General features: G+C 43.9%; 2 protein-coding genes and 2 pseudogenes across 4 annotated transcripts; 1 reads left to right on the forward strand and 3 right to left on the reverse strand.

Annotated features, from left to right (window-relative positions):
- Positions 1 to 64,802: 64,802 nt before the first annotated feature.
- LOC139559773 (protein AAR2 homolog) lies at positions 64,803 to 71,853 on the reverse strand. Of its 3 annotated transcripts, XR_011671823.1 has the most exons (5): positions 71,736 to 71,853; positions 70,612 to 71,376; positions 70,017 to 70,246; positions 65,222 to 65,729; positions 64,803 to 65,160 (listed from the first exon to the last, which is right to left on the reverse strand). XR_011671823.1 is itself a non-coding variant. In XM_071376121.1 (4 exons), exons 2-4 carry the CDS (start codon positions 71,372 to 71,374, stop codon positions 65,562 to 65,564), a joined length of 1,161 nt encoding a protein of 386 aa, XP_071232222.1. In that variant the 5' UTR covers positions 71,375 to 71,376; positions 71,736 to 71,853; the 3' UTR covers positions 64,803 to 65,561. The 3 variants fall into 3 exon arrangements, 2 of the variants coding, with proteins under 2 accessions (XP_071232222.1, XP_071232223.1); XM_071376121.1 differs by having other exon boundaries at positions 64,803 to 65,729; XM_071376122.1 differs by lacking the exon at positions 71,736 to 71,853 and adding an exon at positions 71,637 to 71,735 and having other exon boundaries at positions 64,803 to 65,729.
- A 3,346-nt stretch (positions 71,854 to 75,199) lies between these two features.
- Positions 75,200 to 80,080, reverse strand: LOC139560035 (uncharacterized; annotated as a pseudogene).
- Positions 80,081 to 90,260: 10,180 nt separating this feature from the next.
- LOC139560036 (pre-mRNA-processing factor 6-like) lies at positions 90,261 to 137,548 on the reverse strand (annotated as a pseudogene).
- A 1,764-nt stretch (positions 137,549 to 139,312) lies between these two features.
- On the forward strand, positions 139,313 to 243,504 carry LOC139560081 (sterile alpha motif domain-containing protein 10-like). The gene is made up of 5 exons (XM_071376580.1): positions 139,313 to 139,442; positions 204,580 to 204,761; positions 214,020 to 214,188; positions 235,948 to 236,088; positions 243,107 to 243,504. Exons 1-5 carry the CDS (start codon positions 139,430 to 139,432, stop codon positions 243,127 to 243,129), a joined length of 528 nt encoding a protein of 175 aa, XP_071232681.1. The 5' UTR covers positions 139,313 to 139,429; the 3' UTR covers positions 243,130 to 243,504.
- The last annotated feature ends 809 nt before the right edge of the window (positions 243,505 to 244,313 follow it).

Consider the following 244,313-nt stretch of genomic DNA (forward strand, 5'->3'; position numbering starts at 1 on the left):
ATCTTGTGAATCCAGACAATATTTCAGATTTTCTAAGTGTTTTACAGCGAAAACACAATATATCGTTATATTAGCATACCACATGAGCTAACATCACACCAGCATTAAATCAAGGCAAAAGGGGCGATAACATTATCGCCACCAAAATATATAAATTTTTTCACTAACCTTCTCAGAATTCTTCAGATGACAGTCCTGTAACATCATATTACACAATGCATATAGAGTTTGTTCGAAAATGTGCATATTTAGCATCACAAATCGTGGTAATGCAATGTAATCTGTCAAAACATGGCATGCATTCTGGCCGGCGCCATCTTGGAAAGGCACCTAAGTTTACGATTATTTATCGATTAGATTGACTAAAAAAATACAGGTTGGACAGCTAATGAAAGATGCATTGGTTATTAATGCAACCGCTGATTTAGATTTTTAAAATTTACGTTACTAGACATACATTGTGAGTTACAGCCAGACTAGTGCCGCAAAAAATGGCTGACAACTGCGTTTACATTTTTCCACATAAATACGGAATAAAATCATAAATAACTCTTACTTTTGGACGAGCTTCCATCAGTATCTTGGGCAATGTGTCCTTTGTCCAAAATAATCGTTGCTTTGTTGTAAAACGACCTCCTCAACTTCGGAACTAGCAGCTAACGATAGCTACACGGCACACACATGCCCAAATCCTCAAACGCAATACTAAGGAAATTCAGAAAAATAGCAATATACTCGCATAAACTGATATAAATCGGTTTCAAATAACTTCGTTATGATGTTTCTAACACCTATATCGAATTAAATCACAGACGGATATATCTTTGATCAATAACGAGAGCTTTTGAGCATGCGATTCTGATGTCCTCCCTTGCGTCCTGGCGAGCGTCGAAAAGAAGGGTCATCTCACTCCATTCCCTTTTATAAACTCTGAGAAACACCTAGAGACACCATTCCACTTCTCATTGGTTACTGACATCCAGGGGAAGGCGGGTGCAGTTCATGTCAAGCCATAGGACACAAACAGAGTTTTAAACTGATCCGAGATCAGAGACTATTTTCAGACCTTCGCATGTCCTGTCATGAGTTTCGCTGTAGAAAGAGTTCTGGTTCACCCACAGACATAATTCAAACGGTTTTAGAAACTAGAGATTGTTTTCTATCCAATAGTAATAATAATATGCATATTGTACGAGCAAGAATTGAGTACGAGGCAGTTTAATTTGGAAATGTAAAAAAAAAAATAATGCTAACAGCTCCCCCTATTGACAAAAGGTTAACCTTTTGTCTGCCCCGCCTTCCCCTGGATCATAACGAACAAGCTTTGTTTCCAGAATATATCAAAATGATCAATTAATGTTACACGCGCAGAGCTTCAATAGTATTGTAGACAGTTAATAACTTCTTACGGCTGCAGGGGCAGTATCAAATCAAATCAAATTTTATTAGTCACATACACATGGTTAGCAGATGTTAATGCGAGTGTAGCGAAATGCTTGTGTATTGAGTAGCTTGGATGAAAGGTGCCCAGAGGTTCCCATAGTAAACTGCCTGCTCCTCAGTCCCAGTTGCTAATATATGCATATTATTATTCGTATTGGATAGAAACCACTCTGAAGTTTCTAAAACTGTTTGTGAGTATAACAGAACTCATATGGCAGGCAATTAACCTGAGAAAAAATCCAAACAGGAAGTGGGAATTCTGAGGTTGGTCGATTTTCAACAAAGACCCTATTAAATACAGAGTGAGAGATCGATGAGTTTGCACTTCCTACGGCTTCCACTAGATGTCAACAGTCTGTAGAACCTTGTCTGATGCCTCTACTGTGAAGTGGGGCCGAAGGAGACAGGAATTAGTCAGGTCTACCTAACCATGCTCTGACCATGCGCGTTCACATGAGAGAGAGCTCTGTTCCGTCGCACATCTGAAGTCAATGTAATTCTCCAGTTGGAACGTTATTCAAGATTTATGTTAAAAACATTCTAAAGATTGATTCAGTACATCGTTTGACATGTTTCTACTGACTGTTACGGAACTTTTGGACATTTCGTCAGCTTTTAGTGAACGCGCTTCCTGACGTTGGATTTGTTTACCAACACGCTAACAAAAATAGCTATTTGGACATAAATTATGGACATTACCGAACAAAACGAACATTTCTTGTGGAAGTGGGAGTCCTGGGAGTGCATTCCGACGAAGATCAGCAAAGGTAAGATTTATAATGTTTTTTATGAGTTTTGTTGACTGCACAATTTGGCGGGTAACTGTATGGCTTGCTTTTGTGGCTGAACGCTGTTCTCATATTATTGAATATTGTGCTTTTGCCGTAAAGCTTTTTTGAAATCTGACACAGAGGTTGCATTAGGAACAAGTGTATCTTTAATTCTATGTAAAACATGTATCTTTCATCAAAGTTTATGATGAGTATTTATGTTATTTGACGTGGCTCTCTGCAATTTCTCCGGATATTTTGGAGGCATTTCTGAACATGCCACCAATGTAAACTGAGGTTTTTGGATATAAATATGAACTTTATCGAACAAAACATATATGTATTGTGCTACATGAAGTCCTATGAGTGTCATCTGATGAAGATCATCAAGGGTTAGTGATTCATTTTATCTCTATTTCTGCTTTTTGTGACTCCTGTCTTTGGCTGGGAAAATGGCTTGGCGGTGATCTAACATAATCATATGTTGTGTTTTCGCTGTAAAGCATTTTTTAAATCGGACACGACGGGTAGATTAACAAGATGTTTATCTTTCATTTGCTGTATTGGACTTGTTAATGTGTGAAAGTTACATATTTCAAAAAAATATTTTTGAATTTCCTGCGCTGCCTTTTCAGCGGAATGTTGTCAGGGGTTCCGCTAGCGGAACGTGTGTCCTAGAAAGGTTAACTGACTTGCCTAGTTAAATAAAGGTTAATTTTAGACACTGCTGATCTCTTTGTTTTGAGTGTTTGCCGTGCAAGTGTTTTTAGTTAATCAGTGTATTTCACATATGTTACCGGTATGGTAGCGCAAGACCTTTCTTACCAGATAATGACAACAGGACAATAACAGTGGCTGTAGATGATGTAATGAAAAGTTGGAGGGTGGTAGGTAATGGAGAACATCAGCTGGATCCACGTCTAGATGTTGGGCAGAACCCCTAGGTCCTGGAGAACAGGTAATGGAGGACATCAGGTGGATCCATGTCTAGGTGTTGGGTAGAACCCCTAGGTCCTGGAGAACAGGTAATGGAGGACATCAGGTGGATCCATGTCTAGGTGTTGGGTAGAACCCCTAGGTCCTGGAGAACAGGTAGTGGAGGACATCAGGTGGGTCCATGTCTGGGTGTTGGGCAGAACCCCTAGGTTCTGCCTAACCCCTAACCCCTACTAACCCCTACTTTTCAACACTTTTTGAAGATCAAATCAAATCAAACTTTTGTCACACGCGCCGAATACAAGTTTAGACTTTACTGTGAAATGCTTACTTACAAGCCCTTAAAAAGCAGTGCAGTTCAAGAAGAGTTAAGAAAATATTTACCAAGTACACAAAAATAAAAAGTAATAATAAAAAGTAACACAATAACAATAACAATAACGAGAATATATACAGGGGGCAACGGTACAGAGTGAGTGTGCGGGTGTACAGGTTAGTTGAGGTAATTTGTACGTGTAGGTGAAGTGACTATGCATAGATAATAAACAGCGAGTAGCAGCAGTGTACAAAAGGGGAGGGTCAATGTAAATTGTCCGGTGGCCACTTGATTAATTGTTCAGCAGTCTTATGGCTTGGGGTTAGAAGCTGCCGAGGAGCCCCTTGGTCCCAGACTTGGCGCTCCGGCACCACCTGCCGTGCGGTAGCAGAGAAAACAGTCTATTACTTGGGTGACTGGAGTTTATGACAATTTTATGGGCTTTCCTCTGACACCACCTATTGTATAGGTCCTGGATGGCAGGGAGCTTGGCCCCAGTGATGTACTGGGCCGTTCGCACTACCCTATGTAGCGCCTTACGGTCAGATGCCGAGCAGTTGCCATACCAGGCGATGATGCAACCGGTTGGGATGCTCTTAATGATGCAGCTGTAGAACCTTTTGAGGATCTGGGGACCCATGCCAAATCTTTTCAGTCTCCTGGGGGGAAAAAGGTTTTGTCGTGCCCTCTTCACGACTGTTTTGGTATGCTTGGACCGTGATAGTTTGTTGGTGAGGTGGACACCAAGGAATTTGAAACTCTCGACCCGCTACACTACAGCCCCGTTGATGTTAATGGGGACCTGTTCGGCCAGCCTTTTCCTTTAGTCCACGATCAGATCCTTTGTCTTGCTCACATTGAGGGAGAGGTTGTTGTCCTGGCACCACAATGCCAGTTCTCTGACCTCCTCCCTATAGGCTGTCTCATCGTTGTCAGTGAACAGGCCTACCACTGTTGTGTCGTCAGCAAACTTAATGATGGTATTGGAGTTGTGTTTGGCCACGCAGTCGTGGGTGAACAGGGAATACAGGAGGGGACTAAGTACACACCCCTAAGGGGCCCAAAGTGTTAAGGATCAGCGTGGCAGATGTGTTGCCTACCCTTACCACCTGGGGGGCGGTCCGTAAGGAAGTCCAGGATCCAGTCACAGAAGGAGGTGTTTAGTCCTAGTGTCCTTAGCTTAGTGATGAGCTTCATGGGGACTATGGTGTTGAACGCTGAGCTTTAGTAAATGAACAGCATTCTGACATAGGTGTTCCTTTTGTCCAGGTGTGAAAGGGCAGTGTGGAGTGCGATTGAGATTGCATCATTTGTGGATCTATTGGGGCGGTATGCGAATTGGGGTGGATCTAGGGTGTCCGGGAGGATGCTGTTGATGTGAGTCATGACCAGCCTTTCAAAGCACTTCATGGCTACGTGAAGTGCCACTGGGCGTTAATCATTTAGGCAGGCTACCTTCGCTTCCTTGGGCACTGGGACTATGGTGGTCTGCTTGAAACACGTACTGTAGGTATTACAGATTCAGTCAGGGAGAGTTGAAAATGTCAATGAAGACAGTTGGTCTATGCATGCATTGAGTACACGTCCTGGTAATCCGTCTGGCCCAGCGGCTTGGTGTATGTTGACCTGTTTAAAGGTTTTGTTCACATCGGCTATCGAGAGCGTTATCACACAATCTTTCAGAACAGCTGGTGCTCTCGTGCATGCTTCAGTGTTGCTTGCCTCGCAGCTAGCATAAAAGACGTTAAGCTCGTCTGGTAGGCTCACATCACTGGGCAGCTCGCGTCTCGGTTTCCCTTTGTAGTCCATAATAGTTTTCAAGCCCTGCTACATCTGACAAGTGTCAAAGCCAGTGTGGTAGGATTCAATCTTAATCCATCTTCAGATCGGAAGGTATAGCCTACCTCAAGCTGGTCCCCGTCCGACTAAGAGCACAGAGAATCAGACTGATCCTAACTCACTGGTTCTGGTGGACGGGATACCTCCTGGGGGGGAAGGTGTTGAAGATGTTTACAATCGCCTTGGAGGTGGCCTCGCTAGTCTCGTCCTTGAATTGTATCATACAAAAAATATATAGTTGTTTGGGTCCAAGCACCATTTCCTCTTAAGGATCCGACCCATTTTTTAAAATTTCACATAAAATGACATACCCAAATCTAACTGCCTGTAGCTCAGGACCTGAAGCAAGGATATGCATATTATTGATACCATTTGAAAGGAAACACTTTGAAGTTTGTGTAAATGTGAAATTAATGTTGGAAAATATATCACATTAGATCTGGTAAAAGATAATACAAAGAAACAAACATGTTTGTTTTTTTGTACCATCTTTGAAATGCAAGAGATTATTATTATTATTATTATTATTATTATTATGTATTATTACAGCTAAAGCACAATTTAGATCTTGGCCTCTAGATGGCAGCAGTGTACATGCAAAGTTTTATACTGATCCGATGAACCATTGCATTTCTGTTCAAAATTCTATAATATTCTATAATACCGCTGTGGTCAAATAAAGAAACCATTACAAAACAACTTAACAAGGAACATTTTGAATTGGGACACTTACCGATCATGTGCCGTGGTGAAACAACTTTGATGGGCTTCAACTGCGGCGCCACAGTCTTCACCCTCTCAGACTTCTGGCAGTCTAGACAGGGTACTGACCAGACTAGACAGGGTACTGACCAGTCTAGACAGGGTACTGACCAGTCTAGACAGGGTACTGACCAGACTAGACAGGGTACTGACCTGACTAGACAGGGTACTGACCTTTAAGCAAAAAGTGACAAATTGAAACATTGTGTGCTTTCTGATATGACATTCATTGAAATCATAATAATTTGAAATATAACAGAAGGTGATTGATGAACACAAGGTTATTTCACTTGCCCAGCTGTCCAGCTCCTTGACAATTCCCCATCAGAAGAAGCAATGGTTGATTTTGGCAATCATGCTCTTCACCCCCCGAAATGGCCAGCATGCAAATCGGTCAGCACGGCCTCCTTCTCCTCCTTAGTAAAAATCACCCTCCTGTGTGGCTGGCCATCCTTCCCTGGTAGGTAGATATATATATATATATTTTTTTCACCTTTATTTAACCAGGTAGGCAAGTTGAGAACACGTTCTCATTTACAATTGCGACCTGGCCAAGATAAAGCAAAGCAGTTCGACACATACAACCACACAGAGTTACACATGGAGTAAAACAAACATACAGTCAATAATACAGTAGAAAAATAAGTCTATATACAATGTGAGCAAGTGAGGTGAGATAAGGGAGGTAAAGGCAAAAAAAGGCCATGGTGGCGAAGTAAATACAATATAGCAAGTAAAACATTGGAATGGTTGATTTGCAGTGGAAGAATGTGCAAAGTAGAGATATAAATAATGGGGTGCAAAGGAGCAAAATAAATAAATGAATACAGTAGGGAAAGAGGTAGCTGTTTGGGCTAAATTATAGATGGGCTATGTACAGGTGCAGTAATCTATGAGCTGCTCTGACAGCTGGTCCTTAAAGATAGTGAGGGAGATAACTGTTTCCAGTTTCAGAGATTTTTGTAGTTCGTTCCAGTCATTGGCAGCAGAGAACTGGAAGGAGAGGCGGCCAAAGGAAGAATTGGTTTTGGGGGTGACCAGAGAGATATACCTGCTGGAGAGCGAGCTGCGATAAGGGGGGACTTTACCTAGCAGGGTCTTGTAGATAACCTGGAGCCAGTGGGTTTGGCGACGAGTATGAAGTGAGGGCCAGCCAACGAAAGTGTACAGGTCGCAGTGGTGGGTAGTATATGGGGCTTTGGTGACAAAACGGATGGCACTGTGATAGACTGCATCCAATTAATTGAGTAGGGTATTGGAGGCTATTTTGTAAATGACATCACCGATGTCGAGGATTGGTAGGATGGTCAGTTTTACAAGGGTATGTTTGGCAGCATGAGTGAAGGATGCTTTGTTGCGGAATAGGAAGCCAATTCTAGATTTAACTTTGGATTGGAGATGTTTGATGTGAGTCTGGAAGGAGAGTTTACAGTCTAACCAGACACCTAGGTATTTGTAGTTGTCCACATATTCTAAGTCAGAGCCGTCCAGAGTAGTGATGTTGGACAGGTGGGCAGGTGCAGGCAGCGATCGGTTGAAGAGCATGCATTTAGTTTTACTTGTATTTAAGAGCAATTGGAGGCCACGGAAGGAGAGTTGAAGCTGGCATTGAAGCTTGCCTGGAGGGTTGTTAACACAGTGTCCAAAGAAGGGCCAGAAGTATACAGAATGGTGTCGTCTGCGTAGAGGTGGATCAGAGACTCACCAGCAGCAAGAGCGACATCATTGATGTATACAGAGAAGAGAGTTGGTCCAAGAATTGAACCCTGTGGCACCCCCATAGAGACTGCCAGAGGCCCAGACAACAGACCCTCTGATTTGACACACTGAACTCAATCAGAGAAGTAGTTGGTGAACCAGGCGAGGCAATCGTTTGAGAAATCCAAGGCTATCGAGTCTGACGATGAGGATGTGGTGATTGACAGAGTCGAAAGCCTTGGCCAGGTCAATGAATACGGCTGCACAGTATTGTTTCTTATCGATGGTGGTTAAGATATCGTTTAAGACCTTGAGTGTGGCTGAGGTGCACCCATGACCAGCTCTGAAACCAGATTGCATAGCGGAGAAGGTATGGTGGGATTCGAAATGGTCGGTATCTGTTTGTTGACTTGGCTTTCGAAGACCTTAGAAAGGCAGGGTAGGATAGATATAGGTCTGTAGCAGTTTGGGTCAAGAGTGTCCCCCCCTTTGAAGAGGGGGATGACCGCAGCTGCTTTCCAATCTTTGGGAATCTCAGACAACACGAAAGAGAGGTTGAACAGGCTAGTAATAGGGGTGGTATTATGATTGGTAATAATTGGTGGTAATATGATTGCCTAACAAGTTGGACGAGAAGAGTTGTTGAAATACTCAAGTCTAAGTACATTTGCACTGCTTTCTTTCTCTCTCTGTTTCTCTCTCTATGCCAGTCTTCCACTCTCTTCCCACCTCTCTCACTTTCACCCTTTCTTTCTCACTTTCAGCCTCCCCCCTCTCTGTGTCTGATTAGCAAAGACACCTAGTTAAGGGCATTTGGAATTACAATAATTGCTTACACCTATCCATTTGATTGATCAGGTTTAACTTATACCTAGACATGGAAACCATGTGTTTGATTCCATTCCATTTACTACATATTATGAGCCATCCTCCCCTTAGCAGCCTCCACTGAACTATGTGGATAGCCTGCAACTAGCCTAACGTTAGATGGGAAATGGTTGTTGAAAAATGGTTGTACATAGCTAAATCCGTGCAGTTATCTAGTAGAAGTTAACTGCTTAACGTTACCCTGAATTGTGAATTTCTCAGAATGTTGCGCCTCTTGTCGAGACCAGTACTTCGCCTGGTTGGAAAGATAAAATAAAATCTCTTTGAGGGATGCCATTGAAGTGCAAGCTAACGATAGATACAAACAGCAAACTGCAATAACAGTTACAGTAGCTTGCTTGCTAGCTAGCTAGCTAGCTAGTTAACATCGATCTAAAAACAGCTTAAATTATTTATTCCTATTTGTACTTATAAAAAGACAAATACATGGTAAAGAAAGTGTTCTCTTTCCAGTCTTTTCGGTCATCTGAAGCAGCAGGTAGTCAGAAGGTTGTCCCTGTCAAAAACACCATCCTTGGAGAGCAAATCTGAGGTAATAATTGACTGAGCGAGCGTTTATGCTGTGAACTAGAACTAGAACTGCCCGCATTCTCCATCCTTCTCGACCACTGCGAGGTAAAATCGAGCCAAACAACCAGCATAGCTACGTAATCCGGTCAGAATTTTGCAAGTTCTAGCAACAGCCCTAGCGACAGAAGCTAGAACTCATCAAATCCCATTGTGACGTAGAGGGGGACACTATTTGGCAGAGGGACGCTATTTGGCACGACAGACCCCAAAGCACCCATTGACAAATGAAAGTTAAAAAAACGGTTAATGGATAAGGAAAGAAAATTAGAAAAAAAAGCGTTTTGAGACAGATTATTCTGAACAGATTCATAAACAAAGGAGCATAAGGTTTCCATCAGACATCTGAATGAACTCTGGGTAGCTGCTAGGGTTGGCCTCTGACTAGATGTTCCATCTGAACACAGAACACAGAAGGGTTTCCCAGAACAGTGTCATAGGGGCAGAGAGATAGAGAGGCTGAGATAGAGAGAGTGAGTGAGTAAGTGAGAGCGAGAGAGTGAGTGAGAGAAGAAGTAGACAATAATTGACTAAGAGAAAATAGGGAAAAAAACATTAAAGTGACAGTGGAGTGTGGCTGCTTTTGTTTGTTTGGTATTCTGGCTAGGTTTACTGTTTGTGTATGGGCTCTACATTTAGAACATGTCAAGGCCAGAGAATGGGCTGGTCAACTGCGTAATGGGCAGACGTAGGGCAATTGTATATGTAAGATAAGATACCACCAATGTGCACAGTAGTTACCAAAAAAAGGTGGATCTTTACTCAGAGGACCCATTGATAGACAAACAGAGACTAGGGTCACTCTAACTATAATCTAGTCTACCCATCCATGGCAATACTACACTCTTAGAAAAAAGGGTTCCAAAAGAGTTATGTGGCCCAATTGGAGAACCCTTTTTGGTTCCAGGTAAAACCCTCTTTGACAAGGGTTCTACATGAAACCCAAAAGGGTTCTACCTGCAATCAAAAGGGTTCTGCCTGGAATCAAAAGGGGTTATTCAAAGGGTTAAACTATGGGGACAGCCGAAAAAACCTATTTGGTTCTAGATTGCACCTTTGTATTGGCATTCTCTTTACCCATCCATGGCCATGTATATCCCATAGATTCTCTTCTCTCTATCCATGTGTGGATAGAGTACTAGGAACAACAAACACAAACTCTGTTTTGATCCATTGCTAATGTTCTGCATCTTTTAAATGCATTGTGGACTCTGGCCGCCCTATTGGTCCCCACTCTAAAATTAGGCTTTGGGACAATGAGTCACGGTTTGCTGATCTGATTGGCAAACAGAGTTGACTTTCATAGCAGTTCTGTTCAATGCAGAGTCAAGGATTTCCCTATCAGACTTTAGATCCTGTTTTGACTGAAATGTAGACAATTTCACAGCTCTGAGAAATGATCTTGCTCCTTGCATGACGTGTATGAGAGAGCATCAACAGAAATAATATACAGTATTAAACTCTATTCATACGGACATTTAAGTTGAGAGAAATGTACACTCAACTTCAGATTTTATTCATATAGAAGATAGAAGATTTGGATTTGGTCCGTTGTGCATTGTCTTTGAAACACCTGGTCCAGACGCAAAGCTCCACTCTAATCACAGCACTGACATTGAGAAAGAAACATCGGTTTCAATATTCAAATTCGATCTCCAACTATCCCATGGTAATGAACGTGTCGGGAGTCAGGACAAGACAGACAGGCAGGCAGCGTTTCTCAGCCAGTCAAAATCATGAATTGAAAAAAGGTCTAAACTAAAGGAAGCGCAGCTAGATTGTGGTCTATCCAACTTCAGTTTGAAGTGATTGGCTGTGTAGTTGGCAAGCTCCTCTGAGCATCAACGTCCTGACGAGTGAGCACATTTTCTATGTCAGGCAAAATCGCGCCTCATTAGCTAATTGTTATGGATGTATTCAAATAAATGTCACTAGAAAAAAGCTTATGCAAATGCAGCTACTTTGCTGTTATTCTGGATGCACTTTTTGACATGACTGTAAGTTAGCCATAAATTGTATTTTGTATCTTTGTATTTTATTAGGGATCCACATTAGCTGCTGGCAAGCTAGCGAGCAAGAGATAAGAACGTTGCCAGCCAGTATGGCAATGGAACATTTAGAACGAACGACTGGGTCGCGTCCATAGATACAGAACAAAAAGACTGAACGACCGGGTCGCATCTCTGGCAACCGAACCGATAGAATGAACAACCAGCGTACCAACCCTAGATTTGTGTCGGGACCATATCTTGTGGAATAATTAAATGGTACGAATAATGAAAATATGTCAATCATTATTTGAATATATTGGTAACCCGTTGTATAAAAGTGATAATGCCCTCGAAGCCAGTGTTTGGAGAATATATTGGCATGGTTTGGCATTATCACTTAAATAGTGTGACGTTATGACAAAATGTTCCAAAAACATTCCCAGAACATACTTGAGAAATTATTCTGCCAATGTTCATGAAGATGGAATCCATAACACCCAAGACAACATGATGGGAACATTCCCGCAAGACTCTCATTTAGTTATAGTTTGATGTTATGACATGATTGCTCCAATAACGTTACCTGAAACTACTTCAGCAATAAAATGTTGGCGTAATAGAAGTTGTTCTGAGAAAACATTCCTGAAAATTCAGCTAATGTTGATTGTGAAATTATTACTAACAACAAACTGGAAACATGCCTGCAAGACTCATATCTTCGTAGGGCTAGGGTCGTTTTTTCTCAATTTCCGCCTGACTGACGTGCCCAAAGTAAACTGCCTGTCGCTCATATCCTGAAGCCAGGATATGCATATAATTGGTACCATTGGAAAGGCAACACTGAGGTTTGTAGAAATGTTAAAATAATGTAGAAGACTATAACACAATAGATATGGTAGGAGAAAATCCAAAGCAAAACCAACCGGAATGTTTTGTTTGTTTGAGAGCCCATGCTCTTACAATGGAAAGTATAGGGGCACACTGAATTCTAGCTCCCAGGATGCAATTCTTATGGCTTCCACTGGGTGTCAGCAGTCTATGTTCAAGGTTTCAGGCTTGTAACTTCCAAAATGAATGAGAAAAAAACAGTTTTAGTACAGGGACACAGTCTTGGAAATTTGTTTATGCATGCTCAATGAAGACGGAACGCACCTGCTAAAATCAGTTTCTTTCCGTAAGAAATATTATAGTTTGATTACATTTTAGAGTATTTGCGGAGTCATTAGAAATGTATTTTGACTTGTTGAAACAAAGTTTAGAGGTAGATTTTCAGATTCCTATCTCTGCATGTTGAACGAGTGGATTACTCAAATCGATGGCGCCAACTCAACAGACTTTTTGGGATATAATGAAGGATTTTATCTAACAAAACTACACTACATGTTATAGCTGGGACCCTTTGGATGACAAATCAGAGGAAGATTTTCAAAAAGTAAGTGAATATTTAATCGCTATTTGTTAATTTATGAAACCTGTGCCGGTGGAAAAATATTTTGATGTTGGGCACTGTTCTCAAACAATCGCATGGCATGCTTTCGCTGTATATGCTACTGTAAATTGGACAGTGCAGTTAGATTAACAATAATTTAAGCTTTCAACTGATATAAGACACTTGTATGTACCTAAATGTTTAATTTCCATCATTTTTATGATTATTTATTTGAATTGCACGCCCTCCAGCTTCACGGGAAGTTGTCCTGCTAGTGGGACGCCTAGCCTTAACCTCTTAACCTCTTAGCCTCGCCTAGCCTTAGGAAGGTTTACCAAATGTATTTCTTTGCTGCCCTATCTCAACTCACACTATTGAATTTTTGGAGGTGACTTGAATTGTGTAATCCACCCAGTCTTGGACCGCTCAAACCCTAGATCATTATCTCCCTCAAATGTCATTCTACCCCTGAACAAGGCAATTAACTCGCTGTTCCTAGGCTGTCATTGTAAATAAGAATTTGTTCTGTACTGACTTGCCAAGTTAAAAGAATGGAAGTAGTTGTGAAAACATTGCTGTAGTTGAAGTAGATTTTTATATATTTAACCTTTATTTAACTAGGCAATGCAGTTAAGAACAAATTCATATTAACAATGACAGCCTACCCCAGCCAAACGCTAACCCAGGTGACGCTGGGCCAATTGTGCGCCACCCAATGGGACTCCCAATCACAGCCAGTTGTGATACAGCCTGGAATCAAACCAGGGTCTGTAGTGACTCCTCTAGCACTCTAGCGCTGAGATGCAGTGCCTTAGATCGCTGCACCACTCGGGAGCCCATATTTTGTTATCTCTTGTGATGTCCCCACACTGTTCTTACAACATAATGAAATGTTTTGGGAAAAAACATGTTTTGTAAGCATGCTTGCAACATCAGATTTAAAAAAATCTCACCCTACCCCCATACCAACATTGTATAACCATCAAAAGAACTGGACAGATTTTGTGTTATTACATCTTTTGGGGGGAATGTTCTTACAACTTTCCCACAACATAATTAAATGTTCTGTTATGACAAAAGGTGACGGTTTATGTACATACAGTTGAAGTCGGAAGTTTACATACATCTTAACCAAAAACATTTAAACAAAGTTTTTCACAATTCCTGATATTTAATCTTAGTAAAAAATCCATGCCTTAGGTCAGTTAGGATCACCACTTTATTTTAAGAATGTGAAATGTCAGAATAATAGTTGCGAAAATTATTTATTTCAGCTTTTATTTCTTTCATCACATTCCCAGTGGGTCAGACGTTTGCATACACCATATTAGTATTTGGTAGCATTGCATTTAAATTGTTTAACTTGGGTCAAATGTTTCGGGTAGCCTTCCACAAGCTTCCCACAATAAGTTAGGTGAATTTTGGCCCATTCCTCCTGACAGAGCTGGTGTAACTGAGTCAGGTTTTTAGGCCTCCTTGCTCGCACATGCTTTTTCAGTTTTGCCCACAAATGTTCTATAGGATTGAGGTCAGGGCTTTGTGATGGCCACTCCAATACCTTGACTTTGTTGTCCTTAAGCCATTTTGCCACAACTTTGGAAGTATGCTTGGGGTCATTGTCCATTTGGAAGACCCATTTGTGACCAATGTCTTGAGATGTTGCTTCCATATATCCACCTATTTTCTTTTCTCATGATGCCATCTATTTTGTGAAGTGCACCAGTCCCTTCTGCAGCAAAGCACCCCCACAACATGATGCTGCCACCCTGTGCTTCACAGTTGGGATGGTGTTCTTCGGATTGCAAGCCTCCCCCTTTTATTCCCAAACATAATGATGGTCATTATGACCAAACAGTTCTAATTTTGTTACATCAAAAAAAGTTCGATTTTTGTCCCTATGTGCAGTTGCAAACCTTAGTCTGGCTTTTTTATGGGGGTTTTGGAGCAGTGGCTTCTTCCTTCCTGAGCGGCCTTTCAGGTTATGTCGATATATGACTCGTTTTACTGTGGATATAGATACTTTTGTACCTGTTACCTCCAGCATCTTCACAGGGTCCTTTGCTGTTGTTCTGGGATTGATTAGCACTTTTCGCACCAAAGAATGTTCATCTCTAGGAGACAGAACTTGTCTCTTTCCTGAGCGGTATGCCGGCTGCGTGGTCCCATGGTGTTTATACTTGCATACTATTGTTTGCACAGATGAACGTCGCACCTTCAGGCGTTTGGAAATTGCTCCCAAGGATGAACCAGACTTTTTTTCTGAGGTCTTGGCTGATTTCTTATGATTTTCCCATGATGTCAAGCTAAGAGGCACTGAGTTTGAAGGTAGGCTTTGAAATACTGTACATCCACAGGTCCACCTCCAATCGACTCAAATTATGTCAATAAGGCTTTTAGAAGCTTCTAAAGCCATTACATCATTTTCTGGAATTATCCAAGCTGTTTAAAGGCACAGTCAATTTAGTGTATGTAAACTTCTGACTCACTGGAATTATGATACAGTGAATTATAAGTGAAATAATCTGTCTGTAAACAACTGTTGGAAAAATTACTTGTGTCATGCACAAAGTAGATGTCCTAACTGACTTGCCAAAACTATAGTTTGTTAAAAAACTCTTAGCGCTAGGGGTCAGATTTTTTTTATTTATTTAAATAACGTGCCCAACGTAAACTGACATTTTCTCTGGCCCAGATCGTAGAATATGCATATCATTTACAGATTAGGATAGAAAACACTCCAACGTTTCCAAAACTGTCAAAATATTGTCTTTGAGTATAACAATACTTATTCTGCAAGCGAAAACCTTAGAAAATGTAACCCGGAAGTGATATATTTAAAAGAAAAACTGTGTTTCCTGGCCCGTCTAACCTCCATTTAAAGGGGTATCAACCAGATTCCTTTTCCAATGGCTTCCTCAGGCTGTGACCAGGCTTTAGACATAGTTTCAAGCTTTTATTTATTTTTTATTTTTTCTAAACTAGTCAAGTGTCCTCCGAATAGTTCCTGCGCGCGCGAGAGATGCTCACCATTTTCCGTTTGTCTCTTATTGAATAGGTAATGGTCCGGTTGAAATATTATCGATTATGTTTGTTAAAAACAACCCGAGGATTGATTATAAAAAACATTGACATCAACTACGACCATTACGGATACTTTTTGGAATTTGTCGAACGGAACATGTCTTTGATTTTCTGAGCATAATGCACAACCCAAATGGCGTTTTTTTGTGATAAATGTAATATTTATCGAACAAAAACAACATTTGTTGTGTAACTGGGAGTCTCGTGAGTGGAAACATCCGAAGATTATCAAAGGTAAGCGATTAATTTCATTGCTTTTCTGACTTTCGTGACCAAGCTAACCAAGCTAATATAAGGCTAGCTTGTTGTAGCATTGAAAGCTACACTCACAAAAGCTTGGATTTCTTTCGCTGTAAAGTATATTTTCAAAATCTGACACGATAGGTGGATTAACAACAAGCTAAGCTGTGTTGTGGTATATTTCACTTGTGATTGCATGATTATAAATATTTTTTGTAATATTTTTTAAATCTGATACGTTTGGGAATTTTCTGCTTCCTTTCAGGACCGGAACGAGGCTGTAGTTTTCTCAGCATAACGCGCAACCCAAATGGCGTTCTTTTGTGATAAAAGTAATATTTATCGAACAAAAATAACATTTGTTGTGTAACTGGGAGTCTCGTGAGTGGAAACATCTGAAGATTATCAAAGGTAAGCGATTATTTTCATTGCTTTTCTGACTTTTGTGACCAAGCTAACCAAGCTAATATAGGGCTAGCTTTTTGTAGCATTGAAAGCTACACTCACAAAAGCTTGGATTTCTTTCGCTGTAAAGTATATTTTAAAAATCTGACACGATAGGTGGATTAACAACAAGCTAAGCTGTGTTTTGGTATATTTCACTTGTGATTGCATGATTATAAATATTTTTAGTAATATTTTTGCATTTGGCGCCCTGCAATTCTAGCGGTTGTTTAGGAAAGTGATCCCGTAAAAGGGATCCGTAGCTGAGAGAAGTTAACAAGAAATGTGTGGAGTGGTTGAAAGTTTTAATGACTCCAACCTAAGTGTATGTAAACTTCCAACTTCAACTGTGTGTTGTAGGAATAAGGAGTTGATGTAGAATATAAAAACATGTTAGCTGGCTGCCTCATTGCTTTAATACCATCGCCTGTTATGGCTGTAAATTCATTCGTTGTACTCTTGTTGTTGCTCATGATCATGTTGTTGTTGTTCAGGTTGTAGTTTAGTTTGTTGCTGTTGATGATGTTGTTGCTTTTGTAGTCATCTGTGGCATGCCTTTTGTCCCCTGTGGGAATATGGCGTGTGAATGTTCCATGTCCCACCATTGACCGCGTCCCAGTATTGTATCCCTCAGTCAGTCACAAAACTTGGCTCTCTGGTCCTGCACAGTTAGCGCGCAGGCACACACAAGCTCAGCAGCCAGGGCTCCCATGTGGCAGGGCTCCCAGGTGGCCAGTTAATGGCTGGAAGCGATAATGTTCTGTGGCCTCCAGAGACAATCATAGCAGGAAAAACAAGCATAGCTGTCCAAGAGATCTCTTGATACTGCCCACGCCATCAGGACCCCTATCTCCGCGGGCTGCTCTCTGTAAATCAACACACACACTAACCCCCAATGAGAAATGACAGGCCTGGCACTCAATGTGTTTACAAGCCCTGTCTGGAGTTCACACATGGCTACAAATTGGACAGGATGAAGAGAAATGTAATTGTCAATAAAAGCCTTTGGCACTTATGAAATGCTTGTAATTATACTTCAGTATTCCATAGTAACATCTGACAAAAATATCTAAAGACACTGAGGCAGCATACTTTGTGAAAATGTATATTTGTGTCATTCTCAAAACTTTTGGACATGACTGTACATGCTTGTCCTCATAGATAATCCCTGCCCATTGTCTTAATCAACACCCTGGAACTTTAACTTCACTAGGGTAGGGGGCAGCATTCGGAATTTTGGATGAAAAGCGTGCCCAAATCTGCCAAGTCTGCTACTCAGTCCCAGAAGATAGGATATGCATATAATTAGTAGATTAGGATAGAAAACACTCTAACGTTTCCAAAACTGTTAAAATAATGTCTGTGAGTATAACAGAACTGATATGGCAGGCGAAAACTCGAGGAAAATCCAACCAGGAAGTTTTTTTTTTAAAGGCTGTTTTTCCATTGAAAGCCTATCCACCATACAAAGACTTAGGACCCAGTTCACGAGTTCACGAGCTCTGTGCCTTCCTCTACATGTGACCAGTCTTTAGGCATTGTTTCAGGCTTTTACTCTGACAAATGAGGGAGACACACCACTTTCAATCAGTGACCAGTGGAAATGTTCATTCATCAGCCATGCGCCCTGATCGTGAACCCGCCTTTCTTGTTTCTCCTTTCCTATTGACGAAGCTTTTGTCCGGTTGAAATATTATTGATTATTTATGACAGAAACAGGAGGATTGATGTTAAACATCATTTGGCATGTTTCTACTAACTTTTATTGTACTTATTTTTACTTTTCGTCCTGGAATTAGTGCACACGCCTTCTGCATTCGGATTACTGGACAAAACGCTCGAACAGCAAGGAGGTTTTTGGACATAAATGATGGACATTATTGAACAAAACAAACATTTATTGTGGAACTGGGATTCCTGGGAGTGCATTCTGATGAAGATTATCAAAGGTAAGTGAATATTTATAATGCTATTTCTGACTTCTGTTGACTCCAACATGGCAGATATCTGTTTGGCTTGATTTGTTGTCTGAGCGCCGTACTCAGATTATTGCATGGTGGGCTATTTCCATAAAGCTTTTTGAAATCTGACACAGCGGTTGCATTAAGGAGAAGTGGATCTAAAATGCCATGCATGACAGTTGTATCTTTTATCAATGTTTATTATGATTTCTGTAAATTGATGTGGCTCTCTGCAAAATCACTGTATGTTTTGAAACTACTGAACATAACGCGCCAATGTAAACTCAGTTTTTTGGATATAAATATGAACTTTACCCAAACAAAACATACATGTATTGTGTAACATGAAGTCCTATGAGTGTCATCTGATGATGAACATCACAGGTTAGTGATTAATTGTATCTATATTTCTGCTTTTTGTGACTTCTCTCTTTGGCTGGAAAAATGGCTGTGTTTTTCTGTGACTTGGCTCTGACTTAACATAATCGTTTGGTTTGCTTTCGTCGTAAAGCCTTTTTGAAATCGGACACTGTGGCTGGATTTACAACAAGTGTATCTTTAAAATGGTGTAAAATACATGTATGTTTGAGGAATTTTAATTATGGTATTTCTGTTGTTTTGAATGTGGCGCCTTGCAGTTTCACTGGCTGTTGACGAGGTGGGACGTTACCGTCCCACATACCCCAGTGGGGTTAACTCAACAGGATATTCTCATAGTCTCGGGACGCCGAAACTGTTTGTCTTCTGAAAAGGTTAGTAAAATAGATCAAAGTCAATAATTCCAGTCACTGCCCGGTGTTATGTTGTGACCCAGGAGGAGGGAGATGTGACTCACCAAGCTGGCCAGACCTACTATTTGGGAAACAGTCATATTTGAAACCTTCAATCAAAACCAAGTCAACTCTACTTTCCTCTTTCTTCTGAATTGTATCTGAATTATATACATTGTCCTATTGAAAAACAAATGATAGTCCCACTTAGATGGAGTATCGCTGCAGAAGGTTATGGTAGGCATGCTGGTTAAGTGTGCCTTAAAATCTAAATAAATCACTGACGGTGTCACCACCAAAACACCCCCACACCATCACACCTCCTCCTCCATGCTTCACAGTGGGAACCACATATGCGGAGCTCATCCGTTCACCTACTCTGCGTCTCACAAAGGCACGGTGGTTGGAGCCAAAAAAATCTAATTTGGACTCGTCAGACCACAGGACAGATTTCCATCAGTCTAATGTCCATTGCTCGTGTTTCTTGCCCCAAGCAAGTCTCTTCTTATCATTGATGTCCTTTAGTAGTGGTTTATTTGCAGCAATTCGACCATGAAGGCCTGATTCACGCAGTCTCTTCTGAACAGTTGATGTTGAGATGTGTCTGTTTCTTGAACTCTGTGAAGAATTTATTTGGGCTGCAGTCTGAGGTGCAGTTAACTCTAATGAACGTATCCTCTGTGACAGAGGTACAGTGGGGCAAAAAAGTATTTAGTCAGCCACCAATTGTGCAAGTTCTCCCACTTACAAAGATGAGAGAGGCCTGTGATTTTCATTATAGGTACACTTCAACTATGACAGACAAAATGAGGAAAAAAAATCCAGAAAATCACATTGTAGGATTTTCATGAATTTATTAGCAAATTATGGTGGAAAATAAGTATTTGGTAAATAACAAAAGTTTATGTCAATACTTTGTTATATACCCTTTGTTGGCAATGAGAGAGGTCAAACGTTTTCTGTAAGTCTTCACAAGGTTTTCACACACTGTTGCTGGTATTTTGGCCCATTCCTCCATGCAGATCTCCTCTAGAGCAGTGATGTTTTGGGGCTGTTGCTGGGCAACACGGACTTTCAACTCCCTGAAAAGATTTTCTATGGGGTTGAGATCTGGAGACTGGCTAGGCCACTCCAGGACCTTGAAATGCTTCTTACGAAGCCACTCCTTCGTTGCCCGGGCGGTGTGTTTGGGATCATTGTCATGCTGAAAGACCCAGCCACGTTTCATCTTCAATGCCCTTGCTGATGGAAGGAGGTTTTCACTCAAAATCTCACGATACATGGCCCCATTCATTCTGTCCTTTACACGGATCAGTCGTCCTGGTCCCTTTGCAGAAAAACAGCCCCAAAGCATGATGTTTCCACCCCCATGCTTCACAGTAGGTATGGTGTTCTTTGGATGCAACTCAGCATTCTTTGTCCTCCAAACACGACGAGTTGAGTTTTTACCAAAAAGTTCTATTTTGGTTTCATCTGACCATATGACATTCTCCCAATCTTCTTCTGGATCATCCAAATGCTCTCTAGCAAACTTCAGACGGGCCTGGACATGTACTGGCTTAAGCAGGGGGACACGTCTGGCACTGCAGGATTTGAGTCCCTGGCGGCATAGTGTGTTACTGATGGTAGGCTTTGTTACTTTGGTCCCAGCTCTCTGCAGGTCATTCACTAGGTCCCCCCGTGTGGTTCTGGGACTTTTGCTCACCGTTCTTGTGATCATTTTGACCCAATCATTTTGACCCTGTAATGAAAATTACAGGCCTCTCTCATCTTTTTTTTTTTATGATGAAAATTACAGGCCTCTCTCATCTTTTTAAGTGGGAGAACTTGCACAATTGGTGGCTGACTAAATACTTTTTTGCCCCACTGTAACTCTGGGTCTTCCTTTCTGTGGCGGTCCTCATGAGAGCCAGTTTCAGCAGGGCGTTTGACGATTTTTGTGACTGCACTTGAAAAAAATGTAAAAGTTCTTGAAACGTTCTGCATTGACTGACCTTAGTGTCTTTAAACCTCCACGGGATCAGTGTCCCCCCGTGGAATGGTTGAGCAAACGTAGGCTAATGTGATTAGCATGAGGTTGTAAGTAACAAGAACAATTCCCAGGACATAGACATATCTGATATGGGCAGAAAGCTTAAATTCTTGTTAATCTAACTGCACTGTCCAATTTACTGTAGCTATTACACTGAAAGAATACCATTGTATTGCTTGAGGAGAGTGCACAGTTATGAACTTGAACATGTATTAATAAACCAATTAGACACGTTTTGGTAGTCTTGATACAACATTTTGAACAGAAATACAATGGTTCAATGAATCAGTCTAAATCTTTGCACATACACTGCTGCCATCTAGTGGCCAAAATCTAAATTGCGCCTAAACTGGAATATTACATTTTGGTCTTTCTCTTGCATTTAAAGATGTAAAAAAAAAAATTATAACACCTAACCCTTGAATGAGTAGGTGTTTTAAAAATGTTAACCGCTAGTGTAGTGTAATGTGTGACTGGTACTGAGAGGGAGAGACTGTGATGTACAGAGGACATAATTAATCAGGAGAAAAAAGAGATCCAGTAAGAGAGAAAGAGATCCAGTAAGAGGGAGAGAGAAATAGAGAGAGAGAGAGCGATCCATTAAGTGGGAGAGAGAATTGGAAAAAGAGAATGAGGTCGAGTAAGAGGTAGAGAGAGAAAGGGCGAAAGGGAGAGATATCCAGTAAGAGGGAGAGAAATGGAGAAAGAGATCCAGAGAGAGAGAGAAATGGAGAAAGAGATCCAGAGAGAGAGAGAAATGGAGAAAGAGAGATCCAGTAAGAGGGATAGACAAATGGAGAAAGAGAGAGAGAAATGGAGAGAGAGAGAAATGGAAAATGGTAATGACATCCAGTAAGAGGGAGAGAGAAATGGAGAGAGAGAGAGAAATTGAGAAAGAGAGAGAGATCCAGTAAGAGGGAGAGAGAAATGGAGAAAGAAATAGAGAGAACCAGTAAGAGGGATAGAGCATTGGAGAAAGAGAGAGAGTAATAGGGAAAGAGAGAGAGTTCCAGTAAGAGGGAGACAGAAATGGAGAAAGAGAGAGGGGAATCGAGAAAGAAATAGAGAGATCGAGTAATAGGGAATGAGAAATGGAGAAAGAGTTCCAGTAGGAGTGAGAGAAAAATGGAGATATATAAAGAGAATTGGAGAAATGGTGAAATATGAATGGAGACAGAGAGAAAGAGAGTTGTAATTATGCCTGTTTCACCACTACAAGATCAAAGCACTAACTGCCCCCTTGATTTTTTACCCATGTTTTTCCACTTTCGACACATATGTAAACTTAGAGTTCATATACAAGCACAACAATCAAGAAAGTGGAATATTAATGTTGTTTTCAAGGCACCATGCCATCATGCAGACATTTCGAAGTGTCTGTATAACAAAACAAAGCCTTCCCTTCTCCCGTTCTGTCGGCAGGGGATCCAGGACCGTAAAACGGTAACTCTGGTGTATCTGAATGGTTGTTTACCGGGACCTTAACGAAAACAGCAGACACAGATGTTGTTTAGGCTTATTGGACCTGACAGCGCCTCGCTCCCTTCACTCCCCATCATTTCTGAAATAAAGTTAAGGAGCAGTTCTCCCTCTGTGGGTCCTTACCCCAAGAAGTTCTGGAAAACGGTTAAAGTCCTGGAGAATAAACCCTCCTCCTCACAGCTGCCCATGTCCCTTAAGAACAAATTCTTATTTACAATAACGGCCTACCAAAAGGCCTCTTGCGGGGACTGGGGCTGGGATTAAAAATAAAATATAAAAAATATATAAATATAGGACAAAACACATCACAACAAGAGAGACAACACAACACTACATAAAGAGAGACCTAAAGACAACAACATAACAAGGTAGCAACACATGACAACACAGCATGGTAGCAACACAACATGACAACAACATGGTAGCAGCACAACATGGTAGCAGCACAAAACATGGTACAAACATTATTGGGCACAGACAACAGCACAAAGGCAAGAAGGTAGAGACAACAATACATCACACATAGCAGCTACAACTGTCAGTAAGATTGTCCATGAGTCAGTCTTTGAATGAAGAGACTGAGATAAACTGTCCAGTGTGAGTGTTTGTTGCAGCTCGTTCCAGTCGCTAGCTGCAGCGAACTGAAAAGACGAGCAACCCATGGATGTGTGTGCTTTGGGGACATTTAACCTAATGTGACTGGCAGAACGGGTGTTGCATGTGGAGGATGAGGGCTGCAATAGATATCTCAGATAGGGGGGAGTGAGTCCTAAGATGGTTTTACAAATAAGCATCAACCAGTGGGTCTTGTGACGGGTATACAGAGATGACCAGTTTACAGAGGAGTATAGAGTGCAGTGATGTGTCCTATAAGGAACATCGGTGGCAAATCTGATTGCCGAATGGTAAAGAACATCTAGCCGCTCAAGAGCACCCTTACCTGCCAATCTATAAATGATTGTCTCCGTAATCTATCATGGGTAGGATGGTCATCTGAATCCGGGTTAGTTTGGCAGCTGGGGTGAAAGTGGAGCGATTACGATAGAGGAAACCAAGTCTAGATTTAGCTTTAGCCTGCAGCTTTGAAATGTGCTGAGAGAAGGACAGTGCACCGTCTAGCCATACTCTCAAGTACTTGTATGAGGTGACTACCTCAAGCTCCAAACCCTCAGAGGTAGTAATCACACCTGTGGGGAGAAGGGCATTCTTCTTACCAAACCACATGACCTTTGTTTTGGAGCTGTTCAGAACAAGGTTAAGGGCAGAGAAAGCTTGTTGGACACTAAGAAAGCTTTGTTGTAGAGCATTTAACACAAAATTCAAGGGAGGGGCTTGCTGAGTATAAGACTGTATCATCTGCATATACATGGATGAGAGAGCTTCCTACTGCCTGAGCTATGTTGTTGATGTAAATTGAGAGGAGCGTGAGGCCTAGGATTGAGCCTTGGGGTACTCCCTTGGTGACAGGCAGTGGCTGAGACAGCAGATTTTCTGACTATATATGCTGCACTCTTTGAGAGAGGTAGTTCGCAAACCAGGCCAAAGACCCCTCAGAGACACCAGTACTCCATAGCCGGCCCACAAGAATGGATTAGTCTACCGTATCAAAACCTTTGGTCGATTTTCAACCTAGCCCCTATTGAATACACAGTGGGATATGGATGAGTTTGCACTTCCTACGGCTTCAACTAGATGTCAACAGTCTGTAGAACCTTGTCTGATGCCTCTGCTGTGAAGTGGGGCCGAAGGAGACAGGAATTAGTTAGTTCTATCATGACCTGACCATGCTCTGACCATTCGCGTTCACATGAGAGGGACCTCTGTTCCATCGCACATCTGAAGTCAATGTAATTCTCCGGTTGGAACGTTACTGAAGATTTATGTTAAAAACATTCTAAAGACTGATTCAATACATAGTTTGACATGTTTCTACTGACTATTACGGAACCTTTGGACATTTCGTGTGCTTTAAGTGAACGCGCTTCCTGACTTTGGATTTGTTTACCAAATACGCTAACAAAAATAGCTATTTGGACATAAATTATGGACATTACCGAACAAAACGAACATTTCTTGTGGAAGTGGGAGTCCTGGGAGTGCATTCCGACGAAGATCAGCAAAGGTAAGTGAAGATTTATAATGCTTTTTATGAGTTTTGTTGACTGCACAATTTGGCGGGTAACTGTATGGCTTGCTTTTGTGGCTGAAAGCTGTTCTCAGATTATTGAATATTGTGCTTTTGCCGTAAAGCTTTTTGAAATCTGACACAGAGGTTGCATTAGGAACAAGTGTATCTTTAATTCTATGTAAAACATGTATCTTTCATCAAAGTTTATGATGAGTATTTATGTTATTTGACGTGATTTTTAAGTAGTGGCCTAGCCAGTCTCCAGACCTGAAACCAACAGAAAATCTTTGGAGGGAGCTGAAAGTCCGTATTGCCCAGCGACAGCCCCGAAACTTGAAGGATCTGGAGAAGGTCTGTATGGAGGAGTGGGCCAAAATCCCTGCTGCAGTGTGTGCAAACCTGGTCAAGAACTACAGGAAACGTATGATCTCTGTAATTGCAAACAAAGGTTTCTGTACCAAATATTAAGTTCTGCTTTTCTGATGTATCAAATACTTATGTCATGCAATAAAATGCAAATGAATTACTTAAAAATCATACAATGTGATTTTCTGGATTTTTGTTTTAGATTCCGTCTCTCACAGTTGGAGTGTACCTATGATAAAAATTACAGACCTCTACATGCTTTGTAAGTAGGAAAACCTGCAAAATTGGCAGTGTATCAAATACTTGTTCTCCCCACTGTATGTATTATGTAACATGAAGTCCTATGAGTGTCATCTGATGAAGATCATCAAAGGTTAGTGATTAATTTTATCTCTATTTCTGCTGTTTGTTACTCCTGTCTTAGGCTGGAAAAATGACTGTTTTTCTGTGATTTTGCAGTGACCTAACATAATTGTTTGTGGTGCTTTCGCTGTAAAGCCTATTTGAAATCAGACACTTTGGTGGGATTAACAACAAGATTACCTTTAAAATGGTATAAGATACATGTATGTTTGAGGAATTTTAATTATGAGATTTCTGTTGATTGAATTTACGCCCTGCACTTTCACTGGCTGTTGTCATATCATCCCGTTAACGGGATTGCAGCCATAAGAAGTTTTAATGAAGTGGTGATTAACTTATGCTTTACAGCGAAAGCACTACAAGCGATTATGTTAGGTCACACCAAACCACAATAAGCACAGCCATTTTTCCAGCAAAAGATAGCAGTCACAAAAAGCACAAATAGAGATAAAATTAATCACTAACCTTTGACGATCTTCATCAGATGACACTCATAGGACTTCATGTTATACAATACATGTATTTTTTGTTTGATTAAGTTCATATTCATATAAAAAAATCTGAGTTTACATTGGCGCGTTACATTAACTAGTTCCAAAAACATCAAGGGATTTTGCATAGCCACATCGTTTCAACAGAAATACTCATAATAAATGTAGATGATAATACAAGTTATACACATTAAATTATAGATATACCTCTCCTTAATGCAACCGCTGTGTCAGATTTTTTTTAAACTTTACGGAAAAAGCAAACCATGCAATAATCTGAGACGGAGCTCAGAACAATAGTCAAATTAGCCGCCATGTTGGAGTCAACAGAAACCAGAAATTACATGATAAATATTCCCTTACCTTTGATGATCTTCATAGGAATGCACTCCCAGGAATCCCAGATCCACAATAAATGCTTGATTTGTTCGATAATGTCCGTTATTTATGTGCAATTAGCTACTTTGGTTAGCGCGTTCAGTAAACAATTCCAAAGTCACGAAGCGCGTTCACTAAAACCTGACGAAATGTCCAAAAGTTCCGTAACAGTCTGTAGAAACATGTCAAACAATGTATTGAATCAATCTTTAGAATGTTGTTAACATATATCTTGAATAACGTTCCAACCGGAGAATTACATTGACTTCAGATGAGCGATGGAACGGACCTGCCTCTCACGTGAACGCGCGTGGTAAAAGAATGTTCACCTCATGGCAGTGGTGACTCATTCCTGTCTCCTTCGGCCCCACTTCACATTAGAGTCATCAGACAAAGTTCTACAGACTGTTGACATCTAGTGGAAGCCGAAGGAGGTGAATCATTCATATCTCGCTGTGATTTCAATGGGATCTTGGTTGAAACTCGACCAGCCTCAGAATTTCCACTTCCTGTTTGGATTTTTTCTCAGGTTTTTGCCTGCCATATGAGTTCTGTTATACTCACAGACATAATTCAAACAGTTAGAAACATCAGATTGTTTTCTATCCAATACTAATAATAATATCATATATTAGTAACTGGGACTGAGGAGCAGGCCGTTTACTCTGAGCACCTTTCATCCAAGCTACTCAATACTGCCCCTGCAGCCATAAGAAGTTAACTGACTTGCCTACTTAAATAAAGGTAAAATAAATAAAACATTAAAATGTCATTTTAGGCGAAAATGTAAAAAAAAGGGTCCGATCCTTAAGAAGATGTATTAACCATGTCTCAGTAACGACCAACACATCTGTATTGGAGTTGTGAACCCACACTTTCAATTGATCCATTTTAAGTAATACTCTTCTAGTGTTAACATGCAGAAAACCCAGGCTTTTACGAGAGCAGAAATCAGTGAGGCAGATATCAGAGTACAAGTCAGAATTGGGGCTAGCAACAGTAGATGGGCCAGGGTGTACATGCACATTTCCAGATATCATCAACATTAATACAATCAAGGCACGGCAGAGGACAGGGAGAGCTCTGCAGTGCTGATTTATGACATCTGAATGTGCATCAGATGGAAACAAGATCATATTGTACAGCAATTTCATCAGGTAACATGAATACAAAGCCGGCGAGAGGTGGTTAGAATAGCATGGGAGGCCAAAAGTCAGTGTAACCAATAGAGAGTCAGTCCCGAGTGTGGGATCTGTCTGTCCCACAGATGGGAAAAGAAAGTTGCTTCCTTCAGGTCCTGAGCTACAGGCAGTTAGACATACCCAAATCTAACTGCCTGTAGCTCAGTACCTGAAACAAGGATATGCATATTCTTGATACCATTTGAAACGAAACACTTTGAAGCTTGTGGAAATGTGAAATTAACGTAGGAGAATATAACAGATTAGATCTGGTAAAAGATAATACAAAGAAAAAAAAATTGTTTGTTCCATCCTCTTTGAAATGCAAGAGAAAGGTCACAATGTACCATTCCAGGTTAAGGTGTAATTTAGATTTTGGCCACTAGATGGCAGCAGTGTATGTGCAAAGTTTTAGACTGATCCAATGAACCATTCTATTCCTGTTCAAAATGTTTAATCAAGTCGGCCCAAATGTGCCTAGTTGGTTTATTGATACATTTTCAAGTTCATAACTGTGCACTCTCCTCAAACAATAGCATGATATTCTTTCACTGTAATAGCTACTGTAAATTGGACAGCGCAGTTAGATTAACAAGAATTTAAGCTTTTTGCCCATATCAGATATGTCTATGTCCTGGGAAATGTTCTTGTTACAACCTCATGCTAATCACATTAGTCAGCATTATTAAGTCACCGTAGCTGTGCTGTTATTTGATAATGTTTGAAGAGAGACTACTCAAACCCTCTGATTTTATCATTTCATTAAGTTCAATGACCTACTCATCTGTGCATCTTCTTTCACTGTTGAATACTAAGATTAAATTAGTGTACTCTTTTGGTTTGGTACAGTTATAAGGACTTTATGAAGCCTGGACTGGTAATGACCGAGGCAGTCATAAAAATAGTTGCATAAAACCATAACGTGGACTTCAAATGGCACAGATAGTTTTTTCTCAGATGGAGATGATAAGGGTGCTTCTTAAATGGGGACCAGTCAAGTTCACTGTTTTAGACACTAGTGGGAATCTTGCAAGACTCATTGTGCAATCATTGGTTGTATCTGAGATCATGACTTATGAAGCCAGTAGCGGTTAATAGCATTTTGCCAGTAACCGAAAGGTCACTGGTTCGAATCCCTGAGCCGGCAAGATGGTCAAGCCGTTCTGCCCTTGAGCAAGGCAGTTAACCTCCAACAACTACTGCTCCCAAGGCACGGATGAAGTGGATGTCGATTAAGGCAGCCCCCTGCACCTCTCCGATTCAGAGCGGTTGGGTTAAATGCGGAAGGCACATTTCGGTTGAATGCATTCAGTGGTGCAACTGACTGTATCTCCCTTTCCCAACTAAGTAAGCTTTCCTGAGGCTTCATGTGAGCGCCTAAAACCTGTGCTTTAGCTCTGTTGGCTAACACACATGACTCGGATTCAATACCCCATTTGTTACGCATAACAAATGAACTAACATTTTGACTGACTATGAATAGAGATTAACAAGGACAATTGTAGACAGCTGAGGACTTAAAGGCCACAGGATTGGAGACAGAGACAAAGGCTCGCCGAGGCACGTTGAGCAGCACGTGACAAAATAGTTTTGCACGACACAGAGGAGAAGCTGGGCAGGTAAGCAAATGAACACCGATGTGTCAGATCTCTGGAAGCGAGGACCTCTTGGCTCGGTGGCCCTCTGTTTGCTGCAAAGACGGTAGCAAGAAAAGCTGATGAAATGTTTTCCAAATGAACCATGGTACAAACCGCAAAAATCCCTTCCCTCTATGCCAGACAATACATGGAACGGTAGGTGTGTATGTGTGTCTGTTTTTGTGTGCGTCAGAGAAAGAGGGTACAATGGAGAGATGGGAGTGGTGGATAAAAAATACAGACTTATAAAGGACTGATTTTATGTGTGTGGAACTTTGCGTGTATTTGCATGTGTGTGTGGGTGTGTATATTTTATGACTGTGTGTGCTGTCTGAGTAGAAGGAAATCGACTATCCAAAACAGCTCTCCCACATCTGCGCAGCAGACTTGCTAAGTGAATTACATTAGAGGTGCTTATGGTCATTTCCACGTGAAACGAGCAGCTACATGTGTCAAAGAAAAGCTAAGAGTCTATATTTTGGGGAAATGTGTCACGCCCTGGCCTTAGTATTCTTTGTTTTCTTTATTATTTTAGTTAGGTCAGGGTGTGACATGGGTATTTATGTGGGTTTTGTAGTGTCCAGGGTGATTGTAAGGTTTAGGGGGTTTATTTAGAGTAGTTGGCTTTATGTTTAGTATAGTTGTCTAGCTGTGTCTATGTTGTGTGTAGTTGTCTAGGAAAGTCTATGGTTGCCTGAATGGGTTCCCAATTAGAGACAGCTGGTTTCTGTTGTCTCTGATTGGGAGCCATATTTAAGGTAGCCATAGGCTTTAGTTTGTTGTGGGGAATTGTCTATGTAGAACGTTTGTAGCCTGTATGTATGTGCACAACGTTTGTAGCTTCACGGTCGTTTTTGTTAGTTTGTATAGTGTTTTGTGTCGTGTTCATCTTCGTGGTGTTATTAAAAGAAGATGGCTTATTTTCCAAATGCTGCGTTTTGGTCCGTCTCTCAACCACACGATCGTGACAAAATGAAGGCATAGATACATTTTTCAACCGTTTTCATCTTAAAATTAGGCATACATAAGTAATGGCTTGGATTTCTGGTCAAACAGATGGTTAAGAGAAAAACATCTACCAGAAAAAGTATTTAAAGGTGTTAGAAAATACATCAAAAGACAGCAATGTTGAAGTAAAGACCCCTGCCAACTAATATCAACACATATTCCATTTTGGAGAAAGTATTTGCCTTCTGTAAGTTTAAGAAACATTGACTACACCTCATCAACTGAGACTCATTAAGTGAGCCACTTCCTAAGACACATGCATGTCGCTGTTTCAGTCTGATATCTGGCAGAATGTCCAGGTGGCTGTCTTGTTTTTCTGGTCATTGAGTACATAGCTATAGTACTGTTCTCACTACACATGGCTTTGCAGGGCCATTTACAACACCGTGCAGTAAACTCATTATCCATTTAACCTGTATTAACCTATCAAGTGAACACAGAACCACCACCTGTTTCTCTCTAGCTCAGTCTAAGCTTACCAGACCCTTCTCCCGCCCGCTCCTCTTCTCCCCATTTGTCCCCTCTCTCTCTACCCCGATATCCATCCTTTCCCCCTCTCTCATTCTCCCTTTCCCTTCCTTGTTCCCCCCTCCAGTTCTTTCTCGCTCACTCCCGCTCTCTCTCTTACCACAACATCCTCATTCTCATCCCCCTCTCCCTCTGTCTCCCAGCACAGATGTTTGTCTGTGCAGCCATCTCTGATCCACCTGGGATGCATTGGGCCCAGGAGAGCCCGGCAGCTGGAACCCATTGGTGCTCCAAAGCGGGAGAAAGTGGACGGGATCAGTCCAACGAGTCAAATGGATCAGGAGCCCCTTTTTAAGAACCCGGGTAAGGTGAGAGTAGGATGAGGTTGCCCCTTCTTATACATCGATCTAAGGTCAGTTTGTGTTATGCCTTTCAATGGTGAATGTTAGGATATAAGGAGAAACTCATCCTAGGTATGTACCTAAAGGCCCGGCAAGGTGCAAGAGAAACACCAGAGCCTTGAGGATCAGTCTTAAAAACGAACCCTGCATTCCACCACCAGTTAAACATTATCACACACTGAGAACGAGGGTGAGACACTGGGAGAGGGTTTGAAAATGGCGCATGTATAGTGCATTCTGAAAGTATTCAGACCCGTTGACTTTTTCCACATTTTGTTACGTTAAACCCTTATTCCATTTTTTTTTTAAATGTCCCTCATCAATCTACACACAAATATCCCATAATGACAAAGCAAAAACTTTTTTATATATTTTTTTGCAAATATATTAAAACCACAACTTAAATATCACATTTACATAAGTATTCAGACCCTTTACTCAGTATTTTGTTGAAACCCCTTTGGCAAAGATTACAACATTGAGTCTTCTTGGGTATGACGCTACAAGCTTGGCACATCTGTATTTGGGGAGTTTCTCCCGTTCTTCTCTGCAGATCCTCTCAAGCTCTGTCAGGTTGGATGGGGAGCATCGCTGCACAGCTATTTTCAGGTCTCCCAGGTGCTGTCATCAAGGCAAAGGTTGGCTACTTTGAAGAATCTCAAATATAACATATATTTTTCATTTGTTCAACACTTTTTTGCTTACTGCATGATTCCATATGTGTTATTTCATATTTTTTTTATGTCTTCACTATTATTCTACCATGTAGAAAATAGTCAAATAAAATAAAAAACTTGAATGAGTAAGTGTGTCCAAACTTTTGACTGGCACTAACCAACAGCCGAACGACCCAAAAAATTGTGTTCAGCCCTAGCTTGCATGTACATGTTCGTGTACAGATACAACAATGTCTGAGGATTGGGTCTGTGTATGTGTTTATTAGTGGTAAAGATAATATATTTTCACCCAGACCAAAGCAACCACAAGTGCAATAAAATCCTTAAGTATGTTCTAATCATTTTCCCATGTCCGACTGTGGTTTGCACAAGCTTAGTGGGGAGTGTGAATAAAACATCAACCAAGTCTGCACGGCCCTCACTGAGACAAGCATTCACATTGCTCAAGAATCTCAAACCATTGCATGTGTCTCTGTTTCTCTATGGAATGTACAGGCAATCAGGGTTTTCTGGTCTCTGCTGGTCCCTGTATGTCTTTTGACAGGTTCATCCAGGCGTGGCCTGACCTAGGCCCGAGAAGCCTGTGTGTATAACTGGATTTGGAGCTTAATGCAAGGGGAAAGGAGTGTGCAGGGGGGCACTGAGACTAACAAGGCCTGACATCTGTAGCTAGCACCGGTGACAGCCTGTAATCCACTCTGAGAGGAGGAATGAGTGGTGAACGAAGCCGTTGGAAAAACATCTCAGATCTACAGAGGACAAAATGCTCGTGAATACAGGCCTTCCAGCGTTCCTGACTACTGGAGTTTTGATGCACCCGCCATGCCAGAGAATGATTGGGATGAGTTCCATAACCACTCCTGTTCTACAATGTCAAGACACATGAGCTTATCGTTGAGACATGTTGTTATACAATGGTTCGGGCATTGTTAGGTCTTTGTGTTTCGAAAATGATAACGTCTACTTTACAAGCCAGGGGATGCAGTTCACTTTGGAGACTCTGTTAGTTTCCCATGAGAGGGCAGTGGTGTGGGCAGCATGTGAATCTGATCTTGGCTCTCTGTCTGTGAGAGGAACAATGCTTATCGTCCCAGACAGAAACCAGGACCCACTCTGTCCACACACGCACACGCACATACACCACCGGTCAAAAGTTTGGACACACCTACTCATTCAAGGGTTTTTCTTAATTTTTTACTATTTTCTACATTGTAGAATAATAGTGAAGACATCAAAACTATGAAATAACACATATGTAATCAAGTAGTAACCAAAAAAGTGTTTAACAAATCAAAATATACACTGCTCAAAAAAATAAAGGGAACACTTAAACAACACAATGTAACTCCAAGTCAATCACACTTCTGTGAAATCAAACTGTCCACTTAGGAAGCAACACTGATTGACAATAAATTTCACATGCTGTTGTGCAAATGGAATAGACAACAGGTGGAAATTATAGGCAATTAGCAAGACACCCCCAATAAAGGAGTGGTTCTGCAGGTGGTAACCACAGACCACTTCTCAGTTCCTATGCTTCCTGGCTGATGTTTTGGTCACTTTTGAATGCTGGCGGTGCTTTCACTCTAGTGGTAGCATGAGACGGAGTCTACAACTCACACAAGTGGCTCAGGTAGTGCAGCTCATCCAGGATGGCACATCAATGCGAGCTGTGGCAAGAAGGTTTGCTGTGTCTGTCAGCGTAGTGTCCAGAGCATGGAGGCGCTACCAGGAGACAGGCCAGTACATCAGGAGACGTGGAGGAGGCCGTAGGAGGGCAACAACCCAGCAGCAGGACCGCTACCTCCGCCTTTGTGCAAGGAGGAGCACTGCCAGAGCCCTGCAAAATGACCTCCAGCAGGCCACAAATGTGCATGTGTCTGCTCAAACGGTCAGAAACAGACTCCATGAGGGTGGTATGAGGGCCCGACGTCCACAGGTGGGGGTTGTGCTTACAGCCCAACACCGTGCAGGACGGTTGGCATTTGCCAGAGAACACCAAGATTGGCAAATTCGCCACTGGCGCCCTGTGCTCTTCACAGATGAAAGCAGGTTCACACTGAGCACATGTGACAGACGTGACAGAGTCTGGAGACGCCGTGGAGAACGTTCTGCTGCCTGCAACATCCTCCAGCATGACCGGTTTGGCGGTGGGTCAGTCAACGTGTGGGGTGGCATTTCTTTGGGGGGCCGCACAGCCCTCCATGTGCTCGCCAGAGGTAGCCTGACTGCCATTAGGTACCGAGATGAGATCCTCAGACCCCTTGTGAGACCATATGCTGGTGCGGTTGGCCCTGGGTTCCTCCTAATGCAAGACAATGCTAGACCTCATGTGGCTGGAGTGTGTCAGCAGTTCCTGCAAGAGGAAGGCATTGATGCTATGGACTGGCCCGCCCGTTCCCCAGACCTGAATCCAATCGAGCACATCTGGGACATCATGTCTCGCTCCATCCACCAACGCCACGTTGCACCACAGACTGTCCAGGAGTTGGCGGATGCTTTAGTCCAGGTCTGGGAGGAGATCCCTCAGGAGACCATCCGCCACCTCATCAGGAGCATGCCCAGGCGTTGTAGGGAGGTCATACAGGCACGTGGAGGCCACACACACTACTGAGCCTCATTTTGACTTGTTTTAAGAACATTACATCAAAGTTGGATCAGCCTGTAGTGTGGTTTTCCACTTTAATTTTGAGTGTGACTCCAAAGCCAGACCTCCATGGGTTGATACATTTGATTTCCATTGATCATTTTTGTGTGATTTTGTTGTCAGCACATTCAACTATGTAAAGAAAAAAGTATTTAATAAGAATATTTCATTCATTCAGATCTAGGATGTGTTATTTTAGTGTTCCCTTTATTTTTTTGAGCAGTGTATTTTATATTTGCGATTCTTCAAATAGCCACCCTTTGCCATGATGACAGCTTTGCACACACTTGGCATTCTCTCAACCAGCTTCACCTGGAATGCTTTTCCAACAGTCTTGAAGGAGTTCCCACATATGCTGAGCACTTTTCCCACATAGTGTACACTCTTACACACACACAGAGACACCTTTCTAGTTTAATGTCCCTCATAGAACCACATATCAGCAGTTTGAATCCTCATTGCTCAGTGTGTTATGTTTCTTTTCTCAATGTAATACAATATTTCACACTGGCCTGCCAGCGAACCCCAGCAATAAAACTCATTGGAATGCCTCATTGGAAGCTAACAGCATGGTCATATGTGAACTATGGCACATCCATTGCGTTCAGACGTGTCGAGGCCTCTCTGTGCACCTTTTACAAGCCAATTGATGTTTTAAATTTCATTTATCCTGTTGTGTTAGTCTCCAATTCAAGTCTGGCCAACATACTGATTCCCATCACTCAGATGGCACTTCCACATGTCTGAGATGCTGAGGTGTTGCTGTTATGGGGCAAACACACTTCATAGACTGCACTCTTGAATCGAATCTCTCTTGGATACTGTGTTGGATACTGTGTTTGTTGGACAATAGAGGACACATTTATGATGCAACACAATACTATCCTATCTACTCCCATGAAAATTGACTTGGTAGTTCACGCTTTCTCATCCATCAGCATTTTGCCAGCGAATCTGCTTCCTGATCAATAACATGTGAGGAAACAGGGCCTCACAGTGAGGTTGACAACACAAGAACATAAAAGCTCGAAACAATAGTACTATTCGCCATTTCCCTAAGGAGCAACAAAAACACAGCTAGGTTTCTGTGGTTGACCCCCTCTGGCCTCTTCCTCAGAAACATTGTGGTTCCCAAACTCTTGTCTGACTTCACCCAACACCCCCTCATCCCATTATTAGCTTTTAGTAGCTTATTTGTGGCCCACCAATAAATAAAATCAATGTTTCTGACACACCCAACTATTTTCGTAGTTGTAACACGTAGAACTAGTCACAATCCACTAGTGGTTGTGTGTGCATGTGTACATGCGTGTGTGCATCCATGTCTGTGTATGTGTGTGCATCCATGTCTGTGTGTGTGCATCCATGTCTGTGTGTGTGCATCCATGTCTGTGTGTGTGCATGTGTCTGTGTGTGTGCATCCATGTCTGTGTGTGTGTGCATGTGTCTGTATGTGTGCATCCATGTCTGTGTGTGTGCATGTGTCTGTGTGTGTGCATCCATGTCTTTGTGTGTGCATCCATATCTGTGTGTGTGCATGTGTCTGTGTGTGTGCATCCATGTCTGTGTGTGTGCATCCATGTCTGTGTGTGTGCATGTGTCTGTGTGTGTGCATCCATGTCTGTGTGTGTGCATCCATGTCTGTGTGTGTGCATGTGTCTGTGTGTGTGCATCCATGTCTGTGTGTGTGCATCCATGTCTGTGTGTGTGCATGTGTCTGTGTGTGTGCATCCATGTCTGTGTGTGTGCATCCATGTCTGTGTGTGTGTGTATGTGTCTGTGTGTGTGCACCCATGTCTGTGTGTGTATATCCATGTCTGTGTGTGTGTTCATCCATGTCTGTGTGTGTGTGTGCATCCATGTCTGTGTGTGTGCATCCATGTCTGTGTGTGTGCATGTGTCTGTGCATTTCTGCTTTCTTTCCTGTATGTGGAGCATGAAATCAGAAATCTGTCATATTGGAGGTTGTCCCAGAATGAGTCATTGAGAGGAGGATAAACAGAATCATGTGCTTGCTTTTAGGTGACTAACGACAATGACAAAAATAAAGATACAATTATGTCTTTGTGTGTTTATGCTGCCTATGAATCCAGCCTGTTTCTGGGGGTCTGTCAATCAGACAGCAACCCAACAGGAGGTCAACAACACACAACCCTGGCTAATTCATCAGAGAACACGTGTTACATGAGAGGAAGCCAAGGAGAGAGAGAAAGGATGGAAACAGGAAAAAGGAGAGGAGATGGTTAGAGTAGAGTTTTGTTATGAGGACAGAGGGAGAGCAGTATAGGATACAGAGATCAAAAGAGAGAAAAACATGAGAAAGATATGAGGAGGAGCGATACAGAGGGAGAGATATAAAATAGTCGCTCAGTTGACTGAATCCATTTGATCTGTAAAGACTAATCACTTTTACTTCTGCCTGTAATCTGAGGTCCTTCCAGGATGTTTGTAAGCGCCACAGAGGGAGAGATATATACAGCACAGTCGTCGCTCAGTTTACTGAATCCATTTGATCTGTAAAGACTAATCACTTTTACTTCTGCCTGTAATCTGAGGTCCTTCCAGGATGTTTGCTTCACACCTCCCTGTCACTTCCAGATGACCTGCTCCCACGTCTCAAACTCGCAGCTGGAAGTCTGGAGGCTGGGAATTCCAGAACGATTTATTTACGGTGACAGAGAACATAGCTCCATGGACTCCTGTTTGCTTGCTTCTGCGTTTTCCTCCACTCCTTCATCTTCTTCATTCCCTCGATCATTCCCTTCTGTTTGACCCGTCTGCTCACTACTCCTGTTCCTTCTCTTTCCCTCCTGCGTAGCCCCTTGTGTCCTCTAAAATAACTTTGAAGAGGTAAACCAGTGATCACCTTGGAGATTTTGAAACATTGCCAAATGAAGGAGATACTTTGATGTTTTTTCGTAGATCATGTAATGGCAACCTCCACTCTTCAATATACCCCACAACCGCCCCTCAGACACATTCCTCCCTAGGTCTCAGAGCATTAAGACATACTGACAGTCTCCCCTACAAATAAAGTTGGCCCCTTGTAACCTCCGAGACCCCCTCCTAGCCCCTGGTTTGGGGACCAGCAGGGTCCTGTCCTGACCATCAGCTATTTGACCTCTGACCTTATTATTAACTGTTAGTTTAGCCACTGCTTTCCCAGCTCCTGGAGTTTACACATGTCTCCCTCTATCACTCTCTCTATCTCTCTCTCTCTCTCTAACTCCCTCTGTCTCTTTCCCCTCTTCTGTAAAAGGGCATCTACTATAAGAACGCCTGGATCAGCTCTCGTTCCCTCTCTCCAGCTCGTGTCCAAGGTTAGGTTGATCCATCAAAGACAAGACAGGAGAATTGTCACACCCTAATCTGTTTCACCTCTCTTTGTGATTGTCTCCGCCCCACTCCAGGTGTCGCCCATCTTCCCCATTATCCCTTGTGTATTTATACCTTTGTTCTCTGTTTGTCTGTTGACATTTTTTTTTTTTTTCATCAAATCTACCAGAGGTTTTTCCCCTCTGTTCCTGTCTCGTGATTGTTCCTGTTCTCTAGTTTTCCAGGTTTGACCTTTTCTGCCCGCCCTGACCCTGAGCCTGCCTGCCGTCCGGTACCTTTGCCCCCCATTGACCCCTACCTGTCCTTGACCTGTATTTTGCGTGCCCCTGTTGGATTATTAAACTGTTGTTAATTCGACGTTGTCTGCATCTGGGTCTTACCTTGAAACGTGATAAGAATGAGTAATAATGACCTAGTTTTCCAGCCCTGTGTGGCCTTTCTCAGATAATTATGTAGACAGGTTGTCCGTCTGTATTGAGTTATGGTCGCCACAGCGCTCTCTAACCTAATGTAATGGAGGCCCTATTGAACTTCTCACTCACTATAAATCTCCATCCCTCGAAGGGAGAGAGCTCAATGGCGATTTAATAATGAGAAATGTGGCCCATACCTCTTGTGTGTGTCTAGGTGTGGAGTAAGACAAATGAGTGAAAGTAACAGAAAACGAGGCCTAGTTAGGCCCAGAGAGGATTAGGAGACACATTTGTCATTGGTTAATTTGACAGGAGGAGTTGGCGACGTTCACCTTCAGTCAACGTAATGAAAGGACCAATCACCAGACAGAGGTTATTCTTAGGAGATACACAATACACTATAATACAGTCAATATGGAAAACACTGGAAAATTAGAATGAATTATTATCTTTCCAGTCTCAGCGGTCTACTGGCCGACCATGTATTGGTAAGTACCAGGCGCACCGGCCAGTGCCTTGGAAAAAGTGTTTTGAGTTATATCCAATATTACACTTTATATACATCACAGAAGACTGAAATATAACAAAACTGTTTGACATAGAAACATTGGATTTTCGTCGGTTTCATTTTTTTTTAAATTAATTATGAAATTATAAAAAATATTAATATCATTCCACCCATGAGGCCAAAGAGGGCGAATTGATTACGCTATCATTGACAGCAGGAAGGGTTCTTTCCAACTCTCTCTTTCCCCTCCTGTGCTTTGGCAAAGTGAGTGGGGTTATATCCTGCCTGGTTGGCCCTGTCTTGGAGTATTGTTGGATGGGACCACAGTTCTCCCATCGTTCTCTCTCTCTCTCTCTCTCTCTCTCTCTCTCTCTCTCTCTCTCTCTCTCTCTCTCTCTCTCTCTCTCAATCTTAGACCCAATCATAGTACTGAGACTGCACCCGTGAAGGTCGTAAATGTCCTTTTAATGGAGCCAGACCAAGGCTCTGCATCTGTCCGTGTGCTCCTAGACCTTAGCGACGCTTTTGACACCATCGATCACCACATTCTTTTGGAGAGATTTGAAACCCTAATTGGTCTACAGGGACAAGCTATTGTCTGGTTTAGATCTTATCTGACAGAAAGATATCAGTTTGTCTCTGTGGATGGTTTGTCCTCTGAGAAATGAATTGTTAGTTTAAGTGTCCCTCAAGGTTCCGTTTTAGGACCACTATTGTTTTCACTATATATTCCTCTTGGTGATGTCATTCGGAAACACAATGTCAACTTTCACTGTTATGCAGACGACACACAGCTGAACATTTCGATGAAACATGGTGAAGCCCCAAATTTGGCTAACCTGGAAGACTGTGTTTCAGACATAAGGAAGTGGATGGTGGCAAATGTTTTACTTTTAAACTTAGACAAAACAAATAGATCTGCTGTTTGATCTGACAATTCATCTTGATGGTTGTACAGTTGTCTCAAATAAAACTGTGAAGGACATGAAGTTAATAAATGTTAGAATCACCTTTCCCATTGAAAACAGCTGTGAGTCTTTCTGGGTATGTCAATAAGAGCTTAGCACACCTGGAGTGTACAATATTTGCAATTTTTTGTAATTCTTCAAGCTCTATCAAGTTGGTTGTTGATCATTGCTAGACAGACATTTTCATGTCTTTCCATAGATTTTCAAAACAATTTAAGACAAAACTGTAACTAGGCACATTGAATGTTGTCTTGGTAAGCAACTCCAGTGTATATTTGTCTTGTGTTTTAGGTTGTTGTCCTGCTGAATGGTGAATTTATCTCCCAGTGTCTGTTGGAAAGCAGATGGAAGCAGGTTTTCAACTAGGACTTTGCCTGTGCTTAGCTCGAGTCCAGTTCTTTTATCCCAAAAACTCCCTAGTCCTTGCCGATGACAAGCATACCATAACATGATGCAGCCATCATGGTCCTTATTGCAAACAGGATGCATGTTTTGGAATATTTTTATTCTGTACAGGCTTCCTTCTTTTCACTCTGTCATTTAGGTTAGTATTGTAGAGTAACTACAATGTTCTTGATCCATTCTCGTTTTTCCTATCACAGCCATTAAACTCTGTAACTGTTGTAAAACCTGTTTGGGATAGGCCTCCCGCTAGCAGGACAACTTCCGGTGAAACTGGAGGGCGCGCAATTCAAATAAATAATCATAACAACTACGGATATTAAACATTGATATCGGCTGAAAGCTTAAATTCGTGTTAATCTAACTACACTGTCCGATTTACAGTAGCTATTACAGGGAAAACATGCCATGCGATTGTTTGAGGACGGCGCCCCACATCAAAATATTTTTACACCCGCACAGGTTTCATAAATTCGCAAATACATTTTTAATATTCACTTACTTTTTGAAAATCTTCCTCTGATTTGTCATCCAAAGGGTCCCAGCTATAACATGTAGTGTCGTTTTGTTAGATAAAATCCTTCTTTATATCCCAAAAAGTCAGTTTGGTTGGTGCCATCAATTTGAGTAATCCACTTGTTCAACATGCAGAGAAAGGAATCCGAAAACCTACCCCTAAACTTTGTCTCAACAAGTCAAAATATGTTTCTATTTACTCCTCAGATACCCTAAAATGTAATCAAACTATAATATTTATGACGGAAAGAAGTATGTTCAATAGGAAAAAGATTTTAGCAGGTGCGTCCTGTCTTCATGGCGCACGCAAACACGAATTTCCAAGACTGTGTCCCTGTACTAAAACTGATATTTCTTATTCGTGTTTGAAGCTACAAGCCTGAAAACTTGAACATAGACTGCTGACACGAAGTGGAAGCCATAGGAATTGCATCCAGGGAGCTAATTTTCAATATGACCTTTTACTTGCCTTTCTAAGAGGGTGGTCTCTCAAAAAATAAGAATTCCGGGTTGGTTTTTCTTTGAATTTTCTCCTACCATATCTATTGTGTTATATTCTCCTACATTATTTTAACATTTCTACAAACTTCAAAATGCAATTCAAAATGGTACCAATTATATGCATATCCTGTCTTCAGGGCTTGAGCAACAGGCAGTTTACAAATGTTTACTCCTGAACTTATTTAGGCTTACCATGACAAATGGGTTGAATACTTACTGACTCAAGACATTTCAACTTTTCATTTATTATTCATTTGTAAAAATATATATATAATTTAAAACAAGGGTCAAGGAGTGTGGACACTTTCTGAAGGCACTGCATATACAGTACCAGTCAAAGGTTTGGACACACCTACTCATTCCAGGGTTTTTCTTTATTTTAGTAATGATGGACTGTCCTTTCTCTTTGCTTATTTGAGCTGTTCTTGCCATAATATGTACTTGGTATTTTACCAAATAGGGCTTTCTTCTGTACACCAACCCTACCTTGTCACAACACAACTGATTGGCTCAAATGGATTAAGAAGGAAATAAAGTCCACAAATTCATTTTTAATAAGGCACACCTGTTAATTGAAATGCATTCCAGGTGACTACCTCATGAATCTGGTTGAGAGACTGCCAAGAGTGTGCAAAGCTGTCATCAAGGCAACAGATGCTACTGAGCCAGATGTCTATGTGTCAGGGGAGAAACTCCAGGTGGTATCTGAGTTTAAGTACCTTGGAATTATACTTGATTCCAACCTCTCTTTTAAAAAGCGGGTGAAAATGTATTTGTATTGATTTATTTCACCTTTATTTAACCAGGTGGGCTAGTTGAGAACAAGTTCTCATTTGCAACTGCGACATGGCCAAGATAAAGCATAGCAATTCGACACGTACAACAACACAGAGTTACACATGGAATAAACAAAACAGAGTCAATAATACAGTAGAAAAATAAGTCTATATACAATCTGAGCAAATGAGGTGAGATAAGGGAGGTATGGGGTATGACAACTGAACTAAGCTTATAGGGCATTGATGAGGATAGATACATCAAGCCCCTTTAAAGATGGAAATAGCAAATACTTCTTTATGAGGGATTTTTTGTCAATATTATTTTATTGAGATTATTGAGTCTGGTTGTGAAGTCAAATGAGGACATAGTAGACAGTGTGTGAGAGAGGGTACACAGCATGTGGAGCTGGTGACAGGCTCACTCATTTCCCCAGAGAAGGGCTGCCCTGGCCGGGCTTGACACACTCCCTCTGCCCCCTGGCACTGTCCAGCTGCTGGAGCTCTAACACTGAACATTCCTTGTCATGTTCCCTGTTATTTTAGTTTGAGTAGTTGTTGCCTTTAGGCACAGATCTAGGATTAGCTTACTGTCTCCGAGTCCTAATGTTAATGGTTAGCTGGGGAAACACAAAACTAACCTTAGTCTAGGGGCAACTTTATCTTACTCCTACTATGAGCCCTTTCAAACCTTGTCTGTTTCCTCCCGAAAACAAAAGTGAGCATCAAGCCAGAGAGAGAGAACGATAAGGATATATATCGCTATGCTCTTTGGCAAATCGGGGAAAGAAAGATCTGATTCGCATGCGTTTCTCCCTCCAGGACAAACCGGATGGAGAGCGATGAAGAAAGTTACGAGACACATTACTGAACCTTCTTTTGAGATCATTTTACAGAGCAAGACAGAGGTAGAGAGAGGGAGGAAGCACAAGAGAGCGAACGCAAGTGAGATAGCAAGAAGAGAAACAGAGCACACGTGAGAGAGAGAGCGAGAGAGAGCGCTGGTTCGAGATAGCAAATGAAAAACATTGGGAGTGTGTATTGAATTGAGTGCATTCTATTGAGGCATTCCCTGTGGATGCAAGGAGGGGGGGGGGGGAGAGGAAAGCAGCGGTCCAGTCAGCTGGGACCAGAACATGGTCCTGAGCATGTGCCCTTATGTACCCACGGGGACCAGGCTGCTTGTGGATGCCAGCAGTCCGTTCCACACAGGAAACAATGTGGAAGCTGTTATCAATTACCGCCAGAGTCAGTAAACAGACCCCAAAATCACCGGAGCCCTATGCAGGATAACTCTGTGTGTGCAATACAATGGAGGCCCACAAAAGCCTGGCTCTGCCTCTGCTTTGGCTAACTGAGGGAATGAGTATAGAAGGATTGCGGTGGGGTGGAGAGAAGGGAGGAAAAGATGATAGATGGATGTAGAGGGAGAGGAGGTGCATATGGCAGGAAGTAAAGAAGATAGATGAGGGAGAAGATTAGCTCTCATTTTTTGTCGCTCTTCACAGTCCATTCACTGCTGTTGTGTTGAATAATCTGCCATTATATAATTCACAAAATGCCATTCTATTCTGCAGTAACACTTTGACCACTTGGCCATTATTGTTCACGCTAATCACGCGACAAGAGGAAGCCTGCCTCCGATGTTTCTTCACAAGATTTAACTCCAGGAAGATTGGGGGTCAGATTAAAGCAGCACACACTCTGATCTTGGTCCAATGGAGCGAAACTCAAATAGTTTGCCTCCTACAGCGCAACACTCAAAGGTTGAATGTCAAATGACACCCTATTTCCTGAGTTCCTAGATGTAGATAGGTGTCTGGTCAAATATTGTGCACTATGTGAGTCTGGTAGAATTATACTGAGAGGCCTAATCCACAAAACAAACCCCTATCCTAGATCACACTTCATGCCTGGATGAGTGTTTTATAATCCCATACTTCATCCATCCACTCCAACCCAAGTTATGAGGAGAGTGCCCCCTCTCCCTCCCACCTCAGTGGAAAGAGATACACACGTGGCGTGGGTCAGGGAGTGAGTATGGGAAGTGTAGGTCATTAGGTGAAGATCACACTTCATGCTTGGCTGAGTGTTTATCCAATCCTGCACAGTCTAAAAGTTAACTCAAGCAAACTTCCAGCCCCAGTGTGTGAGAGAGTACAGCTTTCACCCTGTTAAGAAGAAAAGAAGAATCTGGTCTATCTAAACTGTGTGGGGGGGGGGGGGGGGGTAATTTTTCTTTCCCTCTTCACAGGCAATCCTAACAACCCTGCACCTGTGAAGCTTAGGGTAATGTGTGTGAGCACATCCACATCATCCTCCTGACTCTTGATTTAGAGTTATGGTGCTATAGGTCAGAGTTAACCAGCCTGTTAAATCAGTTGTTTCCCTTGTTGGGGGTCTGTTTTCAATCACTGTAGATGTATGTCCTTCACTTCCCCTCACCACTCCTCTCCTGCAGAGTGAAAATAAAAATGAATAGTGTTAACGTTCACTTCCTGGTCTCAGTAATTTGACATCCAATCTTAAGGTATGTTAGTTACACGTACATGTAGGTGCTAACAAAGTTCGTCAAATTTGTTAAAAGGTTTAAAATACAATTCTGATGAATGCAACAGATGGACAATGGATGAAGATACTACAAAAATATCTTTATCCATCATATTGACTGAATTATAGAAACATAACACATTGTAGTTCAGGAGTTCAGGTATTCAATTTATTCTTAAATTACAATTTATTTCATATAATGCACTCATATATACACTATATATACAAAAGTATGTGGACACCCCTTCAAATTAGTGGATCCAGCTATTTTAGCCACACCCGTTGCTGACAGGTGTATAAAATCGAGCACACAGCCATGTAATCTCCATAGATAAAAAAAACATTGGCAGTAGAATGGCCTTACTGAAGAGCTCAGTGACTTTCAATGTGGCGCCGTCATAGGATAGTCAACTGTAAGTGCTGTTATTGTGAAGTGGAAAAGTGTAGGAGCAACAACGGCTCAGCCGCAAAGTGGTAGGCCACACAAGCTCACATAACGCGGCCGCCGAGTTCTGAAGCATGTGGCGCGCAAAAATCGTCTGTCCTTGGTTGCAACAGTCACTACCGAGTTCCAAACTGCCTCTGAAAGCAGAGTCACACTTCACCATCTGGCAGTCAAACGGAAGAATATGTGTTTGGCGGATGACAGGAGAATGCTACCTGCCCGAATGCATTGGTGGAGGAGGAATAATGGTCTGGGGCTGTTTTTCATGGTTCGGGCTAGGCCCCTTAGTTCCAGTGAAGGGAAATGACATTCTATACGATTATGTGCTTCCAAATTTGTGGCAAGAGTTTGGGGAAGGCGCTTTCCTGTTTCAGCATTACAATGCCCCAGTGCACAAAGTGGGGTCCATGCAGAAATGATTTCTCGAGATCTGTGTGGAAGAACTTGACTGGCCTTCACAGACCCCTGACCTCAACCCCATCAAACTCCTTTGGGATGAATTGGAACGCCGACTGCGAGCCATGCCTAATCGGCCAACATCAGTGCCCAACCTCACTAATACCATTGTTGCTGAATGGAAGCAAGTCCCCGCAGCAATGTTCCAACATCTAGTGGAAAGCCTTTCCAGAATAATAGAGGCTTTTATAGCAGCAAAGGGGAACCAACTCCATATTAATGCCCATGATTTTGGAATGAGATGTTCGACGAGCAGGTGTCCACATACTTTTGATCATGTATATATATATATATATAAAAAACTCTGTCTAGGTCTACCTCTAATCATAAACTACACTGTCTAGACTGGCTGATTAATTATTCATTACTGTTGTTGTCACATTCTCTTGTATAATTTAACAAGTGTATCAAGAGGAGGATAACCACGCAATTTAAAATAAAAATAATTGTGTCACGTTCCTGACCTGTTTTCTGTTGTTTTGTATGTGTGTGATGGTCAGGGCGTGAGTTTTGGGTGGGCAGTCTATGTTTGCTGTTTCTATGTTGGTTTTGGGTTGCCTGGTATGGCTCTTAATTAGAGGCAGGTGTTTTGCGTTTTCCTCTAATTGAGAGTCATATTAAGGTAGGTTGTTCTCACTGGTTGTTTGTGGGTGATTGTCGCTGTGTCTGTGTTTGTTGCACCACACGGTACTGTCTCGTCTCGGTCGTTCCTGTTCATGTGTTCTTCGTTTCATGTAAGTTCGTAGTTTAGGTCTGTCTACGTCGTGTTTGTTATTTTGTAATTTCCAAGTGTTTTCGTATTTCGTCTTCGTGTTTCAATAAATATAATTTATGTCTAATTACCTCGCTGCATATTGGTCCACCGATCCTTCTCTCCTCTCCTCTTCCGAGGAAGAGGAGGACGACACCCGTAACAAATTGGCTCTAGATCTGTACATAATATACTGTATAGTGCCTTCAGAAAGTATTCGTGCCCTATGACTTTTATTTCACATTTTGTTGTGTTACAGCCTGAATTCAAAATGGATTTAAAATATTGTTTTCTTACACACAATAACCCACAATGACAAAGCGAAAACATGTGTTTGCAAATTTTTGCAAATTTATTGAAAATGAAATACAGAACTATCTAATTTGCATAAGTATTCACACCCCTGAGTCAATACATGTCAGAAATACCTTTGGTGGCTACTACAGAGTCTTTCTGGGTAAGTCTAAGAGCTTTGCACACCTGAATTGTACAATATTTGCACATCGTTCTTTTAAAAATTAGGATTTCCCTGTGCTTAGCTCTATTCCGTTTATTTTTATCCCCCCAAAAAAGTCCCTAGTCCTTGCCGATGACAAGCATAGCCATAACAGGATGCAGCCACCAACATGCTTGAAAATTGTATAGTGGTACTCAGTGATGTGTTGTGTTTGACTCAAAAATAATGCTTTGTGTTCAGGACAAAAGGGTCCTATGCCAATTTTTTTGGCAGTTTTACTTTAGTGCCTTATTGCAAACAGGATGCATTATTTTATTTTCTGTACAGGCTTCCTTCTTTTCACTCTGTAATTTAGGTTAGTATTGTGGAGTTACTACAATGTTGTTGATCCATCCTCAGTTGTCTTCTATCACAGCCATTAAACTCTGTAATTGTTTTAAAGTCACCATTGGCCTCATGGTGAAATCCCTGAGCGGTTTCCTTCCTCTCCAGCAACTAAGTAAGGAAGGACTCCTGTATCTTTGTTGTGACTGGCTGCCAAGTGTAATTAATAACTTCACCGTGTTCAAAGGGATATTCAATGTCTGCTTTTTACATGTTTTACCCATCTACCAATAGGTGCCCTTCTTTGCGAGGTCTTTGCAATTCCCTGCTCAACTGAGGCACCTTACACATACTGTAATTGTATGTGTGGGGTACAGAGATGTATCATGACTCAGGATATGACCCAGATGCAGACGCATGAGGCGGGTAGTTTGATTCACAGAATAATTATTCTAACAAAGGGGCAGGCAAAGTCGAGGGCAGGCAAAGGTTCGTAATCCAAGGCAGAGTCAATCAGGGACAGAATGGCAGGCAAGCTCAGGGTCAGGACAGGCAGAAAGGTCAGAACCGGGAAGACCAGAAATCAAGAACAGGAGAAACACGTTGGTAAGACCTGACAAAACAAGACGAACTGGCAACAGGCAAACAGAAAACACAGGTATAAATACACAGGGGATAATGGGGAAAAATAGGAGACACCTGGAGAAAAGCACAAGACAGCTGAAACAGATCAGGGTGTGACAGCACCCCCCCCCCCCCCCCCCCACACCCTCCTCCTCTAGGGGCGCCACCTGTCATCCTACCCGGCATATACCGGGTAGACCGGTGTGTTGGCAGGGTCCAGGATGTTTATAGAAGGGACCCAGCACCTCTTCTCCGGGCCATAATCATCCCAGTCAACCAGGTACTGGAATCCCATGCCCCGAGGTCGAACACTCAGGAGGCGCCTCACCTTGTACGCCAGATGGCTGTCGATGAGTCAGGGGAGAGGGGTGGAAACAGGAGACAAAAGGCTGTGAGACAGAGGTTTAATCCTAGATACATGGAAAGTTGGGATGTATACGGAGGGTGCAGGACAACAAAAGACAAACAGCAGTGGGGCTAAGGATTTTATAGATGTGATAAAGGGGTGAGAAAACAGGGGGGAAAGTTTACGGGACTCCACCCAATGGGGCAGATTCCGAGTGGAGAGCCGTAACCTCTGCCTGGGATGATAGAGGTGAGCCGGGGTCAGGTGGCGGTCCGCCTGTCACAGGTACCTGGAGGTGGTCTTAAGAAGAGAGGACCGGGCTGTCCTCCAGGTACACTGACAGAAGCGGACAAACACCTGCACTGAGGGTATGCTGACTTCCTCTTGTTCAGGGAAGAGTGAATCCTGGTAACCTAAGGGACACTTGAAGGTCGAGAGACCAGCGGCCGAGCAGGGAAGGGTGTAGCGGGCATACTCCACCCACACGAGTGGCTGGTTCCAGGTGGTGGGGTTGGCAGAGACGAGGCAATGAAGAGCCGTCTCCTTGTCCTGATTGGCTCGCTCCGACTGGCCGTTAGATTGGGGATGAAACCCGAAGGATAGGCTGGCTGATGACCCAATGAGGGTGCAGGACACCTTCCAGAATCGGGACGAGAACTGAGAACCACAATCGGAGACCATGTTGACTGGAAGTCCATGGATCCGGAAGATGTGCTGAACCTTGAGCTGGGCCATCTCCTTGGCTGAGGGTAACTTGGGAAGGGGAATGAAATGGGTGGCTTTGGAAAACCTATCCACAACTGTAAGGATGGTGTTGTTGCCATTGGATGAAGGGAGACCACTGACAGGGATATTTGGGAACAGGGGCAGTGAGTAACAGGGAGTGGTTGGAGGAGGCCTGTCACAGTTTACAGCAGAGTCTTATTTTGCGCACACACAGTGCAGGCGGCGACTACTGTGGAGACGGCAGGAACCATTGTGGGCCACCAAAACCATTGTCGGAGGAAAGCCAGGGTCCGGCGGGAGCCGGGATGGCAGGTAATGTGAGAGGAATGAGCCCATTCCGGGACTGGGCAGAATCTGGGACAAACAACCGGTTAGCCGGGCCCACCCGCCTTGCGGACCAAGCTCTAGATACCCCAAACGAGTGTAACCCCAAACGAGTGTAGCTGCCAGACAGGAGGTAGGGAGGATGGTCTCTAGGTCATACGGTGTAGCTGTGGAGCTACAGTGAGGGAAAAAAGTATTTGATCCCCTGCTGATTTTGTACATTTGCCCACTGACAAAGAAATGATCAGTCTATAATTTTAATGGTAGGTTTATTTGGACAATGAGAGACAGAATAACAACAACAAAAATCCAGAAAAAGGCACGTCAAAAATGTAATAAATTGATTTGCATTTTAATGAGGGAAATAAGTATTTGACCCCTCTGCAAAACATGACTTAGTACTTGGTGGCAAAACCCTTGTTGGCAATCACAGAGGTCAGACGTTTCTTGTAATTGGCCACCAGGTTTGCACACATCTCAGGAGGGATTTTGTCCCACTCCTCTTTGCAGATCTTCTCCAAGTCATTAAGGTTTCGAGGCTAATGTTTGGCAACTCGAACCTTCAGCTCCCTCCACAGATTTTCTATGGGATTAAGGTCTGGAGACTAGCTAGGCCACTCCAGGACCTTAATGTGCTTCTTCTTGAGCCACCCCTTTGTTGCCTTGGCCGTGTGTTTTGGGTCATTGTCATGCTGGAATACCCATTATTTTTATTTTTTTTTATGTAAATTTAAAAAAAAAAAAATTTACATACTGAGACAAGGATATCCCTACCGGCCAAACCCTCCCTACCGGCCAAACCCTCCCTAACCCGGACGACGCTATGCCAATTGTGCGTCGCCCCACGGATCTCCCGGTTGCGGCCGGCTGCGACAGAGCCTGGGCACGAACCCAGCCCAGCCTGGGCGCGAACCCAGAGACTCTGGTGGCGCAGCTAGCACTGCGATGCAGTGCCCTAGACCACTGCGCCACCCGGGAGATGTACGCTTTGGGGCTGTTTTTCTGCAAAGGGACCAGGACGACTGATCCGTGTAAAGGAAAGAATGAATGGGGCCATGTATCGTGAGATTTTGAGTGAAAACCTCCTTCCATCAGCAAGGGCATTGAAGATGAAAAGTGGCTGGGTCTTTCAGCATGACAATGATCCCAAACACACCACCCGGGCAACGGAGTGGCTTCGTAAGAAGCATTTCAAGGTCCTGGAGTGGCCTAGCCAGTCTCCAGATCTCAACCCCATAAATCTTTGGAGGGAGTTGAAACTCCGTGTTGCCCAGCAACAGCCCCAAAACATCATTGCTCTAGAGGAGATCTGCATGGAGGAATGGGCCAAAATACCAGCAACAGTGTGTGAAAACCTTGTGAAGACTTACAGAAAACTAGGCTATATAACAAATTATTGAGATAAACTTTTGTTATTGACCAAATACTTATTTTCCACCATAATTTGCAAATAAATAAATTAAAAATCCTACAATGTGATTTTCTGGATTTTTTTTTCTCATTTTGTCTGTCATAGTGGAAGTGTACCTATGATGAAAATTACAGGCCTCTCATCTTTTTAAATGGGATAACTTGCACAATTGGTGGCTGACTAAATACTTTTTTGCCCCACTGTATTCTAAGTCAGAACCGTCCAGAGTAGTGATGCTAGTCGGGCGGGTGTTGGCAGCGATCGGTTGAAGAGCATGCATTTCATTTTACTAGCATTTAAAAGCAGTTGGAGGACACGGAAGGAGTGTTGTATGGCGTTAAAGCTTGTTTGGAGGTTAGTTAACACAGTGTCCAAAGAAGGGCCAGATGTATACATAATGGTGTCGTCTGCATAGAGGTGGATCAAAGAATCACCCGCAGCTAGAATGACATCATTGATATAGACAGAAAAGAGTCGGCCGGAGAATTGAACCCAATGGTACCCCCATAGAGACTGCAAGAGGTCCGGATAACAGGCCCTCCGATTTGACACACTGAACTCTATCAGAGAAGTAGTTAGTGAACCAGGCGAGGCAGTCATTAGAGAAACCAAGGCTGTTGAGTCTGCCGATAAGAATACGGTGATTGACAGAGTCGAAAGCCTTGGCCAGGTCGATGAAGATGCCTGCACAGTACTGTCTTTTATCGATGGCGGTTATGATATCGTTTAGGACCTTGAGCGTGGCTGAGGTGCACCCGTGACCAGCTCGGAAATTGCATAGAAGAAGGTAGAAGGTACGGTGGGATTCGAAATGGTCGGTGATCTGTTTGTTCACTTGGCTTTCGAAAACTTTAGAAAGGTAGGGCAAGATGGATAATGGTCTGTAACAGTTTGGGTCTAGAGTGGCTCTCCCTTTGAAGAGGAGGATGACCGCGGCCGCTTTTCCAATCTTTAGGAATCTCAGACGATACGAAAGAGAGGTTGAACAGACTAGTAATAGGGGTTGCAACAATGGCGGCGGATAATTTTAGGAAGAGAGGGTCCAGATTGTCTAGCCCAGCTGATTTGTAGGGATCCAGATTTTGCAGTGCTTTCAGAACATCAGCTGTCTAGATTTGGGTGAAGGAGAAGTGGGGGGGCTTGGGCCAGTTGCTGCGGGGGGTGCAGAACTGTTGGCTGGGGTTGGGGTAGCCAGGTGGAAAGCATGGCCAGCCGTAGAAAAATGCTTATTTAAATTCTCGATTATTGTGGATTTATCAGTGGTGACAGTGTTTCCTAGTCTCAGTGCAGTGGGCAGCTGGGGGGAGGTACTCGTATTCTCCATGGACTTTACAGTGTCCCAAAACTTTTTGGAATTAGTGCTACAGGGTGAAAATTTCTGTTTGAAAAGCTAGCCTTTGCTTTCCTAACTGACTGTGTGTATTGGTTCCTGACTTCCTGAAAAGTTGCTATTCGAAGCTAGTGCAGTACGCCACAGGATGTTTTTGTGCTGGTCAAGGGCAGTCAAGTCTGGAGTGAACCAAGGGCTGTGTCTGTTCTTAGTTCAACATTTTGTGAAAGGGGCTTGCTTATTGAAGATGGTGAGGAAAGCTCTTTTAAAGAACAACCAGGAATCATCTGACGGGATGAGGTCAATATCCTTCCAGGATACCCGGGCCAGGTCGATTAGAAAGGCCTGTTCGCAGAAGTGTTTTAGGGAGCATTTGACAGTGATGAGGGGTGGTCGTTTGACCGCGGACCCATAACAGATGCAGGCAATGAGGCAGTGATTGCTGAGATCCTGGTTGAAAACGGCAGCGGTGTATTTAGAGGGAAAGTTGGTCAGGATGATATCTATGAGGGTGCCCATGTTGACGGATTTGGGGTTGTACCTGGTAGGTTCCTTGATAATTTGTGTGAGATTGAGAGCATCTGTCTTAGATTGTAGGACGGCCGGGGTGCTAAGCATATCCCAATTTAGGTCACCTAGCAGTACAAACTTTGACGATAGATGGGGGCAATCAATTCACATATGGTGTTTATGGCACAGCTGGGAGCTGAGAGGGGTCTGTAACTAGCGGCAACAGTGAGGGACTTATTTCTGGAGAGGTGGAAATAGAAGCTCGAACTGTTTGGGCATAGGCCTAGATAACCTGTAGAGTTCTGCCATACTATCTCTACAGGCTCTCTCTGTAGGCAATTCCGCCCCCTTTAGCAGTTCTGTCTTGACGGAAAATGTTGTAATTGGGGATGGAAATTTCAGAATTTTTGGTGGCCTTCCTAAACCAGGATTCAAACACGGCTAGGACATCAGGGTTGGCGGAGTATGCTAAAGCAGAGAATAAAGCAAACTTAGGGAGGAGGCTTCTAATGTTAACGTGCATGAACCGAAGGCTTTTACAGTTGCAAAAGTCAACAAATGAGAGCGCCTGGGGTCACACAGGGCCTGGGTAAACCTCTACATCACCAGAGGAACAGAGGAGGAGTAGGATAAGGGTACGGCTAAAGGCTATAAGAACGAAGAATAATAGGAGCAGATTTCTGGGTATGGTAGGATAGAGTCAGGGCATAGTGTACAGACAAAGGTATGGTAGGGTGCGAGTACAGTGGGGGTAAACCTAGGCATTGAGTGACGACGAGAGAGGTTGCATCTCTGGAGGCACCAGTTAAGCTAGGTGCGGTCTCCGCATGTGTGGGGGGGTGGGGCAAGGGAGCTAACCGAGGCATGTAGAGAGGGACTAGGGGCTCAGCAGTAAAATCAAACAATGAGAGCTGCCCTAAACAACAGTATACAAGGCATATTGACATTAGAGAAAGGCATAAAGCAATCACAGGTGTTGATTGGGAGAGCCAAGACAACAACAACAGGTAAATGGCGATGAATGGGCAGAGGGTCAGTTAGCTACACACAGGGCCTGAGTTCGAGGCTGGGGCAGGCAGATAAACAAAATTAAGTACCGTGTTAATGAACAGTCCAGCAGGCATTAGCTGTGTAGCCGAGTGATCATAGGGTCCAATGAGCAGCAATAGATGAAACAGGGAGCCGTTCGGTAGTTGATTACAACACTAGGCATGCGGGAGACAAAGGTTTCCTGAAGGTAGCGGGCCTGGGCTAGCAGATGGATCATCAACATCCACGACGCAGAGGCCGGTTGAGAGCACATCGGCTGAATTACGTCAGTAGACCAGCAGACCAGTCGTGATGGATCGGCGGGGCTCCGTGTCGACAATGGGTCCAGGCCAATTGGCAAGAGGTATTGTAGTTGGTGTACTTCGTTTGCTAGCAGGGAGATGGGCCTAGCACGAGGCTAGCTCGAGGCTAACTGGTGCAAGCTTCTGGACAAGGGCATTAGCCACAATAGCCACTCGGTAGCAACTAGCTAGATGCGAAGATCCGATGTAATGGTCCAGAGCTTGCGGCAGGAATCTGGTGATGTAGTGGAGTCCGATATGCTCAGGGCTGATATCGCAGTCCGATATGCTCAGGGCTGATATCGCGCTGTGCAGACTGGCAGGCTTATCTGGGCAAAAGCGGCTGGAGTCCGAGCTAAAGGTAAAGACCGCTAGCAGAGGCTAGCTTCTGATGGAGGTTCCAGTTATAAGGAATAAAAAAATAGCAGATCCGTACCACATTGGGTGAGGCGGGTTGCAGGAAGGTATATTTAATTCGAAAATGGAAAAAAGAGATTGAAATATTATGAAATGTATACAAAAAAAACTGATAAAGACAATGGGACGAAAACAAACACGTCTTACTGCTGCGCCATCTTGGAAGCAATGTGATTACAATTTGCAGTGAATTGTGGGTCATATTACCCCAGCAAGTTACCAAAGTTGTTCACTCGCTCCCTCAAGCTAAATCGAGAGATAAGGGGGCAACGTTAGCGAATTGGACCTCCACTTAAAACAGCAATCAAACTACATACGGTTTCGACGGGGATTCCCACCAGTGAAAGTCGCTAGCGCCAATGTGTCACTGACTGTCACCTTGATTACTCCAATTTGTCTCTCGACCTGTGCACCTATGTTATAAACTTTCATTTGTAGGTTAGGTTGTAGCAACTTCATGATGGGTATAGGGCACATTTGTGTATCATCTAGTATGAATGACAGTCATCCAATATGCTATAATAGAAATAAGGTCATGCACATCATTTTATTTGTCATCCACCCTAATCTTAGAGAGAGAGAGAGAGACACACACACATATACACACACACACACACACTAACTATGCAGAATGTCGCCCTTTCCCCCCCCCGTTTCTCCTATTCTAGCCCTCTCTCCCCCTGTCTCTCATCCACAGGTGATTGATGGGAAAGGATTTCTTTGGTCACTGGGTGCATGAAACTTTTGTTGGTAGCATGTCGCCCATTCAACTTCTACACTTCTAAATAAGTTTCTCTCATTGCAAATCTACTGTATGCTCCATCTCTGGCCCACACTACTCAATATGACAGATAGAATCAAAACATCCAGTCTCATTTTCGCCATGCACTGGGCGTCTAATGAAACCACACGCTCTGCACGCTCTTCCGGCCGAGCGGCCCCTCTGTGTTTGTCTACCTGCAGTGCTGCAGACGGGAAGCTGTGAGAGCAGAAATCATTATGGCGCAGGGAAGATTTTCGCTCTTCACTCTCCAGGCAACTCCAACAAACGGCGACCCCAGGACCTTCTCGGATAGCCCAAGCTGTCTATCTCGGACCCATGGAGCCTTCAGATCCACTGTTTAGTGTGGACACAACATCTTCCCTTCAGAAATGATTAGAATAAGGGCAACTGCATCCAAACCAAGTGATTTGCAGTAACAGATCTTGATATAGCCTTACCTGACAACATGCACACATTTAAACTGAAGAAAAATATAAATGCATCCATTTCAAATATTTTACTGAGTCAGAGTTCATATAAGGAATTCAGTTGATTCATTTATTTCAATCAGGGCCTAATTTATGGATTTTACGACTGGGAATACAGATATGCATCTGTTGGTCACAGATGCCTTTAAAAAAAAGTAGGGTCATGGATCAGAAAACCTGTATCTGGTTTGACCACCATTTGCCTCAGACAGCGTGATTCATCTCCTTCGCATAGAGTTGATCAGGCTGTTGATTGTGGACAGTGGAATGTTGTCCCACTCCTCTTCAACGGCTGTGCTAAGTTGCTGGATATTGCCGGGAACTGGAGCACACTTCTGTACACGTCGTGCCAGAGCATCCCAAACATGCTCAATGGGTGACATGCCTGGTAATTATGCAGGCCATGGAAGAACTGGGACATTTTCAGCTTCCAGGAATTGTGTACAGATATTTGCGACATGGAGCCGTGCATTATGCTGAAACATGAGGTGATGGCAGCTGATGAATGGCAATGGGCCTCAGTATCTCGTCACGGTATCTTTGTGCATTCAAATTGCGATTGATAAAATGCAATTGTGTTCGCTGTCCGTAGCTTATGCCTGCCCATACCATAACCCCACCTCCACATTGGGGTACTCTGTTCACAAAGTTGACATCAGCAAACCACTTGCCCACACAATACCAATACGTGGTCTGCGGTTGTGTGGCAGGTTGAACGTACTGCCAAATTCTTTAAAACGACATTGGAGGCGACTTGTGGTAGAGAAATTAACAATCAATTCTCTGGCATCAGCTCTGGTGGACATTCCAGCAGTCACCATGCCAATTGCACACTCCCTCAAAACATCTGTGGCATTGTGTTGTGTGACAAAACTGCACATTTTAGAGTGGCCTTTTCTTGTCCCCAGCACAAGGTGCACCTGTGTAATGATCATGCCGTTTAATCCGCTTCCTGATATGCCACACCTGTCAGGTGGATGGATTATCTTGGCAAAGTAGAAATTCTAACTAACAGGGATGTAAACAAATGTGAACAACATTTGGGAGAAATAAGCTTTTTGTGCATATTAAACATTTCTGGGATTGTTTATTTCAGCTCACGAATCACCAAAACTTTACATGTTGCATTCATATTTTCGTTGAGTGTAGTATAGACACACAAAGACACGCACGCATAAATGAAAATACACACTGATGAATGGGAACCTAATACAATGGCTTGTTGTTTTAAATTCAGCGGTTCATCCGTAAAGCCCATTATCTAAAGTGCTGTACTGCTGAGCTGAAGACCAGTGCTCTGTGCTTGTCAAAGCTACACAGCGGGGGAGGTCATACCTATTTAACATTCTGGAACCTTCTTTAACGGTAGAATTGTTCAGAAAGCTTGAAGAATTAGGTTTGCTGCAACCAACCATTCATCTGCTCTGATCTTGAGGTACCAGTCTGTGGGTTGGTATTCTACACATAGAAATAGGTCCTGCCTCTCGAGAAATATTAGAAGGCAGATTATTCGGCAGACATTCCTATCAGTCCTAGGTTATGGCGACATCATCTAATGTATATGAACGAAGCTGCTACGTCATTAATGCCGTAAGATGCAGCATGTCATAGCGCACTGCGCTTTAGTACAGGCGAACATTTCATCAGTCATCATTGCATTCTCCACCAGAAAGTCGGTTGGCCCACTTTGATGTCACGTAGGTTGAGACGTTGCTGTTTTCATCTATAACGCCCTTTTACAAAAAGTCCCACTGTACCTAACATCGTTACTAAACTTTAGACATGCAAGCTAGCACACCCGGTCTCAGGGATGGCTAACTGTGGAAATGATTTTGGTGTCTATTGAGTTAGGCAAATCATATTTTAGTTGTTTTTTATTCCTTATTTGTGGAACAATCTTCAAAATGTTATATTATAAATGTGATATTTTGGTGCCTCGAGGCCAATTCAGATTGAGGACCTTTAACTGATGGAATGTCGGTCATCATGACCGTGTTTTTCTTTCTGATGACATTTTGTATTTCTATTTTGATTGGTGTGTTTTCTGTCATTTCTGTAATTCAGGACTCGTCTGTAAAAGAGACGTCGGTCTCCGTTATGACTCCCTGATAAAATAAAGGTTAAATAAAAGAAATAAATAGCAGTCCATGGGCAAATCTACACAGAGGTCTATGTGCTACTGTTCTACACAGAAGTCTATGAGCTAGTCTACTGTACACAGAAGACTATGAGCTAGTCTACTGTACACAGGAGTCTATGAGCTAGTCTACTGTACACAGAAGACTATGAGCTAGTCTACTGTACACAGAAAGCTATGGGCTACTCTTCTACATAGCAGTCTGCTCTTGTCCGTGGGGATTACTTTCATTACAGAGCTGCAATTCAGAAGTAATGAGAGGATGGAGCAGGGCCAGGAGAGAGATGGACCAGGGCCAGGAGAGAGATGGAGCAGGGCCAGGGGAGGGAGGACTGCTCCCAGTGTGTGTTAACTGGGACAAACCTGGGTCAGTAGTAAACATTTCCAGAACATAAACAGAAACAGAAACCAAACAGACAGCAGACAATGCGAAAAGGAGGCGTTCGGAAGACGAAGAGGATGAGAAGAATGAGAGAGAGGGAGAGTACAGAATGAAAGCAGTTTCTTGGATTGTGAGTCGATCCATAATGATCGAATCATCTGAGTAATGTTCCTTCTGGGTAAACAACAAAGATAGTAAAGCTTTTGGGTGGGGTCCATCTGAGACCCATACAATAAAACCATTCTCACATGGCCTCCCTATTGTGCAACACCGCTTTGTGTGACTTCACTGTAGTCGTGAAGCGAATGATTCACATCGTTAAGTAAAGGGCCGTGCTGAAAGTGAAAATGGGCACCAAAATCACTCATAACAGACTGTAGGCTAAGCAAGCTAGAAATAAAGATGAAAGGGAGTTAGTTCAGTATCTTTGCTAGAAACACTACTGATCATCATTAATGAAGGCCAGATTAATCAGCTAATTTAAAAAATATATTATTTTACCTTTATTTATACAGGTTTTTCTCATTGAGACAACATCATTTTAGACCCCATCATAGCACTGAGACTGCACTTGTGAAGGTGGTAAATTACCTTTTAATGGCGTCAGACCGAGGCTCTGCATCTGTCCTCGTGCTACTAGACCCTAGTGCTGCCTTTGATACCATCGATCACCACATTCTTTTGGAGAGATTGTCCGTGTAGACCAAATTGGTCTACACGGACAAGTTCTGGCCTGGTTTAGATCTTATCTGTCGGAAAGATATCAGTTTGTCTCTGTGAATGGTTTGTCCTCTGACAAATCAACTGTACATTTCGGTGTTCCTCAAGGTTCCGTTTTAGGACCACTATTGTTGTCACTATATATTTTACCTCTTGGGGATGTCATTCGAAAACATAATGTTAACTTTCACTGCTATGCGGATGACACACAGCTGTACATTTCAATGAAACATGGTGAAGCCCCAAAATTGCCCTCGCTAGAAGCCTGTGTTTCAGACATAATGAAGTGGATGGCTGAAAACGTTCTACTTTTAAACTCGTACAAAACAGAGATGCTTGTTCTAGGTCCCAAGAAACAGAGATCTTCTGTTAAATCTGACAATTAATCTTGATGGTTGTAAAGTCGTCTCAAATAAAACTGTGAAGGCCCTCGGCGTTACTCTGGACCCTGATCTCTCTTTTGACGAACATATCAAGACTGTTTCAAGGACAGCTTTTTTCCATCTACGTAACATTGCAAAAATCAGAAATGTTCTATCCAAAAATGATGCAGAAAAATTAATCCATGCTTTTGTTACTTCTAGGTTAGACTACTGCAATGCTCTACTTTCCGGCTACCCGGACAAAGCACTAAATAAACTTCAGTTAGTGCTAAATACGGCTGCTAGAATCCTGACTAGAACCAAAACATTTGATCATATTACTCCAGTGCTAGCCTCCATACACTGGCTTCCTGTTAAGGCAAGGGCTGATTTCAAGGTTTTACTGTTAACCTACAAAGCGTTACATGGGCTTGCTCCTACCTATCTTTCCGAGTTGGTCCTGCCGTACATACCTACACGTACGCTACGGTCACAAGACGCAGGCCTCCTAATTGTCCCTAGAATTTCTAAGCAAACAGCTGGAGGCAGGGCTTTCTCCTATAGATCTCAATTTTTATTGAATGGTCTACATAGGCGTACAGAGGCCCAATATCAGCAACCGTCACTCCTGTGTTCCAATGGCACGTTGTGTTAGCTAATCCAAGTTTAGCATTTTTAAAAGGCTAACTGATCATTAGAAAACCCTTGCAAAACCCTTGCAAAACCCTTGCAACCCCTGCCTAGAAGGCCAGCGTCCTGGAGTAGCCTCTTCACCGTTGACGTTGAGACTGGTGTTTTGCGGGTACTACTTAATGAAGCTGCCAGTTGAGGACTTGTGAGGCGTCTGCTTCTCAAACTGGACACTAATGTACTGATATCCCACAAGCCCACCAATCCAATCCAGCCATCCAGCCAGCTGTCCTGGGCCCCACGGGCCTGGCTGTCTGTCCCCTGACACACCCCTTGAGAAGCCTGTCTGTAGAACAGGCCAGTCACAAAACCCCAGAAACAGGATGAGGTGATGAAGAGAGAGGGGAGGAAAGTGAAGGACAGAGAGAGAAAGACATTGCAAGAGAAAGGTGTGGGAGGACAGCGAGAGGAGAGGGGAGAGAGATTTACTGTTAGATACTCTGGGTTTATAAAAGCTCCTTGTGTCTGAGGATGAATCACAGGTCCTACCATGAGAGTTAGACTGTGATAAACAGGCTAGCACTCAACACACATGCTGCTGGAGAGGGAGGGAGTTTGATTTGAAGTTCTGCACAAATGTCTCTCTCTGAGAGACAGAAATGGAAAGAGAGACATAGTCAGAAGGAAATGAGCAGGGAAGTTTTTGTGTGGATAACTCAGAAATAAAGAATAAGAAACATGGCTGCTGATGACTGTGTAGCCATCCCCAGATCCACAGCTGAACGTCATTTTGAGCTCTGAGTTTACCTTTTGATCTCCCTCCCTGAGCCGTTGACAGGGACGTCCACAGGGTTCAGAGCTGCTGAGAGAGGTCTGCTTGCACCTCGCAGCGCTAGCTCCAACACACAGACACTAAGAAAACACAGAGGTCTGCTTGCACCTCGCAGCGCTAGCTCCAACACACAGACACTAAGAAAACACAGAGGCCATCAAGACCTGTGCTCCACACATATGCGCGCACGCACAGCAAGCTGGACCTATTTATTCTTACTTAACATTTTTTCATAAAACAGATTGATAGAAATGGGGGGGGGGGGGGGGGGAGTATATATTCCAGGGCTCAGATCCTCTCTGCGGTGATAGGGTGTAGCACCAGCTGCCAAAAGCAACACACATCTCTCACCTGACTGACAGGGATACGGTTAGCAAGGGAGGGAGAAACAGGGATAAAGGGAGAGGCAGTGAAAGACAGAGCATGAACCACAAAACCTCTTACAAAGAGAGAGAAATACAGAATCAGAGAACGAGTAACTGTACTATATCCCTTACACATCGGAAAGGGAGCATGGCAGACAGACTCGACAGTGAGAGAGAGACTGACGACAGTTCCCTCCACACTTCACACAGCAGGAGGAAATGATATACCCACAGAGGAAAGACAACAGGACGGGAGAGGTGGGAGGAGGAGAGAAGAGAGACAATGAGAGGCCTCGGTAGAGTGGAAATGGAGATGGTGCAGGATCAGGAAGTGTATGGCTTACATTTGAGTCCTGATGAGAAACATTGGTGTTGGTTACTTGCTGGGTTACAAGGAAATCCAAAATGTTGGAATGCTGTATTTCAGCGTAGTTCTTAGTGACAAAACTCAGGCATATCTTTTCGCAACCGAGAAGAGTACCTCCTCTGCACTGGGAACCTCAGGGTGTGTGCTGTTATTCTTTTAGATCCCTCTATCCCGTGTCAGGATCTCATGGCTAAAGTCAAGGATACGATTCCTTGCCTATAGCTGCAGGGTATAAAACACGAAAAAAGAAAGGAAAATATCTACACCTTGCTGGTATACGTGTAATGTTTTGACCACTCCTGCAACTTCAATAGATTGACTTAGTTAATAGTTGTTGATGTGTTGCTTCATTAAAGCGAGTAGGCCAATACAGCAGGCAAACATGCCAAGTTAAAAGGGTTGCTCAAGGACCAGACTCATAGGCCCCCTGTCCTTGTGTCTGGGCAACAACGCATGCATGCCTCTCTCTCTCGCAAGGCATCAAAGGACTGCTCTTGCCATTAATTACTTCTGCAGATTACTAAGCTCTGCAAAAAAAGAAACGTCCTCTCACTGTCAACTGTGTTTATTTTCAGAAAACTTGAAATGCAACAGAAAGGTCCCAAATCTAGCCATCACTCTGGTTGTAATTCCGATGGTGTCCACAAGATGGAAGCAGTGTATGTGCGAAGTTTCAGACGGACAACTTGAAGTATGAGCAAACTAAACACAGCAAAAAAAGAAACGTCCTCTCACTGTCACCTGCGTTTATTTTCAGAAAACTAAATATTTGTATGAACATAACAAGATTCAACAACTGAGACATAAACTGAACAAGTTCCACAGACATGTGACTAACAGAAATGGAATAATGTGTCCCTGAACAAAGGGGGATCAAAATCAAAAGTAAAAGTCGGTATCTGGTGTGGCCAACAGCTGCATTAAGTACTGCAGTGCATCTCCTCCTCATGGACTGCACCAGATTTGTCAGTTCTTGCTGTGAGATGTTACTCCACTCTTCCACCAAGGCACCTGCAAGTTTCCGGACATTTCTGGGGGGAATGGCCCTAGCCCTCACCCTCCGATCCAACAGGTCAATGGGATTGAGACCCGGGCTCTTCGCTGGCCATGGCAGAACAGTGACATTCCTGTCTTGCAGAAAATCACGCACAGAACGAGCAGTATGGATGGTGGCATTGTCATGCTGGAGGGTCATGTCAGCATGAACCTGCAGGAAGGGTACCACATGAGGGAGGAGGATGTCTTCCCTGTAACGCACATCGTTGAGATTACCTGCAATGACAACAAGCTCAGTCCGATGATGCTGTGACACACCGCCCCAGACCATGACGGACCCACCACCTCCAAATCAATCCCGCTCCAGAGTACAGGCCTCGGTGTAACACTCATTCCTTCGACGATAAATGCGACCATCACCCCTGGTGAGACAAAACAGCGACTCGTCAATGAAGAGCACTTTTTGCCAGTCCTGTCTGGTCCAGCGACGGTGGGTTTGTGCCCATAGGCGACGTTGTTGCCGGTGATGTCTGGTGAGGACCTGCCTTACAACAGGCCTACAAGCCCTCAGTCCAGCCTCTCTCATCCTATTGCGGACAGTCTGAGCACTGATGGAGGGATTGTGCGTTCCGTGTGTAACTCGGTCAGTAGAAAACCCTCTTTAGTGTCCTAAGTTTTCATAGCTGTGATCTTAATTGCCTACCGTCTGTAAGCTGTTAATGTCTTAACAACCATTCAACAGGTGCATGTTCTTTAATTGTTTATGTTTCATTGAACAAGCATGGGAGACAGTGTTTAAACCCTTTACAATGAAGATCTGTGAAGTCATTTGGATTTTTATGAATTATCTTTGAAAGACAGGGTCCTGAAAAAGGGATGTTTCTTTTTTTGTTGAGTTTATAACAGAAAACAGTACTCACACACAGCTCTCCTCTGAACATACTTATCCTGTACACTAAGCTTTAAACACACACATGCACTCTCTCAAGCCCTGTTCCTTACACACAGACACTGACACACACTCTCTGGGAGCGTGCACCTACCTGCCTCACGTTTGGGTCCTGTGAGTCAGACATGTGAAGCCTCTGTTGCTGTGGAGACGAGAGAGAGCAGAATTCCAGCCCGGTCATCAACACACTATTAGAACTGCTAAATGAGGGAAAACCAGATGAGGGGGCTCCACAACTATGAGAGAGGAGATGGAGGGGCAGTCTGAGTCGCATGGGAGAGCGGAGTGCTAGTAGAGCTGCCACAGTGGACTCACATTGGTAAATGCTTCACTACCACACACACGCACCTATGCACAAACACAATGTATTTACTAACATGGCCACATACTTCACTGAGTCTCACTGCACATACAATACACAAGCTTCCTCACTGCATATTCACATGGCGTCATTCAGTTCCAATAATATTTTTGTGTGGTTAACACCGATTGGCTGTGCATTACATACTGAAGGACTGGACCGAGCTGTTGACCATTCACTGTCAGAGGAAATCACATTGGTGAACGTTTCTAAACACACATCGGGCTGAGGAACCAGTGGTCCCCATAGCACTGTAAAAAGCAGCTATAGTCAACACACACCAGTCCTTTCCATATGTAATCATGGGGACTTGGTCAGTTACTAAAAAGACACTCTGACAAACAATTCATTATAATTACGCACCTTGCTTTACTACAAAGTGGTAACGGATTTAAACAGATTGACTCAATGTGAGAGAGAATGCCAATGCTTCCATTAAACAGCCAGAGAAATATGCCTATGAAGACTGATGCATAACTCTCTCATTCACATGCACACACACATGCACGCAGGCACACACACATGCACACACACTCCATGTATTATTCCTGCTCTGAGGGCAAAGATTGAGAGACAGATAGGTCAATGTTTGTACTGGCAGCCTGGCCAGCATGTGAGCTCCGTGGAAATGCCACATCTAATTAAGTAGAAAATCCACGTTGACTCACAGGGGCTGGGTGGGTATGCTTTGAGGCTATACACAGTCAACCTCCACTCTGCCCTGGTCCTGTGTGTGTCTTTAGAAGTGTGGCTGACAGGCAGCACGGGGAGGGCGCACCAAACAAAACAAGTCAGGGATATTAAAAGGAAAATGGTTGCAATTTCAGACCCAAGCAGGATAGTTTTATAAGGGGTGGGGGGTTATTGGAATGAAACGGGGCACAGTGAGGGTCTGTCTGACTGGATTGGACAGCTGGGTGAGTAACTGTCCTCCTGAAGTCAAATGCCCTCGCACCTCCACACTATGGTGTTCACAGGGCCACTGAAGTAGAGGGCTGCATTCATCCGTGGGACCCGACCGGTAATTGCAGTGTGGTCTGAATTTTTCATGCAGCGGGCAGGAGCGGGCGATTCCTCCTCAGTCTGAAAAGTGTTGGTCATCTAGTCGCAGCTGTGAATGCAAACACACACACAGGCAGCATTTCCACGACAAGGTCTTGCGGTTATAAATCAACCTCCTGGCAGATCTTTCCTGTCATAAAACAAACCTCACACACATTTTGAACAGTGTTGATGAGGCTGGTGTAATGGCACCTTTAGATGTAATGACACATACCGTATGGCACCTTTAGAACAGTGCTGCACTGGCAGGAGTTAACAGCATTCTACAGTTCATCTTCTTAAAATATGATTTTAAACCTAAACACACTGCTAACCGTTTGTAATGTTTGTATCCAATTTCAACTTTGTGGCTGTGGAATTTGACCGTGGCTGTGTTATCTAGTGAAAACCATCACAGATCAATGGGGGAAAAGGTATTTTTAAAAGGTTTTACTGACATCCTCAAATCAGAGACCAAACATTTCTCCCTCCAGATTGATCTACATACAATAAACAGTACAGAGCTAGTGAAGATCAGGGCTGCCATCTAGTGGACATAATCGGTTCCTAACAGAATAACCAAAAATCAGACACATGGTACCAAAAGATGTTTAATCAAAGGAAACATCCAGTCACAGAATGTTACAGTGAATGGGTACAAAGGAAACAAAAGGTGTGTGTGTGGGGGTGGTTTACACTCTGCTGGATAGTCCACACAGGGTAGAATACTTGTGAAAAACAACAAGTCTTCAGTGGCACAGTAAGATTAAGTCAGAGTTAATAATGTTCAGAATTAACTGTTCTAGGGTCATTTTCCACTAGAATGTTCTACATTGTAAGAAATACACGAGTTTCAGATATGGTGTCAACTCAAACACAAATCAACAGTAACCTACTTGGGCTTTTTCTGATGTACTGTCAAAGACGAGCAATTCCCCAAAACAGAAAAACCTCACTTGAGAGGTGCTTGCCTGAACACAGAAGCACTACTGAAGTGAGGTTTTCCACAAACCTTAGAACGATCCACCTAGAAAGTACCACGTTGACCTCATTCAGTTCAGATGGCCAAGTGCTCATTCATGTGTAGACTGACAGAGGTTACAGACAGAGAGCCAGGGAGGGGAAAGCATGGTCAGAACCGTCACTGGTTGGCCTATGGAGAGTGACACCCCAGAATCTAGAGTCTTGGGAGGACAGAGTTGTTTTTCCTTTGTGGTAAAACTCCCATTCAAGGCAACACACTGGAAGGAAATGAGACGAAGACAAATTAAGTCCTCGCTCTTCTTTTAAAATGAGGTTTCAGTCCTGTTTCCTCCCCTGACCCGAGAACATGGATAATCTTCTGAGCATGTTCAGTCCAGTGTGACCCCATTGGGCAGTTCCACGACGACAGGTTCACAATCGTCAGGATCTACCTCAAAGTCCCAGCGGAACTTCTTGGTCAGGTGGGCCTTGAACTTCTCTGCCCGCTTCCGCAGGGTGCCGTCCACCCCTGGCCCACTGGCAAACTGGAAGAAGTCCTGAGGGAGAGCAGGGAAATGGAGAGCAAGTTAGAAGCGCGAGACACCATAACGAACGTAGGCCGTACTCAGTAGATCACCTGCTGGGTGCCGACGAACGGAGACGATTCAACAGGAAATTAATAGAAAATGGCAGACAATGTTTTGTGGCCAGATGCGATAGGACCAATGATGTGTATAAACCCTAGATGACTGACTGTTTTGAAGGTACAGTGCAGTAGAGGGAACAGAGGCCGGAAAAGTCTTAAGTATCGTTTCTTCATCGTTAGTAATGCATTCCCTTGTGAATCTGGTGATGCAATTCATTGTTTCCCGATTAGAGAAATGTGTCATTTAAGTCGCTTGCATTATTTACCAAAAATTATGGAGAAAGTGCCAAGTTAAGCCAACTAGATAGCTCTGTTTCTGACACCTTTATCAATGTTGCTGTTCTCGTGTTTATTAACCCATAAGCCATCTAAGCCGGGAGATGTGGTTCTACTCAGCTATATGGAATTGTTTTCAGAAAGTCTTAAGGATAATTTAGCTATTTGATTTTGAATTTTAAAATCCCTTGAAGTACAGTACCAGTCAAAAGTTGACACCTTCATTCAAGGGTTAATTTATTTATTACTATTTTCTACATTGTAGAATAATAGTGAAGACATCAAAACTATGAAATAACACATATCGAATGATGTAGTAACCAAAAAAAGTGTTAAACAAATCAAAATGTATTTTATATTTGAGATTCTTCAAAGTAGCAACCCTTTGCCTTGATGACAGCTTTGCACACTCTTGGCATTCTCTCAACCGGCTTCACCTGGAATGCTTAACCAACAGTCTTGAAGGAGTTCACACATTTGCTGAGCACTTGTTGGCTGATTTTGGGTTGAGGTCGGTGATTGTGGAGGCCAGGTCATCTGATGCAGCACTGCATCACTCTCCTTCTTGGTCAAATAGCCCTTACACAGCCTGGAGGTGTGTGTTGGGTCATTGTCCTGTTGAAAAACAAATGATAGTCCCACTAAGCTCAAACCAGATGGGATGGCGTATCGCTGCAGAATGCTGTGGCAGCCATGCTGGTTGTGTCTTGAATGTTAAATGAATCACTGACAGTGTCACCAGCAAAACACCCCTACACCATCACCCCTCTTCAATGCTTCACGGTGGGAACCACACATGAGATCATCCGTTCACTTACACTGAATCTCACAAAGACAGAGGGTATTTTGCAGCAATTTGACCATGAAGGCCTGATTCACACAGCCTCCTCTGAACAGTTGATGTTGAGATGTGTGTTACTTGAGCTGCAATTTCTGCAGTTATTCTAATGGAAATATCCTCTGCAGCAGATGTAACTCTGGGTCTTCCTTTCCTGTGGTGGTCCTCATGAGAGCCAGTTTCATCATAGCGCTTGATGGTTTTTGTGACTGCACTTGAAGAAACTTTCAAAGTTCTTGAAATGTTCTGTATTGAAGTAATGATGGACCTTTGCTTATTTGAGCTGTTCTTGCCCTAATATGGACCAAATAGGGCTATCTTCTGTATACCACACCTACCTTGTCACAACACAACTGATAGGTTCAAACACACTAAGAAGGAAAGACATTCCACAAATTCACTTTTAACAAAAGACACCTGTTAATTGAAATGCATTCCAGGTGACTACCTCCTGAAGCTGGTTGAGAGAATGCCAAGAGTGTGCAAAGCTGTCATCAAGGCAAAGGGTGGCCACTTTGAAGAATCTCAAATATATTTTGTTTTAACACTTTTTTGGTTACTACATGATTCCATGTGTTATTTCATAGTTTTGATGTCTTCATTATTATTCTACAAAGTAGAAAAAAGTGAAAATAAAGAAAAACCCTGGAATGAGTAGGTGTCCAAACTTTCGTAAATATTTAATCTGTTTTTTTTGTTGATGAAAAAAGTTTTGGCCTTCCTGATATTAGCCCCAAATAAACACATTGAATAACAGATTCACTACATGGAACAGATAGTCCCCCTACGTAATAAATATCTAAAGGAAGTTTGTTCTCAATTGTCTGTCCTAACATGTATTTAACCCTTTATTTTTCGGCACTAAACAGTCTCCATATATATATACACTTCCATTCATTTTTCAACTGGGACATTCAGGCGAGTCTTGAGGCCTGTGGATGTCATAGACATGTACAGTTGAAGTCAGAAGTTTACATACACCTTAGCCAAATACATTTAAACTCAGTTTCACAATTCCTGACATTTAATCCTAATAAGAATTCCCTGTCTTAGATCAGTTAGGATCACCACTTTATTTTAAGAATGTGAAATGTCAGAATAATAGAGAATTATTTATTTCAGCTTTTATTTCTTTCATCACATTCCCAGTGGGTCAGAAGTTTACATACACTCAATTACTATTTGGTAGCATTGCTTTTAAATTGTTTAACTTGGGTCAAACGTTTTGAGTAGCCTTCCACAAGCTTCCCACAATAAGTTGGGTGAATTTTGTCCCATTCCTCCTGACAGAGCTGGTGTAACTGAGTCAGGTTTGTAGGCCTCCTTGCTCGCACAGGTTTTTTCAGTTCTGCCCACAAATGTTCTATGGGATTGAGGTCAGGGCTTTGTGATGGCCACTCCAATACCTTTGCCACAACTTTAGAAATATGCTTGGGGTCATTGTCCATTTGGAAGACCCATTTGCGACCAAGCTTTAACTTCCTGACTGATGTCTTGAGATGTTGCTTCAATATATCCACATAATTTTCCTCCCTCATGATGCCATCTATTTTGTGAAGTACACCAGTCCCTCCTGCAGCAAAGCACCACCACAACATGATGCTACCACCCCCATGCTTCACGGTTGGGATGGTGTTCTTCGGCTTGCAAGCATCCCCCTTTTTCCTCCAAACATAACGATGGTCATTATGGCCAAGCAGTTCTATTTTGTCAGACCAGGGGACATTTCTCCAAAAAGTACAATCTCTTTCCCCGTGTGCAGTTGCAAACCGTAGTCTGCTTTTTTAATGGAGGTTTTAGAGCAGTGGCCTCTTCCTTGCTGAGCGGCTTTTCAGGTTATGTCAATATTGGACTCGTTTTACTGTGGATATACATACTTTGTACCGGTTTCCTCCAGCATTCACACGGTCCTTTGCTGTTGTTCTGGGATTTTCGCATCAAAGTACGTTCATTTCTAGGAGACAGAACGCGTCTCCTTCCTGAGATTAATGACGGCTGCGTGGTCCCATGGTGTTTATACTTGCATACTATTGTTTGTACAGATGAACGTGGTACCTTCAGGCGTTTGAAAATTGCTCCCAAGGATGAAGCAGACTTGTGGACGTCTACATATTTTTTGCTGAGATCTTGGCTGATTTCTTTTGATTTTCCCATGATGTCAAGCAAAGAGACAATGAGTTTGAAGGTAGGCCTTGAAATACATCCACAGGTAAACCTCCAATTGACTCAAATAGTGTCAATTAGCCTATCAGAAGCTTCTAAAGCCATGATATCATCTTCTGGAATTTTCCAAGCTGTTTAAAGGCACAGTCAACATAGTGTATGTAAACTTCTGACCCGCTGGAATTGTGATACGCTTGTGGGAGTCACAGAGCAAAACAGAGAAGACCCTAGTGTTCATGAGAGTCTCATCTTTCCAGAGGGGTCATAGTTTTGTAGGCCAAACCGTTTGGACACTACTGACAATTTTGTGAGAAAACCGATTTATAGAATGTCTTATGGTCTGACAAACACAACTCTAGCTCTGTCACCGTAGATGCGGAAGTGGGAAATGCAGTGGATTGAGATGCATCCAATACAAAAAACAAATATCTCTAGCTTAAAGTGACAGATTTCATGGTGATGTTTTTATTACACTTATTGGATTTCCACGGGGCGTGGACATCGACTCTCGGGGTTAAATGGATCACATCATTTTCTTTGTAACTTTGGGTAGAAAATTACCAAATTCACAGGAAATACATTACAAATGATGAAGCAGCAATATTTCAAATGCATCTTTATAATAAACTCAGAAAAAAAAGAATCGTTCCTTTTTCAGGACCCTGTCTTTCAAAGATAATTTGTAAAAATCCAAATAACTTCACAGATCTTTCCCATGCTTGTTCAATGAACCATAAACAATTAATGAACATGCACCCGTGGAACGGTCGTTAAGACACTAACAGCTTACAGACCGAAAGTAATTCAAAACAATCAGAAAAGGTGGGTGTGTCTTGCTAAAATGACATGGAATGACCCCCGGGGAAGATACTCTTAACACAGACATCAGTAATGATTGATGATCCATTCATGCCAGCTCACCTGTAGCGTGGAGGTGAGGAAGTTGTCCTGGGACACGATGTCGACAAAGAAGTCTGGAGGGATCTCTCCCAGCTGGTGGTAGAGCACAGCGATGAGGCCCAGGTACAGATCCCGGCGTTGACGCATGGCCTCCTCACTACGACACAGCAGGGCTAGCAGCCGCTTCCAGTGCTCGAAGCCCTCGTACACATTCCCAATGAGGAAACACACAAAAGCAAACTGCAGCTCACCTGGAAGGGGGAGGCAGGGAGAGAGAGAAAGAGAAGATGTGCAATCAGTCAGACAGTTTATTATCAACTGGTAATGAACTCAAAACAATAGAGACGTATCCAGTTTATTGTACACCTCTATATAAAGCAGACTGTCCTTGTCAGATTCCCATAAAATGTGGCTTATAGTGGTTAAGGATTGGCAGCAATATGAATAGAAATATGACCTGCAGCAAGGCTCTAATCATGTCAATTCAAATGTCAAAGCCCCAATCTCATTTGATGTTCCGCTGTCTATACAATTCTAGTCCAAGTTCCAATTCAACTGCTCCATACATTCATATAAACTGGTCAAATATACCACATAGGTCTCCCTTCTCACTCACCCAGCACGTTGAGTGGCTGCTGCTGGTGATGCTTCTCTAGCAGACTGTCCAGGGCATAGCTCAAGTCCAGGCTGCACTGGGTGATCTGGGCTGGGGTGGCCCCAGGAGGGTAGGTCTGCGTGGGGATGGGGGAGAACCTCAGCTCAGTCCCCTCTCTTGGCTTCATCCTGGGAAGCCTGTCCAGGCCCTCCCTCATGCTCTGACACTCTGTGTCGTTCCTGGGCAGGTTCTGCTCGTCGCGATCCTTGGTGTGTGTGAGCTGGAGCTCTGGGATCACGTCGCTGAAGGCACACACACGCCCAGAGAGAGGCTGCAGCCTGGTGGCCAGCTCCTGGTTCACCCTGTCAGTTAGGGAGACCCATTTCCGCATCACCTCGTACGGGTAGGGCCCCAGGAAAGGGTCCAGGTCTCGTAGGCCTGCTCGGACCCGACCCACCTCATCTTCATTCTGAGTGGCAGAGAAGTCCAGATCCTCCTCTTTGGGGTCCCAGTGGGCCAGCAGGATCTCTCTGGGCTTCAGGGTGAGGAAGAGGCCTGTTCTAGGGCCTGTTTCACCCCCGCGGTCTGGTGCGTTAGAGGAGCAGTAGTGGAGGAAGTGGAGACCTGGTGGAATCATCTTCACCCCGCGGAACCGAGGCCCGACCTGCCAACTCTTGTAGTCAATGCCCAGCTCAGTGCCCTCGGGAACCCCCAGCAGTACGACGGTCGCCCCCTCCTCAAACAACCCCCGTGCCACCTCGGGATCCATGTCCACCGTTGCCATGGCTGTTCCCACAGTGATGGAAATGGATCAATACGGACGTTAGCTAGCTAGTTCTTTGAACGTCATGCTTCATTATTACTAAACAAGTAAGCTATATACCGTACATATCAGATCTGTTATACTTTAATATGCTTTGAGCTAGCAAGCTAGATAGCTAGCTCTAGTAGCCAACGTTCGATAGCTAGCGTTAACTAACTAAGCAAGACTAGCAGGACAGTTCTAAATTGAACTCCATAGATACAGTTAGCTGCTTAACACTTACCATAATGTACCCTGAACGTGCAAATACGGTTAACATACTTAACTAAAACACTACAGTCGTGTTTCGAAGATCAAGACGTTTCCAAAAAATTCACTGTACCTGAAAGTTTAGTAGATGCGTTCACGTTACTAGTTGGTGCCACAATACTGTGCGTGCCTAAAATCTTTCCCCAATAAACAAAAGCCTACAATGAGAACAGTTCCTGAAGGTATGCAACTTCGGAAGACTTCGTCTTATTTTTTTTATTGCATCACACGAACATTGTACAAAATAATATACAAATATCACATATGACAAAAGACCCTACCCAAAAATGTAAATAATAAACAAAACCAGAAAGACACAAAGCAAGAATATTACACTATAGACAAGTTACATCTTGACAAATACTGTAGACATGTATTTGATCATTTGCTCGTTAAACTTTTCACGGATGTAATATAATATTCTAAATCACTTTTTTTACCCATGAACTTCACTTTACGGATGAACATTTTTCCCAATAAAAGTAACAAATCCACAATGTATTGGCAGTCATTGTGTATGTACTGTATGTAAAATAAACTAGTATATCAAATGTGGTAATGCTTACAGGTTTACTCATCTCATCATTAATATACATGTTCATATCTGTCAAAAATATTTCACTATGCAAACAATGACAAAATAGTTTTCCAATTCACAAAATCTGCATTCATTTTCTACGTTACATTAACAACATATTTAGAAACACAACTATTACAACGATAACATTTGTGAAGGATCTTGTAAGAGACTTCTCTTACTTTATTACAGGAATATTTATGTGGATTAGTCCACACATCCTGCCATTTCACATCAAATTAAGATGCCCATTGAAAAATACATTCATGCCATTCATTTCTACACTATCACTAATGTAATGAAAAGTTTGATTAATCCTTCAATTAAAGTAAGGATTCCATTGAGAATAGCTTTCATTAAAATGTCATGTTCCTTACACAACATAGCAAAGTTATATTTGGCTAATATTTCCTTGTAAGTATAAAGATCACCATTATAATTTATAAGTTGACTAACAACAAAGATATTATTGGCAAACCAATTATGAAAAAATAAGGTTTTGTGTAGAGTGAAGTGAAGTTGTGCTTGTATAACAAGGACTAGCACATTAGAGCTTGTTAATGAAAAGTTGGCAATTTAACAGGATGTTTACCCACAGTATAATGAAATATGAAGCCCCCCCAATTTTCTGGAAAATCAAATATGGTATTTTATTCCAAGGACTGTAAGGTTTTTTGAGATACCTCTTTATCTAGTTCAATATGTAGTCGGAATTGTCACGCTCTGACCTTAGATATCTATGTTTTCTTTATATTTTGGTTAGGTCAGGGTGTGACGAGGGTGGGTTCGCTAGTTTTTTGTATTGTCTAGGGGTTTTGTAAGTCTAGGGTATGTAGGTCTCGGTGATGTAGGTCTAGGTGATGTGTAGGTTTATGGTGGCCTGATATGGTTCCCAATCAGAGGCAGCTGTTTATCGTTGTCTCTGATTGGGGATCATATTTAGGTAGCCATTTTCCTTTTTGTGTTTCTGGGTTCTTGTCTATGTGTAGTTGCCTGTTCAGCACTCATATGTGTAGCTTCCCGGTTTGTTTGGTTCAGTGTGCATTCTTATATTAAAGAAGAATGTACGCATACCACGCTGCGCCTCGGTCTCCTCCTTTTGACGGCCGTGACATGAATAAACAGCATAAAATCTAAAACATTAAGACCACCATCACAAATCTTGTTGGTAACGACATCTTTCCTGATCTTGTGCCTTATTTGTCCAAATTAAATTGAATAATAATTTGTTGTAATGGACTTGGGAATGCCTGAAGATGTAAGGAGATAAGTTTGAGGTAAACCCTTTGCCTTTGACAGGAGAACTTTACCCTGAAGACTACTTTGTCTTCTATGACAGGCTCATTGTCCACTTTACCTCCAAAAAGTGTGGAAGGGATGAAAGAGCCAAGCCTATGGGTTAGTAGCTTCAACCCCACAGCACACACACATTGCTGGGACTGCTGGGATGAAAGGGATGATAATAGCCCATATTAATATATGTCGACTTAGAAATAAGTATCATGAAATCAATAACTTGCTAACATCAGATAACATATATTAGCCGTTTCTGAGATGAACTTAGATAATTCCTTTGATGATGTAGCATTACAAGGATACACCATCTATAGAAGAGAATGCTCATGGGGGTGGTGTGGCTCTATATATTCAGAGCCATATCTCTGTAATACTTAGAGAAGATCTTATGTCAAGTGTTATTGAAGTATTGTGTTTGCAGGTTCACCTGGCACATCTAAAGCCGTTCCTTTTGGGGTGTTGCTATAGGCCACCATGTGCTAACAGTTAGAATCGAAATAATATGTTTGAAGTAATTGATAGTGTATGTCATGTAAACAGAGAGGTCTACTTTCATGAGGGCCTGAATATTGACTGGTTTTCATCAAAATGTCCGCTCAAGAGGAAGCTTCTCATCTGGTTCAGGTTATTAATCAACCGACCAGGGTGTTTACAAACACTATAGGGACAAGATCATCCACATGTATTGATCACATTTATACTAATACTGTAATACTTTGTTCTAAAGCTATATCCGTACCCATTGGGTGCATTGATCACAATATAGTGGCTATATCCAGGAAAGCTAAAGTTCAGAAAGCTGGGCCTAAAATAGTGTATAAGAGATCATACAAATTATTTTGCTGTGACTCTTATGTGGATGGTGTTAAAAATATTTGTTGGGCTGATGTGATTAATAAGGAGCATCCAGATGCTGCACTTGATGAATTTATGAAATTGCTTCTTCCAATTATTGATAAACATGCACCTGTTAATGATGAATTAACGATGAATGATGAATAAGCTAAATCACGCAAATATAACTTGTCTGTGTATAAGAGAACTAACGGGACTGCCCCGGGTACAGCTCCTGATCGACATGTGTATTTGGTGCATTGAGTTGGTTGGAACCTCTCCAGCGCGCTGACATTGATTTAGAGTGCCCCTGTTTAAGAATTTCCATGACAGTTGAAAGTCCTGGGTCAAAAGCTTCCAAGTGGCGCAGCGGTCGTAGATGACACACCCCCTTCAACATGCATACTGTAATGACCTGACTAGATCATAAAGGAACAATTGTCCAGACCGAGGCTTGAGTTTACGAATTGACAGTTTATTAACCCAACTTTACACAGGCTACTGTTTGGCCGTAGCCCACGCCAAATAAATGAAAGATACCCCACAAGCCAACCGTGACCTTCTCTTGTGAAGGCCAGATGTAAGAGAAAGAACAATGGCTAAACCTGGTCTTAACTTCGAATGCTCCATCCCCCTGCCCAACCCCCCTCCACGCCACTCCGCCAAACACCAGGATGCCCGGCATCAGAACATTCCAGGCATTCCCGTGATTGGCAGAGAGCAGGTTGATTGGCATGTCGGACCCCGCAAACACTGGTAAGTACAACACAACCCACTAATAGCCTACCACATAACACACCGCTGTCTGTGTGGGTCGCTACACAGCCCCCCTACCACAAAGTCCCTCGTCCCCGTGGGAACAAACTAAGTCTCTGAAGCGACCCGGAGGTCTCCTTTGCCTGCGTGGCCGTGATGGTTGCGGAGTGTCCAGATGTGAAACAGGTGGCTCCATCCGTGGCAGGGGGCTGCCCCTCTGGGATCCAGGGGATGAAGGAAGGGATATGGGGGACAAGGAAGCGGGAACGGGGAATACAGTCTGTGGCTCCGGGGAACCACGCAGTGACACAGGGAGGGAGACAGGGGGAGTGGGTTGTCTGGAGCCTTGTCTGCGGCACCTGGGGGTGGGTGCCTGGAGAATGTCATTGCCAGAGAGGGGAATTGTGGGGGTCCCTGGTGTTACGAATCCCTTTGGCCCGACAGTCTAGGGGGGATGGTAACGAGACCCGTAACATAACTCATGCAAGGTATAATAGTGAAAACGTAACAGTGAGAACGAAAAAAAACACAGACAACTAAATTACCGTCAAACACTCATGGTATATTTGCTAAACACACAGTAGGGGGGGGGGGGGGGCAGGAAAAGGGGCTGAGCTGGACCCAAGGAAAGAAACAAATATCCAAAAACACCCCTAAGCTAGACTAGCCTACTTCAACAACATCTAACTAACCAAAAAAATACAGTGGGTCGTCCGCCCAGTTCTAACTAGTGTTCTTAGACAAAGTATTCCTACGGGTAGTGTATGCCCATGGGCGACTTGTCTTGGTACCCCCTTTTCCCACCATCAAACAAACAGTCAAACACCATAACAAAACAATACTCACAGGGTAACGGACAAAGTGACATGTAGTTGCAAACCACAAGAGATCTACATAGAGATTGCATGACAGAGAGATTGAGCTCCAGAGAGAACAACTGAATGGGTTTTTAAACCAAGGGAAAGGGGTTGTGATTGGGTAATGGAAACAGGAGGAGGTGTGTCTTCTGATTGATGACTGATTGGTGACTGATTGGGGAATGATGATTGCCACCTGTGAGGGGAGAAGGAGAGAAAATAAATACACACAGGATACACACAGGATACCTGTATCCGTAACACTGGGGTTTGGGGAGCATAGGCCCCTCTGTATGGGGCTAACCTGTCCTGGTGCAGTGCCACCTTTCTCCCCCTGGGAGGGAGCTGCACCCGGTAAACAACCTCCCCTACCCTCTCCAGGACGCTGCAGGGTCTCACCCAGTGACTGTCCAACTTGGGGAATCTGCCATTTTTCCTTAGGGGGCTGTAGACCCAGACCAGCTCCCCAGCCACAAAGTTCCTTCCCCGGGTGTGCACGTCATAGTTCCTCTTCTGCCTCACACCTGCATTCACCAGTCTCCGGGCGGTCCTGGAGTCTCCGGGCATACTCCGGCCCCGGGGGAACATGAGGGCTATCCAGGGGCCGACCAAACGCCATCTCCGCAGGGGTGCGGATCTCTCTCCCCAGCATGAGGGGTGCAGGCGTGCAGGAGGTGGAGTCTTGGACAGTGGAGCAGCATGCCATGAGGACCATAGGCAGGTGCTTGTCCCAGTCACGCTGGTGTTTGGCAGAGACGATGGCCAGCTGCTGTCCAAGCGTTTTGTTGAAGCGCTCCACAAGGCCATCACTTTGAGGATGGAGAGGAGTAGTGCGGGTCTTGTGCATACCCAGCCTCTCACACATGGTGGCGAACACACGGGACTCAAAGTTTCTGCCTTGGTCGCTGTGGATGGACTCTGCAGCTCCAAACCTGCTGAACATCCCCGATGTCAGGGCGTCGATGATGGTCTTTGCCTCCTGGTCAGGCAGAGCATAGACCTCGGTCCATTTTTGTGAAATAATCCATGGCAGTGAGTACCCAGCGGTTTCCACCGTCTGTGGTGGGGAACGGCCCCACTCATCCACTCCCACCCTCTCCATGGGAGCCCCCACTGGGAACTGTTGGAGCTGAGCATGAGAGTGGCCTGGGGGGCCCTTTCTCGCTGTGCAGTTGTCACAGCGGCGGCAAAAGTCCTCCATATCCCTCTTGTGCTGCCCCCAGTAAAAGCCCTGACGGAGGCGGCGGAGGGTTTTTGTGACCCCAAAGTGTCCAGTCCCCACCCCCCCATGAGTACTCTGGAGCACAGCCTCCTGCAATGCTTTTGGGACCACCACCTGCCACCTCTTCTTTCCCGTAGCTGACTCCTTCCATGCCCGCTGTAGCACGCCATCAGCCAGCCGCAGTCTCTCAAACTTTGACCACAACCCTTTGGTTTACGAGTGAGAGCGCTGTCACCTCTTCCCATGGTGGCTCACCTGTGCCTCTACCCACTGTAGCACTGGCTGTAGGTCTGTGTCCCGTCCCTCTCTCCGCTCACAGTGGCGGCAGCCGTCTGCAGTACAGGGCCGACGGGACATGGCGTCGGCGTTGGAGTGGGTTGCCCCTGCCCTGCACTGTGAAGTCATACGGCTGAAGCTCATCCAACCAGCGTGCCACCCTGCCCCTCTGGCTCTCTGAAAGACATGAGCCACTGGAGAGCAGAGTGGTCAGTCCTTACAGTAAAGGGCAGACCACCCAGGTAGTACTTGAAGTGTTTGACGGAAGCCACAACAGCCAAGAGCTCCCGCCGGGTGAAACATTAGCGGCGCTCATGTTTGTCAAATATTTTGCTGAAGTACGCCACCACTCTCTCCCCCTCTGGCCCCACCTGGGCCAACACCCCACCCATGCCCACATTGCTCGCGTCTGTGTCCAGGATAAAGGGCAAGGTGAGGTCAGGAGGGGTGAGCACGGGGGCCTCAATCAGTGCACGTTTGAGGGTGTTGAAGGCCTCCTCACACTCCACTGTCCAAGTCAAAGCCTTGTCCTTCAGCAGCAGGCGGTTCAGGGGAGCAGCGACGCTTGAGAAGCCCCGTACAAACCTCCTGTAGTACGAGGCCCAGGAAGCTCTTCAGCTGACGCTGGTCGGTGGGGGTGGGCCAGTCTCGGACAGCCCCCACCTTGTCCTCCATGGCACTTCTCGGGATGGAGCTTCAGAACTGCGGCAGCCACCCTCTCCAGCACACGCCGTAGCGCCACCAGGGCTGACTGGAAGGAACTGCCATGGGCCAGGATGTCATCGAGGTACACCAGACACTGCTGTCGGGGGATGCCATCCAGCACCCTGTCCAGCAAACGCTCAAAAGTAGCTGGAGCGTTGCACAGGCCGAAGCACAGGACCTTGAACTGCCAGTGTCCTCTGTTAGTGGAGAATGCAGTTTTGGCTCTGGCCTCTGGGGAGAGGGGCACCTACAAGTAGCCATTATGGAGGTCTAGTGAGGAGAACCAGGAGGACCCCATAACCAGGTCCAGCGACTCATCGATACGTGGTATGGGGTATGAGTCCTTCCTGGTTACCTCATTCAGCCGCCTGTAGTCCGCACAGAACCTCAGCTTGCCCCCCTTCTTCGGGAACCATGACGACTGGCGCCGCCCAGGGGCTGTCTTAGAGCTCGATGAAGTCTGCCCGCTGCATCTCCAACACAGCCTTGTCTGCCGCCTCCTGGCGTGCCTGCGGGATATGGCGGGGACGCATCTTGATGGGTCGAGCATCACCTGTGTTGATCTCATGCTGCACCAGATGAGTCTGACCCAACTCTTCCTCACTCAGCGCAAAGCTGCCTCTGAATTCCTGCTGCTCGGGGTCAAGACCAACAAAGTTCCTCCCCCATAACTCCTCTCCCATCTGGGGTAGCTGGGCTGGGGGCGCGCGGCCCGGGATCAGGGCTGTGTCGTGGAGGTAGCTGGGGGAATGTAACACACAGCCGTAGGTGACAGGGGGGCTGTGGAAAAGTCACACACAGATGTGTGTGGGGGGGGGGGGGGGGGCAGCCATGAGTCTCTGCTGCTTTAACTGTTGGAGTAAAGGGTTTGTTGGGTTGAGTGAATGTGACAATAGGGGGGGCCATGGTGACTTCCGGCCCTCCCTGGAAGCTCAGTGTGCCCCAATTTAGGTCTAACTGGCAGCCTGTGCTCCTAAGAAAGTCCAACCCCAGTATACAAGGGTCCTGCACAGCCGCCACCCACACAGGATGGCACAATATCTGGCCTCACCAGGGTTACTGTGGGCCCAGTGTCCACCAGGTCAGAGCAGGGCACCCCCTCCACAGTGACAGGGACATGACAAAAGTCCAACTCAGGTCCGGCCCACCACAACAACAGGCTACATCCGCTTGCCCTCGTCTGCTTCTGGGGGAAGTGGAGCCTTGCTTCCCCGTCTGTGCCGGTGGGCTCCTCCTGAAGAAGATGGTGGTTTGGATAGAAAGCCAGGGGTCCGCACTACCCGGTCTATGCGGACCCCGAGCAGTTTCCCTGAGCTCCGGGGGACATGAGGAAATCCCGGCGCAGATGGCCTGGCTGGCCACAACCCCAGCAGACCCTGGGACCAGGGCGTGTGTTTCGTGCCGTCTGTAGCGACACAGCACGAATGAGTTCTGTCATTTCAGCCACCCATGCAGGCTTTTCCGGCTCCGGGCTGCTCTGCCCCCCAGCTCGCACAGAGGGTCTGTCTCCCTGCACCCCCACCAAAGCCCCAGCTGAAGCACCAGCCCACACCAGCTCCCTCTCCAAAGCCATCTCCAAGGCTATCTGCAATGACTCAGGATGAGCCAGCTAAGTCTGTATGCGCAGCTCCGTAGGAGAGAGCGCCTGTATGAACTGGTCCCGTGCAAGCTCGCTCTGCACGGAGGGGAGCATGTGTCTACAGGTGCTAGCTAATGTCATTAGCTAGCACCCGTAGAGGCTCTCCAGGCTGCCTGCGTCTATTACTCAGTTCGGAGCGCAGTAGCCTGGGCTGTACAAACTGTCCATAGCGCCTCCTCAGTGCTCCCACTAAAGCACCATAATCACGTCTGTCCTCGGGGCTAATCAATATCAAACAGGCCAGAGCATCATCCATGAGGCATAAAGCCAACTGCAGTGCCCTATCTTCATTCGACCACCCCCTAAAATGAGCTAACAGTTCAAACTGAGCATGAAAAGCTTCCCAATCCGCCTTACCGGAATACTTTGGGGTCTTAACAGATATGGGGATGAGGCAGGTAGATTGGGTGGGATATTTACAGATAGGCTATGTACAGCTGCAGCGATCGGTTAGCTGCTCAGATAGCTGATGTTTAAAGTTAGTGAGGGAAATATAAGTCTTCAGCTTCAGCGATTTTTGCAATTAGTTCCAGTCATTGGCAGCAGAGAACTGGAAGGAAAGGCGGCCAAACGAGGAGTTGGCTTTGGAATTGTGATACAGTGAATTATAAGTGAAATAATCTGTCTGTTAACAATTGTTGGAAAAATTACTTGTGTCATGCACAAAGTAGATGTCCTAACCGACTTGCCAAAACTTCTTGTCACTACAGGGGGTGCTGTTTCAACTTCGACATTTTGCGTCTCCAAATTAAACTGCCTCGTACTCAATTCTTGCTCGTACAATATGCATATTATTATTACTATTGGATAAAAAACAATCTATAGTTTCTAAAACCGTTTGAATTATGTCTGTGGGTGAACCAGAACTCTTTCTACAGCGAAAATCATGACAGGACATGCGAAGGTCTGAAAACTAGGCTCTGATCTCGGATCAGTTTAAAGCTCTGTGTGTGCCCTATGGATCGAAATGAACTGCACCCGCCTTCCCCTGGATGTCAGTAACCAATGAGAAGTGGAATGGTGTTTCTACGTATTTCTCAGAGCTTATAAAAGGGCAAGGAACGAGGTGCGCTCTCTTTTCGACTTCCGCCATTACGCAACGCAAGACCTCAGGATAGCATTTTGAAACGCTCAGTTATCGGCCTTAGATATGTCCGTCTGTAATTTAATTCGGTATAGGTGTTAGAAACATCATAACGAAGTTATTTTAAACCGATTTATATCAGTTTATGCGAGTATATTGCTATTTTCGGAATTTTCGTAGTATTGCGTTTGAGGATTTGGACATGTGTGTGCCACGTAGCTACTGTTAGCTGCTAGTTCCGAAGTTGAAGTGGACGTTTTACAACAAAGCAACGATTCTTTTGGACAAAAGGACACCTTGCCCAAGATTCTGATGGAAGCTCGTCCAAAAGTAAGAGCTATTTATGATTTTATTCCGTATTTATGTGGAAAAATGTAAACGCATTTTTCGGCCATTATTGCGGCACTAGTCTGGCTGTAACGCACACTGTATGTCTAGTAACGTTAATTTTAAAAATCTAAATCAGCGGTTGCATTAATAACCAATGCATCTTTCATTAGCTGTCCAACCTGTATTTTTTTTGTCAATCTAATCGATAAATAATCGTAAACTTAGTTGCCCTTCCAAGATGGCGCCGGCCAGAATGCATGCCATGTTTTGACTGATTACATAGCATAACCACGATTTGTGATGCTAAATATGCACATTTTCGAACAAACTCTATATGCATTGTGTAATATGATGTTACAGGACTGTCATCTGAAGAATTCTGAGAAGGTTAGTGAAAAAATTAATATATTTTGGTGGTGATAACGTTATCGCGCTTTTTGCCTTGAATCAATGCTGGGGTGATATTAGCTCATGTGGTATGCTAATATAACGATATATTGTGTTTTCGCTGTAAAACACTTAGAAAATCTGAAATATTGTCTGGATTCACAAGATGTTGGGCTTTCATTTGCTGTACGCTGTGTATTTTTCAGAAATGTTTTAAGATGAGTAATTAGGTAATACACGTTGCTCTCTGTAGTTATTCTAGTCGCTTTGGGTGAGTTTTGTGATAGTGGCTGCAATGGTAAACTGTGATTTATACCTGAAAAATGCACCTTTTTCTAAAAAAACATATGCTATACCATAAATATGTTATCAGACTGTCATCTTATGAAGTTGTTTCTTGGTTAGTGGCTATATATATCTTTATTTAGTCGAATTAGTGATAGCTACTGATGGAGTAAAAAACTGGTGGAGTAAAAAAAGTGGTGTCTTTTGCTAACGTGGTTAGCTAATAGATTTACATATTGTGTCTTCCCTGTAAAACATTTTAAAAATCAGAAATGATGGCTGGATTCACAAGATGTTGGGCTTTCATTTGCTGTATGCTGTGTATTTTTCAGAAATGTTTTAGGATGAGTATTTTGGTAATTGACGTCGGTCTCTGTAATTATTCCGGCTGCTTCCAACGCTATTTCAGATTGCAGCTGCAATGTAGAACTGTGATTTATACCTGAAATATGCAAATTTTTCTAAAAAAACATATGCTATACCATAAATATGTTATCAGACTGTCATCTTATGAAGTTGTTTCTTGGTTAGTGGCTATATTTATCTTTATTTAGTCGAAATTGTGATAGCTGCCCATGCAGGAAAAAAATGGTGGAGAAAAAAAAGTTGTGTCTTTTGCTATCGTGGTTAGCTAATAGATTTACATATTGTGTCTTCCCTGTAAAACATTTTAAAAATCAGAAATGATGGCTGGATTCACAAGATCTGTATCTTTCATCTGGTGTCTTGGACTTGTGATTTAATGATATTTAGATGCTTGTATTTACTTGTGACGCTATGCTAGGCTATGCTAGTCAGCTTTTTTACTGTGGGGGGTGCTCCCGGATCCGGGTTTGGTAGCAGTGAAAGGTTAACAAGAAATTTGTGGAGTGGTTGAAAAGCGAGTTTTAATGACTCCAACTTAAGTATACGTTAACTTTCGATTTCAACTGTATTTGTAACTGATAGATGCACACACGCACTACATGTTAATGTTTTTTAAATGTATGTAAATTGTAACGTTTTTTTTCCTGTAATGTCTTTTTCCATTATGTGTCGAACCCCAGTAAAGACTAGCTGTCGCCATTGACGTCCGTTAACGGGGAGCAAAATAAATCCAATCAAAACTCTAAATTCTTCTATGTCTTTTTTTCGACCTCCTCTTTGTCTTCGGCGTAATGGCGTTCGCACACATGTAATGTCCATGTCGCCACATGCTGTAGCAGTTTTTTTGTCAACTTTTTGATAACAACTTCACATCAAAAGAGAACAAAACAGTTGATATCTAGTAATAGTACTGATAATTAAAGGATTAAAAAACAAATGGTGCAGTTTGAGAAACCTTTATTAGCTGCGGGCAGCTTGAATAACTGATTCATTTTATAGAACAGCACCAACTATATGTTGAAGAAAAGGGATTGCAATCTCTGGATTATGAGACAAAATATATATATTTTTTATGTGTGTGCACAAAGTATTACAAGTAAATATTTTAATTGCATTGTATACCATCCTCTAACAACCATTATTAAAGGGAGAGTCAGCAAAATGTCGTAGCCTGGAGCAGCACCGGAGATATTGAGATGAGCGAGATGCAGCACACTGTCTGACAGTGTCTGTGCATGTGCACGGGTTTGCTTCATGCTGTTTACAGTGTGGTAGCCAGGTCACCAAAACAGTAGAGAATTTGAGCCTTGCGTTTCAGTGCTCTTCGTTGTTGTGGAAATTGACCTGCAACGCTGTTTACTTTCTGCATCTACGTCATACCGCTGAGTCTACCTTTAATTCAGATGATCTGTAGTTTATAGTCGAGGAACTACAGACTAAGAAGAAAGGCCATAAACAGAGAACACCATCCTTGACATACAAATGTGGTTCTATTATACAAGATGAGAACCAAATTAAACACAATCCATACATGCTTTTTTTTTTTACGATTGGGAAAAAGAAAAACATAGTATTTCCCATTCATTTTGTGGGCAAGTACACACTCTGCAGCTTCTGCCAACAGTTTATCAGTGTTCTGACGAGTTTTATCCTCTTCTTCTTCTTTCCCTTCGTTCTCTGGGAAGTCACACACGGGGCGGCTCTCTTCTCTCCTCTCACCTGAAAGAAAGCAAAAGACCGAAGATCCATCTCATGTCATTACATCGTCATTGACTGATAATACCTCATTTATTCGTGTTTATTATGATTATAAAAAATGAAAATGTAAGTGACAAAAAGGCCTGTCTTCAAGAGTGGACTCACCAGGTCAGTGTGTCTGCAGTTCTGTCTGATCACCTGCTCCATCATCTCCACTGGCTTCTCCATGCCCCCCTGTTGTCTAATGCCCTGCCTGCGGCCCTGGCACAGGAACTGCTGAGTCATACCATGGATGGAGCGCAACACGTGTTGCACCTGCCAATAACAAGCATAGGAAAACAGGGAATTAGGCCTACCGTCGAATAAGAGATACACATAGGAGATACATGTTGTTTAATGCTTGTGTTATCATCAGACACACATTTGATTGTATACCTTCAATCAGTCATTCATTCAGCAAATCAAACAACCAAATCAAGTTCTTATTGCAGTGTAAGGCCAGGCCATAGGGGTAATTGTTTTCACAGAAGGGCATTAGCTACATCCCCTGTCCATGGTGCTGAAACTTGAGGGTCCCATTCAGTATAGATGGTCTCTCTTTCACACACACGCACGCACGCACGCACGCACGCACGCACGCACGCACGCACGCACGCACGCACGCACGCACACACGCACGCACACACACACACACACACACACACACACACACACACACACACACACACACACACACACACACACACACACACACACACTACCTTTCCTGAGGGACAACGGTCCCTCTCTTTGGATGTGTCAAAATTTCCAGTCAGATTCTGTTCCAATAAAGCAAACAAACTGTTAGACAATAAAATAATATAACATTCATAAGGCAAACCAGTGGAGGGCAGTCAAAAACAAGTATTCACTGTACAGACACACCCACTTCTCCAAGTGAGGGTGCCAACTGCATAATATTATATGGTGGCTCAAAGTATAGTGTCAGACTTATTGAATAAGTTTTGCTCACGTGTAAATTTTGCACCTGACATTTTCCAGGGACAATATAAAAGGTAGAACAAATTAATATAGATAAAACTGAACTAATGGTTACGTGTGAGATTAATCCAGTTTGATTTTATGAACAGTAGGGTAACACACTTTGACGTTGTGAAGGCCCACATACCAAATTCTGAAGTTCAACGAAGATGAGTTCTCTGTACGAGCCGAGTATCTCCGAATAGTTGCACCTGCGCTTAGTGTAGGAGACACCCAACAGCAGAAACACCACGACGCTACGGAGGACAGGCCCGTTCACACACTGAAACATTTAGTAGTGCATGAGTTGGGACATACCTGGCAGTTAGCTTGTTTTAATTCACGTCTTAGTTTAATGTATAGCACAGTTGGGGATGGGGTCCATTCATGTAAATAAAATGTAAAAACAACTTAATGATTAGGGTTTTTTTCTCCACCGTAAACGGTATAATTTTGAACTGTTGATCATGCTTATATAAAGGCGCATTATGGACAGTTTACGCAGAGTTAAAATCAACTAATGTTTAGACTTTTTCTCCACCCTCAACTGTTTCATTTTGAACCGTTAATCATGATTAAATATAGACTTATACTTATTACGCACAGTTTACACACTCTCGTACGCCCAACACATGTTATTATTGGGCGCACGAGAGTGACTAAACGGTGCACAATAAGTAGGCTATCCGTCTGTATTTAATCATGATCAACAGTACAAAATGAAACAGTTTAGGGTGGAGAAAAAACGAAACATTAGTTGGTTTTACATTTTATCTACATTTTACTATTTAACCATGTAAGCTAGTGGAGAACAAGTTCTCATTTACAACTGCGACCTGGCCAAGATAAAGCAAAGCAGTGCGACACAAACAACAACACAGAGTTACACATGGCATAAACACGCGTACAGTCAATAACACAATAGGGAAAAAAGAAAGTCTATATACAGTGTGTGCAAATGGCGTGAGGAGGTAAGGCAATATATAGGCCATAGTAGCGAAGTAGTTACAGTTTAGCAAATGAACACTGGAGTGATACATAGTAGATGATGACGTGAAAGTAGAAATACTGGTGTGCAAAAGAGCAGAAAAGTAAATAAAAACAATATGGGGATGAGGTAGGTAGATTGGGTGGGCAATGAATGGATCCCATCCCCAAGTGTGCTTTCCATTAAACTAAGACAGCACCCATCGTTACGCAGGTATGCATCACATGTCAGAAGGGAATGGCCACCTACCATTTATCATTTTCTATAAGATGTTCTTCAGACGAGCAAATCCCTGTCTTCGGGAGCCAGCAAGAGCGGTGGGAGTTATTCATGGTAGGGCTGCGTACATTGTATCCAAACGGTAGGTCGCCTATGTGGTTGTTTAAATACGGTTAAATGAACAAAGTCAACGCGTTGGCAAGCGAACCCAGGATGTGCCGTGGTTTTCCCGAAGATGCGTGGTTACCAACATTGCTGAATTCCCGTTGGCGTCTTTAGTTTCCCTGTCCGTCATGGGTTGCTGGCGGTGGGCTTAGGATTTCACCAAACTCCAGTCCCATCAAGTCGAGAAAAACTTCCGCGATCAATCACATTTTCAGTTTCTTTCGGTTTCGTTGGAGAGAAACTATTGTCGCAGGGTATCAATGTGGACAGGTTTAGGTTAGATGCACCCCAATCAATGAGGTATGGACACTTTAGAGACCTCGAAATAATTTGGGCAAAGTGTCATCCGTAATAATAGAATAATGCTGACACTGTTGTATTCAAACTGTTGAATTCAAGTCAAAGGATTGTATTGTGAACTTACACTGAGTATACCAAACATTAGGAATACCTTCCTAATATTGAGTTGCATCCCCCCCTTTTGCCCTCAGAACATCCGTAATTCGTCGGGGTTTGGACTCCACAAGGTGTCAAAAGCATTCCACAGGGATGCTGGCCCATGTCGATTCCAATGCTTCCCACAGTTGTGTCAAGTTGGCTGCATGTCCGTTGACTGGTGGACCATTCTTGATACATACGGGAAACAGTTGCAACCTGGTCTCAGAGCATTTCATATGATTCTGTAAGTAAATCCGAGACATTCCATTTAGTATGATATGTTAAGTTTGGTATGGTTACATAAGACAGATGGTTGCAGCAACAAAAGGAGGGTGGTTGGTTACTTGTGTCTAGCAACCTAAAGGTTGCGAGTTTGAATCTCGTCTGGACAATTTTGGCTATTTATCAACTTTGCAGCTAGTTAGTATGTCAGCTAACCCATCCCCTAACCTTAACCATTTTATCTAACCCTTCACATGACTCTAAACTTAACCCATTAACCTAACTCCTAAACTTAACCCATTAGCCTAACTCCTAAACTTAACCCATTAACCTAACTCCTAAACTTAACCCTAACCCCTAGCCTAGCTAATGTTTGCCACCTAGCTAGAATTTGTAACAGATCAAACATTTTGCAAATTCATAACATATTGTACATTTGTGGGAACTCCTTCAAGACTGTTGGAAAAACATTCTAGGTGGAGCTGGTTGAGAGAATGCCAACAGTGTGCAAAGCTGTCATCAAGGCAAAGGGTGGCTACTTTGAAGAATCTCAAATGTAAAATATATTTTGATTTGTTTAACACTTTTTTGGTTACTACATGATTCCATATGTCTTATTTCATAGTTTTGATGTCTTCACTATTATTATACAATGTAGATAATAGTGAAAATAAAGAAAAACCCTTGAATAAGTAGGTGTGTCCAAACCTTTGACTGATACTGTATGTAGCAGAGTTGAAGAAACTGTCTGAGTTTGGAGTTTGGAGAGAACCTAAATGACACGTTACGGGATAGATTCTAGTGTGGACCAAAACATGAATACATTCAGAAATGTTTGTTCACAGAATCAGATCTCACTTTTGAAAAGGCTGTTGAAATTGCTGTAGCTATGGATGCAATTGAGTTGCAACGTAAAATAAATACTGACCTCCTCACAAACTTCCCTGCACAAGTTCACGCAGCAGACAGTGCCCCCGTGTGGCCGGAAAATACAACATGGTCAGAAAGCAGAGGACTGCTGTTTCAAAGACGAAATTTGTCACCAATTCAATAGACGGGGTCATATTCAAAGAGCATGCGGAGCAAAATGCAGTCACAACAGGAAAACTGAGAAAATTAAAGTGTCGTTGAATGCACTAGCAGAGAACAGTGGCAGTGATTCAGATGAACGGTTAATTGGTACAATGGCGTTAAACACAGTGACTTCTCCCAGCAGTAGCATAATATGGGTGACACCAGAAATCGAAGGCAAACCCCTCAAAATGGAGCTGGACACAGGATCTGCAGTGTCTATAATTTCCACGACTGTCTACAATGAGCACTTCAAGGCGATCAAGCTGAAGAACACAAATGTGTTGCTGAAGACCTATTCAGGAGAGAGATTGAGCCCAATGGGGGCGTTGCAGGTCAGACTGAGTTATGGGGCGCAAACACAGCAGTTACGGCTGTATCTGGTGCCTGGAACAGCCCCCCATTATAGCTGAACTGATGTGACTTGAAAATGCTCCACACGTCCTTGCCTAAAGAGAGAGGCACAGACCAAACACATAGACAACATTGTTTTCCGCTGATATGATGGGAGCAGTAAAAGGCTTCACAGCCAAACTCGTACTGAGAGATAATGCATCCCCCAAAAATGATGCAACGCTAGATCTGTTCCATACTCCCTGAGACCAAAGGTGGAAGCGGAAATCGATCGCTTACAGGATACAGGGATCCTGACGAAAGTGGACAGAAGCAACTGGGCAGCACCCATTGTTCCTATTGTAAAGAAAGACGGGTCTGTTAGAATGTGTGGGGACTTCAAGGAAACTGTGAATTCAATGTTGCATGTGGACCAATGTCCCCTGCCACGTCTGGATGACATCTTTGCTGCGCTAGCTGTCGGGAAACACTTCAGTAAAAAAACAAGATAGTCTTCTGTGGACATGAAATCGACCGCAATGGATTGCACAAAACACAGGACAAAATTGATGCAGTGGTACAGGCACCACGACCGCAAAATGTGACAGAAGTGAGATCTTTCACTGGACTGACCAATTACGACAGAAGATTCCTTTCAGCAGCACTCCAGCCTGTCAATCAGCTCCTGCAAAAGAATAGGGCATGGCAGTGGACAGAACATTGTGAAAATTGAGGCAAAACGGCTCATCAAATCTGAACAGGCCCTGATGTTTTACGAACCTGAACTGCCAGTGAAGTTGACTTGTGATGCGTCCCCTTATGGCTTAGGGGCCCTCCTTTCAAACACACTGAAAGATGGGTCAGAGAGGCCAGTGGCCTTTGCATCACAAACATTGAATGATGCACTGGCGCGAGTGTGGGGTGTCAATAAATTCCATGCATACTTATATGGGAAGCGTTTCACGCTGGTTTATGGATCACCAGCTGTTGCTTTCCATTTTGAGTCCGGCAATGACAGGTGACAGTGGTACGCCTTGTTCCTTGGACAGGAAGTGATGGTGCGATACTACAGAAAGGGAGGTAAAAGGACAAGAGGGACCGTACACGCACAAACGGGACACAGAACTTACCAGGTTCAAGTGAGCCCAGACACAATGTGGCGGCGTCATATTAACCAAATGCATTCCATGGAAAACAGCACAACAATCGAGAGAGAACAGGCACAGAGAGCTCCTGAGAGTGACACACGGGGAACTGTAGAGGACGGTGGGGCAGTAAAGAGACCCCAGGCTGAAAGAAGGGAATGTGTGGATGAATGTGCTGCTATAGCAGAAGCTATAATCGAGCTAGCACACACTGAGGATGTGCAGGAGCCTCCAGACAATCCAAGGCGCCACCAGACAGGCTGGACTTATAAACAAACAAACCAAAAACCAAGACTGTTCACGTTCAAATCTAAATAACTACAGCAAGTTCTGGGACATGTTTCAGTTGTGGTTTGGTAAAAGTAACTCTGATTGTATAAGGGAAGGGGTGTTATGTCCTGATGTCCCATTTAAGAACGGAGCACCCTTGGTCATGCACAGTGTTGTTCTATGTTATTCTTGTACTAACTAGCTAGAGTAAATGTGAAGCTCCAGTTCACATACTTGTATTCAGACTCTTTCTTATTATATCCATTAGTAATAGTCCCTGACGTTTCTCATGCTCTGTCTCTTGTCTCTCTGCGGCGGACATAATGCGCAATATCGGAGCATCAAATCACAATATCGAAACACAATACGTATAGAATCGTGAGAACCACAATGCATATTGTATAGGCACCTAAGTATCGTTATAATCGTTTATTGTGAGGTATGGCGTACATCTCGATCAAGCAAATTAAACATTGTTTTACAGAGGATTAAAATATATAGCAGCATTTTCTGGTTCAATGGATGACAGGACATTTCACAATTCCATCAAAATAAAGTTCAACAAAATACCCAGTTTTTCTTCTCCTTTTCCCAACGTGCTTTCACACGCTGTAAACATTGTAAACGTGCAAATATTCTGTACTGCTAGTGAACCATTGTCAACTCTCGTCACGCCAGGCACGCACGTGTGTGTGTCCAAATAGACTGCTACTCTCTACGACTTTAAAAGACGAGAGAACTTGGGGTGTGTGTCCGTGGTTAATGGACAGAGGGACATGGAGTCAGAAACACAGGTCCATACTATATGCACACAGTTTCCGTCTGTCCAGCCTATGCCTCAGAAGGTGTTTTTGATCTTGGAGGCGACCTGTGTGAGGATCTCTCCTATCTTCTTCAGCCAGTGGAGGACATGTTTGGACTCAGCACAACACAGCTCCCGGTGACGCGGCTCAGTGTTCTCACAGTGCGTACGTATTTCCTCCTGCTGCTCCTACAGGGTACAGAGAGAGAGAGTAGAGGTGAGACACGCAAGAACACAGAGCCCGCCAAACACATGCAATTAAACTCAGCACATGCAAGCTCATTCTCATTTTCACACACACGCACACGCACACACACACACACACACACACACACACACACACACACACACACACACACACACACACACACACACACACACACACACACACACATATACACCACCTCTGTGCCGTGTTGCATCTCAAACGTGTAGAAGAGGGCCCAGGCGTCTCCCAGGTCTGGCTCAATCTTCACTGTCTTCAGGAACGACTCTGGCCTTAGTAAGCTTACGCTCGCTCCAGAACAGCCCACACACACACATGTGCTGTGGGCTACTAATCACATTTTGACTAAGATGTTGAGAGAGAAGAGATAGTGTTGTTCTGGTAGAGTGAAAGCAAGGAAGAAGGAGGGAGTTGGTAATAGTAAGGATCAGGGTTGGGGTCAATTCCATTTCCATTCCGGTCAATTCAGTTCCAATTCAAATTCTATTCAATGCTTCTCAATTGGGAAAATGTGGAATTACTTTCTGAATTGACTGGAATTTAACTTCTTATGGCTGGGGGCAGTATTGAGTAGCTTGGATGAATAAGGTGTCCAGAGGTGCCCAGAGTAAATTGTCTGCTCCTCAGTCCCAGTTGCTAAGATATGCATATTATTAGTCTATTTGGATAGAAAACACTCTGAAGTTTCTAAAACTGTTTGAATGATGTTTGTGAGTGTAACAGAACTCATATGGCAGGCAAAAACCTGAGAAATAATCCAACCAGGAAGTGGGAAATCTGAGGTTGGTCGATTTTCAACGCAGCCCCTATTGAAGATACAGTGGTCATGTTGCACTTCCTACGGCTTCCACTAGATGTCAACCATCTTTAGAAACTTGTTTGAGGCTTCTACTGTAAAGGGGGGCTGAATGAGAGGGGAAAGAGTCAGAGGTCTGGCAGAGTGCCAGAAGCTGGCCAAGAGCATTCACATGAGAGGTAGCTCCCGTTCCATTTGCTTTTTCTGAAGACAAAGCAATTCTCCGGTTGGAACATTATTGAAGATTTATGTTAAAAACATCCTCAAGATTGATTCTATACATCGTTTGACAAGTAACTACGGACTGTAACGGAACTTTTTGACATTTCGTCTGCAACTAGTGAACGCGCTTCGTGAGTTTTGATTTGTTTACCAAACGCGCTAACAAAAGTAGCTATTTGGACATAAATGATAGACATTATCGAACAAATCCAACATTTATTGTGGAACTGGGGTGCCTGGGAGTGCATTCTGATGAAGATCATCAAAGGTAAGTGAATATTTATAATGTTATTTCTGACTTCTGTTGACTGCACAATATGGCAGACTGTTTTTGGTCTTGATTAGGCTCTGAGCGCCGACCTCAGATTATTGCATGGTTTGCTTTTTCCGTAAAGCTTTTTTGAAATCTGACACAGCGGTTGCATTAAGGAGAAGTGGATCTAAAATTCCATGTGAAACACTTGTATCTTTGATCAACGTTTATTATGAGTATTTCTGGAAATTGATGTGGCTCTGCAAAATCACCGGATGTTTTTGGAACTACTGAACATAACGCACCAATGTATACTGAGATTTCTGGATATAAATATGAATTTTACCGAACAAAACATACATGTATTGTGTAACATGAAGTCCTATGAGTGTCATCTGATGATCATCAAAGGTTAGTGATTCATTTTATCTCTATTTCTGCTTTTTGTGACTCCTCTCTTTGGCTGGAAAAATGGCTGTGTTTTTCTGTGATTTGGCGGTGACCTAACATAATCGTTTGTGGTGCTTTCGCTGTAAAGCCTTTTTGAAACCGGACACTGTGATGGGATTAACAACAAGATTACCTTTACAATGGTATAAGATACTTGTATGTTTGAGGAATTTTAATTCTGAGATTTCTGTTGTTTGAATTTGGCGCCCTGCACTTTAACTGGCTGTTGTCATATCGATCCTGTTAATGGGATCGCAGCCATAAGAAGTTTTAAATGGAATTGATCCCAACCCTGGTAAGGATAAAGCAAGGAGGAGATTGTACTACTGGAGGATAAGAGCAGAGAGGGGGGTGGAGTTTGACCTACTGAAGGAATGAAAGCAGAGAGAGGGAGAGTTTGATCTACTGAAGGAATGAAAGCAGAGAGAAGGAGATATTGTCCTACTGAAGGAATGAAAGCAGAGAGAGGGAGAGTTTGTCCTACTGAAGGAATGAAAGCAGAGAGAGGGAGAGTTTGTCCTACTGAAGGAATGAAAGCAGAGAGAGGGAGAGTTTGACCTACTGAAGGAATGAAAGCAGAGAGAGTGAGAGTTTGACCTGCTGAAGGAATGAAAGCAGAGAGAGAGAGAGTTTGACCTACTGAAGGAATGAAAGCAGAGAGAGAGAGAGTTTGACCTACGGAAGGAATGAAAGCAGAGAGAGGGAGAGTTTGACCTACTGAAGGAATGAAAGCAGAGAGAGAGAGAGTTTGACCTACTGAAGGAATGAAAGCAGAGAGAGAGAGTTTGACCTACGGAAGGAATGAAAGCAGAGAGAGGGAGAGTTTGACCTACTGAAGGAATGAAAGCAGAGAGAGGGAGAGTTTGACCTACTGAAGGAATGAAAGCAGAGAGAGGGAAAGTTTGTCCTATTGAAGGAATGAAAGCAGAGAGAGGGAGAGTTTGTCCTACTGAAGGAATGAAAGCAGAGAGAGAGAGAGTTTGACCTACTGAAGGAATGAAAGCAGAGAGAGGGAGAGTTTGACCTACTGAAGGAATGAAAGCAGAGAGAGAGAGAGTTTGACCTACTGAAGGAATGAAAGCAGAGAGAGAGAGTTTGACCTACGGAAGGAATGAAAGCAGAGAGAGGGAGAGTTTGACCTACTGAAGGAATGAAAGCAGAGAGAGGGAGAATTTGACCTACTGAAGGAATGAAAGCAGAGAGAGGGAAAGTTTGTCCTACTGAAGGAATGAAAGCAGAGAGAGGGAGAGTTTGTCCTACTGAAAGAATGAAAGCAGAGAGAAGGAGAGTTTGACCTACTGAAGGAATGAAAGCAGAGAGAGGGAGAGTTTGATCTACTGAAGGAATGAAAGCAGAGAGAGGGAGAGTTTGTCCTACTGAGATATGACACCTTTCCCCTTTTGTACTAAGTATAACAGTGAAAAGTAGAGCCAAGAGAAGGGGAGGTTTTGAGAGAGAAAAATAATGTGTGTTGTTCTTGGCAACGTCGAGCAGGATGTGTTCACACTTCTTCAGAACATCAACACTCTTTGTCTTCCTCTGTGGCAGGGCCTCAAAAAACACTGCCTCAGCCCACAATATACCTACCACACACAGAGAGAGAGAGAGAGAGAGAGAAAGAGAGAGAGAGAGAGAGAGAGAGAGAGAGAGAGAGAGAGAGAGAGAGAGAGAGAGAGAGAGAGAGAGAGAGAGAGAGAGAGAGAGAGAGAGAGAGAGAGAGAGAGAGAGAGATGTAAATACAATATGAATAAATACAAACAACTTCAACCTTTTGATATCTGACTAAACTAAACAGAGCAGAGTTAGAGTAAACACAAAGGAATTCTGTTGAAGTTATTGTTCATTATATTCCCTTTATTTACATAACTTTGCTATCCATAATTATTATTTTGGGTTGTCTGCTTACAAAGACTTACATGTTAAAAAATACATTTCAAATTCTCAAACAGTGACCAAGGTCACTTGCATTAATACTGATTGGATCTAGCAGACTAAAATGACAGAGAATTGCTCTCCATAACACACACTCTGCACTCCTGTAGGGCTTGAGCGGGGCTTGGCGATGTTCTTCAGCCATGCCCTGAACTCCAGTCTCACAGACTCCAACCTGACAACACACACATAGTCTGCTTGAATGAGTATGTCTGTGGTTGCCATGGTGCCGTGAGGTCGCCTAAAGCTTAGTGATGAAAAAACAAAATAAATCGATACAGTTACATAGCGGGATCATTTTCTACAATATATCGTATAATGTTGACAATTTCGCAGTAATAATTTTGCGCTGGTTGGATGTACCTGCATAGCTTGTTCTCCATCTTCTTTTTAAATAGGGAGCCAATTTGAGCCAACAACTTATTTCCATGACAGATCCAAAATCATTTTCTAAGGACTCTCTATTGTCTCTCTGTGGCAGACATATGGTAGAGCAATATGTTTCTAACATCCAATCACAATACATGTAGAACCATGAAAATCCCAATACGTCACATCGGCACCTAAGTATCGTGATAATATCGCATCGTGAGGTCCCTGGCAATTACCAGCCCTAGAGCTCTGTAAATATTGTCCATATTTAAGCAATACGGCATGAGTATCCGGGAGGGGGCTGTTCTTGGGCATCCGACTAAGGGCTGTTCTTAGGCCCGAGACGAAGCAAAGGACCGTGGAAACATTCCTTAATTAGGCGAGTAGAGGTGCGTGGGTAAAATCACTCGGGAAGCCGAGCCAGAATAAAAAAAAGACACATTACAACCTATGTGTTGTGATAATTGCGTTGTTTGCTCTATAACCTGTTAGTTCATATGTCTTTCGACTGTGATATACAGTACCAGTCAAAAGTTTGAGCACACCTACTCAATCCAGGCTTTTTCTTTATTATTACACTTGTCTACATTGTAGAATAATAGTGAAGACATCAAAACTATGAAATAACACATGTAGTAACCAAAAAAGTGTTAAATCAAAATATATTTGAGATTTGAGATTCTTCAAAGTAGCCACTCTTTGCCTTGATGACAGCTTTGCACACTCTTGGCATTCTCTCTCCTGGAATGCAATTCAATTATCAGGTGTGCCTTTTTAAAAGTTAATTTGTGGAATTATTTCCTTCTTAATGCATTTGAGCCAATCAATTGTGTTGTGACAAGGTAAGGGTGGTATACAGAAGATAGCCCTATTTGGTAAAAGACCAAGTCCATATTATGGCAAGAACAGCTCAAATAGGCAAAAAGAAACAACAGTCCATCATTACTTTAAGACATAAAGATCAGTCAATATGGAAAATTTCAAGAACTTTGAAACTTTCTTCAAGTGCAGTCGCAAAAACCATCACGCCCTATGATGAAACTGGCTCTCATGAGGACCAACAGAGGAAAGGATGATCCAGAGTTACCTCTGCTGCAGAGGATAAGTTCATTAGAGTTACCAGCCTCAGAAATTGCAGCCCAAATAAATGCTTCACAGAGTTCAAGTAACAGACATGCCTCAACATCAACTGTTCAGAGGAGACTGCGTGAATCAGGCCTTCATAGTCGAATTGCTGCAAAGAAACCACAACTAAAGGACACCAATAAGAAGAAGAGACTTGCTTGGGCCAAGAAACATGAGCAATGGACATTAGATCGGTGGACATCTGTCCTTTGGTTCCAACCGCTGTGTCTTTGTGAGACGCAGAGTAGGTGAACAGATGATCTCTGCATGTGTGGTTCCCACAATGAAGCATGGAGGAGGAGGTGTGATGGTATGGGGGTGCTTTGCTGGTGACACTGTCAATTATTTGTTTAGAATTCAAGGCACACTTAACCAGCATGGGTACCACAGCATTCATCCCATCTGGTTTGCCCTTAGTGGGACTATCATTTGTTTTTCAACAGGACAATGACCCAACTAACACCTCCAGTCTGTGTTAGGGCTATTTGACCAAGGAGAGTGATGGAGTGCTGGATCAGATTACTTGGCCTCCACAATCACCTGACCTCAACCCAACTGAAATGGTTTGGGTTGAGTTTGGCGGCAGAGTGAAGGAAAAGCAGCCAACAAGTGCTCAGGATATGTGGGAACTCCTGCAAGACTGTTGGAAAAGCATTACAGTTTAATTTGGTTAAGAGAATGCCAAGAGTGTGCACTGCTGTCATCAAGGCAAAGGGTGGCTACTTTGAAGAATCTCAAATATATTATATATATTTTCGTCCATTTCGGAAAGGGCCAATTTTAGCCACCAGAGGACAAATACACAACGACATGCAACAATTCAAGTTGTTTCTGTCAATGAAGTATTTCTCTGTGATAGGAGTGAAGCCAAATCCAAACTGGCTTCCCTTTACACTTTTTTTTGGTTCACCAGGACCATGCACAATTGAGCTCACTCAGTTTAGCGCAACGCTGATTGGCTATTATTTTATACTTTTTTTTTATCAAGGGAGGCCAAATGCTTGCTGGCTCCAATGCATTCAATGCTCCAGGCGACAACAATGTCATAGTCTTTATGACCAGACCACATCAGATAGATGGCCTACACATACAGAGACAGATGGGTGCTGTTTCGCTGGCTCGGATGCTTTCTTCGGTGAGATACACTGTATTTAGCCTCGTGCGAATTGAAGGACAATTATGACAACACAGAAAATGACATATTTTCATTATAACATTTATTTGAATGAGTAAAGTAGTTTTATTTCATCCTTCCAGCAGACGATATAGTCCGGGCAAAAGCCAGTTGACAGTTCTCAGGTTCTGAAGTTGCAAGCCAAACAGGCTAGTCTGTAACGTTCCTGACCTGTTTTATGTTGTTTTTGTATGTGTATATGGTCAGGGCGTGAGTTTTGGGTGGGCAGTCTATGTTTTCTGTTTCTATGTTGGTTTTGGTTGCCTGGTATGGCTCTTAATTAGAGGCAGGTGTTTTGCGTTTTCCTCTAATTAAGAGTCATATTTAGGTAGGGTGTTTTCACTGTTTGTTTGTGGGTGATTGTCTCCTGTTTCGTCCATGTCTGTACCATACGGGACTGTTTGGCTGTTCGTTCGGTTTGATGTAGTCTGTTCCTGTCCGTGAGTTCTACGTTTAGTTATGTAAGTTCATGTTCAGGTTTCGTCTACGTCGTTTTCTTGTTTTGTAATTTTGTAAGTGTTTTGTTTTCGTGTTGCCGTCGTATTCAAATAAAGAGATGGCTTATTTCCCTACTGCTGCGTATTGGTCCACTGATCCTTCTCTCCTCTCCTCATCGGAGGAGGAGGACAACAGCCCTTACATAGTCGTTAGTTCTATTGTGTTGTTTTTCCCCTGGTTCTGTTCATTCTATAGTATTTGAAACATTGCTATGCTAAACAAATCATCGGTATGTAGCTAGCTATCAGAGGCAAAATGATGACAAGAGACGAGACAAGAACTTTAATAAATAATGATTTAATAAATAATTTATACTTAACAAAAATATAAACACAACATGTAAAGTGTTAGATCCATTTTTCATACGCTGAAATAAAAGATCCCAGACATTTTCCATACAAACAAAAAAGCTTATTTCTCACAATTGTTTACGTCCCTGTTAGTGAGCATTTATCATTTGCGAAGATAACCCATCCACCTGACAGGTGTGGCATACTGTATCAAGAAGCTGTTTAAACAAGGTGGGGACAATAAGAGGTCACTCTAAAATGTGCAGTTTTGCCACAGATGTCTCAAGTTTTGAGGGAGCATGCAATTGAAATGCTGACTGCGGGAATGTCCAACATAGCTGTTGCCAGAGAATTTAATGTTCATTTCTCTACCATAAGCCGCCTCCAACGTTATTTTAGACAATTTGGCAATACATCGAACCGGTATCACAACTGCACAGTAGTGTAAAGTACTTCAGTAAAAATACTTGAAAGTACTACTTAAGCGCTCCCGAGTGACACAGCAGTCTAAGGAGTATTTCTCCTGTCTTATCCGGTGTGAATTTAAGTATTTTCTCTCTCGCTCTCTCGCTCTCTCGCTCTCTCTCTCTCTCTCTCTCTCTCTCTCTCTCTCTCGACCTGAGCCCTAGGACCATGCCTCAGGTCCACCTGGTCGTGCTGCTGCTCCAATTTCAACTGTTCTGCCTGCGGCTATGGATCCCTGACCTGTTTATTGGATGTACTACCTGTCCCAGACCTGCTGTTTTCAACTCTCTAGAGACAGCAGGAGCAGTAGAGATACTCTGAATGATCGGCTATGAAAAGCCAACTGACATTTCTCCTGGGGTGCTGACTGATTTTTATTATTTGACCCTGCTGGTCATCTATGAACATTTGAACATCTTGGCCATGTTCTGTTATAATCTCCACCCGGCACGGCCAGAAGAGGACTGGCCACCCCTCATAGCCTGGTTCCTCTCTAGGTTTCTTCCTAGATTCTGGACTTTCTAGGGAGTTTTTCCTAGCCACCGTGCTTCAGCTGCATTGCTTGCTGTTTAGGCTGAGTTTCTGTACAGAACTTTGTGACATCAGCTGATGTAAGAAGGGCTTTATAAATACATTTGATTGATTGATGATAAGGCACAGCATCTCAGTGTTACTACAGACCCTGGTTCGATCCCGGGCTGTATCACAACCAGCCGGGATCGGGAGTCTCATAGGGAGGCACACAATTGGCCCAGCGTAGTCCGGGTTAGGGTTTGGCCAGGGTAGGCTGTCATTGTAAAATAAGAATTTGTTCTTAACTGACTTGCCTAGTTAAATTAAAAATACATTAAAAAATAGTTTTGTTTAGTTTTTGTCAACTTTTACTTTACTACATTCCTAAAGAAAATAATGTACTTTTCACTGCATACATTTTCCGTGACACCCAAAAGTATTCATTACATTTTGAATGCTTGGCAGGATAGGAAAATTGTTAAATTCACGCCCTTATTAAGAGAACACCCCTGGTCAACCCTACTGCCTTTGATCTGGCAGACTCAGTTAACACAAATGCTTCATTTGTAAATTATGTCTGGCTATCCGTAAATAAAATTGAAATTATTTGCACTTTTACATTTGATACTTAAGTATAGTGTAGCAATTACATTTACTTTTAATACTTAAGTATATTTAAAATACTACTCAAGTAGTATTTATCTGGTTGACTTTCACTTATGAAGGTATCTTTACTTTTACTCAAGTATGACAATTAGGTATTTTTTCCACCACTGCGACAACAGACCACGTGTAACCAAGCCTGGACCTCCACATCTGGCTTCTTCACCTGGAGGATCGTCTGAGCAGCTGAAATGACAGAAAACTATGTGCATTTTCATTTGTTTTACCGTTGTTTCTAACATTCAGGAGATAGAGGTGCTCAAAGTTGACCCATGTTGCAGTGGTCTGTGAGCTTGAGTGGCTGTGCTAAAGCACTAGCCTATGTCAATCCCCCATAGTACAAAACTTAACCTATGCTATTGGTCAACTGTTCTTCTGTGCAATAAATAAATATTCCAAACATACTCTGGACAGTTTAGCTTAAAATGTTGATAAACTATTATGCTATTTCTTCACATTATAAGCGCAGCAACCAGTTTTGACTGGTACTGTACGTGTGAAATTAGTTTTGACTGGTACTGTATGTGTGAAATTAGTTTTGACTGGTAGTGTATGTGTGAAATTAGTTTTGACTGGTACTGTATGTGTGAAATTAGTTTTGACTGGTACTGTATGTGTGAAATTAGTTTTGACTTCGATTGGACCATTACCATGCACCTGGGGAAAAGATGTGTCAACTATGCACTTTCATAGTGAATGGAGGACGCTTTTCCCGTGGTTCATTTTCACGCCAGCCAAGTAGGCTAAACTCCTGTTAATATTAAGGAAAGTTAATAAATAGGAGGCCCAGTCTATAGAAAGCTGATGGGATCCTCCTCTTTTTACTAGAGGCCATCAAAACTCTGTCTTCTCACGCAAATGTATTGCCTATATAAATGTTGCGCAACATGAGCTCATGGGCTCTCTAGAAGTGTTTGATTAGATTTCCCATTACATTTCCATTGACGTCAGAGTGATTAGAGGGACAATAGAGTGCTATTTTGAACAACAGCCATTGTTAAACTTTTAGCTAATATAAGACAAAGTAAGATTCCAAAAGTAGCCGATGGGCAGAGCTCAAAGAAGTAGGCCAGTGTTTTTGAAAGATGGGCCCAGATTGCAGATTGCCGCATAAAAGAGTGCAGTGAGCAAAGTGAAACTGTGTCATTTGTGGTATATCCAACACAGGTGTGGAGGTTCACCTCCTTGTGAGAATAATCAAAGTAAAACTGCCTGGTTAGCTACACAGGTAGTTCTCTGCAAAGTCAATATGCATGATGAGCTCTTCTCTCCCCAGATTCTCTATTGATTCTCTCAGTTTGTAATATTGGCGTTGAATGTTGTACACGTGTTTCCCCAACTTCTCTTTCAGTCCTTTGTAGAAGTCCTCCAGTCGAATCTGCAGTGTGCCACACACCTTTTCTTTTACTGTCAAATGTACAGTGAACTTCTTCCATGTTTACCTCTTTGTTTGTATTCTCCCTCTCTTCAGCTTTGTTTTTCCACTCAAACCACCAGCATCAAAGACAGATGTTTGAAGCTCTTTTGCTTGGCAAAGGGAGCACTCTGTGTACATGCACTCTTTCTCCAGGTTCTCACAGCACAAAGACTCAGTAAGGTTCTCAATGTTGTTGCCGCTGATCACTTTGTGATACTGCAGTTTGTCCGCCATGAAATGGAGGTTGGCGTGAGTTTTGCAGAGGCATGTGTCCCTATCCTGGACTGTTGGTGTAACGTCCTGACCAGAGTTATTATGTGTTTTGCTTGTTTAGTGTTGGTCAGGACGTGAGCTGGGTGGGAATTCTATGTTGTGTGTCTAGTTTGTCTGTTTCTGTGTCCAGCCTAATATGGTTCTCAATCAGAGGCAGCTGGTAATCGTTGTCCCTGATTGAGAATCATATATAGGAGGCTTGTTTTGTGTTGGGATTTTGTGGGTGATTGTTTCCTGTCTCTGTGTTTGTGTTCTGCACCAGAGAGGTCTGTCTCGGTTTTCACATTTGTTATTTTGTTGTTTGTATAGTGTTCCCGTTTATTGTCAGATTAAACATGTTGAACACTAACCGCGCTGCATTTTGGTCCTCTCCGTCAACTATGGAAGAAAACCGTTACAGAATCACCCACCAAACCCGGACCAAGCAGCGTGGAAACGGGCAGCAGCAACAGCAGCAGTGGTACAAGGAGGAATGGACATGGGAGGAGATTCTAGACGGAGAAGGACCCTGGGCAGAGCCAGAGGAGTGTCGCCGCCGCAAAGCGGAGCTGGAGGCATCAAAAGCGGAGAGGCGGCATTATGAGGCGCTTGCAAGGCAGAGCGGCTGGAAACACGAGAGGCTCGCCCAAAAATGTCTTGGGGGGGGGGCTAAAGGGTAGTGTGGCGAGGGCAGGTAGGAAACCTGCGCCCACTTCCCATGCTTACCATGTTGAGCGGGAGTACGCGCAGACACCGTGTTATGCGGAAGAGCGCACGGTGTCTCCTGTAAGTGTGCATAGCCCGGTGCGGGTTATTCCACCTCCCCGCACTGGGCGGGCTAGAATGAGCATTGAGCCAAGTGCCATGAAGCCGGCTCAACATATCTGGCCTCCAGTACGCCTCCTCGGGCCGGTGTACATGGCACCAGCCTTACGAATGGTGTCCCCGGTTCGCCTACACAGCCCAGTGCGGGTTATTCCACCTCCCCGCACTGGACGGGCTACGGGGAGCATTCAACCAGGTAAGGTTGGGCAGGCTCAGTGCTCAAGGGAGCCAGTACGCCTGCACGGTCCGGTATATCCGGCGCCACCTTCCCGCCCCAGCCCAGTACCTCCAGTTCCAGCACCCCACACTCGCCTTATGGTGCGTGGCCCCAGCCCAGTACCATCAGTTCCGGCACCACGCATCAAGCCTCCTGTGCGTCTCCAGAGCCCTGTACGCACTGTTCATTCTCCCCGCACTCGCCCTGAGGTGCGTGCCCTCAGTCCGGTTCCACCAGTTCCGGCACCACGCACCAGGCCTATAGTGCGCTTTGAGAAACCAGTGTGCCCTGTTCCTGCTCCCCGCACTAGCCTTAAGGTGCGTGTTTCCAGTCCGGTACCACCAGTTCCGGCACCACGCACCAGGCCTACTGTGCGCCTCAGCAGGTCAGAGTCGGCCGTCTGCCCAACGCCGCCTGCACTGCTCGTCTGCCCAGCACCGTCTGTACTGCCTGCCTGCCTAATGCCACCTGCACTGCTCGTCTGCCCAGCGCCGTCTGAGCCATCTGTCTGCCCAGCGCCGTCTGAGCCATCTGTCTGCCCAGCGCCGTCTGAGCCATCTGTCTGCCCAGCGCCGTCTGAGCCATCTGTCTGCCCAGCGCCGTCTGAGCCATCTGTCTGCCCAGCGCCGTCTGAGCCATCCGTCTGCCCAGCGCCATCTGAGCCATCCGTCTGCCCAGTGCCATCTGAGCCATCCGTCTGCCCAGTGCCATCTGAGCCATCCGTCTGCCCAGTGCCATCTGAGCCATCCGTCTGCCAAGAGCCTTCAGAGCCGCCCGTCTGTCCCGAGCCATTAGAGCCGTCCAGATGATGAGGAAAGGGTATCAGGGTGTGCATCAGGGCAGGTAAGTTAGGGACAGGTATGTTGGCCTCATGATCTGGCTGCAAGTATTCTGGTGACTGAGGTGGTGTGTTGCCTGATATGTAGGTCTCCATTGCAACTGTTCTCTTTAAAGTCTGTCTTCTATTCCGTTGGCTACACTTCCATTCCCTTCTCTTGTTTCTTTGTTCTCGCTTTGTAAGCTCGGAGATAGATTTCACTTCTCCCTTCTCTTTTTTCTTCCAGTATCTCGCCCTGATTTTCCTGTTTTTTCAGACTTTAGAAGCAGGAAATTACGCTTATACAGTTTTTGGAGAAAAATGACAGACTGCTTAGCATGCTTTGGCTAGTATTACAGCTGGCATATAGTTTACACTAAATACATCAAATATATACACTGTTTGGAAATGACTAACAATAAAAATATTCACTACACAAGCAATATTTACCTCGAAATGTCTTCAATTTATGGACATCACAACTGCAGCCTCATCCGCTGCAGCCACGTGCTTCAGTGTCACAATATGTTTCCATGGTAACCAAGGCGCAGCGTGATTTGAATAAATCTTTTAATAAAGAAATATACTGAACAAACAAAAATACAAAGCAACAAAACGAACGTGACGGCCATAAACAATGAGTGCAGACATGAAGCATCACAAAGACAATAACCCACAAACCAAACTGGAAAATGGCAACCTAAATACCAAATACCGATAAACAACTGCCTCTGATTGGGAACCAATCTAGGCTACCATAGACCTACATATGTCTAGACTAGACACACACACCTAGACATACAAAAAACCCTAGACAAGACAAAAACACACATACCACCCTCGTCACACCCTGACCTAACCAAAATAATAAAGAAAACAAAGGATACTAAGGTCAGGGCGTGACAGTACCACCCCCCTCAAAGGTGCGGACTCCGGCCGCAACAACCTGACTCTAAGTCAAAATGTGCACAAGCACTTACAACAAACAATTTCACACACAGACATGGGGGGAGCAGAGGGTGAAATACACAACAAGTAATGAGGCAAATGTAAACCAGGTGTGTGGGAAAACTAGACAAAACAAATGGAAAATGAAAGGTGGATCGGCGATGGCTAAAAGACCGGTGACGTCGATTGCCGAACGCCGCCCGAACAAGGAGAGGAACGGAAGTCGTGACACATAGCCTCCATCTCTGTTTGAGCTGTGTGTTTGAGTAGGCTGAACTAGCTAGCTGCATTTACTAGCTAAGAAAGTGAAAGTGAAAAAAATTGGAAATATAGCCATCTCTCTCTTGCTTCTCCTTAAGTTTTGAAGAAATTAATTTGTTCAAAACTGTTCAACTATTGTCTTTCTCTCACCGCATTTTACGAACTGTAGTGCTAGCTAGCTGTAGCTTATGCTTTCAGTACTATATTCATTCTCTGATCCTTTGATTGGGTGGACAACATGTCAGTTCATGCTGCAAGAGCTCTGATAGGTTGGAGGATGTCCTCCGGAAGTTGTCATAATTACTGTGTAAGTCTATGGAAGTGGGTGAGAGCCATGAGCCTCCTAGGTTTTGTATTGAAGTCAATGTACCCAGAGGTGGACGGAAGCTTGCTGTCCTCCAGTTACAACATGGTGCTACCCCAAAGAGAGCTGTTGAGCCTGCCATAGACCTTCATTGCATAACAGTGTGTTATAATCAAGTATTTATTGACATGAATATATTTAGTATAATTTTATCTAAAAATTATAACTTTATTGATGTTCCACAATTTTTTTTTAATGGTCCTCCCCTTCCTCTGAGGATCCTCCACTGCCATCAACCCTCCCTGGTAGTAGGCCTCCCTGGCCTTCTCTCCCCCTCTCACCCCACTCCTCTCCCCCTGGTTGTAGGCCTCCCTAGCCTTCTCTCCCCCTCCTCTCCCCCTGGTTGTAGGCCTCCCTAGCCTTCTCTCCCCCTCCTCTCCCCCTGGTTGTAGACCTCCCTAGCCTTCTCTCTCCCTCCTCTCTCCCTGGTTGTAGGCCTCCCTAGCCTTCTCTCCCCCTTCTCTCCCCTTGGTTGTAGGCCTCCCTAGCCTTCTCTCCACCTGGTTGTAGGCCTCTCTGGCCTCTCCCCCTCCTCTCCCCCTGGTTGTAGGCCTCTCTGGCTTTCTCATTGTGCTCAGACTGCTCCTCCTAGTGTTTCAGAGCCTCGGCATATGCTTTGATGTTCCCCAACACCCACTCCGGCTTCACTTCATAAACAGCTGCATAGGGACAAACACACACACTTTACTTATCATCCTAGACATTACATTAGAACACTCTTATCCTCAATAACAACATTTCATTATGAATAAAAGCATGCAAAGAAATAACAACAAACAAATGTAGGCAGTGTAAAGACAACCATTTTTAAAAAGTAATTAATGTCATGTTTCAAAGTAGCAAGTGCTAACATCCTCAGGCATAGCCTCAGTCCTTGACAGTTTCTGCTGACTACAGCAGTGAATCTCGTTTTTTCTTGCCAAACAAGGGCATTGATTGATTTCCTGGTAACAGACAGCACTATGGTGGTTTCCCATCTAGTTGTGAATCTAGCAAGCCTGGGCATGGATGTATGGAGAAGACTGCTACTGTATAACGCCCCATTAACTTTAAATAATACTTCCTCCCAAAACAAGAGTCTATCTGAGGTCAGGTCCATCTCCATCTCGCCCTTACCAATTCCTGCGGTTCTGCCTGACTAAGAGGCAACCCCTACACACCTAACACAGCCACCAGCTTCCAGATTGAAATGGACCTTTTATAGTAAATGACTGAGGAAACTGTGTACGCGGATATAGGCCTATTGTATATTATGTATATCTCCCAGGGGGCCATTCTGACAAGCCAAAATATCCCCTTGGGGCTCTCAATCTCTTCTTTAACCCCCCCACTGATGTTGTGCAAACTAAGATGGATGACTATAGGACTCGCTCTGATTAACCTTGCTGCGTCAATAGTGGGGAATCTTGGCTAAGGCTAACAGTTAAAGGTTATAGCTACATACAGTGGAGTAGCAGGATATTGCCCCCCCACTCCCCCACCCCACCCCCACCACTCAACTCAAATCCCTGTCATCTCTCACACATGTGAATATGCACACACCGTCTTATATATCCTCCTTCACACACCCACCCACATCCACCCACACTCACCCTGGAAGTAGGAGCACTGCTACAGCCTTGGCCAGTAGCCGACGGGCTCAGACTCCAGCTTCACACACCCAACCATATCTCCTCACTGTTAGGGTTAGCCTGGACACAAAGGGAGAAAGGTATTTTTCTTGTACCAAATCTTGGTTTGCACTTTGCTGTGTACCCTATTGTCAAGACAGAAAGATAACATTGGAATAAGCATGTTTACTCAAGCTAGCGAGCTCATTGTTCCTCTCTCACCTGGAAGGCCAGAGACAGAATGCTGCAAGCAGCAGGCATGTTCTCAGCCAGCCACTTGGACTTGGCCCCCATCAGCCACAGGACGTCAGCTTTGGGACAGTGAGCCACCACCCTCTGCAGCAGCGCCTCCAGAGACTCCCTGGGATGGGGGGGTAACAAGGAGGGAGGAGAAGTAAGAGGGTGAGGTATGGAGAGATAGAAAGGAGGTGGATGACAGGGAGAAGCGGGAGTTAGAGGGAGATGTGGGGAAAGATAGAGGGAGGAGTGCGGAAAGGGGGAAGAGTGAGAGATTTAATAAGTAATTGAGAGAGTATGAGAGGAAAGAGAGGCTTTGAAAAAGTGATTGATCACAACTAACCAAATGGGATGATTAAGAGGGTGCATATAATCGCTATTATACATTAAGACAAGGCGGACTCCTAGATAAGCGAGCAATCAAATTAATTGGCTTGTATTGAGTCACCTGCCAATGAAAAATTGCCACAGTGAAGATATCCACTCTGAAATATTCTAGTTTACAATGCATGTAGTAATCAATAGGCAAAGTCATTTGATTCAACTTAGTCTGCTTTCAACACACACACACACACACCTGGTGCCGTGGTTCTTTTCGAAGTAAGATGACCAGAGCCACACACTCATTTTTTCTGAGGAACATCTGCAGAGCGTGGGCATAGATGGCACGGGCACACTCCAGTACCCATGGGACACACACTGAAACACAACAACAGTCACGTTACACACTCCACTACTACACACACCAACACCCCGTGGGAGACACTGAAATAAAAAATGAATTACAGATAATGTATCAAACTGTGGATATACCATATGTTCCTAATGTCATCTGAGTATTGGGCATTTGGTATATTTGGGCCTGGGGAAGTGAGAGGTTACAGGTCATCATTCTTACGCTCTCTGCGTCCTCCATCCAGGTGTGTTTACAGCTCTCCTCCTCGATGCCGATACCAATTATCGCCCGGATCACCGCCTGGCACATTGCAATGCTGCCTGCCTTGTCACACTCCTCCACATACTGGAGACGAGGAGGGAGGGGGCAGAAAGAGGGAGAGAGTGTTAAAGGAGGTACAGAGTGGGGTGAGGAGGGTAGTGGAAAATGAAAAGACATGAGGGAGGGGTGGGAGAAACATTTTAAACGGATGGGGGCATTGAAAGGAAGGTCAGGAAGGAGGGGGAGTTGAAAGGAACATAGAGAGAAGGAGCAGAAGGACGATTTATTTCCCTCTTCTCTCAGTCCTCCTTTCCTTCTATCGATAGTCCAAGCTCAAAAGCAGACAATGAGCTCTCAGTCTCACCGCAGAACTAGACGTTTTTCCACCTTTCTCCAGACGTCTAATTTCGAAGTTGCTCCAAACGTCATATTTCGAAGTTACAAAAAACAAGTGCCTATTACTGGGATTGAAAACACAAACCCTCGGAGCCGGAGCTCATGGCTTACGCCCATCAGCCACCCCCGAGCAAAACCCCAAGAATACATTACTTGATGGTAACAGTGCTCACTGTTGAGCCTAGTGAAGGAGAGAGAGAACTTGTGACCTGTGCCTCGGACAGTCAGGCAGGCCAGTGGAATGAATGGTGGAGCACTTGAGTGAAGAGGCCTATAAAACTACAGAATGAATAAAATGGAAACATCATGTCACCATCCTCTTACAAAACACAAGCAATAAATAATCTTACATTTATGGGCGGGTAGACGTTTAAATAAGCTGTGCTGTGGGGAAATTATGTCATGATCTTTTCTCTTTTGAGATGGATCAAGCCAGTGTTTGATCTTGCTCTCCAGTGCCAACTCCCTGTGCTTCATATTTCCCCCTGTGCACTCCAATAAACTGTAACTCCCATCCCTGTGCCAGAGAACAGTAGATGGCCACTGTACGTCCACTTTACTTCCGAGCCATGAAAAGCCAGAGGGAAAAGAATAATAAATAATAAAAAAAGGAAAGGAATTAGAGAGATAATTGCGGTCAAAGGCCTAGTTGCGAAACAGGGTGATCTGCACTGAAGTGCACAGAGATCAGTAAGACATCAGTCATTGACCTGCACGCACACACTGTGCAGTGTTGAAGTGCAGTCCGTTGCTGCTTTTCATGTGCTGCAGGGATAAAATAAGATAGAGGAAACAGTTGTGCCATATTACTCTGGCATGCCAGCACCTCTGAAGAGAGGGAGTGGCCGTAGTATCCTTTTACAGAGTGGAGTCAAGGGCAACACGGAACACAACACAGAACACATTTGGGTAAAAGGTGAAGAGAATTAGACTGAATTAGAGGTTTTGAAAATGCCGGGTTGCAGCAGAAAGCTTTTGGATTATGGCTGCTCAAGACTGTTTGGTTTATTCAGTGGGTCACAGGAAAATACCAAGAGCTGGAAGTGGGTCACACAGAACTCTGGAGCACACCTGTGTTTCCTGCTCTAGATTCTCACCACTATACACACACTCCCGCCCTCTCGTACCTGTATCCACTGTTCTCTGTTGATCTCGACCCTGTTGGCCCTGAGTGATGTGATGGCTCTGTCGATGATCTTCTCCGCCATTTGAGTGTTCCATTTGGCCTCCTCCAACTTGGCGGCAGTGATCCATATGTGACAGTCCATTGGGATGTTTATCCCGGGCCTTGTTCACGACACGTCTAGCGTTCTCATGCATTCCAACCGCGCCAGCCACAGCTCCACAGCAGTCTTCCACAGATGCGCAGACTTAGATACATTCTCCAGAGCTGTTACACACACACGTACCGTGTACCGTGTGTATCCCGTGCCAAACAGGCAGGCCAGTGGCATGCAAGAGCCACTTGAGTGAAGAGGCCTATAAAATAAAACTACAGAGTGATCTATATGGATACACCATGTCCCCGGTCTTCTTACAAAACACGACCAGGGCTCATCTACCATTTAAAGACGGATCTCTTCAATAATATCTGATTAATGAGTGGGTAGACCTTTAAATAAACTGTGCCGGGGGACATTATGATATGACCTTCTCTCTTTTAAGCTGGATCAAGTCAGTGTTCATTTCAGCTCTGCAGTGCCTACTTCCTGTACTTCCCTTGACACACATCACTGCAAAAACACTTTATTTCGTAATGTAATCATGGCAATTGCCGTGATAATATCAACACATTGCCTAATAGTCTGGAGAGGCACACTGTGACGGAGAAATACAGAAGTCTTTTTTCTTTCTTTGGTGAAACACAGTCAGACAGACAGAGGGCAGCCCAGACATGTAGGCTGCTAACACTTTCATAGTATGCACAACATCCGTCTCTGTCACAGAGGAATGCTGCTGGGAACGGCACTGATGGTGTGTGTAATGGATCAGGGCTTGCATGGCACTGACACCATGACGGGGTGTAAATAGGGGGTGCGTCGTACACTACAAGTGTCATTTGGGATAAGAAACGAATTGAACTGGAGCGATGGTTTGTTGAACTATTCATTTCCCTCTTCTCTCAGTCTTCCTTTCCTTCTATCGATAGTCCAAGCTCGACAGCGGACAATAAGCTCTCAGTCTCACTGCAGAATTAGACGCTTTTCCACCTTTCTCCAAACGTCATATTTCGAAGTTACAAAATCAAGTGCCTATTACTGGGATTGAACGCACAAACCCTCGGAGCCGGAGCTCATGGCTTACGCCCATCAGCCATCCCCATCCACAACGCCCAAGCAAAACCCCAAAATACAGTACTTGATGGTAATAGTGCTCACTGTTGACCCTAGTGGCGACGTCCTGTATTTAGGCACACATCCCTCATGAGCTCCAGAAGTTAACGGTCGTAAAGGTAGTCATTCAGAATGGGTTAAGTTCAGGGTTAAGAGATTCTCTGGTACTTTTGTATACTTTTTAGCCAGTAGTTCTGAAAGTAGTGCTCACGAGTCAAAAGTGGTCCCTGAAAATGGCATATTTTGTGCATATATGTGCATTACGTCACATTGTTCTCTTGCTCTGCTGTGTGTTCATCTAGCTAGCGATCACTCAAATGGCGAGGGGCTGAAGCTCATTGGCTGAAACTCTTAGTTGCACATGGAGAAAAATGTAGGGAAAATAGCAGCACGCAGCTTCCAGAAAACAGTCACTTTCAAACTAGGGATTTTGTGGCTAATTGAGGTAAGACAGAAATTCTGCTCATATATTATGCATGTGTGAACTACACGTTGACACATCCCGCCCAAAGCTGGAGGTTTGAAAAAGACTTACTAGCTGCCGAAGTTCCAGGCGACTTAAATCCTGTCTTTAATGATTAAGGTTTTGCGATAGGCTTAAAACAGAAAAACAGCATCATGGTTTAAGTTTATCTATTTATTAAGACTCGCCTTGATAACTCATGGATGCTGCAGTGGTCTAAGAAGCAGGCCCTCCACAGACCATTGGTTCAATCTGGGCACTCATTTTGAGATGTTTTTTATTGTTGTCTCTAGTGGACGGTTTTCAAATTTGACTTGAATCTGGAGTGCTCTCTCTGGACAGGTGTGAGAAACTGGTTTGCATCATTGTAGCTTTGACAGGGCACAAAGCACTTCCCGAGGACATGTTTCTTGGCCCTGACATCGGTCTCCAGCACAGCAGCTCTGATGTATGTAGATGCGTACAGACGTGGGGAGGTGACACAACGCCTAGGCCACCACGGCCTTGGCTGTGTCCCCTAGCTCCAGCCTGGCAGACTCCAGCCACAAATCCTCACTCCGGGGACGAAACACACACATTAATCTCACACACACAGCCTGGACCACCACTGCCTTGGTTGAGTCAAGTCAGGTTTCTTTGTCATATGCACATGATACACATGGTGTACATTACAATTAAATGCTTACTTGGAGGTTCACGCTTGACAATGCTGCTGAGTCACCTGGCTGTAGCCTAGCAGTCACATCAATTAATGTCAACGCCAACGAGGTAAAGCAGTTTGAGGTATAGTATATCATAAGTCTGTAGTAATGTGCAGATTCCAGACAGCCAGAGAGGCCTAGACCGATAATCTAATGCAGGGCAGTCCGGCCATCCCACCCCTAATGTCTGTAGATCTAACCAGACCAGCACTGACACTGACTGGTGGAGAAAACTGAAGGCCTCATTTAATCTCATACACCAAAATATACAGATACACACCATGGGAAGACAGAAGTGTATTTCAAAAAGCTACTATACATTGTGTGCGCGCACATGTTACCTTGGGACACATATCGGCGCCCTTCATGATGAGGTTCCTGGTTCGTCTGTAGTTTACCAGTCACCTCCTCTAGCGTGGCCAAGGTGATCCAGATGGGGGTGGGGGGGGGGGGGGTTCTGTTACGAGAATGATGTTCTCAATGCTCATAAACCCAATTCAATGAACTACTCAGCCTGAAACCCAGGATTTGTAAGAAACTGGTGTAAATGAATCAGACGGAGGCCCCAGCTACGATAGTCAAAATGTTTATTTACGAGAGGGCTGGTTAGTTGTACAAAACCGTTCATTTTATACTGGCTCCTCACGCACATACTCTTGCACACAAACAGAATTCATACGCACATACATTTACAAACAAACAGTAGGTGTCCTACGCACACATTGTCCTGCTACCCAGCCGACAAAGATTAGGGGAGTCCGTGAGAATCACTCCCCGTCCTCCCTCAAGATAGGGAGACCCTGGGAAGTACTCAGTGGCCCCCCCAGCCAAGGTCGGCACCGAATCTTGCTCAGACAGTCTGTTTTTAAGATACTATAATAGACATTGTTCCAGTTATATTGTTTTACCCTAATTCTGACTATAACTACACACCTCATTAATTATAATTTTACTGACTAAACCTAAACAAACCCATCAGATAATAAATGTATGATTCTAATCAATTTCATACAGTTATAAGGTTTCAGAGTGGGAATAATTTCATCATTATCTTTCAACATTTAAATGACTTTAACAGCTTCTTCATGTCAATACACAGACACACACAAACACACACAAAAAGACAGTCAACAATACAGCCAGAGATACAGATACGCAACAAATGTGTGTCCAAATGTGTGTGTGTGTGCTTATTCTCCGGGGCTACTCACCTGATGTCTCCTCCGTGTGTGGGGATCATAGAGTTGAGGTCAGTGAGGTAACCTTTAGGATCCACCACCGTCTGTCCACTCACTGAGTCAGACACCTGAGAGGGGAGAGATGGAGGAGAGACGATCAGAACAAATACACATACCAGGAAAAGTGGTACTGGCATAACATGCTTACTGGAAACTTTTGATACCATCTGATATCATTTGATAGCAGCTGACCAGTTCCTACCATAGCATATAGGTTGGTGCATAACAGTCAAACTAGACACAAGCTTTTAAGTCAGTAGGTCTAAGTGGTGTGTTACCTGGCTGAATCTCATGTCCATCAGCGTGTTTCTGGCCAATCTTCCTCATGTCCAGCTCTCCTGTCCCAGGGGTCATCAGGCTAGGGGTATGGGCTTTCCAGACCACCTGGGAGATTCAACTGGAAACAGGGAAGAAGCTGAACAAATAAGTTGATAGATAAAAAACTATAGGCATGACTTTTTGGTATGGGGTAGGATATGGAGAATGTTTCAGTGGTAGAAGCTGACTCCTACTGGCACATAATGAAACTGTGTGAGAGAGACAGAGTATTTGTGTTTTTACAATACAGTCTATCAAGGTATTTTGATACCGTGTAAATAAATGCAAAGTTCTACAAATTGGACCACTTCACTGTCAGTTTTGTCATAGTTTAGACACATTTAATTTGCAACATGAAATACATGACACAAAATCAACTACCTCCATCAAAACATGAAATACATGACACAAATCAACATCCTCCATCAAAACATTAAATACATGACACAAATCAACTACCTCCATCAAAACATGACATACATGACACAAAACAACATCCTCCATCAAAACATTAAATACATGACACAAAATCAGCTACCTTCATCAAAACATAAAACACATGACACAAATCAACTATCTCCATCAAAACATGAAATACATGACACAAATCAACATCCTCCATCAAAACATGAAATACATGACACAAATCAACATCCTCCATCAAAACATGAAATACATGACACAAATCAACTACCTCCATCAAAACATGAAATACATGACACAAATCAACATCCTCCATCAAAACATGAAATACATGACACAAATCAACATCCTCCATCAAAACATTAAATACATGACACAATTCAACTACCTCCATCAAAACATTAAATACATGACAAATATCAACTACCTCCATCAAAACATGAAATACATGACACAAATCAACATCCTCCATCAAAACATGAAATACATGACACAAATCAACATCCTCCATCAAAACATTAAATACATGACACAATTCAACTACCTCCATCAAAACATTAAATACATGACAAATATCAACTACCTCCATCAAAACATGAAACACATGACACAAATCAACTACCTCCATCAAAACATGAAAAACATGACAAATATCAACTACCTCCATCAAAACATGAAACACATGACACAAATCAACTACCTCCATCAAAACATGAAAAACATGACACAAATCAACATCCTCCATCAAAACATTAAATACATGACACAAATCAACTACCTCCATCAAAACATACAACTTGTTATCTAATGAAAAGCTATTTCAATCAATCGTTGCACAATGGACCAATAAATACTAACTACAACTATCATATACCCCTAGCAATGTCTGTGCCATTTGTTGATACTGTAATTATAAATTAGTATGCACCATAAAAGGCAAGTAAACATTGTATCACAGCATGGGCTTTATTCTTTTTTCCTAATATGATTTTACAAAAGATGACCAATGCAGAAATAATGTCACTCAAGAGCATGAATATCCAGAAACAAAAGGCTTATTTGATCTTTTTCCATTTGAACTGAGAGCTGAGCTATTGTTCTCTATGGGCCTCTCTACCTCTCCTTTGTCCTTGCCCTCTGCCTTTTACTTGGTCCATTCTTGCAAACAGCAACAGAGGTGACCTCTTTATCCATGAATAAGGACTGATTAATGATTGAACAGGCACATGTGCAGAAGAGGTTCACATTCATGAGTGTAATTTGTATCAGCTGTGACCAAATGTTTTAATTTTGTTTGTCATGATTTACTCAACTGAGTTTTGCGTCTTTTGTAGAGAGTTGTATTTACTGTTTTGCTAAAATGTGTGTATGAAAGCAATGAGATGTGCCTTACAGTTTTGCAAAATATAATACTGTTGAGCTCATTAGGTTATGATGGAGATCAAGTGGACCCCAGTTTCATTAAAAGTGTCTTAGCAATCACTTAGAATGAATATGTTGCCATTCTAGGTTCAGTCACTACTCATAAAACATATTAAGAACTTTTAATATTCAGAACATTTAAACACCGTAAAAAAACACCATACTGCCAAAAATGTGAAAAATATTGTCATATATTTTGACCATCTTGCCCAGCCCCAATGTGTTTGTGTGTGTGCCTGTGTGTGTACTAACCCCCTGCAGTGGGTCCACGTGGTGTGGTACCACGTCTCCTGTGGTCAGGTGTTTGGAGAAGAAGCTGTCTGGTATAGAGGTGAGTTTCTCATCGCGAGGGTTCCTCTGACGCTTGTTCCTGGCATCGTCAACCTCTGGGATACTCAGCAACTCCTCCTCTGACATTCCTGACAGCTTCCTCTACAGAGATAGATAGATAGAGAGAGAGAGAGAGAGAGAGAGAGAGAGAGAGAGAGAGAGAGAGAGAGAGAGAGAGAGAGAGAGAGAGAGAGAGAGAGAGAGAGAGAGAGAGAGAGAGAGAGAGAGAGAGAGAGAGAGAGAGAGAGAGAGAGAGAGAGAGAGAGAGAGAGAGAGAGAGAGAGAGAGAGAGAGAGAGAGAGAGAGAGAGAGAGAGAGAGAGAGAGAGAGAGAGAGAGAGAGAGAGAGAGAGAGAGAGAGAGAGAGAGAGAGAGAGAGAGAGAGAGAGAGAGAGAGAGAGAGAGAGAGAGAGAGAGAGAGAGAGAGAGAGAGAGAGAGAGAGAGAGAGAGAGAGAGAGAGAGAGAGAGAGAGAGAGAGAGAGAGAGAGAGAGAGAGAGAGAGAGAGAGAGAGAGAGTTGGCAGCACAGTATGTCCCAGCTTGCCACAAGCTGAGGGAGGAAACAAAATGTAATCTTTTTCCATGAATTTTAAGTAATAGACAATTCAACCGAGTACATGCTTAACTAAATGACAGCAGAGACAGAATGCAATATGGAATTTTATTGAATAGTTTGGGGTAGGCCTCGTCTCTGAGGAATGCTCCTCAGAGCCAGATGCTGATGACAGGTTGCTCTATGCTGGGAGAATGGGGATCCGATGAAGGGACTTCAGTTGGTGGTGGTGGAAGGTCGTTGGAAGGCTGTTGAAAGGAAAGTGATTATTGCAAGAGTGCGCCCATAAGTTAATCAGCAACCGTGGCGAGCCATTCTCATAGGCTAAAGTTAATAGGTGAATGACATTCTGCATGCTTGCTAATAGTAAAGGAGGAGAGACATGACGCTACCTTATAAATACCTGCCATGCTGATAAGGTACCATAGATACCTGCTATGTTGATGAGGTACCATAGATACCTGCTATGCTGATAAGGTACCATAGATACCTGCTATGCTGATAAGGTACCATAGATACCTGCTATGCTGATAAGGTACCATAGATACCTGCTATGCTGATAAGGTACCATAGATACCTGCTATGCTTATGAGGTACCATAGATACCTGCAATGCTTATGAGGTAACGTTATAACCATTAGAGAGAGTGAGTGTTTCTACCAGAAAGGTGGTTGGCCCTCTTTGATGTCACGTAGGTTGAGACGTTGCTGTTTTCATGTATAAAGCCCTTTTACAACAAGTCCCACTGTACCTAACATCGTTACTAAACTTTAGACATGCAAGCTAGCACACCCGGTCTCAGGGATGGCTAACTCTGGAAATGATTTTGGTCTCCACTGAGTTGCACCTTATATGTGGAGCAATCTTCAAAATGTTCTCAAATCTGGTGTTCTGTTGCCTCAGAAAGCTAATTGAGGTCCTTATTGCTGTTTTTTTTTTTCTTGCATTTTGTATTTATATTTTGTTTTTTGTGTGTGTTTTTTGTGTTATTTATCTAATTGGAAAAGAGACCATGGTCTCATCATGACTCCCTGGTAAAATAAAGGTAAAATAAACAAAACTAAATACATAGCTGTTGGCTTGATCCAGATTGAGGGTGAAGAGCTCTGAGTCGTACCGTGGATACTGTCGTGCACAACGAACATATGGTGGCAGAGGCCCTGATGTGTGCTCTTTCCTTGCATCCAAACTTTCCACTCGTCGCACTTTCGCAGCCGCTTTCACATCCACTTCCTCTGAAAGCCTCTTTACAACCTGACTACAGGGAGATCCTGGTTTTCTCGTGGCCCGAGATGATGCAATTTCTTTGAAGTCCTCGTCAGTGCGTAGGAGGCATCACTTTGAGGGAATGTCACTCCGTTCACAAACCCCCCCTCCTGAGACAGTGATGTTCTTGAGCCCACCCTCCTGAGACAGTGATGTTCTTGAGCCCACCCTTCCTGTGACAGTGATGTTCTTGAGCCCACCCTTCCTGTGACAGTGATGTTCTTGATCCCACCCTTCCTCAGACAGTGATGTTCTTGAGCCCACCCTCCTTTGACAGTGATGTTCTTGAGCCCACCCTTCCTGTGACAGTGATGTTCTTGAGCCCACCCTTCCTGTGACAGTGATGTTCTTGAGCCCACCCTTCCCGTGACAGTGATGTTCTTGAGCCCACCCTTCCTGAGACAGTGATGTTCTTGAGCCCACCCTCCTTTGACAGTGATGTTCTTGAGCCCACCCTTCCTGAGACAGTGATGTTCTTGAGCCCACCCTTCCTGAGACAGTCATGTTCTTGAGCCCACCCTTCCTGTGACAGTGATGTTCTTGAGCCCACCCTTCCTGTGACAGTGATGTTCTTGAGCCCACCCTTCCTGTGACAGTGATGTTCTTGAGCCCACCCTTCCTGTGACAGTGATGTTCTTGAGCCCACCCTTCCTGAGACAGTGATGTTCTTGAGCCCACCCTCCGTTGACAGTGATGTTCTTGAGCCCACCCTTCCTGAGACAGTGATGTTCTTGAGCCCACCCTTCCTCAGACAGTGATGTTCTTGAGCCCACCCTTCCTGTGACAGTGATGTTCTTGAGCCCACCCTTCCTGTGACAGTGATGTTCTTGAGCCCACCCTTCCTGAGACAGTGATGTTCTTGAGCCCACCCTTCCTGTGACAGTGATGTTCTTGAGCCCACCCTTCCTGTGACAGTGATGTTCTTGAGCCCACCCTTCCTGTGACAGTGATGTTCTTGAGCCCACCCTTCCTGTGACAGTGATGTTCTTGAGCCCACCCTTCCTGAGACAGTGATGTTCTTGAGCCCACCCTTCCTGTGACAGTGATGTTCTTGAGCCCACCCTTCCTGTGACAGTGATGTTCTTGAGCCCACCCTTCCTGTGACAGTGATGTTCTTGAGCCCACCCTTCCTGTGACAGTGATGTTCTTGAGCCCACCCTTCCTGTGACAGTGATGTTAGTATTACCCTGCTGTTCATATTGCTTCAATTAATAACAATACACCATCATAAATAGTTTCCCACATGCTTTTAATTGAAGAATTGTTTTTTGCTATTTAAATATTTATTTTTTAAATTAGCTAATTTCTAGTGTCTCTGTGTGTGTGTTAAATTGGCAGATAATGTTACCCAAATTCAGAAAACGTATTTTTAAATAATGTAAATTAACAAAATGTATGGTGGTTCACATTTATGGACTATCAAAGTAAAGAGAGTGGCACACTCCATATATAAACTCCCAGTAACTGATTGGGTATTTACCAACGTCTCGGCATTACTGTGCCTTCTTCAGGGTGTGGCCCATCAGCCTCATGGTTTCTTTTTATGGGTTTAAATGGTTATTTTATGGATATAAATAATACCATTGCTTAATATTATTACTTACATCTTGCTTTTCAGTAAATGTTACTTCAGTTAGGATTACTCAGTCACCAGGTATAGAAACCCTTTACTTCATCTGATCAACACTAACAAAACAGAATGGGTTTATGGCACTCTTGCGCCTCTCCGTGGTCACCTGCCGGTACTACTTGCCTCTTTCGCTACATTCTCCGGCCTCCCAATCTGAGGTAGCGCCTGCTTCAGATCTACACATCATAGCTGCTTTAGCAATAAACTAGGCCCAGCCCGGTGGTCAGCAACTCAGTGAACCTGCGCAGTAGTCTGTTTTTTTAACGTGCATTGCAAATTATAATAGTTCCTCAAAAATCTTAGCCTGGGCAGCCACTAGTGGCGTGGCGGCAGGTAGCCTTGAGGTTAAGAGCGTTGGACCAGTAACTGAAAGGTTGCTGATTTGAATCCCCAAGCTGACTAGGTGATGAAAACGTACGATGTGCCCTTGAGCAAGGCACAACCCTATTGCTCCTGTAAGTCGCTCTGGATAAGCACGTCTGCTAAAATATTAAATGTAGTGTGCTTAATGGATCTCCACTATTGTCTGGGCTTGATGTGGCCATGCCAACAAATACCATAAGTAATTTAAAACTGTATGTTCAGTAAGCACAACTTTTATTTTGAAACTATCAGACCAGGGGTTCCGTTTCTTTTACACCTGCTATATTAGGCTAGGGGTCAAAGTGGAAAATGGTGTTTCAGAAAGAAAGTATGCATATTTCCCATGTTTTTTCCCGACCTTCTCGCCATTAAATAAAGAAGGTGGAAAATAAAAGCCTTTGTAGTCTGAATGTGGAATGTTTTAAGTATGAACCGGTCGCCGGGGAACACAAGTGTGTTACCAGTTGGCCACATCAAGCCCAGACAATGGTGGAGATCCATAAAGCCCACTAGCGGATGTCCAGGCTAACAGTCACCAAGCCTCTGTGTAAAAGAGCAAAATATCATGATCTGGTGATCCCATATATCCAGTGGAAACATTATAAAATACCTGAATACTTTCCCTTTGCGCAAAAAACATCTCTCTGTCCTGTGGCATGGGAAACTCTGAGGGCCCAGAATAGGCTAGTTGATACAACGTTGCAAAAGCATTAGTAACAGCTTTGGGCCAGATCAAGTTGATTGATTTGATTCAATGTTGCAATATTTAACGTCATGATAGATACATAGAAAGGGAGGCAGAAAGGCGCGGTAAAGAGATGAATGCGATTGAAAGAACCTGAATTTTAAATGAGAATACTTGTCACCTTTATGTATTTTCACTTAGTTGACAATGGAAGTTATAGGCCTACTGCTGAATTGGCCTATGGTTCCATGCATGCACTAATTTCTTTAGCTGCCAATGGATCACAGTGTGTCAATGTGTCCATATGGCTGGTGCTCTTGCATTAGCTGAATTTTAACTTTTACATTTTTATTATTTTTATTCAGATTTGTATGATTAACCAAGTAACAATGATTTTGAGAAATGAAAACATCATTACTGAAAGGAAACTGTTCCACGAAAATGTGCATATGACTATCATAACTGTCACGTAGATCGGTAGAAATGGTAGGATAAATTGAAAGCTTCCCCAAACTTGAAACTAAGCCCCCCCCCCCCCCCTAAGAAGTCATTTATTTGACAATCAGATGAAAACATCATGCCCCATTAAAAGATAGGCCTAATACATTTCTACAGTTAAATTACATGTTTTTCGGCCAGACAAAATTGATTTACTGTTTAACAGATTTTCCCCCCAGAAAAGTGAGGCGAGAGAGCAAAAAAGTAAATAAAATAAAAAATAATCATTAGCTGGACAAGGATTAACAGTACTTTATCACATTGTCCTAGGCTGTATGGACAGGAACAATAGGCGAAATATTCAACTTCAGACTGATTTTCAGATTACTATTATTCATACACCAATTAACATTAATGAAAATGATTCACATAGGATGTATAATAGAATGCAATATTCTATCATATTCAAAAATTATAGAAAACAAGTTATGTATGAATGTATTATCAGTTCATTAATCTACTTAATTAATTGTATAGCCTAAAAAATTCACGAATGATTGACAATAAATCATTGTAATCAAATTAAAATGTGAATGCATAATAATGAGTTAATTACCTGAATGCATATCTATAGCCTTGGCGTTAACAAAATATTCATACAAATATGACTAGGCCTCTCATAGACTAGGCCTTGTAGAAAGAGAATCAATCAAGTTAGGTCTGCCAAATTAATGTAGCATTGGAAAAAAATACATAAATCCAGCCATAGAGTATAACCTATAATCCTGAAAAAAACACGTTGTTTATAACATGCACAATTACAAGCATCAATAAATATAGAGCAAGCTTGTTCTGCTGATTGTTCTTGTGGTAGTGTGATACATTCATCCTGCTGGTTTCAGATGTCTACAAATACCCATAAGGGAGAGGAAGTCCCGCTTGCAGACATTTGCCACCACAGGAGTTTGGCCTGCCGATGCGGGCAACAGGCCAGCTCTGAAGCGGAGGTGGTATGACCTCTTTCAGAAGGTTTGTCTTCTCAAGAGATAATGACATTTTAACTTTGTGTTCATCTGGAAAACACGCTGTGTTACTAGAAATGCCTGTCATTAAATATAGGCCTTTACTACTAACGGACAGCAACTTTATTATAACAGTTGGCATCAAATTGTCAATTCATATTGTAACAAAGAGAGTATGATCAGTGTCAACGGCCCAAGCTGTGATCTTGTCAACCAATCACAACAGGTTAAGGAAAGTTCCAGAGAGTGCTAGAGTTCATCACCCCTTGACTCCCGGTTTCTGCTTGAGAGTGTTGTAAAATGGTGAAGTCACCAGCAGGGAACTTCCTAACACAGGCGTCCTTATATATTGTTACAGATAGAGAGTTTTGCAATAAATGTCCGTGGACAACTCTGCTCGGGGGGCTTCAGCGATGCATGGATTTCACCCCCAGGATAGGTCAAATTAATAAAGCTTACAGGCTTAAACATGTATTTTCATTTCTGATTTTCTGAAATTGGATACCATACTTTAGTGTTGTCTCTGTATTCCCCCAATGTTTAAAGCAGGTTTTTCTTCCAGTGGACCTTTTGAGCCAGCACCTACAGCTCTGCCAGCACCTGCGTCTTTGTCTGCTGTTCAGACTCCTCCATGGAGGAAGGCATTACATGTTTTATCACGTTATTTTTCCTCAACTACTATGGTTCTGGAAGCCATGATAGAACACTGATTCAGATAATCCTTTTGACAGGTGACTTGGTTTCCTCCTCCGTTCATTGTAACTATTAGGTTTTTCTCTCTCTTTTGCAGTTCAATAAGCAAAGGATTTGTGGGCTCTCATGTGTCTGCAGCAAGACCAAACTGTAACTTGGCATGGAAGCCTGCTCAGATAAATAAAATACAGGCTAACCTGTCAAAAGCTTGGTTTGTATAACCTTAAATAACCTTAAAGCAACTAAACACAGCAAAAAAAGAAACGTCCTCTCACTGTCAACTGCGTTTATTTTCAGAAAACTTAACATGTGTAAATATTTGTATGAACATAACAAGAATCAACAACTGAGACGTAAACTGAACAAGTTCCACAGACATGTGACTAACAGAAGTTGAATAATTTGTCCCTGAACAAAGGGGGAGTCAAAATCAAAAGTTATAGTCAGTATCTTGTGTGGCCACCAGCTGCATTAAGTACTGCAGTGCATCTCCTCCTCATTTTGCCAGTTTTTGCTGTGAGATGTTACTCCACTCTTCCACCAAGGCACCTGCAAGTTCCCGGACATTTCTGAGGGGAATGGCCTTAGGTCATGTAAGGATAAGCCTGCAGGAAGGGTACCACATGAGGGAGGAGGATGTCTTCCCTGTAACGCACAGCATTGAGATTGCCTGCAATGATAACAAGCTCAGTCCGATGATGCTGTGACACACCGCCCCTGAGCATGACGGAACCTCCACCTCCAAATCGATCCTGCTCCAGAGTACAGGCCTCGGTGTAATGCTCATTCCTTCGACGATAAACGCGAATCCGACCATCACCCCTTATGAGACAAAACCGCAACACTTTTTGCCAGTCCTGTCTGGTCCAGCGACGGTGCGTTTGTGCCCATAGGCAACGTTGTTGCTGGTGATGTCTGGTGAGGACCTGCCTTACAACAGGCCTACAAGTCACATGTCAGCCTCTCTCAGCCTATTGCGGACAGACTGAGCACTGATGGAGGGATTGTGCATTCCTGGTGTAACTCGGGCAGTTGTTGTTGCCATCCTGTACTTGTTCCGCAGGTGTGATGTACCGATCCTGTGCAGGTGTTGTTACACGAGGTCTGCTACTGCGAGGACGATCTGCTGTCCGTCCTGTCTCCCTTAATTGCCTACCGTCTGTAAGCTGTTAATGTCTTAACGACCGCTCCAGAGGTGCGTGTTCATAAATTGTTTATGGTTCATTGAACAAGCATGGGAAACAGTGTTTAAACCCTTTACAATGAAGATCTGTGAAGTTTTTTGGATTTTGTTTACTCCCACCCCTACACAGTGTCTGTTAGTGCCCCCACCCCTACACGGGTCTGTTAGTACTCCCACCCCTACACAGGGTCTGTTAGTACTCCCACCCCTACACGGGGTCTGTTAGTGCCCCCGCCCCTACACAGGGTCTGTTAGTGCCCCCGCCCCTACACGGGGTCTGTGAGTGCCCCCGCCCCTACACGGGGTCTGTGAGTGCCCCCACCCCTACACTGGGTCTGTTAGTGCCCCCACCCCTACACGGGTCTGTTAGTACTCCCACCCCTACACGGGTCTGTTAGTACTCCCACCCCTACACAGTGTCTGTTAGTGCCCCCACCCCTACACGGGTCTGTTAGTACTCCCACCCCTACACGGGTCTGTTAGTACTCCCACCCCTACACGGGTCTGTTAGTACTCCCACCCCTACACGGGTCTGTTAGTACTCCCACCCCTACACGGGTCTGTTAGTACTCCCACCCCTACACGGGTCTGTTAGTACTCCCACCCCTACACGGGTCTGTTAGTACTCCCACCCCTACACGGGTCTGTTAGTACTCCCACCCCTACACGGGTCTGTTAGTACTCCCACCCCTACACGGGTCTGTTAGTACTCCCACCCCTACACTGGGTCTGTTAGTGCCCCCACCCCTACACGGGGTCTGTTAGTACTCCCACCCCTACACGGGGTCTGTTAGTACTCCCACCCCTACACGGGGTCTGTTAGTGCCCCCACCCCTACACGGGGTCTGTTAGTACTCCCACCCCTACACGGGTCTGTTAGTACTTCCACCCCTACACAGTGTCTGTTAGTGCCCCCACCCCTACACGGGTCTGTTAGTACTCCCACCCCTACACGGGTCTGTTACTACTCCCACCCCTACACGGGTCTGTTAGTACTCCCACCCCTACACGGGTCTGTTAGTACTCCCACCCCTACACGGGTCTGTTAGTACTCCCACCCCTACACGGGGTCTGTTAGTACTCCCACCCCTACACGGGGTCTGTTAGTACTCCCACCCCTACACGGGGTCTGTTAGTGCCCCCACCCCTACACGGGGTCTGTTAGTACTCCCACCCCTACACGGGGTCTGTTAGTACTCCCACCACTACACGGGGTCTGTTAGTGCCCCCACCCCTACACGGGGTCTGTTAGTACTCTCACCCCTACACGGGGTCTGTTAGTGCCCCCACCCCCACACGGGGTCTGTTAGTACTCCCACCCCTACACGGGGTCTGTTAGTACTCCCACCCCTACACGGGGTCTGTTAGTACTACCACCCCTACACGGGGTCTGTTAGTACTCCCACCCCTACACGGGGTCTGTTAGTACTCCCACCCCTACACGGGGTCTGTTAGTGCCCCCACCCCTACACGGGGTCTGTTAGTACTCCCACCCCTACACGGGGTCTGTTAGTGCCCCCACCCCTACACAGGGTCTGTTAGTACTCCCACCCCTACACGGGGTCTGTTAGTACTCCCACCCCTACACTGGGTCTGTTAGTACTCCCACCCCTACACTGGGTCTGTTAGTGGCATTTAACCTACTACATCATGCACTGTTGTCATTTTAGAACTAATAGCTGGAACTTACATCAATCAAAACATGGAGAAAGACAATTGCGTGTCATGCTTTATACATCACATGACTGTATTGTCGCTATTCATTAGATTTTTTCTTCATTTCCTTTATAATTTCAGCATGATGTGCCTATGAAACCTGTTCGGGTAAATATTGTAGCTTAACCTGTCAAGAGCTTGTTTGATTTCATATATTTGTTTTTTAATACTGTTAACCCTCAAATAATTTTCATATTACGTTACATAATAATCTTATACCATTTCACCTTTCTCCTGGCCCCTCTCCAGCCCTGCTAAGGACCTCTGTGAAGACCACCTCACCCTTCTCCCAGACCCCTCTGCTACAGCCTATATGAAGACCACCTCACCTTTCTCCCAGACCCCTCTGCTACAGCATATATGAAGACCACCACTGCCTCTGCTGTCTCTCAGGGCACCGCCAGCTCTGCCAGAGCCTCTGTAAATGCTCTCCACTGCTATAGCCTCAAAGAGGAACCTTTGTCATTTCTTAACTAATATCATTGCATCCATTAAAACATGGCAGAAACAAAACTACGTGTCAGTGTTTTTGATGAAGATATTGTGAGTGATCATATGAATCTATTTGTGTCTTGTTTTGCATTCTGTTTTCATTTTCAGGAGAGCTGATTGGTGCGTGGACTACCTGCTCAGGCAGACTTGGAAGCCCATGCGGGACTTGGACACTGACTCGGAGGAGACTGATTTAGTCTTCTGAATGACTTCACCACCACCACTGCTGCCAGCCCAAACTGCTTCCTGCAGTGCCAAGTCTGCTTCCACCAGTACTTGGCCTGCTTTACCCACAGCCAGCCAACTCCACCCATTCAAAAAACGCGTCACTAGTTTCCATTTAGACTCTGCTGTACTCCAGCCTTTGTTTTAAATTGTATTTCTAAAATTAGGGGCTCTATTCGATCAGATCGAGCGTTAACCTGCGGTTGCTCTTGTGTGTCACAAACCACTCCCTTCCCACTTGGCACACACTGGGTGAATCAACATTGTTTCCACGTCAGTTCAATGTCATTACGTTGAACCAACGTGGAATAAACGTTGAATTGATGTCTGTGCCCAGTGGGATGTGACGTATTTATAATTATATCAGGTAATATGCAGTCCACAAGAAACCGCAATAGATAATTGATGATTTAAGATACTGATTGTATAAACAAGGCAACGGGAGTATTGTACAGTGATAAACCAACCTCATTAGAACAACACTTTTATGTTAGGATTATGCTACAATAGTCGTTCCATTAACTCAGGTGATATCAAATTCGGCAATGTGAATTTCTTTATTTTTGGAGACAAAAGTGGTTGTTTAGAAATGTTATTTCTGGCCGAGGAGGAATTCAACCCGGGGACCTTCAGGTCCACTCTTTCTCAAACACAGGAAAAAACGAAACATTTAATGTTCATTGTTTTTCTGGTTACCAGAAAAAATTTGGAATAATAAACACTTTTATATTATGAAGAAAAACACTACATTTTTTCCATAAAAAAATAAAAAAAATCATATTTTCCTTCTTTTTCCTCCCTTTACTTCTTGCCATTCGCTCTCCCTTCTTCCCCCTTAACATACTATTGTTCCCCAGCTTTAGAGCTTGCAATGCCTGGACAGTGGGTTAGATTCCCGGGACCACACAAATGTAATACAAACTTATGCAAGCAAGACTAAGTTGCTTTGGATAAAAGTGACCTGCTAAATTGCATATATTACATTCAATTATTAAATGTTACAAGATTTGTGTAAGACCAAGAGATGGAGTCAAGACTAGAACCTGCAATTCATTCATACATACACTACCTTCTGAAAGTACTCAGACCTCTTGACTTTTCCCACATTTTGTTACATTAAAGCCTTATTCTAAAATGTCTTTAAAAAATAATTTTCCTCATCAATCTACACACAATACCCCATAATGACAAAGCAACAACAGGTTTTTAGCATTGCTGCACAGCTATTTTCAGGTCTCTCCAGAGATCGGGTTCAAGTCCGGGCTCTGGCTGTACCACTCAAGGACATTCAGAGACTTGTACCGAAGCCACTCCTGCGTTGTCTTGGCTGTGGGCTTAGGGTTGTTGTCCTGTTGGAAGGTGAACCTTCGCCCCAGTCTGAGGTCCTCCGTACCTTCAGGCTCTGATCAGGCCCTACACCCAAACAAGGGCACTGCGTTCATCCACCTCTGGCCTGCTCGCCTCCCTACCTCTGAGGAAGTACAGTTCCCGCTCAGCCCAGTCAAAACTGTTCGCTGCTCTGGCACCCCAATGGTGGAACAAACTCCCTCACGACGCCAGGTCAGCGGAGTCAATCACCACCTTCCGGAGACACCTGAAACCCCACCTCTTTAAGGAATACCTAGGATAGGATAAAGTAATCCTTCTAACCCCCCCCCCCCCTTAAAAGAGTTAGATGCACTATTGTAAAGTGGTTGTTCCACTGGATATCATAAGGTGAATGCACCAATTTGTAAGTCGCTCTGGATAAGAGCGTCTGCTAAATGACTTAAATGTAAATGTAAATGTCCTGAGTGCTCTGGAGCAAGTTTTCATCAAGGATCTCTCTGTACTTTGCTCCGTTCATCTTTTCCTCGATCCTGACTAGTCTCCCAGTCCCAACTCTGTCATGTGCCTTTTACTAAGGAGTGGCTTCCGTGTGGCCACTCTACCGTAAATGCCTAATTGGTGGAGTGCTGCAGAGATGGTCGTCCTTCTGGAATGTTTTCCCATCTCCACAGAGGAACTCTAGATCTCTGTCCGAGTGACCATCGGGTTCCTTGTCACCTCCCTGACCAAGGCCCTTCTCCCCCGATTGCTCAGTTTGTCTGGGCGGTCAGATCTAGGAAGAGTCTTGGTGGTTCCAAACTTTTTCCATGTAAGAATGATGGAGGCCACTGTGTTCTTGGGGACCTTCAATGCTGCAGAAATGTTTTGGTGTCCTTCCCCAGATCGAAAACCAAGCCATGAGGTTGTAGGAATTGGTTGTAGAGCTCGACACAATCCTGTGTCGGAGCTCTACAACCAATTCCTACAACCTCATGGCTTGGTTTTTGTCTGACATAGATTGTCAACTGTGGGACCTTATATAGACACGTGTGTGCCTTTCCAAATCATTACCACAGGTGGACTCCAATCAAATTGTAGAAACATCTCAGGATGCACCTGAGCTCAAATTCGACTCTCATAGCAAAGAGTCTGAATACTTATGTAAATAAGGTATTTCAGTTTTTTCCTTTTTTATACATTTACAAACATTTCTAAAAACCTCTTTTTGCTTTGTCATTACGGGGTGTTGTGTGTAGATTGCTGAGGATTTTTATTTATTTTAAAACCTCTTAAGTATTGACCCCTTTTTTTCCAATTTTCGCCTAAAATGACATACCCATATCTAACTGCCTGTAGCTCAGGCCCTGAAGCAAGGATATGCATATTCTTGGTACCATTTGAAAAGAAACACTTTGAAGATTGTGTAAATGTGAAAGGAATGTAGGAGAACATAACACATTAGATCTGGTAAAAGATAATACAAAGAAAAATACATTTAAATATATATTTTTGTATCATTGAAATGCAAGAGATAGGCCATAATGTATTATTCCAGATCAGGTGCAATTTAGATTTTGGGCACTAGATGGCAGCAGTGTATGTGCAAAGTTTCAGACGGATCCAAATAACAATTGCATTTCTGTTCCAAATTTTGAATCGAGACTGCCCAAATGTGCCTAATTTGTTTATTAATAACTTTTCATGTTCAAAACTGTGCACTCTTCCAAACAATAGCATGGTATTCTTTCACTGTAATAGCTACTGTAAATTGGTCAGCGCAGTTAGATTTACAAGAATTTAAGCTTTCTACCAATATCAGATATGTCTATGTCCTGGGAAATGTTCTTGTTACTTACAACCTCATGCTAATCGCATTAACCTACGTTAGCTCAACCGTCCGGCAGGGGACCCACTTAATCCATTTTAGAATAAGGCTGTAATGTAACAAAATGTGGTAAAAGTCAAGGGGTCTGAGTACTTTCCCGAAGGCACTGTACATGCATGGTCTTCCATAGTGATCAACCTTGACTTTTGCCATGAGGTGATCATGGCTCAGAGGGTTAGTGTCTTCGTCTTGTAATACATTCCAACTCATGGCAACCTGCGTTCAAATTCCACTGCTGCTTTCAGATAGACTTCTCTAGACAGTGAGGGATTGTTGGTATTGTGCCTGAACCGGATTTGGTGACTTTTAAAATGAGGGTGTATTATTTGAGAAAGTGAAAGGGTGGAAAAAGGCTTGAATCCCGGGTCATTGCTGCTTGCAGATATATTTATTATGGGTTCAGCAGAGAAGCTTATTGTATTTGTTCTCTTTGATTATTGTTATTTTCCTTCTACAGATTGGTGAACAAATGCAAATTCCCGTGAGATGGTAAGGCCTAGGAGGTTGCAACCTTGTCTGATGGTCACGGGCCACCCCCTCTCATGCATTGCCATGCCAATTAGCCACATGGTGGCGCTATAACAAACGACTGAAAATTTAAACTTTGGAATCTCACACCCCTCACACCGTTTGAGTCCTGACATTTGGTATATAGGTCCTCAAAACAAGGGACACATTTGCCTCAATGATCTATAAGGTCTGCCATGATGGATTTTAAATGTGGTTTAAAACACTTAAAAAGCTACTCCTCTGGCACCGAATGTCGATCTGCACAATACTTGATACATGACATCTAGGGACCAAGTTCTCACAAACAGTTTTTCCAGGTTAGCACCTCAAAAAACATGGCTGCTACTGACCAATAAACATTCACGTGGGCATTGTCTGGCACATAAATGCATATAACTCCCACACGGATATTCCTATTGTAACAAAACTTGGTACACAAGTTCAAAACCCTGTCAAGATTCAAGATATCTAAGCACATTCAGATCGACCACACGGTGGCGCTATAATGGCCACATGTTTATGTCTCTTTATCTGTTTGACTCAGTGTGAGGAAATGTGGTACATGCTTAGGAATATGAGTAGACTTTCTGAGACCCAGACCAAGGACTAGTGTATCGAGACCATGTCCAGATCAAGACCAGTTTAAATGGGGAAAAACAAGATCCAGTAGAATAAACTTTAGTATAGTTAGGTACACTACAGTATAGTTCAGTACAGTAGAGTCCAGTAGAGTAAACTTTAGTAGAGTTAGGTACACTACAGTATAGTTCAGTAGAGTCCAGTAGAGTACAGTTAAGGTAGAGTACAGTACATTACGGTAGAGTTCAGTATACTGTAATTTAGTACAGTATTGTGGTGAGAATGAGAACCATAGGAATAGAGAGGTAGCTATTCAAAATGGTCCTGCTCCTTTGCCAATTATATATATACATTTGCATAAAATAACTCACCAACAATAACTATTTAACTGGTCAAGCTAGAGACACCGAACCAACTTGCACATGTTCAGGCTATCCCATCTTCAAATTCTTAACTTTAGAAACTATAACTATGAATTTGCATACATTTTAATAAATTAACTCAACAACAATAACTTTTGAACCGTTTAAGCTAGACACCAAACCAACTTTCACATAGCTTCCAATTCTTCAAAAACTTTGATCAACTATAACTATAAAAATGTGCATGAATTAGCATTAAATAACTTACCAACAGTAATTGATCTCTCTCTCTCTTTTCTCCATCTCTCTCTCATAAGGTCACCTTTGGTGTTTGGACTAATATGACCGAGATTTACTATATTATCATATCATCGTATGTGACTGTCCACTGAGGAGTAATGTTCGATGTCTGATCATTCAGGCAGAGGACTTTTTAACCCTTCTGTAAGGTTATAGAGTCTAAGTTCAAAACTCATTAATTCCCACTTTGAAGTTTATTTCTCTCCTCTGTGTTATATTTGGAGGGAAAACAGAGCACATAAATGAGCTAATTGACTGGAAGTCTTTCACCTGTACTGGCTGTCTGCAGGGCTCCAGTACTGGCCTGAGTTATTCTGACGTGATAGAGCTGGCTAAGGTGGAATCTCTGTTCTTAATTCCCTCTGTGGGGAGAAGTGGAGAGTGAAGAGGAGAATAGTTCCTGCACTTATCTGATTAATTTTGACAGGTACGACACAACACTGGCCCTAACTGGACAGGCAGGAGAGAGAGCGCGAGGCGGAGAGATGGGGAGAGAGAGAGAAGCAGGGGGATGGATGGGAGGAAGAGGGAGAGAGGAGGGGAAAAGGGAGGGAGAGAGAGGGGAGCATGGGAAAGAGGGAGAGTTTGAGGATTTGGGAGTTGGCAAGATGGAGATATTGTGAAAGAGTGAAAGAGAGACAGAGGATAGAAAGAGAGTGAAAAGGAGAGAGACAGATAAAAATAGCATCCTTCTGTTCCTGAGCAAGCAGACCTCATCCCTAAGGAGGAGCATGACAGAATTGAATAGCTATATTTCTTCTTCAAAAGAGGGATGAACAAAACACTGCAATTGTCTGACATCTCTTACTCTCTCTCACTCTCTCTGTCTCTCTCTCTGAGTAGTCGCCCCATCCCAGTTTCAATTATACTGTCGATGTGTAGAATTTGATTTACAGGCATATCGTTGTTGGATTTCACTAGGAGAGGGGAGAGTTGGAGGACTAAACAGGAATAAATCAATGAGATAAGACTGTGAAAATGGGTTGGCTTTCTCTGCTGTCTCTAGGATTAACATCAGAACAGACAGATTTAAGTGTATGAACAACAACATCAGAACAGATTTAATCAGAATTTGCATAAGAGTGAGGCTTGGGACCAGGGTGTGAGTGGAATAAGTATGACCTCTCTGCCCTATCTTTCTCACAAAGCAGATACACACACGGTGAGAGAGTATGGGGTGATGATGAGGGAGGAGTAGAGAAATCTGTCTCTCAAATGGGTTCTGTCATCTTCTGAAGCAGTCACTGAATAAATAGAGACTAGGAACACGACGCATTTCAGGAGAGGGTTTGGGTTCGATATGTGTGTGGAATTAAGGAAAACAGGCACTTCCCTGAATCTGAGATCAGGGAAATCAAGTATTCTTATTTTCCCAAGTAAGTTCATTGGCAAAATATTCTCATTTGCAGCAATGACCTGTGGAATAGTTACAGGGGAGAGGAAAGACCTGGGGATGATTAGGTGGCCATGATGGTATGAGAGACAGATTGGGAATTTAGCCAGGACACCGGGGTTAACATACTCTTACGATAAGTGACATGGGATCTTGAGTGACCACAGAGAGTCAGGACACCCGTTTAACGTCCCATCCAAAAGACAGCACCCTACACAGGGCAAAGTCCTCAATCACTGCCATGGGGTATTGGGATATATATATATTTTTTAGGGCAGAGGAAAGAGTGCCTCCTTATGGCCCTGCAAAACCACTTCCAGAAGCATCTCGTCTCCCATTCAGGACCAACCCTGCTTAGCTTCAGAAGCAAGTTAGCTTTGGGTTGCAGAGAGGTATGCTGCTGGCTGTCTCGCTTCTCTTTTCTTCTCTTCACCATCTCCTCTTTCCTCTCCTATCATTCACTGTCCCATATCTGTATGACAAGAAACACAACCGAGGAGTTGGCTAAAGCACAAACTGAACTGGGATCAGGCTACTTGCCACCATAGTTGGCAGAGAAATAACATTGTCTTTTCAATGGCCCACTATGCCTGTCCCGCCGCTGGTGAACCCCGAATCAAATCAAGTTTATTTTATATAGCCCTTCGTACATCAGCTAATATCTCGAAGTGCTGTACAGAAACCCAGCCTAAAACCCCAAACAGCAAGCAATGCAGGTGTAGAAGCACGGTGGCTAGGAAAAACTCCCTAGAAAGGTCAAAACCTAGGATGAAACCTAGAGAGGAACCAGGCTATGAGGGGTGGCCAGTCCTCTTCTGGCTGTGCCGGGTGGAGATTATAACAGAACTATGCCAAGATGTTCAAAACGTTCATAAGTGACAAGCATGGTCAAATAATAATCATGAATAATTTTCAGTTGGCTTTTCATAGCCGATCATTAAGAGTTGAAAATAGCAGGTCTGGGACAGGTGGCGGTTCCATAACCGCAGGCAGAACAGTTGAAACTGGAATAGCAGCAAGGCCAGGTGGACTGGGGACAGCAAGGAGTCATCATGCCCGGTAGTCCTGACGTATGGTCCTAGGGCTCAGGTCCTCCGAGAGAGAGAAAGAGAGAGAGAAGGAGAGAATTAGAGAGAGCCAAGATTTTCAAAATGTTCATAAATGACAAGCATGGTCAAATAATAATCAGGAATAAATGTCAGTTGGCTTTTCATAGCCGATCATTAAGAGTTGAAAACAGCAGGTCTGGGACAGGTAGGGGTTCCATAACCGCAGGCAGAACAGTTGAAACTGGAATAGCAGCAAGGCCAGGCGGACTGGGGACAGCAAGGAGTCATCATGCCCGGTTTGCCGTGACGTATGGTACTAGGGCTCAGGTTCTCCGAGAGAGAGAAAGAAAGAGAGAACGAGAGAATTAGAGAGAGCATACTTAAATTCACACAGGACACTGGATAAGATAGGAGAAGTACTCCAGGTATAACCAACTGACCCTAGCCCCCGACACATAAACTACTGCAGCATAAATACTGGAGGCTGAGACAGGAGGGGTCAGTAGACACTGTGGCCCCATCAGAAGAAACCCCCGGACAGGGCCAAACAGGAAGGATATAACCCCACCCACTTTGCCAAAGCACAGCCCCCACACCACTAGAGGGATATCTTCAACCACCAACTTACAATCCTGAGACAAGGCCGAGTATAGCCCACAAAGATCTCCACCACAGCACAAACCAAGGGGGGGCGCCAACCCAGACAGGAAGATCACGTCAGTAACTCAACCCACTCAAGTGACGCACCCCTCCCAGGGACGGCATGAAAGAGCACCAGTAAGCCAGTGACTCAGCCCCTGTAATAGGGTTAGATGCAGAGAATCCCAGTGGAGAGAGGGGAACCGGCCAGGCAGAGACAGCAAGGGCGGTTCGTTGCTCCAGAGCCTTTCCGTTCACCTTCACACTCCTGGGCCAGACTACACTCAATCATATGACCTACTGAAGAGATAAGTCTTCAGTAAAGACTTAAAGGTTGAGACCGAGTCTGCGTCTCTCACATGGGTAGGCAGACCGTTCCATAAAAATGGAGATCTATAGGAGAAAGCCCTGCCTCCCGCTGTTTGCTTAGAAATTCTAGGGACAATTAGGAGGCCTGCGTCTTGTGACCGTAGCGTACGTATAGGTATGTACGGCAGGACCAACTCGGAAAGATAGGTAGGAGCAAGCCCATGTAACGCTTTATAGGTTAACAGTAAAACCTTGAAATCAGCCCTTGCCTTAACAGGAAGCCAGTGTAGGGAAGCTAGCACTGGAGTAATATGATCAAATTTCTTGGTTCTAGTCAGGATTCTAGCAGCCGTATTTAGCACTAACTGAAGTTTATTTAGTGCTTTATCCGGGTAGCCGGAAAGTAGAGCATTGCAGTAGTCTAACCTAGAAGTAACAAATGCATGGATTAATTTTTCTGCATCATTTTTGGACAGAAAATGTCTGATTTTTGCAATGTTACGTAGATGGAAAAAAGCTGTCCTTGAAACAGTCTTGATGTGTTCGTCAAAAGAGAGATCAGGGTCCAGAGTAACGCCGAGGTCCTTCACAGTTTTACTTGAGACGACTTTACAACCATCAAGATTAATTGTCAGATTTAACAGAAGATCTCTTTGTTTCTTGGGACCTAGAACAAGCATCTCTGTTTTGTCCGAGTTTAAAAGTAGAAAGTTTGCAGCCATCCACTTCCTTATGTCTGAAACACAGGCTTCTAGCGAGGGCAATTTTGGGGCTTCACCATGTTTCATTGAAATGTACAGCTGTGTGTCATCCGCATAGCAGTGAAAGTTAACATTATGTTTTCGAATAACATCCCCAAGAGGTAAAATATATAGTGAAAACAATAGTGGTCCTAAAACGGAACCTTGTGGAACACCGAAATGTACAGTTGATTTGTCAGAGGACAAACCATTCACAGAGACAAACTGATATCTTTCCGACAGGTAAGATCTAAACCAGGCCAGAACTTGTCCGTGTAGACCAATTTGGGTTTCCAGTCTCTCCAAAAGAATGTGGTGATCGATGGTGTCAAAGGCAGCACTAAGGTCTAGTAGCACGAGGACAGATGCAGAGCCTCGGTCTGACGCCATTAAAAGGTAATTTACCACCTTCACAAGTGCAGTCTCAGTGCTATGATGGGGTCTAAAACCAGACTGAAGCATTTCGTATACATTGTTTGTCTTCAGGAAGGCAGTGAGTTGCTGCGCAACAACTTTTTCTAAAATTTTTGAGAGGAATGGAAGATTCGAGATAGGCCGATAGTTTTTTATATTTTCCGGGTCAAGGTTTGGCTTTTTCAAGAGAGGCTTTATTACTGCCACTTTTAGTGAGTTTGGTACACATCCGGTGGATAGAGAGCCGTTATTATGTTCAACATAGGAGGGCCAAGCACAGGAAGCAGCTCTTTCAGTAGTTTAGTAGGAATAGGATCCAGTATGCAGCTTGAAGGTTTAGAGGCCATGATTATTTTCATCATTGTGTCAAGAGATATAGTACTAAAACACTTAAGTGTCTCTCCCGATCCCAGGCCCTGGCAGAGCTGTGCAGATCCAGGACAGCTAAGCCCTGGAGGAATATGCAGATTTAAAGAGGAGTCCGTAATTTGCTTTCTAATGATCATGATTTTTTCCTCAAAGAAGTTCATGAATTTATTACTGCTGAAGTGAAAGCCATCCTCTCTTGGGGAATGCTGCTTTTTAGTTAGCTTTGCAACAGTATCAAAAATACATTTTGGATTGTTCTTATTTTCCTCAATTAAGTTGGAAAAGTAGGATGATCGAGCAGCAGTGAGGGCTCTTCGGTACTGCACGGTACTGTCTTTCCAAGCTAGTCGGAAGACTTCCAGTTTGGTGTGGCGCCATTTCCGTTCCAATTTTCTGGAAGCTTGCTTCAAAGCTCGGGTATTTTCTGTATACAGGGAGCTAGTTGCTTATGACAAATGTTTTTCGTTTTTAGGGGTGCAACTGCATCTAGGGTATTGCGCAAGGTTAAATTGAGTTCCTCAGTTAGGTGGTTAACTGATTTTTGTCCTCTGACGTCCCTGGGTAGGCAGAAGGAGTCTGGAAGGGCGTCAAGGAATTTTTGTGTTGTCTGAGAATTTATAGCACGACTTTTGATGCTCCTTGGTTGGGGTCTGAGCAGATTATTTGTTGTGATTGCAAACGTAATAAAATGGTGGTCCGACAGTCCAGGATTATTAAGATCTACAACATTTATTCCATGGGACAAAACTAGGTCCAGAGTATGACTGTGGCAATGAGTAGGTCCAGAGACATGTTGGACAAAACCCACTGAGTCGATGATGGCTCTGACTTTTGGAGTGGGTCTGTGGACTTCTCCATATGAATATTAAAATCACCAAAAATTAGAATATGATCTGCTATGACTACAAGGTCTGATAGGAATTCAGGGAACTCAGAGAGGAACGCTGTATATGGCCCAGGAGGCCTATAAACAGTAGCTATAAAAAGTGATTAAGTAGGCTGCATAGATTTCATGACTAGAAGCTCAAAAGACGAAAACGTCATTTTTTTTGGGGTAAATTGAAATTTGCTATCGTAAATGTTAGCAACACCTCCGCCTTTGCGGGATGCACGGGGGATATGGTCACTAGTGTAACCAGGAGGTGAGGCCTCATTTAACACAGTAAATTCATCAGGCTTAAGCCATGTTTCAGTCAGGCCAATCACATCAAGATTATGATCAGTGATTAGTTAATTGACTATAACTGCCTTTGAAGTGAGGGATCTAACATTAAGTAACCCTATTTTGAGATGTGAGGTATCACGATCTCTTTCAATAATGGCAGGAATGGAGGAGGTCTTTATCCTAGTGAGATTGCTAAGGCGAACACCGCCATGTTTAGTTTTGCCCAACCTAGGTCGAGGCACAGACACAGTCTCAATGGGGATGGCTGAGCTGACTACACTGACTGTGCTATTGGCAGACTCCACTAAGCTGGCAGGTTGGCTAACAGCCTGCTGCCTGGCCTGCACCCTATTTCATTGTGGAGCTAGAGGAGTTAGAGCCCTATCTATGTTAGTAGATAAGATGAGAGCACCCCTCCAGCTAGGATGGAGTCCGTCACTCCTCAGCAGGTCAGGCTTGGTCCTGTTTGTGGGTGAGTCCCAGAAAGAGGGCCAATTATCTACAAATTCTATCTTTTGGGAGGGGCAGAAAACAGTTTTCAACCAGCGATTGAGTTGTGAGACTCTGCTGTAGAGCTCATCACTCCCCCTAACTGGAAGGGGGCCAGAGACAATTACTCGATGCCGACACATCTTTCTAGCTGATTTACAGGCTGAAGCTATGTTGTGCTTGGTGACCTCTGACTGTTTCATCCTAACATCGTTGGTGCCGACGTGGATAACAATATCTCTATACTCTCTACACTCACCAGTTTTAGCTTTAGCCAGCACCATCTTCAGATTAGCCTTAACGTCGGTAGCCCTGCCCCCTGGTAAACAGTGTATGATCGCTGGGTGATTCGTTTTAAGTCTAATACTGCGGGTAATGGAGTCGCCAATGACTAGGGTTTTCAATTTGTCAGAGCTAATGGTGGGAGCCTTCGGCGTCTCAGACCCCGTAACGGGAGGAGTAGAGACAAGAGAAGACTCGGCCTCAGACTCCGACTCGCTACTCAATGGGGAAACCGGTTGAAAGTTTCTGTCGGCTGAATGAGCGACACCGGTTGAGCATTCCGAACTCTCCGCATTCCGAACTCTCCTTTGGTGGGGTTTGACAATGTCACAGCAACGGAGAGGTCTGTCGACATGTCGATGGGTGACCATATGAGAGAACATGACGTGATGAAAGTTGAATCTGCCGTCAGTTAACTACAGGATAGCCCTGCCAGTCTGGTTACGTATCTGGGGAAGAAACTAGATACAGGATGCAGTTTCACCATCCCAGGGAGAGACACACTGGGATAACAGTTTTGACCAGACAGTGAGGATCCATCTGATGTATTATTTATTTAATTGGAACATCTAATCAACGTTTTGGCACGCAGTGCTTTCTTCAGGAAACAGGTCCGGTGTGTGTGTGCGTGTGCACGCGCACGCCTGTGTCTGCTTGTGAGCTCGTGTGCTCTGGTCTCTTCCTGTCACAATGTGTTGTGATGAAGCCTTGATGGGAGAGCGAGTACTTTGTTCTGTGTTTGTCTGTAAAGTCTGTAGAACTTAGATCCCTGTGCTGTACAACGAAAACCACTGACACTCCGCAGTTGACTTCTTATATCTGAACACCCACAGTATCAATTAGCACACTGAGTTGAGAGATTACATTAAAATAGTCCCTTTTCAACTTTCTTTCCTTGGCCTTTGTAGTCCCGTGTTTCCCGCTTTTTTTCATCCAACAGAAAAGATGCCCAGTGGCGTTCTAGTCATACAGAGTGACAGAGATAGTGGAAGTCAGTGTGTGGCTCTTTGTTAACGGAGCTTGGCTGCAAGTCTTTTGTTTCCTCCCTGTCTCAGTGCAGCTGCAGCAGTCAAGCTGAAGGCATCAGGGGCAGCAGGTAGTCTAGTGGTTAGAGCGTTGGGCCGGTAACTGAAAGGTCGCTAGATCAATTCCCCAAATGTACAAAGTAAGAATCTGTTGCTCTGCCCCTGAACAAGGTAGTTACCCCACTGTCCCAAGGCTGTCATTGTAAATAAGAATTTGTTCTGAACTGACTTGCCTAGTTAAATAAAATGAGGGCCCTCTTTGACCATCCTGTGCTCTGAACTTGTGTTTTTCTACTGTCATCCTGATTCTTTCATCAGGAGTAATGGATTCAAGTTGATAAACAACCATGTCCAGACGTCCTCTGTAATCAGACAAATCTAGTTACTGGAACAACACAATGCCTGGAATTATCTCTGTTCCATTCATGTGATTATTCTTCATCTAATCAAATGACCTCGCAATATCCTACAATTTATAATTGTTTTATTTATTGCTATCTTGGTCATTGCAGCAATTGAGAAAGATTGAAGAGGACAGTTGTGTATCAGAATGGTCTACTCTAGGCTTTCCCCCAATGGATACATATTTCTCTTATCATTGAATAGGCTATTTTTTAGCATAAATGATTAGCCAATTAGGCTTCATATTATAGCCTTGGGGTCACGAATTACCTTCTGCCATGGGCTGATATTTTTCCTTGAGTGGATGGTCAGGGGGTCAGAACCATAGTAATAAGTCATTTGTACACTGCAAATTGACCGGAAGAATCCCAAACAGATATAATTCCACACCTTTACATTGGGGTGTGATCACACATGCCTCTATGCGTGGGAATACTCGGGAACAGATTTCCTAAATTAAAATCAATCTGAGCTGATATCCTGGTGATTTCACAGTCCAACAACGAAAAGTATCATAAAATAAACACACACAAAATAAGGTTTCGTTGGTGACCTCTTGTCTCTCGGCGGTCAGGTACGAAAAGGGGGAGGGGTTAACAACAAGAGATTCGATTGGTAGCTGACTAACGAAAACAAACGGTCGGAGGAGACGGCGTGCTCTGTCTATCAGTATACACGGTGCCTCATAAGCACCCAATAGGCGAGTGACAAACCGTGCGCTCTCACACTTTGCCATCCTGCCAGATACAGAGAAACAATGGGAGACGATAACTGAGGCAACCACAAAGAGATACACACTGAGACCGACTATGGCTGTGGACGGTAAGAGCGCTGTTTTAATTATGAAACAACTCATTTGAATCGTTGGTATATCTTTTGTAAAATAGAGGTAAAGGTATTTGTATTAATAAGCATTAGGTTACATCGGGGGCTTCTATCCCTCCCAGACCGGTGGTGGGGGTTCTCTTGTCAACATCAATAACAACATCTTTACTTACTTAGCATATTAGGGTGAATTTATGAGGACGTCAATAACTGGGGGACTTGTAAGATATCCTCTTGTTCTTTGTAAATGTTGCATGAAGATCAACATCCGTAGAGGATAAATAACGTGGGACATTGCCGTGTTAGAATTTCTAGGAGGTTTGAACTGGTATATCAGTAGTTGGTCACTCACATATTGCGATTTGTTTCATTGGCCTCAGTCCTTGGAAGTTATCTTTCATGAGAACCTTGACTGGGGTGGGTATAATTTGTGGAACGTTCCAACAGGAATCTGTTCCAAAAACGTAAAGTACAAGGTTGCCAACAAACAACGCATACAAAGTAGCACGATCAATTCACCTGGCTAACTAGCTGCCGAATAGGCATCAACCCACCACGTAGCTTATTCTTAATGTTTGTCCACAGGCTACCAGAGTGAGGACAGACATTTTTCGGAATAAACGTGGTGAGTGAAAAACGTAATGAAATAGCCCACTCCATACCCGGTATTTTATTCTGCCGCTATACGACTTTGTATGTGTTGTTTGTTGGAAACCTTGTTATTTACGAAGTTTTCGGGAACAGATTCCTGTTGGAACGTTCCACAAATTATACCCACCCTTGACTGTGTCCTATTGGGTTTTGATGGGTGGACTTCACTGCATTAAAATACGCATTTCTGGATTGAAAATTACAGATTACTTTCCCACAAACAGACAGCTCTCGGAGTTATTGACACTGTCACACATACTCTGCTTCGGCACACCCCACGTGTGTTGGGGAATTGAACAGGGCCCGGTTTCCCGATAGCTACGGAATTTGGGTTTAGGACTGTTTTTAACAATGCATCTTTCCTACAACGGCCGAAGTAACATGCGTTTCCCAATTCATCAGGTAGAGAGACTTTTCGCTAAGTGTGTGGTTGAGGCATGTGTCAATGCTAATAGGTTCCCGAAAGAAAGGCAGTTTACCCTAACATTATAATTATTCCACTATACTGATGACGGATCAGCTCCTAGAAAGATATTATCACATATGGCTGCAAATATTGCGGCGGCTTATTCTAATGTTTACTTTAGCCAGCAGATCCGACCCGCTTGCTTACAGCACGCCTCGATCACACCGACAATATTTTAGCGTTTTGGTACACCAGAAGTACATTCATTTCTAGTGAAACGCTGCGTTTGCTTTACAGCATTGTGTTGCAGAAGCAGTTTCAGTGCGTTCTGTGTGGTGCATGCTTTATCATCAAATGCTTTATGCATCAAATTGTATTTGTAGATGGCTTGACAGAAAGGGTAGCAGAAGGGGAATGTTGAACTTTTGTCGCACACATAAAAAGACTGTAGGTGTGATCGAGGAATTACAGCTGCACTAGGGTCGAACAGACTTCCTGTGTAGACTAAGACAGAGCCGAGCCACGTCTTCTGAACCATATCTCGCGTCGGCTCTGCAATGTCTTAATCTACACAGGACTGCTTGTTCCACCCTAGTGCAGCTGTAAGCAAGCGGGTTGGATCTGCTGGGTAATACATTCTCTACAATAATGCTTTAAATATGAATTTGGCAAATCATTGTGCACGTTATACATCCATAAATATTTTGAAGCAAAAATGACAGATGGTAGCCAACAATTAGCAAAATAGAAATCAATTGGATTAACATAAAATTAATTTCAATATCATTGAATTATATAGGCCTATGTAGTAGGCTATTTATCTATTATTTGCAGTCATATTGGGTTTCAATTTAAACGTATATTTATCATTCGCTTGTTTGTCACAATTGCAAATATGTTGCCAACTTTGTATTTGTAGTCAATTCCGTTGTGAAGTTGTTGTTTACAGGACAACCGGCAATCTTCCCAGCGTGAAATAGTTCCCAATCGTTCTGATTGTGTCGTGATTATGACGTCATGTTGTAAAAATTCTCACGGTGTGAAATGTTCCCAGTTCAATAATTGCACGTGCGTATCTTTCTGTGGATGGCTGATCTTGTGCGTCTCTTTATGTGGATGGCTGATCTTGTACGAATGTTTCTCTCACTTGATTTAGCTACACTGTAAAAAAATATTGTGCTCCTTTTACTTGTAGGTAACTATTTGCATCAGATTTTCAAGTAAATCGAACAAGGAGGATCTTTTAAGTATAATAGACTTCACTTTTAGTGTATTACAAACCCAGATATATTAATTGCAAACAACTCAAAAATTCCTTTCACTCAACTTAATTTTATCAGTTTCAGAACAATATTTTTTTTCTCCTTCAAATCAAAGAAATAATGTTATAAGTTTTATATACTTAATGTAATCAGTTACAGAACTAATATTGTATGTTCAATTTGCTGAATTTACTCAATATTGTAATTGATATTCTATGTTTTATCTACAAATGTTTTTTGCTCAGTTACTTATGGTACTCAGGTTAGTAAAATGTATTTAAATTGGGTTCCTACTACTCAAATATATACTCACAACTATACTTAAAAAGCTGATGCAAATAGTTATCTCAATATACTTGGGATAATTTACTAAAATTATTATTTCTATACAAGGGAATATGCAAAAGAAACAACAGTATTCAACTTCAAACTTCAACACCTTTTGTATTGAATAAAATAAATGTTTATAATTTTTTCATACTTCAATCTCAAATTGCCCCTTAAACCCTACTCCTTAGGCATTTGTGGAGAGCTCATCATTTTTTTGTAATCTGTAAGCATGCTGGGTATAACTACACCTTGCCTCCTTAGGTAAAGTTACATCCAGATAGCTTGCACCTGACTACAAATAATTTCAGATCTTCACGACTGCATAAGGTTTAGGTGATAGTTTGGGATTAGCACTTTGACCTCCCATCTTGTACAGTTTGGCAAGAATTCTCTGGTGGTCTGTGTGCCCCTTAACAACAAAGTGAAATTTTAACAGAAATGTAAATTAACGATGTGTCTTAATAGACTTTACACAAAGCACAATATGAACTTTAGCTCAAATACCTCATTCAAACTGTTTTAGATGAATCAAAACATGGGTTTTCAAAACATACATTGCTCATATTGTTACAAAATATATGGCAAATTGTCCCTTAAACCCAACTCCGTACGCACTACTGAAGCCCATATGGACATATTATTATTTTGACAGGTCTAAGCATTCTGGGTATAACTCCACCTTGCCTCCTTAGGTAAAGTTACATCCAGATAGCTTGCACCTGACTAATAATCCTGACAGATATCCACTAGTGCATATGGACTAAGTTTTAAAACAAAGCTGTTTTTTTAAACAGGAATGGACAATGTCTCTTATGACTTCACCTGACAAAGAGCATCATGTAAACTGTAGCTCCTATACCACCTAGCTTTTCAGCTTACTGAGTAGGGTTTAGACCACAGTTTGGGAGTGTCCCTGTGACAGTTCTCATAGATATCTTTAGATATCTCTGAAAACAAGTAACTTCATCTTTAGAGCTTGGACCCGTGGGGGAGGTCCTGAGATCATCGAGTTCCAATAATACTTTTTTGGAACACCTCAAAGGTATACTTCAGTTCTTTGGGGTACTTTAGATTTAAGCCCTAGATGAGGCCCATAAGCAAGGTACATGACAGTGAAACACTGGAAACACTAGCAATCAGGGGAGAAAGGCCTGGGTCAGGGAGGTGACCAGGAACCCGATGGTCATTCTGACAGCGCTCTAGAGTTCCTCTGTGGAGATGGGAGAACCTTCCAGAAGGACAACCATCTCTGCAGCACTCCAACAATCAGGCCTGTATGGTAGAGTGGCCAGACGGAAGCCACTCCTCAGTAAAAGGCACATAACAGGCCGCTTGGAGTTGGCCAAAAGGCACCTAAAGACACTCAACAAGATTCTCTGGTCTGATGAAACCAAAATTGAACTCTTTATCTTGAATGCCAAGCTTCAAGTTTGGAGGAAACCTGGTACCATCCCTATGGTGAAGCATGGTGGTGGCAGCATCATGCTGTGGGTAATTGTTCCAGCGGCAGGGACTGGGAGACTAGTCAGGATTGTAGCAAAGATGAACGGAGCAAAGTACAGAGAGCTCCTTGATGAAAACCTGCTCCAGAGTGCTCAGGACCTCAGACTGGGTTGAAGGTTCACCTTCCAACAGGACGATGACCCTAAGCACACAGCCAAGACAACGCAGGAATGGCTTCGGGTCAAGTCTTTGAAAGTCCTTGAGTGGCCCTACTAGAGCCCGGACTTGAACCTAATCGAACATCTCTGGAGACCTGAAAATAGTTGTGAAGCAACTCTTCCCATCCAATTTGAGAGAGCTTCAGAGGATCTCCACAGGAGAATGGGAGAAACTCCCCAAATACGCGTGTCAAGCTTGTAGCGTCACACCCGATCCATTTTAAAACAAGACTGTAACGTAACAAAAAGTGGAAATAGTCAAGGGGTCTGAATACTTTCAGTGGGACTGTATGTACAGTGCATTATTAAAGTATTCAGACCCCTTCTCCTCTTCCACATTTTGCTACGGTACAGCCTTTTTCTAAAATCAATTAAATTTATATTTATTTGATCAATCTACACACAATATCTCATAATGACAATGCAAAAACAGGTTTTAAGACATTATTGCAAATGTATTAAAAATAAAAAACAGAATACCTTATTTATGTAAGTATTCAGGCTTTGTGCTATGATACTCAATTGAGCTCAGGTGCATCCTGTTTCCATTGATCATCCTTGATGTTTCTGCTTGATTTTGGAGTCCACCTGTTGCAAATTCAATTGATTGGACATGATTTGGAAAGGTGTGTGTGTGTGTGCGCGTGTACACAAGGTCCCACAGTTGACAGTGCTTGTCAGAGCAACAGAGAGATCCTTGATGAAAACCTGCTCCAGAGGGTTCAGGACCTCAGACTAGGGCGAAGGTTCACCTTCCAACAGGACAATGACCCTATGCACACAGCCAAGACAACGCATGAGTGGCTTCGGGACAAGTCTCTGAATGTCCTTGAATGCAGTGTGTGTGTGTGTGTGTGTGTATGTATAGAATGGTGTATATGAATAGAACAGGTGTGTACACCAGTAGTTTTACATAGGATGAGGCTTGACTACAATTCCTTATATGCAATTGAAGTGTGTAAAAAAAGTATGTAATCATTATTAAAGTGAATAGTGTTCAATGACTTTGTACATAGGGCAGCAGTCTCTAAGATACCGGGTGGTAGCCGGCTAGTAACAGTGATTCAGTTTCAGGGCATTGTACTGGGTGGAGTCCGGCTAGTGGTGACTTTTTAACAGTCTGATTGCGTGGAGATAAAAGCTGTTTTTCAGTCTCTCTCATTCCCAGCTTTGATGCACCTTTACTGTCTCCGCCTTCTAGATGGTAGCAGGGTGAACAGGCCGTGGCTTGGGTGGCTGAGGTCCTTGATGGTCTTCTTGACCTTCCTGTGTGACCGGTTGCTGTTGATGTCATGGTGGGCAGGCACTGTGCCCCCTGGAATGCATTGGGCTGACCTCACCACCCTCTGGATAGCCCTGCGGTTGTGAATGGTGCAATATCCGTACCTGGCGGTGATATAGCCCGACAGGATGCTCTCAATGGTGCATCTGTAGAAGTTTGTGTCTTGGGGGGCCAAGCTGAATTTCTTCAGCCTCTCGAGGTTGAAGAGGCGCTGTTGCGTCTTCTTTACCACACTGTCTGTGTGAATGGACCATTTTCAGGTTGTCATTGATGTTTATGCCGGGGAACTTGAAGCTTTTCACCCTCTCCTCTGCGGCCCCGTCGGTGTGGATGGTGGCGTGCCTTCTCTGCTGTCTCCTGAAGTCCACAATCACCTCCTTCCTTTTGTTGATGCTAAGGGAGAGGTTATTTTCCTGGCACTTCTCCGCCAAAGTCCTCTCTTCCAGCTCTCCTCATTGTTGTAAATCAGGCCTACCTCTGTTCTGACATCAGCAAACTTGATGACTGAGTTGAAGATGTGCATCTCCACACAGTTATGAGTGAACAGAGAGTACAGGAGGGGGCTGAGCCTGGTTGCCTATCTTCACCACCTGGGGTCGGCACGTCAGGAAATCCAAGACATCCAACCCAATTCCAGAGTGGGGTTCAGACCCATGGCCCCGAGCTTAGGGTTGAGCTTGGAGGATACTATGGTATTAAATGCTAAGCTGTAGTCGATGAACAGCATTCTTACATAGGTATTTCTCTTGTCCAGATGGGATAGGGCAGTGTGCAGTGCAATGGCGATTGTGTCATCTGTGGATCTGTATGCAAATTGTAGTGGGTCTAGGGTGTCGGGTAAGGTGGAGGGGATATGATCCTTAATTAGCCTCTCAAAGCACTTCATGATGACAGAAGTTAGTGTTATGGAGCGATAGTCATTTAGTTCAGTTACCTTCACTTTCTTGGGCACAGGAACAATGTTGGACTTCTTGAAGCAAGTGGGGACAACAGACTGGGATAGGGAGATATTGAATATGTCAGTTAACACTCCAGCCAGGTGGGTCTGCACATGCTCCGAGTACGCGGCTAGGGATGCCATCTAATCGTCACAGTGCGAACAACATCCTCTATGCACTTCCTAATGAACTCAGTCCCTGAGTCAGTGTATACGTCAATAATATTCTCTGAGGTATCCCGGAACATTTCCCAGTCTGCGTGATCAAAACAATCTTGAAGCATAGATTCCGATTGTCAGACCAATGTTGAACTGTCCTTACCACAGCTGCTTCCTGTTTAAGTTTCTGCCTATAGAGTGGAAGAACAAAATGGAGGCATGATCTGATTTTCTTAAGGGAGGGTGGGGGAGGGCCTTGTAGCCATCCCGGAAGGGGTAGTAGCAATGGTCAAGAGTGCTCGATGAGCAAGTTGCACAGGAGATGTGTTGATAGAATTCAGAAGTGTTTTCCTCAAATTTCCTTTGTTAAAGTCCCCAGTTACAATAAATATTGCCTCAGGATTTGTGTTTTCCAGTTTGCACAAAGTCCGTTGAGAGCCGTCTTGGGGGGGGTTATAAACGGCGGTGAAGGAAAAAAACATTTTCCGAGAGATAATGGGGTCGGCATTTGATGGTGATGTATTCCAGATTGTGAGAACAAAAGGACTTGAGTTCCTGTACGTTAGGCCAATCACACCACGGGTAGTTAATCATGAAACATACACCACCAAGAGTTCTTTCTTTCTGTCTGCAAGATGGACGGAGAACCCCGCTGGCTGAATGGTAATAATGCAAGCAACTTTTCTGAGCAAGCAATGTAGGAAATAACACAAAAAAAATACTAGAAAGTTGTCTAGGAGCAAGAAATAGGGTGACCATGTCTGTTGGTGCCATCTTGTCTTCAAAAAGGAAAATAATAATTCTGTCAATGAAACATTTTTGGGGATGAAAATAAAGGCATACTAAGACAATAGAAATGTGACACAGTGTGTTAATGATAACAAATTAGTGCAGGAAATGAAGAAATTTATAAACATTCTGGAAGTGAATGCTGGAATTGAACAAATTACTATAACTATAACCATAGTTTGAGTACCAGAAACTACAAAAGAGGATTTTGATTCCCATGCAATGTTCTATAAATCGGACTACTTCACTGTCAGTGTTGTCCTATTATTTTAGGTTGAACAGTATAAAGCAGTCAGAGTGGAGAAAGTGCATTAAAACCACTTAGAATTCATTTGTTGCGATCTAGGGCCATGCACTACCCATACAGCATATTTAGAACTTGTATTATTCAATAACATCCAATTCCACCAAAAATGAGAGAAATACTGTGAAATTATTTGTTTTTGGTTTTCATAAAAAAATAAAAAAATGTTAAAGTACCAGGTCGATAAGCAGTATCGGTAAGAGTAGTAATACCGTTGAAATCTTAACGATACCCATCCCTAATGCTAACTGGATAACAGTCGTTCAGGTTCTTGCTAGCTAACCAAATGAATCCTGCATCTCTAACTGTATATAGCCGTTGAAAAACAATATGAGGGGAAAAAGTCACTCACCCACTCCTCCAAAGGCATGGCATGACATCCTCCTAGCAGCTAGCTAGCTATCTAGCTAACCTTAAGCTCTGTGTTTTTAGCGTGCTGCATAAATAGATACGCTAGCCTATTAGCCACGTTATGACTGACTTGTGATCATTGCTAGTTTGATTGTATTGTCATTCCCAGCCTTAGTTACGTTTGTCTGTTTTTGTCCAGAATATTGAGTCATTAAAACTGAATCAGTGCATCCCAAATGGAGGCAGCAAACAATGTACCAAGCCAGCTGTGATTTACAACTTCATAGCAATATTTTTGGGAGTACCAAGAAATGTTTTGGTGAATTATATCAATCATGCGTTGAACTATATCAAACTATTCTTCCAACAATGCCTAAGTGTACATCATGGAACGTAGAGTCAAATGTAACCTATTTTTAAAACCTCTTAAAAAGTTGGTTTTGTAGCATAAACTGGGGAATTTTATATTTTTTACTACTATTATGATTTCCTGCTTTTTTTTTATATCTGCAAAGTAGTTAAAACGCTGTCAGTTCCACTTTAACCTTTAGGTCACCGGTTACTTTCCGTGCTAAATGTGAAATGTTTTTTGCGATGGGAAGTAATAGTTGTACATTTCGATTGGGAAATGCTTAGTGGTTGTGTTTTTCTATTCTTATGATTGGAACCTACTGGCTTATTATGGTCTGCTTATCCTTTAACATCATGCTGTGTGTGACTGCTGTCTTTCCACCAGCCCTATGCAGTGCTGTAGTAGTGCCTGGGGGTGTGTGTAATATATACAGTATGTATATATCCCAAGTGATCTGCCCAGCGAAGCAAAGGCACCGCATGTGAAAATCCTGTTTTCCTATCGATTTCTCAGATTTTCAAGAAAAAATTAAATTGTTTAAAAAATACAAAAATGTGATCGTCTAAGTCCACAACAATGCTTAAACCAGATCAATCTGATTGGGTGGGCATGTCAGGGCCTGGTTCCCCAATGGGTGGGCCTGTCCACCCAGGCCCAGCCATGTCTACGCCCCTGATGCAAACAGCACATGATGACAATTGCGCATCACAAATAGCCCACTAACCAACACTTAGGACTAAACATTTTCAATACCTGGTTTGCATACCCATTGTTGTCTTAGTTAGCATTTACTGGTAGATATCATAAGTTGAAAGGTCTTTCCTACCCTACCGGCTACGGATGTCGTTCTTCTGTGAGCTGCTCCATGCCAAAACCAGCTGAGAGCTGAACACTCTTGCTGCCTGCAGATGATATTCCGCTGAAACTAGGGTGTGTACGGCGCACGTGAATATATTTCACGTGATGCCCACTGAAAAAAAAGTGGGTTTACGGTTTATACCTGCATTTACCCTCCCCTACACCACTGGCCCTTTTGTTTTTACAAAGAGTGCACTCCTACATGAGTGGGCTGGTATTACAGTTCTTTCAGAATCACGAACCTGGTCTCAGAGGCCACATATTGAGTGAATAATCAGGAATATATTGTTCCTGGGACAGTAGCCTACTAGCCCTAGCTAAATAAGTAATCAGAGGAATAATCAGTTAGTCACCGAGCCTTCACCCCTATTGGCCAGTGCTGTACCAGCCAGGTCCGTGTGTCTCCCTTTCTGTTCCTGCCTCCTGGAGAAGTTCACCTATTCATTGGCTGCTGGTAGAGGTAGGCTGCAGCAGAGAGACCGATTGTCCTATCTATAGGTAATACCCAGTTTTACTTAAGCATCCCTCATTTATGCTGCTGCAGACCCTAGAGCAGCTTTCCTATTACATTATTATTATTTCTCTCACCATGTTGGCGGTTGGTGAACCCGGTTCAGCTGCCCTTTGTGCCGGGTAGGTGAAGTGTTCCCATTTTTAACCATTTTATTTGTCTTGAGGTAAAAACTCTGCCTTCCCGGCAGGCCCGGAGAGCAAATCAAGTGCACTATAGGCTTACCGCTGACCAATCGGATGGCTCAGATTACCGTGTCCGCTATAAGGTAGCAAGCTAAAAAAATAAAAACTACAGCAAAGCTGGTACTGTGAGATTTCAAAATGTTTAAGACCATGACTAGAGACACTGTCAACGAAATACAGCAAAGAGCTTCTGTTTTTTTTTAGTCAGTTAATGTTGACCTTCTTACTCGGCAATATCAACACATTGTCAGCCATAAAATGTCCACTCGCGCTACAACAAGCACTGCAGCTGCAATGAATGAGTAGGAAAGTGTATCTATAGGCTTGCGTTATTAGCTGATTGGGTCTTTTTTACAATATAGAGGAATTTCACTTTCTCTGTTCGTAGGAGCAGCAACGTGAATTTGAGCATGACCCTCAGTCTGCTGCTCTGTCAGTCTGCCGAGGCTGACCATCAGATGCAGGCACCATCAGCCCAGTAAAATAAAAATGTCAATATTGAAACGTATGCTCACTCAGCTGTGCCTCACAAGTAATAAAACAACTGATCTATTACCGGTGTGGTCATATAGCCTACCTCAAAATTTTTTTACATGGCACGAACAACAGTACATTGGCAGGGCAATTGGATTAAAGCCAATATGTAGTAATAATGTATTGGGATTACTCAAAGTAATCTTGACCCTAGAGCCATGGCATTACTCTGACAGTGTATGTGTGCCTCTGTATCTTTTAATGAGTGTAGCTAGTCTTGGTATAGGAAGCAGCCCAGTAGTCGGAATCACAGTGTGTTGGTTATCTCTCTGTGTGTCACTACATTGATCCGGTCATGTGACTGATTGGCTCAGCGAGTGCTCACCTAGTTTCCAGGTCTGAATTAGCGTTGGACTGTTTTCTTTCTTTTCTGTTTTTATTTGATATCCGCCCTCGTAGTTTAAGTTATGACGTCTGGTTGAATCTCCCAAGGACATCTGGCCGCGTCGTCATGTCTCGTAGGAGCAACAATACAAATGCTGACAAATCTTGAGACTATTTTTCTCAATTGAACATTTTCTCCCGACTGATTCTCCATGTACGAAGCCGAACCCGGTGTGTGTAAAGAAGGCCCTTATCAGAGATAGAGCCGCACTGCTGCCCCCCCCCCCCCATATTTCACACCACAAACCAGCCGGCGTGTGTGGGTCTGTTTTCATTCCAGGACAGGCCTGGGTAAGCCCAGAAGGCTGCAGGCAAAAGAGAGACAGGCTGGTGTGGAGAATGCTAAGCTGGCAACCATCCACCCATACTGGATAAATACCTAGAGGAACACACACACCCAGAGACATATACACACACACACTTGGAAAGGTTGTATCCAGGGTTGTGGTAAATTCCATTTTTATTCAGTCAATTTAGGGGATGTATTGGACAGTTAGTACAACAGTATGAACAAGTTTTATGACCGTAGCTGGTAGATGTGACCTAGAGTCAGTGGCCATTCCGTAGTTATATAATAACCAACCCACGTATTGAGCAGATCAGTAATCTGCCCTGTGTGTGTGTGTGTGGGGAGCAGGGCCAAAAGGGGAACGAGTGTTAGCTTTCCTAAGACAAACACCTTTCTCGTTTTCTCCCTTTGGTTGGCGTTGCCAGCAGGAGGCCCCACTGGCCATTTGTTGGCTTTAGGGGGCTTGTGAAATGTGATACAGGAGACTACACGGGTGTGTGTCTGTGTGTTGCAGTCTTCTTTCTGCAAATGTATGTGTTTAATGTCTTGAGTGTTAGCGACCAAATGCAACAGTTTCTGTCAAAGATGTCATAATGTCACGGATTAACTCTCCATCTCTCTGGCATCGGCCCTCTAGCACAGACAATGGCATTTGTTCGGTGTGTGTGTGTATTTAGTTACATCATCTGTAACCTCTCTTTGCCCTCTCCATCCCTCTTGTCCTCTCTATCAGCAGGCTGGCTCATCTGTACTATGTTTAGCCTGGTTATCCAGTCTGTTCTGGCTCATCCTCTCACTACACACACACACTGAACTGGTGGATAATGGCATCTCATTTGGCAATGAAATGCTGAGAGAGGGAGGGAGGGATGCTGAGGGAGGGAGGGATGCTGGGAGAGGGATGGAGGGAGGGATGCTGGGAGAGGGATGGAGGGAGGGATGCTGGGAGAGGGAGGGATGCTGGGAGAGGGAGGGAGGGAGGGATGCTGAGGGAGGGAGGGAGGGATGCTGAGGGAGGGAGGGAGGGATGCTGAGGGAGGAAGGGAGGGATGCTGAGAGAGGGAGCCTGACCCAAACCTTAACCCTTACCTTAATCATTTGGAGTTCGTGCCTAACCTTAAGAATTCAGCGTTAATGCCTAAACTTAACCTTGGAACGATACAGAGAAGTAACCAAACACATCTTGAGCTCCTGTTCACCCGATCTGGAGTTTCTGATGCTAAAATTCCGACCCAACTATATGCCGAGGGAATTCACGTGTGCTGTTATCACAGCTGTGTCCATAGCCCCATAAGCAGCAACTCAAGAGGGAGCCACCAACACAGATACTAGTGAGATGCTGGATCGAGGAGGTAGACTCAATGCTGCAGGATTGTTTTTGGAATACTGATTGGAATATGATCAAAGATTCATCCACCAAGTCTCAGCCAACAACATTGAGGAATATACATAGTCAGTCACAGGCTTCATTTGGAAATGTTTTGATGATGTTTTACCCACAATAACAATCAGAACATACCCTGAATCAACTGAGAAATCCGTACAATGCTGTCGTGTCTTGGCTATCATTAATGTGAATACAATTAGTTAATCAATTTAATTAAACAATGTTTAATTTTTACGATGATTAAATTAAATCCTGTAACAATTAACTAATTTAGCAATCTTGGGGCACCACGGAAAAAGTTTATTTAACGAGTTACCGTTTTCCAAGTTAACTCTTGAAGATATAAATATCTCTTACATTTCAATCATCAATCAGTCATTAATTAATTTTTGCCTTATATCAGGCTAATTCTGAATGTTGCAAAATCCTTTATCTGATATCTAGCATAAAGGATGTATCAGCGAAATACAAATTTGCTTAATTATTTATTTACTAACTAGCTAAATAATCACACAGAATTACATAAACACAAACAGAATAGCTTACACATTGATTACTACATAACACAATGAAAGGTCCCTAGTGGACTAAACCGATATGACGGCTTGTTACACCTAATGAAAAGGGAGGGGCATGTAAGAAAGAGCGGGAGAAAAAACAAAGGACTTCACTATCGTACGTACAGCTGATAACTATGCTCATGGAAATGCTAATATTTTGCACAAGAACGGCCGCTCATTCGAAAATAATTGCAATATACATATTTACAAGTGTATGCTTTTTTGTCTCTGAAATCGCCGGTCCATTTTCTGGAGAGTCAGTCGACAAAGTCTCTGGTTGTCTACCAGAGGTCACCATGTCCTTTGTAGTCGTAGCTTGTTCACTTTTAGAGGGGGGGGGAGGAAAATGTGGTGCCTATGATCCTACCCCAACAGGGCATTTCTGAAAATGCTGAGAGCATTCAATGTGAGCAGAACGGACCCTGACGACTTGGTGGCACATGACACGTACAAGGCAAGCAGGTACGAGCTCCGCAAATCAATGGATGCAAAAAATCGAATCGATGTTCGACAGATGAGCTTAACACATTCTTTTCATGCTTCGAGGCAGACAATACCGAGCCATACAGGAAGACCCTCGCTGATCCGGAAGACCAGGTGCTTTCGCTCTCCAAGGCTGACGTGGGCGAATGAGTGGCGCAGCAGTTTAAGGCACTGCATTTCAGTGCTAGAGGTGTCACTACAGACCCTGGTTCGATTCCAGGCTGTATCACAACCGCCCGTAATTGGGATTCCCATAGGGCGGCGTTCAATTGGCCAAGCGTCGTCCGGGTTAGGGTTTGGCTGAGGTAGGCCGTCATTGTAAATAAGAATTTGTTCTTAACTGACTTGCCTAGTTAAATAAAGGTCACAAAGAAAAAGACAAACTCTCGAGTAAATACTCACAAAACTGCCGGCCCAGACGGCATCCCTGGCCGCGTCCTAAGAGTGTGCGCTTGAATGGTGGGCGTCTTCTCAGACATCTTCAACTTGTCCATGTTCCAGGCCGTAGTCTCCACTTTCTTCAAGGCACACTAGACCCACTCCAATTTGCCTACAGATCCACGGAAGATGCCATTTCCAGCGCTATTCACATGGCCCTAGCAAATCTGGACTACAGTTCAGCATTCAACACTATTGTTGCCTCAAGATCGTCATCAAGCTCAGAGCCCGGGGTCTGGACACTACCCTCTGCAACTGGATCCTGGACCTCCTGACGGGCAGAACACAGGCTGTGAGGATAGGCAACAACACCTCCTCTACACAGACTCTCCCCGAGGATGTGTCCTCAGCCCTCTGCCAGTTTCTACCCTGTTCACCCACGACTGTGTGGCTCTGTACGACACCAACTCCATCAAGTTTGCTGACGACACCATGGCTGTAGGCCTGACCGACGATGACAAGTCTGCCTGTAGGGAGGAGGTAAGTGACATTGTGGTGCCAGGACAGCAACCTATCCCTCAACGTCAGCTAAACAAAGGGGTTGTATACGGCCCAGTACATCAATGGGGCCGTGTTCCCACACATCCAGGACATCTACTTGAAACAGTGCTGAGGAAGTCCCGCAGCATCATCAAAAACCCCACACACCTCAGCAACGAGCTGTCCTCTCCCTTACCGTCGGGCAGACGGTATCGGAGCATGAGGTCTGATAGCAACAGGCTCAGAGACAGTTTCTATCTACAAGCCATCAGACTGCTGAACACTTGAACTGGACTGACTCTTTGCACTTTAGCAAATAGGCACTAACTTATGCACACACACCCACACATACATCTATACAGTACATTCATGCTACACACATCACAACTGCTGCTACCAGACTCTTGTTTACTATTGGTAATACTGTACAATTTATACACTTGCCCCCAATCCTCCCTTTCCTGATACATATGTAAATGTTGTACTTTCAATTGTGCCTTTCTGTATTATACTTTTGCTAAAAAATGTATTCTATTCTACAAAGGCATTTACTTTATTCGTATTCTTATCTTTTTAAAAATGTTTTATTGTTGTTGCCTTGTTGAGAAGGACCCTGTAAGTAAGCATTTTGTTGGACGGTGTATACCATGTGCATCCTGTACATATGACGACTAAAACTTAAGGACACAGGGAGGAAGACCGGGAGCAGGGTGAAGAGAGAGAAAGAGAACAGTGTGGGGAGGGCGTGTCTGATAAACATTTACACATCAGTCTGTGCGTATGATAGGAGTGACGTGTGTTCTGAGCGGCGCAGGCAGTCTTGTGGTTTCGACATTAGCTTAATTGGGATTGGGATAATTGTCGGCAATGAGGGAGAGCTTCTCGACGGTCCGATCAGACCGTCTCCTCCATTTCTCTCTCATCCCCACCCTTCCCATTTCACTCATTTTCTTCTGAAGCAATGAGGCCTTTCTCTGTTCCGGTCCAGTGGTTTTGTTCTGGCTCCAAATTGTCCCCCTCCTCCTCTTTCTTCTACTCTCCTGCTTCATCCCCCTCTCCTCTTCTAGAATTAGAGAACGCACAGGCCCGTATCCAATATCTCTCCTTTAATTGGTGTTCTACGGCAAGAGAGCGGGGATGGCGGTTATACTTATTAGGTAGATCAAATCAAAGTTATTTATATAGCCCTTCTTACATCAGCTGATATCTCAAAGTGCTGTACAGAAACCCAGCCTAGATGTGATTTATACAGGGATTTCGTCCGTCACGCACAACACACTACTTAAGTTACCAATCTAATGGAAGTCCGTGTCCAAACTCAGATAAACACACACACAAACAAGGCAATCAGTGCCTTCCATCCTATGCTAAAGAAAGGGGGAATGGGCACACATAGATATGCAAGACCTTTAGTTCAACAGGTCAACATTCACTAGGCCGCAGGGCCAGACGCATTACCAGGACGTGTACTCTGAGTATGCACTGACCAACGCGCACGTGTCTTCGCTGACATTTTCAACCTCTCCCTGACTGAGTCTGTAATACCAACATGTTTCAAGCAGACCACCATAGTACCTGTGCCCAAGAACACAAAGGTAGCCTGCCTAAATGACCACTGACCCGTAACGCTCACGTCTGTATCCATGAAGTGCTCTGAAAGGCTGGTCATGGCTCACATCAACACCATTATCCCAGAAACCCTAGACCCAATCCAATTTGCATACCGCCCCAACAGATCCACAGATGATGCAATGTCTATTGCACTCCACACTGCCCTTTCACACCTGGACAAAAGGAACACCTATGTGAGAATGCTGTTCATTGACTACAACTCAGCGTTTAACACCATAGTGCCCTCAAAGCTCATCACTAAGCTAAGGAACCTGGGACTAAACACCTCCCTCTGCAACTGGATCCTGGACTTCCTGACGGGCCGCCCCCAGGTGGTGAGGGTAGGTGACAATACATCCGCCACGCTGATCCGCAACACAGGGGCCCCTCAGTGGTGCATGCTCAGTCCCCTCCTGTACTCCCTGTTCACTCATGACTGCACGGCCAGGCATGACTCCAACACCATCATTACGTTTGCCGATGACACAACAGTGGTAGGCCTGATCACAGACAACAATGAGACATCCTATAGGGAGGAGGTCAGAGACCTGACCGTGTGGTGCCAGAATAACAACCTCTCCCTCAACGTAACCAAGACTAAGGAGATGATTGTGGACTACAGGAAAAGGAGGACCGAGCACGCCCCCATTCTCATCGACGGGGCTGTAGTGGAGCAGGTTGAGAGCTTCAAGTTCCTTGGCGTCCACATCACCAACAAACTAACATGGTCCAAGCACACCAAGACAGTTGTGAAGAGGGAACGACAAAACCTATTCCCCCTCAGGAGACTGAAAATACTTGGCATGAGTCCTCAGGTCCTCCAAAAAGTTCTACAGCTGCACCATCGAGAGCATCTTGACGGGTTGCATCACTGCCTGGTATGGCAACTGCTCGGCCTCCGACCGCAAGGCACTACAGAGGGTAGTGCGTACGGCCAAGTACATCACTGGGGCCAAGCCATCCAGGACCTCTTTACCAGGCAGTGTCAGAGAAAGTCCCTAAAAATTGTCAGAGACTCCAGCCACCCTGGTCATAGACTGTTCTCTCTGCTACCGCATGGCAAGCTGTACCGGAGCGCCAAGTCTAGGTCCAAGAGGATTCTAAACAGTTTCTACCCCCAAGCTATAAGACTCCTGAACATCTAATCAGATGGCTACCCAGACTATTTGCATTGTCCCCCTTCCCCCTCTTTTACGCTGCTGCTAACCTCCTATTATCTATGTGTAGTCACTTTAATATCTCTACCTACATGTACATATTACCTCGACTAACCAGTGTTTATATATAGCATTGGTACGGTTATTTTATTTCTGCTCTTTAAATATTTGTTACTTTAAGTTATTTTCTTTTGTATTTTTATTAACTACATTGTTAGTTAAGTGCTTGTAAGTAAGCATTTCACTGTAAGGTCTACTAGACCCGTTGTATTCGTCGCATGTCACAAATAACATTTTATTTGATGATCATCATTTGGTTACTGGACAAGCACTGGAATTGTTATGGGCCAATTTATTATACAGATAATTTATTATGCCCTTTAATTTTTCGTATGTTCCTACCTGTACACACACTCTCTCTCTGTCAACAAGGGAGGAGGAAGGATCTGAAGAAGGCAAGGGAGAACATTGTAGATCAATGAACACTATTGAAAATGTGTAGTTGCATTGATATTATCATGAGTACCGCACATAACTCTACCCAAAGTGCTACTGTTGTACAAAGATACCAGGTTTGAATATAGATTAGATAAATATGGGCCTAGATGACTATTTTAAGTCGTAGTTCATCTAACCCGTGAGTGTCTCTGAAGCCTAGTAGCACAGGCTGTGGAGCTGTGTCACGTCCTGACCATAGTGCTTATGTGTTTTGCTTGTTTTAGTGTTGGTCAGGACGTGAGCTGGGTGGGCATTCTATGTTGTGTGTCTAGTTTGTCTGTTTCTGTGTTCAGCCTAATATGGTTCTCAATCAGAGGCAGCTGTCAATCGTTGTCCCTGATTGAGAATCATATATAGGTGGCTTGTTTTGTGTTGGGATTTTGTGGGTGGTTGTTTCCTGTGTCAGTGTTTGTGCCACACGGGACTGTGACGGTTAGTTCGTTTGTTATTTTGTATAGTATCTTGTTTTCGTGTATATTAAATCATGGAAACTTACCACGCTGCACATTGGTCCTCCGATCCTTCTCGCCTCTCCTCGTCCGAGGAGGAGGAAGAGCTAGACTGCCGTTACAAGCTGTCAGTTTTGGTGAACAGGATCTGACGTGTCATCCCGACCTCCCACTCCGGTCTGTCCTAGTTCCAGGTTACCACCTGCAAGACTCGACAACACTCCAAGCCTGAAGACCAGAGAGGAAGATAAAATGTGAACACTTTCTCTGTTACTAATATCCCTCAAACTACCAACTGGGGTAATTTTGACCCCAGAGTCATATTTTTTGATCATAGACTGAAGGTGGTTTTATTTATAATATTTCATGACTTTGTCACTCAACTTGTTCTTAATAAATCAAAATCATTCTTTTGTGTTTCTGTATCAATATGGATGTAACGAAGTGCGCTGAGAGTCAGGAAGCAAGTACAGGGAGTAAGTGATTTAATCAGTAAATGAAACATAAAACAAAACAAGAAACACGAACAATGCACAGACATAAAACTGAAACAAACATTGACGCCTGGGGAAGGAACCAAAGGGAGTGACATAGGGAAGGTAATCAGGGAAGTGATGGAGTCCAGGTGAGTCTGACGACGTGCAGGTGCGCCATATGGTGACAGGTGTACACCATAATGAGCAGCCTGGTGACCTAGAGGCCGGAGAGGGCGCACACGTGACAGTACCCCCTCCCCGATGCGCGGCTCTAGCCGCAGGACGCCACCCAAAATGACGATCCCGGAGAACAGGAGCGGACCGGTCACCTCTCCTGAGGTGAGGGAAACCTGTCGGTCCGGCTGAGATGCGGGAGCATGGCAACCTAGAGCGCCAGAGAGAGCATACGTGACGGTACCCCCTCCCCGGCGCGTTCGGCTCCAGGCGCAGGATGCCAACCAAAGGGACGATCCCAGGGATCTGGAGCGGACCGGTCACCCCTGCTGATGCGTGGGAACCTGTTGCCAGCTGGGGCGCGGGAACCTGACAGACCGGCTGAGGCAGGGGAGCCTGACAAGCCGGGGAGCCTGGCGATCTGGCTGAGGCATGAGAGCCTGTAGCGGCTCACGGACACTACATCATTCCCATCAAAAAATAAATAAAATGATGCTTCCCTTAGGTGAGGCGTCATTCTGTAACTATGTGCGCTGAGAGTCGGGACGCAAGATCAGGGAGTGAGTGATTTGAATCAATAAACAAAACAAGAATCACGAACAACGCACAGACATGAAGCTGGAACAGAAACAATAACGCCTGGGGAAGGAACCAAAGGGAGTGACATACATAGGGAAGGTAATCAATGATGGAAGTGATGGAATCCAGGTGAGTCTGATGATGTGCAGGTGCTCGTAACGATGGTGACAGGTGTGCGCCAAAACGAGCAGCCTGGTGACCTAGAGGCCGGAGAGGGAGCACACAGGACAATGGCCTTTTTAAATTGCATATACAAATCTGCCAATGGTATAGTTACTTGATAGAACTGCAATACAGATCTACACAGACAGCTCTATTGGTGTGTATTCTCCAAAAACTCATAAAAACCGGGGTTATGTTAGGTAACCTTAAGTTATTATAGGGCAAATCTAAAACAAAAAAAGCATTTATTTGAATCCAAGTTTCTCTGGATACATAATATTAAGTTATACATAGTGCATTTGGAAAATGTTCAGACCCCTTGACTTTTTCCACATGTTGTTATGTTACTGCTAGGGATGCACAATATATTGGTGAGCATATAGTAGCTAAAAATGCCAACATTGGCATCGGCCTGATGTCTAGTTTAACACCGATGTGCAAAAACCGATGTCAAAGCTGACATGCATACGTGCATAAGTAGATGTAGTAAGGACGCCAGGAACAATACAGCACTACACACAACAAAAGCAGAAAAATACTAAGCGCACACTTCCAACAACTAACCAAGTTTAAGTTGAGCAGTCGTTTGAAAGGGTAAGAAAATTTCAGCGAGAACTTAAAGGCAAAATCCATTAACGCCAAGATAATGGAATTCATTATGCTGCTTGCTATGGCCATCACGACTGACCTTTGGACCAGCGACGTCTGCCACATGAGCATGTTGAGTCTGACAGCACAGTGGGTCGACGAGGAATTCGTACGGGTGAAAGCCGTATTGCATTCTCAGGAATGTGCTGGTACTCAAACCGCTGCTGCCATTTCAATGACATTTGAGAACATGTTTGAAACTTGGAAACATGAACACACTCCTAGCGCCATTCGAACAACTGACTCGAGAAATCAACAAATGAACTGTGTCTGCAGCAGACGTGATACCCTCTGGCAGGGCATTGAAACGCCTGCTCAACAAAAATGGACAAGACAGAAACGGACACAGTGCGCACCGTGGAAGAGAGGCCACGGACAGACAGACAGCTGAAACTTCACTGCTTGACATGTATGATGAAATCCTGGTTGAGAATGAAACGACTGAACAAAGGAACAACGAAACAGCACAGCAAGTAAGTGAAAGAAATAGGTTGTGATTATGTTTTACTGGTAATGGGGAGAACGTAAATGCCAACAAAATAACTTTTTGGTCGATGTGTGTGTCTGTGTGTGTGTATAACCTTTATTTAACTAGGCAAGTCAGTTAAGAAGGAAATTCTTATTTACAATGACTGCCTACCCCGGCCAAACCCGGACGTCGATGGATCAACTGTGCGCCGCCCTATGGGACTCCAGATGACATTGCATGTGAAAGCAAAAAGCCATGAGGTTGAAGGAATTGTCTGTAGAGCTCCAAGACAGGATTATGTCGAGGCACAGATCCTGGGAAGGGTACCAAAAAATGTCTGCAACATTGAAGGTCCCCAATAACACAGTGGCCTCCGTCATTCTTAAATAGAAGAAGTTTGGAACCACCAAGACTCTTCATACAACTGGCCGCCCGGCCAAACTTAGCAATTGGGGGAGAAGGGCCTTGGTCAGGGAAGTGACCAAGAACCCGATGGTCACTGACAGAGGTTCAGAGTTCCTCTGTGGAGATGGGAGAACCTTCCAGAAGGACAGCCATCTCTGCAGCACTCCACCAATCAGGCCTTTGTGGTAGAGTGGCAAGATGGAAGCCACTCCTCAGTAAAAGGCACATGACAGCCTGCTTGGAAGAAACCAGGCACAGCTCCTCACCTGGCCAATTCCATCTTGCAAAGCATGGTGGTGGCAGCATCATGCTTTGGGGATGTTTTTCAGGGGCAGAGACTTGAAGAAACCAGGCACAGCTCCTCACCTGGCCAATTCCATCTTGCAAAGCATGGTGGTGGCAGCATCATGCTTTGGGGATGTTTTTCAGGGGCAGAGACTAGACTGGCCAAGCCAGAGCCCGGACTTGAACCCGATTTGAACATCTCTGGACAGACCTGAAAATAGTTGTGCAGCAACGCTGCACATCCAACCTGACAGAGCTTGAGAGGATCTGCAGAGAAGAATGGGAGAAACTCCCCAAATACAGGCTTGTAGTGTCATGCCCAAGAATACTTGAGGCTGTAATTGTTGTGATATAAATGTGATATTTCAGGGTTTAAAAATACATTTAAAAAAACAGTTTTTGCTTTGTCTTTATTAGGTATTGTTTGTAGATTTGAGGGCTGTAACATAACAACATGTGGAAAAAGTCCAGTGGTCTGAATACTTTCCGAAGGCATACAAAAGTATGTGGACACCCCTTCAAATGAGTTGAATCAGCTATTTCAGCCACATCTGTTGCTGACATGTATAAAATCAAACACACAGCCATGCAATTTCCATAGACAAACATTGGCAGTAGAATGGCCTTACTGAAGAGCTCAGTGACTTTCAAATTGGATAGGATGCCACCTTTCCAACAAGTCAGTTAATCAAATTTCTGCCCTGCTAGAGCTGCCCCGGTCAACTGTAAGTACTGTTGTTGTGAAGTGTAAACGTCTAGGCGCAACTACAGCTCAGCCGCAAAGTAGTAGGCCACACACGCTCACAGAACGGGCCGCTAAGTGCTGAAGCTCTTAAAAATGGTCTGTCTACGGTTTTCACCTGGGGTGTGTGTGTGGGGAGAGTAGAAATAATTGGCGTGTCTGTCTGACTGAAAGTCCCTGGCTAACTTGTGAGGGATTTTATCCCTAAACATCATCACCACCACGCTGACACTCAATACGGGGTGTAATTAGTCCCCTCATCGTGTGTAGGCCAGTGCCGTGGTAGGTTCCGTGTTCCTTGTCAATGATTGACTTATTGGTGAAATTGCAGTCAGACAATATCTTCTTTAAGTAAATCAATTGAACCTTTATTAATGCAATTGCAGACAGAAGTTGACAATGGAAACACAGCATGTATATTTCAGAGTAAGTTCTGCAACCAACCAAAGGGCGCAGCTGATTATATACAGTTGAAGTCGGAAGTTTACATACACCTTAGCCAAATACATTTAAACTCAGTTTTTCACAATTCCTGACATTTAATCCTAGTAAAAATTCCCTGTCTTAGGTCGGTTAGGATCACCACTTTATTTTAAGAATGTGAAATGTCAGAATAATAGTAGAGAGAATGATTTATTTCAGCTTTTATTTCTTTCATCACATTCCCAATGGGTCAGAAGTTTACATACACTCAGTTAGTATTTGGTAGCATTGCCTTTAAATGATTTAACTTGGGTCAAACGTTTCAGGGAGCCTTCCACAAGCTTCCTACAATAAGTTGGGTGAATTTTGGCCCCTGACAGAGCTGATGTAACTGAGTCAGATTTGTAGGCCTCCTTGCTCGCACATGCTTTTTCAGTTCTTCCCACACATTTTCTATAGGATTGAGGTCAGGGCTTTGTGATGGCCACTCTAATACATTGATTTTGTTGTCTTTAAGCCATTTTGCCACAACTTTGGAAGTATGCTTGGGGTCGTTGTCCATTTGGAAGACCCATTTGCAACCAAGCTTTAACTTCCTGACTGATGTCTTGAGATGTTGCTTCAATATATTCACATAATATTCCTTTCTCATGAAGCCATCTATTTTGTGAACTGCACCAATCCCTCCTGCAGCAAAGCACCCCCACAACATGATGCTGCCACCCTCGTGCTTCACGGTTGGGATGGTGTTCTTCGGCTTGCAAGTCTCCCCATTTTTCCTCCAAACATAACGATGGTCATTATGGCCAAACAGTTCTATTTTTGTTTCATCAGACCAGAGGACATTTCTCCAAAAAGTATGATCTTTGTCCACATGTGCAGTTGCAAACCGTAGTCTGGCTTTTTTATGGCGTTTTTGGTGCAGTGGCTTCTTCCTTGCTGAGCGGCCTTTCAGGTTATGTCGATATAGGACTCGTTTTACTGTGGATATAGATAATTTTCTACCTGTTTCCTCCAGCATCTTCACAAGGTCCTTTGCTGTTCTTCTGGGATAGATTTGCACTTTTCACGCCAAAGTACGTTCATCTCTAGGAGACAGAACGCGTCTCCTTCCTGAGCGGTATGACGGCTGCGTGGTCCCATGGTGTTTATACTTGCGTTCTACTATTTGTACAGATGAACGTGGTACCTTCAGGCATTTGGAAATTGCTCCCAAGGATGAACCAGACTTGTAGAGGTCCACATTCTTTTTCTGAGGTCTTGGCTGATTTCTTTAGATTTTCTCATGATGTCAAGCAAAGAGGCACTGAGTTTGAAGGTAGGCCTTGAAATACATCCACATGTACACCTCCAATTGACTCAAATGATTTTAATTAGCCTATCAGAAGCTTCTAAAGCCATGACATCATTTTCTGGAATTTTCCAAGCTGTTTAAAGGCACAGTCAACTTAGTGTATGTAAACTTCTGACCCACTGGAATTGTGATACAGTGAATTATAAGTGAAATAATCCTTCTGTATACAATTGTTGGAAAAATTCCTTGTGTCATGCACAAAGTAGATGTTCTAACCGACTTGCCAAAACTATAGTTTTTTTACAAGAAATTTGTGGAGTGGTTGAAAAATGAGTTTTAATGACTCCAACCTAAGTGTATGTAAACTTCTGACTTCAACTGTAGCTTCTTACTTTCTCGTGTTATTTTTTTAAATTTCTTGTTTGTTTTTGGTCCCACTTTAAATGAAGTGCAGATTATAAAGACTTCATAAAGCTTTCATAAACGCTACATATGTGTTACAAATCATCTGCTTCATTAAGGGTTAATAAATGTAGCATAACTGTGTGACAGAACCACCAATGTCAAATGTGACAAACCTGTACTTCATAATGGTTGGCATAAGCACCGCTTAAAAAAGGCCTCATGAAATGTATTAAATTGAGGCTACATAGAGTATTTACAACCCTGTCATGCATCTTGGTAGGGCATTGCAACGCTAGGTTAGTGGGTTCGATTCCCAGGCCCACCCGTACGTAAAAATGTATTCACGCATGACTAAGTCGCTTTGGATAAAAGTATCTGCTAAATTGTATATATTATTTTACTCTAAACCATTCCTAGGATCGCCCAACCTCTTTCCCGCATAGTCAATATTGGACCTGACCTCAAGTTTCCTCAAAATGCTGCAGGATGACACACACTCATGTACAGCAAAAAAAAACATTGGTGGGGCATTTTAAAATCCGTTAAAATGTTTTGCTTACTTCTGTTTTTTCCCAGATTTCAATTTCTTGGTTTTGTTTTTCCAGGTTTCTGATTTCTCCCATTTTGTTTCTGGGTTTCACATTTTTTAAACTTTTTTTAAATAGAAAACAACTGTTATAGACTGCATCCAATTTGTTGAGTAGAGTGTTGGAGGCTATTTTGTAAATGACATCGCCGAAGTCGAGGATCGGTAGGATGGTTCGTTTTACGAGGGTATGTTTGGCAGCATGAGTGAAGGATGCTTTGCTGTGAAATAGGAAGCCGATTCTAGATTTAATTTTGGATTGGAGATCCAAAGGAGAGTTGCATGCCATTGAAGCTCATCTGGAGGTTAGTTAACACAGTGTCCAAAGAGGGCCAGAGGTATACAGAATGGTGTTGTCTGCATAAAGGTGGATCAAAGAATTACCAGCAGCAAGAGCGACATCATTGATGTATACAGAGATGAGAGTCGGCCCGAGAATTGAACCCTGTGGCACCCCCATAGCACTGCCAGAGGTCCGAACAACAGGCCCTCCGATTTGACATACTGAACTCTATTGGAGAAGTAGTTGGTGAACCAAGTGATGCAAACATTTGAGAAACCACGGCTGTTGAGTCTGCCACTAAGAATGTTGTTATTGACAGAGTCGAAAGCCTTGGCCAGGTCAATGAATACGGCTGCACAGTAATGTCTCTTATCGATGGCGGTTATGATATCGTTTAGGACCTTGAGCGTGGCTGAGGTGCACCCATGACCAGCTCTGAAACCAGATTGCATAAAGGAGAAGGTACGGTGAGATTCGAAATGGTCGGTAATCTGTTTGTTAACTTGGCTTTCAGAGACCTTAGAAAGGCAGGGTAGAATAGATATAGGTCTGTAATAGTTTGGGTCTAGAGTGTCTCCCCCTTTGAAGAGGGGGATGACCGTAGCAGCTTCCACATCTATGGGAATCTCAGACGATACGAAAGAGAGGTTGAACAGGCTAGTAGTAATAGGGGTTGCAACCATTTTGGCAGATCATTTTATAAAAAGAGGGTCCAGATTGTCTAGCCCGGCTGATTTGTAGGGATTTTGCAGCTCTTTCAGAACATCAGCTATCTGGATTTGGGTGAAGGAGAAGTGGGGGAGCTTTGGGTGAGTTGCTGTGGGGAGCACAGGGCTGTTGACTGGGGTAGGGGTAGCCAGGTGGAAAGCATGGCCAGCCGTAGAAAAATGCTTATTGAAATTCTCAATTATAGTGGATTTATCGGTAGTGACAGTGTTTCCTAGCCTCAGTGCAGTGGGCAGCTGGGAGGAGGTGCTCTTATTCTCCATGGACTTTACAGTGTCCCAGAACCTTTTTGAGTTTGTACTACAGGATGCAAATTTCTGTTTAAAAAAGCTATCCTTAGCTTTCCTAACTGTTTGTGTATATCGTTTCCTAACTTACCTGAAAAGTTGCGTATCATGGGGGCTATTCGATGCTAATGCGGAACGCCACAGGATGTTTTTGTGCTGGTCAAGGGCAGACAGGTCTGGAGTGAACCAAGGGCTATATCTATTCCTGGTTCAAATTTTTTTTGAGTGGAGCATGCTTATTTAAGATGGTGAGGAAGGCACTTTTAAAGAATAACCAGGCATCCTCTACTGACGGGATAAGCCAATGTCATTCCAGGATACCCCGGCCAGGTCGATTAGATAGGAATGACACCATATTGTATATACGGTACGAGTCAAAAGTTTGGACACACCTACTCATTCAAGGGTTTTAATTATTTAGATTTTTTTACTCTTTTCTACATTGTTGAATAATTGTGAAGACATCAACACTATGAAATAACACATATGGAATCTGGTTGACTGGGAGGTTTATCTCGGGAAACATGAAAGGTGGGGTGTATACGAAGCGTACGGGGCAGCAGAAGACAAACAGCAGAGGAACTAATAATTTTAGAGATGGGGAAATGGCCCAATAAACCGGGGAGAGTTTGTGGGATTGCTTTCAGTGTTGCTTTCAGATGGGGGGAGACCCGTGACAAAATCCAGGGCTATGTGGGACCAGGGACGGTGAGGGACATGCAGAGGTTGCAGAAGGCCAGCCGGAGCTTGGCGAGGAGTCTTGTTCTGAGCACACATGGTGCAAGCGGTGACAAATGCGGAGAGTTTAGGACCCATGGTGGGCCACCAGAAGCGTCGTCGCACAAATGCCAGGGTCCGCCGGGAGCCCGGGTGTCAGGCAAGCCTGGAGGAATGGGCCCACTCCAGGACCACGGAGAGGACAGTGTCAGGCACGAACCTCTGGATATCTGGCCTCCCCCCACAGGGTTCGGGTGGGTCCGCTGTGCCTCCCAGACCTGTTTCCCAATACCCCAGCTGAGTGCTGTCGCCAGGCACAAGGTGGGAAGGATGGTCTCGGGCTCCGGGGTGGTAGCGTAAAGTTTTAGCGGCGAGACAGGGCATCCGGCTTGACGTTCTTGGACCCCCGACCGGTAGGAGAGGAAGAAGTTGAACCGGGTTAATTGCAGGACCCATCTTGCCTGCCTGGAGTTGAGGCGTTTGGCGGTGCGGAGATACTCCGACCGCCGTTTGGTCGGTCGGTCCACACAATGAACGGATGTCCCGCCCCTTCGAGCCAGTGCCTCCATTCCTCCAAAGCCATCTTCACCGCGAGAAGCTCCCGATTCTCCACATCGTAATTCCTCTCCGTGGTGGTGAGGCGGTGGGGATGAAGGTGCAGGGATGCAGCTTAAGGTCCATGGCAGAACGTTGGGACAGAACACCCCCCACTCTGATATCCGAAGCATCAGCCTCCACCACAAACTGATGGGAGGAGTCCGGATGAACCAGGATCGGAGCAGTGGTGAAGCGGTGTTTAAGGTTACGGAATGCCTGGTTCGGGGCGCGGACCACATGAACGGAACCTGTGCAGAGGTGAAGGCAGACGGGGGAGGCCAGGGTGCTGTAACCCCGGATAAAGCGGCGATAGAAGTTGGCGAACCCCAGGAAGCGTTGCAGCTGCACCCTGGACGTAGGCTGGGGCCAATCGAGATCCATCTTGACGCTCCCAGCAGAGATGATGTAGCCCAGAAATGGAACGGTGGAGCAATGGAACTTACACTTTTCCGCTTTAACTAATAACTGGTTCTCCAGAAGGCGTTGGAGAACCTGCCGGACATGGAGCACGTGTTCTTGGGGGGAGCAGAAGAAGACTTCAGAAGAGGATTTCATCAATATAGACGAAGACGAACCGGTTCAGCATGTCGCAGAGAACGTCATTCAACGGAGCCTGGAACACGGCAGGGGCATTGGTGAGGCCAAAGGGCATGACCAGATGGTCGTAGTGGCTGCTGGCCGTGTTGAAGGGAGTGTTCCACTCGTCCCCCTCTCGTATCCGCACCAGATGGTAGGCGTTGCGTAGATCCAGCTTGAAGAACACCGTGGCCCCCTGGAGCGGCTCGAAGGCCGAGGAAATGAGTGGTAGCGGATAAGGGTTCTTAACTGTGATGTCAGTGAGTCCCTGGTAGTCAATGCATGGGTGCAGGGTCTTGTCCTTATCCTCCCCGAAGGAGAACCATGCGCCAGCGGGAGAGGAGGAGGTACGGATAAATCCAGTAGCTAGAGAGTTCCCAATGTAGCCCTCTATGTTTCAGGTCCTGACAGCGAGTACAGACGGCCCCGGGGCGGTGTGGTGCTAAGTAGAAGGTCAATCCCTCAGTCATAGGGGCGGTGCGGTGGAAGAGAAGTGACCTGGGACTTGCTGAACACCTCCCAGAGATCCTGGTACTCCGCGGGAATGGCGAAGAGATGCGGAACCACCTCAGGAAGACGTCCCTGGGCCGATGGGTCGACTTCAGACAATCGGCGTGGCAGAACGGACTCCAGCCCATGATGGCACCCGTGGAACAGTTGATGAGTGGGTTGTGTCTCTGGAGCCAGGAGAATCCCAACACCACAGGAATCTGAGGGGATTTGATGAGCAGGGACTGAATGGTCTCGCTGTGATTGCCTGACACACGTAGGTTGATGGGAGTGGTGTTATGGGTGACCTGACCTATAGAGCGCCCGTCCAACGCTCTAACCTCCAGGGGAATGGAGAGGGGCTGAGTGGAGATGTTCAGCTCGGAAGCCAGGGTGGAGTCCAAAAAAGCTCTCATCGGCCCTCGAGTCAATGAGGGCCCAGAGAGATTTGGACTGGTTTCCCCACAGCAGAATGACATTTAAAAGGGGTGCGAGTAAGGGAAGCAGAGAAGTTCCCCATATGGCCCACCAGAGTACTCGCTCCCTGGTGAGCATGGTCTTTTACCGAGCACGAGGACACAAAATGACCAAAAGTCCCGCAATACAGACAGCTCCTTGTGCTGATTCTGTTTTGCCGTTCCGCTGGTGACAGCCCAGCTCTGCCTAGTTTCCTGGGCTCGGGAAACAGTGCCTCGACCCTCGTCAGTGACGAGGTTGGGAAATCTTGGGTGCTCTCGGCCGAGATGGCTCGGAGGCGAGGTGGAATCCCTGGACGTGCGAGTGATATCAAATTCCCTCTCCATCCGTCATTCCCACAAACGCCCATCGATGCGGATAGTCAAAGCGATGAGGGAGTCAAGATCCGTGGGCAACTCTCGAGCCGCAAGCTCGTCCTTAACCTCCTCCGAGACCCTGTGCAGGAATATGTTGAACAATGCTTCCGGGTTCCACGCACTCTCCGCTGCCAACGTGCAGATATTCACTGCATAGTCGGCCACTGTGCGGGCATCCTGCCGGAGCTGGATTAGCTTCCGGGCAGCTTCTCTCCCGGAGAGCGGGGCATCAAAAACCTTCCTCACCTCTCCCACAAACCCCTCCAGGCTCACACATATGGTCGGTTGCTGTTCCCATACGGCGGAAGCCCAGGTGAGAGCCCTTCCAGACATCAGCATGATGAGGTAGACTATTCTGGAGTGATGCGAGGGGAAGGAGGAGGTCTGAAGCTCAAATGAGGGCACACTAAAAATGCCCGACAGGTGTCGGCTCTCCATTAAAGCGTTCCGTAGGAGGTAACCGGGGCTCCCGGGAAGGAGAAGTAGCCGGCGGGGCGGCGCTGCTAACCGCCGAGTTACTGAGGGGCAGTGGGGTTACCACTGTGGCAGGTTGCCCCCCAGCCAACCCGCGGAATTGCTCCTGCAGCATGTCCAACGCCCCGTCATGGTGCTCAGCCAGCGTTTGGAGCCACTCCATCAGCCCACGAAGCAAATCCTTGTGCCTACCTTATGCAAGAATAAGAATGCATGATTTGTCACCATTACTTGATAATGTAAATAGAACAGTAAATAAATAGATAATTACCACACAACATTTTCTGATACTGATTTATTGATACAAGTGGCGCGTGCCGGCAGTCAATCACTATCCTCTCACTTCCACTCTGAGACAATCAGTGTTGTTTATTTATGTAGCTAGTGAGCTAAGCTGTAGCATTAGCAATGTCTTTCAAAAGAAGACAACTCACAAATGCAGAAATTCTGGAGATTTTTTATAAATTCTGACAATTTTATAAATTCTGAGTCTGACTATGAAAGTAAGCAATCAGATTCTGACGGTGACAGTGAGGAGCTGCCCCACAACCTTGTAGCCATTGAGAACCCTGAATCTGAGGACCCCTTGTCGACTGACAAAGTCCCCGGTCCCTTTGAAGATGATGGTGGTCATGGAGGCAGACCGACAGTGGATGAAGTACAGGAGTTCTGTGGTAGCTGGAAGGCCGCCAGCCATTTCACCCCTCCTGGCCCTGCTGATTGCTTTGAGTCCCATTCTGGAGTGCAAAGCCCCTTGCCATTTCCCTCTGAGGCAGAATGCTTCAAGCTGTTTCTGACAGAGATGCTGGTGGGAGACATAGTGGAGGAGACAAATCGCTATGCCTTGGAGCTACAGGAGAAGAGAGAGTCAGGAGTGAGGGGGAAACTCGCTTAAATAGGTGACAACCACAATTTGTGAAATGCATACCTTCCTGGTGACAGTCATTCTCATGGGGATAGTAAAGAAGAATAAAGAAGATAGAAGAGAATACTGGAGCACAGATCCTATGTTTGCAACTCCCTTCTTTGCCACCCTCTTTTCCCAAGATCGCTTCCTAGTTCTGCTGCGATGCCTGCATTTCGTCAACAATGCTACTGCCAACCTAAATGACCCGTTACACAAACCAAGAAATGTTCTTCCCAGCCCGACATCAACATTTGGTCGGGTCTTTGTGCAATACAAGGACCTATGCATTGAGTCCCTGATGCTATGGAAGGGTAGGCTGGCGTTCCGTCAATATATTCCCTCCAAAAGGCACAGGTTTGGGGTCAAGTTCTTTGTCATGTCAGTTTATAATTGGCTCATTCATCCCCCTCCTCTCCCCTGTAACTATTCCCCAGGTCGTTGCTGCAAATGAGAACGTGTTCTCAGTCAACTTACCTGGTAAAATAACGGTAAAATAAATTAAAAAAATGTGCGACGTGAAGACAGGATTTGTCCAGGACATTATAGTCTACACAGGGTCCACCACTGACATCCAACATCATGAGGGGCTTGGGGTGTCCGGGTCCACGGTGATGATCATGCTGGCTCCTCATCTCGGCAAGGGACACACTTTGTATGTGGACAATTGGTACAGCAGTCCCACAAACTGCCAGCATCTGCTCCTCAACAGCACAGGGGCCTGTGGCACAGTCAGGTCGAACAGGAAGGAGATGCTAGCATTCGGATGAGCGAGGGGAGGTGCGGTCAACAGCTGGCAGTAAAGTGGCATGACAAACGAGACGTCCATGTCCTCCCCACTTCCAATACAGAAACCATGTCGGCCACAGGGAAGGTGGACCACCTGACGGGAGAGAGAAGGATCAAACCAGACTGTGTGCTTGACTATAACATCAAAATGGGAGCAGTGGATAAGGCGGACATGATAAATATCTTTGTGGAATGCGCTCGGAAACTACCAAGTGGTACAAGAAGATATTTTTCCATTTGATCGACACTGCTGCCCTCAATGGCCACATAGTTCAGCGCCAACTGACAGGTGAGATAATTGCTGAACAAGGTATTTTTAGTAATTGGACGTACAATTCACATACAAATCACATACAGTTACAGTCACAATAATTGCATAATATCTCACCCACCCAGCCACCGCCTCATCCTCTCCCTTCCCTCATCCTCCCCACTCCCTTTCCCCATAGGTAAAGTAATTACCTACCAAAAGTACAGAGAGAACCTCATGAGAGAGTTGCTGGAGGAGCACCACACCCCTCGGCGCCCATCCACTGGGGGTGGTCCTGCTGCAGACAATCTCTACACCTCACTGCACTGCATTTTCCCTGCGAAGTCCCTCAAACTGCTGCGCAAGGTAGTCGCACACGGAGGCACTGCAAAGTCTGCATGTCTGGCACCAGGAGAAGGAAGCAGAGGAGGTTGACAAAGTAGATGTGTTTACCTTGTGACACACCTCTATGTTTTTCACCATGCTTTGGGGAGTACCATATGCTCAAGCACGACTGAGCACATCTGCAGCAATTACTGACCTGACAGGTGACTTGACAGGTGATCTGCCATGATACTATTTCTTTAGAGGTGGGGGGGAAATGCAGTCGTTCAATCACTGCATTAATATGAAATATGGGTTATGCGTATATATATTTTCTCCTGTAGTAAAACAAGTGTTTGTTGTTGTTCAACCACCACCAATACTTCAATAAAACAGACAACTATTACCTATTGGCCGATGTGTTTTCATCCAGTAAAACTGTTAAGGAGACGCTAGCACACAAAAGATGTCCTCAATCTGCAGCTTGAAGATGTCCAATAGCCGTTATGATATTGGCAAATACTGTTTGTGCTTTCTGAAAGTAGAGAATAAAGAGGAATTATTAGTGATTAGAATACTATATCAGGATATATCAATAAAACAATATTACAAAGAAGTAACATAATAACACTGCTCTAAAAATGATATATTGCATTGACAAAATCACAAATGAGTTAGAACAGCAAGAAACAGTAACTGTTGAGCTCCACAAGAGGGCAGAACAGAGCTCTGCCAAACAGGCCAACTGAAAACAAAACATGGCCATGAGGCCAGGGTAGCTTCAAAAGACAACACAAGCTAATGCTTATCTGACTCAATTAGTATTGTTTTACAGAGATAATAGAAGAATTTAGCTTTCTACATAAGCACGATTGAGTACAACTTCATAAAGGTTATGAAATAACTAACGTTACCTCGCATGTCCGCAGTTTTAAGGAATGCACACAAATATATTTTGTATTTTATTTATTTTTTATTTCACCTTTATTTAACCAGGTAGGCTAGTTGAGAACAAGTTCTCATTTACAACTGCGACCTGGCCAAGATAAAGCAAAGCAGTTGGACACATACAACAACACAGATTTACACATAGAATAAACACACATTGTCAATAATACAATAGAAAAAGTCTGCTCTGACAGCTGGTGCTTAAAGCTAGTGAAGGAGATATGAGTCTCCAGCTTCAGTTATTTTTTAAATTCATTCCAGTCATTGGCAGCAGAGAACTGTAAGGAAATGCGTCCAAATGGAGGAGTTGGCTTTGGGTGTGACCATTGAGATATGCCTGCTGGAGCGCGTGCTACGGGTGGGTGCTGCTATCGTGACCAGTGAGCTGAGATAAGGCAGGGCTTTAGCTAGCAGAGACTTGTAGATGACCTGGAGCCAGTGGGTTTGGCGGCGAGTATGAAGCGAGGGCCAGCCAACGAGAGCGTACAGGTCGCAGTGGTGGGTAGTATATGGGGCTTTGGTGACAAATCGGATGGCACTGTGATAGACTGCATCCAATTTGTTGAGTAGAGTGTTGGAGGCTATTTTGTAAATGACATCGCCGAAGTCGAGGATCAAGGATATTATGCGCCATACATACAGTGAGCTACAGTAGAAACTACATAACATGACATACAGAAACTATTATAATGTATGAGGCACTTTCTTTGATAGAAAAGTTAATATCATGTAGTAAGGAAAACAACAATGAAGGCGAACCTGGCACCAGCCGGGAAAATGTGAAAAGTTTGTGCAGGTCCTGTTCTAACTGGCGATGCACAAATGTCTGCATACTTGATTTGCGGAAACAATGGGGAAGTGCTGGTGGAAGTTTGTCCGGTACAGTAATGTCTAAAAAAATTATTGTCCGTAAAAGTGAAATGGCCTACTTTTATGTGAATGAACGAGAAGGCAGAACACGCCTCAATTCAAACTGTTGTTAGAAAATAAAACTTGTTAGAAAAATCAATTGAAATGGACAAGTTGAAACAGCCTATAAATAATAGCAGACAGTGTGCCTTAGTTTTAGGGCAGCGCGGATTAACTGTCCTGTTGTATAACAATCACATTTTGGAACAGTGAGCACATTCTGAACTCACGCTAGAGAGAGATATTTGGAGAATGAATGTCCTTCAATCCTTGATGTCCTTAATTCTTGTAATTTTCCACCATATGTCCCAGATTACTACTTCATTAATTCTTATATGGTTAATTTAATAATTAAATGTAGTTAATTGATTTGATAAAAAAACAGTCTAACACATTAATAACAGCAAAGACACGACAGTGCCTTTGTTTGAGGGCAGCGTGGATTAACTGTCCTGTTGAATAACAATCACGTTTTGGAAAAGTGAGTGCATTCTGACATCACGTGCATGAAAAACTCACGCTGGGGCGTCCGTTAGAGATATTTAACTCACGCTGGGGCGACCGTTAGAGATATTTAACTCACGCTGGGGCGACCGTTAGAGATATTTAACTCACGCTGGGGCGACCGTTAGAGATATTTAACTCACGCTGGGGCGACCGTTAGAGATATTTAACTCACGCTGGGGCGACCGTTAGAGATATTTAACTCACGCTGGGGCGACCGTTAGATATATTTAACTCACGCTGGGGCGACCGTTAGAGACATTTAACTCACGCTGGGGGCGACCGTTGGAGATATTTAACTCACGCTGGGGCGACCGTTAGAGATATTTAACTCACACTGGGGCGACCGTTAGAGATATTTAACTCACGATGGGGCGACCGTTAGAGATATTTAACTCACGCTGGGGCGACCGTTAGAGACATTTAACTCACGCTGGGGCGACCGTTAGAGATATTTAACTCACGCTGGGGCGACCGTTAGAGATATTTAACTCACGCTGGGGCGACCGTTAGAGATATTTAACTAACGCTGGGGGCGACCGTTAGAGATATTTAACTCACGCTGGGGTGACCGTTAGAGATATTTGGAACTTACGTGTGAAAGGTTGAAGATCCACTATGCAGTTATCACCTGGTTTCCTGGTTGTTAAAATTTCAGTTTATGTGACAAAACAAGAAGTCATTGTGTCGAGAATCATTGTACCATTTAAACTTTTTTTTTTTTAAGCCAAAAAAAAATATTTTATTCAGCTGTATGTTTAGCTGTTTGAAGCTGGTGTACAAACCCGAAAGTAAAAGATGCAAAAAACTTCAGAATGGGAAGCAGAGGAATAGTATTCATAGAACATATCTACCGCTTCTTAGACTTGCTTTCAATGGAAATGAAATATCTATAACCCACATTTCTTTATGGGTCACCCAAAAAGTTACATATTGTAGCTTTAAATATGAACAAATATGAATCATTTTTAATGTTTCGACATTCATTTTTCATATACTGTATTGTCACGCCCAGATCTGTTTCACCTGTCCTTGTGCTTGTCTCCACCCCTCTCCAGGTGTTGCCATCTTCTCCACTTATCCCCTGGGTATTTAAACCTGTGTTTTCTGTCTGTCTGTGCCACTTCGTCTTGTTTGATCAAGTCTACCAGCATTTTGTGTCTCAGCTTCTGCCTTTTCCATTTTCTCTGCTCTCGCCCTCCTGGTTTTGATCCTTGCCTGTCCTGACTCCGTGCCCGCCTGCCTGACCACTCTGCCTGTCCTGACTCCATGCCCGCCTGCCTGACCACTCTGCCTGTCCCTGACCCTGAGCCTGACTGCCGTCCTGTACCTTTGCTCCTACTCTGGATTATCAACCCCTGCCTGCCTTGACCTGTCGTTTGCCTGCCCTTGGTTTTACAATAAACATTGTTACTTCACACAGTCTTCACTTGGGTCTTACCTTATCCTGATATGTACTGTATCATGAATAAATACAGGTTATTGACACTTCTATGATTACGTAGAGGACTTTTATTTTGGACATTTTCAAAATTCCGTGACCCGGAAGTACTTTTTTAGTGTTGCTGATTTAAAAGCTGATCATTTGATGAGTTCATAAATAAAATGCCCACTAGTGGTGCCACTGGACAGCGAAAAACAAGTAACTTAACCTGTATTTATTGTAATTTAAATTTGTTTTTAGTAGTTGAGTGTTGAGTTAGATTACATACTGTAGCTACCTCAATCGTTTAATTTCGATTCGGTGACTTCACTGCAATTGCTAGCTAGACGAAATTTAGCTAGCTAGCAGGCTCAGATAAATAAAAAGCTCCCTAGATACAGCCACATCTCATAGCCACGGAACATAACTTTATCAGATCACAACAAGCAAGCTCCCAAACTTCAGAAGGAGAGCGAATGACAGAGCCCCACTGTATCTTTCTCTGTTCACTCATCATTCACTCATTCCTGCTGTTACAAATTACTTTATTTCTCTCTCTGTATCTCACTCTCTCTCTCTCTCTCTCTCACCCTCTGAACATAAGTATAACTTTACGTTTAAGGTGAGGGAAAATAGTATTTTGAATGGTTATGAATTGTGTGTGCCTACAAGGTTAGTTAGACAAGACTGTGTGGGTGTGTGCGTTGGAGGTTGTGTGGTTACAAATAGGGCTGGGCGATATATCGAATTCATTTGATTAATTAGAATATATGTATTAGCGCAAAATTCCAAGTGCCTGCATCACAAGAATCAAGTTTGTTTTGTTTGTTCTGTTTTTATGAGTGTTTATGTCCGTCCAATTGTTTTCATTTTGTCTTTTTGGTCTCGTGTCCTTCACTCATTCTGTGCTGTGTGCACCTTCCTACTCATACACAAAGCCCCTCCCCCTGCCCACAGGGGTCAATTTCACATCTTAAAGGAAAAATCCACCCAAAACCACTAATTCCTATCATTTACAGTGTTAAATAACACTAGTTTATGAGAACAATATATTTTGTGAACAAATCTTTCATTTTGTCATTATAGTAAGGTTGGTAGCAACGTGGAAATATATTGCTGCTCAAGTCGTCTTCAAACCCCACAATGCAATGCTCTCTATGGGCCGGCTGGCTAGGTAGCGCGCTGGCTAGAAAACGTAGCTGTACACAATAATACCAAACTCAACATCGGCATGAAGTAGCTAGTTAACTGTAAAATCGCCTAAACAAACTGCATTATCAATTTAGGAGTCTACAATCTCACCATGTTCAACCTGCAGTTTGGAGTCTGACATTCGCAACGGCAGCCATGTAATGCACCCTGTACTGAAGAGGCAGACAAACAGGAGAAATGTGGTTGCCCCTCTGCTAAATTACACATTTCTCGAGGTAGGAACATGGTTAAAATATGATCAATGGCTAATTGGAGAGAAGACAACCTCCGGCGTTATAACATCTGGCAGTATTGAAATCTGACATGTATGGTAGAAGTTTTCGCCATCTAAAAGTCATATTCCTATTAAGTTCCAATATACTGAGAGCGTCTCAAACACAATTATCACACAATGGCTGATTTTCTGCCTGCGTAAACGGCAATAGCTCAGATGGATAAACATGAATTGACTCCGGGAATCGATAGAACATCGCTCAGAGATGCACAAAACCAATAAAACATTCAAAATGGGTGAATCTTTCCTTTAAGTATTAAAGTAAATATCAAATAAATTGTAAACATGAAAAATAAAGTTGGAAATGTAAAATAATATGTTGGTGAGGAAAAGTGATGTAATGGATTTTGAGATAAAAACGACTATTGAATTCATTTCGCCTACGCTCTTACTTGCAGTTACTACTGTTTCATTACTTTCACTGCCAGTTTCCATGAAGCCGGGGTTTAGAGGGTTAGTAATGTAATGGGTAATGGGTCTCCATTGGTCCACTAGACTTGGAGTGATGGTTCATCCTAATAATAATGGAACACTAGTTACTTTAATAATTCCACTTTAATAATGTTTACATATCTTGCATTACTCATCTCATATGTATATACTGTATTCTATACCATCTATTTGCATCTTAGCCTATGCCGGTCTGACATTGCTCATCCATATATTTATATATTCTTATTCCTTTACTTAGATTTGTGTGTATTGGGTATTTGTTGTGGAATTGTTAGATATTACTTGTTAGATATTGCTGCACTGTCGGAACTAGAAGCACAAGCATTTCGCTACACTCGCAATAACATCTGCTAACCAGGTGTATGTGACCAATAATATTTGATTTGATTTTACACTAATTGCACTATAATGGTGACAAACGGTTCCCACAAACTGTCAGGGCCTACATAACGCTGTCACAACAACCGAGTTTTCTTTTCAGCACCATGGAGTGAATCCTTACCACTGCTACACCTGGCTATCAGCGGAGCCTTGTCTGGCAGCGAAACAGTTCATTCAGCCTCATTTACTGCCTTTAAAAAAAATATAGCTGATATGGCCGACTTGCTTAAACAAATGTAGTTTCTACTGACAATTGAGATGTACAAACTATGTTATAAGGGAACGATGAGCGGATTAAGACATCAATGAGCGAGCTAAAACGGACGTAGTCAATATGACTATTTGTTCAGCACTTTTGAAATGTAGAGCAACAGAATTCAGAACATGGGCCGTTCTTGCAGTAATCTCCAAGTACACCAAGTCAAAACAGTAGGATAAATAAAGGGGGCATATAAGCAGACAAAAACTATTACAATATTTGATGATGACATTTCTCTAAAACGGGCTATAGGCTACATTTGCACCACCAAGGCAGAACAGTTGGCTAAGTTTTGAGGGGGAAAGGAACCAAATAACTTGGGTGAGGCACATGGTCTACTAACAGCTTACTACACAACATACACGTAGTATTACTTTCTTAGCTACAGTATACAGTGCATTCAGAAAGTATTCAGATCGCTTCACTTTTTCCACATTTTGTTGTTACAGCCTTATTCTAAAATTGATTAAATAAATACAAATTCCTAATCAATCTACACTCAATACCCCATCATGGCAATGCGAAAAACAGGTTTTTAGAAATGTTTGATAATTTATTTTAAAAAATGTAAAGCAGAAATACCTTATTTTCATTGCCTTTTACTATGAGACTCAAAATTGAGTTCAGGTGCATCCTGTTTCCATTTATTATTCTTGAGATGTTTCTACAACTTGATTGGAGTCCACCTGTGGTAAATTCAATTGATTGGACATGATTTGGAAAGGCACACCTGTCTATATAAGGTCCCAGAGTTGACAGTGCATGTCAGAGTAAAAACCAAGCCATGAGGTTGAAGGAATTGTCCGTAGAGCTCCAAGACAGCATTGTGTCGAGACACAGATCTGGGGAAGGATACCAAATAATGTCTGCAGCATTGAAGGTCCAAGAACACAGTGGATTCCATCATTCTTAAATGGAAGAAGTTTGGAACCACCAAGACTCTTCCTCGAGCTGGCCGGCCGGCCAAACTGAGCAATCGGGGGAGAAGGGCCTTGGTAAGGGAGGTGACCAAGAACCTGATGGTCACTCTGACAGAGTTCCTCTGTGGAGATGGGAGAACCTTCCAGAAAGACAACAATCTCTGCAGCACTCTACCAATCAGGCCTTTATGGTAGTGGCCAGACAGACACCATTCCTCAGTAAAAGGCACATGACAGCCTGCGTGGAGTTTGCCAAAAGGCACCTAAAAGGACTCTCAGACCATGAGAAATAAAATTCTCTGCTCTGATGAAACCAAGATTGAACTATTTGGCCTGACTGCCAAGCGTCATGTCTGGAGGAAACCAGGCACCGCTCATCACCTGGCCAATACCATCCCTACGGTGAAGCACAGTGGTGGCAGCATAATGTTGTAGGGATGTTTTTCATCGGCAGGGACTGGGAGACTGGTCAGGATTGACAGAAAGATGAACAGAATAAAGTACAGAGAGATCCTTGATTAAAAACCTGCTCCAGAGTGCTCAGGACCTCAGACTGGTGTGAAGGTTCACCTTCCAACAGGACAACAACCCTAAGCACACAGCCAAGACAATGCAGGAGTGGCTTAGTACAAGTCTCTGAATGTCCTTGACTAGCCAAACCAGAGCCCGGGCTTGAACTTGATCAAACATCTCTGGAGAGACCTGAGAATAGTTGTGCAGCGACGCTCCCCATCCAACCTGACAGAGCTTGAGAAGATCTGCAGAGAAGAATAGGAGAAACTTCCCAAATACAAGTGTGCCAAGCTAGTAGCGTCATACCCAAGAAGACTCGAGGCTGTAATCACTGCCAATGGTGCTTCAACAAAGTACTGAGTAAAGGGTCTGAATACTTCAGTAAATGTTGTATATTCCAATTTTTATTTTAAATACATTTGCTAAAATGTCTAAAAACCTATTTTGGCTTTTTCATTATGGGGTGTTGTGTGTAGATTGATGATGGGGAAAAAACACATTTTTAAATGTGGAAAAAGTGAAGGGGTCTGAATACTTTTCCAAATGCACTGCATCTCCCTGGCATATTACATAATTTATGCAGCAGCATACAATACATTTTTGGACTCACCTTGTTGTGTTCTGCTCACTTGAACAGGAAGGTTGCGCTGGATCCTTCTTGTGGGCAAATTTGGACATCAAACTTTGTCGTCAAAGTCTGGCATTCTCTGGATTTATGGTGCTTTCAAGACAACCGGGAACTCAGGAGAAAAAAAAACTAGGTTTAATCATGATGTCAGTGATCTTCAGGTCTGAGCTCTAGAAAGAGACCAGAGTTCCTGAATTGGAATTCCAAGTTGGATTACCGTTCAAAATGTATTTTCCCAGTCCCAGCTAGTTTCCCAGCTAGTTTCATCCCGAGTTCCCAGTTGTCTTGAACTCACTGAAGTCTGAGATTTCCCAGTTCCGATTTTCCAACAGAAGTCATGCTGGAAAATCGAATAGTCATGCTGTCCACAGAATAGTTTTCCAGAAGCGCTGTGGAAAATCCAGGTGCTCTTTTGTGAACTTCAGACAGCAATGTTTTTTTGGACACCAGTGGCTTCTTCCGTGGTGTCCTCCCGTGAATAGCATTCTTGTTAAGTGTTTTATGTTTTACGGTATGATCGGACTCATCAACAGAGATGTTAGCATGTTCCAGAGATTTCTGTAAGTCTTTAGCTGACACTCTAGGATTCTTCTTGACCTCATTGAGCCTTCTGCACTGTGCTCTTGCAGTCATCTTTGCAGGATGACCACTCCTAGGGAGAGTAGGAACAGTCTTCATTTATAGATCATTTTTCTTACCGTGGACTGCTGAACATCAAGGCTTTTAGAGATACTTTTGTAACCCTTTACAGCTTTATGCAAGTCAACCATTCTTAATCTTAGGTCTTCAGAGATCTCTTTTGTTCGAGGCATGGTTCACATCAGGCGATGCTTGTTGTGAATAGCAAACTCAAACTTTGTGAGTGTTTTTTATAGGGCAGGGCAGCTCTAACCAACATCTCCAATCTCGTCTCATTGATTGGACTCCAGGTTAGCTGACTCCTGACTCAAATTAGCTTTTGAAAAAGTAATTTGCCTCGGGGTTCACATACTTTTTCCAACCTACACTGTGAATGTTTAAATGATGTATTGAATATAGACAAGAAAAATACAATAATTTGTGTGTTATTAGTTTAAGCAGACTATGTTTGTCTATTGTTATGACTAAGATGAAGATGAGATCAAATTGTATGACCAATTGATGCAGAAATCCAGGTAATTCCAAAGGGTTCACATACTTTTTCTTGCTACTGTCTACCTGTGTTCTCTGTTTGTCTGTTGCCAGTTCATTTTGGTCGTCAAGCCTACCAGCGTTTTCCCCCTTGCTCCTGTGTGTTTCTAGTTCCGTTTTTCCCAGTTTTGACCATTCTGCCTGCCCTGACACTGAGCCTGCCTACCACCCTGTACCTTTTCACATCACACGGGATTATTGACCATTCTGCCTGTCCTGACCCTGAGCCTGCCTGTCCTGACACTGACCCTGCCTACCGCCCTGTACCTTATCACTCCACACTGGATTATTGACCATTCTGCCTGCCCTAACACTGAGCCTGCCTACCGCCCTGTACTTTGTCCCACCACACTGGATTATTGACCTCTGCCTGCCCTGACCCTGAGACTGCCTGCCGATCTGTACCTTTTGGACTCTGATCTGGATTACTGACCTCTGCCTGCCCTTGACCTGTCGTTCTGCCTACCCTCTGTTCTAGTAATACACTTTTGTTACTTCGACACTCTCTGCATCTGGGTCTTCCCTAAAACGGGATAATATGTTTTCAAAAATGAAGATATGATTTTTAAACCATATCACCCAACCATAGTTACCAACCCTTTAGCGCCTTCTATGACCAACAACTAGTTGGTGAAAATACTGATTCAAAGCTCTAACAAACACACACTGCTCAAATAGTTTGAATGTTTAATAATAATTCATTGAACTGATAGAGCTTTTCATTAAAGACAGAATCTCAAATCGCTTGTTAAGCAAAATAAACAACAAGAAGTCATTTAAAAATAAATATAAGCTACAACAGTAGCTAGATCAAGTCTGTTTGAGTGCTTCTTGAAGCCTCCAGCAGATGGGCAGCCGCGGGCTGAGGATCTGAATGGCACTGGAGGGATCTGGAATAATTGGCTCCTGACCAATTGAGCTATTTTGTGTATTTCTTTGTGCTGATCTTAACTTTTTGTGTACATAATGTGTCCACCATTGTTTCCTATGACCGAAAAGAGCTTCTGGACATCAGAACAGAAAGCACTAACCTCAATTTGAATGAGGACTTCGGAGGCGAAAGACATATTGATTATCCCGGACCAGGTGCAAAACTCCCACACTCGAAGAAGGAGACGACGCTATAGAGACCGGCGTGCTGTATACCTGACGAGACTGTCGGAGAGTGGATAAATCGCCTCTACCCTCCGTTCTATTGGCGAATGTGCAATCACTGGAGAAATGGATGAGCTCCGTTGGAGACTATCCTATCAACGTGATCTGAACAACTGTAATATCCTGAAGAACGACATGGTAAAGAAATCTAGCTGGTTTTTCTATACATCGCTAGGTCAGATAGGTGGCATCGGGGAAACTCAAGGGAAGAGGGGGTGTGTGTGTCTCTTTGTTAACAGCTGGTGATCTCGAATATTTATGATGTATCGAGGTTCAGCTCGCCTGAGTTTGAACACCTTGTGATATGCTGTAGGCCAGTGGTTCCCAAACTTTTTATAGTCCCGTACCCCTTCAAACATTCAACCTCCAGCTGCGTACCCCCTCTAGCACCAGGGTCAGTGCACTCTCAAGTTGATTTCTGCCGTCATTGTAAGCCTGCCACACACACACACACACACACACACAGACACACACGCACACACACACACTATACGATACATTTATTAAACATGAGAATGACTTTGAGTTTTTCTCACAACCCGGCTCGTGGGAAGTGACAGAGCTCTTATAGATAGGACCAGGGCACAAATAATAATATATAATGATAATCAATAATTTTGCTCTTTATTTAGCCATCTTACATATAAAACCTTCTTTGTTCATAAAAAATGGTGAATAACTCAACACAGGTTATTGAGAATGGTGTGCTTGAAAGGATGCACATAACTCTGCAATGTTGGGTTGTATTGGAGAGACTCTCAGTCTTAAATCATTTTCCACACACAGTCTGTGCCTGTATTTAGTTTTCATGCTAGTAAGGGCTGAGAATCCACTTTCACATAGGTACATGGTTGCAAAGAGCATTTTCATTGGGAATCCAGATTTATAAGGGACCTTCCTGCAGTTCCTATCGCTTCCACTGGATGTCAACAGTCTTTAGAAATTGGTTGAGGTTTTTCCTTTGAGAAATGAAGAAGTAGCCATGTTCAGAATGAGGCTCCAGTGAAGTGTTCTGTTTGTTAGAGGCGCGTGACCAGAAAGCATGCTACTCATTGTTTTCCTCCGGTATTGAACACAGATCATCCCGTCTTCAATTTTTATTGATTATTTACGTTAAAAAATACCTAAAGTTGTATTGCAAAAGTAGTTTGAAATGTTTGGACAAAGCTTACAGGTAACTTTTGAGATATTTTGTAGGCACATTGTGCAAGTTGGAACCGGTGTTTTTCTGGATCAAACGCGCCAAATAAATGGACATTTTGGATAGATATCTTCGGAATTAATCAAACAAAAGGACCATGTGTGATGTTTATGGCACATATTGGAGTGCCAACAGAAGAAGCTCGTCAAAGGTAAGGCATGAATTATATCTTTATTTATGCGTTTTGTGTCGCGCCGGGAGGGTTGAAATATGATTGTCTCTGATTGTTAGCTGGGATGCTATCCTCAGATAATAGCATTGTTTGCTTTCGCCGTAAAGCATTTTTGAAATCTGACATGTTGCCTGGATTCACAACAAGTGTAGCTTTAATTTGGTATATTGAATGTGTGATTTCATGAAAGTTTAATTTTTATAGTAATTTATTTGAATTTGGCGCTCTGCATTTTCACTGGATGTTGGCCAGGTGGGACGCTACCGTCCCACATATCCCAGAGAGGTTAATGCAGACAGAATAGAGCTCCAACTTCTTAATCATAGCCTCAATTTTGTCCCGCACATTGAATATAGTTGCAGAGGGTCCCTGTAATCCTAGATTCAGATCATTCAGGCGAGAAAAAACATTACCCAGATAGGCCAGTCGTGTGGGAAACTCGTCACCATGCAAGCGGTCAGACAAGTGAAAATTATGGTCAGTAAAGAAAACTTTAAGCTCGTCTCAATCAACAACAAAAAATGTGTCAATACTTTTGCCCCTTGATAACCAGCGCACTTCTGTATGTTTTAAAAGTGTTACATGGTCGCTGCCCATATCATTGCATAGTGCAGAAAATGCACAAGAGTTCAGGGGCCTTGCTTTAACAAAGTTATCCATTTTCACTGTAGTGCCCAACACATCTTTCAAGCTGTCAGGCATTCCCTTGGCAGCAGGAGCCTCTCAGTGGATACTGCAGTGTACCCAAGTGGCGTCGGGAGCAACTACTTACAAACACATTACCACTCCACTATGTCTCCATGTCGTGGCTTTTGCGCCATCAGTACAGATACCAACACATCTTGACCACCAAAGTCCATTTGATGTCACAAAGCTGTCCAGTACTTTAAAAATATCCTCTCATGTTGTCCTGGTTCACAGTGGTTTTCAGAAGAGGATGTCTTCCTTAATTGACCCCCCATAAACGTAACGGTCATATACCAGGAGCTGTGCCAGGCCCGCCACGACTGTTGACTCATCCAGCTGTAACGCATATAATTCACTGGCTTGTATGCAAAGCAGTAATTGTTTCAAAACATCTGCTGCTATGTCACTGATGCATCGTGAAACAGTGTTTGATGAAAACATTGTCTGTATAGTTTTTTGGGCCTTTTCCCCAGCATTGTCCCAACCATATCTGCGGCAGCAGGAAGAATTAAGTCCTCCACAATAGTATGGGGCTTGCCTGGCCTAGCCACTTGGTAGCTCACCATATAAGACACTTCTAACCCCTTCTTATTAATGGTATCTGTTGCTTTTATACATGTCTTACTACTTGAAAGTCGTTTTTATTCTCTCTCAAAAAACTCCTGTGGCTTATTTTTCAAATTGTCATTTTTAGTTTCTAAATGTCTGCGCAAGAGTGAAGGTTTCCCTCGAGAGAGTAACGGTTAATGTGATTGAATGTTCATTATTTGACTAGGCTACCTGTATTTGACATTGTGTTGTTATTTCACTGAACACTAGATGGTTTCATTTTAACTTTGGCAGTGAAACGCGGCTACACAGGCGAGAAAAAAATCTCGCCCAAATGTATAGCCCCGTTGGAAAATATAAATGGAATGTTTGAAAATGTGAATAAAAAAAAATAAAAATGTGAATCACATTTTTATTTGGCGTACCCCCAACAGCATTATGCACACCTCTGATTAAAGAGCATGATCATTACACACGTGCACCTTGTGCTGGGGACAATAAAAGGGCCACTTTAAAATGTACAGTTTTGTCACACAACACAATGCCACAGATGATTTCGAGTTTTGATGGAGCGTGCAATTGGCATGCTGACAGAGTGAATGTCCACCAGAGCTGTTGCCAGATATTTTAATGTTAATTTTTCTACCATAAGCTGCCTCCGACGTCATTTTAGAGAATTTGGCAGTATGTCCAACCGGCCTCACAACCGCAGGCCATGTGTAACCACGCCAGTCCAGGACCTCCACATCCAACTTCTTCACCTGCAAGATCGGCCTATGCCCTCCCAGGCCCATCCATGGCTGCACCCAGTCATGTGAAATCCATAGCTTAGGGCCTAATGAATTGAATTAAATTGACCAATTTCCTTATATGAACTCTAACTCTGTAAAATCTTTTCAATTGTTGCATGATTCGTTTATATTTTTGTTAAGTATATATTTTTTGTAGCTGTCTATTTACTACCACAAACTGATGCTTGAACTAAGACTGCACTCAACAAGCTGTATAGGGCCATAAACAAACAAGAAAATGCTCACCCAGAGCCGGTTCTCCTAGTGGCCAGTGCAGGAAAAGTGAAATCAATTTTACCTAATTTCTACCAAACTCTAAACTCTAGATCACCTTTACTCCACACACAGAGACAAAAACAAAGCTCTCCCTTACCCTCAATTTGGCAAATCTGACCATAACATCTATCTTCCTGATTCCTGCTTACAAGCAAAAACTCAAACAGGAAGTATCAGTGATGCTCAATATGGAAAAGTGGTCAGATGAAGTGGAAGCTAAGCTACAGGACTGTTTCACTAGAACAGAATGGAATATGTTCCGGGATTAATTTAATGGCATTGAAGACATTACCACATCAGTCACCGGCTTCATGTGCATCTACAAAGTCATCCCCACAGTGATCTACTGTACATACATACTATCCCAACTAGAAACCATGGATTTCAGGCAACATCCGCACTGAGTTAAAGGCTAGAGCTGACGCTTTCAAGGAGCGGGACACTAATCCGGATGTTTATAAGAAATCCCGCTACACCCTCTGACGAACTATCAAACAGGCTGTCCATTGAATCTGTGAGCTGTCCATTGAATCTAGCCTGCCAGACAAGCTACATACCTTCTATGCTCACTTCGAGGCTAGCAACACTGAACCATGCATGAGAGCACCAGCTGTTCCAGAAAACTGTGTGAACAAGGTCTTCGTATCCAATGTGAGTAAGTCCTTTAAAGAGGTTAACATTCACAAGGCCGGAGGACCAGACAAATTATCAGGACACATACTTAAAGCATGCGCTGACCATCTGGCAAGTGTCTTCACTGCCATTTTCAACCTCTCACTGACCCAATCTGTAATACCTACATGTTTCAAGCAGACCACTATAGTCTCTGTGCACAAGAATGCGAAGGTGACCAGTCTAAATGACTTATCGCCCCATAGCACTGACATCTGTAGCCATGACATGCTTTGAAAGGCTGGTCTTGGTTCACATCAACACCATCATCCCAGGCACTCTGAACAAACTCCAATTTGCATACCGACCCAACAGATCCACAGATTTAGCAATATCTGTTGCACAATGGCTTAAAACTACCAGACCATACAGCATGAAGCGGTGGCTACACGGCTGACAAATGGAAAGACCCTCAAACTCTCAAGTTAAGAAGATAAAGACTACATCGGAACATTCAGTATGCAGCTGTTTAAGTACTTTAGTCTAGTAAACTTGACCGAGGACCACTGTGTGTGTACCTTTGAAGGAGCCAGTCTAAGACGAGAGGGGAAGAACATTTCCCTCCCACCACGTGTGGTACTCTGATTTATCCATTCTAACAGACACTTCCAGAACAATGGAAACCTACTACAACTACTAAGGACATGGTGACCTCTGGTGGACAACCAGACTTACACAACCAGAGACTTTCTGTCAAACTATTCGTCACAGACCGATCGGGCGATTTCAACAGAGCGAGACGACAAAGACATACAAGCCTAAATATGTACATTGCATTTCTAAATCCGAATGAGCGCTTGTTAGGGTGCTAACTATCCATATTTACAATGAGCGTATTATTCAACCGTATGTATGATAGTTGAATTCCTTTGTCTCTCCTACTCCCGCTCCCCCCCTCCCATCGTGTAACAAGCCGTCATATTAGGTTAGTCCACTAGGGACTTTTCATTGCATTATGTATCAATCAATGTATTATCTATCCTGTGTGTGTGTTTATGTAATTCTGTGTGATTATTTAGTTAGTTAGTAAATACATAATTAAGCCAAGTAGTGTATCGCTGAGTCATCATATAGACAGCCTTTCTCTCAAACTCTGTCAGGTTGGATGGGGAGTGTCGCTGCACAGCTAATTTTAGGTCTCTCCAGAGATGTTTGATCGGGTTCAAGTCCAGGCGCTGGCTGGGCCACTCAAGGACATTCAGAGACTTGTCCCGAAGCCACTCCTGTGTTGTCTTGGCTGTATGCTTAGGGTCATTGTCCTGTTTGAAGGTGAACCTTCTCCCCAGTCTGAGGTCCTAAGCGCTCTGGAGCAAGTTTTTATCAAGGATCTCTCTGTATTTTGTGCCGTTCATCTTTCCCTGACTCGTCTCCCAGTCCCTAAAGCTGAAAAACATCCCCACAGCATGATGCTTCCACCACCATGCTACAGCATACGGATGTTGCCAGGTTTCTTCCAGACGCGACGCTTGGCATTCAGGCCAAATAGTTCAACCTGATGAATCCATCAGCCCAGAGAATCTTGTTTCTCATGGTCTGAGAGTCCGTTAGGTGCCTTCTGGCAAACTCCAAGCGGGCTGTCATGTGCCTTTTACTGAGGAATGGTGTCTGTCTGGCCACTCTACCATAAAGGCCTGATTGGTGGAGTGCTGCAGAGATGGTTTTCCTTCTGGAAGGTTCTTCCATCTCCACAGAGGAACTCTTGAGCTCTCGACCCATCGGGTTCTTGGTCACCTCCCTGACCAAGGCCCTTCTCCCCCTATTGCTCAGTTTGGCCGGGCCGCCCAGCTCTAGGAGGAGTCTTGGTGGTTCCAAACTTCTTCTATTTAAGAATGATGAATTCCACTGTGTTGTTGGGACCTTCAATGCCGCAGAAATGTTTTGGTACCCTTCCCCAGATCTGTGCCTCAACACAATCCTGTCTCGGTGCTCTACGGACAATTCCTTCGACCTCATGACTTGGTTTTTGCTCTGATATGCACTGTCAACTGTGGGACCTTATATAGACAGGTGTGTGCCTTTCCAAATCATGTTCAATCATTTTAATTTACCACAGGTGGACTCCAATCGAGTTGTAGAAACATCTCAAGGATGATCAATGGAAACAGGATGCACCTGAGCTTAATTTCAGGTCTCATAGCAAAGGGTCTAATTACTTGTGTAAATAAGGTATTTCTGTAAACCTGTTCTCGCTTAGTCATTATTGTAACGGCAGCCTTCCCTCTCTTCATGAGAAGAGGAGGTGTAGCAGGGATCGGACCAAGATGCAGCGTAGCTCGTGTTCAACATGTTTAATATACAAGACGAATACTGTGAACACTTACAAATACTACAAAATAACAAACGTGGCAAACCGAAACAGCCCTATCTGGTGCAGAGAAAACACAGAGACAGGAAACAACCACCCACCAACCCCAACACAAAACAAGCCACCTATATATGATTCCCAATCAGAGACAACACAAAACACCTGCCTCTGATTGAGAACCATATTAGGCCAAACATAGAAACAGACAAACTAGACACACAACAATGCCCACCCAGCTCACGTCCTGACCAACACTAAAACAAGCAAAACACACAAGAACTATGGTCAGAACGTGACATTACCCCCCTCCTGAGGTGCGGACTCCGAACGCACCCCCTAAAACTCTAGGGGAGGGTCTGGGTGGGCATCTGTCCGCGGTGGCGGCTCCGGCGCTGGACGAGGACACCACTCCACCATTGTCTTTGTCCCCCTCCTTAGCGTCCTTTGAGTGGCGACCCTCGCCGCCGACCTTGGCCTAGGAACCCTGACAAAGGACCCCATCAGACTGAGGAGACAGCTCCGAACCGAGAGGTAGCTCAGGACAGAGAGGTAGCTCAGGACAGAGAGGTAGCTCAGGACAGAGAGGTAGCTCAGGACAGAGAGGTAGCTCAGGACAGAGAGGTAGCTCAGAACAGAGAGGTAGCTCCGGACAGAGAGGTAGCTCCGGACAGAGAGGTAGCTCCGGACCTAATGGCAGCTCCGGACTGAATGGCAACTCCGGACTGAATGGCAGCTCCGGACTGAATGGCAGCTCCGGACTGAATGGCAGCTCAGGACTGGAGGGCAGCTCAGGACTGAATGGCAGCTCATGACTGGAGGGCAGCTCATGACTGGAGGGCAGCTCATGACTGGAGGGCAGCTCATGACTGGAGGGCAGCTCATGACTGGAGGGCAGCTCATGACTGGAAGGCAGCTCATGACTGGAGGGCAGCTCATGACTGGCGGGCGGCTCCTGACTGGCGGGCGGCTCTGGCAGCTCCTGACTGGCGGGCGGCTCTGGCGGCTCCTGACTGGCGGGCGGCTCTGGTGGCTCCTGACTGGCGGGCGGCTCCTGACTGACGGACGGCTCTAGCGGCTCCTGACTGACGGACGGCTCTAATGGCTCGGGACAGACGGGCGAATCTGACGGCGCTGGGCAGACGAATGGCTCAGATGGCGCTGGGCAGACGGATGGCTCAGATGGCGCTGGGCAGGCAGGCAGCTCAGGCGGCGCTGGGCAGACGAGCAGTGCAGGCGGCGTTGGGCAGACGGCCGACTCTGACCTGCTGAGGCGCACAGTAGGCCTGGTGCGTGGTGCCGGAACTGGTGGTACCGGGCTGGAGACACGCACCACAGAGAGAGTGCGTGGAGGAGGAACAGAGTTCTGGAGACGCACAGGAAGCCTGTTGCGTGGTGTTCGCACCGATGGTACTGCCACAGGAGAGCTGGTGCGCTGAGCTGGCACAGGACGTGCAGGGCTAGGAAGGCGCACAGGAGGCCTGGTGCGTGAGGCTGGCACAGTCTTCACCAGACGGCTAGCCCGCACCTCAGGACGAGTATGGAGAGCTGACTCAGGTGACATCAAATCCCCGACATGTTCCGTCGGGCGGATGCCGTGCCTCATGCACCAAACCAGCAAATCCCTCATTTCTCTCTCCCCCAATTTCCCCATTAGATCCTTCACAGTCTCTACTTCGCTCACCTCCAATACCGCCCTCACCGGCTCCGGTTCCATCCTTGGCTCCTTACGGTAAGCAGGGGGAGTTGGCTCAAGTCTCCTACTTGACCCAGCTACACTCCCCTTTATCCCCAAGAAATATTTGGCGGGATCCTCTCGGGCTACCAGCCGCTCTGCCTTGCTAGCGCCTCATAATGCCGCCTCTCTGCTTTTGCTGCCTCCAGCTCTGCTTTAGGGCGGCGACATTCCTCTGGCTCTGCCTAGGGTCCTTTTCCGTCCAGCTCATCCTCCCATGTCCACTCCTGAACTCGCTGCTGCTGCTGCTGTCGCTGCTGCCCGTTGCTACGCTGCTTGGTCCGAGATTGGTGGGTGGTTCTGTAACGGCAGCCTTCCCTCTCTTCATGAGAAGAGGAGGTGTAGCAGGGATCGGACCAAGACGCAGCGTAGCTCGTGTTCAACATGTTTAATATACAAGACGAATACTGTGAATACTTACAAATACTACAAAATAACAAACGTGGCAAACCGAAACAGCCCTATCTGGTGCAGAGAAAACACAGAGACAGGAAACAACCACCCACCAACCCCAACACAAAACAAGCCACCTATATATGATTCCCAATCAGAGACAACACAAAACACTTGCCTCTGATTGAGAACCATATTAGGCCAAACATAGAAACAGACAAACTAGACACACAACATAGAATGCCCACCCAGCTCACGTCCTGACCAACACTAAAACAAGCAAAACACACAAGAACTATGGTCAGAACGTGACAATTATGGGGTATTGTGTCTAGATTGATGAGCATTTAAAAAAATGTAATCCATTTTAGAATAATGCTGTAACATAACAAAATGTGGAAAAAGTCAGTGGTCTGAATACATTTCGAATGCACACCGTATGTATGGAGCATAATGTATTTACTGTTTTAATCACATGTTTTCAAGTTCTGATGACAAAAAATGCATTCTGATTCTTGCATAGATTGTAATGGACAAAAATGATGTGTTTAAAATACTTTTTTGAAGGTTGTACTGATTATGATGAGCTAATCTTTAGCTATAGTGTTTGCCAGCTACAGTATGTGTTAAGCCATGTTAGTTGAGATCATAAAATGCATTCTGATTGTCATGTAAGCTTCTGTCAGACCAAAGATGTTATAAAAAAATGAGGTGAAGGTTCACTCGACTGACTTATGGTGTTTTCAGGACAAATTGGAACTCGGAAAAATATGAGGTCAAATCATGATGTCAATGATCTTCAGGTTGGACAGTCAGAGCTCTAGAAAGAGGCCCCCGAGAGTTCTCGAGTTGGAATTCCGAGTTGGATGACCGTTCAAAACGACAGAGTTCCCAGTTGGCTTGAATGCACTGACGTCGGAAGTCGGAGATTTCTGAGTTCCCACTTCCAAGATCCCAGTTATTTTGAACGTGGCATCAGATTGTAACTATGGTACCTCAGGGTTGCCAGTTTTATTTTTATTTCGCTTATGAACTTCTTTTGTGTTTGCCACCCATTTATTGATAAATCCCCCATCATAAAGATTTTAGCCGCATCTCTTTTCAAAACAACATTACATTAGTCCCTTGTGCTCACCAGAGATTGTAAACAAGTCTAGCTGTTTGGTCACTAACTAACGTTTTGTGTTTTGTCAGCGCATCATGTTATTTAGAATTGTTTTTTGGAAGGAGTTTGGCTGTGTGATGTCCTCCGTGTGATGTTTGATGATTAAGTTTGCATTCCTATTTTACAATAGAAGGTGAAATTGAGGAATAAAGTTGTGAAGATCTTTATTTCTCATCAGTACAAAACATTGTTTAGATGCTTTTCAGACAACAATACTGTTTAGACGCGATCTGATGCTACTGTTCCAATCACATATTTGCGATGGTACGCTGCAGGGACCATTCAGCAATGGTCAGAAATATGTGATCGTACACATCAAATGGTTAAGTTTACAGACGACACGATAGTGGTGGGCCTGATCACTGACGACGGTGAGAGCATACAGGGAGGAGGTCAGAGACAACAACCTCTCCCTCAATGTCAGCAATATTTGCCCATCATTTTATTTTTCGTTACTCTTTGTATATTTATTCTTCGTTTGATTATTTTTCTAATTATCTTTTTTTTTCTCTGCATTGTTTGGAAGGGCTTGTAAGTAAGCATTTCACCTGTTGTTTGCAAAGCATGTGTCACGACTTCCACCGGAGTCGGTCCCTCTCCTTGTTCGAGCGGCGTCCGTTGGTCGACGTCAACGGCCTTCTAGCCATCACCGATCCACTGTTCATTTTCCTTTTGTTTTGTCTTTTGTTTTCTACATTCCTGGTTTCAATTCCCCCATTACATGTTCATTATTTAACCCTCTGGTTTCCCCCATTTTTGTGTGCGTGTTTGTTTTATTGTTCAGGCTGTTACCGACAGCTGGTATTTTGTTGCCGGGTTTTGTTATTACGCCTGTTTATTTCGTGGTACCGGTATTTTTCCCGCACCATAGTATTGTGTTTATACTGGTGTTATCTTGTATTAAATACCTTGTCCACGCATCTCAGCTCTCCTGCGCCTGACTCCTTTCACCAATTACCCACAGCCTTGACAGCATGTGTCAAATAATATTTCATTGATTGAGATGGTCAGCGGAGGTGGTGGTCAGGTCAGCATGTCTAAAGGCAGGCAGGTAGGCAGGCGGCTCCATGTCATCAGGGCGTCTCCGCCATCTGCAGATTCTCTGTGATGAAGTTTGAGCTCTCCACGGAGTACAGCCTATTCCTTACTCCAGAAGTATCCTCCTGAGCAACGAAAAAGCTGGCCCACTGCCAACTATGCATGCATAAGCCTCTTCTTGGTCACCGTTGGTGAAAAAGAACCCCAAATCAGTAGTAATGTATTTCTAATTAAAACAAACACAGGCTAGCTAGCATCAGCCAGCTTGTTGACAGCACGGATTTTCAGCTATTTACGGGCAGGAACCAATTCATGATATCAAGATTTGATCAGCACAAATGTAACTATTGAAAATAAATTTGATTACATATGAACAGAATTTGCATGAGTTCTTGCCTAGGTTGCCACTAGGCTCTATGGCAACTGTAGGACTCTAATCTAGGACAAACATACTGAACATATACAGTACACGTATCTATAGTGCAGTTCAATACAGAATAGATCATTAGTATATACATAGCCAACAATGGTTAATTCATCAATGCATATCATCCCTGGAAAAACACACACACACACACACACACACACACACACACACACACACACACACACACACACACACACACACACACACACACACACACACACACACACACACACACACACACACACACACACAGGTAGTAGGTCAGTGTGTAGTAGTGGTTAGAGCTTGAGGACAGTCAATAAAGTATTGAATGGGGCTTTAGTCAGTCCATCTCTCTGTGGTTTGAGGTCACAGCAGGGGAGCGCGGTATCGATCTACACACTACATGTGACCATTACAATGAACTGGAGTCCAATCTACTTACATCACTTGCAGGCCAGTGTGTGGATGGATACGATGGAGCTTTACTGTCCATGCAAGCTACAGTCCTTACATTAAAACAAGTATTGAGAATCAACAAAATTCGTTAGAGACCTGTGATTTTTAGTTGGAGCTGATGATTAGACCAAGGAGCGCACTGATTCCCTCAGCCCAGCTATCACCATGCAGGACTCTGCAGGCTATCGCCGAAGGTACTTCTCTTTAGTGTGTGTTTGTCTTTAGACTATAGTGATTACACCTATGTCAGAGCTGTGAGTGTTTACTTAGTAATATCAAGACCACAGGAGGTTGGTAGCCCCTTAATTGGGGAGGACGCGGTCGTGGTAACGGCTGGTAGCGGAATAGGTGGAATGGTATCAAACACATTAAATACATGGTTTCCATGTGTTTGATGCCATTCCATTTGCTCCGTTCCAGCCATTGTTATGAGCCGTCCTCCCCTCAGCAGCCTCCTCTGATCCAGACATACGTTAATACACCCAGACAGCCACTCTCCCAGTCACGGGAAAAAATAGACAAGCATAAAAAAACGTACAAAGACAATTTTGTCTGAGCTGGGATATTATGTGCTTCTGTTTGATTAGATTTTTCAGTTATTTTTCTCAAAGGAGTACATGGGAACTTGGGCAAACTTTTCAGACAATTAATCTAATTAATGAATTATGCATGTGTTATTTGGTATGCATATGCGATTAGGTATCTAGGGAGTTTCTGTAAAAACTCTGTGTGCTTGACGTGACAGATGGATAGAGGAATATAATAATGGATGATGAATGGATGGATAGACAGAGGTACTCTACATCACCAAACGATGTGATCACCTGCTTGTCGAACATCTCATTCCAAAATCATGGGCATTAATATGGAGTTGGTTCCCCCTTTGCTGCTATAACAGCCTTCACTCTTCTGGGAAGGCTTTCCACTAGATGTTGGAACATTGCTGCTTGGAACAGCAGCAATGTAGCGTATTGGTCAGCAATGTAGCCTAATGTAGCCTAGTGGTTAGAGCGTTGTGCCAGTAACCAAAAGGTTGCTGGATCGAATCCCTGAGCTGACAAGGTAAAAATCTGTTGTTCTTCCCCTGAACAAGGTAGTTAACCCACTGTTCCCCGGTAGGCCGTCATTGTAAATAAGAAATTGTTCTTAACTGATTTGCCTAATTAAATAAAGGTTACATGAAATAAAAAAATAATTAAATAAAACGCTTCCATTCAGCCACAAGAGCATTAGTGAAGTCTGGCACTGATGTTGGGTGATTAGACCTGGCTCACAAGTCAGCCTTCCAATTCATCCCAAAGGTGTTCGATGGAGTTGAGGTCAGGGCTCTGTGCAAGCCAGTCAAGTTCTTCCACACTGATCTCGAACAAACCATTTCTTTATAGACCTCACTTTGTGCGTGGGGGTATTGTCATGCTGAAACAGGAAAGGGCCTTCCCCAAACTGTTCCCACAAAGTTGGAAGCACACAATAGTCTAGAATGTCATTATCTCAGCTCACTGGTCACCATAGCAGCACCCACTCGTAGCACGCGCTCCAGCAGGTATATCTCACTGGTCACCCCCAAAGCCAATTCCTCCTTTGGTCATCTTTCCTTCCAGTTCTCTGCTGCCAATGACTGGAACGAACTGCAAAAATCTCTGAAGCTGGAAACACTTATCTCCCTCACTATCTTTAAGCACCAGCTGTCAGAGCAACTCACAGATTACTGCACCTGTACATAGCAGATCTATAATTTAGCTCAAACAACTACCTCTTCCCCTACTGTATTTATTTATTTCACTTCCACTGCAAATCTACCATTCCAGTGTTTTACTTGCTATATTGTATTTACTTCACCACCATGGCCTTTTTTTGCCTTTACCTCCCTTATCTCACCTCATTTGCTCACATTGTATATAGACTTATTTTTCTACTATAATATTGACTGTATGTTTTGCTTATTCCATGTGTAACTCTGTATTGTTGTATGTGTCGAATTGCTATGCTTTATCTTGGCCAGGTCGCAGTTGTAAATGAGAACTTGTTCTCAACTAGCATACCTGGTTAAATAAAGGTGAAAAAATAATAATAATAATTGTATGCTGTAGAGTTAACATTTCCCTTCACTGGAACTAAGGGGCCTAGCCCAAATCATGAAAACAGACCCAGGCCATTATTCCTCCTCCACCAAACTTTACAGTTGGCCCTATGCATTTGGCAGGTAGCGTTTTCCTGGCATCTGCCAAATCCAGATTCGTCTTTCGGACTTTCAGATGGTGAAGCGTGATTCATCACTCCAGAGAACAGTTTCCACTGCTCCAGAGTCCAATGGCAGCGAGCTTTACACCACTCCAGCTGACACTTGGCATTGTGATCTAAGGCTTGTGTGTGGCTGCTTAGCCATGGAAACCCATTTCATGAAATCCCCGAGGAACAGTTATTGTGCTGACGTTGCTTCGAGAGGCAGTTTGGATCTCAGTAGTGAGTGTTGCAGCCGAGGACAGACAATCTTTCCTCGCTTCAGCACTCGGCGGTCCCGTTCTGTGAGCTTGTGTGGCCTACCAGTTTGCGGCTGAGACGTTGTTGCTCCTATACGTTTCCACTTACAATAACAGCACTTACAGTTGCCCGGGGGCAGCTCTAGCAGGGCAGACATTTGAAGAACTGACTTGATGGAGTCACGGAGCTCTTCAGTAAGGCCATTCTACTGCCAATGTTTGTCTATGGAGATTGCATGGCTGTGTGCTCGATTCTATACACCTGTCAGCAACGGGTGTGGCTGAAATAGCCTAAACCACTAATTTGAAGGGGTTTCCACATATTTGAATATAAATTGTATGAAAGAAGGTAACTTTGATGATTGGATGGACAGATTGAATCAGACATCCAATTATGCAACACAGCTCTGTTTGGCTGTAGTCTTTGTGACCTCATAAGACACCATTGAATAATTCTAAGTCTGACAGGCAACAGATGACTCAGCCTGAACTTAAATATATATGAGAGTTTTCATTGATATTGGAATGTAATTTGACCCTTTTGATTTTCTTATTGAATAGGTCATTTTGAGAGCACTACAGAATCTAAGTTCAGTTGCACAATGTGAGTTCATCAGTTGCGAGAGCGGCCAGAGGGTTTGTCTGGACACTGCTCTTATTTGGTTGGCTCAGTGAATAATTAAATAACCCATGGGGACACACACACTCCTTCACCTACCTTACCATTACCAGGTTGTAGTGATGCACTGCACTGCACTGTACTGTACTGCACTGCACTGCTAAACAATTAGAATTATGCAGTGACCTCATTACTCAACCCCAGTTGATTGGACTCACGTTGGACAGCATGGTAGAGACAGACCGAACGTCTCTGTATGGTGTGAGGGGTTCATGTTGTGAGGTTTGCACTGGCTTTTATGAATGAAACGAATACTGTAGGTGAAGGATAAGATTCCATGTTTATAGGTCAATCTTTGACTCTGCAAAATGGGGCGTTAAGGTCACATGGCTGTGACCGGGTTACTGATATGACTCTCACGCATCAGTATTGCTGTCACTCCTCTCCCTGCTCTGTGATAAGCTGCCTATCAACCTCCTCTCCCTCTCATCCGTCTCTCCTCTCCTCCATTGGAATTTCTTCTGGGCAGTCCTGAGTTATTGTCTGTCAGGGAGATTGAATCGGTTTCTCTACGCCGTCTTGTAAGATCTGCTGGCAGCATCCTTTTAACACTTCTCCCCCTCATTCTGTTTATATGCCTCACCGCCAATCAAATCAAATCTCATTTTATTTGTCACATACACGTGTTTAGCAGATGTTATCGCTTGTGTTTCTAGCTCCAACAGTGCAGTGATATCTAACAAGTAACATCTAACAATTTCACAACAATACACACAAATCGGAAGTAAAGGAATGGAATTAAGACTATAGAAATATCTGGGCGAGAGGTGTCAACTGACCAGCTCCTTCCATTCTGAATATCATAGAACTGCCTCTGTCTGTCTGTTTCTCTTCCTCCTGGTATGAAGCTAAAGGATGAAGGAGGGGCGACTGGAGAGAACTGTCAGGATGGTGACCTACTCAGAGGATAACGGGGTGAAGGAATAATATGGAGGGGTGAAGGTAACATATGTAATGAAGGAGAAATGTGGTGATGACGGGCATAGACGAATGGACGATGCAAACGATGAAAGAGTAAACCATCTCAAGTTCATTCTTCTATTCCTTTACTCTTTCATCGTTTGCATCGTCCATTCGTCTATGCCCGTCATCACCACATTTCTCCTTCATTACATATGTTACCTTCACCCCTCCATATTATTCCTTCACCCCTTTATCCTCTGAGTAGGTCACCATCCTGACAGTTCTCTCCAGTCACCCCTTATCATCCTTTAGTTTCATACCAGGAGGAAGAGAAACAGACAGCCTGAGGCAGTTCTATGATATTCAGAGGTGAATGAGCTAGTCAGTCCTGGATATAACATAGGAGGGAGAGAGGAGAGGAGAGGAGAAAGTATCTGTGTGTGTCTTATCTGAAGTGTAAATGTGTGACACAGTGGGAGAAAATCGATAGTTCTGTTTCCTCCGTACTATCACATTGTACATCTATATGGGCTTATATAAATCACCAGCTGGGACGTTCGCTCTCTCTGGGAATACAAGTCCTCTCCTCCTAACACTGTCTAACACGGTGCCCCCTCGGCCTCATAGACACAGAGTGCCTGGAGAGACTGAGTGCTAAGGTCAAGGTCTGGCATTTTGTACACTGACCGTTCAACACTTCTCTTCACTCTACTCTGGGGTACAGATGGGCGATTATTTCACCGTTTCTGAGAGCTACAGGGCACATATACAATCTGTGTTCAGGATTGAGGGCCAGTGATTGTGCCTTGAAAAAAGAGAGGGTTTTATTTATATATTTCTAGTTTTGACTTCTTGCCTCCCCTGCTCTGCTCCGCTCTGGGAGATGGTCTAATTTAAGGGGTCCCATAGAGAGAGACTAAGGTAAATACCCTGGTCCTACTCCATGAGCACATTTACTGAGAGACTTCATTTAGACCACAGGTAGATGTAGACCTCGAGAAAATCTGGTATGTGTTTTCTGCTGTCCACTCTATATTTAGCGTTTTAAGCTTCATGTATTAAAGAAAGAGTGAAACTGCTGCAAAATGACGTTTCGGCCACTCTCAGATGATGTGGCCAAAATGTGGGAGTGGATGTTTTTTCCCCCCAGAATTAGAATGCCCTCTTTTGGAGCAATGAGTACTGTTCAAAAGTGGGATTTGGATTGGAACAGCCTTCCACGGTACAAGACATAATAGCCTAATTGTCTTTTTAAAAAGGGGAATACCTTGGAGATTTCAAAAGCTTGAACTGTGATATGGTTAAGGGGAGATGGGGACGCGCTCCAATAGAGTCCAGGTAGTTTGACCTGGTAAAAGTTTATTTATTATTATTTTTGTCTATCCCTTTTCCCCTTGGGTTTTGCTCTTAATTCTGAGTCTCTCTCACCTTTCACCGATGAAACATACAGTGCTTTCAGAAAGTATTCAGACCCCTTAACTTTTCCCACGTTATGTTAGGTTACAGCCTTATTCTAAAATTGATTCATTCGTTTTTTTCCCCCTCATCAATCTACAAGCAGTACCACATAATGACGAAGCAACAAATTATATATTTTTTAAATGCTAATTCATTAAACATAAAAAACTGAAATATCCAATTTATGTAAGTATTCAGACCCTTTACTCAGTGCTTTGTTTAAGCATCTTCGGTAGCAATTACAGCCTCCAGTCTTCTTGAGTATGACGCTACAAGCTTGGCACATCTGTATTTGGGGAGTTTCTCCCATTCTTCTCTGCAGGTCCTCTCAATCTCTGTCAGATTGGATGGGGAGCGTCACTATTTTCAGGTCTCTCCAGAGATGTTTGATCGGGTTCAAGAACGGGCTTTGGCTGGGCCACTCAAGGACATTCAGAGACTTGTCCAGAAACTATTCCTGCTTTGTCTTGGCTGTGTGCTTAGGGTCATTGTCCTGTTGGAAGGTGAACCTTCGCACCAGTCTGAGGTCCTGAGCACTCCGGGGAAGGTTTTCATTAAGGGTTTCTCTGTACTTTTCTCTGTTCATCGTTCCCTCAATCCTAACTAGTCTTAAGTCCCTGCCACTGAAAAACATCCCCACAGCATGATGCTGCCACCACCATGCTTCACCTTAGGGATGGTGCCAGGTTTCCTCCAGATGTGGCGCTTGGCATTCAGGCCAAAGAGCTCAATCTTGGTTTCATCACACGAGAGAATCTTGTTTATCCGGCCTTTATGGTAGAGTGTCTGAGCGTTTAGGTGCCTTTTGGCAAACGCAAGGCTGGCTGTCATGTGCCTTTTACTGAGGAGTGGCTTGCGCCTGGCCACTCTACCATAAAGGCCGGATTGGTGGAGTGCTGGAGAGATGGTTGTCCTTATGGAAGGTTCTTCCATCTCCACAGAGGAACTCTAGAACTCTGTCAGAGTGACTATCGTGTTCTTGGTCACCTCCCTGACCAAGGCCCTTCTCCCCTGATTGCTCTGTTTGGCCGGGCGGCCAGCTCTAGGAAGAGTCTTGGTGGTTCCAAACTTCTTCCATTTTAGAATGATGGAGGCCACTGTTCTTGGGGACCTTCAATGATGCAGACATGTTTTGGTACCCTTCCCCAGATCTGTGCCTCGACACAATCCTGTCTCAGAGCTCCTTCAACCTCATGGCTTGGCTTTTTCTCTGACATGCACTGTCAATTGTGGGACCTTACATAGACAGGTGTGTGCTTTTCCAAATCATGTCCAATCAATTGAATTGACCACATGTTGTTGAAACATCTCAAGGATGATCAATGGAAACAGGATGCACCTGAGCTCAATTTTGAGTCTCATAGCAAAGGGTCTGAATACTTACGTAAATAAGGTTCTTCTGTTTTTATTTGTAATAAATTTGCAACATTTTCAAAAAAATTGTTTTCGCTTTGTCATTATGTGGTACTGTGTGTAGATTTTTTCAAATCCATTTTGGAATAAGGCTGTAACGTAACAACCTGAAAAAGTCAAAGGGTCTGAATACTTTCAGAAGGCCCTGTATGCAGTTTAGTGCTCTGCAGTGAACATCAGAGGTAATTCAAACCTCCTCTAGATAGAAGACTGTAATTCAAGTGAAACATCTTTAACTTTCCTCTGTATTTCCACCCTCTCTTCCTTTCTCTTTTATTGTGCTCTCTCCTTCCTCTCCCTCCATGCATGTGGTCAATCTCCTCTCCTCTCATCTCCTTCCCTCACCCCTCTCCTCCTCTAATCCCCTCCTCTCATCTCCTTCCCTCACCCCTCTCCTCCTCTAATCCCCTCCTCTCATCTCCTTCCCTCACTCCTCTCCTCCTCTAATCCCCTCCTCTCATCTCCTTCCCTCACCCCTCTCCTCCTCTAATCCCCTCCTCTCATCTCCTTCCCTCACCCCTCTCCTCCTCTAATCCCCTCCTCTCATCTCCTTCCCTCACTCCTCTCCTCCTCTAATCCCCTCCTCTCATCTCCTTCCCTCACCCCTCTCCTCCTCTAATCCCCTCCTCTCATCTCATCTCCTTCCCTCACCCCTCTCCTCCTCTAATCCCCTCCTCTCATCTCCTTCCCTCACTCCTCTCCTCCTCTAATCCCCTCCTCTCATCTCCTTCCCTCACGCCTCTCCTCCTCTAATCCCATCCTCTCATCTCCTTCCCTCACTCCTCTCCTCTAATCCCCTCACTCCTCTCATCTCCTTCCCTCACTCCTCTCCTCCTCTCATCTCCTTCCCTCACACGTCTCCTCCTCTAATCCCTTCCTCTCATCTCCCTCCCTCCCTCCCTCACTCCTCTCCTCCTCTAATCTCCTTCCCTCACTCCTCTCCTCCTCTAATCCCCTCCTCTCATCTCCTTCCCTCACTCCTCTCCTCCTCTAATCCCCTCCTCTCATCTCCTTCCCTCCCTCACTCCTCTAATCCCCTCTTCTCATCTCCTTCCCTCACTCCTCCTCTAATCTCCTTCCCTCACTCCTCTCCTCCCTCTCCCCTCTAGGTGATAATATATTTTATTGAGACGACGGTAGCACCTATTACAACATCACTTACTGAGGAGGTCGAGAGGGGGGGAGATGGCCTGGATCCAGTCTGATCAAATATGTATAAATGTAGACAGACAGATGGCCAAGGAGATATATACTCTATCCTGCTGAATCATAGGAAAGGTACAGAGAGAGTGCTATGACACACAAGTATACAACTGAGACTGCATCATAAAAGAGACCAGGAAACGCACACTGGAGCCAACTTTTTAAAACTAAATGAAACACCTGTTTTCCCATAAAGAGCACTAATCAGAGACCAGGAAACACACATTGGAGCCAACTTTTTAAAACTAAATGAAACACCTGATTTCCCATAAAGAGCACTAATTCTGAGCTTTTGTCAAATGTACTGCATTAGAAAGTATATGGTGTCATCTGAGAAACATTCTGTGTTCGATTTGACTGCACATATCTCCTTGGGCTTTGCCCTTTGACTCTGAGTCTCTCTCACCTTTCACCAATGACACACATGTCTGATGTGTGGTTTAGTGCTCTGCAGTGGACATCAGGGGTCATTCAAACCTTCTTCTCTGGATAGAAGACACTCCAGCTGAGAGTGACCTTCCAATGAATCCAGAAGCTCTGATGTCAGTTATAGTGTTGTGTCAATGAAGGCGGGGACAGTAGTTAATCATGTGTGGCTGGTCTTAAAGCAGTGCAGTCAAAAATGTGATTTCTCTGTTTTTTATCAACATTTCCACACTATGAGGTTGGAATAATATTGTGAAAATTATTGTGAAAATGCTGATAGTGCCCTTTCAGTGTCAGACCTGTTCAAAAGACTGCCTGAAATCTCCGCCTGTTTTGGTGGGATACATGAGTGAATAGACCAATAAGAAAGAGAGTTCCGAACCTCTCTGCCAATAACAGCACATGTTCTGTTCCCCCTCCCTACTCAGACCACTCCCAGACAGTCCGAGCAACATTCTTGCTTGAGAAATTGCCCTTTGCTAAGAAGCTATTATGGTACTTAATTGTTGCCCCTAAATGATTTGATATTGAAATAAACATGGCTGCATTGGATCCTTAATGAAGAGGAGTATATCCTGTATATTACAGTGGATTCCATTCCCTAGCCAGGAGGTTCACTTTATTAAACAGAGGCCAGTTTAGTTCACTGTGAAAGGGGAGGGGCTGATGAGAGCACTTTATCTGGAACACTTTCAAAGTGACTGGAATAGTTTGGGTATATGGTTGGTGCTGGTAAGCTTTATCCGAAGCTGATTTTAAACCACTAAAACCTGTAGACACGTTTTATGTCTCCCAACATTCCTCAGTTATTCACCAAATCGTTATTCCTCCCTCCCACTCTCTCCATCGCTCTCTTCCACCTTCTCTGGCCATCTTTCTCTCTCTTCGCCCATAACCAGTAGATGTACAGTTCACTGAGAGGACTCTCCACTCTCCTTCCTCTTCTTCTCTCCCTTCCCTCTCCCTGCTAAGTTGTCTGGGAAGGCCCGCTGAATGCTTCTCCTCCCGTTCTCGCCCTTCTGTCTCCTCTTCTCACCCCCCCTCTCGCACCCTCTCTATCTGCTGTTCTCTTCTGCTGTTCTCTCTGTGTTATTCAACCCCACAGGCGAACAACATAGGACAGCAGAGAGAGAGAGGGACCACAGAATCAACAGAGATGGGAAAGCAGAGGATGTGGGAGAGAGAGGGGAGAGAGGAGAGAGGAGAAAGCAGAAGCAGACAGGAAAGACATCACTGCTCTCTGAAATACATTTCTCTCTTCAGTCTCTTTTCTTTCCTTTTTTTCGTTTCTCCATAATGTTTCTCTGAACTCTATCACCTCTGCTCTACGGAACAGTCTCTGGCTTGTCAGCTGTGAGCAGGTGTACACCAGAATTGGCCTTTTGGCTCAAAACACTGTCTCTGTCACTATGATACACAGAACTAAATAGAGAGTGGGGAGAGAGAGAGGGGCAGGAGAGAGAGGGCAGGGTTACAGTAAGTTATAGAAGTGTAGTAGTAGTCACATTGAGATTGAAGAGTTTTGTTCAATTAATCCTGGATTTGAGTTGAATATTTTTAAACCATATTTTATTTTCCGTAAGTGATCTCTTATTATATATACAGTATGTTTTATGACTACTATGACATGGCCACATATAACTGAGAGTGTTTTTAATGGAATGGTTCTGGGGATTTTATTCAACAAGCTCTCGGTCTCACGTCAGAATTCGACGTCCATCCATGTTTCTCACACGTTTAATCAACTAAACTGTCTGTCTGTTTGTCTGCAGCTGCGTCCAGCTTCAGTTTCTGCCGTGCATCCCTGGAGCAAACAGTGTCTGCAGAGGAGCTGAGCTACCAACCGCCTCGCCGGCCAGGGTCCAGTCTCGCCTGGCATGATGGGAGGGGACAGATGAACACGTACACACGCACCGTCAAACTACTGCAGCAACCTGGCACAGAGGGCATACAGGTATAGTGGGCATAGAGTGGCTTTGGAAAGTTTTCAAAGCCCATGACTTTTTCAAAATGTTGTTATGTTACAGCCTTATTCTAAAAGTCCTCAGCAATCTACAAACAATACCCCATAATGACAAATACAGAAATACCTTATTAACATAAGAATTCAGACCCTTTGCTACGAGACTCAAAATTGAGCTCAGGTGCATCCTGTTTCCATTGATCATCCTTGAGATGTTTCTACAACTTAATTGGAGTCCACCTGTGGTAAATTCAATTGATTGGACATGATTTGGAAAGGCACACACCTGTCTATATAAGGTCTTATAGTTGACGGTGCATGTCAGAACAAAACCCAAGAAATTAGGTCGAAGGAATTGTTTGTAGAGCACCGAGACAGGACTGTGTTGAGCCACAGATCTGGGGAAGGGCACCAAAACATTTATGCAGCATTGAAGGTCGCCAAGAACACAGTTGCCTCCATCATTCTAAAATGGAAGAAGTTTGGAACCACCAAGACTCTTCCTAGAGCTGGCCGCCCGGCCAAACTGATTCATCGGGGGAGAAGGGCCTTGGTCAGAGAGGTGACCAAGAACCCAATGGTCACTCTGACAGAGCTCCAGAGTTCGTCTGTGGATATGGGAGAACCTTCCATAAGGACAACCATCTCTGCAGCACTCCACCAATCAGGCTTTTATGGTAGAGTGGCCAGACGGAAGCCACTCCTCAGTAAAAGGCACATGACAACCCACTTGGAGTTTGCTAAAAGGCACCTAAAGTCTCTCCGACCATGAGAAACAAGATTCTCTGGTCTGATGAAACCAAGATTGAACTCTGGCCTGAATGCCAAGCATCGCATCTGTAGGAAACCTGTCACAATCCCTAAGGTGAAGCATGGTGGTGGTGGAAACATCATGCTGTGGAGATGTTTTTCAGCGTCAGGGACTGGTCAGGATCGAGGAAAAGATGAATGGAGCAAAGTACAGAGAGATCCTTGTTAAAATCCTGCTCCAGGGGGCTCAGGACCTCAGACTAGGGCAAAGGTTCACCTTCGAACAGGACAATGACCCGAAGCACACAGTTAAGACAGCGCAGGAGTGGCTTCTGGACAAGTTTCTGAATGTCCTTGAGTGGCCCAGCCAGAGCCCGGACCTGAACTCGATTGAAAATCTCTGGAGAGACCTGAAAACAGCTGTGCAGCAACGCTCCCCATCCAACCTCACAGAGCTTCAGAGGATCTGCAGAGAAGAATGGGAGAAACTCCCCAAATACAGGTGTGCCAAGCTTGTAGCGTCATACCCAAGATGACTAAATGCTGTAATCGCTGCCAAAGGTGCTTCAATAAAGTACTGAGTAAAAGGTCTGAATACTTATGTAAATGTGAAATAAAAAAAATGTTAAATAACCTTTTGTTTCGTCATTATGGGATATTGTGTGTAGATTGTTGAGGGGGAAAAACGAATCCATTTTAGATTAGGTCATTAGGTAAAAATCAAGGGGTCTAAATACTTTCCAAAGGCACTGTATGTATAAGACAAGATTAAATCAATAATAGTGTGATAGGTGACAATATTAGCCTATCACTTGTGATGTATATATTATCTCTTGTGAATGGCAAACAGCGCATGCTTTTTGTGTGACTTTTTCAAATCACCTCACGTAGCCCATAGGCCTATATGTTTTGATATGGTTAGTATCACAACTAAAGTGGCCAAATAACTAATGAACCACATGAATCCGCTTTAAAAGGGGTGTAAAAGCCTAACTTGTACACACACGCAGCGCGTGAGTTTCAAGTTTGGGGAAGATCATTTTTCAACATAAAAACGCACCTTTATAATGAAATCATTACCTGCATAATCATTGTGGTCACTTTTGAGAAGGGTGTTTTTCTGCTAATGGAACATTACGTGCCTACTACAGTGTTCGCATTGCTGCGCTTATAATGGGAAGAAATAGCCTAATAGTTTATCAAAATGTTAAGCAAAACGTTCTCATCTGTTGTGTCAGGCTCATTGCTTAAAAACAGGTTTTTCGTTGGTAGTTGTTGTATTAATTTGGGATCTATCGCATCCCACAACTGTCCCAGACTATGTTTAGGAATATTTATTTCTCTCATAGAATAGGTCAACTTTTGTACTACGGGGATAGTAGATTGACATAGGCTAGTGCTTTTGCTGTTCGTTAGGCCTACTCATCTTGTTGGCTGACAAAGTAAATGTGGACAGCTCTTCCAATATCTTTAGTATGCACCTCTGAATTGGATAAGGAAGCACGCAGTTGCGTCCCCGACAGACATGTAAGAAAGACTCAATCACATGACTGAGAGTGATGTGAGTGAGCGGTGCTTTGGCACGCTGCCGGAGGGAAGGGCATTATAATGATTATATTCAGCCCAAGGGCACAACGACCACTGGCCGCAAAAGACATGGATTTTTTAAGGGGGCGTTACGGGTACACAAAGGGGATGCAGCTGGGAAATTCAAGGTATTATCAATTGTGAATGAGAGACTGATGAAGTGTGTACAGCCTGCGCAAAAAAACAAAGCAGAGCTCATGCCTTTCATGCAACTTTTTTCAAATCATCATTCGAGTTGCATCATACAGCCTTAGAATGTATTAAGAATCAAAACATATAGCCCAACATTTGAATCACAACTAAATTTACATAAATAACTCTAAATTAAGAATTCTAGGAGTAGCTGTTTCTTTGATAACCTTCCAAAACAGAATAGCCGCATGTGCACACTCCCTCAAATCATTTGGAGAAAATATCCTTTCTATTTTATTCAGCTTTGTTCAACTGTATTCTTCATACTATAAAATAATATAAAATAATGCATTGGAATTCTAAGCAAATCTTGTGTGCTAAATGAACTAGTGTGGCCCACAGCCGTATGGCATAGCCAGATCAGGCCGAAACATAAGGACAACTCAGAGTATGCTACTCTGTTCTTCTGAAATAAATGACATTTTCTTCATATCATGTTTCTTTAGACCTGTCGAAAATAAATAATGGATTTATTGTGATGGTGTAGGCTATATCACATGGATTTATTCGGCTTTTTAAAATATACATGTTCTAAAGATCTGCATCTGTGGCTTGTAGGCTATGCTTGGAAGACAGGAGATGCTCAATGTGTTTCTGTTAATTAACGGTCAATTACCGTGAGACCGGCATTTATTTGCTTGACAATCACCGACTGACAAGATGTCATGACCGTCACAGCCCTATTCAGTACTTTAGATAACGTCTCCATTTGTTCTCTCTGGGGCTCAAATGCCTTCAGAAAAATCAATACATTGAATTGGATATGCGAGGACATGCATATTGGCTATTGAAGAAAAGAGAGTGTCTGCTAAATGACCCTGCATATCAGGGGTTGATGTGCGCATGCAAAAACAGACTTCAGAAAGACAGTCTCTGTTCCACATATTGCTTTGATGCAATATGGAACACATCTGTGCACTTCTAGAATGGCAGAAAACAAAGGCAAATATATATAGTATATTTATTTTAAGACCTTTACAATGCCTGACCTAAAAGCCAGCATGACATAACCGTACACTTTCTGGTTGCCCAGTAAGCCAACGGGATCATGGGAGGAAGGAGAGAGTACAAAATGGTGCCAACACGCACCACAGTGTTTAATAATTTACAGCTACACTATTCCGTAAAATAGGTCTGAAGGCTTAATCAAAGATGGATTATCAAGCTGTTTCCATGTGGATACATGGAGAATTGATCATTGAAAACCTTGCCTATAGTATGAAGAACACACTGTAGGATTCCCATATGGCTTTGAGCGACAAGACACACTAAACATGATTCAACAGTGCAGAGCGAGCAGTCCTGGTCTCGTTGTGTGTGTGTGTGGAGAGCTGATTAGATTAGAGCTCTTAGGTTTGTTTAACAGAGATCAGCACTAATAAGGAAACAACCTTAGTGAAAAAACAGCCTAGTCCCACCACACACACGTGTGTGTGGTTCTATAATCAAAAGAACCAGTACAAAATATACTTTATTCTGATTGGTCAAAAGGGTGTCCGTTTTGGATCATCTGCATGCTGCAAGAGTTAATACATATCTCGGTTGTAGTTATCAAGTATATTTGATGAAGTTCCAACAAACAGAAAGACCATCACCAACCAAGATCAATACACCATGTCCACTTCTACATTATGGCTGCTGACAACATATCACTGGGGTTCATTTGAGGGATCTAACTGTCCAATGGCAGGGAAAGAGAGAGAGAGAGAGAGAGCAGAACACAGCAGAATAGTCCACCCCAGACCCTGACCATATCCTCAACATCACAGCAGAACAGACAAATGAAGAACCCCAAGCCCAGAGTATCCCACACCCTAAGGAGCACGCCCCCTGTCAGCCACCCTGATAGGGCTCTGTTCACAAACACAAACATACCCCACAGAGCCCCAGGAGAGCAACACAATTAGACCCAACCAAATCATGAGAAAACAAAAAGATAATTACTTGACACATTGGAAAGAATTAACAAATATACAGAGCAAACTAGAATGCTATTTGGCCCTAAACAGAGAGTACACAGTGGCAGAATACCTGACCACTGTGACTGATCCAAACTTAAGGAAGGTTTTGACTATGTACAGACTCAGGGAGCATAGCCTTGCTATTGAGAAAGGACACCGTAGCCTGCCCTGGCTCTCAAGAGAAGACAGGCTATGTGCACACTGCCCACAAAATGAGGTGGAAACTGAGCTGCACTTCCTAACCTCCTGCCCAATGTATGACCATATTAGAGACACATATTTCCCTCAGATTACACAGACCCACAAAGAATTTGAAAACAATCCGAATTTTGATAAACTCCCATATCTACTGGGTGAAATACCACAGTGTGCCATCACAGCAGCAAGATTTGTGACCTGTTGCCACAAGAAAAGGGCAACCAGTGAAGAACAAACACCATACAACCCATATTTATTTGTATTTATTTCCCCTTTTGTACTTGAACTATTTGCACATCGTTACAACACTGTATATAGGCATAATATGACATTTGAAATGTCTTTACTCTTTTGGAACTTCTGTGTAATATTTACTGCTCATTTTTATTGTTTATTTCACTTTAGTTAATTATCTACCTCACTTGCTTTGGCAATGTTAACATATGTTTCCCATGCCAATAAAGCCCTTAAATTGAATTGATATTGAGGGAGGGAGGGAGGGAGGGAGGGAGAGAGAGATGGCTGGGTGGGGATGTATTGGCCTCTGATTAGTATAGTTTCCTCATTACTGACAGTCTCTGATCCCCTGGGCAGCAGAAACAACACAAATAACACTTTTCCTTCAGAAAGGAACGGGGATGCATAGAGAAGAATAAGAGTGTGTCCAGTTGTGTATATTGAGATGATGGTTGGTTTTTATTCTTTGATTCAGTTTGTAGACAGTTGAGAGAGAAGGAAGAAGAAATAATCCCATCCAGCCCAAATGAAGTCTGCTCACATCCACTGAGATCATGGACATTTTACTGGCACTCCTTAGAGAGAGCCATTGGAGTATCACTGAGACAGGTTGCGTTTGCAGGGACCCAGTCCTCTCACTCAATGGCGAAGGAGTCTGAATGAATACTGAAGTGAGCTCGTGGATGCTGGAATGAGACGTGACATGCTGCAAGGCTGTAGGAAGCGTAATATAGGGAGGGACGTGTGAGGTGTCCTGTTGAAATCGGGACATATGGGCGATTCTGATACTATAGAAGAAGGGAGATAAGAATGGATGGAGATATATGATATGATATTATATATTATATGCTGGAGGAAGGGTATGTGACGGGTTATTGTGAGTGATGGAGGTAGGGGCTGAGGAGGTGTGAGGGGAAATTAAGGATGGTGCGACATGTCTGTCAAGGACTTTGGGGGTGGAGAGAGATATTACAGGGGTGATTGAATAATGGCATGACAGTAAAGGAGAGAAGAGGGAGGGAAAGAGAATAAAAAGGGAAGAGAGAAAGGGTAGAGGGACAGACGGAGGCAGAGAAAGAGAATGAAAAGGGAAGAGAGAGAGAGAGAGGAGAGACGGAGGCAGAGAACGAGCGGAGAGAAGAGAGAAGGTCAAAGATGAGGGTAGGCAAAGGGAAGGGAGTGTGAAGAGAGAGTGAAAGAAGAAGAGCGACAGAGTGATAGACAGAGGCGAAAGGGCAAGAGATGGGTTGCAGAGGGAGGAGGGGAATTGGGAGAGAGTGGTAACAGTGTTAAGAAAGCTGTGACATTGCTGTCTACCCTGCTTCTGCTTTGTAACACTCACTCACATACACACACACACACCTCCAGGGCTTTCCTCTGCTAATTGGCTGAGCCCTTTTGATAAATGAGGGTGGGATGTGTGTGTGTGTGTCAGGGGGCAGGGAAGTGTGTCTACTGAGGTGCAGAGGGCGCGGGACTAGCAGGCTCTAGGGAGGAGGCTGAATGTCTTATTGGTGGAGGTGGAGGGAGCCCTGGAATCCTCTGAGTCTGCTCCACTGATTCAACGCCACTGGAGGACAGAGGACACACACACAGAAAGACGTGCAGTGGCGAAGACACAAACTTTCTCTTTCTCTCGTACATACACCAGACAATCAGACAGACTGCTAGAAACTCAGAACTCAAGGTCGAGCTGCTGAGAGGAAAGGAGAGGAAATGAGAGGAGAGGGAAAAAAAGTGCAGGAAGGGATATGGAGGGGAGAAAGAGAGGGATGACAAGATGGAGGGAAGGGGAGAGGACAAGGAGAGTATAGAGAGAGTCAGAGGAGAGGGAGAAGGATGGACTTGATGGGGAGTAGAGGAGGTGAAAGACATTAGAGAACAACATTAAAAGGAAAGGCAGGAAGGAGAGGTGGTTGAAGGATAGGACCAGGGGGATTAACATAGTCCAGAGAGAGAAGAGTGAGGACAGGGGAGAAAGAAGGGAATAGATATTAATACAGGAATGAATCAAAGAGACAAGGGGAACAAGGGAACACATCTAGGAAAATAAATAGGCATGACAAAAGAGGGTGAGATGACAAAGAATGACTGAATATTACACATTCAATTGCTACCAATACTCATGGACCAGGCACAATACCAACAATAAAACATGGAGCCCAGAGAGGATTGACATTATCTTTAATTTAAGACAATCATCCACAGAAGCATCTCTCTTTCACCCACCTGTCACGTATACTCCCTCTCCGGCCTCTAGGTCATCAGGCTGCTGATTTCCCTGCACACCTGTCACCACCGTCAAGCGCACCAGCGCCTCGTGACACTCCATCACCTCCTTGATTATCGACCCTATATCTGTCACTCCCCTTGGTTCTTTCCTCGGGTGTTATTGACCGTTTCATGTTGGTGCGTTTGTTTCGTGTTCATTTATTAAAACACTCACTCCCTGTACTTGCTTCCCGACTCTCAGCGCACTCATTACACCAGCGCCTCCCCTCCTCTAGCCTCTGACTGGGATAAACCGTCAAAGATGGCTTTTACATGGTTGAGATCCCACCCATTCACACACACCTCCCCCTCCTCTCCTTCTGGTGTAATGAATGAGAGGTGCTGTGGTTTTAGAAGTAGGTATCTAGGATTTAAGGGTGAGTGTTAACAGCACGGAGCTGGCCGAGGCGAGACGCAGCTTGACGACTGGCTATAAACCCAGAGTAGGGAAGGAAGGAGAGAGACAGGCAGAGAGACAAAAGATAAGAGAGGAGATAAAGCCTGATGGATGGTCATGGAATGAGAGGAGTGGAGAGAAGAGCAGGAGGGAGGGATACTGGGCAGCGTAGGGCTGGTGTGGTACACAGTGAAGGCTTCTCCTGAATGCAGCTGAAACACACAGTGTGTGTGTGTGTGCGTGCGTGCGTGCGTGCGTGCGTGTGTGTGTACAAGCAATTAACATCCCCTTCTGCTAAGGGTCATGTATAAAAATGCTGGGCAGGCCATTATTTTGGCTATGCCCACATAGGATGACAATGTCCCCCATCCACAGGGCACGAGGAGTCACTGAATGGTTTGATGAGCATGAAAATGATGTAAACCATACGCCACGGTCGTCTCAATCACCAGATCTCAAACCAGTGGAACACTTACGGGAGATTCTGAGCAGCACCCGAGACAGTGTTTTACAACGCCATCAACAAAACACCAAATGATGGGATTTCTCTTGGAAGAATGGAGTCACATTCCTCCAATACATTTCCAGACACTTGTAGATTCTATGCCACGGTTCATTGAAGCTGTTCTGGCTCGTGGTGGCACAATGCCCTACAAAGACACTTGTAGAATCTATGCCACGGTTCATTGAAGCTGTTCTGGCTCGTGGTGGCACAATGCCCTACAAAGACACTTGTAGAATCTATGCCACGGTTCATTGAAGCTGTTCTGGCTCGTGGTGACACAACGCCCTACTAAGACACTTTATGTTGGTGTTTCCTTTATTTTGGCAGTTACCTGTTGTTGGCAATATAAAATTGAGTGATGGTGGAGATCCTTTTAAAACTTTGTTTGTATGGCAGATTTTATGGAAATAAAGGATGTTAGCCGATTGCCTTGCTTCAACCACTGGGCCAATCACAGACTGGATTAATGGGAGGCATGTATGAATATAATCCATGAATCCATCAGAGAGATGCTGGCTCTGGTCTGACCTTATTAACGGTCAATGACCTTATGAATGGACATATTCAACTCTGTAATTATGCCAGCTGAATAAAAGACTAGCTGTGTGTGTGTGTGTGTGTGTGTGTGTGTGTGTGTGTGTGTGTGTGTGTGTGTGTGTGTGTGTGTGTGTGTGTGTGTGTGTGTGTGTGTGTGTGTGTGTGTGTGTGTGTGTGTGTGTGTGTGTGTGTGTGTGTGTGTGTATGTGTGTGTGTGTGTACGTGTACGTGTACATGCATGTGTGAGATTGTTACCAAGCAGAAGCAGGGTCGACAGCAATGTCACAGCTATCTCAACAGTGTTAAGAAGGGGGAAGAGGTGACCGACACTGTCATATCTCACACAGCAGGGCCCACAGCCATCACACTGCTGGGAGCACTAAGGCAGCTGACCTGGAAGAGTCAAAGATAATACAAAGGACACACACTCAGTCACCAGAAATAATGTTCACAATCACTCAGTCACAACACAGAGTACATTCACACAACAAAACATCATACCGTAACCTTTTTTACGCTTCCTTCCGTGGTCTCTCACACAATATAAACACATACTGTACACACACACACACACACACACACACACTGTAACCCCCATACTCTGTGTGTTTCAGCTGCATCCAGGGGAAGCCTTCACTGTGTACCACACCAGCCCTACGCTGTCCAGTCTGTCCAAACCAGTGGTGCTGTGGACCCAACAGGACGTCTGCAAGTGGCTAAAGAAACACTGTCCACACAACTACCTAACCTATGTAGAAGCCTTCTCCCATCACGCTATCACAGGTAATGTCTGGCCTTCTCCCACCATATACTATCACAGGTAATGTGTGGCCTTCTCCCACCATACACTATCACAGGTAATGTGTGGCCTTCTCCCACCATATACTATCACAGGTCATGTGTGGCCTTCTCCCACCATACACTATCACAGGTAATGTCTGGCCTTCTCCCACCATATACTATCACAGGTAATGTGTGGCCTTCTCCCACCATACACTATCACAGGTAATGTCTGGCCTTCTCCCACCATATACTATCACAGGTAATGTGTGGCCTTCTCCCACCATACACTATCACAGGTAATGTGTGGCCTTCTCCCACCATATACTATCACAGGTCATGTGTGGCCTTCTCCCACCATACACTATCACAGGTAATGTGTGGCCTTCTCCCACCACGCTATCACAGGTAATGGCTTATCCTGAGAAACCAAATCCCACACAAGTTGTATAGTTCTGTTTAGTTCTGGTTCCATAGCATAGCTTTTCAACTGTGGGATTTAGGAAACGGTTTACACCCAAATCTCTCACTAGGAGATGTAAAGACCATTCATGCGATGTGAGCTAAGAAAGTGGGTTTTAGGAAGCGGGTCACAGGAAGCGGGTCACAGTCTCTCACTAGGAGATGTAAAGACCATACATGCGATGTGAGCTAAGAAAGTGGGTTTTAGGAAGCGGGTCACAGGAAGCGGGTCACAGTCTCTCACTAGGAGATGTAAAGACCATACATGCGATGTGAGCTAAGAAAGTGGGTTTTAGGAAGCGGGTCACAGGAAGCGGGTCACAGTCTCTCACTAGGAGATGTAAAGACCATACATGCGATGTCAGCTAAGAAAGTGGGTTTTAGGAAGCGGGTTACAGTCTCTCACTAGGAGATGTATAGACCATTCATGCGATGTGAGCTAAGAAAGTGGGTTTTAGGAAGCGGGTCACAGGAAGCGGGTCACAGTCTCTCACTAGGAGATGTAAAGACCATTCATGCGATGTGAGCTAAGAAAGTGGGTTTTAGGAAGCGGGTCACAGGAAGCGGGTCACAGTCTCTCACTAGGAGATGTAAAGACCATACATGCGATGTGAGCTGAGAAAGTGGGTTTTAGGAAGCGGGTTACAGTCTCTCACTAGGAGATGTAAAGACCATTCATGCGATGTGAGCTAAGAAAGTGGGTTTTAGGAAGCGGGTCACAGGAAGCGGGTCACAGTCTCTCACTAGGAGATGTAAAGACCATACATGCGATGTGAGCTAAGAAAGTGGGTTTTAGGAAGCGGGTCACAGGAAGCGGGTCACAGTCTCTCACTAGGAGATGTAAAGACCATTCATGCGATGTGAGCTAAGAAAGTGGGTTTTAGGAAGCGGGTCACAGGAAGCGGGTCACAGTCTCTCACTAGGAGATGTAAAGACCATTCATGCGATGTGAGCTAAGAAAGTGGGTTTTAGGAAACGGGTCACAGGAAGCGGGTCACAGTCTCTCACTAGGAGATGTAAAGACCATACATGCGATGTGAGCTGAGAAAGTGGGTTTTAGGAAGCGGGTTACAGTCTCTCACTAGGAGATGTAAAGACCATACATGCGATGTGAGCTGAGAAAGTGGGTTTTAGGAAGCGGGTCACAGGAAGCGGGTCACAGTCTCTCACTAGGAGATGTAAAGACCATTCATGCGATGTGAGCTAAGAAAGTGGGTTTTAGGAAGCGGGTTACAGTCTCTCACTAGGAGATGTAAAGACCATACATGCGATGTGAGCTGAGAAAGTGGGTTTTAGGAAGCGGGTTATAGTCTCTCACTAGGAGATGTAAAGACCATTCATGCGAGGTGAGCTGAGAAAGTGGGTTTTAGGAAGCGGGTCACAGGAAGCGGGTCACAGTCTCTCACTAGGAGATGTAAAGACCATACATGCGATGTGAGCTAAGAAAGTGGGTTTTAGGAAGCGGGTCACAGGAAGCGGGTCACAGTCTCTCACTAGGAGATGTAAAGACCATACATGCGATGTGAGCTGAGAAAGTGGGTTTTAGGAAGCGGGTTACAGTCTCTCACTAGGAGATGTAAAGACCATACATGCGATGTGAGCTGAGAAAGTGGGTTTTAGGAAGCGGGTTATAGTCTCTCACTAGGAGATGTAAAGACCATTCATGCGAGGTGAGCTGAGAAAGTGGGTTTTAGGAAGCGGGTCACAGGAAGCGGGTCACAGTCTCTCACTAGGAGATGTAAAGACAATTCATGCGATGTGAGCTGAGAAAGTGGGTTTTAGGAAGCGGGTCACAGGAAGCGGGTCACAGTCTCTCACTAGGAGATGTAAAGACCATTCATGCGAGGTGAGCTGAGAAAGAAGAAACGCTGCGTTTTTGGGAAAGAAAGGGAAGGCTACGTACTGTTGAAGTCGGAAGTTTACATAAACGTAGGTTGGAGTCATTAAAACTCGTTTTCAACCACTCCACACATTTCAACCACTCCACACATTTTTTAACAACCTACAGTTTTGGCAAGTCGGTTAGCACTGTAACGTCTGTTGTCGGATGAAGAAGGAGCGTGGTAAGCGTTCATGATTTTTAATAAACTGAACACCGCAACAAAATAACAAAGTAGAAAAAATGAAAGTGCACAGTTCTGTCATGCAACAAAACAGCTAAACAGAAAATAACTCCCCACAAAACCCAAACGGAAAATGACTACCTACATATGATCCCCAATCAGAGACAACGATAGACAGCTGCCTCTGATTGGGAACCATACTCAGCCAAAAACAAAAGAAATAGAAAACATAGATTCTCCCACCCGAGTCACACCCTGACCTAACCAAACATAGAGAATAATTAAGGATCTCTAAGGTCAGGGTGTGACAAGGACATCTACTTTGTGCATGACACAAGTACTTTTTCCAACAATTGTTTACAGACAGATTATTTCACTTATAATTCACTGTATCACAATTCCAGTGGGTCAGAAGTTTACATACACTAAGTTGACTGTGCCTTTAAACAGCTTGGAAAATTCCAGAAAATGATGTCATGGATTTAGAAGCTTCTGATAGGCTAATTGACATCATTTGAGTCATTTGGAGGTGTACCTGTTGATGTATTTCAAGGCCTACCTGCAAACTCAATGCCTCTTTGCTTGACATCATGGAAAACCAAAAGAAATCAGCCAAGACCTCAGAAAACAAATTGTAGACCTCCACAAGTCTGGTTCATCCTTGGGAGCAATTTCCAAATGCCTGAAGGTACCACGTTCATCTGTACAAACAATAGTACGCATGTATAAAAACCATGGGACCACACAGACGTCATACCACTCAGAAATGAGACACATTCTGTCTCCTAGAGATTGTGGTGTAATATTGACTCAGAAATAAAACACTCTTACTAGAACTTGTGAATTGAAAAATGGACTTAAAATACAAAGTAGCAAAGCCGAGTCCCTCCATGGAAAGACTCAATTACAAACGTAACAAAGCCAAGCTCTCCATGGAAAAAACAAAATGTTCATATTACAGAGTCCTGCCTTTATAGGATTCTGTCTTTGCATAACGTATAGAGTCCCCTCCCTCTATATGAAAATAGCTTCCCTTGACCTTTCTCCATCACGATCTTTCCATCTCAGTTCTTGCTTGTTAACGCCCACATCTGACAGCTGTATAGGTTATAATGGTAGCAGGGCCCTGGTCATATATGTTCCATTCCTTATATGGCCATTCTGTCTCAGCTCTTCAAAGTGGACAGCCTAGATGCTGCTAATAATGGAAATGTTATCATAGTGATGAGTTTTGCTCCCACAAGATGAACGTACTTTGGTACGAAAAGTGTAAATCATTCCCAAAAGAAGAGCAAAGGACCTTGTGAAGATGCTGGAGGAAATAGGTACAAAAGTATCTATATCCACAGTAAAACGAGTCCTATATCGACATAACCTGAAAGGCCGCTCAGCAAGGAAGAAGCCACTGCTCCAAAACCGCCATAAAAAAAACAGACTACGGTTTGCAACTGCACATGGGGACAAAGATCGTACTTTTTGGAGAAATGTCCTCTGGTCTGATGAAACAAAAATAGAACTGTTTGGCCATAATGACCATTGTTATGTTTGGAGGAAAAGGGGGAGGCTTGCAAGCCGAAGAACACAATTTCAACCGTGAAGCACGGGGGTGGCTGCATGGTGTTGTGCTTTGTTGCAGGAGGGACTGGTGCACAAAATAGATGGCATCATGTGGGAGGAGAATTATGTGGATATATTGAAGCAACATCTCAAAACATCAGTCAGGAAGTTAAAGCTTAGTCGAAAATGGGTCTTCCAAATTGACAATGACCCCAAGCATACTTCCAAAGTTGTGGCAAAATGGCTTAAGGACAACAAAGTCAAGATATTGGAGTGGCCATCACAAAGCCCTGATCTAAATTCCATAGAAAGTTTGTGGGCAGAATTGAAAAAGCGTGTGCGAGCAAGGAGGCCTAGAAACCTGACTCAGTTACACCAGCTCTGTCAGTAGGAATGGGCAAAAATTCACCCAACTTATTGTGGGCAGCTTGTGGAAGGCTACACGAAACGTTTGACCCAAGTTTGACTCATGCCTTCAAACATACCTTCGTAAAACTGACTATCCTACCGATCCTTGACTTCGGCGATGTCATTTACAAAATAGCCCTCAACACTCTGCTCAGCAAACTGGATGTAGTCTATCACAGTGCCATCCGTTTTATCACCAAAGCCCCATATATTACCCACCACTGCGACCTGTATGTTCTTGTTGGCTGGCCCTCACTACATATCAGTCGCCAAACCCACTGGCTCCAGGTCATCTATAAGTCTTTGCTAGGTGAAGCCCCGCCCTATCTCAGCTCACTGGTCACCATAGCAACACCCACCCATAGCACGCGCTCCAGCAGGTATATTGCACTGGTCATCCCCAAAGCCAACACTTCCTTTGGCCGCCTTTCCTTCCAGTTCTCTACTGCCAATGACTGGAACAAATTGCAAAATTCTCTGAAGCTGGAGTCTTATATCTCTCTCTCTAATTTTAAGCATCAGCTGTCTGAGCAGCTTACCGATCACTGTACCTGTACACAGCCAATCTGTAAATTTCCCACCCGACTACCTCATCCCCATATTATTACTTACTCTCTTGCTCTTTTGCACCCCAGTATCTCTACTTGCACATCATCATCTGCACATCTATCACTCCAGTATTAATGCTAAATTGTATTTATTTTTGCCTCTTGGGCCTATTTATTGCCTACCTCCCTACTCTTCTACATTTGCACACACTGTATACAGATTTTTCTATTGTGTTATCTTCTAGTTGCACACAATCCCGGATCCGGGAGCACCCTCATCAGTAAAAAAGCTGACTAGCATAGCCTAGCATAGCGCCACAAGTAAATACTAGCATCTAAATATCATGAAATCACAAGTCCAAGACACCAGATGAAAGATACACATCTTGTGAATCCAGCCATCATTTCTGATTTTTAAAATGTTTTACAGGGAAGACACAATATGTATTTGTATTAGCTAACCACCATAGCAAAAGACACAACTTTTTTTTCCCACCATTTTTTTACTGCATAGGTAGCTATCACAAATTCGACCAAATAAAGATATAAATAGTCACTAACCAAGAAACAAATTCATCAGATGACAGTCTGATAACATATTTATTGTATAGCATATGTTTTGTTAGAAAAATGTGCATATTTCAGGTATAAATCACAGTTCTACATTGCAGCTGCAATCTGAAATAGCGCCGAAGCAGCCAGAATAATTACAGAGACCAACGTCAAATATCTAAATACTCATCATAAAACATTTCTGAAAAATACACAGCATACAGCAAATGGAAGACCAACATCTTGTGAATCCAGCCAATATTTCAGATTTTTTAAGTGTTTTACAGCGAAAACACAATATAGCATTATATTAGCTTACCACAATAGCCAGAAACACAAGCCATTTACCAGCAGCGAAGGTTAGCGATCCTAACAAACCAGCAAAAGATATATAATTTTTGACTAACCTTCATATACTTCATCAGATGACAGTCCTGTAACATCATATTACACAATGCATATAGGGTTTGTTCGAAAATGTGCATATTTAGCGGCACAAATCGTGGTTATACAATGTGAATTGTAGCCAAACTTCAAGCAATCTGTCCGGCGCCATCTTGGAGAGGCACCTAATCTAATCGATAACTAATCGTAAACTTGACTAAAAAATACAGGTTGGACAGCAAATGAAAGATACATTAGTTCTTAATGCAACCGCTGTGTTAGATTTTTTAAATTAACGTTACTACGGCACACAGCGTGCGTTACAGCGAGACCGTGCCGAAATGAATGGCGGAATTATTGTGTAACTTTTTTCAACATAAATACGAATTAACAGCATAAAGACTTCTTACTTTTTGATGAGCTTCCATCAGAATCTTGGGCAAGGTGTCCTTTGTCCAGAACAATCGTCTTTTGGTTGAAAGATGTCCTCTTGTCCTGTAGAATTAGCAGCTAACGCTAGCCATGTGCCGGAGAGGTGTCCAACACGCGACAGCGCGTGACAAATAAATTCCAGAAAATCGCAATAAACTGGTATAAACTGCTATAAGTCGGTTTAAATTAACTACCTTATGAAGTTTTTAAGACAAAAATCAAATTAAATCAGAGCCGGAGATATAGAACTTCTCAAACGAAAGCTTTTCAGGACGCCATGCTGGTGTCCCTCCTGTGTCAGGCCCCCCGTTGAAAAGGTCGGACCTTCCGTTCCAAGAGGATTTATAGTGCCCCAGATGATGCAATCCACTCCATTCAAATTCTCACCGCTTACTGACATCTAGCGGAAGGCGTATGCAGTGCATGTAGCCCCATAGCTTACATTGGAATTTATAAACTGGCCCTAGAACAGAGACCTCGATTTCAGAAATCTCACTTCCTGACAGGAAGTGTGCTGCAGAATGAGTTCTGTTTCACTCAGAGAAATAATTCAAACGGTTTTAGAAACTAGAGAGTGTTTTCTATCCAATAGTAATAATAATATGCATATTGTACGAGCAAGAATTGAGTACGAGGCAGTTTAATATGGGAACAAAATTTTTACAAAGTGTAAACAGCACCCCCTATTGAGAAAAGGATTTATTGACTGTACGTTTGTTTATTGCCTACCTCCCTACTCTTCTACATTTGCACACACTGTATACAGATTTTTCTATTGTGTTATTGACTGTACATTTGTTTATGTGTAACTCTGTTGTTGTTTTTGTCGCACTGCTTTGCTTTATCTTGGCCAGGTCGCAGTTGTAAATGAGAACTTGTTCTCAACCGGCCTATCTGGTTAAATAAAGGTGAAATAAAAAATATTAAAAATAAACATTTTAAAGGCAATGCTAGTATGTAAACTTAAGTGTATGTAAAATAATTCTCTCTGCTATTATTCTGACATTTCCCATTCTTAAAATAAAGTGGTGATCCTAACTGACCTAAGACAGGGCATTTTTACTAGGATTAAATGTCAGGAATTGTGAAAAACTGAGTTTAAATGTATTTGGCTAAGGTGTATGTAAACTTCCGACTTCAGTTGTAGATTATTATTAAAAATCAGCCGTTTCTAGCTACAATAGTCATTCACAACATTAACAATGTCTACACTGTATTTCTGATCAATTTGATGTTATTTTAATGGACAAAAAATCAGCTTTTCTTTCAAAAACAAGGACATTTCTAAGTGACCCCAAACTTTTGAACGGTAGTGTATATACAGGCCTCAACCACTACCCTGAGAACACTTGATTCAGTATATCATGCGGCCCTCAGGTTCATTACAGTTCAAAAACGTCTAACACATCATTGTGATCTCTACAGCGTGGTTGGCTGGTTGTCATTGACCTTGTGTAGGCTTAAACACTGGTATACACTGATTTATAAGGCCATACTGGATAAAATGCTATTTTATCTCTGATCTTTTTTAATCAGGTCGGTAAATAAATATCAATTACAGTCCCATTCTCATTTGCTTTTAACAGTACCAAGAATTAGGACAGGTCATGGTAGAAATAGTTTTAGTTACTCAGCACCGTGGTCCTGGAATTCTCTCCTGAACATTTAAAAATGTGATGATCTAGTTACGTTGGTGGAGTTTTAACACTTGATCGATGTAAATATCATAGAAGAGTGTAATTGTCTTTAGCACAGCTGTTTTTTTGTCTTTTTTTACGTCATACTGTATGTAATTGTTGTACTGTACGTGTGTCTATAGTTTTGTTTAATGTTGTGTTAGTTTATGTCTGAAACTTTGTTCCCCCGGCTCCTATTGGACCAGGTCTCTCTTGAAAAAGAGATGTTATCTCAATGAGAAAAACCTGTATAAATAAAGGTAAAAAAATGTATGAAAAATAAATGAAGCTGGTTGAGAGAATGCCAAGAGTGTGCAAAGCTGTTCCGGTCAGCCTCAGAGAACAACATCGACATATACGCTGACTCGGTGAGTGAGTTTATAAGGAAATGTGTTGGAGATGTTGTACCCACTGTGACTATTAAAACCTTCCCTAACCAGAAACCGTGGATGGATGGCGGCATTCGCGCTAAAACGGAAAGTGCATTTAACCATGGATAGAAGTATGGGAATATGGCTGAATATAAACAGTGTAGTTATTCCCTCCGCAAGGCAATCAAACAAGCGAAATGACAGTACAGGGACCTTGTGGAGTCGCAATTCAACGGCTCAGACACGAGACGTATGTGGCAGGGCCTACAGGAAATCACGGACCACAAAAAGAAATCCAGCCACGTCACGGACACCGACGTCACGCTTCCAGACAAACTAAACACCTTCTTTGCACGCTTTAAGGATAATACAATGCCACCATCGCGGCCCCCTAACAAGGACTGCGCCCCCCCCCGCTCTCTCCTTCTCCGTGAGTAAAACAGTTAAACGTATTAACCCCCGCAAGGCTGCTGGCCCAGACGGCATCCCTAGCCGCATCCTCAAAGCATGTACAGACCAGCTGGCTGGTGTATTTACCGACATATTCAATCGCTCCCTATCCCAGTCTGTTGTCCCCACATGCTTCAAGGTGGCTACCATTGTTCCTGTACCCAAGAACTGAACTAAATGACTACTGCCCCGTAGCACTCACTTCTGTCATCATGAAGTGCTTTGCGAGACTAGTCAAGGATCATATCACCACCTTCCCAACCACCCTAGACCCACTTCAGTTTCCATACCGCCCCAACAGGTACACAGACAACGCAATCGCCATCACACTGCACACTGCCCTATCCCATTTGGACAAAAGGAATACCTTTGTAGGAATGCTGTTCATTGACTACAGCTCAGCATTTAACACCATAGTCCCTGGGTCTCAACCCCGCCTTGTGCAATTGGGTCCTGGACTTTCTGACGGGCTGCTCCCAGGTGGTGAAGGTAGGAAACAACATCTCCACTTCGCTGACCCTCAACACTGGGGCCCCACAAGGGTGCTTGCTCAGCCCACTCCTGTACTCCTTATTCACCCACGACTGCGTGGCCATGCACGCCTCCAACTCATTGCAGACGACACAGCAGTAGTGGGCTTGATTACCAACAACGACGAGACAGCCCACAGGGAAGAGTTGGGGGGGACTCGGATTGTGGTGTCAGAAAAGCAACCTCTCACTCAACGTCAACAAAACAAAGGAGCTGATCGTGGACTTCAGGAAACAGCAGAGGGAGCACCCACATATCCACATCGAAGGGACAGCAGTGGAGAAGGTGGAACGTTTTAAGTTCCTGGGCGTACACATCACAGACAAACTGAAATGGTCCACTCACACAGACAGTGTGGTGAAGAAGGCACAACAGCCCCTCTTCAACCTCAGAAGGCTGAAGAAATGTGGCTTGTCACTCAAAACCCTGACCAACTTTTACAGATGCACAATCGAGAGCATCCTGTCGGGCTGTATCACAGCCTGGTATGGCAACTGCACCGCCCTCAACCACAAGGCTCTCCAGAGGGTGGTGCGGTCTGCACAACGCATCACCGGGGGCAAACTACCTGCCCTCCATAACACCTACAGTACCCAATGTCACAGGAAGGCCGAAAAGATCATCAAGGACATCAACCACTGCCTGTTCACACCAATAGAAGGCAAGGTCAGTACAGGTACATCAAAACTGACTGAAAAACAACTTCTATCTCAAGGCCATCAGACTGCCAAACAGCAATCACGAACTTGGAGAGGCTGCTGCCTACATTGAAACCCTTTCACTGGCCACTTTAATAAGTTGATCACTAGTCACTTTATACAACGCACTCTAAATAATGCCACTTTAATAATGTTTACATATCTTACATTACTCATATCACATGTTCTGTATATACTGTATTTTACACCATCTATTACACTTTGCCTTTACCGCTCGGCCATCGCTCATCCATATATTTATATGTACATATTCTCATTCACCCCTTTAGATTTGTGTGTATTAGGTAGTTGTTGGGGAATTGTTAGATTACTTGTTAGATATTACTGCACTGTCAGAACCAGAAGCACAAGCATTTCGCTAAACTCTCATTAACATCTGCTAACCGTGTGTACGTGACCAATAACATTTGATTTGAGCTGTCATCAAGGCAACGTGTGGCTACTTTAAAGAATCTCAAATATAAAATATATTTTGATTTGTTTAACACTTTTTTGGTTACTACATATGTGTTATTTCATAGTTTTGACGTCTTTCCTATTGTTCTACAATGTATAAAATGGTAAAAATAATGAAAAACCCCTGAATGAGTAGGTGGGTCCAAACTTTGACTGGTACTGTGTACTGAACCAGAATATAAACGCAACTTCACCTCGTCTGAGAAAGATGTACATGGTTATCAAAACATCACGCCAGGCTAAGCTCACACGAAACACATCTCTTCTTTGAAGTGTTTCTATGCGATAAATGAATAATGTAAAAATGATTGAAACCAATTCCCTATTTGACCACTAGGTTATATTGGTATTATGACACCTCAACTGTGGTGTTCTGTTATTCTTGTTTCTTTGGTGGGGACAAGCTGATTTTGACTTCACAGTAGGTCAGTGCTATCAGGATCCATGGGACATCCCTATCCTAAACCCTAACCTTAACCTGTACCCTAACCTGAACCTGTACCCTAACCTGAACCTGTACCCTAACCTGAACCTGTACCCTAACCTGAACCTGTACCCTAACCTGAACCTGTACCCTAACCTGAACCTGTACCCTAACCTGAACCTGTACCCTAACCTGAACCTGTACCCTAACCTGAACCTGTACCCTAACCTGAACCTGTACCCTAACCTGAACCTGTACCCTAACCTGAACCTGTACCCTAACCTGAACCTGTACCCTAACCTGAACCTGTACCCTAACCTGAACCTGTACCCTAACCTGAACCTGTACCCTAACCTGAACCTGTACCCTAACCTGAACCTGTACCCTAACCTGAACCTGTACCCTAACCTGAACCTGTACCCTAACCTGAACCTGTACCCTAACCTGAACCTGTACCCTAACCTGAACCATAACTCTGACCTAACCTTTATATTTATTTATTTTATTTATTTCACCTTTTTTTAACCAGGTAGGCTAGTTGAGAACAAGTTGTCATTTACAACTGCGACCTGGCCACGATAAAGCAAAGCAGTTCGACACATATAACAACACAGAGTTACACATGGAATAAACAAATATACAACCAATAACACAGTAGAAAAATATATACACAGCATGTGCAAATGAGGTAGGATAAGAGAGGTAAGGCAATATATAGGCCATGGTGGCAAAGTAATTACAATATAGCAATTAAACACTGGAATGGTAGGATGTGCAGAAGATGAATGTGCAAGTTGAGATACTGGGGTGCAAAGGAGCAAGATAATAAATAAATACAGTATGGTGATGAGGTAGATGGATGGGCTATTTACAGATGGGCTATGTACAGGTGCAGTGATCTGTGAGCTGCTCTGACAGCTGGTGCTTAAAGCTAGTGAGGGAGGTAAGAGTCTCCAGCTTCAGAGATTTTTGCAGTTCATTCCAGGCGTTGGCAGCAGAGAACTGGAAGGAGAGGCAGCCAAAGGAGGAATTGGCTTTGGGGATGACCAGTGAGATATACATGCTGGAGTGCGTGCTACGGGTGGGTGCTGCTATGGTGACCAGTGAGCTGAGATAAGGCGGGGCTTTACCTAACAGAGACTTGTAGATGACCTGGAGCCAGTGGGTTTGGCGACGGATATGAAGGGAGGGCCAGCCAACAAGATCACACAGGTCGCAGTGGTGGGTAGTATATGGGGCTTTGGTGACAAAACGGATGGCACTGTGATAGACTGCATCCAATTTGTTGAGTAGTGTTGGAGGCTATTTTGTAAATTTCATGCCGAAGTCGAGGATCGGTAAGATCGTCAGTTTTACGAGGGTATGTTTGGCAGCATGAGTGACGGATGCTTTGTTGTGAAATAGGAAGCCGATTCTAGATTTAATTTTGGATTGGAGATGTTTAATGTGAGTCTGGAAGGAGAGTTTACAGTCTAACCAGACACCTAGGTATTTGTAGTTGTTCACATATTCTAGGTCAGAACCGTCCAGAGTAGTGATGCTGGACGGGCGGGCAGGTGCGGACAGCGATCGGTTGAAGAGCATGCATTTAGTTTTACTTGCGTTTAAGAGCAGTGGGAGGCCACGGAAGGAGAGTTGTATGGCATTGAAGCTGGAGGTTAGTGTCCAACGAATGGCCAGAGGTATACAGAATGGTGTCGTCTGCGTAGAGGTGGATCAAAGAATCACCAGCAGCAAGAGCGACATCATTGATGTATACAGAGAAGAGTTGGCCCGCGAATTGAACCCTGTGGCACCCCCATAGAGACTGCCAGAGGTCCGGACAACAGGCCCTCCGATTTGACATACTGAACTCTATCGGAGAAGTAGAATCTATACCTTTTTCTCCCTGAGTATTCTTTACAACTCTTTATATTTTCAAGCATGGTGGTGGGTGCATCATGTTATGGGTATGCTTGTCATCGGCAAGGAGTAGGGAATTTTTTGGATAAAAAGAAACGGAATAGAGCTAACCACAGTCGAAATCCTAGAGGAAAATCTGGTTCAGTGTGCTTTCCAACAGACACTGGGAGACCTTTCAGCGGGACAATAACCTAAAACACAAGGCCAAAAATAAGTGGCGTACTTGAGTGGCGTACTTACAGTTTTGAATTAAATCGGTTTGAAAATCTATGGCAAGACTTGAAAATGTCTGTGTAGCAATGATCAACAACCAACTTGACAGAGTTTGAAGAATTTTTAAAAGAATAATGTGCAGAAATGGTACATTCCAGGTGTGCAAAGCTCTTACAGACTTACCCTGACAGACTCACAGTGGTAATCACTGCTAAAGGTGATTCTAACATGTACTGACTCAGGTGTGTGAATACTTATGTATTCTGTATTTAATTTTCAATAAATGTGCAAAATGTTAAAAAACATTTTTTTTGCTTTATCATTATGGGGTATTATATGTAGATGGAGGAGAATATATATTTTTTAATCCATTTTGAATTCAGGCTTTAACTCAACAGAATGTGGAATGAGTCAAGGGGTATGAATACTTTCTGAAAGCACTGTAACTATGTAGATAGGCCTGCTATAACTGACAGAGATGTATTAATTTGAAGTAGCAGAAACCTATACAATCTGGCTAACTACCAAGCACATCCCCAGCCAAGTCAGAATCCGCCTGTCTTGCACTAACCTCACCTCCGCATGGCCCTGGTGAGATTTAGATTTTCACACTCCGTCTGTGACAGAATCATGTACAGCACGTGTCAAACTCAATGCCCGTATGTGGTTTGAGTAAAAACCGTAACAACAAATAATCTGGGGAAAAAAACTATCTCAACCGACATTAAAATGACTTAATAGAAATCGATACTGTGTAGAAATGATCATGAACGTTTATTTATAGTCTCTTCATTCTGTCCAGCTTGCTAATAGAAAATTCCAAAAGTGATGGTAAATATTTTTAGCTAATTTGGAGGGCGAGGAAATGTAACAAGTGCGACACCCCTGGACCTTGAATGTGGCCCGCAGAGAAATACGTTTGACACCCCTGATGTACAGAATCAGTGTGCGTGTGTGAGCGCCTGGTTTTGTGTGTGTGATAGGCCTACCAAACCAGGGACACGGATTCGGACTCAGTCAAAAACATTTCAAACCCGACAGTAGTTCATGTACAGTAGGCTACAAATGTCATATCTTAATTTGATCATTCTGTCATTGCAGAGAATATTGCTGCACTGCAGGAAATTCAAATGATCCTCATGATGAACATAAATTGACTGAAAACCTGCAGTTCTCTGTCTATCACTAGATCTCACACCTAAACTACATCCTGCTGTAGCCTATGAAAACGAATTTCCCGTTAGAAATGATCACTTTTTTACATTTTTATAATGCTGCAGGATTATTTTACTCCTGATGAAACTGGTCAAATTAAGATCCTACATCTGTAGGCCTTAGGGAGGGGCCAACTGGTTTGATATTGTATGAAGCTGCCACACAGGGTATTTTAGGATCTCTTGAATTTGTATTTAAGTGTAATTTTTGTGGCTTACATGACGGGAATGTCTCCCTTTTGCCCTCAGAACTTCTTTATCACCAATTAACTGTGTGGGTGGATTGAACAAAGATGTTTCTACAGAAACAGAAGAAAGTTCTTAGTCATTCCACCAATTTGGTGCCTTTTGAGAAGTGTAACTTTTGATTTTAACATTCTGTCACATGTTCAACTTTGTTAACAAAAATGTTTTCCCATCTAAAATAATGACTATAGTAAGTGCCTAATAAAGTAACAGGGTTGACTGTAACGGAGTTAATGATTTATGATTAATGACAGCCATTAATCCCCTCCTGCCAGGGGGAATGGAAGACGTATAGGTACCTGCTCAGTTTTCCAGATTTATTGAATAATCCATGTGGTCTATATTAATAAAGGGCACTCAATTTAATATAACAGGCTTAAATTCAATATCGGTGCACAATTTCTACTTAGAATATCAAATGAGGCAAAAGGCACTGTTTTAGTGGGACAACGCTTCTATTTAGTGTTCTTTTCCCTTCTCTCTACTTCTCTCCTTCTATTTGAGGGCTATGCCCTGAAGGCCATTATTAGGCTCGGTATTAATTCTGTCGGAGGGGAATTGGATTGGAGCTCTTTTCATCTGCTTTGTCTCATTTGTACACAAAGGAACCAAGGGCAGCGCTTTTCTAGGACACCACGTTTCTGGGGGCACGAAGGAGAGACCCACTGGCTGAGGTGGGAGGGAGGGCTGCGCGGAGAGGTGTGTGTGTGTGTGTGTGTGTGTGTGTGTGTGTGTGTGTGTGTGTGTGTGTGTGTGTGTGTGTGTGTGTGTGTGTGTGTGTGGGCTGAAAGCACCTAAACTCAGAAAATACGTAGTTTAAAGAGGAACACAATCCCTCACATGGACAGAGAGCAAGAACAACGCCCCTAACACACACACACACACACACACACACACACACACACACACACACACACACACACACACACACACACACACACACACACACACACACACACACACACACACACACACACACACACACACACACACACACACACACACACACACACACACACACACACACACACACACACACACACACACAGAGAGATGTATTATTTCTGGTAACCTTGCTGTTTGTCAAAGAAAATGTTTCCTGGAGGTTACATAGCGGCCAAACAATGCTCCTGCTCTCTCTCTCTCTCAAGTGTGGTGATTCAGCTCTTCAGTGTAGTGTGTGCATGCCACAGGGGACCCCTGATTGGAGGTATTGTGTGTGCCCTCCAGCCATCCTTCAGTATGTGTGTCTTGTCCTGGTCTGGCTGGTCCTGCTCTGCTAGCCTGTCCTCTTGGGTCCCTTATAGAATGAGTGTTAGTAGAACAGTAAAAGGCTGTGTTGCTTGTGTATAACGCTGACAACGGTGAGGAAGACAGGGAGCTGCTGTCATCAAGGGGATACCCAAGGCCTTGTCCAGTGTAAAGTGAGATAAGACAGAGAGAGAGGAGAGTGGTGGTTGGTTGGTGTGTTTGTTTGTTCTCCCTGGAGGAGCAGTGAGTGGCCTCCCCCTCCTTGTTCCTCTGTTAGGGGTAGACAGAGAGCTGCTGTATGTGGTGTCACCAGGAGGATACCACAGAAATCTTATCAAGTAGCCCGATAACTTCTATACTTCCTGAAATGGAGAGAAGTAGGTATGGAGGGAGGGAGGGAGAGAACAGGAGAAGAGATGAGTTGGATGTATCTGCCAGCTCTGAGATGAGGCTTGTTTTTGTTTTGTCACTTGCTCGCAAGCCAGCGTGCAACTATGTGTGTGTGCCTGTGACTATGTGTGTGTGCCTGTGACTATGTGTGTGTGCCTGTGACTATGTGTGTGTGCCTGTGACTACGTGTGTGTGCCTGTGACTACGTGTGTGTGTGCCTGTGACCACGTGTGTGTGCCTGTGACTACGTGTGTGTGCCTGTGACTACGTGTGTGTGCCTGTGACTATGTGTGCGGTTGTGTGGATGTCTATGCTGGGTTTTTGCCCTGTGTCAATGTCCAGAGAGGTAAATGAAAATGGATGGATTGATTAGGAGAGCTAACGGTATGAGTAATATGTCTAATTATCATGTAGACCTCACCCTGGCTGCTACAGCTATGATGGATTCCCGCAACCCCGGAATGATTGAAGGACAATCCCCTACCGTTTGGAAGCGCGTGCCCACGCGTGTGTATAACGCACGTGTCATCTCTGGCCTCTGCGTTTCTGTGTGTGTGTTCGTCATCCCCTCTCTCTCCCTGTGTAAAGCGGGATGCTTACTGTGGTTAATGGTATGTTAAATGTGTGTGTGGCCCTGGGAGCCCATCACCTTGGTGTTCTGGTTGAGACATCCTCAGTAAATCATCTAGCTGAATGAACCTCACTGAGCTGTCCTGCTCGCTGTCATTAAATCAACGACTCGTGGGTAAAAACAGAGAAAACACAGTTGACGCTTAGCTATAAATCAGCAGGGATAACAGCATACACACACACACAGAGAGAGAGACAACACATGCATCTGCACTCCATTACACACTCAAAGTAAAAGCACTGCCGACCTAACAAGTGTCACGCAAGTGTGCTTAGCAAGTAGCACTTCCTCCTGATTCTGGTACTGAGGCTCAAACCCAGGACCTCTGCCACGCTAGCACACAGGACTGCCCTCCCAGAGCATCTTGCCAGTCAGCGCCACAGGAAAGCTAGCTATTTGGCAGTGCAAGTGGGGACAATTCAGGCTGAGGAGTGAGTTTCACACATCCAGCCAGCTCATTTTTGACTGCAGTCCCTTGGCAGGTGATTAAAAATAATGAAAATGTCAATACAGACAGACAATGAGCACATATAGAGCAACGAATGACAAACAACACTTTTTATTTTGGATTTTATTAACCCCCCTCTTCAGAGGACACATATCTTGTTGTTTTTTTACAAGCTTTTCCGCTAGATATACATATGTTTGACATACACATTTGACATACATGGTACGTTTATATAAGCAGTCACATAACAATAATACATTACCAAGCATCAGCTCTTTAATCCCACCCCTCAGCCTCTCTCAGCCCATCCCACCTCTCACCATAGACCACCCTCGTTTGGTTTCCACGTGCCATATATTTTTCAATTGCGCTGTGATGTTTTACATAATTTTGAAACTTTATAATCGTATAGTATCCACAGATAGTATCCACAGATAGTATCCACAGATAGTATCCACAGATCCACAGATGTGAGCTGAAGATTAGAACCTTTCTGACCAGTATTATTATATTATTTATTGACTGACTAGTTTTTCCTAGCCACCGTGCTTCTACACCTGCATTGCTTGCTGTTTGGGGTTTTAGGCTGGGTTTCTGTACAAGCACTTTGAGATATCAGCTGATGTACGAAGGGCTATATAAATCAATTTGATTTGAAATTTGATTTGATTTGACTATGGCTTTCCAAATCGCCCAACACTGCTATTTGTAAGGTTGATTTTAAGTGCATGTTGTGATTTTTTTTAACCATTCCTGAACCTGTGACCAAAAACAAGCTACATAGGGTCAATACCAGAATAAATGATCTAGTGATTCTGTCTCTTTACAGCAAAATCTACTGAGCTGAGATGGTTGTATGCCACATATATATAGCATTCTGTTGGTGGCAAGAATTTTGTATCATAATTTAAATAGAAAAACTCAAAGTGTTGTTTTGTACCAGTTCATTAACCATGTGGCATGGAATTGGTACATCGAAAATCTCTTCCCATTTATTTTGCAACCTGTATGGCACAGCTGTCAACATTTCTGTCCTGAAATGAAACTGGTCTATTTTTCTATTTATACCAGTTCCTTTCAGACAATTTGTATCTTTAATATATGGCAGGCGAAAAAGTTCCCTACCTTCTCCCTTTTTCTACTCGACTCCTCCATTTTTGTGGTAGTGCTGCAATCAGTTGGTTGTTAAGTTTGGATTGAGCAGACATTCCCATATATTTTCCATAGCTGCATATGTGACATAACTACATAATTTATAATATCATTAGTAAATATAATACAATAAAAAATAAAATAAAAAATCCATAAAGAATATTTTTTTATTAATCAGTATATTTGAGTTTAAACAGAACATTTGTTGTCATATTTCTTCCATCTATTCTGGGGGATAAAACTGAAATCGTAACGAACTCTGCATGACTTGTTGAAGAAAGAGTGGTACTTTTAACAACATTTTAATTTTTAATTAGTCATAAATTATAATTTTTTTCTGTTAATTGTCAAAAAGGAATCTTTGAACAAAGGATGAGCCTCTTAATAATCTACTGGAGAACCAGTTGGGGTTTAAGTATAACTTATAAATGAGTGAAGCTTTTAGTGAGAGGTTTAAAGATTTAATATTTAATCATGTTAGTGTAACGTTCGTTCTCCTCCTCGGACGAGGAGAGGCGAGAATCGGACCAATATGCAGCGTGGGTTGAATACATAATGAATTTATTACATCAAGACGAACACGAAGAACACTTGAATAAACTACAAAATAACAAATGACGTGAACCGACCTGAACTTGAGAACAAAACGCACGAACGTACGAACAGGAACGAACACACATAGGAACGAAAACGAAACAGTCCCGTGTGGCACAAACACTGACACAGGAACAAACACCCACAAAACACACGTGAAACCCAGGCTGCCTAAGTATGATTCTCAATCAGGGACAACGATTGACAGCTGCCTCTGATTGAGAATCATACCAGGCCGAACACAAAATCCCAACATAGAAAATCACACATAGACAACCCACCCAACTCACGCCCTGACCATACTAAATAAATACAAAACAAGGGAAAACAGGTCAGGAATGTGACAGTTAGACCCCAAACTCATATGTCTGGCTTAGCATTCCAAATAAAAGGAAATATTTTGGGCTCATATCATTTTTTTCAAATGAATCGTCTGCAGTAGACAGCACCATTAGTAAGTAAACGGTGATAGGACCAAAGAGTTAATCAATGTGATTTTTCCATAATATACAAGTATTTACCTGTTCATAGTTGCAGAATCATATCTATTTTTTTCAAACTTTCTATTGAAATTGATTGTGGTAAGCTCATTTATACGTTTTGAGACGTGTCTTTTGACGATCCAATACGTACAGTAGACTGCAGACAGACGGCATAACATAAAAAACATAAAAAGCAATCAAACAAAAAGACAATGTCTACACACCTCACAAGCTACAGACAACAAACAACATGGAAAGCAGCTATAAACAGCTATAGATTGTGTTCACACACCTGATTGTCCTCTAGCCATGTCTTTGGGTTGTTTGTGAAAGCGCGGAAGGTAGCGCAGTTACCTGTGTCTGAAGGCAGTGTGTAAGAGACTTATTCTTATTGGGAACTACAGTATCCATCACCTCTCAGGGCAGACCTTGTGGATCTGCTGCCATGGATGGTCTGCTTGATGGAGGCACTAAGTGGAGGGGGAGCCAGGCCATATAGGATCTTGAAAACAAGACATGCGTCTGTGTATTTCACAAGACTTTCCCAGATCACTAGCTCATGCTTTCTTTTTATTATTTTGTATTTCTTTATTTTGGACCCCTTTTTCTCCCCAATTTCGTAGGTATCCAATTGGTAGTTACAGTCTTGTCTCATCGCTGCAACTCCAGTGCGGACTCGGGAGAGGCAAAGGTCGAGAGCCGTGCGTCTTCCGAAACACAACCCAACAAAGCCGCACTGCTTCTTGACACAATGCCCACTTAACCCAGAATCTCTAGTGGCACAGCTAGCACTGCGATGCAGTGCCTTAGACAACTGTGCAACTCGGAGGGCCAGCTCATGCTTTCTGAGGATGTTACAATGGTGTTGGCTATTGGACTTTTTATCAAGCACCTTGAGAGCATCTTTGTAGAAAGACTGAATCGGTTTCAATATTGTACAGCAAGCTTGGGACAACTACAGGTAACTGCCAAAATAAAGAAAACACCAACATAAAGTATCTTAAGAGGGCGTTGTGCCACCACGAGCAGCCAGAACAGCTTCAATGAACCTTGGCATAGATTCTACAAGTGGCTGGAACTCTATTGGAGGGATGCCATACCATTCTTCCAAGAGAAATCCCATTATTTGGAGCTTTGTTGATGGGGGTTGAGATCTGGTGACTGACACACACACCTACCAGCTCTCACCTCAGAATTAAACGTTCATCATGTTTCTAAAATTTCAAATTTCAAAGTTGTTCCAAATGTCGATTTTCAAAGTGTTTAATGTTATGTTTAGGCATAACCTCTGAATGGTTAAGGTAAGGGGTTAAGGTTAGGGATAGGCTTAAAACTAAAAATGTCAAAACAACTTTCTATCGCTGGATTCAAACTTGCAACCTTTGGAATCAGAGGCAGATGCCTTAGCAAAACCGAAACTTACACGAAGGTAACATCAGTGTTGCCCCTAGTGGCCAGTGTCCACGTCGTCTCCCAGCGTCCTCAGACATGGATGAACGTCGAATACTGACTTGTATTACGGGTGACCTGGCTGCACACACTTTAAACCCCCTGTGCTCCTCCGGGACCCCTCTTTCAAAGTCAATGAGATCTCTTGTTCTAGCTATGGTATCCAATGGGGAGCTCGGCCTTATGGGATGATAATTGCTTAACTAACTCAGAAGCTACACCTGTGTGGAAGCACCAGCTTTCAATATACTCTGTATCCTTCATTTGCTCCTTTATTTTGGCAGTTCCCTGTAGTCAAGCAGTAGGGGAGAGGGGTAGGTTGAGCCATTTTTTAAATTCAGCATCACTCCATCAAGGGAAATTTAGTATTATTTCTAACAAAGACATATACCTATATTTCAGGATGTTGTGTTTCCCTGGAAATAATCAGAATTCATGTAAACGTTACAGTTTTGAAAACATAGCTTGTCCAAACAAAGTGGTCTCTCGGCACAACCCAGGTCTAGCTTGAGCCGCCTACACATTTCCATACTGCATGAAAAATGATCACTACCTTTCTAAAACCATGTCTTAAGAGATGAAGAGAGATTGGAATCAGCGATCCCCATGTGCTACAACAGTCTCCCTCTATCTCTCTTTCTTCCCTCCCCGCTCTCCCTCCCCGCTCTCCCCTCCCCGCTCTCCCTCCCCACTCTCCCTCCCCGCTCTCCCCTCCCGCTCTCCCCTCCCCGCTCTCCCCTCCCCGCTCTCCCTCCAGGTCGTGCATTGCTGAGGTTGAACGGGGAGAAGTTGGAGAGGATGGGCATCTTCCAGGAGACACTGAGACAGGAGGTTCTACAGCAGGTCCTTCAGCTACAAGTCAGAGAAGAGGTCCGCAACCTGCAACTGCTCAGCAGAGGTGAGGAGAGAGAGTGAGTGAGTGAGTGAGTGAGTGAGTGAGTGAGTGAGTGAGTGAGTGAGTGAGTGAGTGAGTGAGTGAGTGAGTGAGTGAGTGAGTGAGTGAGTGCGTCTGTGCATGTGTGTGTGTGTGTGTGTGTGTGTGTAATGTGTTCCATAAACACACTTATCCAGACATCAATAGCCAGCTACAGTCACTATGTGCTAACCTGGATACAGCTGCTAATGACAGTCTGCTGGAGCCAGGATAGAACACAGCAGTAGGCTGCTGTCTCTCTGTTGTTACCAACTGGACAATGTTAAAAGCTCTCATCATTAGACATACAGTACACTGAGTATACCAAGCATTAGGAACACCTTCCTAATATTGAGTTACATCCCACCCTTTTGCCCTCAGAACAGACTCAATTAGTCGGGGCATGGACTCTACAAGGTGTCAAAAGCGTTCCACAGGGATGCTGGGCCATGTCTTCCCACATTTGTGTGAAGTTGGCTGGGTGTCCTTTGGGTGGTGGACCATTCTTGATACACACGGGAAACTGTTGAGCGTGAAAAACCCAGCAGCATTGCAGTTCTTGACACAAACCAGTGTGCCTGGCACCTACTACCATACCCCGTTCAAAGGCACTTAAATATTTTGTCTTGCAAATTCACCCTCTGAATGGCACACATACACAATCCATGCCTCATTAAAAATCCTTCTTTAACCTGTCTCCCCTTCATCTACACTGATTGAAGTGGATTTAACAGGTGACGTCAATGAGGGATCCTAGTTTTCACCTGGATCCACCTGGTCAGTCTATGTCATGGAAAGGGGTGCTTAATGTTTTCTACACTCAGTGTACATGGTAAGTGTCCGTAGCCAGATCTGTCCAATGCCGGACATTCGACATAGAGGGAGGTTCTACTGAGCTATCATATGGAATTTTTTAAGATGGTCATACCATGGATCATTTAGCTATTTGATTTTAATTTTAGGAACCCTGTAGGTATAAAAAGAAAAGATATTGAACTTGGCCTTTACTACTATAGCCCATAGACATGCATTGAATTACACATTCATAAATGGCAAAATAGAGGAATAAGGAATAAGGTTTTGAAGTGTCTGTCCTATATCTAGGAGATCTAAGAAAGCTCAGGAAATATTTTTGTTTTTTGGACACATTTAACCCCCTTTTTCTGTTGGCACCAAGCTACCTTAATACTTCCACAATTTAAAAAAAAACTGGTACCAGGTTACCTTCAGACGAGTCCCCTGACACTTGTGGATGTCATAGGTCGCTCCTACCAGGTGGCAAATCGCATCTCTGCATGTCTGGCAGACATATCAGTGTGGATGACGGATCACCACCTCAAGCTGAACCTCGGCAAGACAGAGCTGCTCTTCCTCCCGGGGAAGGACTGCCCGTTCCATGATCTCGCCATCACGGTTGACAACTCCATTGTGTCCTCCTCCCAGAGTGCTAAGAACCTTGGCGTGATCCTGGACAACACCCTGTCGTTCTCAACTAACATCAAGGCGGTGACCCGTTCCTGTAGGTTCATGCTCTACAACATTCGCAGAGTACGACCCTGCCTCACACAGGAAGCGGCGCAGGTCCTAATCCAGGCACTTGTCATCTCCCGTCTGGATTACTGCAACTCGCTGTTGGCTGGGCTCCCTGCCTGTGCCATTAAACCCCTACAACTCATCCAGAACGCCACAGCCCGTCTGGTGTTCAACCTTCCCAAGTTCTCTCACGTCACCCCGCTCCTCCGCTCTCTCCACTGGCTTCCAGTTGAAGCTCGCATCCGCTACAAGACCATGGTGCTTGCCTACGGAGCTGTGAAGGGAACGGCACCTCCGTACCTTCAGGCTCTGATCAGGCCCTACACCCAAACAAGGGCACTGCGTTCATCCACCTCTGGCCTGCTCGCCTCCCTACCTCTGAGGAAGTACAGTTCCCGCTCAGCCCAGTCAAAACTGTTCGCTGCTCTGGCACCCCAATGGTGGAACAAACTCCCTCACGACGCCAGGTCAGTGGAGTCAATCACCACCTTCCGGAGACACCTGAAACCCCACCTCTTTAAGGAATACCTAGGATAGGATAAAGTAATCCTTCTAACCCCCCCCCCCCCCCTTAAAAGAGTTAGATGCACTATTGTAAAGTGGTTGTTCCACTGGATATCATAAGGTGAATGCACCAATTTGTAAGTCGCTCTGGATAAGAGCGTCTGCTAAATGACTTAAATGTAAATGTAATAGAGCAAAACAGAGAATATCTTTGTGTTCGTGAGAATCTCATCTTTCCTTAGAGTGTAACCGTTCGGATGCTACAGATGTTTTCATGAGAAGACCGATTTTGGGGACGTCTCGTGGTCATAGAAACCCCGCTGTAGCTCGGCTACCTTTCACTGCAGATGCGGAAGGCTGTCACGTTTGTTATAATGGACGGACCAAGGCGCAGCGTGATCGGAGTTCCACATCTTTATTAAAAGTGAAACTTCTCAACAACAAAAAAATAAACAAGCAACGAAACGTGAAGTAACGTAGTGCAACAAGCACATACACAAACAATATCCCACAAATGCAGGTGGGAACAGGGACACCTTAAGTATGATCCCCAATCAGAGACAACGATAATCAGCTGCCTCTAATTGGGAACCATACTCAATTCCAAACATAGAAATAAATCGACTAGAACACCCCCTAGTCACGCCCTGACCTACAACACCATAGACATTTACATTTAAGTCATTTAGCAGACGCTCTTATCCAGAGCGACTTACAAGTTGGTGCATTCACCTTATGATGTCCAGTGGAACAACCACTTTACAATAGTGCATCTAACTCTAAGGGGGGGGGGGGTTTAGAAGGATTACTTTATCCTATCCTAGGTATTCCTTAAAGAGGTGGGGTTTCAGGTGTCTCCGGAAGGTGGTGATTGATTCCGCTGACCTGGCTTCGTGGGGGAGTTTGTTCCACCATTGGGGTGCCAGAGCAGCGATAGAGAACCAAGGGCGCACTGGAGGCCTGGAGCGTGGAGCCGGCACAGGTGGCACCGGACTGGTGACACGCTCTTCAGGGCGAGTGCGGGGAGCTGGCACAGGATGTACCGGACTGGGGAGGTGCACTGGAGGCCTGGTGCGTGGAGCCGGCACAGGTGGCACCGGACTGGTGACACGCTCTTCAGGGCGAGTGCGGGGAGCTGGCACAGGATATACCGGACTGGGGAGGTGCACTGGAGGCCTGGTGCGTGGAGCCGGCACAGGTGGCACCGGACTGGTGACATGCACTTCAGGGCGAGTGCGGGGAGCTGGCACAGGATGTACCGGACTGGGGAGGCGCACTGGAGGACAGATGCGTGGAGCCGGCACAGGTTTCACCAGACTACTGACAGGCTCCTCAGGTCGAATGTTGAGCAGAACACACTTGACCAACATCTCTCTCCTCTCTCTCTCTCTCTCCCAACTTCTCCATTGTCTCCCTGACGGTCTCTGGCTCTTCCCTCTGCTCAGCCGCCAGCTCCATGTGCCCCCTCCCCCCCAAAAAAGAATCTTGGGGTTTCTGTGGCAGCGGACTGAAGACACGCTCTTCATGGCGAGTGCGAGGAACCGGCACAGGACATTCCGGGCTGGGGAGGCAAACTGGTGGCCTGGTGAGTGAAGCCGGCACAGATGGCACCGGACTGATGACACGCTCTTCAGCACGTCTGTGCTGCAGCCTACTCCTCGCCTCCACCTCGCTCCGGTATCGCTCGTTGAATTCCTCCACTGTCTGCCATTAGGGCTCTTGCACTCTCCGCTGCTCAGCCAACAGCTCCATGTGCCCCACCCAAAAAAATCGTCCCCCGGCGTCGTTACTGTCCTTCCTGAGTCCTCTGCGACTCCCGCCAAGGTAGGGTCTCGCATCCACTCATGATCTCCTCCCATGTCCAAAACTCCTTTACCTCATGAACACGCTGCTTGGTCCTTGCTTGGTGGGATATTCTGTCACGTTTGTTATAATGGACGGACCAAGGCGCAGCGTGATCGGAGTTCCACATCTTTATTAAAAGTGAAACTTCTCAACAAAAACAATAAACAAGCAACGAAACGTGAAGTAACGTAGTGCAACAAGCACATACACAAACAATATCCCACCAAAGCAGGTGGGAACAGGGACACCTTAAGTATGATCCCCAATCAGAGACAACGATAATCAGCTGCCTCTAATTGGGAACCATACTCAATCCCAAACATAGAAATAAATCGACTAGAACACCCCCTAGTCATGCCCTGACCTACAACACCATGGAGAACCAAGGGCTTCTATGGTCAGGGCGTGACAAAGACCGACATAGGCTGATGTGGTGGATTGAGACGCAGCCCATGCAAAACAGATATCTCTATCTTAAACTGACAAATTTTGATGGGGATTTATTTATTATGTTACTTAGATTGACTCACAGGTGTGTCAATAGACTCTTAATTAATGAGAGAAAAAGAAGGGGAGAGAAGGAGCAAGACAGAGAGAGAGGAAGACAGAGAGAGAGATAGAAAGACAGGGGGAGAGAAGGAGCAAGACAGAGAGAGAGGAAGACAGAGAGAGAGATAGAAAGACAGGGGGAGAGAAGAAGCAAGACAGAGAGAGAGGGAGACAGAGAGAGAGATATACAGGGGAAGAGATACAGAGAAAGACAGGGGGAGAGAAGGAGCAAGACAGAGTGAGAGGAAGACAGAGAGAGAGATATACAGGGGAAGAGATACAGAGAAAGACAGGGGGCGAGTTAAAATGCTGTGTCGGACATTTCTATTAATTTCCAGTTCAACAGGCATTGACTGTGTCCTATCAGATAGCTAATTGAGTGGCCTCATAAAACACCTGATAACCAAGAGGGTGGTTGGGAGGAGAGGTGAGGGAGAGAGGTGGTGGAAGGATGTAGAGAGGAGAGGAGATGAAAAGGGGATTAGGGATAGAAGTGAAGACGGGTTTAAGCGGAAGTAGGTAAGGGAGGGGTGATTAAGGGGGCAGGGGTTGGAGATAGTGAGTGTTGGGCTGAGGACAGGATAAAGTGGAGGGAGGAAAATTGAGTGTGGGAGGTTTAACAGAGGATTTCAGCCTGGCGACTCGTATCATACACTGTCGTTTCAGATTCATCTGACAGAAATGAACACGATATTTAACATGGATTGCTCTGTTACTTAAAGAGAGGTCGTTTTTAAGGTACAATGATTTGACCGAATGGATCTTGGGGGTTTGTTTACACTACTGAGACATGGCTCTTTCTCCCAACTTCTTTCTGGTTTTTAGATTTGACCTCCAGTGTTTTTTTAAATGAGCGCCACACTCTCGGTTCTGCTTCTCTCGCTTTTTCTGTCTTCCTTCTTTTTCTCTCTTCTTTTAACTTATTTTTTCTCTCCAGACCTTTACCACCAAGTGTGCATGGGTAGGAGTTTGTAGACAAAAGCACTGAGTAAACATTGTGTGTTTGATTCAATGTTCATCCTTGCCTCCTGCTCCAGCCTCTGGACTCTTACAGCAGCAGCAGAGTAATCCATCTGTGGGAGGATCAGATGCTCACAACACTGTAATTGCAAATCACCCTGAGCACAGACCCTATAACTTCTATTGGGTCATTCCATGAAAAGCCTTTTGCATCCCTTGATATTTCAAGTAGAAATTGTGTACCAATATTGAATTTGAAAAGCTTATTATATGAAACGAAGTGCCCTTTAATATAGTCCACATGGAGAATTCAATAAATATTTTATCATATGAATAAAGGCTTGCAAAAAGTGCAAAAAATCTACATTTTGACATGTCCCTCCGTCAACCCTGTGCCACTTCTAGTAAGGCCACAATCAACAGCCTGATCAACTCTATGTGAAGGAGATGTGTCGCGCTGCAAAAGGAAAATGGTGGTCACACCAGATACTGACTGTTCTGATGTCTAATCTATTTTCGGTCATAGGAAACGATGGTGGAAACAATATGTACAAAAAAAAACAGACGAAATAGCATAATTGGTCAGGAGCATTTAAAACGGCTGCTATGTAATGCAGCGGCATTCTCATATTCTCATATGTTCTGATGTTCCGTGTCCAAGTGGAGTTCTGTTCACAGTTCCAGGGGCTGCCTGTCTGTCTGCACGCTCAACGGAACTGCAGGTGAAATGTAAATTCACTGAGGCAGAAAGCATGACAGGCTCAAAAAAAAAAAAAAAGAACATTTTTACTCAAACACACATTTTCTCTGGAACCCCTTTGTCCGCCTCTCCGCTTTCTCTCTCCTCTCTTCTCCCTCGTCTCTGATGTGTTTATATCTGAGAGAAAGTACCTCTTTACCTGAACAATCTCAAGCCACCCCCTCAATCCCGTCTGCCTTTCTGTCTCCACCTGCCAACCCAGTCTCTCTCTGTGTCTCTGTCTCGGGGTGTGTTTCATTCCAATGCCATGTTAGATTTGGCCATGTCTTAGAGACAGGTGGCTGTTATTCCCTCCATATCAGGGGAGGGATAACTCAAATGCCAAATGTCTCCTTTTTTGTTTTTTTATTCCTCCGACAGGTAACTTCCCGAGCGTCCTTTGTTGTCATTTGAGGCGGAGGCAAAAGTGTAGTTGTCGCAGAGAGCAACCGTTCATAGAGGTCAATGAGTTTGATATGAGAATGGTTTTAGAGACTCCTGTTTCAGAAAGAATTCTACATTCTAAATGTAACCAGGTTGTTGACAGACGAGACAGAGTTTTGATGAGAGGTCATACGGAGGCAGGGGTTCTGGATTTGTGTGTGTGTGTGTGTGTGTGTGTGTGTGTGTGTGTGTGTGTGTGTGTGTGTGTGTGTGTGTGTGTGTGTGTGTGTGTGTGTGTGTGTGTGTGTGTGTGTGTGTGTGTGTGTGTGTGTGTGTGTGTGTGTGTGTGTGTGTGTGTGTGTGTGTGTGTGTGTGTGTTGGAATTGGGTATCAGGGTGTGAAAGACACCCGGTGATGCCCATCTAACCCCACTGTTCCTTCTATCCAAACCTAAATAATGAATTTGCCTCTCGAACTCTCTCCCTGCAGCCTCTTTTGGAAACCTCTCTTAGCTCATCCCTTTCCTGGTCCCTTTCTCCTCCGCTGAAACAATACGTCACCAGTAGCTATGGTAGGACCGGCTCGCTCCAGATATGTGACAGCAGAACTGGGCTGTAAAAAGGAGAGAACTGAAGAGGGGCGAGAACGGAGGAGAGACGAGTCTATTTTCTCCATGACAAACAGACTGAAGGAGGATTCCCATTCAACAAGGCCAAACGGGTTTAAACGAGGCGCGGCGGAGTGAGAGAGAGAGAGCTGGAGAAAGAGAGAGACAATGAACTGCTGAATAAAAGATTACATAGAGAAAAGATGTATGAACTGACGTTGACATTGTAGACAAGTGAATTTGCAAGTTGTATTATTATAACTACATGAGATTCCCCCTTTCTTGGTTTCGTCTTTTATTGTGGGTGCAGGGAGGAGAGTTATTACTGATCAATCAATGTAGTACATTACAGTGGGTGGCTTATTCCAAGGTGGGTGGAAAGGAAATGACCTACCGAATGTCAATGTCTCTGTATGACACTCACGTCACAACCCTGTTCACCATGTATCTTTTCCCCTCAGCATTTTCATTTTGGAATGTGTATATAGTTTTGATAGATCTAATTCATACAGTATAAAGTACATCGTTGCCTACATGAGCACACCTCTCCCCAAAGCATATTCTCTTCCTTTCTTTTATAAAGTCATGACGATGTACAGAATGTCACCTCCCAGATCATCTCTTTGTACTGTCAATGAACCACGTCTATGACAAAACATATGTATTTGAACGTTCTAGGGTAGTATCATCTGTAGAGCTGAATATAATGGAGAACTGTCTGTACATTTAGATTTTTGTAAACAGAGGGAATTGAGAGAACGCGCTATGATTGGGTGTAAATGTTTTTGCCATAGCTGTATTTGATAAAGCAATAATCGGAACAGGGTGTAGCTGGCCCGAAGGAATGGTACATTTCTATCAGTATGAGTCAAATGCCTACATCTCCCACGATGCAGTAATAGTATACTGTAGTTACAACTCTATTGTGTAAAAAATTATATTTATCCTACATATTTTTTGTGTATTTCCCCCTAATATCAGGAGTGCAAAACGTTAGTCCTTGAGGGCTTCCTATCCCGCTGGTTTAATCTCTCTCTCTCTCTCGCTCTGTCTCTCTCTCGCTCTCGCTCTGTCTCTCTCTCTCTCGCT

This window comes from Salvelinus alpinus, chromosome 30 (assembly GCF_045679555.1).
Source record: "Salvelinus alpinus chromosome 30, SLU_Salpinus.1, whole genome shotgun sequence".
NCBI lineage: Eukaryota > Metazoa > Chordata > Actinopteri > Salmoniformes > Salmonidae > Salvelinus > Salvelinus alpinus.

Bases quoted from the DNA above. Each gene is read 5' to 3' on its own strand.
- LOC139559773 (XM_071376121.1), bottom strand. From the start codon at position 71,374: ATGGCAACGGTGGACATGGATCCCGAGGTGGCACGGGGGTTGTTTGAG. The intron at 70,247-70,611 runs GTGAGTGAGAAG...TCCCCCTTCCAG, and splicing joins GCAGCCACTCAACGTGCTGG to GTGAGCTGCAGTTTGCTTTT. The intron at 65,730-70,016 runs GTGAGCTGGCAT...GCTCTCCCTCAG, and splicing joins TCCTCACCTCCACGCTACAG to GACTTCTTCCAGTTTGCCAG.
- LOC139560081 (XM_071376580.1), top strand. The intron at 204,762-214,019 runs GTATAGTGGGCA...TGTGTGTTTCAG, and splicing joins CTGGCACAGAGGGCATACAG to CTGCATCCAGGGGAAGCCTT. The intron at 214,189-235,947 runs GTAATGTCTGGC...CTCTCCCTCCAG, and splicing joins CTCCCATCACGCTATCACAG to GTCGTGCATTGCTGAGGTTG.